The sequence below is a fragment of the Anabrus simplex genome, chromosome 3 (genome assembly GCF_040414725.1).
Source record: "Anabrus simplex isolate iqAnaSimp1 chromosome 3, ASM4041472v1, whole genome shotgun sequence".
Lineage (NCBI taxonomy): Eukaryota > Metazoa > Arthropoda > Insecta > Orthoptera > Tettigoniidae > Anabrus > Anabrus simplex.
This window is the reverse complement of record NC_090267.1, coordinates 382,323,635-382,611,992: the sequence shown is the minus strand read 5'-3', so window position 1 is coordinate 382,611,992 and position 288,358 is coordinate 382,323,635. Positions and strand designations below refer to the sequence as shown.

General features: G+C 40.3%; 1 protein-coding gene across 2 annotated transcripts; it reads left to right on the top strand.

The window, feature by feature from the left end:
• The first annotated feature begins 62,696 nt into the window (after window positions 1–62,696).
• LOC136867357 (beta-galactosidase-1-like protein 2) lies at window positions 62,697–275,667 on the top strand. Of its 2 annotated transcripts, none has more exons than XM_067144526.2 (12): window positions 62,697–62,843; window positions 173,608–173,815; window positions 182,258–182,443; window positions 197,052–197,193; window positions 210,248–210,395; window positions 218,922–219,071; window positions 232,473–232,619; window positions 233,457–233,644; window positions 251,344–251,591; window positions 264,400–264,606; window positions 272,927–273,149; window positions 275,318–275,667. In XM_067144526.2, the coding sequence occupies exons 1-12, from the start codon at window positions 62,804–62,806 to the stop codon at window positions 275,384–275,386; spliced, it is 1,956 nt and encodes a 651-aa protein (XP_067000627.2). In that variant the 5' UTR covers window positions 62,697–62,803; the 3' UTR covers window positions 275,387–275,667. The 2 variants fall into 2 exon arrangements, with proteins under 2 accessions (XP_067000627.2, XP_067000626.2); XM_067144525.2 differs by lacking the exon at window positions 62,697–62,843 and adding an exon at window positions 154,421–154,698.
• Window positions 275,668–288,358: the final 12,691 nt, after the last annotated feature.

Below are 288,358 nucleotides of genomic sequence, written 5' to 3'. Positions count from 1 at the left end.
GTGCTGCCATCTTGGCGGGCCTAAACCTTAGTGCTACCAACTTAACCTAACTAGCGCGAGATAAACAAAGCCACGTGCTTTTTTGACAGCTGTCATCCGCCATCTTTAAAGTACAGAGCACCGTGCTGCCCTCTTTATCGCAGTTGCTGCACATTCGTCACCTGTCATCGACAGTGCTGCCATCTTGGCGGGCCTAAACCTTAGTGCTACCAACTTAACTTAACTAGCGCGAGATAAACAACGCCACGTGCTTTTTTGACAGCTGTCATCCGCCATCTTTAAACCACAGAGCACTGTGCTGCCCTCTTTATCGCAGTAGCTGTAAATTCGTCACCTGTCATCGGCAGTGCTGCCATCTTAACGGTCCTAAACCTTAGTGCTACCAACTTAACCTCACTAGCGCGAGATAAACAAATCCACGTGCAGCTGTCATCCGCCGTCTTTAATCTATAGAGCACAGTGCTGCCGTCTTTAGCTACTTACCTTTGAAATGTGGTGGCGGATAATTTGAAAAGTTCTTTTTGACAGCAGCCATCTTTGAGCACCGTGCTGCCCTCTTTAGCTAGATACCTTTGAAATGTGGTGGCAGGCAATTCCACATGACAGCAGCCATCTTTAATCAAGAGAGCACCGTGCTGCCTTCTATGTGGTGGCGGCAAATTCTACATGCTTTACAAACTCACGCGCTTTTTTGACAGCCGTCATCCGCCATCTTTAATCAACAGAGCACAGTGCTGCCCTCTTCAGCTAGATACCTTTGAAATGTGGTGGCGGCAAATTCCACGTGCTCTTGTTTGGAAACAAAGCCACGTGCTTTTTTGACAGCTATCATCCGCCATCTTTAATCAACAAAGCACCGTGCTGCTATCATGCGGGCAATTTCGTCAGCTGTCATCCGCCATCTTTAATCCACAGAACACCGTGCTGCCCTCTTTATGGCTACTACCTTAAGCACGTAGTAGCGGGCAATTTGAAAAGTTCTGTTAGCTATCATCCGCCATCTTTAAACAAGAGAGCACCGTGCTGCCATCTTTAGCTAGATACCTTTGAAATGTGGTGGCGGCAAATTGAAAAATTCCACGTGCTCTTGTTTGGAAACAAACTCACGTGCTTTTTTGACAGCTACCATCCGCTATCTTTAATCAACAGAGCATAGTGCTGCCCTCTTTAGTTAGATACCTTTGGAATGAGGTGGCGGCAAATTCCACGTGCTCTTGTTTGGAAACAAAGCCATGAGCTTTTTTGACAGGTGTCATCTGCCATCTTTAATCAACAGAACACCGTGCTGCTATCATGCGGCTAATTTCGTCAGCTGTCATACGCCATCTTTAATCTACAGAGCACCGTGCTGCCATCTTTAGCTAGATACCTTTGAAATGTGGTGGTGGATAATTTAAAAAGAAAAATTCTATAGCAGCCATCTCTCGACGCTAATTGCATAAGATGGTGGCTATACATGACTCCTTAAGGGTGCTTACGCAAGATGGCTGCTATACATAGGTTCTTATGAGACGTCCTTGGGATGTTTGCGCAAGATGGCAGTTATACATGACTCCTTATGAGATGCCCTAGGGATGCTTGCTCAAGATAGCGGCTGCTCTTATAGGACGGCTTAAGGGTCCTTGCACAAGATGGCTTGAGACGTCCTAAGGATGCTTGCGCAAGATGGCGGCTATACAAGCCATCTTGTGCAAGGACCCTTAAGCCGTCCTATAAGAGCAGCCGCTATCTTGAGCAAGCATCCCTAGGACATCTCATAAGGAGTCATGTATAACTGCCATCTTGCGCAAGCATCCCAAGGACGTCTCATAAGAAACTATGTATAGCAGCCATCTTGCGTAAGCACCCTTAAGGAGTCATGTATAGCCACCATCTTATGCAATTAGCGTCGAGAGATGGCTGCTGTAGAATTTTTCTTTTTAAATTATCCACCACCACATTTCAAAGGTATCTAGCTAAAGATGGCAGCACGGTGCTCTCTTGATTTTAGATGGCGGATGACAGCTAACAGAACTTTTCAAATTGCCCGCTACTACAGAGGGCAGCACGGTGCTCTGTAGATTAAAGATGGCGTATGACAGCTGACGAAATTAGCCGCATGATAGCAGCACGGTGCTCTGTTGATTAAAGATGGCAGATGACACCTGTCAAAAAGGCACATGACTTTGTTTCCAAACAATAGCACGTGGAATTTGCCGCCACCACATTTCAATGGTATCTAACTAAAGAGGGCAGCACTATGCTCTGTTGATTAAAGATAGCGGATGGTACCTGTCAAAAAAGCACGTGAGTTTCCAAACAAGAGCACGTGGAATTTTTCAATTTGCCGCCACCACATTTCAAAGGTATTGAGCTAAAGATGGCAGCACGGTGCTCTCTTGATTAAAGATGGCGGATGATAGCTAACAGAACTTTTCAAATTGCCCGCTACTACGTGCTTAAGGTAGTAACCATAAAGAGGGCAGCACGGTGTTCTGTGGATTAAAGATGGCGAATGACAGCTGACGAAATTGCCCGCATGATAGCAGCACGGTGCTCTGTTGATTAAAGATGGCGGATGACAGCTGTCAAAAAAGCACGTGGCTTTGTTTCCAAACAAGAGCACGTGGAATTTGCCGCCACCACATTTCAAAGGTATCTAGCTGAAGAGGGCAGCACTGTGCTCTGTTGATTAAAGATGGCGGATGACGGCTGTCCAGAAAGCGCGTGAGTTTGTAAAGCATGTAGATTTTGCCGCCACCACACAGAGGGCAGCACGGTGCTCTCTTGGTTAAAGATGGCTGCTGTCATGTGGAATTGCCTGCCACCACATTTCAAAGGTATCTAGCTAAAGAGGGCAGCACGGTGCTCAAGTATGGCTGCTGTCAAAAAGCACTTTTCAAATTATCCGCCACCACATTTCAAAGGTAAGTAGCTAAAGACGGCAGCAATGTGCTCTACAGATTAAAGATGGCGGATGACAGCTGCACGTGGATTTGTTTATCTCGCGCTATTGAGGTTAAGTTGGTAGCACTAAGGTTTAGGCCCGTTAAGATGGCAGCACTACCGATGACAGGTGACGAATTTACAGCTACTGCGATAAAGAGGGCAGCACAGTGCTCTGTGGTTTAAAGATGGCGGATGACAGTTGTCAAAAAGCACGTGGCCGTGTTTATCTCGCGCTAGTTATGTTAAGTAGGTACTACTGAGGTTTAAACCCATGAAGATGGCAGCAGTGAGGTTAGCGATGCGTTGTTCTCGATGACAGCTGTCAAAAAGCACGTGGCTTTGTTTACAAATTCAAATCTCGCGCCAAAATTCAAATTTCCCGCCAAAATTCAAATTTCCCGCGGGAGGCGGAGGGGCCCCTGGGAGCCCGGAGGAGGAGGCGGCGGCAGAACTGTCCTATTATACTACTTAAATGTGTTTGCCTACAGCATCAAAAGCTCATAAAACTGATCAAACCGGATGAGTTGGCCATTTGGTTAGTGGGTTCGAACCCCACTGTCGGCAGCCCTGAAGATAGTTTTCCGTGATTTCCCATTTTCACACCTTAATTAAGGCCACGCCGATTCCTTCCCACTTCTAGCCCTTTCGTACCCGATCGTTGCCATAAGACCTACCTGTGTCGGAGCGACGTAAGGCCAATTGTAAACAAAACTGATCAACAATAGCATTGCGTTGATCGTTGTTGTGATGTGATTTCTCTCTTCCGCTGCCAATCTTCTCCGATAGATGGGATTGCTGTTGCATGCCTGAATATTGACGGAAAGTACACTGACTGACAGAGCAAATGCAACACCAAGAAGGAGTGGTCAGAACTTTATGCCAATTGCAGGGTAGACTGACGTCACTGAGGTATGCTCATGATGTGAAATGCGCCGCTGTGCTGCGCACGTAGCGAACGATAAATGGGACACGGCGTTGGCGAATGGCCCACTTCGTACCGTGATTTCTCAGCCGACAGTCATTGTAGAACGTGTTGTCGTGTGCCACAGGACACGTGTATAGCTAAGAATGCCAGGCCGCCGTCAACGGAGGCATTTCCAGCCTGTGGCGAAGATGGTTGGCGCAGGGACATGTGGCACGTGCGAGGGGTCCAGGCGCAGCCCGAGTGACGTCAGCACGCGAGGATCGGCGCATCCGCCGCCAAGCGGTGGCAGCCCCGCACGTCACGTCAACCGCCATTCTTCAGCATGTGCAAGACACCCTGGCTGTTCCAATATCGACCAGAACAATTTCCCGTCGATTGGTTGAAGGAGGCCTGCACTCCCGGCGTCCGCTCAGAAGACTACCATTGACTCCACAGCATAGACGTGCACGCCTGGCATGGTGCCGGGCTAGAGCGACTTGGATGAGGGAATGGCGGAACGTCGTGTTCTCCGATGAGTCACGCTTCTGTTCTGTCAGTGATAGTCACCGCAGACGAGTGTGGCGTCGGCGTGGAGAAAGGTCAAATCCGGCAGTAACTGTGGAGCGCCCTACCGCTAGACAACGCGGCATCATGGTTTGGGGCGCTATTGCGTATGATTCCACGTCACCTCTAGTGCGTATTCAAGGCACGTTAAATGCCCACCGCTACGTGCAGCATGTGCTGCGGCCGGTGGCACTCCCGTACCTTCAGGGGCTGCCCAATGCTCTGTTTCAGCAGGATAATGCCCGCCCACACACTGCTCGTATCTCCCAACAGGCTCTACGAGGTGTACAGATGCTTCCGTGGCCAGCGTACTCTCCGGATCTCTCACCAATCGAACACGTGTGGGATCTCATTGGACGCCGTTTGCAAACTCTGCCCCAGCCTCGTACGGACGATCAACTGTGGCAAATTGTTGACAGAGAATGGAGAACCATCCCTCAGGACACCATCCGCACTCTTATTGACTCTGTACCTCGACGTGTTTCTGCGTGCATCGCCGCTCGCGGTGGTCCTACATCCTACTGAGTCGATGCCGTGCGCATTGTGTAACCTGCATATCGGTTTGAAATAAACATCAATTATTCGTCCGTGCCGTCTCTGTTTTTTTCCCCAACTTTCATCCCTTTCGAACCACTCCTTCTTGGTGTTGCATTTGCTCTGTCAGTCAGTGTAGTTGGGGAGTTAGATAACTTTTCACATGTTATATGACTGCGCCGTCAACGACGGGTACTACAGCTAGTGTATTACACTCCCTTGCTGTAAATGCATTGTCGTGTCCACCTAGCAGTTCTCTCATTTACCGCAGCGAGCGCTAACATTCGGCCATATGTCAGGGCGGTATACTGTACTGTTCAAGTGAAGGAAGAAGCCGCGGTTCATTCCTTCTTTTATAGCATTAAACTTACAATAAATATCAAAGAAGACTCAAAATGTACACGTGCGAAATAAACTGTGCTTTATTATAAAGATAAAACTCGTCGAATGCAAACCAAGACAAACAGCACGCGTGTAGAAAAACGTGTCACTACCCGTACAAATATACTCCCTGTCTTAATATGTTATTACTGTATATATTGAATAATTATTTATGAATGTTAATTGCCATTCCTCACACACCACTAATCAGCAACATCAGACGCTTTTCTTCGTGTAGCTGACCTTGTGAAATTCCCGTGACCACGGTTCGTTTCTTAGGGTACAGTAAGGTATGGTCTCAGAAAATTGCTTAGAACAAGAACAAGAGTAGAGTCCTCTGCAGTGGCGGCCGGTTGACTCTCAGGTCGGGGGGGGGGGGGCGGCCACAGTACCTTTTCCTACAACTCTTTCTTTGCTACTAACCAGTACCACCGCAGCCATTCAAGTCTTCCGCGCGAAAAAAAACCAATTCACTGCTGCTAACCCTCACAGAACGCGGGATGCAAGCCAGATATGGCCGGCGCATGCTCGTATAGGTGTTTGTGAGGACATCTTTACTGCTACAACACTGCTACGGACTCTGCCCACGTGAAAGCCTCTTCCCGCACCCTTCATCCCTCCAAAACCATGCACCTGCGCGCTTCCCCTTACATCTCAACCCCCTCACCCACACTATGTCCTCGGACGGAAGCTCGAGAGTCCGTGCCTTCAACCTGAAAACATTTTCCAGTGAACTGCACGCTGAAAGTCAGTCACCTAAGTTTGATAACTTATTGCCGTACAGCCTTCCTTACTGATGAAAATTTACAGTTTTACAATGAAATGTAATATTCTTAGCATTATTCGAGTCCAATATTTGACTTCAAATGTTGAGAGAAAATAAAAGAACCGTTTCGTTCTCTAGGGAGGACACCGTCCGGGAGTCGTTAAGGGCCGGCCGCTACAGGTCCTCTGTCTCAACCAAGTGTCTGAATGTCTCGTCGCGAGAATGGATGTGATACGTCGTATTCTTCACGTTGTGAATGTGGAACCACTTCCTCCTGACTTCCAAGTACTCAGTGGTGGATTCACAGTCTTCGAATCCGTCTATTACAAGATCGAAACCACGATCTTAAGAGTGAGGAGGATTCCAATAATCTCGTCGGAGAAAATTTGTACCGCTCTTTTCACATTAATACTATTCAGTCACAAACCGAGCAGACTTCCACACTTCCACTTTCTGCGGTACTTCGGTTAATGGACTTTTCCTTCACAAAAATCACAAGTTCAGTCTAAAATTGGAACGTTCTACAGACATCAGCTAAATTGCAATGGAAGAATTTTACAGTTGAACCAAGCTATTGGTAGAAAGTTTGTTTCTAATAGTCGCATAGTCAACGTCTGTTGCTCTAAGTGAGGAGTTAAAACACGAAGAAAACTTTTAACTGTCGAACATTCGCAAGATACAAGCGACCGTTCCAGAATAAAGGTGTGAACGGCCAAATAACACAGTATGGCTAGAGAGTAGGCGTAACCTACTAAGTGACCCGCCCCTCCCATTCATGATGGGAATGAAAGCTTGTAATTAGTAGTAATAACAGAGCACTCATCATCCTTCGCTGTCCAACGGATTTCTACACTATTAAATCAGTCACGTAGGGCATTCCCTATTTAAATAAATGCGTGCTGATCAGGTGGACTGAAAAACATCCGTTAGGCTTCACCTCGGGATGAGCCCATCACCGATGATTTCCACATTTCTGAACTTCGGAACATTAGGCACCATGTTTCCATACCCATTTTACAGCCCGATCACCACCACTACGACGACTACCAGTACCATCACCGACTTCAGCCAAGCAGTCGCAGTTGCCTACACTCAGCTGTAATGCCCAGCTACGCTGCTCCTAATTATCACGTCAGGTATATTCCTACGGCGCCATCTCCACATTTTGCATAATTCAAGACTGCTATTTCACTTTACGAGTTTGGCTTCAAGATCTGGTCCAGAACAAGAACCGGCACCTCCACCAGCCACATCACGTGTCCCGCCGCTACTCATGGAAGGCAACACGCAGAGAAACCTCCCACCTGCTACCACAACCACCACAACCTCTCCTACCCAGCTCTCCTTCGCTGTATCTGGCACAAGACACCCTATTAGTCACTTCCGTTTTCTTCAACCAACTTCGTCAGGTACAATTTTATTTTTACACCCATCCCCTGCTTTTAAATCACCTCGCGCCATATTCGCCACTCTGCTTCGTTTCAACATGCGCCGGGAGGATATTACAGACGTCCGGAAAACCATTGCCGGAGTCATCATCCAGGTCAGCGGAGACGCTGCTGCCAACCTGCTTAAAACTAAAATAAGATTTCATAATCTCGGTTCAAGCATCTCCCTTCAACTCCGCCCACCCCATTTGTTAAAGCTCTGCCTCCTCCTACTCGTTATCGACTCCTCAGCTGCGTAATACGAGGTATAGATCCCTCTATTACTGAAGATAACATCATGCCGAACTCGACGCAGAAGGCATCCCACCAAAAAAAAAAGGCATTCAGGATAACCAACAGAACAGGACCCACCTACATGGTTCGGATTCTACTGCCGACACCTGAAGACGTGGACCGAATGTTAGCCAGTGGAGTCTCTATCACAAAGTGGAGCCATCCTGAGCCGCGCCACTACAATCCATCAGGTGCAAGCGATGCCTCACATATAATAACCACCCTACCAATCAGTGCACACCAAACTTCCAGTATGCGGTCATTGCATCCAATAGAAGAGTACGTCCAGTTGCCCCAACACCCGTCAACCTTCCCTGTGTCACACGCGTGGAGGAGGCAATCATCCAGTATATTCACGTCGGTGCAGATGCCGCCCTGCACCGCCCCAAAACTTACCTGAGCTCATAGACCCTATTCGAACCGTCAACATGCCCACACCACAACCAACACAACCACTCCAACCCAGCTCTCCTTCTTCGCTATATCTGGCACAAGACGCCCTATTAGTCACTTCCGCTTTCTTCAACCAACTTCGTCTGGTACATATTCCTTTTTACTTTCCCACCCCTCCCCTGATTTCCTATCAACTCACACCACATTTGCCACTCTTCTTCGCTTTAAAATGCGCCGAGAGGATATCGCAGACGTCCGGAAAACCACTTCCGTTTTCCCACCAGCTAGATCATTAATCATTCCCCTACTGAATATTCATCCCTACCATGGATCGTTAGTCCTCAATCATCTATAAGCCGCGGCAAACTAAACCTTCAACCTCCATTTTTCAACAACCCACTCGCCTAAACTCACTCACCATTCTTTCACTCATAAAAAATTTCATCTTTCATTAATTTCTACCCTAATCATCAATGTAACCACTCAAATTATGATACTGTTGGTTTGTCAGTGTGCTAGGAAAACAAATTTATTTTATGTATTCGAACGTAATTTGAACCTAATTCTCTATTTTTATACGTGAACAGTACCTTTAAGCGTAGGGTGGAATAGGAAATTTCTTGCATATAATTTGTTAAAATTGTAGACCGTATGTACCTTATATCTAAAAGAACTTTTTGTATGTCACAAATAAAATATAAATAAAGTTGTAAAACCCTTAGTCCAGAGGCCAAAATCCCTCTCATCTCTTCCTTCTTCACACCCTTTGCCTTCCTCCTTCCTCCATCACATCTCCCCAGCTCCCCCCCCCCCTCCCACCGCATCTCTTGGCCTAACCCTCTTCAGGCTGGTGAATGGAAACATTGATTGATAGATAGATAGAATAACACAGGGTCGCATCCAATACCGACAAATCCGCCAAGCCCCACTTGAACTCCTCTCACTACTAGCCACTTTATATACGTTCGTCCTCACCTCCGGTGTTTATTTCCCCCAGTTGGAAACGATCCACCATGCTCCTCTTCCCTAAATACGGCAAAGACCTGTCTGACCCAGACTCATACCGCCCCATTTGTTTTATAACAATCTTCGTCAAAATCCTAAATAAGATCCTAACTCGCCGTATTCACCCCTACCTTAATTCCTACCACCCTCCCAATGTGGTTTTCGTCATGAACTTTCCACATAACACCAGCTTCTCCGCCTATCCGGTTTATAGCCGATTATTTCAGCCAAGCCCGCTCCAGCCTTATTACCTTTGATTTTAATAAAGCTTTCGATTCCGTTTGGCATCCAGCCCTAATTAATAAGCTTCTCCACCCTCCCTTACTCCCTCCTCCGATTTTTTGCCTCATGCCTTCACAATAGAACCACCTGCACACACATCAAAGGCCAATCCCTCAACCCTTCCCGATGTCTCTAGGAGTCCCTCAAAGCTCCACGCTATCTTCATTGCACTTCGTTCTCTTGTAGTCGGTATCCCCCAACCATCCTCCCCACTAAAACCCCTCCAATTTGCCGACGAAACAGCAGTCCTAGCCCCCTCCCATCAGTCCAAGTCACAAACCCAGTCCTTCAACCCTACTGGAACTCCTTTATCTTATGGTGTAAATTTGGCAACTGCATATCAGCCCCTCCCCCCCACCAACAAACCCAATCCATCTTACTTCGACCCGATTATGGACGCCTTTCCGCCACCCGAAACCCTGAAAACCTCCGGTTCAAAACCCATAAGAACCCCCCTTCGTCCCCAACCTACTTCTATATACCTAGGCATCACCATCGACCAACACCTGTCCTTTCGTCCTTACTTCCTTAATTTCAAATCCAAGGCCGCCCACAGATCCCAGTTGCTTCGCCGACTGGCCGGCACCAGCTGGGGTCTCAACCCCAAACTTCTTCTTACCTATAAAACATTTATCAGACTCGCTGTCACCTACGGTCACGATGCCTGAGCAGCCGTCGCCCATTACCATCCCATCCTCTACCACACTCTTCTATCCATGGAACGTCGCCTGGTTCGTATTGTTTTCCGTCTCCCACCTCTTTATCATACCAAATATCTCTATGACATATTCCCCTTCCCCAAACTGGACACCCACGTCCTCCTTCTGTTTCAAGGATTCCTAGATAAAGCCTTGATCCCCAACAACCCCATCACATCCCAATTCTGGTCAATGTCCTTTAAGATACCTTGACACACCTTATCCCCGCTCCACTATTACCACATCCTCATCCAAACCACAAACCGGGTACTCCCTTACATACGACTGCGTTTAGGTACCCTACACACTCTCTCCACCCACCATTAGCAGCCTAGTCCATTTCATAGGTAACTATTACATTTCGCCATTGACCATGAAATAGCATACTCCGTTAGCCACAGTAAAATTAGCAAGCATTAGAACCGACAATCTGTTCCAACAATAGAGACTGATCTAGCTTATTGCTAAAACGTGGCACCTTATACATATGTATACACTATATCCCTAAAATTGTATTGTATATAGTTAAAGCTTGTCCAATAAGAGAAGCGTTCTGACAGATGCGGGCCTGATGAGAACTACTGCGAAAACAATGCGTTGCGAGAGATCCATCTGCTGATTTGTCGTTGAATCTTCAAATGGCATTTCTGAGTCAGTTTGTGTAATGAAACTGTTTGTTTTCGCTTACCTGAGCTACGAAATTTGCATATTCAATCAACCGACAGCATGCATCTATATATATAAAATAAGAGTTTTGTCTGTACATTGCTCAGAATTTGAAAAGAATGATATATTTGTATCAGTCATGTTCACAGTAACAAGAAAATGCATTTTTTACTTTTCCGTAATTTCTGTCTGTCTGTCTGTCTGTCTGTCTGTCTGTCTGTCTGTCTGTCTGTCTGTCTGTCTGTCTGTCTGTCTGTCTGTATGTATGTACACGCATCACGACAAAACGGCTGAAGAGAATTTAATGAAAATCGGAATGTAAAGTCGGGTGATGAACCGCTACAATCTAGGCTATAAATTATTTTAATCACGCTGAGTGAAATGGTAGTTTAGGGGAAGGCCTGAAATTTAATTCTCAAATATTTATGTTATTAGTGGTCGTGTCTTAATGAAAATCAGCAGACAAACATGGAAAAATATAAGTCGCTACAATATAGGCTATACACGCTGAGAAAAATGGTAGTTTAGGGGAAGGCCTTAAATTAAATTGTCAAATATTTATTGTATTAGAGGTCGTATCTTCACGAAAATTGGTATGCAAAGTCGGAGAATAGGTCGCTATAATCTAGGCTATCAATAATGTTATTCACACTGAGTGAAATGGTAGTTTAGGGGAAGGCCTGAAATGTAATATATATATATAAAAATAAGAGTTTTGTCTGTACATTGCTCAGAATTTGAAAAGAATGATATATTTGTATCGGTCATGTTCACAGTAACAAGAAAATGCATTTTTTACTTTTCCGTAATTTCTGTCTGTCTGTCTGTCTGTCTGTCTGTCTGTCTGTCTGTCTGTCTGTCTGTCTGTCTGTCTGTCTGTCTGTCTGTCTGTCTGTCTGTCTGTCTGTCTGTCTGTCTGTATTTACACGCGTCACGAGAAAACGGCTGAAGAGAATTTAATGAAAATCGGAATGTAAAGTCGGGTGATGAACCGCTACTATCTAAGCTATAAATTATTTTAATCGCGCTGAGCGAAATGGTAGTTTAGGGAAGGCCTGAAATTTAATTCTCAAATATTTATGTTATTAGTGGTCGTGTCTTACTGAAAATCGGTAGACAAAAATGGGAAATAAGTCGCCACAATATAGGCTATACACGCTGAGAATAATGGTAGCTTAGGGAAAGGCCTTAAAATTAATTGTCAAATATTTATTGTATTAGTGGTCGTATCTTCACGAAAATTGGTATGCAAAGTCGGGAAATAGGTCGCTATAATCTAGGCTATCAATAATGTTATTCACACTGAGTAAAATGGCAGTTTAGGGGAAGGCCTGAAATGTAATCTATATACAGAGTGAAGCGAAATTCGCGCACTCGGGCGTCACAGTGCGACTCCCCACATGCCAGCAATAAAAAAATGCATTTCACAAAAGTGCGTCCTGCGAGTATATCAGGCAGAAAAAGGACGTTGAATAGTGGCAATCTGGCAACACTGTAACCACATGTACGGTAAGTACCTCTGTCAACATCGTATACCCGTGCTGTACAGTGGGTGCAGTGGATATATTTTAGGGTTGGCATGCAGGAGGTGGAGGGTTCGATCCTTGGTTGCAGCGCATTTTTTATTTACTAATTCCCATCGGACATTACATACTGTTATACATTACGACACCGTACCTTAGGTCTCATGTATCCTACATTTACAACATTTTATAACGCTGAACACAACAAATACATTGCTAGGCCTACTGGTAACGTAAGCCCTAACGAAATATAATGGACTTGAACGAGGCAAGAATAATAGTTGCTACTAATCTATGAGATCATTGGAGGAGGGTAGAAAGAAAACAGATTTCGCATTTAGTATATGAAGTGGTGCGAATAAATTCACGCCCACGACGTGGAAAGGACGTCTTTCAAAGCTGGCCAAGGAAAACAATTGTTCGTCCATTTGTAGGATCGTAGTATGTAAGTGCAAATGGTTTCTAGAGGACCCGCTGCAATGGCTGTTGACAATTAAGTTGCCACATACCATACAACCTGGACTACATTTATGGAATAAAAAAAACACGCTTCAACCCAGGATCGACCCCTCAACCTCCTGAATGCTAACCCAAAACTGTATCCACTGCACCAACTGTACAGCACAAACAGTACGTGCTGACAGAGGTAGTTACCCTACATGTGGTTACAGTGTTGCCAGATTGCCACTCTTCAACGCCCTTTTTCTGCCGGATATACTCGAAGGACGAACTTTTGTGAAATACATTTTTTTTATTGCTGGCATGTGAGCAGTCGCGCTGCGACGCCCGAGTGCGCGAATTTCGCTTCACCCTGTATATAAAATAAGAGTTTTGTCTGTACATTGCTTATAATTTGAAAAGAATGGTATTTCTGTATCGGTCATGTTCACAGTAACAAGAAAATGCATTTTTTAATTTTCCGTAATTTCTGTCTGTCTGTCTGTCCGTCTGTATGTATGTATGTACACGCATCAAGAGAAAACGGCTGAAGAGAATTTAATGAAAGTCGTCATGTAATGTCGGGTGATGAACCACTACAATCTAGGCTATAAATTATTTTATTCACGCTGAGTGAAATGGTAGTTTAGGGGAAGGCCTGAAATGTAATTCTGAAATAAGTTATTTATGTCATTAGTGGTCGTATCGATAAATCTCTATATATATCAATCTCACAGCTGCGCGCCCCTAAACACACGGCCAACTCGCCTGGTCGTACCGACTGAAACAGCCTGCCTGTATGTTGGCGGGAGGTAGCTGGGGAGTAAGATAACGTTCTTCTTTAGCATGCTATTCCTCTGGTTCATACATTTTCTGATATATCTGGTTCGTAACACACTGGTTCATCATAGTATTTGAGCTATTCAATACCTACTCTGAGGCACTGATTGGAATGAGTAGTGTGCATGTTTAACGGAATAATGACAGAGGAGTGTTCACGGCAGTCTGCGAGCTGTTTATTCCAGCTCTGGAACTTTGGACTCTTAGATCGGCACGGTAGTACTGTTCGTTGAAAGTGTGCGGTGTTTCATTTGATCGAGTATTTTATATGATAACATTGCTTTCAATCGCTACATTCCTACTGACGTTTTTGTAATGACCTATGTTGGATTAAGTTAGAAAAACTACCAAGTCAGTCTTTCTGAGAATCCCGTAGCGAAGCACGGGTACATCAGCTAGTTCTTAAATATTACTACCATTACTGTAATTATAGTGCCATAAAACACAATTATATTAACTGAAACAACTCCATCTGTCATAACGCATAAAATAAACAGCCACTTAACAAAGTCATTATAACGAAATAAAATTCCTGAAATACATACATGCACTACCGAGCTCGATAGCTGCATGCGTTTAAGTGCGGCCAGTATTCGGGAGATAGTAGGTTCGAAACCCACTGCCGGCAGACCTGAAGATGGTTTTCCGTGGTTTCCCGTTTTCACACCAGGAAAATGCTGGGGCTGTGCCTTAATTAAGGCCACGGCCACTTTCTTCCCACTCCTAGCCCTTTCCTGTCCCATCGTCGCCGTAAGACTTATCTGTGTGGGTGCGACGTAAAGCAACTTGCATACATGCACTGACATGACAAACTATAATACATGTTGGCCTCTGCATGGACTGACGGCTGTAAATAATCACATATATTAGCCTAGGTAATTTTCACAAGGGAACTGTCCATACTGTCATATCGAAATCGACATGCAATTTGGTAGAGAGGATGGTGGTACATAAGAAAGCAATTTACAAAAATTAAGCTACCATTTCGATCTGTAAGGTCCTTAAATCGATACGGAAATGTCTAATAGAATTGCACGCGTTAGCGTATAGCTCTACGTGGACAACTGAAGGGACCGTCTTACCTTGAGCTTTCTACGCTGGCCAGTTGACACATGTTCCTTTGAAAGAGCAGTCATGAATCCGGCTGATGTTCTAGAGTATGTTTTACTTTATTTCAGTGAAGAAGGTTTCTCCTCTTCCCATGAAATAACTTCGGAAGAAAGGGAGATGGGTCGACATGTGATCGAACTAATTGAAAATCATCTCATGGGTGCCAGAATCATCTCGAAGTCGTGTCTGGAGAGAAATAGTGATAGTGGAAGCAGCGACACCTCATATGCATTATCTGAAAGAGAAGGCAGCACACCATTTCTAGGAACAATTTTGTTACGGATCCGATTTTGAGTCCAGAGTCTGATTCCCATCAATCCAGTGAAGAGACACCGCAGTCACCTAGCAAATCTAATAGTTCAAGCTATGCTTCCAGTCCACAGAAGAAAGTGAAACAGACTGTAGATCTTACATACAATAGAAAAGCTGTAAATTTATAATTAAATTAGGGGGGTAAGAAGCGGCTTTAATTAACCACTGTTCGCAAATGTTGTCGTAAAGTGACGTCACTGCAACTGTACAGGTGGAAGAACCAATTAGAATCTACATCAGTAAGCCCCACTGAATACATGAAACTGATGCATTCAAAATTATTTCCTCGCTTTACAGAAGAAAGAAGACTGAAGCGGAATGTATGCGGTGAAGACCTGCGACTATGGGCCTTGGAAATTTGAAGAGAGATTTCAATGGGGCGAACTAATTTCAGCGCATGTGCTAGTTGGTTGAGTCGTTTAAAGAAAAATCACAGAATAAAAGGTAGAAGCATTACGAAATTTGCATCCCGTACGTATCTGCAAGAAGAAGACGAAAAAGATAAAGTCGCAATTTGTGGAAGCAGCTACAGAGCGATTTTAGACTCCACCCCTTCTTCAATATGCAATAGGCCTACTGATCAGAGTAGTTTCGCGCGCGAAATTGTTGGTGAGAAACATACAGAAACAGTTGCTCAATCAGGTAGTGCACTCACCGATTCGTACACAATTTTGCCTACAATTATACTGAGAGTCAACTCAAGAACTTAGCGGTCCCTTTGATGTTAGTCAGACTTCTGGTCGGTGAAGAGGCTTCCGCAGCGCCAAATAGTTCCCTAGGTTTGTTACTTGTTCCTGAAGTCAGGAGCCTTTCTTCAGTTTGGTTAGATATTCTGGTGAACTGACTTGATGAATTAAAATTTTTGCCCTTTATAAATATGGAAAATATATCACAGGTTGTATGTTATTCGGGTTCGTTACCAACTCTTATATTTCATACGTAGATGGCTATGAATAGTTATTGTTCTCAGTGGTGTATGTAGCAAAATAATAATTATTTAATATGATATTGATATGTTATTGTACTGTGTACTTAGTAAGTATGTTCGAGTTCATTCCACTGGTGATAAGTTCGCATAATATGTGCGACGTTGAAGATGAATCCGAGAAAACTGTTGGCAATACTGGCTGCAACAGCGTGTTCAGTATTCATAATGGCTGCCAGCTGTGAGCAAGACGTGTGTGATGCTGTGACGCTTGAGTCCCCTGTGAAATACTTTAAAACTAACAAAAGTGGAGAAAAATAAAGTAGAAAATCTAAACCAAATTTTTTTTTTAATGTTTACAGTAGCCTACGAGGTTAGAATCGACTGTGGAAGACGTGAAAAAGACCGCGGAGCTGATCGGCGTTTCTGTGTACAGTGTTTACGCCGCTCGCTTGGAATTTAAACTCCACGGAAAATCCAAGGCTCCAGCGAAAGATGGATGTGTCAGCTCAGCACTCGCCGCAGATAAAACAGGAAGGGCCTTAACACGGTATGAGAATAGGATCCTTGGCTTATTCGATGATGATAATAATAATTGTTACCGTGTTTTAATGGTAGGTAGAGGTGAAAGAAGGTGCGGGCGTGAACGGGTCTCAAACTACGGAATCAAAGTTAATGTAAAATTTAACAAGGTTATATTTTCTTTTCAAAAACAAAGAAATAACAAGCATGGCAGGTACAAAGTAGCAAGTCCAAAGGGTAGTTACAATATTTACAGGATTTGGGCTTCGCGCCCTGACTTCATAATGCTTGGGCAATCAGCTCAGTTTTACTCCAAACACAAGTTTCAACAGAGGGGCAGAAAAACCCATTCATGCCTAGGAGTCCTTGCTCCAAATTACACTGAAAAGCCTCCACGAGGCATACAACACTCAATTTTCAAAAGAGCCACACGCTCTCAATTTTAAGCCTCTCAAAGGCCACACCAAACTCCACCTTCGAGTTGTCCTCACTGGACATAGACACAGGGGTAAAATACCCAACCTACTGAGGTCTATTAAATGAAAAGGGGCAATTACATGACCTCTAAAATAACAATTTGAGAGGAGGCGATCTGCACTCCTAATACACTTGTTTTTAAAACCTAATCTGGCTCTAGGCCACTAATGCAAGGGCTAATCCCATACTACAGAGGTGACTTTAGAAAAGAGCAATTTGTTTTACGTTAACGAAGAATAGGTTGAGAAAATAAGTTCACCTCAAAACAATGTGAGTGGGAGCTCGAGAGGGTTAGCACTCTCTATCCCAATATGCAACTTTAAAAGAGAATAGATGAAAAGATTGGTTACATTTTAGGAAAAGGTTACATGGTGGAAACGCTTCGAACCCGCTCCGAGAGTTAAACTGCCAACCTAGCAAGAAAAGAAGTTATTAAGAGGCCATTACCTGGTGTTGAACAGCTGGAGAAGAAAGAGGCGCTTCCCGCCCCCTGCTATGTACTTTACACACTGAAAGATGGAACAGAAGTGGCCCGGAGACCCAAAAATCAGCAGTTTAAATACTCTCGCGGAAGGTTCTAGGCGTTTTAGGGAAGAGAACACCCGCCCACAATCACTTAATTGGCTAGGGTACAGAAACATATCCAAGTTGGGGGAAGATACATCGGATTGGTCGGAAATTACTCAAAGAAATTCGGGCTTGGATAAATCTCAAACAAGGGGAAAAAGAGGGGTATACAGCCAACTTAAACAATAACAGAAAGAAATTTAACAAGAAACAAACTTTTGAAATAAGATTTTCTCCAAAGAACAGTTCTTTTTCTTCGCACTAGGGTGCACTATTGTTGATCTTCAGTAGTGTCCTCTAGAAGAGAAAGTTCACACTTCTTACTACAAGCAAAACAAAAATACGTCGAAAATGACACAGTTCAAAAACTCCAAAATTTCCAGGTAGAGACATCTTCTGAGAAACTTGAAAATTAATACCATCAATAAGGTTCAGAGTTCCTCCAGCAGAGGAGTTTCAATTGGCGCACATTTTAAATTAGCGGCGTGGAGGTGTACCGCCCGGTACAGACCTCCCCCCCCAAAAGTTCCTCTAGGGGTGACACCTGAAATTGTTTGAAAGCAAGGTCCAAGTTTTGATGTAGATATGGAGATTAATTGCCAAAAAAAGTTTATAAGATTTTCTTAATTTGGTTTGATTCAGTTTCAAAATTTTGTTGTTGCAGGTGAAGTACAGTCTTTATGTTTGTAGAAGTTGAATTCTGAAGATAAACTTTTAATACTTAAAAGTGATGAAAAATTTTGCAATGTCCACCAAATATTGCTGTTGAATTCCCAAGTGTAGTCATTGCTTATAGTAACTGTTCATGTAGTTGATGTTGATGAAGTTGTTTTTTTTTTTTTTTTTTGCTAGTTGTTTTACGTCGCACCGACACAGATATGTCTTATGGCGACGATGGGAGAGGACAGGGCTAGGAGTGGAAAGGAAGCGGCCGTGGCCTTAATTAAGGTACAGCCCCAGCATTTGCCTGGTGTGAAAATGGGAAACCACGGAAAACCATTTTCAGGGCTGCCGACAGTGGGATTCGAACCTACTATCTCCCGAATACTGGATACTGGCCGCACTTAAGCGACTGCAGCTATCGAGCTCGGTATGATGAAGTTGGATGGCCAGACCGGCCGTTGCAGCTTGCGTCCAAAGGAGGCCGCTCGGACCCCTCAAGTACCCTGAGATACCACTCGCCCGCACTATGAGGGGAGCAGAGGTGTTGAAGCACGCCGCGCCCGCGGTGAACATATACAGACTGCGGGCAAGTAGCAGGTCGTGCGCCGCACATCAGCCTAGGCCGGGAGGAGAGCTTCGGCTCGCCGTGCACATGTCGTCCTCGCTGGGGCCGAGGGGGCCCTTCCTCAAACCCAGTCGCGGCACGGCGCCGCGCGGCTGCGGGGGCACTGAAACATTAAAACTAGGCGGCAGAATTTTGTTGGACCATCATCTTTTTTTGAGGGCACAGGCTTGTGGGAGAGGTAGAGGGGCCAGCGGCGTGCAAATATCCATGGCATTTAATCTAAGCAAGCCACAGTGTGTATAGCAGGAGACGGGAGCGTGGTAATGGCCATGGTAAGGACAGAATGGCAGTTTAACGGATCGGGGAAGGTTTTACAAAAAATGCATACATATAAAACAAAATAGAAGGAGCAGAATGCCTTAAGAGTGGAAACTCAAAAAAAATATAACCTTCATATTCCTATCAAATTATATGAAGCAAGTTGACACAAAATTTACACCGGTTTCACCTGGGACAGGTGAACCCTAAATATCCTCTCGGTGGCTGGATTGCTTACTAACAATGTAACCGGCGTAAGAAAATCGAGAATGATACAAGGCCCATGAAATCTGGGGGCAAGCTTGCCCGCGGGAACAAAGTTCTTGACCATAACTTGGTCACCTACCTTCAAAGGGGTGGGTCTCCGTCCACGATCATACCTTTCCCTAACCTTTTCATGAGACACTTTAAGATTGGCTTTAGCCTTCTTCCAAAGATCTTTAATGTTGCCCGGATCTATTGTCTCGGGTAGAATGTCACTCAGAGACCAGAGGTTAGAGAGCGGCGTGTTGGGAACAAACTTGAACATCAACGAGGCTGGAGTAAATTTATGTGATTCATGAACCGCCGAATTCAAAGCAAAAGCTAACCAATGCAGGGACGTGTCCCACCTGGAATGATCTTCATGATGATAGGCAATAAGTGCGGACCTGAGATTACGGTTAACTCGTTCAGCCAGAGATGGTTGAGGGTAATAAGCAGAAGTAGTTACATGAGAGATGGACAAGTCAAAACAGAATTTACGAAATAAATTAGATGTAAAAGCCTTAGCATTATCAGATACAATATATTGGCACGGACCAAAAGAAGCAAAAATAGAATTTAAGCAAGTAATGGTAGACTGAGCGGTAGCCAGCTTAGTCGGAAATAACCAGGAAAATCTAGTAAAACCATCTACGCATACAAGAATGAACTTGTTGGCATTTCCCTTTGACTGGGGGAAGGGTCCTACATAATCAATATACAGGCGTTCCATGGGGCGCGACGCTTGATGCGAAGACAAAAGGCCTACCTTGGTGAACATGGTGGGTTTACTGAGCAAACAAGATTTACAAGCTTTTACAAGTTCACGGATTTCACCGTCCATACCTTTCCAGATGAACATTTCACGAATCTTTTCACGAGTTTTAAAGATACCCAGATGCCCTCCTAATGGGGTCTCATGATAATACTTGAAGATCATAGGTACAAGAACAGCTGGAACGACAACTTTCATCATCTTATCATGCCTCGATGGGCAACATAGAACACCATTCCTCAGAACATAAGGGACAACATGTTCCCCAGAAGAAAGGGTTTCCATTATCGGAGCCAGCGTCGGATCTTCACGTTGGTATTTCTCAATATCCCTAAAAAGCATGGGAGCATCTGTTAAGATGGCATTAACACCAGATAGTATGGACTCGGGAGGTGATGAACTGTCGACCGGTTCATGGGTCTCGACGTCGTTAGAAAACATACAACTGAGTCCATCAGCAACAACATTTTCGGTACCTCTGATATGCCTGACATCGAATTGGAAAGCAGAAATACGGATGGCCCAACGGGCTATACGACCAGTACGACGCGGCCTACCTAAGACCCAGCTTAAGGCTTGATTATCTGTCTCCAGGTCGAATTTGACGTGTTCCAGATAGAGACGGAACTTTTCTAAGGCGAATAAGACTGCCAAACCTTCGAGCTCATAGATGGAATACTTGGCTTCTTGAGCCGACAAGGTCCTAGATGCATAGGCGATGGGTCGCCTCCCTAGTTAAGTTTCTTGAAGAAGGACTACAGCTACTGCTGACGACGACGCGTCAGTTTGGACGATGAATTTCTTCGAGAAATCAGGCATAGCAAGTACAGGGGCATTACAGAGAGCCAATTTAAGATCTTCAAAAGCGGCTTGTTGAGAAGGTCCCCACTCGAATTTGATGCCTTTCCTACGAAGAAGGTTTAAGGGCGCCGCTCTATTAGCAAAGTTAGGAATGAACTTTCTGAAGAAATTCACCATACCAATAAACCTGGCGATACCTTTAATGTCCTTGGGAGGTTTAAAATCACGGATGGCCTGTGTTCTCGAATGATCGACTGCAACACCATCAGGTGACACAATATGCCCTAGGAATGACATAGAGGGCTTAGCAAAGGCAACCTTGGACAACTTGACAGTTAACCCAGCCTTACGAAGGCGATTGAGAACTTCTCGCAGATGATCTAGATGTTCTTCGAAGGTTTCCGAAAATACGACGACATCATCCAAGTAGTGGTACAAGTATTCAAATTTGATGTCGGAGAAGACCCTATCTAGCAGCCTAGTGAGTACAGCTGCTCCCGTGGGGAGCCCGAAAGGCACGCGGTTGTATTCGTATAAGTTCCAGTCCGTGGTAAACGCTGTAAGGTGTTTAGACTCTTCGGCAAGGGGAATTTGATTATAGGCCTGATTCAAGTCCAAGATAGTAAAGAACTTGGCCTTACGAAACCATGAAAAACAAGAATGAAGGTCGGGAAGGGGCACAGATTGTAACACCACCTTCCGATTGAGAGCCCTGTAATCAATGACAGGCCTGAAGCCCCCTTGGGGTTTCGGGACTAGAAAAATAGGCGAAGAATACGCTGACTTAGAGGGCCTAATAATACCATCCTTCAACATCTGCTCGATAATTTCTTTCAGAGCCTTCATTTTAGGTGGAGATAGCCTATAAGGTGGAAAACGGACAGGAATCGAATCCGTGACCTCAATTTTGTATTCAATAAGGTCAGTAACACCAAGAGTATCAGAGAACACCTCCGGAAAGGACTGACACAATTTGCGAATACTATCAGCCTGCTCCTCAGGTAGATGTCTAAGGTCTAACAACATCTCATCCTGGGTAGGCGAAATAGATGAACATGATACAGAATTACACTTTAACAAAGGAATTTTACAATTGGACGCAAACTTGAATGTGCACGACTTACTCTGGAGATCGAGCACAAGACCAGTGTGAGAAATGAAGTCCGCTCCCAGTATGATGGGGCAAGACAAGTGCTTAGCCACAAACAGTTTGATTTTCCATGTAAATTTAAAAATACGAATTTTGACCAGTAAGGAACCTAGAATTTCTAATGGAGATGAATTAGCCGAAACATATTGAACAGGAGATGAGACATAGTCAGGTAGTTTACAAACAGATTTCAATTTAGAATACCATTCAGCCGAAATAATCGAACAGACACTGCCTGAATCTAATAGAGCGGTTATAGGCTCATTGTTTAACTCAATCTTAAGAAAAGGAATAGGTGCGGGGGAATCCGCCGCAATCCTAAGACACTCTTTGGGGCATTCAAAAGATGCATTTGAAAATTGCTCGTTCCCTGAATTTACAACCTGTTTACTAGGGGCTGAGTCTCGGGAATATGGATTAGTCGACTCAGCCGAAGCCACTAGTCACTTTTTATTATTGGCATAGGTGGAATTTGCACCAGAAGTTGAGCAGGAGGGGGTGCTATTCGAATTTGGGCAATTCTTGGCGATATGTGAGAAAGCCCCACATTTAAAACAGCCTTGTGATGAACCAGCCCCATTGCTGGTCCCACTCGACTTGATCAGTGGACACTTATTGCGAAGATGGTCAGGCGACCCGCAAGCATAACATTTACGAGGTGTGACTGATCGGCGAGGTGGAGGCCGAGTATTACTAAAAGAAGGCGGGGGTTCTTTCGCGACACGCAAGGAATCAGCGTATCTCACTCCTTCCGCTGAGACGGCCAACGCTTCAAGTTCGGAGAAAGTTTGCGGGCACGCCGCGAAACACAAATATGACCTATAGGGAGGTGAAATCCCTTCCACAATAGCTTGTACAATCTGATCCTCAGGGAAATGAAGAGCAAACACCCTAGTATAAAACTTAATATCTTGGATGAAGTCTGCCAAGTTTTCATCCAAGCGCTGTACCCGATAATAGTACTTCTGAATAAGGGAGGACCTGGCCCTAGCAGGGATGAAGTTAGCTAGCAAGTGGGCATGGAAATCCTCAATAGATGATTGCTCGGCAATGGCTCTTACGATTTTATCAGAGAGAATACCAATAGCATACGGATTGATAATTTGCAAAATTTGACATGGAGAAAGAGAAAAAACAAGGGCATGATCCTGAAATTCAACTAGAAATCTTAAAAATGAAATTACGTCACTGGTGGTATTAACGGAAAACTTAGAGATACCTCTGAGCAACATTGCCAATGGATGAGGCAAGCTACTAAACCCGGGTGACATAGTAGGTAAAGGTTTCAATGGCAAGGTAGTTAATTCAGAACGTACATTATTTAATGAGTTACGGCGTTCAGACTCGTCCAATGGGGCAGAGGTTGTTTGAGCAGCAATGGTTTTCCTATTGACTTCTCCCTTATGAGGCTCTTCCTCGCTACCTACATTCACCGTGACGGGTTGATCAGTTTTGGGAGGAACCTCCCCAGTTAACAATTGAGTGACCTTGCTAGATAATTCAGAAATGTTTTCAAGCAGCGTACTAGCTTCCTTCCTCTGAACGTCATTCAACTTCATAGACAACAGATCATTAACTCTATTTGAAAAGTGATATAGCCTGGCTTGCACACGCTTAATTTGATTAGGAGAAGGATCATTTTCATCAAAAAAACTAACTACAGATGCTAGCCCAGTAATATTCTCGACGATCGTGGAAAGAGAGTCGTCAACTTCTTTCTCTCCCAAGGTGGGGGTTGAAATAGGCAGTTCAAGGGACTCTCTAAGCTTGTTTGTGTCTACTGCAACCGTGCCTCCAGATTGCACATTTCTAATAGTTAACTCATATATCAACTCCTCTTTGCGCAAATAGTTAAGATGGAGAACATCGCGAGGTCCGGGCATGATGACAGAACAATTTTGAAAAACTCAAAAAAAAATTCCAGCGACTGAGAAAATTGTTAGAGTTCGGAACAAAACAATGTTTAGTCGTCAAAAGGGGCTAAAATGAGACCCATTCAACCACGCTCTGCTACCACTTGTTACCGTGTTTTAATGGTAGGTAGAGGTGAAAGAAGGTGCGGGCGTGAACGGGTCTCAAACTACGGAATCAAAGTTAATGTAAAATTTAACAAGGTTATATTTTCTTTTCAAAAACAAAGAAATAACAAGCATGGCAGGTACAAAGTAGCAAGTCCAAAGGGTAGTTACAATATTTACAGGATTTGGGCTTCGCGCCCTGACTTCATAATGCTTGGGCAATCAGCTCAGTTTTACTCCAAACACAAGTTTCAACAGAGGGGCAGAAAAACCCATTCATGCCTAGGAGTCCTTGCTCCAAATTACACTGAAAAGCCTCCACGAGGCATACAACACTCAATTTTCAAAAGAGCCACACGCTCTCAATTTTAAGCCTCTCAAAGGCCACACCAAATTCCACCTTCGAGTTGTCCTCACTGGACATAGACACAGGGGTAAAATACCCAACCTACTGAGGTCTATTAAATGAAAAGGGGCAATTACATGACCTCTAAAATAACAATTTGAGAGGAGGCGATCTGCACTCCTAATACACTTGTTTTTAAAACCTAATCTGGCTCTAGGCCACTAATGCAAGGGCTAATCCCATACTACAGAGGTGACTTTAGAAAAGAGCAATTTGTTTTACGTTAACGAAGAATAGGTTGAGAAAATAAGTTCACCTCAAAACAATGTGAGTGGGAGCTCGAGAGGGTTAGCACTCTCTATCCCAATATGCAACTTTAAAAGAGAATAGATGAAAAGATTGGTTACATTTTAGGAAAAGGTTACATGGTGGAAACGCTTCGAACCCGCTCCGAGAGTTAAACTGCCAACCTAGCAAGAAAAGAAGTTATTAAGAGGCCATTACCTGGTGTTGAACAGCTGGAGAAGAAAGAGGCGCTTCCCGCCCCCTGCTATGTACTTTACACACTGAAAGATGGAACAGAAGTGGCCCGGAGACCCAAAAATCAGCAGTTTAAATACTCTCGCGGAAGGTTCTAGGCGTTTTAGGGAAGAGAACACCCGCCCACAATCACTTAATTGGCTAGGGTACAGAAACATATCCAAGTTGGGGGAAGATACATCGGATTGGTCGGAAATTACTCAAAGAAATTCGGGATTGGATAAATCTCAAACAAGGGGAAAAAGAGGGGTATACAGCCAACTTAAACAATAACAGAAAGAAATTTAACAAGAAACAAACTTTTGAAATAAGATTTTCTCCAAAGAACAGTTCTTTTTCTTCGCACTAGGGTGCACTATTGTTGATCTTCAGTAGTGTCCTCTAGAAGAGAAAGTTCACACTTCTTACTACAAGCAAAACAAAAATACGTCGAAAATGACACAGTTCAAAAACTCCAAAATTTCCAGGTAGAGACATCTTCTGAGAAACTTGAAAATTAATACCATCAATAAGGTTCAGAGTTCCTCCAGCAGAGGAGTTTCAATTGGCGCACATTTTAAATTAGCGGCGTGGAGGTGTACCGCCCGGTACAATAATAATAATAATAATAATAATAATAATAATAATAATAATAATAATAATAATAATAATAATAATAATAATGTGTACTTTACTTTATATTCGTAACCGCCCTCTACCTGCAGAAATGTTGTCATGAGAGGATCATGAGTTCGTTTTTACCTTCCGAATGACGAGACTACAATATTTATAACATTCCTGGAAGCATAGTATTTTGCAATCCCACTCACGGGTGGGTTTTTCAGCTTTTTTAACTGTGAGAAACTGCCACTGACAGTCGTTGCACGAGAGCGGAATCGTATACTTATGTTGTTGTGTCTCACACAAATTGCATTATGAAATAAAAATAAACCTTGCTTCTCTTGCCTCGGTATTCGTCAGTAATCTGTAGGTTTTACATGGTCAATAAATTAATTAATTAATAAATAGGTATAGTACGTAATCAAAGTACAGCTATGTGAAATGAAGTGATTTCGTTTGATGCTTCACTATTTCAGAATGAAGTACTGTACTTGTCAGATGGACGCACGGCGTTAATGATAAGCTGGTTGTGGCGGAGATGGAGAACAGGACGAGACGGGAAGGGGGAACAGGGGACGTGCTCACATGCGGAAGGATACTTTTCCTAAGCTCTTGACTTGAATTTCAGTATAGTATAGCCGGCACTGTTTTCCCGAAATTATTCACTGTCGTACAGGAGGCAACTGGATCTTTCGGTCCGAGAGTTTCCAAATAAATGTTTCATGCCAGAAATATAATTGTAACAGCCACAAAGTCAGGGAAAATGGAGACGACTTTTTTTTTCTAGAGGCTTTACGTCGCACTGACACAAATAGTTCTTACGGCGACGAAATGGAGAAAAAGGAATTAAAGTATTGGTTTAAAGAATCCTTCTTTCCATTTGCGGAAGAGAAGTGTTTGCTAGTGCTAGATTCCTGGACTACTTACAGTGATAAGAGCTGTCTGGAAGACATTCCTCCAGGCAACAGTAGCCTATATAAATTCTCCAGATTCCTCCCGACGCTTCAAGGAAAATAGAGCCCTTGGACAAGTTTTTCTTCCGGCAGTGGAAGGCTTTGTATCGCCGCTTAACAGACATTGTGCCGACTTGTGAAGCCTTTCAGTGTGATGTTTATCAGAGAAACAGCATACTGAAAATGCAGTCCTCCATTCATTTTCAATTTTCTTCCCCGCGGTTCAAGGACATGATTAAATATTCGTGGTTCTCTCTCTCCCTCTCTCTCGCTCTCTCAACTGCAACTCCACTCCACTCCGCTGTGCGCCACGCGAGCCAGCAAGAAGCAAGGATTATCCAGTAAGCTGCGTTGTCACACGGATTTTGTATCAAGATTTCAAAACCTTGCCGTTCGAAATGGCAGCTACATTTTTGTACATAGCTATTTTATGGGTCTCCTCATGGTCTCTGCGAAATTTCATTGTCGATTTCGATATAGCAGTATGGACAGTTCCCTTGTAAGCAACTGAATCACGTGGAAATGCGCGGGGAGGCCAAGTAACAACTTACTGAGCGATCGCGGCACTCAAATGTCAGAACCCTTCTCTTATTGAACAAGCTGTAGTATAGATCAATGTTTTCTTTCAGTACCATTTTCTTCACTCAGCCGTTACATGCTTAGCAGATTGTAGATTTAATTTAGGTTACTATACGTTTCAACAATCTTTAGATATATTGAACATTACGTAGCAGAAAGGTAGCTAGGTCTATTCATTTAGTTACTCTCATTAACGAGCCCACAAAAATAGCTAGGCTACGATTGGTCATGTTATCAAGAAACAAATCATTTTTTGAATAAGGTTGTACCATGATCTGTGAAAAAGGCTTCCCATCCTTCTCTTCAATTGGCAATTAAAAATCAGCTCTTTGTACACACGATAATCTTGTTAAACTCACCACTCACTACTGTCAATTTTAATATAAATGTAGTTATATTTTGCTACTGTAACCGATAACGGGATAAGTTTTATTAACTCAGAGGAAAAAGATGTAAGTTTTACCGCAGTTTTTGTTACCAAGCTGTCAAGAAGCACGTTCATTTCTTGTATGTATTGTATTTATTGTAAACAACAAGTTTTCACCTGGATTCAAAACAAATTGATGTAATGAAACCATTGGCAAAAACAAAACGAAAAAAGCCGCCCATCCGTTCCGCTTCTTTCTTCACAGCCTTTATCTCTCCTCAATTATTCACCTCTACCTCAACCTGCCCGCATCTCTTGGCCAGATGGCCCACCTCTTCAGGGAGGGGAATAAATACATTGATAGACAGATAACACAGGTCGGCGGATGCAGAGTGGGTGGGTCTCCGCCGGTAAGTGGCCACTGCTGGTCCCCTGGTCCGACAACTCTGCTGCACTCCGACCGGCTAACCGAGCAGAGGAAGGGTGGCCACGGCCACACCGTGGCTCCTACGCCTCTGTATTCGGAAGTCGGAGAGGGGCTGGTCCCCACCATCGGCTGTCCTGAGAATGGTTTTCCGTGGTTTTCCATTATCCTGCACTAAGGCGAATGCCGGGACAATTCGTTGTATACTCCAGGGCCGCCAACCCTCTCACGTTCTCCACACATCTCCTTCTCTCCTGGCCTGAGACAGGGTGTCACCGCCTTAGAGGCCCCCTTTAGGGGAGGAATGAAAATATTTAATAGTAGTAGGGGCTGCCTGGCCGAGGCGGTAAAGGCGTGCTCGGTTCGCCCGGAAGAACGTGGGTTCGAATCCCCGTCAGGAAGTCGTAAAATTTAAAAAACGAGATTTCATCCTACACCAAAAATTAGTACCGGGTTAATTCCTGGGGGCGAAGGCGGCCGGCCGTAGAGCTAACCACTCTACCCCATAAAGTGCCGAGGTTACGACGTTACCTTCCACCCCTCCAACGGCCTTCATAGGCTGTACGGAGATGACTTTGAAGTAGTAGTAGTAGTAGTAACACACTAAATTTATAAATAAATCAATTCCGAAAAAACTATCAAAATTCTACGGTCAAAAGTTCCTACGTTGGGCTGCTAGCTCACTCCCCCACTTGGAGAATGAAATAACGAATGTCGGGCTGAGTGGCTCAGGCGCTTGAGGCGCCGGCCTTCTGACTCCAACTTGGCAGGTTATTATTATTATTATTATTATTATTATTATTATTATTATTATTATTATTATTATTATTATTATTATTATATAATTCGCTGGGGCCATCAAGGACCACGTTAAGTCTTGTTGCATTTGACACTGAACTTGGCCTTCTTTAGAGCCCAAATTTCCCTCATTCTTTGTGAGTGGGCCTGCTTACGCTCCTCTGTCCAAGGGGCACCGTGTCTTCTCTTCGGTTGCTCGTCTCGGTTTAGCCCGTTCGTCAATATTTTCTTGCGGAAGAGATCTCTGTTAAAGGCGTCTTCAGCTGAGATATGTAGCATTTGCAGGTCTTCTTTGGTATTTCTAAACCAGGGAATTGTGGTTTTGGGGTTTGAATAAAAAAAGTGAAAAATTTCTTTTGTTAACTTTCTTCTGTCCATTCTTTTCAGATGACCGTAAAATCTTGCCCGTCTTTTTCTGATTGTGTCGGTAATTTTCTCTATTTTGCTGTAGACTTCCTTGTTGGATCTCTGTTGATGGATTCCATTTCTGTACTTTGATCCCAAGATTCCTCTCACAATTTTGCGTTCTCTTTTCTCCAGTTCTTCAAGGAGTCCTTTGTTGGCATTTAGAGACAGGGTTTCGGCTGCATATAGAACTACTGGCTTCAGAACTGTTTCATAGTGACGTATCTTGGTGTTTTGGGAAAGGCATATTTTGTTGTAGATTGTGCGGGATGTTTGGTAGGCTATTTCCAGTTTGCGTACTCGCTCCTGAAGTGCTTCTTTGTCCAGTCCATTTTTCATGATGATCTCACCCAGGTATTTTAATTTGTCTACTCGGGTGATGTCCCCGTATTTTGTATGGAGTTTTGGTGGAGCCTCTTTGATGTTAGTCATTACTTCTGTTTTCTCAAACGATATCTGCAAACCAGTTTGTTCTGCAATTTCCTTTAAAATTTCAACTTGAGCTCTAGCGGTTTCTATGTCGGTTGAGAGAACAGCAATATCATCGGCAAATGCTAAGCAGTCTGTTGCGATCCCCTTGGATTTGGTTCCTATTCTCAATGGACTGTAGTTGGTTTCCTGTAATCTCACCCGCCAGGTTCTGATGATCTTTTCAAGAACACAGTTGAAGAGTATCGGGGATAGCCCATCACCTTGTCGAACTCCTGTTTTGATGTCAAAGGAATGCGAGAGACATCCGTGGAACTTCACCTTGGATTTTGTATCGGTCAGGGTGGCTCTAATTAATGCCAGCAGTTTCAAATCAACTCCAAATTCATTTAAGATGTTTAGCAGGACTTCCCGGTCAATGGAGTCGTACGCTTTCTTAAAGTCCACAAAGACAGACACATACTGCTTGGACCTTAGTGTACAATATCTGATGATCGTTTTGAGATTTTGGATCTGTTCAGCTGTTGAGCGACCTTTTCTGAACCCTCCTTGGTATTCACCTATTTGATATTCGACTTGTGCTTCCAAACGCTCCAGGATGGCAAGTGATAGAATTTTGTAAGTCACGGGTAGCAAAGATATTCCTCTGTAGTTATTGATGTTCTTCATGCTGCCTTTTTTGTGTAATGGATGGATCAAAGGTATTTGCCAATCTTCGGGTAGGGTCTCCTTGTTCCAAATTTCTTCTATTTGCTTTTGCAAGATATCAAGTGATTATTATTATTATTATTATTATTATTATTATTATTATTATTATTATTATTATTTATTTATTTATTTATTTATTTATTTTCCACTAATTGTAGTTACAAATTAGGGATGGTGAATGGAGAAAGGGCGTAGCCCCACATACTAGTGTCGTGCAAAACACTCTGTATGCTCGGTTCATATTTGGCGAGTATGGCTATGACCGAACCTCGCTTCTCAGAGGCGAGGCGAGCTATGTTCGTTCGAACTTGCCCCTTCATACTCGCTCCTTCACGCGCTGTCTCAGGCACAGGTAGACGTGCTCGCTTCCACTCGTTCTTGTTTAGCCGTACTCTGCTGTTTGTCTCGCGCACCTTTATCTATCGAAACATTCGCTTTTCCCTCAATGGTGGACTTATGACTGGGCATGTAACTGTCAATAGTAAAAACTCGTATTTTTAGACTGTGATTCTACATTATACTGAACTCGGGCGGCCTCGTATATATAGGTAAGCAATACTGGAAAATACTGTAGTAAATATCACTCCTGTCGGAGGAATGGTTAACAAAATGCACGTGCTGCCAGGTGTATTCCTCCTGTATTACTGCTTTTATACGGAAACTAAATACACATTATTAATGCATAAGCTATATATTTCACTACTAACTATAGCAAAGACATTTTATATCAACTGTTCAAGTTAAGTCATTATAACATATAAAGTTAAATTTAAACCTCAAAAGTAATTTTAAGAGTCCTCTTTGTTCAAGGTTTTCTATGGCTAGTGCACAAACTCTAGCTCCGAACTAGGAATAGCTTGTGAGCTCCGATTTTTATTTTACGGATTTCCTGAAAGTAAAATCAAGGTTCAACATAATATTAATGTAATGACTATATGCATATTATTTAAGTGGCAGAAAATGAAGAAGTCAATCATTAGCAAGTGCCTCACTGTCTGATTCACTGAATGAGCAGTGCTGCCGCAGTTTATAAAACCACAAGAGTACTAAGTGAATTGTTGGTGCTGTGTCATGTTCCAGATCATCGGTTGCTTCTTTGAATACCGAGCTCGATAGCTGCAGTCGCTTAAGTGCGACTAGTATCCAGTAATCGGGAGATAGTGGGTTCGAGCCCCACTGTCGGCAGCCCTGAAGATGGTTTTCCGTGGTTTCCCATTGTCACACCAGGCAAATGCCGGGGCTGTACCTTAATTAAGGCCACGGCCGCTTCCTTCCAATTCATAGGTCTTTCCTATCCCATCGTCATCGTAAGACATATCTGTGTCGGTGCGACGTAAAGCAAATAGCTTCTTTGAATGGTTCAAGAAAAGCTACCATCTCTTCTGCAACCTCATAACTGAAGCCATCTACCTTTTGGAAGGCATTATGATTTCGCAACAGCGCAACAATTTGATCATACTACTTAAAAACAGACTGTAACATCGTCTAGAGACTATTCCACCTCGCCATTACTTCTTGCTGTATCGTTGTTTGAAGCTGGGCAGCAAGATCACATTTTTTTTTTTCAGATACCTCACTACTGCCTTTGCGGCATTTACTGTGTTGCAGATACTGCAGCATCTTCCACAAGAAATCTCGTTTCATCGAATACGTGCGCAAGTGCTGTATTTAAGCAGTCAGCAGCACAAGGCAGACGTCTATGTCCTTCGAAAGCTTTCTTTATGTCTGAACCCTGATCTGTTACAAAATTCAGGTCTTCATAATCACATTGAGAAATGTTTAACTCGGACATTCTTTCGTAAACTTCCTCAATTGTACTTGTACTTGTTTTCTTTGTATTTGGAAATTTTGTAGTAAACTGCACATTACTGATCAGCTTCCAATGTCTGTCTATATGCTGCGTAGTCAACGTCAGATAATGGGTTTGGTTGTATTGGTCAGTTCACATATCAACAGTAGCCGAGCAACATTTGTCGTGCATGCCAGAAATAATCAGCGGCATTATTTCGCTTCGTATTTCATCTCCCTTAGCACCGATATTAATCAGTTCTTGCCCTAATTCTTTAAAGCATTCTCCGGCAACAGTCTTAAACTGTCGGAAATCTTTGGCACACATGAAAACACACGCGTCAGTTATGTTTTCTTTCTTAATAATGCCGGGAAATATTTGTCGAGAAAATCTAGCATTAAATTTGCAAACGTGTTTTTAAAATGAGTTGTACCTGATTTATATGTTAACAGTGCATTGCACATTTCACTGAAAACATACCCTGTCTACTGACTATCTGCAGTGACCACAAGCAGGAACCTCTTCCAAACATCAGAATTGAGCACATCTCTCTTGATTAGTTTATATTCACTGCTTTGAATTTTAGCCATAGCGCTGTCCGTCCATTCGCGTGATATGGTGAACTGCAGCTCAAAACTAACGGGTAACTCAACCTTTCCTTCACCCTTTTATACCTCCGAATTCCCGGGCTTTGCTCTATGTAAACAAGGGATTCCCTATATCTGGAAAAATCATATTGCTTGCAATGTCAGTAGAGCAAGCAAGGCCATCCTCTCTAGTCAGCAAGCTTCGCTTTGAGCATGACGTGTCAGAATCGGAGCATACTCGGACATTTTAGATTACACGCTCCTCTCATGCGTGATACTGGTTGCATATGCAGCAAGGCACATGATGTTCTGCCTTGGTTACCCGTCTCAAGTTCGAATAATGCACGGCACTACCACACACACAAAAGTGCCTCCACTGGTTTGGTCGGGTGGTATCTGAAGGCGCTCAAATACGTCAGCCTCGTGTCGGTAGATTTGCTGGCATATGAAAGAAGTCCTGTGGACTAAATTTCCTCACCTCGGCGTCTCCAAACCCGGTCAAAGTAGTTAGTGGGACGTAAACATTATTATTAAGTTAGTCTGAGCCTAAATTAAGCACAAGACTGGCTTTCCCCTTGCCTCATTGCATGGAAAACTAACATGACCGGGCGAGTTGGCCGTGCGGTTAGAGGCGCGCGGCTGTGAGCTTCCATCCGTTCGAATCCCACTGTCGGCAGCCCTGAAGATGGTTTCCTATTTTCACACCAGGCAAATACTGGGGCTGTACCTTAATTAAGGCCACGGCCGCTTCCTTCCCACTCCTAAGCCTTTCCTATCCCACCGTCGCCATAAGACCTATCTGTGCCGGTGCGACGCAGCAGCTTTTTGTTAATTAGTTTCCCTCGTAAGCCTGGGATACAGAATATAGCAGTATAAAGTTACAGTTTTGTGACGCTAATATTCGTATGTATAATTTTTATTAGCGTGCCAGAAACCAACGACACGGAGCTGTTGCCATTTCAACACCGTTTTAAGGGCTACCGACCCAAGCCGGGATTTGAACCTGCGAACTCGGACTCAGAAGGACAGCGACTCAACCAACCAACTGAGCCACATGAGAAGGAGGCGTTTGTGATTTTTGTTATAAATGGATTCAGTTAGTATTTTTTACAAAGGTGTTATGAGGAGCATTTATTAAGCCGTACGTTTTCCAAACTGTCCTAAAGGCACGAGGCCGGACAGAAGAACTAGCTGGAAGCTAAAGAGCCTTGCAGGGGTGTCGCTTCCTTCTCTGTTCACTTTTCCAAACCAAACTCCATGGCGTAACAGCCCCGAAGGGCCTTCGCCTACCAAGCGACCGCTGCTCAGCTCGGAGGCCTGCAGATTACGAGGTGTCGTGTGGTCAGCACGACGAATCCTCTCCGCCGTTATTCTTGGCTTTCTAGACCGGGGCCGTCATCTCACCGTCACATAGTTCCTCAATTATAAACACATGGGCTGAGAGTACCTCGAACCAGCCCTCAGATCAAGGTAAAAATCCCTGATATGGCCGGGAATCGAACCCGGGGCCTCCGGGTAAGAGGCAGGCACGCTGCCCCTACACCGCGGGGCCGGCTGGTTACTTTTAGGTCTCCTTATTTTAGAATTTTCTTAAGGCACCCTGCATTCGAATCCCGGCACTGACAGAGCTAAGAAAGGCATGGGATGGGGAAGATACAGCCTTGTTTGTGGGTGCAGTAGAGTTGCCCTTGATTCTCCCGTAATCGAAATATCTACGACTTGGAAGGTAGTCACCTTCACGGGGTGTAGTACCAACGTGGTTCCTTTTTTTAAGAAGACAAATTAAATGAAGATTCTACTTCCTCACGAACGAAAAACGATATTATCAATTTTACGAATAGTTTCAATAATGCAGCTGGTTTATGTTAAGAGTACAGAAGCTAGTGTATGATTGTACATGGTAACAATCAAAACCAACAATATCTACTCACGATCCATCACCGCAAGCGGTAGGACCGGCTTTCTTTTCATATCCACCGGGCGAGTTGGCCGTGCGGTTAGGGGCGCACACCTGTGTGCTTGCCTCCGGCAGATAGTGGGTTCCAACCCCACTGTCGGCAGCCCTAAAGATGGTTCTCCGTGGTTTCCCATTTTCACACCAGGCAAATGCTGGGGCTGTACCTTAATTACGGCCACGGCCGTTTCCTTCCCACTCTTAGCCCTTTCCTTTCCCATCGTCGCTATAAGACCTACGGTGCGACGTAAAGCAAATTCTAAATAATAAAATAAAATGAAAAATCTTTTCACAACCACTTCCATGGAAAAGTTGTATTCACGCTACTGGCCTACTGGCGTAGGTGGGTACACCACTGCATCCACTCACCATTTAAGGTGCAAGGTAAGCCCGAAGAACGGCTGGATACTCAAAATACTGAAACGTACAGTGTCCTGTACAGCTCATTGGAATTATAGGTGCCTTTCTACTTCATTAAAATCACTTCTAAAGGTCGCGTCATTGGTAGTAGTATGGGCGATGGGGATCGAGCGGCGTCCGGCCACAATGGAACCCGCGAAAGAGCGCCTGGAAAACAAAGGGAAGACTGGGCAGGAGCCAAGCCCCCGCGAAAAGACCCTCTCAAATTGCAGAGAGAGCTAGAAAGATGACGCGATGTTGGAGTAGTCAGATACGCCCCGAGGCGTGGCCTAGCTTCCCAGAGTTCCAGACTAACATAAGGAACTTCCGGTTTTTTATGCACGTTTCACGAGTGCCAACGTCGGATTTTGGCGCGTAAAAATGGGATGATATTTTGATCCAGACATAGGAAAATTATGTGAGACACACCAATGAATAGAGCTGAATTTTCTGCGTTTCCCAGACTAAAAATATGTAATACTTTATTCAGGGGAAGAAAGGAGGTCACCAGATGTCCAGATTTAACAGATTGCAAACACATGTGAATACAAGAGCGTCACCCAAGCTAAGAGTCGCGCTCAAAAGATGACTCCACCCCCGAGGGACGCTAATGAAATAATTAAAGGGGGAGTCGAATTGCGGGATAATTGCCGATCGTTAGTTAAGCGCACCTGGATCAATTAGGAGAGGAAAAGAGGGCTAAAATATCCACTATTTAAATGTCTTCAACTCCTGGAATAAAAGGAGCTCTTGTCCTTAATGAACCGTGAATCTTTTACGCCCATTATCTTCCGGTGCGTATACCATAAAAGCTGAGCTGACCCTCGCTGAAGACAGTTTTTAGCGGGTTGTTGAGAGGGGACATTGTGTCACGTTGTGCCCCAGTTTTAGTCAGAACCCTACTGACCACATATTAAGTCAGTGCTATTGTGTCCGTCGCGGCCGTGAAATACGAAGCCTTTGTGAAGTGCGGACGGGAAGCCAAGCGAGCCTAGGTGAATGTCTCTGTGCCGCGTGTCAGTAAATAAGCTGCAAGTAGAGTTTATAAACGAGTAGCGGTTTCGGCTATGTACAATGCCAGCCTAAATGAGTCCGTGATATTAGTAAATTGGTATCACCCAAGTTGCTACTCTAAGTCAGGGGCTCAGGTGTCGTGAGCTACCCGATTCATGCTGTGAACGCGCTCGCTGTATGTGGCATGACCTGCTTGTTCGTGGTGTAGACTCTGTGTTTGTGTCGTGGTAACAGCAGGACCGTGTGACGAGTTGTGGAGTGTTACCCCTCGGATTATTTTTAAGATTTCAGCAGTGAACGAGCCAGCCAGAATGTCGGACCTGTGTGTACCAGGGTCACAGGACAGCACGCTCGACGCCAGCGCCGAGGTCATGCAGGAGTAAACTCCACCATGGGTCTCCCGTGGAAGGAAAAACCACGGCCACCAAACAGATGAGTTGATGTCAAAATATAAATTTCTTAAGCACGATAATGTACAACCGGGGATAGGATGAGCTTTCCTTTGTAAATACTTAAATGTTGTAAAATAATGCATGTCCTAATATGGGAATTTATTGTTCTTTAAAATGTTAACGTAAATTCAAGGGAGCTAACTCTCCGGACGACCCATTTTTTTCTTCTTAATGATTAGCTTATCGTGAGGGGTTATTCTTAGTAATATGTGTTATATCCTAGCAAGTAAGGGAGACAAGGATAGGAGAATATTTGAGTTCTCCTTAGGGGTGGCTGGAACAATAATAAATTAGCAGGGAAAATCAAATCCATAGGTTGCTAGTTAATGTCCAACATGGCGATCGTATTTGCTGGGGAAACTCATGGGTCAGTCAGACGATGCATGCGTAATCTATATATATAAAATAACTTGTCCTGACTGACTGACTGACTGACTGACTGACTGACTGACCGACTGACTGACTGACTGACTGACTGACTGACTGACTGACAGATTCATCATCGCCGAGCCAAAACTACTGGACATAAAGAAATGAAATTTTGGGCATAGATTCATACTAAGATGTAGGTGCTCGCTAAGAAAGGATTTTTGGATATTCCTTCGCTAAGGGGGTGAAAAGGGGGTTGGAATTTTAAAATGAGTGTATCTATATCTCAAAACTTTGAAAGTTTACAGATGTAAAAATTGGTATTTAGAATCTCCTTTAAAAATAAGGAAATACGTATTTTTTGTTTTCAGAAAATCCCAATAGGAGGGGTGAAAAACGGTAAAAAAGGGGGGGTTGAATGCCTTTAATCAGAATACCGGTACTTATATCTCAGAAACTGAAGATATTACAGACTTGAAAATTGGTACTTTAGATCTCTTTTAAAAATAAAGAAACACGTATTTTTTTGTTTTTGAAAAATCCAATTAATGGGAGGGTGAAAAGGGGGGTGAATTTTTAAAAACAGTGCATCTATATCTCAAAACTTTTAAAGTTTACAGATGTAAAAATAGGTATTTAGAATCTTCATTAAAAATAAAGAAACACGTATTTTTTTGTTTTCGGAAAATCCCAATAGGAGGGGTCAAAAAGGGGTGAAAATGGATTGAATGCCTTTAATGAGGATACTTATATCTCAGAAACTGAAGATATTACAGACCTGAAAATTGGTACCTTTGATCTCTTTTAAAAATAAAGAAACACGTATTTTTTTGTTTTTGGAAAATCCAAATAATGGGGTGAAAAGGGGGGTGAATTTTTAAAATGAGTGTATCTATATCTCAAAACTTTTAAAGTTTATAGATGTAAAATATGGTATTTAGAATCTCCTTTAAAAATAAAGAAACACGTTTTTTTTGTTTTCGGAAAATCCCGATAGGAAGGGTGGACAAGGGTGAAAAAGAGGTTAAATGCCTTTAACGAGGCTACTTATATTTCAGAACCTGAAGATATTACAGACCTGAAAATTGGAATTGGGGATCCACTTTAAAAATAAGGAAACACGTATATTTTCGTTCTTGAATAATCCGGATAATGGGGGGTGAAAAGGGGGGTGAATTTTTAAAATGAGTGTGTCTATATCTTAAAACTTTAAAAGTTTACAGATGTAAAAATTGGTATTTAGAATCTCGTTTAAAAGTAAAGGAATACGTATTTTTTCGTTTTCTGTAAATCCCAACAGGAGGGGTGTAAAAGGGTGAATAGTGGGTTGAATGCCTTTAATGAGGATACATATATCTCAGAAACTGAATATATTACAGAACTAAAAATTTGTATATGGGATCTCCTTTAAAAATAAAGAAACGCGTATTCTCGGAAAATCCAATGAAAGGGGGGGGGGGAAGAATTCTAAAATTAATTGACTTAATTGTATGAGAATACATACATCTAATAAAAACTAAAGTTGTTACGGACGTGAAAATTGGTATTTTGATCTCCTTTAAAAACAAAGAAATACGCGTTTTGTGGGGGAAACCATCTTGGGGGGCGGGAGTGGAAAGGAGTTGAATTCCTTTAATGAGGACACATAAATCAAAAACTGAAGAAGTTAGAGTCGTGATAATTGCTATTTAGAAGATCCTTTACTATTAAAAAACAAGTATTTTTTGCCGGAAAATTCACTTAAGGGGGGGGGGGGAGAAGTGTCGAAAGGAAGTAAAAAAAGCGAATTATTTTTATGGGGATACTTATATCTCAGAACTCAAGGTAATAGACGTGAACATTGGGGTTTGGAATCTCCTTTAAACATAAAGAAACACTCCTTCTTTTAATTTTTTTTTTGGGGGGGGGGGGGTAAATAAACTTAACGGCGGTGGGGTGTAAAAGGAGGTGAGACCAATTGATTTTGCTGTTCATAATGTACTTATAAGGAGCCTCCGTTGCTCCGGCGGCAGCGCGCCGGCCTCTCACAGCTGGGTTCCGTGGTTCATATCCCGGTCACTCCATGTGACATTCGTGCTGGACAAAACGGAGGCGGGACAGGTTTTTCTCCGGATACTTCGCTTTTCCCTGTCATCATTCATTCCAGCAACACTGTCCAATATTTCATTTCATTTGTCATTCATCGATCATTGCCCCAGAGGAGTGCTTCGGCAGCCGGCACAATTCCTACTGTCGCCGCTAGATGGGGCTTTATTCATTCCATTCCTGACCCTGTCGAATGACTGGAAACAGGCTGTATACACTGACTGACAGAGCAAATGCAACACCAAGAAGGAGTGGTCAGAACTTTATGCCAATTGCAGGGTAGACTGACGTCACTGAGGTATGCTCATGATGTGAAATGCGCCGCTGTGCTGCGCACGTAGCGAACGATAAATGGGACACGGCGTTGGCGAATGGCCCACTTCGTACCGTGATTTCTCAGCCGAGAGTCATTGTAGAACGTGTTGTCGTGTGCCACAGGACACGTGTATAGCTAAGAATGCCAGGCCGCCGTCAACGGAGGCATTTCCAGCAGACAGACGACTTTACGAGGGGTATGGTAATCGGGCTGAGAAGGGCAGGTTGGTCGCTTCGTCAAATCGCAGCCGATACCCATAGGGATGTGTCCACGGTGCAGCGCCTGTGGCGAAGATGGTTGGCGCAGGGACATGTGGCACGTGCGAGGGGTCCAGGCGCAGCCCGAGTGACGTCAGCACGCGAGGATCGGCGCATCCGCCGCCAAGCGGTGGCAGCCCCGCTCGCCACGTCAACCGCCATTCTTCAGCATATGCAAGACACCCTGGCTGTTCCAATATCGACCAGAACAATTTCCCGTCGATTAGTTGAAGGAGGCCTGCTTTCCCGGCGTCCGCTCAGAAAACTACCATTGACTCCACAGCATAGACGTGCACGCCTGGCATGGTGCCGGGCTAGAGCGACTTGGATGAGGGAATGGCGGAACGTCGTGTTCTCCGATGAGTCACGCTTTTGTTCTGTCAGTGATAGTCACCGCAGACGAGTGTGGCGTCGGCGTGGAGAAAGGTCAAATCCGGCAGTAACTGTGGAGTGCCCTACCGCTAGACAACGCGGCATCGTGGTTTGGGGCGCTATTGCGTATGATTCCACGTCACCTCTAGTGCGTATTCAAGGCACGTTAAATGCCCACCGCTACGTGCAGCATGTGCTGCGGCCGGTGGCACTCCCGTACCTTCAGGGGCTGCCCAATGCTCTGTTTCAGCAGGATAATGCCCGCCCACACACTGCTCGTATCTCCCAACAGGCTCTACGAGGTGTACAGATGCTTCCGTGGCCAGCGTACTCTCCGGATCTCTCACCAATCGAACACGTGTGGGATCTCATTGGACGCCGTTTGCAAACTCTGCCCCAGCCTCGTACGGACGACCAACTGTGGCAAATGGTTGACAGAGAATGGAGAACCATCCCTCAGTACACCATCCGCACTCTTATTGACTCTGTACCTCGACGTGTTTCTGCGTGCATCGCCGCTCGCGGTGGTCCTACATCCTACTGAGTCGATGCCGTGCGCATTGTGTAACCTGCATATCGGTTTGAAATAAACATCAATTATTCGTCCGTGCCGTTTCTGTTTTTTCCCCAACTTTCATCCCTTTCGAACCACTCCTTCTTGGTGTTGCATTTGCTCTGTCAGTCAGTGTATTTTCGATGTACTTATTCTGATCATAAACCGATCTTTTTAATCTTTCCTGGGTTCGTTTTCAACAGCCAACTTTTCCTTCGGAGAACGTTCTTATATTACAGTAGATTCTCCTGGCATATGAATAAAAATTTAAACACATTTGAAATAAACGATAGGAATGAGATTGACCGTCCAATTGTTCACCTCTATAATAAGGTCAATAATGCACGGAAGTATGTCATTCGTATCGCCAGAAATCCCGCACACTTGCCTACGCGCGACATTGGTGCTGGTCACATTCTCAACAATAACAATGGCAGCAGATGTAATTTACCGCCAAGTAGCGGTCTTGCATCTTGCTGTGGGATCCAGAACATCTATAATAATAATAATAATAATAATAATAATAATAATAATAATAATAATAATAATAATAATAATAATAATAATAATAATAATAATAATAATAATAATGTTCTGGACCGTCGTCAAATGTGCGGACCGCGGTGGAAACGGGTCCTGGACGGGTAATGACTAAGAATGCATTCTGGCCGCGGGTTCAGTACCGCCAAGGCACCCAGGACGACACCACGCCGGATCTCCTGAAGGATTTGTTCCATATTGAAAATGCTTATAAGAAAAGATGGCAAAGATTTAGGGACCCAACTGACAGGGTGGAATACCTGGACCTAGCCTGGGAAGTACGAAATCGATTGCTGGAAATAAAGATTGAAAAATGGGAGGAAACTTGCCATAATCTATTAGAAAACGAGTCAGATGGCGAATTTTGGCGTATTCTCGCAGAAAACGATTCAGATCGCGAATTTCGGCTGATTATATATCTAAAACAACATTCAATTATAAATTTCAGTATAATACCGTAGCGAAGCACGGGTATCTTGCTAGTTTACACATATGATAAGTGCATGTACACCAAGAGAGAAGAAATCCTGACCGAGAGAGAGGTGCATTATGTTATTTAGGTATAATAGTGAGGGACAGTTCGCGAATTTCCCGTGATTCTTGATTATTTAACCAGAAAAGGTATGGATTTTTTTGTATGCAACCGGCTGAGATCCAGGGAAACCAGAGTCTTATGTATGGTAAATATATAAATATATGCAACTCTGGGCGGTAAGCGAAGAAATCAAGGAACGTGGAATCAAGGAATCATGAGTGTCCGATGCCCAAGGAAAGAAGATACGCGATATGAGACGTAATGAGAGGGCCGAATGCCCAGATAGTTTCTGATGAGATAATTCGGAAGTGATGGTGCTCATGAAAAGAATGAGAAGGTATAGAATAGATGAGTATTTCATGGGAATTCTACGGTAAGATGAATAAACAAATGAAGTGGGCCATAGATATATGTCCCCGAGATGAGAAGGCTGGACGTGTGAGGGAGAGAAGAATCTGGCGTGGCCAATGAATGAGAAATGGTCGTGCGAAGTGAATGGCCGCCCCTCTTGTTTTTTTGTGTGTGAGTGTTTGGTTTAAATGGCTTAGCTAAGCATACTTATATAATGTTAATATCACGGTGATTTAAAAGGTAATTAATAAATGAATATGGATCCTCCCCCCAATGTCCGGTGATATGAGACCGTAGCTAGTTAGGGATTCTCTTTCAGGAATGCATCTCTCGGTCGGAGTCATATGTTCGAGCCCAGGTCAGGTGGGCTGAGGCAGGAGACACTGATGACCATGTTTTTCTTACAGGAATGGCCTCCTTTCGGCATGAAGTGTATATATCTGTGTGTGTTTAGTATGTAATGTGCATCTATTTAGAGTTCAAACAGAACCGTTGTCAGCGTTGTCTGGTCTTGGTGACAGATAAGGGAAGTCCGGGGTTTAGCTAGATGATATGTGTGTTTTTGTTGTGCATTATGTAAATATATCTTTGATATGTCAATTATGTAGCGTAGGGACCGGTTGATTACGTGCTAAGAATAGAATGTGTTATGTAAGTGGACATCATCTCATATTACACGATGTGATCGACAGAAGAATAAAATGTAATGAAACGGCATGAACTTATGATGGAAAGATGGACGAAAGTGGTCGCAAAACCTCAATTATACCGTTGTGCAGACGACGCCCTTAGGCGAGTCATATTTAGAGTGTTAATTACTTTTTTCCTCCCGTATGCGGAGAGTTCATTGTATAGGGTTGTGTATTTTCCTTCTTTTATTATGTCATATTTTGAATAATTTAGTATTCGTAACCCCCATTATATGATTCTTGTCATTTGTAGTTATGCTAAGCAGTATCCAGTAACAGTTGAACCCGGAGAATCCTATTTTTATATTATATAAGGCTCCATCTTAAATATTTGTTGTTCTTTTCTTTCTTTCGAACGTAACCACTTCCCAAGTGCTCGAGCTGCCGCGGCTAGCACAGAAAGTAGGAAGGGAATCGGTTCGAAGCTCGTTAGGCAAGTCGAGCCCTCCCTACTCTAGTCTCATCCGTGGGTGTTTACCCAGTTATGTGGAGGCATTCTTATGCGCGGGTCTTCCATTCGAGACCCGGAAGGGTGTAATACACCACCATAAATGATGCGGTTATGGATCAAAAGTATAAAGAAAGTATAAATAATCTTTAAAGTAGAATCCGAATCAATAGAACGTGACTTTCCATTTACAAAATATTTCATGCATCGACTGCAATTCAAGCCTGGGCCGTCTTGATGAGAAGATAGAACCATTGGAACTGAGTTATCACGCCCGCCAATTACAAAATATTTTCCCGCACTTTTGATGGTGCCATTTGAGGTTCCAATCAGTCCCCGGGCATTTGAGAAAATATATAGGCCTACCTATCGAACTTAGGCACACATCTGCGATTGTCTTGCTTCTAAAAATCGTTTTCATAACTTACCGAGGATGCACATAGTTTTGGCTTCTCAATGACAAAACGGTCCCTCTTCAAAAAAGTTACTGATATAGCACAAAATGGGGAACTAACGTGCAGCTCAAAATCCTGTCACAGTCTTCCCAACGCTGCAACTTAAACATAGCACATCTCTCAACCACGGCACAACCCGAGGATCCCTAGGACATTGTTGTTTCCTGGGACCGATGTGCAAAAGCTGACACGATGTTGTAAGCTTGCAACTGTTTCTGGCCGTGGCCCCCTTGATCTCGGTGGTCACGTTCCGGCTAATTGCCCTTTTCCTCGTCTCTTGACATTTGTCAACACACGGTTACATTCCCAATACTGAGGCCTCTACAGGAAAATATCCCCGCGCATCACAATCCTAAGTGTTTTCCTTTCATTCAAGCGGTACAAATATGGAGAATTATATATGGCCCTATTGAGCCTTGCTAGTAGATTCTTTGTCGCTACGTTAATTTAACATTTCGCCGTAAGTTTTTAAGTTGTTCGTACGGTACGTAAAACAACGGCTGATCCTCGTTCTAATTTCAGGAAACATTTTTGGGGGGACCGCCCCCCTGGCCCCCCTTGGCTACGCCAGTGTTTAATACTAATAGAAACTTAGAGACGAGACATACCGGTACATCAAAACGACTGCTTCAAGGAGATATTGTGAGTCCGAAATTACATTTACTTTAAACCTTTTAATTACAAATAATAAAAAACGTTCGAGAATGATTCAGTACGCGGATGACATTGTAATTTTATCAAGTAAAGACACAATCGAACATTCTCGAAAAGCTATAGAAAAAACATTACGCATACTACGAAGATTTAATTTGTGATCAATGTTTAGAAATTGAACATAAAAACCCCGGAGCTCTACTATTCACGAGAAAACATAACTATGAACGATCTCTGTTAAAATACGGTTTCAATGAAATTATCGTAAAAAATGAAACTAATCTATATAAAATGAGAGTTTTGTCTGTACATTGCTTAGAATTGAAATAGAATAGTATTTCTGCATCGGCCGTGTTCACAGTAACAAGGAAATGCACTTTTTCAAATATTTATGTTATTAATGTTTCTATCGATAAATACTACATTACTAAAGTTATATAGTATTAAATTTCCGATCATTTATATATTTTATTGTACCGACTATGATAATAGATATATTCTAGAATTTGGATTTTTGCAATCCATATCAACGCCGAGCCATGAGAAAATGGGTAACTAGGATTTAATTAAAATCGTATGTGAAGTCGGGCAATAAGGAACTACAATCTAAGCTATAAATAAGTGTATTCACCCTGGTTGAAGTGGTAGTTTAGTGGAAGGCGCTTAAAATCGAAAAGTCCTACATAACACTAATCAGAGAGAAAATTGGAAGAGTCGACACTTCAAAGAACGAAGGTATCGACCTAAGAAAAAGGCCACGAATGGCATGAATATGAAGGACTCCGTAGGCCTCCATACGTATTACTGTCGGGGTCCGAAAAGGTCAAAAGTTGACTAAGGAGGTCGGATAGGATAGAAGAAAGAGAGTAACCTGGAACATGTCAGTGGAAATATCAGGACTCATGGCCAGGTTAAATTGTGACGATGTTTATAAAAATGAGAAAATACCGTAAAGGAACAATCGCTTGAATAATAAGACAAGAGTCATGAAAGAAAGGAGGATTCACATTACATTAGATGCCCTAATATCACAGATTGAAGAAAACTAAATCTGAAGGCCTGCAATATCGATAGCTAAAAAAACTGATCGACATTGACCGTTGTTGTGATGCGATTTGTCTCTTCTGCTACCGGATGGGATTACTGCTGCGTCGCGAATATTACAGCCTGCCTAAATATTGGCGGGAAGTAGCTGAAGAGTTTAGTGGTTTTCAGGACTTCGGCCACATCCGGAATCCTGTAGCCTCTGGACGTGGCCTGAATCGGCGAGTGACGTCACAGCGCGGAGCGGGATGCTAGCTAAGAGTGTGCGCTTAACCTTATTTGGCTGAGAGCGTGCTCTTAAACTTGCATGACCTTACGCTGGCTACGTGTCCAGGCTTAACTTTACGGACCTCGTGTTCAACCCTATGCTGAAGGACCTTAACCTCACAGACCGAAGTTCCATGCCAAAAAGTTCAAGCTTACCCTAACAGCCTAGCAGGCAAGACGTGTCTAGACTTAAACTTGTAGATACAGGGTTCGACTCCAGGCCTTAGGGCGTTAACTGTACAGACCCTAGTTCGCAGCCTAAGAGTACAAGCTTGCGCCTAAGAGACTCAAAGTTCAACACTCGGCCTAACCGCATAAAATTAACATAACAGACTTCAAGTTCGATACCCAGGTTAACTGCAGGCCTTACATTACGTTGACCACGCATTCACCTAACTTAAACTCCCAGACTTGGAGCTGAACTTGGAATAAGAGGGCGACTACAAGTCTTAATACGTATGCTTTCAGACTCCAAGTTCGATACCAGGGCCAACTGCAGGCCTAACGTACGCTGACCACACGTTAACCTAACTTAATCTCCCAGGACTTTGAGCTGAACTTGGAACAAGATGACGGCTATAAGGCTTTATCCATAGGGCGTAACATGGGAAAACAACTTTAGCTTGGACCTGAACTTCGAGTAAGTTGGCAGCTTAAAGGCTTAATACGTATGCTTTATTCATAGGGGCGTATTATTGGAAGGTGACTTCGGGGGCTTAGAGCTGAACTACGAACAAGATGGCGGCTACACATGTGGGACTAGGGAGATGGTGAAAGGCTCAATACATATACTTCATTCATAGCTTTAGTGTCTGGAACTTGGATTTTAACCTTAAACGGAGATGAGTTTGGGAATCCCTTGAACTAGAAAAGAACTACTTCGGGACTAACTACATTCCGTCATTTTGGCGACTCTCAAACATATTTAGTAGGACGTAAAGCCAATATCATTATTAATAGTTGACACAAACAGATATCGAGCCTGGGACTCCCTTGATCAAGGAATGAACGACTGCTGGACTAAATTTCGGCACTTAGGTATATCTAAGAAGCAGTTAATAGGGCATAAAGTCAATAACATTGTTAATATTTGAACCAAATCAGAGATGAGTCTGGGAGCGCCCTCGAACAAAAGTAATATTAGTCAAAATATCTAACCTACACCGAGATCGAGTCTAGGACGCCCTTGAACAAAAGAACAATGGATATAGAACTTGGAACTCTCTTATACTGAAGCTCAACATAACCAGGAAATCGAACACTAGATTTTTTTCTTGGACCGAACCGCCTCGACTAGGATTCGAACCCGTAGCTCTTCTACTTGGGCAATTAACAAGTATAACTGTACATTAAAAGCTTGTTAGTTTAACTGAATCAACACAGCCCAAGTGCTATTGTTTAATTCGATACACTTAACGGTCGAGTGGCGGGAAATCCTCACCCTGGCTAGGATTCGTACCTGGAGTTTACTTGGGCTTAGAACTATAGAGCTTACGTGTATAACATGGGAAAAAATTCGATGGTGAGCTTTTCTTTCCTTGAAGACTAAGTGTGAACGGAATAAGAATACTGTTAATGTGTTGTGGCAGGATGTGCATTTTAGCAAAAAGTAGACTGCACGAGCACAGAGGGCACTAGGAAAGTTTTGCAATACGCAAAAACGGTTGGATGGACACCCATGTTATGGTGAGGGATGAAAAGAGGGGTGAAAACCTGTCTAGAAGACAGCAAGGCGCGACCTTCACACCAGTTGTTACCAAGAAGTGGGATTAAAAGCAAGTTAAAATGTCAGTGTGGTCTAAAGGTGAATATCGCCCATTAATCCGCTACAATTTTGCTCGTGGATTAACTGTTGACCAGTGCCTGGAGGAAATGACTCCTGTGCTGGGGAAAGACTGTCCACATCGGACAACAATTTTCCGCTGGTACAAAAAGTGTCAGAGGGGAAATTTTCGGGGTTGAAGACGATCCTCGTTCTGGGCGACCGTCTGAATCAGTGACTGAGGAAAACATTGAAGCGTGAGAAAAATGTTGCAGCAAGAGAGGCGGTTGACATATCGACAGGTAGAAGAGACCCTCCACACCCCTGCACCAGCTCTTCATTCAATTCTACACGACCATCTCCATGTTAGAAAGGTTTGTTCCCTTTTGGTGCTCCATTCATTTTCAGAGGAACAAAGGGCAATCGAGTGAAATGGTGCCGAAAAATGCTAAAACAGTTTGAAAATGGGACTTCGCGTAACGTCAATAGCATCGCTACAAGTGACGAAACTTGGCTTTATTATTACGATGTCCCAACAAAATCCCAGAACAAGGTGTGGTTGTTTGAAGGTGAGGGTACTCCAGTGAAGAAAAGGATGATTGCAGTATCTTCACTAAACGGGACATCCTGACTCGGGTTGTGCTAGAAACACAAAGGACAGTTACTGCGAAGTGGTACAGTGAGATTTGTCTGCCTCAGGTCATCCAGCTCTCAAGCAGCTCCATCCAAGGTCACGGCTCAACACTTGGCTCTTGCATCACGACAATGCTCCAGCACATCGTGCTAATGTAACAATGGATTTTCTTGCCAGATCAGGGTTGACTGTGCTTGATCTCCCTCCATACAGTCCTGATCTTGCCCCATGTGACTTCACACTCTTCTCAGAAGGGAAGATGAAGCTGAAAGGGCGGTGTTTTGCATCCGACGAGGAGCTTCTGGCAGCATGGGATCAAGAGTGTGAAAATGTAACCGAAGAAAAGTGGCAGAGTTGGTTCAGTGACTGGTTTCGACGTATGGAGAAGTGTATTGAGTGTGGTGGAAATTATTTTGAAAAAGTCTAAAGCGTTCACTCACATTGCAAAACTCTCCTAGTGTCCTTTGTATGAGTAGACAGTTCTGCCTATTGTATTGGTCGGCTTCGTCAGGCTGCGCTTCGTGCTGTTCAAGGCGCTGTTGCACAACTAATAACTCCTCCTTTACACAAGAAATTTCCGCCGAGATGTACTGGCGGAAGTCTCTGAACTCAGAACGGAGGGAATTCAGATTGTCACTGGCGCGGTCGTTAGCGTTGGCAGCCCTGATGGCACTGGCTGGTGTCAACTGTTCCAGGCGAGCTTGGATTCATCCACCCGTTTAACAAACTTTGTTTTAAAGTCCGACACACGCTTATTAACACTTTATACAGACATGTTTTTTGCTAGAACTAGATGTCAGTTGTCTGGTGTAATTATTGACAGACACTCACCGGACCTGTCTGCTAATTATCTTGCTAATTTGGGCCGGTAACACGGAGCTCTCCTGTACAACACACACAACACGCGCCATCTTGGATCTTGTTGGTGTGGTTTTACGCATGCGCATACACAAACCAAACATCATAAAAACAATTTTTGACGAGAAAAAAGTTGCAAACAACATTACATAAGTACGAACTTTATATTACATTTAACAGTGGCGGATCAAAACACAGAAACTCTTTGGGAGTAGGAAGAGCGTTCTACTCGCCACAGCTAGCGATAAAAATAAATTGTATTAACAAAACTTGACTGTCTCTGTGGTGTAGTGGAGATAGTGTGATTAGCTGCCTCTCCGGAGGCCTGGGTTTGAAAAGTGGTACGGGGGCTGGATCAGGGTCCACTCAGCCTCGGGAGATCAACTGAGTACGGGGAGGTTCGATTTCCTTCTCAGTCACCCTCGAAATGATTTTCCGTTGTTTCCCACTTCTCCTCCAGGCAAATGCCGCAATGGTACCTAACGTAAGGACACGGCCGCATCCTTCCCTCTTCCTTGTTCACCCCTTCCAATCTTCCCATCCCCACCAGGCATAGCAGGTGAGGCCGCCCGGGCGAAGTACTGGTCCACCTCCCCAGTTGTATCCCCCGACCAAAAGTCTCGCGCTTCAGGACACTGCCCTTCAGGCGGTAGAGGTGGAACCCTCACTGAGAAAAAGCTAACACTGGAGGGTAAACATATTAAGAAAGAAAAGAAAGATTAACAAAACTTTCATCATTTCACACTGTAGAAATATTCGCAGTAAGATGACAATGTTAAAAAACCGTGCTTCGCAGAAGAATCATATACAAGACAGCATATCACCACGTTAATAAGAAAGAGATTAAATAATGCATATACTCCCGAACATCATTTTCGAATAAAAATCGTAGAATCCAACATATGCTCATGTGGGAAAGAAATCATTAGTTAAATAACAACAGTAGGGTACCAAATCCTATTAAATGTTTCATGCCTCGTAAGCCAACCGACGTCTCAATTAGGAGAGGCAATATCTAAATTTTTAGCTAATGTAAAATAAACGTCTAAATGTACAAATATTCGTTTAAACGCCCATAAGTGCAACCTTTAATTGTGATCCAGTCCAGTACGTTCGTAGAAAATCGCCATGATGGAGATCGATCACATCTGTCGTGAAGATGTAGAACCGTGTGTCCCTGTGTCAACGAAATGTCATAGAAATCTCTTCTTTTTTTAACTATCCTGTCGTTTAACCAGTATAAGGGACGATCCATTGTCATAAACAACCCTTTAAAATAAGATAGAATCTGTTTTATATACACAAGTGACTGGACGCCGCCTGGAGAAGTCCAAAATTATTCGAAGAAGAATGTTTGTGGTTGCTTGACTAGATACAACTACCCTCAGTTGCTCATCTCTTAGTCTGCACCTAAGAGAAACCTGTGCCCCTGTTCGTTGTGTTTAGCGCCAGAAGCACAATTTGTTACATGTGGAATGCAGTTCTTTCTTAATCTGTTTACCCTCTAGGATCGGTTTTTCCTTCGGTCTCAGCGAGTGATCCCACCTCTATCGCTTCAAGGGCAGTGTCCTGGAGAATGAGGCTTTGGTCGGGGGATACAATAGGAGAGGATGACCAGTAACTCGCCCAAGGGGCCTCACATGCTATGCTGAACAGGGGCCTTTTGGAGGGATGGGAGGATTGGAAAGGACATGCAAGGAAGAGGGAAGAAAGCGGCCGTGGCCTTAAGTTAGGTACCATCCCGGCATTTGCCTGGAGGAGAAGTGGGAAACCACGGAAAACCACTTCGAGGATGGCTGAGAAGTGAATCGAACCCACCTCTACTCAGTTGACCTCCCGAGGCTGAATGGAACCCGTTCCAGCCCTCGTGCAACTTTTCAAATTTCGGGAATTGAAACCGGGCCTCTGTGGGTGGCAGCTAATCACACTAACCACTACACCACAAAGGCGGACTGGAATGCAGTTACGAAATAATATATTGTCGGTAAGTGGGTAGTCTATGTTTCTGTCCTATATGATCAGTTCTTTTTTATGGTTCCTTGACTGCATATTCCCTACGTATTACAAACCTAATTATTGCCATGTTCTTCATTTTAAGTGCTGGAGAGCACACTTCCGGTTTTAGATATTCTTTTGTGAGATGTGAAATGTCCGCCTCTGTGTTGAAGTGGTTAGTATGATTCGCTGCCATCTCCGGAGACCCGGGTTCGATTCCACGAATTTGAAAAGTGGTACAAGAACTGGAACAGGGTCCACTCAAGCTCGGAAGGTCAACTGAGTAGAGGGGGTCCGATTCCACCTCCGCCATTCTCGAAGTGGTTTTCCGTGGTTTCCCACTTCTCCTCCAGGGAAATGTCGGGATGGTACCTAACTTAAGGCCACGGCCGCTTTCTTCCCTCTTCCTTGTCTACCCCTTCCGATGCCCCCATCGCCCCCCCCCCCATCCCCACAACGCTCTTGTTCAGCATAGCAGGTGAGACCGCCTGGGCGAGGTATTGGTCCTCCTCGGCAGTTTCATCCCCCGACCAAAAGTCTCATTCTCCAGGACATTGCCCTTGAGGCGCTAGTGGTGGGATCACTCGCTGAGTCCGAGGGAAAAGCCAATGCTGGAAGGTAAATGGATTAAGAAAGAAAGAAAGAAAGGAAGAAAAATAAACGTGAAATAAGTTCTATTCCTAAGAGAGGACGCCCTAGAAGGGATGGTACTTTACGAAACATTGCAGACATCAGAAATAAAATTGGGTATCGTGTTAATAGTTTCAACAATAGGGAAAGAAGTCCGTTGGCTCGGAACTCTAAGATGAAACTTCCATTGAATTATTCTGTGTAGGGTTGTTAAATGAAATCTGCGTACACTGCCACGCACGACAATGCGCTGGGGAAATGGTGATTGAATGTTTTCATTCGAGTTGCCGCAAAGTTTTGGCTTATTTTCCACAACCTCAAGTTAATGACGTACTTAAACATATGAGTATATGGCGGTACATGATCATGAATTTTATACCGGGCGTGTTGGCCGTGCGGTTAGGGGCGCGCGGCTGTTAGCTTGCATCCGGGAGATAGTGGGTTCGAACCCCACTGTCGGCAGCCCTGAAAATGGTTTTCCGTGGTTTCCCATTTTCACACCATGCTGGAGCTGTACCTTAATTAAGGCCGCGGCCGCTTCCTTCCCACTCCTAGGCCTTCCCTATCCCGTCGTTGCCATAACACCTATCTGTGTCGGTGCGCCGTAAAACAAACAGCAAAAAAAAAAAAAAAAATAGTGAACGATATAAGACAGCATAGTAGTACTATTAAGTTTGTAGCCGGGCTGAGTGGCCCAGAAGGTTGAGGCACTGGCCTTCTGACTCCAACTTGGCCGGTTCGATCCTGACTCAGTGAGGATTGTAGCCCATCAGCCTATTGAGGCTTTGAGTGCTGTTTCTGGAATGATTGTTGTACTATACTGGACATTTTTTGGATAATGATGGCCGAGTTAAATTAGCTATTGACTGGTCAGAATATGACCTGGTGCCAGATGGTGGGTGGGGAGGGGGGGCGGTAGCCTTACGGCAGGGTGGGGGGATCAGAGACTAAGACTTTAGGCCTCTTGTAACGGAGACCTTCAGTTTCATAATTCCCAAGTTCCCTAATGAGGGGGTTTTGGATGGAACCGAGTTTCGCATAGAGCTTCCTGGCTTGCTTCATAATGCGCTCGGTGATGGGAGCTATGTTGTTGTCTCTGTGGAGATCGGAATTACGAGTAAACCAAGGCGCATCTGAGATGAAGCGCAGTGCCTTATTCTGAACACGTTGCAACCTCGCCAGATGCGTCTTGGCCGCACCTTCCCAGATAGAGCTGGCATACTCTAGGGTCGGACGTATGGTCGTTTTGTACAACAGGAGTCTGTTTACTCGTGTGAGCCCATTCTCGGCTTTCATAAGCGGGTACAATTTGGAAAGTCGGCGGTTTGCAGTGGCCGCAGTAATGTTGATGTGATTTCGATAGGTTAGTCCCCTGTCCAGCGTAACCCCCAGGTACTTTGTAGTGTCTGACCACCTGATGACTTCGCCAAAGAAGTCCAGGGGGTCAGAGTCAGTTCTGGTTCTCTTAGAAAAGAGAGTGTTCGAACTCTTGTTGACATTAATTTTGATTCTCCATTTCTCGAACCAAGGTTCGAGAGTGGAGAGAGCATCCTGAATGTTGGTCTTAAACCTAGAGGGCTGCCACGAGACAGAGGAGATAGCCGTATCGTCCGCGTAGAGATAGACTTTCGCACGCGCCGGTTTAGGCATATCTGACATGAACAGATTAAAGAGAGTTGGAGAGAGTACTCCACCTTGTGGAACACCGACCGCAAGGGGGTGTGGATCTGAGAGTACCCCGTTGACTTCAACTTGGAAGGTTCTATCTGTCTGGTAAAGAGCCTAATGATGTAGTGCGGGAAACCAAGGAGATGAAGCTTGTAAATCAGCCCCTAGTGCCACACTCTATCAAAGGCGCGCGCGATCTCAAGGAAACAGACTCCTGTGTGATGTCTATGGTTGAAGTTTTTGGTGATTTCTTCAACCAGTCTTAATAGCTGATGGGTCGTGGAGTGGCCCTCCCTGAACCCGAACTGCTCATCGTTAATTAAATTTCTATCGTTGATAAATTGATAAAGTCTGGAATGGAGGAGGGACTCGAATAGCTTAGAAATGATTGACAGTAGAGAAATTGGGCGGTAGTTCTGCGGAAACGCAGGGTCGGCAGGATCGCATTGAATAGTTTAGTGAGATAGGTAAGAACCTTTCTAGGAAGGTGTTTGAGGAATTCCGCCGAAACACCGTCCAAGCCAGGGGACTTCCTGCTATTGAGTTTTCTGATACCGATGCGCAGTTCGTAAGGCTTAAAGAGCTGAAGATCGGGAGGGAGACCGGGATCCTCAAGCCGGTCAAGCTCCCTCTCCACACGCTCAATGAAGTCCTCATCAGAGAAGTCGTCATTGGGCTGACATGTGGATTCAAACGTGTCAGCCATAGCATTAGCCTTCTCCTTATCAGAGTGGGCAAAACTACGCTGCCCATGTAGGGTGGGTATGCCAGTCCTGGTCTGAAAGAACTTATTTGCCATTCTGTGGAGTGGGCCGTCTTGGGTTTTTAGTTCAGCAAGCCTAGACCGCCAGGCCTCGGCATTGTGGTTTGTGATGAGGATACGGAGGTTCCTTCTTTGCCGGTTCAAAAGAGCCTTAAGGTATGGATCTCTGGTCTCATGCCACTTCTTTCTTGTCTTATTTTTAATTTTGATTTGGAGGAGGACTTGAGTCGGTAGATTGGTCCTCTTTGCCGTCAGGAATTTAGGTCCCACGGTGGAAGTTTCAGCGGCGTTGATAATGGCAGCCGTAAATTTATCCGCCAGGGAGTCAATATCTTTTTGAGTGCGGATGCTGGGATTGCCGTCGAGGGAACTGTAAAGGGATTCTTGAAAGGACTTCCAGTCAATTTTGCGACGATAGATGGGTATAGGGATTGGGTGATACTCAGGAGAGGTGCCAGTCTGCAGGAGTACAGGGCGGTGGTCGGAGTCGAGGGCGTCCAAGGTAGTGAGTGTTAAAGGGAATTTTACGTTGCGTGAGACGGCAATGTCCAGCCAATCTGGCCTCACGTTGAAGTTGTGTGAGTAATATGTTGGACGGTCTGGGGCATGAGAGATGAGTTTTCGCTGATCCAGGTACCTTTCTAGGAGTTTACCACGTGGGTTTGTGGAGCGACTGTTCCAACGTGGGGACTTGGCGTTGTAGTCGCCTGCAACAATCGTGGGGACGTTGTTTGCGAAGAGGCGGTCTAGGTCAGCTGGGTCGAAGGGGGCACCAGGGGGGAAATAGCATGCCGTGAGATTGAGAGGACCTTTTCGGGTGGTGACTTGCACGGTCGTAGCTTCGATACCCGTGAGGTCTGCAGGGGTAGGAACACGGTGGTGAGCAAGAGTGTTCCTTACGAAGATAGCCGTGCCACCCTTGCGACGGTCGTGACGATCGTCTCGGTAGGCAATAAAGTTGGGTACAGAGAACGTGTGTCCGGGTTTTAAGAAGGTCTCGCCGATGAGGGCAATATCTATGCACTCATCAGAGAGGAACTCAACACGATCTTGTCTAATACCTTCTGCATTCCAGAAAAGGACTCTCAACTCGTTGGGGCATGAGGGCTTCCTAGTTACTATTCTGCAGACAGGAGAAAAGAGCATTTAAAATTATTTCAAATTTCTGCTCCTTGGTGGGGGCAAAAAGTAGTGGACGGAGGGTGGTCTTAATGAGATTTAGTGTCCCGCTAAAGGCGGGGTCAGTAAAGAGCTTGTAAAGCTCCAATAGTTCTGAGAGGGGGAGGGGGGGTTGGTTTGACTGGGCGGGGAGGGGGGCAGTCTCCTGCTGCAGGGGGCAGGGGCTGGCTGTTTCGGGCAGTGGGGGAAAGGCCTCATCAGAGAATAGGGGGGTGGGGGGATCAAGTTGTCAGTTGCCTCAGTGGGGGAGTTAGGGTCTGCAGTAGCGGCGAATGTAATATTCGGCCTCAGTCTGGAAGGATGGGGACCCGCAGCCCACTTCTTGACAGAAGGGAGCCGGGCTGATTGGCTGTCTATCAGCCTACGATAGTCCTGGCAACTCCTGTAGTTAGCTGTGTGGGCTTCACCACAGTTGACGCACTTAGAGCTATTGTTGGGGACCCCCTTGATTGGGCAGTCTTGTATAGAGTGTAGGTTGCCGCAGAAGACACACCTAGAAAGGCAGAAGCACCCTCCAGAGGTGTGGCCGAACCTTTGGCACCTAAAACACTGGACCGGCCCCTCAGGGGAGCGGTATCTCTCAATTTTGACTGCCGTTCTGGCCAGGAATTTGATGTCGAAAATATTCTTTTCTGAGGCTTGAGAGTACGCCACGAGGAACAGAGGCATCTTCCTCTTAGTCCTCTGTGACGTCATCTGGGCCACAGAGTTGACTTTGAAGCCAGCCGACGTGAGTTCATCACTAATTTCATCTGGGTCCTGGGTGGCGTGCAGCCTGCGAATTACCACTTTCTTAATTTTATCTAGGTGGAGCTGTCTGGAGTGATACTGTCCATTATGTGTCCGTAGTGTTTGCTTTAAGGTTTCAAAATCATGGACAGATCTGGTTTGGATCCTGATCCCATCATGCAGGGTTTTGATGGAGTAATCTATATTTTTCTCCTTGAAAAGTTTAGTGAGGGCGTTGATGTCCTTGATGTCCCGCACATAGACAGGTGGGATATTAATGCGGCGTGTGGGCTGGTTCTCTTGATGCTCCTGTGTAGGGGAGGGGGAGCGAGAGCTGGTGCTGGAGCCGGACCCAGAGGAGGCATCAGAGCTGAGTCTGGATCTAGTAGCTGGGGGTTGGGGTGGAACAGGGTGAGATGTTTGCCCTGAAACCACCTCTTCAGGAAGCGTATTATAGACCTGGTACCTGTTCGTTATCTGAACAGGTGTGGGGGAGGTGGGGGGAGGTGGGGGGGGGAGTCCTTGCGCCTCCGCTTCCTCTGGTGGCGAGCCGGGGGGGGGGGGGGGGTAGTAAAGTCAGCAGGATCCAGATTGCAAGCAGTGGCTTGGGAAGTAATCACGGGCTGCACTTCAGTCGTGACTGGACGGGGGCTGACCCTCTGACTGAGGCCGATCAAATTTCGGGGAATGGTATCTGGCGGGACATACTGCGCGTATGTTGACTTAATGCTCACTCCAGGGAGACTGGCATTAGTGAGTTCTTGGGAGCTTATACGGTTGGGTTTACTCATCGTCAACCTGACTAGGCTAGGGCCCGGGCGCGCTGGTCCGTGGTTCGATGGCGCGTTCAGGTTGACAAATGTTACCGGTCTAATGTTAGTGTTCATGATAATTTTCCCTGTCGAGACAGGGGAAAATACAGGGGGGTGGGGGGAAAGACAATGGTACTCGGTGCGTACCAAAACAGTCCAGTCTTAAAACGGGTAGTGTGAGCAGGAGGGACGTCAAACACCGAAGTGGACTGAAAAAAGTGTTGGCTTATTGTCGTGCTCGTGTCAGGGCGAGTTTTTATAGTGGTTGCGGCCACAGACAAGACACGAACTCCGGTCAATAAGTTCCACTGAGAGTTACGTTGGCTGCCGAAGCAACAGTCAAATTTAGGGGGGCTTACAACTAGTCCTAGGCCGTACCGTAACGCTAATTTGCTCTCCTAACACTACCAGTTACGGTACGGGACCAGCAGAGCAACGAAGCAGGCGAAGTTCAGGAGCAGAGACGAAGAAAAACTCCAGGAGCGCGCTCCCCAGCGCGGGCCTAGCAGCCCGTGACTCGAGTCGAACCAGGACCCCCAGTCACTGCAGTGGTGGTCGCGGGCACGTAGCACAGTGAATTCGAGCCGGAAATGATAAAAATGTTGGCTGTATCACAAGTAAATGTGAAGACAGCCGCAGACAAAAATGCTCACTCCCTGTTGAATTAGAATAAATAATGTGAACACAACAATGGAGTCTAACGGTCGAGACACTGCGCCCCGTAGCACAACGCTCCCAGCAATAGTGTACAGTGCAGAGCGAACAAGCGACTGTTCCGGAGCTCTCCCAAACGACGAATGACTGGTCGAAATGGTGAAAATGGTGCTCGAATACGGCAGTCTCGTGTCGGTAGATTTATTGGTACGTAAAAGAACTCCTGCGGGACAAAATTTTGGCACCTCGTCCCCTCCGAAAACCTTCCAAAGTACTGCAGTTAGTGGAACGTAAAAACAATAACATTTTTATTCTCCTTTTTAGCCTTGTCTGCTAACCGTAGCCACGGCCGACTCGTTGGCTTAACGGTCAGCGTACTGGCCTTCAGTTCATAGGGTCCCGGGTTCGATTCCCGGCCGGGTCGGGGATTTTAACCTTAATTGGTTCATTCCAATGACCCGGGAGCTGGGTGTATATGTTGTCTTCATCATCATTTAATCCTCATCACGACGCGCAGGTCGCCTACAGGTGTCAAATAGAAAGACTTGCACCTGGCGAGCCGAACCCGTCCTGGGATATCTCGGCACTAAAAGCCATACGGCATTTCGGGATTATGTCCTTACTGTTTTAAGATTCGGGGGATGATTCGTAAGTACATTTCAGATTTACAGCCTACTGAAAATTGCCAACCATTATACGGTCAGCTTAATGTGATGTTTAAGTCTTGAGAACAGAATTTGTAGTGAGAATTCTATACATGTTCGCCTCGGTGGATTAGCTGCAACCCCCGGAGGCCCGGGTTCGATTCCCGACTCTGCCACGAAATTCGAAAAGTGGTACGAGGGCTGGAACGGGATCCACTCAGCCTCGGGAGGTTAACTGAGGAGAGGTGGGTTCGATTCCCACTTCTTCTCCAGATGAATGCCGGGGTGGTCCCTAACTTAAGGCCACGGCCGCTTCCTCCCCTCTTCCTTGTCTGTTGTTGTTGTTGTTTGAGTCATCAGACCATAGACTGGTTTGATGCAGCCCTCCATGTCACCCTATCCTGTGTCAAACTTTCATTTCTACGTAACTATTGCATCCTACATCTGCTCCAATCTGCTTGTCATATTCATACCTTGGTCTACCCCTACCGTTCTTACCACCTACACTTCCTTCAAAAACCAACTGAACAAGTCCTGGGCGTCTTAAGATGTGCCCTATCATTCTATCTCTTCTTTCGTCAAATTTAGTCAAATCGATCTTCCCTCACCGATTCGATTCAGTATCTCTTCATTTGTGATTCGATCTATGCATCTCACCTTCAGCATTCTTCTGTAACACCACGTTTCAAAAGCCTCTATTCTATTTCTTTCCGAGCTAGTTATCGTCCATATTTCACTTCCACACAATGCCACGCTCCAGATGAAAGTCTTCAGAAAATCTTTCTAATTCCTATATCAATGTTTGAAGTGAGCAAATTTTTTTTCTTAAGAAAGCTCTTCCTTGCTTGTGCTAGTCTGTATTTTCTTTCCTCCTTACTTCTGCCATCGTTAGTTATTTTACTACCCAAGTAACAATATTCATCTACTTCCTTTAAGACTTCATTTCCTAATCTAATATTTCCTTCATCACCTGCCTTCGTTCTACTGCACTCCATTACTTTTGTTTTGGACTTATTTATTTTCATCTTGTACCCCTTACCCAAGACTTTGTCCATACCATCCAGCAGCTTCTTGAGATCTTCTGCAGTCTCAGATAAAATAACAATATCATCGGCAAATCTCAAGGTCTTGATTTCCTCTCTTTGGATTGTGATTCCCTTTACAAATTCATCTTGGATTTCCTTTACTGCCTGTTCTATGTAAACATCTTCCTTCTCTATCCCTTCCAATCTTCCCATCCTCCCCAGAAGGCCCCTCTTCAGCATAGTAGGTGGGGGCCGCCTGGGCGAGGTATTGACCCTCCTTCCAGTTGTATCACCGACCCAAAGTCTCACGCTCCAGGCCACTGCCCTTGAGGCATTAGAGGTGGGATCCCTCGCTGAGTCCGAGGGAAAAACCAGCCCTAGAGGTAAACAGATTAAGAAAGAAGGAAAGAAAGAAAGAAAGAAAGAAAGAAAGAAAGAAAGAAAGAAGAATGCTCTGTTAATCCCGAGACAATTGAAAGTCTCTTCAACATTTTACTAAATAACCCACATGCTACATCTTATCGTAATGCTGGTAAAAACAAGACAAGAAATAACAAGTAATCAGGCACATCTGTCGATTTGAGATTTGTGGACAGCTTATCTCTAGAACAGCGTAATTAAGTTACGGCATATAGTATCTTTGTGGGCAAGTGGCAAGATAACCGACGAGTCGAAGTTCAAATGTGCCAGTGTGGACGATACATTAATAGCGATGAGGGCTTTTGGAAGATTCTTGGATTCTCTGTGCACGAAAGACATCACACGGTCACACACTTGAACATGCACCTAGACAACTGCCAACGCGTCTAATTTGACTAGAAAAGCTTCCAGGAGTCCGCCTCTGTGGTGTAGTGGTTAGTGTGATTAGCTGCCATCCCCGGAGGCCCGGGTTCGATTCCCGGCTCTGGCACGAAATTTGAAAAGTGGTACGAGGGCTGGAACGGGGTCCACTCAGCCTCGGGAGGTCAACTGAGTAGAGGTGGGTTCGATTCCCACCTCAGCCATCCTGGAAGTGGTTTTCCATGGTTTTCCACTTCTCCTCTAGGCAAATGCCGGGATGGTACCTAACTTCAGGCCACGACCGCTTCCTTCCCTCTTCCTTGCCTATCCCTTCCAATCTTTCCATCCCCCACAAAGCCCCTGTTCGGCATAGCAGGTGAGGCCGCCTAGGCGAGGTACTGGTCATCCTCCCTAATTGTATCCCCCAACCCAATGTCTCACGCTCCAGGACACTGCCCTTGAGGCGGTAGAGGTGGGATCCCTCGCTGAGTCCGAGGGAAAACCAACCCTGGAGGGTAAGCAGGTTAAGAAAGAAAGAAAGAAAGCTTCCAGGAACAGATCGAAAACCCTTCTAACACGACACTCACAGTATTTTTTAACTTGTGCCAGAATGATCCTTTTGCCAAGACGCTTCTGCACTGTGAAGTTCTTTACTACTACACTTTGAACACGTCTACACGACAGTTCAAACGCCTTCTTCTCGGAGCACCGGTGACGATAACCCAGACATCAAATACAGCGATACCTTGGGCCACGTGTTGGCCTACGCCATGCATCCTGATAACTGTTCGGCTCCTTGGCTGAGTGGTCAGGATAATTGCCTTCGGTTCAGAGTGGCCCGTGTTTGATTCCCGGCCGGATCAGAGATGTTTAACCTTAAATGGTTATTTCCCCTAGCTCGCGGACTGGATATTTGTACCGTCCTCAAAATCCCTACAACTCACAACACTATCCTCTATTACAGAAACACGCTGTTCCCATACACGGAAGATATCGCCCACCCTCGTTGGAGGGTCTGCACTGCAAGGGCTACACCAGGCTAGGAATAGCCACACGAAATTATTATTACCCCATTAACCTAAGAGTTCTTTATTCTGCACTTGCTCTTACGTAAGGTGCATGGCACCACGTCCTTTCAAGACTTGAGAACGAAGCGTTTTTTGACAATGAGCAGAGAGTTATTGCAATATGTGGGAAGGACCTGTGTGACTTTAGGTTACCAAGACTTCAAGAGGGGAGCAAGCCAACACTGAGGAACTTAGAGAATTAATGTAGTATAATCCACTCAACCGGAACAGCAAGTGCTAGACATGCTATCCAAGCTTCGTCCTGAGCAGCAGGTTGTCTGTAATTTTGGAAAAATCTCAAGTCAGGAGGGTGCCGTTTATTTTCTAGATGCCCCAGGTGGTACTAGCAAAACTTTTGTCATTAACCTACTGCCGGCTCAAGTAAGGAAGATAACGGTATTGCAATAGCTGTAGAGTCATTTTGACCGGGCGAGTTGGCCGTGCGCGTAGAGGCGCGCGGCTGTGAGCTTGCATCCGGGAGATAGTAGGTTCGAATCCCACTATCGGCAGCCCTGAAAATGGTTTTCCGTGGTTTCCCATTTTCACACCAGGCAAATGCTGGGGCTGTACCTTAATTAAGGCCACGGCCGCTTCCTTCCAACTCTCAAACCTTTCCTATCCCATCGTCGCCATAAGACCTATCTGTGTCGGTGCGACGTAAAGCCCCTAGCAAAAAAAAAAAAAAAAGAGTCATTTTGAATCATGGCCACACTGTGAACAATTAAAATGGAGAACATCACCAAATGACTCTGAAGTACTTGCAAATCATGGAAAAGTTTGAAGCAATTTCCATTTGTATTAGGACACAAGCACTCATGATATCTTGGGCACTTTTTTTCTTTGCTATTTGCTTTACGTCGCACCGACACAGAAAGGTCTTATGGCGACGATGGGACAGGAAAGGCCTAGGAATGGGAAGGAAGCGGCCGTGTCCTTAATTAAGGTATAACCCCAGCATTTGCCCGGTGTGAAAATGGGAAACCACGGAAAACCATCTTCAGGGCTGCCGACTGTGGGGTACGAACCCATTATCTCCCGATCATTGGATACTGGCCGCAATTAACCGAGTGCAGCTATCGAACTCGGTGGTTTGTAAGTTTCACCAAGAGGAAAAGTCCTCTCAATTTTAATTACTGTGTTGATGGGATGAATGTGCCTCATGGGGATCACTGTAAGTAATTCGGTGTTAATGTAAGGAAAGATCTTCATTGGGGTAGTCACATTAACGAGGGTATAAATGAAGGAATTAGGATTGATTGATTGATTGATTGATTGATTGATTGATTGATTGATTGATTGATTGATTGATTGATTGATTGATTGATTGATTGATTGATTGATTGATTGATTGATTGATTGATTCATTCATTCATTCATTCATTCATTGATATGAGAAATGTAACCGGCCTAAAACACTGTTAAGTACACAATGTATTGCACAGTTTGCTTCTTCAGTCCCATCAGTGTTTGAGAAAAGCTGTGGAAGATGAATGATCCCTATATCCTTCTTATCCATCCATTTCTCTTCAAGAGTATCCGTCTCCATGGCTAAATGATTAGCGTGCTGGCCTTTGGCCACAGGAGTCCCGGGTTCGATTCCCGGCAGGGTCAGGAATTTTAACCATAATTGGTTAATTTCTCTGGCACGGGGGCTGGGTGTACGTGTCGTCTTCGTCATCATTTCATCTTCATCACGACGCGAAGGTCCCCTACGGGAGTCAAATCGAATGACCTGCACCTGGCGAGCCGAACATGTCCTCGGACACTTCCGGCACTAAAAGCCATACGCCATTTCATTTCCTCAAGAGTGGCAACATTCTCTTTCAAGATTTTTCGTCCCTTGTTGGGTCTATGAGAGAGGGAACTATCGATCGTCAAAAACGTCGAACCCTCGATATTATAAGATGGGCTACCCTAATTTTATTATTTTAGCTAAGGAAGAAAGAAAAACTAACCACTCAGTTTTATCTACATATCATTAACTCTCATATTAGGATTAATTTGCTCCTCTGTCTATGTTTGATGTATTGTTTAGAATCCCAGCCTAGCCTCACAAGTTCGGATATCTCTCACAGGAGCAGCACTGTGGCGACCTTGGTTTCCAGTCTAGTATAATACAGACAGCGCCTATACAGAATCGGCAGTACAGCGGCGCCGGTGAAAGACTGTAGGAGGGTGCACGTATCTTCTATACTGTATGTGTCACTGACAGAAGTCCGAAGATCCGTATCTGCCATGTTTCTCTGTTTCTTCTTGCTCAGTGTGATTATAGCGAGTGAGTATTACAAATATTTAATTTCATTGTTACCGTGGTTATGTGTATGTAATGTATAGAAGAATGTTTTAAAATTAAACCACAATATTAATGTTATAAAAAGGAGCCTCCTTGGCTCAGACGGCAGCGCGGTCGGCCTCTCACCGCTGGATACCGTGGTTCAAATCCCGGTCACTCCATGTGAGATTTATGCTGGACAAAGCGGAGGCGGGACAGGTTTTTCTCCGGGTACTCCGGTTTTCCCTATCATCTTTCATTCCAGCAACATTCTCCATTATCATTTCATAGCATCTATCAGTCATTAATAAATCACTTTGGGAGTGGTGACCCCATAGCCTATATCTGCTTCATTCATTACATCGCTGACCGGTCAATGACTGCTGGGGCAAATATTCATTGATAGAAAGGGGAGTTAGGGATTGGAATAACTTACCAAGAGAGATGTTCAACAAATTTCCAATTTCTTTGAAATCATTTAGGAAAAGGTTAGGAAAACAACAAATAGGGAATCTGCCACCTGGGCGACTGCCCTAAATGCAGATCAGTATTGATTGATATTGATTGATTGATTGATTGATTGATTGATTGATTGATTGATTGATTGATTGATTGATTGATTGATTGATTGATTGATTGATTGATTGATTGATTGATTGATTGATTGATTGATTGATTGATTGGAAAACAGGTTGTAGGTTTTCATTTGTTTTCATTAATGTTGTTGGCTTATCAATTCATAGACTGATTTAATGCAGCTTTCCGTGGCAAACTCTTCTTTTCTACGCACCTTACATCTAATATGTTGGTCATATAAATGACTTAGTCCTTACCTACCATTATTATCTCGTACACTTCCCTTAAAAACCAAATGAACTGTCCTGATGGTGGTGATTAGGGGCCGATAACCTAAACGTTAGGCCCCTTTAAACAACAATCATCATCATCATCATCATCATCATCATCATCATCATCATCATCATCATATTCAATCCTGATGGTCTCGAAATATGTTGTATAAATCTGTTTCTTCTTTTGGTCGAATTTCGGAAGAGCTTTCTCCTCTCACCAAATGATTCCAGTATGTCATTTGTGATTCGCTCTACGCGTCAAACTTCAGTATTCTTCTTGCAACACCAGATTTCAAAGGCTTCTATACTTTTTCTCCTTCAGTTACTATCCATACAGTACCTACTATCCTCCAAACAAAAATTATAAAAAAAAAAAAAATCTCTCTAATACCGGTACCTTGCACAAAAATAACCTTTATTCATCTTCTATCTGTAAGATTTCACTTCTTAATCTGACATTTCCTGCATCACTATCCTTCATTAGTTTTGTTTTACATTTACTTATTTCATTTTTATTTTTTGAAATGTATTTTGGTTTCTTCAAGACTGTAACTATATCAATTTCTCTAGATCCTTTGCAACCCAGGTAAGATAATGATGACATCGACAAATTTCAGAGTTTTCAACATTTCTTCACCTTGAACTGGATTCATTTTCCAGATTTAGCTTTGATTGTCTTTTCCATCTATATTATACCGTATAAACATGAAAAGCGAAGGAAATGTGACAAATTATACCCTGTCTCACACCTTTCTGGACAGTTGCTTCTCTTTCACAGAGGCTGATCTAGGATTCCCTGAACTAGAGGAGGGGTGTAACGTTTTCTTCCATACCGTACAACAGAGCAAAAACAACGAGTTTATATTTTGTAATAGCCTAAAGTGAGAAGGGAGAACCGTACTAAGAGGCTACATATCCCCTTCAACAAATCTAACTTTTATACTTCTATACATTTTCATACATAAATAATATGAAGGAAAATTCTTCAAAGAATTTAGCGAGTTCCTATTATTATTTATTATTCATCGATACGGCCACCTGTGGGCCACGTTTACACAATCTTCCTTCTATCACGCAGACTGATAACCTTCTCTTTACATTCTCGCCAAAGATTCTTGAGTCTTTAACTTCTTCTTGCTCGTTCTTCCACCGAGATGTTCCGTGGTTTCGCATGTTGCTCTTCAGACGCATCCCTCATTCCCGCAACCTTCTTCCTAAATGATGTCCTTTCTTTTATATCCTCCTCCTTGATACCTATTTTTGCCAAGTCATTGTGCACCTGTGTAAGCCATCCTGGTTGTTTTTTTCCACTTTTCCTGCAGAAGAAGTATCCTGTTGGCCAATCTCTCAGGGTTCATTCTTTTGATATGCCCATAAAACGTCAGTCTGCTTTTCCTCATCACAGTCGTGATTCTTTCTATTGTCTTGTAAAGCTCCAAATTCGATCTTAACCGAAATGTGTTTGGGTCAATCGTCGACTTTCTTGGGCCTAGGATTTTTCGTAAGAATCTTCTTTCTCTTTTTTCAAGGACTGCGACTGGGTCAGCCATCCTCGTTAAGGTTTCTGCTCCATAAAGGCACTCTGTTCTAACCCCTGTGCAGTAATGTTTTAACTTGGCCTGGATATCCCCATACAGTGTAACAAGTCTGTCCGTGTCGCCTTTTTTTATAGAATCCATGAATGCTGTTTTTTCGAAAGAGATTCTTAATCCTGTTTTGACTGCAACATTTTACAGTTCCTATTATATTCTTCTTCTTGCGTTCCGGCCTTCTAAGGACCACGTTACAATTTCAATTGTTCCTCCTTAGTTGTTCTTTCCTTTTCTTCCAGTATTCTTTCATTGTTTCACTGTGTTTCTTTTTCCTGTCTTCAGTCCACTTTGTGCCTGTTTTCCTTTCCTTCCTCCCTTGGAATCCCTCCATTTGTAAGACTTTCTTCCTAAAAATCTTTCTTTCCAATAATTCTTCTTCTCGTATGTTGTTCCTTTCCAGGTATTTCTTGACTTCTTGAATCTAGGTGGTAGTTGACTTCTTTTCCCAAAGGTACTTGAAGATTCGTTTAGTTAGTCTATTGTCATCCATTCTGTAAATATGTCCAAGAAATAGCAATCTCCTTTTTCTTATTGTTTCTGATATATTTTCTACGTTCTGGTAAATTTCATTGTTACTTCTTAATTTCCAAAACTCTGCAATTCTTAGAGGACCTAATATTTTCCTTATAATTCTTCTTTCTAATATTTCTAATTTATCAAGCTTGTAGTTCAGTGCTAGACATTCGCTGGCATAAAGGCATTCTGGTTTCACTACAGTGTTGTAGTGCTTTATTTTAAGTTTTCTTGATAAGCACTTTTTGTTGTAAGTATTCTTAGTTATACCGTGTGCTCTTTCCATCTTTTGTATCCTCTCCTCTATAGCAGATTTTTCTAAACCATTTTCTTGAATTGTCTCGCCCAAATATTTGAATTTCTTTACCTTTTCTATTTGACCAATATCCGTTACTAAAAACTTTGGGGCACTCTTTATATTCGTCAAAAAATTTTGTTTTCTCGGCAGAGATTCTCAAGCCTGTCATGTTGGCTGTCTTTTCAAGGAGATTGACTTGCATTGCTGCATCTGTAAGGCTTTCTGAAAGTATGGGAAAGTCATCTGCAAATGCTAGGCAGTTTATTGCAACACCTTTGTTCTTCTTCCCCAGCATGAGTGGCAATATTTTAGATTCTCTGTTTTTCATTCCAAATTATTACAATTTCTCCATGACACAACTGAAAAGGAGTGGAGATAGACCATCGCCCTGCCTGACACCTGTATTTATTTTGAAAGGTCGAGATACTTCACCCATAAATTTTACTTTCGAGATAGTGTCTGTAAGTGTTTCACGAATTAGGTTTGCCAATTTAGTTTTAACTCCAAATTCACGGATTACTTTATCTAGGGTTTCCCTATCAACAGAGTCAAAAGCTTTTTTAAAGTCAATAAATGTTACAACTATGTCTTTGGAGTTTATTAATCTGTGTCGAATTATAGATTTCAGGTTGAAAATATGTTCGGAGCAAGATCTTCCTTCTCTAAATCCACCTTGATATTCACCCAATTGACTGTCCAGTGTCGATTTTACTCTATTTAGTAGTATTGTTGAGAATATCTTGTAAGCAACTGGCAAGAGAGATATACCTCTGAAGTTATTGACATCTTGCTTGTTACCCTTCTTGTGCAATGGGTGTATTAGAGCCACTTTCCAATCCTCTGGGATCTTTTCTGTTTCCCAAATTTCTTCAAATATTATTTGCAGATCTTCTATAATTTTTGGTTCAGCCTATTATATTATATTATATTATATTATATTATATTATATTATATTATATTATATTATATTATATTATATTATATTATATTATATTATATTATATTATTATAAACATGGAGGATGTACTAAGCTTGCAAGGTCAAGAACGCAATCGCTAGCAACTACCTATTCCCATGTTTTGGTCGAAGTTAATAACAACAACAACAACAACAACAACAACAATAATAATAATAATAATAATAATAATAATAATAATAATAATTTAGTATATGGGTCCAATTGTGTAATAAGTAATAAGTTTCTGCTCATCACTGACTAACCGCTTAGCGCTAATTGAAAAGCTATTTACTTGTAAATATAGCCCCTGTTTAATTTCGCCTACGTGTTTTCCTGCGACAATCTGAACAGCATTTGAGATAGCAGAAATGTAACCTATTTCCACTGAAATACTAGGAGAACTTGTCCTTATTTCATCATCTTCAGATCCTTCCTCTTTTTAAGGAGTAATCATGTCAGCACCGCTAGAAGAAGTCTTATCTGCAAAATGTTGATAAGTTTTATCTTCTGCTTCAATTTTTGGCTTATTTAAAAATGGTACAGATTGAAACACTAGAAAATTTGCGTTTGTTACTCATCACATAGAGAATAGTAAACTTTCAGCTAGTATTTCAAGTAGGCCTTTTACTTGTGAAGTAAAACCACTTTTGAAATACATTCATCGAGCGATTGGCCGTGCGGTAGGGACGCGCAGCTGTGAGCTTGCATTCGGAAGATAGTGGGTTCGAACCCCATTGTCGGCAGCCCTGAAGATGATTTTCCGTTGTTTTCCATGTACACACCAGGCAAATGCTGGGGCTGTCCCTTAATCAAGGCCACGGCCGCTTCCTTCCCACTCCTAGCCCTTCCCTATCCCATTGTTGCCATACGACGTGTCTGTGCCGGTGCGACGTAAAGCAACTTGTAAAAATAAAAATAAAACACATTCACTATGAGTGTTAATGCATCATGGTCCTCAAGCTCGTGAAGCACTGTATGCGTACGAACGCTGAGGTAAACGGCACATGCTGACATGCAGCCTGCTGTTGCCTATTGTTGCCAGTTCCCCGGCCACTGCTAGGAATGTCTGTACATCCCTAGCGAACTTTGGTGACTTTTTTTTTTTGGCTAGGAGCTTTACGTCGCACCGACACAGATAGGTCTTATGGCGACGATAGGATAGGAAAGGCCTAGGAGTTGGAAGGAAGCGGCCGTGGCCTTAATTAAGGTACAGCCCCAGCATTTGCCTGGTGTGAAAATGGGAAACCACGGAAAACCATTTTCAGGGCTGCCGATAGTGGGATTCGAACCTACTATCTCCCTGATGCAAGCTCACATCCGCGCGCCTCTACGCGCACGGCCAACTCGCCCGGTTTGGCGACATTTAAGGCAGAAATAAAACTATTAGCATAGAGTATAGAAGAGAGAGTGAGCTCACTTCAGCTGTTTGAGCCGATGTTAGAATTGCGCTCTGCAATATAAGATGCTACGAAAAAAGTGTTATTTGTGAGCAATTTTAATACAAACACGCAGCCTTTCTTATACAGCACCCTAGGTAATTTCCTTAACAATGTAATGCATATAAAACACATTCCAAGATGTTAAATTCAGCTCTAGACACACAACAAAATAAAAATATAGCGTACCGAGCAAGTCTCCCCATGGTTTGGGTCAAGTAGCTGTCAACTTGTATTCGGGGATAGTGAGTTCGAACCCCACTATCGGCAGCCCTGAAAATAGTTTCCTGTGGTTTCCCTTTTTCACACCAGGCAAATGCTGGGGTTGTACATTAATTAAGGCCACGGTCGCTTCCTTTCCGCTCCTAGACCTTTCCTATCCCATCGTCGCCATTAAACCTATCTGTGGGGCCGATGACCTTAGATGTTAGCCCCCTTTAAACAACAAGCATCTTCATCATCTTCATCATCATCATCATCATCATCATCAGACCTATCTGTGTCGGTGTGACGTAAAGCAGATTGTAAATAATAATAATAATAATAATAATAATAATAATAATAATAATAATAATAATAATAATAATAATAATAATAATAATAATAGCCTCCGTGGCTCAGCCGACAGCGCGCCGATCTCTCACCGCTGGATACCGCGGTTCAAATCCCGGTCACTCCATGTGAGATTTGTGCTGGACAAAGCGGAGGCAAGACATGTTTTTCTCCGGGTACTCCGGTTTTCCCTGTCATCTTTCATTCCAGCAACACTCTCCATTAACATTTCATCTGTCAGTCATTTATCATTGCCCCAGAGGAGTGCGACAGGCTTCAGCAGCCGGCACATTTCCTATCCTCGCCGCTAGATGGGGGCTCCATTCATTCAATCCCTGGCCCGGTCGAATGACTCGAAACAGGCTGCGGATTTTCATTTTCAATAATAATAATAATAATAATAATAATAATAATAATAATAATAATAATAATAATAATAATAATAATAATAATAATAATAATAATACAATTTAAATCGTATAAAATACAAACTGGCAAATTTAATCCGTGAAACACTTACAGACACAGTCTCTAAAGTGAAATTTCTGGGAGAGATATCACAGCCTTTCAAAATAAAAACTGGTGTACGACAAGGCGACGGACTATCCCCAATTCTTTTTAATTGTGTCCTAGAGAAAATAGTGAGAATTTGGAACGAAAAACTTATTGAACTCAACATTTCACCGATAAGGTTAGGAAGAGGAAACAAAAGGATCGAAATAAATTGTCTTGCATTTGCAGATGACTTTGCAATACTTTCTGAAAATGTGACATCTGCTATAACCCAAGTAAATGTCTTGGAAAGAATCGCCAGCAGAACTGGCTTAAGAATTTCTGCAGAAAAAACAAAATTTTTAACAAATATTTGGGATGCACCAAATTTTCTGAAAATAGATACTGGCCAAATAGAGAGGGTAAAAAAATTCAAATATCTAGGGGAAATAATCCAAGAAAATGGTTTAGAAAAATCTGCAGTAGAGGAGAGAGTACATAAAATGGAGAGAGCTTATGGTGTCACCAAAGATATCTACAATAAAAGATGCCTATCCAAAAATGGTAAAAATAAGGCATTACAACACAATAGTGAAGTCAGAATGCCTATATGCAAGCGAATGTCTGGCATTAAACTATAATTTAGATAAACTAGAAATACTAGAAAGGCGAATCATGAGGAAAATATTAGGCCCACAAAACACAGCAGAAGGTTGGAAATTACGAAGTAATGCTGAAATATATCAAAAAATAGAAAATATATCAGATGTAATGAGGAAAAGGAGACTTATGTTTTTTGGACATTTATATAGAATGCAAGATAGTAGATTAACCAGTAAGATTTTCAGATATTTGTGGGGTAAGAAATCAACAACAAGCTGGGTCAATGAAGAAAGGATTTAGAAAAAAACAATAAAACAACAGAAGAAATAAATAATAGAGAAGGCTTTCGGGAAAAGGTATTGAAAATAGAAGGATTCCAAGGTAGGAAAGTAAAAAGGACTGGTTCAAAGTGTTCTGAAGACAGAACGAAGAAACAGTGAACAGATGAAAGCGTACTGGAAGAAAAGGAAAGAACAAAGAAGAAGGAATTGAAATTGGCACGTGGTCCTCTGGTGGCCCATTCGAAGGAATAATAATAATAATAATAATAATAATAATAATAATAATAATAATAATAATAATAATAATAATAATAATAATAATAATAATAATAATAATAATACTGAGTTCATGCTATTATCTCCGCAACAAACAGGAATGGGCCGACAAGCGCAAGCAGTTCTTACGCAATATGTATTTATTTCACGCCACCAAGCCCATTCAGCCATCACCACGGAGAGCCAAGCCAGCGAGCCCCGCCAAGCTTCACACATTCCGGCGAACAATCCAGCGACATGGCCCGATACAGTTAAGCAACATCGGGCGTGGTCAGGGTTTGGATGGGTCACCATTCAGGCTCGGCCCTTGCCGCCGGTCCATAAAAATTTAGATATCCTAGAACTTATTCAGCCATGGTCCACACAAAGCGAGGGTCGAGATTTGCCTTATTTTCACTTTACCGCAAATCACAATACAGATGATTTACTTCAATATCATTATTATTATCATCTATTATAAATTTATTACTCTTAAACCTATTCTTCTGAACAGGCCAGCAGAGGAGCGCAATCAGGCGCACCGGTACTGGCATTAAATAAGGCACCCCCTCGGGGGTGCCCAAACAGTAACATTTGGGCCAGTCCCGCACATTTCATCCAGTCAAGCCGTCCGGACCACACCTCCAGCCAAGCTCCAGTCAGCCTGCCATTGTGCGGGCACACTCAACATTAAAAGGTAAAAAGAAAATCTGTCCTGCACTCAGTGTGGTTCCCTGTTCGTGCCTTGTCTCGGCGCGATCCGATTAAAACTACACCTGGCACGACTGCTACCCACTGAGTGTAGGCCTACCAACTGACGCTGGTTCTCTTAGGAGTTTGACCTTGTGTGCTACTTCCAGTACCTCACCAAGCATCCCCTACCTACCATGTCCAACCCCCCCCCCCCCCGTAATATGGATGACCCTGGTGGATTGAGTAGCTGGGGCCCATATTCTAACTTCAACCTCCCCATGGATATCACATTCAACCAAACCCGCATCCTCAATGATGAAATCTACCCTGTTGCCGTACACCCGCCACGTAACAAATCCAAATCCTCACTTCGCCGTCACAGAATGCAAATTGCCACCATCCTCCATCCCCTCTCTCACTTAATCCATAGGGCTAGACGAAGATGCAGACATCATCATCTACATCTACCCTATCAGACCCACCCACTGCTCCTCCATCTTTGAAACACTATTAGACAACGAAATACCCAACCAAATTATCTCCCCCACCTCAAAACAGCAGCAAGTGGAAGAAGAAACAGAAGAGCCTCAAGAAACTCAAGAAATCGAAGAAGAACACCCCTTCGAGCGTCCCTTCCACTACACCCGGAAGAACACCCCCTTTCCCATATCCTCCAAATGCAACTTCATAATTATCCCGCTAACAAACCCAGGACCCGTTCCCATCACCCGTCAGTCCGTCATACAGTCAATAGAACAAATCATCGCCTTCCACATCGCCGTCATTGAGGAGACCCACAATAATCACCTGATCATTACCCCAACCTACAATAAGTCAGTACAAACCATTCTCAACAAGCTCCGACATGCCAATATCCCACCCCCAGTCGTCTTCAACCCCGTTGATATCTCTGCATCTCAAAGCGACACTACGCCTCAACCTATCCCCACTCACCTCGCTTCTGAAACCAGCATCCAAACCACTACTCCCCATCCTACCCAGTCCACCCAAACCCAAACCAACCCTTCATCTACACTAACAGACACGGGATCTGGGCCTAATGACCCAATCCCAAGCACACTTAACAAAAACACTCCGACTGGAATCAGGCGTAGAAAACCTGCTCCCAGGCCCACTGCACACACCAACACACCTACACTCTCCAAACTACACAAAACCCCTTCCTCCTCCCTTATTACACAATGCTTTAACTGCTTAAAGCTCAACCGCACCGTTGCATCCTGCGCGGCTAGCACGCGCTGCAATAGGTGTGGAGGCCCTCACCACCACACTGACTGCACAGTACCAAAGTACCAGGCGAGGTGTGCCAACTGCGAAGGCAGTCACGCCGCCTCGTTTCCTGGCTGCACCTTCATCAAGCGAGCAGTTAAAGCGCACTACAAGCACTCACGCCACATAAACACAAACAACCCACCACCGCTCTCAAACCTTAAAATCCCTACCTCCAACCATGGTCCCATCCCCCCTCCCCCCAGCCCAGCCCAGCCAAGACGCCACCAGTCTCCTTCGCCTACTTCTAAACATACTCTCCCCCCAAATCACTCCCGTACTCCCCTCCATGCCAAGTAGACAATTGATCGTGTACTAGCCCACCCACCAACCATTCCCGCCAAGACACCCTTGGTTAAGTCCTAATCAGCCCACCGCTCCAAGAAATCGCCCAAATGACTCACTTTCCAACCTTCTTCTTCTAAGCACTGTAATAGTTGTAAAGCGTCACTGACAGTTAAGCAACAATGGGCGTGGCTGCCACCTGGATGGGTAACCCACGTCTCATCTGCTTACTCACTATCAACTGAGCCAAGATCAAATTAGCAACCATCATTGATGGACTACGGAACTCTGGAACCATTTCCAGGGTCTCCAAAGTGCGTCGCTCCCCCAAAAGGGGCGCAGGCCTTATTCTGGCCAGTTAAGACCCCCGAAACAGGATTCCCCTCCACTCAAAGCAATTCAGTTTATCAAACGTTCCATCTGAGGAGATAGTACTCAGGACCTCATCGGTCGACGGGCTACAATCCTCAATCGGAACCGGGCAAACGGTACTTCCGTTTGAGACTTGGGGCATGGCCAACATACCACGTGCCGCTACAAGTCTTCTGGTGGTGGTGGTGGTGATTGTTGCTTTTAAGAGGAAGTACAACTAGGTCCTCCATCGTGTTCTATCCATTGCTATCAATCGCCGTTCGTTCTTACACAGTGGAAAACCTTTCTTTTCTTTTCTTTTCTTTTCTTTTCTTTTCTTTTCTTTTCTTTTCTTTTCTTTTCTTTTCTTTTCTTTTCTTTTCTTTTCTTTTCTTTTCAAAACGATAACCTGGTGTTTTAATGTGCATAACAAGTTGCTTTAAATCTAAATTACATCTTAAGATCAAACCAAGGGAAAGTGTTGATGAAACTTCCGAGATTAACAAAGTAATGTAAGTGATCATTGCCACCAGGATATTTCCCAATTGTGATGTATTTGAAGTCACTTGCTACAAAATTTTGAGTTCAGCTATTAGTTGTATTTTTAGCTATACATTTCCATAACGTGAGCAATTTTGGCTTTCTTCATTTTAATACTTTTCTTTACAGTTCAAAGATTTTTTTTATATTGCAAGTATGATTTTTTTTTTAAAAATCGCGTGGCTATTTCTAGCCGGGTGCAGCCCTTGTAAGGTAGACCCTCCGATGAGGGTGGGCAGCATCTGCCGTGTGTAGGTAACTGCGTGTTATTGTGGTAGAGGATAGTGCTATGTGTGGTGTGTGAGTTTCAGGTATGTTGGGGATAGCACAAACATCCAATCCCCGAGCCAAGGGAATTAACCATTTAAGGTTAAAATCTCCGACCCGATCGGGAATCAAACCCGGGACCCCTATGGCCAAAGGCCAGCACGCTAAACATTTAGCCATGGAGCCGGACGCAAGTATGAAATAAAATCAAAGATCACATGCACAACGTGATAACCTTTGAAAGAGCGGCCGATTCCTTCACCAGTCTGCGTCAGCGAACAGCTGACTTCTACACTGCGAGCTAATTAGTCGTACGTGAGCCAAAATGTAAAATAGAATAATTGTTTGTGTCAAGAAAAATGTGCTCTACTCGCTAGTGACCAGGGATAGTTTCCTAACTGACACTGAGTTTAAGATACGCTAAAGATGAACAAATTTAACCCTAAAATTGATCGATGAACTGTGGTCACGCCTTCCACACGATACGTAAATGACACGCATTTTGTTGTTGTTGGGGAAATCCTGAAAGTACTGAAACCTTAAATTGCTGATGTCGCACGTGGCCTTGGTGTTGTTTCTGATAATATAGACTTACTGGTAACCCAGTGGAAAAATATTAATTACACCAAATAGCAAAATACTTGAATGCAATAGAGCTTTGGGTTGAGGTAAATGATAGTGAAGAAAATCCCTATCAAGAACTTTTATTCTTGGCATTTCCTTTATTAAGACTGCCATATTCAAATGATGATGTAGAACGTGTCTTTGGTCACGTTAACCAGAGAATTTTCTTTTGGTCCCAATTATTTGAAATTCTAATATATAGTTACGAGGTCGGTTGTGACGTTGGAAATTGAGGCATTTTTAATTTGTTAATGCCGGAATAATGACATGTATGATATATCATACCATGGGCATTAACAATATCAAAAATATCTAGCAATAATAAACCAGTAAATTATTAAAAATTACTCCACTAATATACATTTGCTGCTGCTGCTGCTGCAGAGCTTTCATTCCCCGCCCGAAGGACGGGGCGGGCCCCCTAGATCGTGTCGCGATCTCTCGGGCCGTGAGATGTGGAGAGAACAGTGAGAGGTGTCAAATGAAGAAGAGGGAAAAACGGTGTGAAAATTTGGATGAATGGCTATACAGGAGTGTCGAGAAGGAAGGTTCGTGGGAGTGTAAGGTGGTGAAGTGTTCAAGCGATGTGATAGAGGACAGTTGTGAGGTGTCGGAGATGTTCAAGGGTCGGTGGTGGTGGGATGGAGATATTAGCAGAAGAAGGAGTTGGACGGACATAGATAGAGCGTTGGAAGGGAGGATGATCAGGCCGGGTATTGCGACAAGATGTGGAGTGGTGATATCTAGGGCGGGGAGGTGAGCGAGAGGGTTCGACGAGATGACGACGGCCGTAGAGAAGTGCTCCGCTGGAGATCAGGTGGGCGACGGCTGCTGCGCTGCGAAGCTGAAGTCTGATTAAATACGTCAGACCGGTGGAGTTGTAGATACGGAACGCCCTCTTGACGGGTATGGCTTGAAGGCGAAGTTGTTCTTGAATGTCGGTTGCCGGGATGAGTGGGCTTACGCCGCGGACGACGCAACTGAAGACTTCGTTTGTGGCAGATGTGTCGGACGGTGTTGGAAGTTGATGAGCGGCTGCTGCTGTTTCGACGGACAGTGGTGGTGGTGATGTCGTGGTCGGCAAGGCAGATGTAGACAGCGTAGAAGGGCGGGTGAAGTAGCGGGGAGGAATACGTAATAGTCGAGGTGGATCAACAGGAGGTAGCGCGGGGAGAGAAGTGGATAGAAGCGGCGATGAATGGGACGACGTAACAGTTGTGATGGAAAGCGAGGAAAAGGTGTGAGCAGCGGTCGCAAAGGTAGTGGTGATGGTCGTGGTGGTGGTCGTCATGGTGGTTGGTGGTAGGGAGGCTGACATCCAACGAGGAGTCGGCCTATATGCTTTGTTGGCTCGGCGCGAGTGGAAAGTAAAGATGTGTAGCCACCCGGCCGATCAAAAATAACAGGAGTGTCTTCTGCGACGAGTTGTGGAGTTCACTTGAGATTTACCCAGATTTGAGATCCTGGAGAGAAGATCATACATTTAGCCTCAGTTAAGATATCAATGGATCCTGCTTGTGAAATACATGTGTGTGGTACGGTAAGCAGCAAAACAAAGTTCAGGTTGGAGGCCAGCATTTCACTGAAAATGAAATTTGGCACACTTTCCACAATATGCACAGGCCATTCGGTGCTCTGCCAAGCAACCAAGTGATCTCTTCAATTAATGTCTGATATCCGCCTAACTGCGCTTTCTTCTTTTAGGTGTTAGAGCAGCGGTTTCCAAATGGCGGGCCGCAGGCTGCATGTGGCCCGCGAAGTTATATTTTTGCGGCCCGCGAGAGCATTGTAAGGAATAATGTAAAGAAAAGTCACAAAAATATTTATTCGTTCGTTCAAAAACGTATTAATTTTTATACATCTTATAGACCCAAGTCAGAACTAATTATTCTTTAATACTAGTTCCTCTTTTCAAGTATTCACGTGTTCTCAACAGTTTACTTTTGACTTTAAAACATTTAAAATCCAAATTAATAATGTTATTATTTTTGCGTCCCACTCACTACTTTTGTTTTTCGGAGACGCCGAGGTGTCGAAATATTGTCCCACAGAAGTTCTTTGACGTGCCAGTAAATCTACCGACACGAGGCTGGCGTATTTGAGCACCTTCAAATACCACCGGACTGATCCAGAATCGAACCTGCCAAGCTGGGTTCCGAAGGCCAGCGTCTCAACCGTCTCAGCCACTCAGCCTGGCTCCAAATGTCACTCTTTTATGCAATATTAAAATAATGTTTTAAGCAGTTAAAATGATCAAACCCTAATTTCAATTGAACTATGCATATTATTACATAACGGTGCTTCTGTACTATTTGCAGGATTTTACGAGAATTGGCCTATTCAAGTGCGGCCCGCGAACATGACTAAGGTTTCCAAAATGGCCCTGGAGCCCTTACAAATTGGAAACCCCTGTGTTAGAGGTTTATGCAGCCTATCTTCAGGCTCCACAAGCAGTGCAGTAATTCTTCTTCTTCTCCTCCTTTGTCTGTTTACCCTCCAGAGTCGGTTTTTCCCTAGGACTCAGCAAGTGATCCCATCTCTACCACCTCACGGGCATTGTCCTGGAACTTCAGACTCTGGGTCGGGATGAAACTGGGGAGGATGACCAGTACCTCACCCAGGCGGCTCACCTGCTATGCTGAAAAGGAGGAGCCTTGCGGGGGGATGGGAAGATTGCAAGGGGTAGACAAAGAAGAAGGAAGGAAGCGGCCGAGGCCTGAAGTTAGGTACTATCACGGCATTTGCCTGGAGGAAAAGTGGGAAATCACCGAAAACCACTTCGAGGATGACTGAGGTGGGAATTGAACCCACCTCCACTCAGTTGACCTCCCGAGGCTGAGTGGGCCCCGTTCCAGCTCTCGTACTACTTTTCAAATTTCGTGGCAGAGCCGGGAATCGAACCCGGGCCTCCGCGGGTGGCAGCTGATCACACTAACCACTACACCACAGAGGCGGACGCAGTAACAATTCTCCAGAAGAATTTTAGCAGGAATATCATCATGGAATGATCTTTATAGCATTTGTAAAATGAAGATTGTTGATTTGAGATAGAACCTGAAGAGTAGCCAATATCGCTTATTGGAGTATATCCTTATTCGGTACAGGCCTCTCAATTTGTCCATTAGGTCTACAACTCCCATACCTGAGTTATAATATTGACAAGTATTGGTAGTGTGTACTCGGTTTCTCCTGATCCTTCGCACTCTAATGTGCGCAAGTTCCCAAACCAACTACTTCAGGTATCCAAATGTTAGTTGATACGATAACGAACATCGTCATTCCATCTTAAGAAAGATTATTTGCTCATCCTGAAAGGCACAGCAACTCCTCGTCGATGCATTCTTCAGATCACATAGTGGTGCTTTTCTAATTCGATCTACCCTGATTGTACCAATGCATATGCTCATCACTCTCCGGCTGCTGGCCTTTGGCCACAGGGGTCCAGGGTTCAATTCCCGGCAGAGTCGGGAATTTTAACCATAATTGGTTAATTCCTCTGGCACGGAGGCTGGGTATGTGTCGTCTTCATCCTCATCACGGCGCGCAGGTTGCCTATGGATGTCAGACCAAAAGACCTGCATCTGGCGAGCCGAACATATCCTCGAACACTCCCGGAACTAAAACCCATAAGCCACTTCATAAGTAAAATAAATACTTACCAGAACAGGAAGTATTGTGAGGTGAGAAGTACTAAGCAAATGAAGATAATACCTACACTACATTTACTGTGTGGTCCACTACCCTCGCCTTTATTCATGCTGGCAAATTAGATAAGCCCACATACTGCAGCAGCAAGTTATGTGCCCAATGTATGATATATCATACACCATTGGAAGACGGACTATGGCTCTCTAGATATTTTAGAAAACAAGTATATTATCAAGAAAAGACGTAATTGACATCATAGGCTATCATTCTAAACAACAATTATATACACTGAGTGGCCAAAAGTCACGGGAAGGGGTGTCCCATTAGAAAATGTGCTTTGTATAACCCCTGAGCGTTGCGGCTAGTTGCGGCGTAGCTGAGCAGTCTGTCACAGACACCAGTGTCGTGAAGATGGCAACACGTCGCAAGTTAACCGACTTTGAACGTGGGATAATCATCGGCGCATGGCGTATGGCTCAGAGCATTGCGGAGATTACAAGTATATTCGGGTTTCCGAGGTCAACAGTGTCGAGGGTGGATCTTCAATATCGCAGAGAGAATGTTACCACCCGCGTAAACCACCGTACGGGAAGACCACAGGTGTTTAACGAACGGACATCACATCACCTCCGCAGAACCATACTTGGCGCTCGATGGGCTACTAAGTCAGATCACCGCCCAGTTGAATGTTGGGAGCCAGGAACCAATTTCTACCAGGACTGTAAGGAGGCAACTGCACCGCATAGGCTTCACCAGCCAACGACCAACTCATGTCCCTTTGTTGACACCTTGACAGCAGCTCAATGACGTGCATGGGCCCGCGAACATTGGCAATGGACCATGGAACAGTGGCGGCGATTGGGAATTAAAAGTGCGGGGGCAAAAAAATATACAGACAACAAACAGTACCCGGGGGAAGGGGGGGGCTTATATACATCAAAACTGAATAAACAAGCTACAAAATGGTAAGTTTTGTTATGTTCTCTGAGCGAATTTCAGCAGAGAGGTAAAGGTTAACAGTTTACCAATTTAAGTGCGGTAATAATACATTTTTTAGGATTTTGATTCAATACTACACAATAAAACTTTCACCAAAGGAACAATATTACGCATTTAGTACAATTAAATACAAGTACGGCGTTATTATACAATTAAAATCATTTAGTATTTGACTACACACTAAGAAAGTAAGAGACACTAAAGAGAATGCCAGACTGACGAATGCGCGCTGTAAGCGGGTGAATCATGCCTTAGTGTCCATGACCTTGGCAATCTATACGCGAACCTTTCCTTGATCCCAAGTTTTACGGGGGTGAGGAGTAAGGAAGGAGCTCTGCCGGTTCTGGTTATACTGCCAACTGAATGGAAATGAAATCTGAATTGAATCGATAATATGATCGATCGACATGAATTTACTAAACTTGTATTTCCTTAAGCCAACCACTGTGTCACACACACACACACATTATATAACAGTATATAACATTTCTGGATGCGAATCTTGTTCCTAGCATGAATTCTATAGTTTGGTTTTGCTGTGTAAACAACAACAGTTCTAGTACGTAAAGTGTACGCCAGATGTCTCACGGCGACGCATAAGCGATTCATAGTCTGCGTTTCAAAGGTTGCCAATACGAATCTCGAAGATAACCGAGGTCTACCGATTCAGCACTAGCGAGCTCAGGTATCAAGAAAAGGTTCGCGTATAGTACATATCCCTGCTACCCCTCATCTCGCCAGGTGCAAAGTCTGCACTACTTGCTGTGGCGCTAGACAAATCGATTAGCCGGGACGAACGTCATTTTGTGTGTATTTCCGCTAATAATTCTCTTAATAACTGAAAAAATAAAGGAAAGTATCAGCTTATAATTGCTTTTTAAAATAATTCCTAGTTTCAGCCAGCTAAAATGTGAATAAAAATTTAATATTTTCTCCAAAAAGTGGGGGACGACCACCCCCCTCGAACACTTCCCCCCTAATCGACGCTACTGGCGGCGTGTGGTATGGTCCGATGAATCCCGGTTCAAGTTGTATCGAGCTGATGGACGCGTGAGTGTGGCATACGCCCCATTGATATGGATCCTGAGTGTCAACAAAGTTGTGTCCAGGTGGGAGGTGGCTCAGTTCCGGTCTGGGTGGCTTCTCATGGTCACAATTAGGTTCCGTTGTCGGCTGCAGGGAGCACCGATAGGTGCACCTTATGTGGACATTCTTTCAGACCATCTGCATCCCTTTCTGGCCCTAGAGTACCCTGATGGAGATGCCATGTTTCAACAGGACAATGTGCCTTGTCACCACACTGTGGTGGCACGCAGGTGATTGGAGGAGAACTCCAGTAAAGTTACGACCATGGATTGGCCCTCCAGATCCCCTGATCTTAATCCAATCGAGCATTTAATGGGGTGCTGTCAATGCTGGTGCACGCTCCACGAACCCCGCACCAACTACACAAGACCAGTTGTGGGTAGCAGTGCAAGATGCGTGGGTCCAGATCCCTCCACCTTGTAGAGTCGATGCCTCGCCATATTTGTTGCCGTTTTGAGGGCTAGCGGAGGAGCAACGCGTTGTTAACATCATGTTCAGTGTCTTTCCATGACGTTTGGCCACTCAGTGTAATTAGTACTAAAAGTGAGAACACAATAGTTACATCTGTTTAAGGAAATTTTCCTGGCAATTGTTGAACAAGTTTAAATGGGCCTGTTATAAGAGGGAGGAGGAGTGAACAAATGAAAATCACGTAGAAGGCAGCAGACAACAGTATATTACTAACCTGAAGCAAACACTTCTCTCGCCTTACCACCGTCAAAAGAAAAGTAAATGTTTTGCGAGGTGTGTGATATATCATACCATGGGAATTATGGGTTAATATTGTAAAATCAAAACCAAGAGAGAGAATGATGACACAGACAGTGGATGCCATTCTATTTGTACGTTTTGGCCCCAAAAGAACCCATAGTTGCTGCAATTCGTACAAACTCCTTACAAGTGTGCTTAAAATAATTGCCACCACAGCAGCATTCTCCTTCTCTTGTGCTTCTAAAACTGCTACTGAATCTTCTGCTATCTCTGTTAGTGTTGTTGGAGATGAGCAGAATGAGACCATATTTTTCAATAAATGAGTGAGTTCATCTAGCCTTTTTTAAAGACGTTTCAGTCTGTAATTTTAGCCACTTTTAGCTATTTTTTAATATAGTTTACCTGCTTTTGTGTTCGTGAGTTGGCAACACTGTCCAGTACATCTTCAACTCCCACTACGTAGATAAGATGATTGTGTACACACTGTTATTGGGGATTCATTCTCGGTACTCATCCTCACCAGAAGCTAGTCGTTAAATTGTATCCTGTTCCTCGTCCTTAAGCCCCATGACAGCCATCGCAGTCGCGTTAATCCTTCCGGGTTAATCACAAATTTATCAGCATTTATAATGTACGGTAGTTGTCATGAACATGAACATAACCCACAGAACTTTACAGTGAGATTGCTGTCCTTCCGGGGAATAGCATTTGTCCACTTCAAACATATAGGGGGGTGGGGGTTAAAATGTCTTGCTTCATTATTGCTCCTTGTAACCCGACGTACTACAACCTGTTACTAAACAAAAATGTGTGTCTCCTTCCCAGAAATAAGAATATACTCTCAGAATATAGAAATTAAAATACCGTGCTGACTAACAACGAACGAATAAACTGCACGAGCTTGCCGTTCCTAAAGTTGTCGAAGTGAGCGATATCTCGGCAAATCTAGCTCTTTTGAAGAGGGTAGTAAAGGTAAATTTATTCATGACCGCTATTATTGAAAAATCTTGAGGTTTTTGAGTGGTGAGCTGGCGTTTGTAATAGGTTCAGCCATTCAAAATGCATAAACAACAAGCAATGATCGACCTTCGGATTGCCTTCTTTTATTGCGTGTGGAAGTCTGAAGCATTATTTTCAAACAAGGTAACGTCACATGAGCATTCACAGATTCAGGAAAGTTAAAAATAAACTGAACTTTCGCGTGCAAAACGAGACACATGCATTAGCAACTAAATCAGCTAGTGACCATCATACCACAGTTTCAGCCAGACGCCGCCCGTGGTGCTTGCCGCAGACAATGGCAAGTGTACGGGCGCGCGGAGAAGTGATTGCACTTACGCTATGCTGTTAGGTTAATTTTATTAAACACAAACAACTGTGTAAACTTTAAAATGTGAGTAGGGTGGGAGAGGAGAGGGGCAGGCGGCTAAAGCGCCCCTTGGCCCCTCCCTGGATGCGCCTCTGCTCTTTCATATCTTACAATTCTAATCACTGAGGTTAGAATTTTGTTCAGATTGTAGGTTGTAGATAACCTTCATAATCTCGAAGACCTTGGGTCATTCAACATTATCAAAGGACTTTTCCTGACCTACAAATGTAATAAACGTACAGGTCTGGAAATGGTCTTTGATAATATTATTTGGTCCCATTCATCTCGTTTTATGGATTCGTGAATTGCGTGTCAGAATTTCTCATGGCAGACATGAGGCATTCTGCAACTGGAATTAACTTTGGGAAATAGTCACAATTTTACTAGAAAGTGACCGTGTAGTTAGCATCACATAGCTGTGAGTTTTCATTCAGGAGACGGTGGGTTCGAAGCCCACTGTCGGCAGCCCAGAAGATGATTTTCCGTAATTTCCTAATTTCAAACCTTTCCCATCTTCGGCGCGATGTAAAACAAATAGAAAGAGAAAGAAATCACCTTGTTTATATAGCTTTGAAGTGTATTAAATGTTTTTGAAGTATTATTTATTGCATTCAAGTATTCGCGATTACCGCTATGCGAAGTAAAGTTAATGGAATTTAAAACACTGATGCTTATTAGTTCCCTGTTTGAAGTTACGTATTTCCTTTTACATCAGATCTGCAATATTTTCTTACTCGAGGCGTGTTCAAATTTGTAATAGTAATTGATCAGCTTTGTATTGTTAGCAAATTCCTGCAACATGATCTCACAAAAAAAAAAAAAAAAAAAAAAAAAAAAATCTTTTTGTCTTTCGTTTTACATCACTAGTTTGCACTGAAACGTTCCGTACATACTGTAGGATTACGGTTCCTTGAATAGAATGATATAGCCAGTGCCGCATACAAAATGTAGTTTTTTAATAATAATGTTATTAGATTTTTACGTCCCACTAAGTACTTTTACGGTTTTCTAATAATGTTATTTGCTTTACGTCCCACTACCTATTTTTTCGGTTTTCTGAGAAAATTACGGTTTTTCAGAGACATCAAGGTGCCGGAATATAGTCCCACAGGAGTTATTTTACGTGACAATAAATATACCGACACGAGGCTGATGTATTTGAGCACCTTTAAATACCATCGGACTGAGCCAGGATCGAAACTGCCAAGATGAGGTCAGAAGACCAACACCTCAACGGTCTGAGCCACTCAGGCTGGCACAAAAATTAGTATTTTATTTAATAATGGTAATGATAATCCTATGGCCTTAGCTCTGGCGTGCAGGCATTTCAATTTATAACCATTTAGACTGCTTGTGCGTCAATTTCTATGTTCTATTTTAGCAGATGACAAAGAAAAACCGGCTCCATTGAACGACCTGTGACTCGAAGGTTACTTGAATCATAAATTGTCCTGACACGAAGTTTGGAATGCGTACACAGAACGCCGTCCGCCACAGGCCATGATAAATAGTATTAGGACGATCATTGTCAATTAATTATTACAAAGTGAGGATAGGAACAAGTCCTTTAATTCGCAATTTTCATTCGGAGTTAACTGGGAGAATGTAAGGCAGGGCCTCTTAAACGCCCAAAAGCTCACGCGTGCAAACTGAGGCGCAGAGTTCCTGTGCACAGTGCATCGGTCCCAGTCGGTTCGGCTCGGACCAACGCTTCGTCTCTGGGCTACTCGGCTAAGTTCGGCTCAACTCGGCTCAATTCGGCTCGAATTTGGAGAGCTGCGGAGCAAGTGAGGAAGAGGGAGACAGGCGGAGCGAGCGAGACAGGCGTGGGGAAAAAGAGAGACAGCGCTATTGCTCCAAATCGAGGAGTGGTGGTCTGCACTCTGGTCAACCAAGCGAAGTCGTCTTTTGCGCCGTGCACAGTGCATGCACCCGGAGAGGCCCTGATGTAAGGTAATGTAGTTTTATTTCCTCCTAGCCATTTTTCCTATTTTATTGCGCCCGGCCCTTGACGGGTATTTGGCCCATTTTTACGGCCAGATGTCCTTCCTGAAGCCAGCCCTATGTGTAGGAATTTATTCACTGTTACATGTTTCTGATTGTTGGTAGTGTGTTGTGTTGTATGTAGATGAATGGAAGTACAGCTGCTGGCATAAGTATTCGTCCACGTACGTAATGTGAGGACAATAGCCAATAGCACCAATATCATAAAGAAGTTAGTTATAAACAAATGATGGTATGTTTTATTTGCCACTTGAACATCTGGGAACATAATGTATAGCACTGTAAGCACTGCCATTTGGAAAAAGTAAAAACCAATCGCACTGCTTGCAGAAAAGTCACGTTGCAAAAGTATTCGTCCACAATAAGAACTCGAGGAATGTACAGTAATTTCCTAAGTATCTGCAGCGCATCGAACGTCCTTTGGAGGCAATCACGGCTTGAAGGCTTTTCGGCATGGATATCACCAATCTGTCTGTCACTTCGGGCCTATTTTGTGTCATTCGTCCATGAAATATTGCTTCAGAGCTTCTTCATTTGTAATACGCTGCTTGCTCAGTTTACATTTTAATTCCGCCCATAAATGCTCTATGTGAATTAAATCTTGGGACTAACGTGGTGTCTGCAGCAGAGGAGGTGTATTGTAGAGTAGCCATTCCCTAACACATTAGCAGTGTGCTTGCTGGAAGAAGTACCTACTATCAAGACCTAAGTTGCTACGCTGGGTGATATGTGCTGATTTAAAATATTCAAATACAGCATCTTATCAATCCGTGCAGGTATTATATATCAGTTACCTTCCCCAGCCGCCCCATACCATAATGGAACCTTCTCCATATTTTACGGTTGGTTGCAGACTTTGATTTTGGAGCTCGGCGTTCTTCTTTCTCCATACACGTCGCTTTCCATAGCATTCAAATAAACATAATTTGCTCCCTTCAGTAAACTACGCGCGTGTCCAAAACGCCGGTGGCTTCCTAACTTTTTGGCGAACGCCAGCCTCTTCTAACGGTTCACCTCACTCAGAACTTCTTCCGTCTTGTACGGCCCTGTAAACCAGCTCTGTGTAATACACGTCGTACGGTGTTTGTGCTGATGTTCTTCCCAGAGTAGACTTGTACATCTGTTCGAAGCACAGGTCCAGACACATGGAGATTTTGCTGGACGGTGCGTACAATGCTTCGCTCTTCTCGCGCTGTCAGCTCCCTTGGCCGCCCAGTTCCTTGTTCTGTTGAGTACAGTTGAACTGGTCGTACATCGCTGAATGATACCTGCGACTGTAGTTTGCGGTATTCCTGTTTCCTTAGCAATTTCTCTCTAAGAATCGCCAATTTGATGGCGTTGGATAATTCGTTCGCGTTCAACAACAGTTCGTTTCCTTATCTTACCCATTGTACTCGGGCATGCACTAGATGTTGACTCACCGACACTGTCCGTATCACTGACTGTCTGACTGACTGAGCTTGGTGATGTGACTTACTTCCTCAATGCTGTGATCGTTATACAAGACAGTGACAAGGCGGACGAATACTTTTGCGTTGCCATTTCCTAGCCCAACCACACTCATGATTTTTTATTAAAGAGTATTGACGTGCAAGAGAGTATATTCTGCCGTTATTTTTGTAAGTATGTATTGCATATCCACTGCGTATTTGTTTCTGAACATACCTTAAGCTTTGTAATGCATTTTTGGTGTTCAATATATGAAAAGGAGAGATGGACGAATAATTATGCGAGCGGCTGTATATTCGGACGAACACAAATACAAAGTCCCGTAACCAGAGAAATTAACTATACGCAGCTAAAATCCTCGACCCACTCGGAAATCGAATCAGTGCGCTGACCATTCAGCCAGGGAGCCGGAAACCCTAATAGAATAGTTTTACAGCCATAATTTATGAGCTGGCAATCTCCATCGCTGTTCTGTTTGCTATCAATTTTATTTTATTTTTAATATCGAACGACTACAGAAGCTTTCGTGCAAAATTTGGTTCTCCGGATTTTGACGGCCGTTAGACACCGAAAAAGTCAATTTTACAACATAACTGCCGCGGGCAATCCTTTAGAGACATCGCTGACCTCCCTCGTCTTAAAAGACGTTACTTGCCCCGCTTGAATCTGGATAAAAAATTGCAAGTTATAAGGTTTGTTCCTGTTCTCATATTAACTGCCTTGACCTCCTTAATCGTGACCTGTGATTATTGGACGAGATTCTTAATATATATTGTACTGTATATTGAAACCAGTATGGACAGGACCGACGACAAGTGGGGGGCAGAGGGGGAGAAATGCCCGAGGGCCTAAGACCGCAGGGGGCCCGGGCCCAAAAAAATTAATTAAAAATGAAAATGTAAAGTTTAAATAAAGGATTGCCAATAGAAATACACAAATACGAAGAAATTTGCACAAATTTTGCACTAAAATTGCACCATGGTTCCACAAATGCACCCAAATCGTTGGTGTAACTCTGGAGCATTTTTGAAGCAAATTTGGTTCAACAGTGGTGTTGACAACAAAGAAGGTTGAAAGAAAAACTTTCGTGTATTTTTGGTGCGAACTTGGTGCAGAAATTGTCTGATTAATGCACTTCATTTTGGTGTAAAAATGGTGTAAATTAACGTGAAAAAAGGTTTGGTGTAAGTATGGTGCACTTTTGGTGCATTTTTCATTGGTATTAAATCGGTGCATCGCTTATGCATCAAATTAGCACCACAAATACACCACGTTTGAACCGATAAAAATTTGCACCCATTTTACACCATTTATTACACCAATTTTTGGTGCAAACTCCGCCGCCAAATGCTGATAATCTGGTAAGTCTTGTTTATAAAAAATAACCTGCAAGCTTGCAGTTCTAGTCTAAATTAACTAGGGTGTGGTGTACTGAAATTTAGGGACCCGGACCCCTCAGGTGCCCGACCATTGTGTCACCGGGTCTGAGTACGGATATGCACATCTATCTCCTCAGAGGACAGACACTAACTGTTTTGAATCAGTCACCACTCATCTACGTTTATGGCAGATTCCCTATCAATTGTTTACCTACACATTTCTTTAATGATTTCAAAGAAGTTGGAAATCTATCAGACATCTCTATTAATAAATTTATTCTTCTCCTTATAAACGAATATTTGTGCTCATTTGTCCTCAAAAATTCCAACTTTATATTCATAATGATACTTCTTACTTTCAAAAACTACACTTCAATCAATCAATCAATCAATCAATCAATCAATCAATCAATCAATCAATCAATCAATCAATCAATCAATCACCACAGATCTGCATTTAGGACAGTCACCTAGGTGGCAGATTCCGTATCTGTTGTTTACCTAGTCTTTCCTTAAAAAAATTTCAAAGAATTTGAAAATTTATTGAACATCTCCCTTGGTGAATTATTATAATCCCTATCTTCCTATAAACGAATATTTGCCCATATTTGTCCTCTCGAATTCCAACTTTATCTTCATATTGTGATCTTCCCTACAGTACTTTTAAAACGCCTCTCAAACTCGCTCGAATACTAATGTCATTCCTCACCATCCCTCCACAGATAGCTCGGAACATAACACTTAATCGAGCAGCTCGTCTCCTTTCTCCGAAGTCTTCCCAGCCCAAACTTTGCAACATTTTCGTAACGCTACTCTTTTGTCGGAAATTATCCAGAACAAATTGACCTGCTTTTTCTTCGGATTTTTTCCGGCTCTCGAATCAAGTAATCACAGTGAGTGTCCCATACACTGAAACCATACTCTAGTTTAGGTTTTACCAGAGACTTATATGCCCTCTCCTTTACATTTATTTTGCTAGTGGCTTTACGTCGCATCGACACAGATAGGTCTTATGGCGACGATGGGATAGGAAAGGCCTAGGAGTTGGAAGGAAGCGGTCGTGGCCTTAATTAAGGTACAGCCCCAGCATTTTCCTGGTGTGGAAATTGGAAACCACGGGAAACCATCATCAGGGCTACCGACAGTGGGATTCGAACCCACTATCTCCCGAATGCAAGCTCACAGCCGCGCGCACTTAACCGCACGGCCAACTCACCCGGTCCTCTACATATTTACTACAACCCTTAAATAACCTCATAACCATGTGCAGAGATTTGTACCCTTTATTTACAATCCTATTTATGGGATTACCCCAATGAAGATCTTTCTATCGGGCGAGTTATAAAAGATCAAAGATGATAAAATTGATCTTCTATAATTGCCACTATACGCACTGTTTAGATATAGTTTATATTTCCAATTTTTCCAGGAATATTTGGAAGTTTGTGAAAACCGAGCGGAGTCGCCATGAGTGTTTACGCGCTACTGCTGGGTCAAGCTCTACATTCGTGAGACGCGTGAGTTCGAACCCTTCCATCGGCTGTCCTGAGAATGGTTTTCTATTGTTTCCCATTTTCACGTCCAGAAAAATGCCGGGACAGTTCCCATTTTTAGGCCACAGCCATTCCTTCCACCTTCTTTCCCAGTTTGTCACCATCATACATTTAATCTTCATTAGCTTCTCACCTGGAGTTGGCGCCAGGAAGTCCATACGGCCGTAAAACATGCCTTATAATTTCATATTACTTCATCCCTGACCCCATATCAGGTAACGGTACTATGGTGCAGGTAGACATGCAGTCGGCCACGTTGGTGATTGAAGAATATGGGGAAATTAAAGAGTGAACGTATGGATATGGAATGGACCAGTGTGTCACGTCCCAGTAGTTATCAGAACATGTATGAACCACAGAAATCGTACTTCCCGCCAATATTCAGGTAAGCTGTTCGGGGTAGGTAACTCACTTAGCTCCCGCGGTACGCAGCAGTAATGCCATCTATCGGAGGTGAGTAACAGCAGAGGAGAGAAAGCACATCACAACAGACAGTTGCCAATGTAATGTTTTTGTTGATCAATTTTATGGGTTTGCGATATTGTCGGCCTGCACATTTAGTTTTCATCCGACTGTGATCAGGGCACCCTTTCTTCTTTCATGACCAGGCGAGTTGGCCGTGCGGTTAGAAGCGCTCAGCTGTGAGCTCGCATCCGGGAGATAGTGGATTCGAACCCCATTGTCGGCAGCCCTGAATATGGTGGTTTTCCGTGGTTTCCCATTTCCACACCAGATAAATGCTGGGGCTATACCTTAATTAAGGCCACGGCTGCTTCCTCCCTCATTCCTAGGCCTTTCCTGTCCCATCGTCGCCATAAGACCTATCTGTGTCGGTGCGACGTAAAGCAAATAGCTTCTTTCATGACCCCCTCTTTGTCTTATTCGTCAGGAGATCGTTCCTTCACGATATTTTTTATCATTTTGTAGTCATCTTCACAGTATTCTTTGTCGATATGAGGTGATGACCAAACAGTTTTCCACCTTAAGACAATCACTATAGAAAGCACCACCATCGCCAGTTAACACGATTGAACAATATACAGTAATCATGCTCATTTTGGCCCGTATTGACTATATAACTTGAGAAAAATATATATAGTCCATCCACCTAATCAATACACAATATTATAATTTAAAAATAATACTTATGGAACAAAAGTGGACATGTTTCGGGTCTTGAAGTCATCATCAACTCACAAACACTTAAATAAGATTAATAGCACATTAGCATCCATATATATAATACAAGAGTTTTGTCTCTGCATTGCTCAGAATATGAAAAGAATGGTATTTCTGTATCGATCACGTCCAAAGTAACAAGGAAATGCCCATTTTACTTTTCCGTAATGTCTGTCTGTCTGTCTGTCTGTCTGTCTGTCTGTCTGTCTGTCTGTCTGTCTGTCTGTCTGTCTGTCTGTCTGTCTGTATGTATGTATGTATGTATGTATGTATGTATGTATGTATGTATGTATGTATGTATGTACACGCATCACGAGAAAACGGCTGAAGAGAATTTGATGAAAATCGGTATTAAATCCGGGGGATGAGCCACTACAATCTAAGCTATAAATCATTTTACTCACGCTGAGTAAAATGGTAGTTTAGGGGAAGGCCTAAAATCTAATTCTCAAATATTTATATTATTAACTAGCTGATGTACCCGTGCTTCGCTACCGAATTCTACATTGTATACAGAATTATAGGTTAGGTAAAGTACACGTTGTGAGCAAGACTGTATTAAATTGCATAGCTCATAACGTTACCCTAGAAACGTGACGGAGAAATAACGAAACGCCTTTTCTCATATGAAGACCGGGTTAGGGAATGTTCGTTGTAACGGTAGGCCCGCTTGCCTACCATCAGTCACAATCAGGTTGGAGAATCGCATTATAATGGCAGACACTCACTCTCCACCTGCCTGTTTACATCCTCAGAAAGATTGTCTTAGTGGTTTTCCCAACTGAAATAAACATAGGTCAATGATTTCACATGAAATACTTGATCAAATGAAAAACCACACTTTTTCTTTAACGAACAGTACTACGCTACCGATCTAACAGTCCAAAATTCCAGGCCGCAGACAGCCACGATCCGTGAACACTCTTAGTCTTTTTTTCGGGGTGGAGGGGTGTCGAATAGTGGATAGTCTGAATTTTGAGTTATTTTGTGAATTGTGGTGCTATAATTTGGAATATGCCTAAATTTTAATTCTAGACCAGGTCATACTACTATTAAGTGAGCCTCTGCCTTAAGAGTACACACTGCCCATTCAAAACAGCGCGTCAGTTATTCGCGATTTTTATATGATAAGCAACTTCCCTAGAGTAATAGTGCCATCGACTGTATACATATACCTATACTGTCTCCTGGTGGACATAATGCAGAAGTTTTCCGCAACAGAAAGTCCTATTCCTCAATTAATGTACAGACTATTTGTGATGCTAATTTACTAATAAGGAATATTGCTGCTAGATGGCCTGGATCGGTTCATGACAGTTTTATTTTTGATAATTCTGAAATAAGAATGAAATTTGAGACGGGAAGAATCCAAGACGGACATCTCCTAGAGGATAATGGATATCGACACACATTTTCTTCTTACGCCACGAAATCAAGGCGAGGAAAACTACAACAGAGCCCATATTAAGATAAGAAACACTGTTGAACGACAATATGGAGTATGAAAAAAGGAGGTTTCCGACCTTAGCGCTGGGTTTGAAAACAACAGTAACAAATCTTTGTCTGTCATACTGGCTACTGCTGTGCTACATAATATTGCTATGTCAACAAAAGAAGATTACCCCCTGGAAGATGAAGTATTCCATCACTACCTAGGAGAAAAAAGACGACTTAACAGGAATTATTTAATCTTCGAGGAAATTAATGTAGGCCTACCTGGCTTAGCTGATCAAGATGGTCCTCCAGTTGTTAATCGGAAAAGAATCGTTGAAAACCATTTCCATTAATATACTGCTTTAAAATTGGAATAAATTTAGAACACACGACTTATGTATCGCTAATGTTATATAAACAAGCACACACTTTACTGTCTTCTATAGCACACAATAAGCAATATTTAATGTGACTGTATGCTTGTTACTAATAAGTCATAAGTTAATGTTACTTAAGTTTTTAGTGTACTGTACAGTGGTATACGAGTAATATCTTATTAGAATTTAGCGTACTTATTTTATTATTGTAAAATATTTGTGTAGTACCGGTATAGTAGAGGTATCCGTAGAAACTCTCTTACTAAAATCTGTTGTTGTAATTAGGATAGGCTTAATTGCAGTTTAGAATTGTGTAGTTCTTGTGTATTCCTTTCGGTATTCAGTAATTAACAACAGTTCTTATCCTGTTAGGGTGTTGTAGGATAAAAGTAGAGTTCGACTAGGTAGTACTGCAGTGTAGTCGTATAGCCTATTAATTACCTTATTGTCGTGTGATCTTTGAGTACTATCCCAGACAATATATCCCTCCGTTCATTTTTTTTGCATATAAATTATTTTATTTTTCCTTTTATTTTCATTTCTTTCCGTAAAGAAATTCTAAGGAGTGCAAGTGTAGGAACTGTGGGTGTGGCGAGGCACTGAGGGGTATGAGGGAGGAGTTGGAGAGTTTGAGGGAGATAATTAGGATTCTCACAGAAGACAGGAAAGAAGGTAGGCCTCCCTCAAACAATGTACAGGTTACAGAGGGAGAGGAAGGAAATCGGGGAGTTGTAGAAGACAGGTGGTCTAATGTTCTAAGGGGAAGGAGATTGCAGGCTAAGGGCTCTATGCAGGAACAGAATTCAGGACAGGTGTCTGTGCGAAATCGTTACGAATCACTCAAGTAGAACAACAGAGGGAAGATGAGGAACAGGGAACTGTTGCTGAGATGTGTAGAAGTAGGAGTAAGGGAAAAGGTAGGAAAGGGAAATGTAGAGTAGAGGATAAGAAAAGACAGATGGAACAGAGTCATGGGAAGGAGAAAAGGGAAGTGGAAGTAGCTTCTGCAGCTATCAGGAAAGATAGGGCTGACGAGGAAGGGAGGGGATCAAAGGAGGTGGGAAAGGTTAAGGCTCTGGTCATGAGGGATTCCATCGTTAGTCATGTGGGGAAAGTGTGTGGAGGAAAGGGAACCAGGGTAGAGTGTTATCCAGGAATTAGGTTGTGGCAGATGTTGAGGAAAGTAGAAGAGAAGAAGGAGGGGAAGGAGAAGGTGGTAGTGTTTCACGTTGGTACCAACAACGTAAGCCAAGCTGATATAAGTACCAACATAGTTGGAGATGTGTGGGATCTGGTAAATGTAGCACGGGTGAAGTTTAAGGAAGCAGAGATTGTTATCAGTGGAATACTGTGTAGGATGGATACTGACTGGACGGTGATAGGGGATTTAAGTGAGACTATGGAGTGGGTATGTGGGAAAGTGGGAGTGAAATTTCTAGATCCTAATGGGTGGGTAGGAGATAGGGATCTGCGCTCAGATGGCCTTCACTTAAACCGCAGTGGTACGTATAAGGAAATTTGTTTGGAAGGGTAGTAGGGAGGTACATTCAGGGAAACGGGGTTGTCTAGGGAGCGGTGAAAAGGGTACAGAGATCTGGAAGTCAAGTAGGGATGACATAAAAATGTTAGTATTGAACTGTAGAAGTACTGTAAAGAAAGAATAGAATTAAGTAATTTAATAGATATATATTCACCAGGTATTGTAATAGGAGTTGAATCATGGCTGAAAATGATATAATGGATGCAGAAATTTTCTCACGGCACTGGAGAGTGTATCGTAGAGATAGGATATGAATGGTGGGACGGGGTGTATTCATTCTGGTGAAAGAATAATTTGTAAGCTACGAAAAAGTTAAAGATGAGAAACACGAAATTCTAGGTGTAAGGTTCATTTCTAAAGATAATAGGCAACTTGATCTCTTTGGAGTGTACAGACCGGGAAAGAGTAGTGCTGACACGGATTCAGAATTATTTGATAAGATAATCAGCTATGTGGGAAACGACATGGAAAGAAATGTGATTGTAGCGGGAGATCTGAATTTACAAAATATCAATTGGGAAGGAAATGTGAACGACAGGAAGCATGACCAACAAATGGCAAATAGGCTCATATGGGAAGGAGAGCTGATTCAGAAAGTTATGTAACCAACTGCAGGGAAAAATATCCTGGATGTGGTGCTGGTAAAACCAGATGAGCCTTATAGAGAAACCGAAATAATAGATGGAATTAGTAATCGTGAAGCTGTTTTTGTGGTAGTTAAAAATAAATTTGATAGAAAGGAAGGTCTTAAAAGTAAGAGTATTCGTCAGTACCATATGGCTGATAAAGCAGGCATGAGGCAGTTTCTAAAAAGTAACTATGATTGGTGGAAAACCGTAAATAAAAATGTAAAGAGACTCTGGGATGGGTTTAAAGCAATTGTTGAGGAATGTGAAAACAGGTTTGTACCTTTTAAAGGTGGTAAGGAATGGTAAAGACCCACCTTATTATAATAGAGAAATAAAGAGACTAAGAAGGAGGTGCAGACTGGAAAGAAATAGAGTTAGAAATGGCTGTGGAAGTAAGGAGAAATTGAAGGAACTTACTAGAAAATTGAATCTAGCAAAGAAGGCAGCTAAGGATAACATGATGGCAAGCATAATTGGCAGTCATACAAATTTTAGTGAAAAATGGAAGGGTATGTATAGGTATTTTAAGGCAGAAACAGGTTCCAAGAAGGACATTCCAGGAATAATTAATGAACAAGGGGAGTGTGTATGTGAGGATCTTCAAAAGGCAGAAGTATTCAGTCAGCAGTATGTAAAGATTGTTGGTTACAAGGATAATGTCCAGATAGGGGAGTTGAGTAATACTAATGAAGTATTAAAATTTACCTATGATAAAAATGACATTTACAACAAGATACAAAAGTTGAAAACTAGAAAAGCGGCTGGAATCGATCAGATTTCTGGGGATGTACTAAAGACAATGGGTTGGGATATAGTACCATATCTGAAGTACTTATTTGATTATTGTTTGGTCAGAGGAGCTATACCAGATGAATGGAGAGTTGCTATAGGAAGCCATGTGTATAAAGGATAGTGTGATAGACATAAAGCTGAAAATAGCAGGCCAGTAAGTTTGACGTGCATTGTATGTAAGCTTTGGGAAGGCATTCTTTCTGATTATATTAGACATGTTTGCGAAATTAATAACTGGTTCGATAGAAGGCATTTCCGTTTTAGGAAATTTTATTCCACTGAAGCTCAACTTGTAGGATTCCTGCAAGATATAGCAGATATCTTGGATTCTGGAGGTCAAATGGACTGTATCGCGATTGACCTGTCTAAAGCATTTGATAGGGTGGATCATGGAAGACTACTGGAAAAACTGGGTGCAAAACAGTGACTGAATAGGTTGGTACATTTCTAGAAAATAGATCTCAGAGAGTTAGAGTAGGCGAAGCTTTATCTGACCCTGTAATAATTAAGAGGGGAATTCCTCAAGGCAGTATTATTGGACCTTTATGTTTTCTTATATATAAATGATATGAGTAAAGGAGTGAAATCAGAGGTAAGGCTTTTTGCAGATGATGTTATTCTGTATAGAGTAATAAATAAGTTACAAGATTGTGAGCAACTGCAACGTGATCTCGATAATGTTGTGAGATGGACAGCAGGCAATGGTATGTTGATAAACGGGGTTAACAGTTAGGTAGTGAGTTTCACAAATAGAAAAAGTCATCTCAATTTTTATTACTGCGTTGATGGGGTTCCTTTTGGAAAGTTCCTTTTGGGGATCATTGTAAGCATCTAGGTGTTAATATAAGGAAAGATCTTCATTGGGGCAATCACATAAATGGGATTGTAAATAAAGAGTACAGATCTCTGCACATGGTTTTGAGGGTGTTTAGAGGTTGTAGTAAGGATGTAAATGAGAGGGCATATAAGTCTCTGGTAAAACCCCAACTAGAGTATGGTTTCAGTATATGGGACCCTCACCAGGATTACTTGATTCAAGAACTGGAAAAAATCCAAAGAAACGCACCTCGATTTGTTCTGGGTGATTTCCGACAAAATAGTAGTGTTACAAAAATGTTGCAAAGTTTGGGCTGGGAAGAACTGAGAGAAAGAAGACGAGCTGCTCGACTAAGTGGTATGTTCCGAGCTGTCAGCGGAGAGATGGCGTGGAATGACGTTAGTAGACGCATAAGTTTGAGTGGCGTCTTTAAAAGTAGGAAAAATGACAATATGAAGATAAAGTTGGAATTCAAGAGGACAAATTGGGGCAAATATTCATTTATAGGAAGGGGAGTGAGGGACTGGAATAACTTACCAAGGGAGATGTTCAATAAATTTCCAATTTCTTTGCAATCAATTAAGAAAAGGCTAGGAAAACAACAGATAGGGAATCTGCCACCTGGGCGACTGCTCTAAATGCAGATCAGTAATGATTGATTGATTGAATAAATTCGTAGATTATTATTATTATTATTATTATTATTATTATTATTATTATTATTATTATTATTATTAAATTTGGTCTATTGTTTCTTCAAATAAAAGGAAAGTTTTGCCTCTAGCACTGCACTTCTCAGTTTTTCATTTTCTTGTTTAATTTTTTCAGTTTCTTTTTTCATGTGTATGAAGTCTAGTCCTTCGCTGTGCCTTAATTACAGCATGTCTAATTCTTGCTTGCAAAGATCCCTTCTTGCTTTTGACAATTCAATAACTTTTTCACGAGCTTTCAATGATTCTGATATTTTTGTCTTCTTTAAAGGAAGGCCGGTTTCTTGATGCTCGCGATATCTTGCTACCACTAGTTGATGGTGGAAGGTCATGGATCCTATTCGGGACCGTTTCTTCACTGGTAGGGATAAGGATGTGTGTACTTGGTTCTTCTTCACACGTCACCAGTACATTGCATGGTGCAATAGTGTTTCTACTGGATGCGGTTAGCCGTATGTATGCGGAATCGCTATCCAAGTCGTTGGGAAGAGGCTCTACTTGGTCCCTGATTATTTCTAGCAATTGTGATGATGTTTCTTCTAATGAAGGGGTTACAGCAACTCCACCTCCAGTTTTAAACATATTCACCTTATCCTGGCATCTTTTTTGCTTAGCCGTTTTATTGAAGTTGTCATAAAACATTTTCAGTTGTTACACTGACCGTTACAAACAAATTCAAGAGAAGTAAAACAATTTGCAAGTTCTATCCATGCTTTCTCTTTATGACGCAACGTTATGCAATCGGTTTTCTTGTTTTCGATTGACTCTTTCCTTTTGGCAACAAGACTCACGAACAAACTCTTCTCGTCTTCAGAGAATTTGGATCCTCTCTTCTTTGACGAAATATTATTAACATCTTCCGTTTTTGAGACCACTCTTATAATAGAAAATTAAATTACAAACCAAGTGTATTTTCAACCACAGCTCAGTACTTCAATTATTAATCGAGAAATGACAATCAGAACGTACGATAAAACTCGATATATCGCGATATAACGTTGTTTCGAAATGCGAGATCGTGTCAAAATAAACGGAGCGTCTATTCCAGCTCACTAGTGATGATGAAATGTAAAAGGTTTTGAAGAAGCGTCAAAAAGAAACGGGTCGTCATTTTTGACAGGCGTTAAGCATATTAGGACGAATCTTGGTGAAACCGGCGGCATATCTTTCATGTCGTTGGAATTACTTGCCTCTCCTTTCCTTGTGAAAAAGTGCTGCGAATAAATAACTCTACGTTATCCTTTTTTCCTTATAGAAATAAGTAAGAAATTGTGGAAATTACGACAATTACGACGAAGACAAAATACGGACACTCATCTGCATAGTTTAACATTCAACACAAAGTGTCTCTCACTGTCAGTATTCGAGAAGACACCGGCTGGTACGAACCACTGAGTGAGTGAGAGAGAGTTCTTCATCCTTCGGTTCGCCTTAAATTGACTGAGAACCTGACAGGAAATGGTTGGTTGATCAGCCGTCGAGAAGTGATCTTATGCATGTAAATCTTCATTTAATAGAAATTATACTGCCTTGATTAAAATACTCATACACATCGTGGTAAATCATTGTTTTTCTCAATAAATTTATACTATACTGGCGAGTGTACCCGTGCTTCGCTTCGCAATTCTACACTGCATACAGAATTCTAGATGAAGTCATGTACATGTTGTGAGTATGATTTTATTAAATTGCTTAATAACATAGGTATTTAAAAATTACATTTTAGGCTCTTTCCCCTAAACTACCATTTCATCCAGCGTGAATAAGGTTATAGCCTAAACTGTTAGGCTTTATTCCCCGACATTACATACCGATTTTCATTAAATTCTGTTCACCCGTTTTCTCGTGGCTCGCACTGATATGGATTTAGTAACAAAAAATGAAATAGGAAATTCATGAATATCTCTGCTATCATAGCCGGTGCGGTTAAAATGTATAAGAAATAAATGATCGGAAATGTAATTCTAGAGGTCTCTCTTACAAACCCAGACCGTCCAGCGGCGTGTCTACTCTCCGAGACCTAAGCAGCTGTACGGGAGGCGAGTTCTTGAACTTACAAGGAGCATGCACGTGTTCGACCTAGCAGCAATTGCTAGTCTGAATCTCATCTATTAACATGGTGAGACAGTTATCATTGCAACACCGTATTTTCATATGCAAAAGTTATTTTAAGTACGAGTCGGCTCGTCGGGGACGCGATGCATTTGTTCAGCAATTTCTTGGTGAAGTGCCACCTTCATGAGCACAGATTCACATAATTGTAAATAAATTTGAAACTACTGGCTCACTGCTCGATAAGAAAACATGCGCGCACACGAACAATTTTAACAGAGGAAAAGTTAGATGACATTGGTGCGAATCTTGAATCATTTCGTTTATTTGTTCCACAGTTTGAGTTCTTTTCGGATGAGGCCTGCTTTCATCTTAATGGTCGTGTGAACAGTCATAACTCTCGCTTTTGGTGTACAGAAAATCCTAATGGTGTTTAGGAAGTCCCTCGTTATGAAAGATGACACTTCCAGCATCTTTTATAAGATAAGATTTCATATAAGATTGCATACACGCTTAAAGCAGGTTGAGCGCGCCCGACGTAAGTTGGGCTGATGCAGCTGCCGTAGCGCAGAGTACAGACACCGTGCGCTCGGTCTCGGTTTATACAGTAAGGCCCGGTTTCATCAACACATGTTAGTACTTAACAAGGTGTTAAATCATTTTAACATACGATTTAAGAAAATTTGCGTTTCATCAACAAATGTTAACATTAACAAATGTTAAACTGCGTATTAAAGTTAACATCAGCCATTTCCAATGTTAAATGGCTAACATTAGCATTTAGCAACCTGTTCCAAAATGACTGCTGTGAATCTCGCTTTCGAGGCGGAATTGCTCTATTTCGATCTTTTACAAAACAATCCTGACCGAAGAAGAGTTCAACGAGGTAATGACTTTGAAAATTTGACGGATCCGAAATATCTTCATAGATACAGGTTATCGAAAACAGTCGTTGCTAAGGTTGTTGACGAAATTCAAGTTAGGTTAGAATATCCTACGAAGAGAAACTTACCTCTTTCTCCAATGTTGCAGGTATTGATAATATTACGAGTTTTTGCTACTGGCTATTTTCACATAATGGCCGGAGACAATGCTGGAATTTCTAAAGCCACTGTTAATAGAGTTGTTTGTCGAGTGTCTACAGCAATAGCATCCATGAGAAGGAGGTGTAGTATATAACATTCCCTTCAGTAGAAGAGCGTCAGCAAATTATCCGCGACTTCTATGAAATAAGCCGTTTTCCTGGTGTTTGTTCTACGTGCAATAGATTGCACACATGTAAGAATCCAATCACCTGGAGGCAATTGGGCCGAAATATATCGTAATCAAAGGTATATTTCTCTGTTAATGTTCAGGTGATTAGCGAGCCTAACCTCCAAATCAGGGATATACTTGCTAGGTGGTCTGGTTCTGCACACGACAATACATTTCGGAGCACAGTTTGAAGTGGGACAATTAACGAAGTGATTTTGTCAGGTGACAGCGGATACCCGCTAAAAAAAGTATTTGTTTACCCCCATTGAAACCCTCGCGGACTTTTCCCGCGCCTCGTCCTTTCCTTTTATCGTCAAGCCATTTGTGCGCTTGCACTCAACAACTTATATATATTTACTAATTCAATTAACAACTCTTTTTCGAAGAAGGAAAAATTAGAACTACGATTCCGTTTCACTTCACGCGCCATATTTTACAGCTGTGCTCAAACAAAAGCGCATCGGAGCGCGCTGTAAAACAGCATGTTCGTACCACTGCCTCCTTGATTCGCACCAGTTCGCAATATTGGGAGAGTTAACAGTCGATTAGTTAACATTTCACAAGAAAAGTTTGATGAAACGCAAGAAACCTAACAAGATGTTAAATTTCTAACTCCGTATTAACTAACTACTTGTTAGTATATATTTAACATGTGTTGATGAAACCGGCCCTAAGAGAGACTCTGTGCATACAGGATAATGCAATGATGGGAGTACTGATTTAGACAAGCTTGATGAGGTTAATCTGGTAAAACGATTCCATTATATTCAATAATCAGGGAAGCTTTAAGGCAGAGATTTAAAGCAGAATATCTGAGACAATTGCCCAAAAAATCTCAGTAAAGAAGGTCATCAAGAAATTCATGTAGAAGATATCTTTTTGTTGGGAAGCGAGAACGAAAAGAAATTAAACTGGCCCATGGCGAAGGTGATGAAATTGTATCCTGGTAAATATGACAAAACACGAGTGGTGTGGTTGGAAACATCTTCGGGCTATATTATAAGGACCGTCCAGAGACTGTTTCCCCTGGAAGTAACAGACCCAGCCGAGTGCCCAGTTTCATCAGAGTGTACTGCTATAGAGGAAGAAAGTGATCCAGCCAAGCCTGACCTTCCTGCAAGAAAATTTGTGACAAGAAGTGGCAGGGAAGTTAAATTGCAGGTTAGGTTCTGGTGAAACGATTGAATTTGAAATATTGTAAATTTTATTTCAGTGAAGACTTTCAGTTTTTCGGATTTTAAACCGAAGTTGGGAGTGTGCTCTCAGAAAAAAGAAATAAAGATATTCGTATTCAATGTAACAGAATATCGTTACTGTGGGCAAAAATTAATAAATAAGGAGCCCAAAAACATTTCACGAAGAAGAAGAAGAAGAAGAAGAAGAAGAATATCGTTACTGACTCTATCATATACGTATTCAATTATTTTTCATATAAAGGAGTCGACTGATGAAAGAATTTGGTTTTGTTAATTTCCACACATTTTGGTGACAATAGGAATTAGAAAGACGTTTTTGAAGACTTTTCATCTGGAGCGTGGCATTGCATGAAAGTGATACACGGACGATAACTAGTTAAGAAATAAAGAGAACGGAAGCTTATGAAATGTGGTGTTACAGAAGAATGTTGAAGGTGAGATGGATAGATCGATTTACGAAAGAAGAGGTACTGAATCGAATTGGTGAGAGGAGAATGATTCGGAGAAATTTGACCAGCATAAGAGATAGAATTTATAGGACGTATCTTAAGACACCCAGGACTTGTTCAGTTGGTGTTTGAGGGAAGTGTAGGTGATAAAAACGGTAGATAAAGAAAAAGGATGCACCATTAGCATGTAAGGTACGTAAGAGTCAGCCGTAGTTGACATCACGGCAGGGATAGACTAAAGTATGAATATGTAGAACAGATTAGAGTAAATGTAGTAGTTTTTTTTTGAAAAAAATGATATTTATTCGGGACGTCGATCTAGAAAGATCTTTTGCCCCTACTTGCACCATATGTTATGAACCTGCATGTATTTGGAAATTGCGGAAGTGTAAAGTGATGAATGTGAGGATAGCAACGTTAAGGACGACACAAACACCCAGTCCGCAGGCCAGGGATATTAATAATTTACAATTAAAAACCCCTGACCCGGCCTAGAATCGAAACCGGGGCCGCCGGATGACAGGTGGACGCGTTGCCCCTTACACCTCGGGACCGGACTGATGTAGTAGTTACCTAGAAATGAAAATATTAGCATAGGATAGGGTGGCATGGAGCGCTGCATCAAACCAGTATATGGTCTGATGACTTAAACAACAACACAAAAAACATCAACTTATCATCACCGCTTAAGAGGTTATAAAAGTTGCTGTCTAATGAATCATATTAGACATGAAATACAACATCGATCCCCCCCACATTAAAGGAAGTCTACCAAGCACTGAATGCATTATAAAACTTAAAAAGCGCCAGGAGAAGATCAGACCTTTGAGGAAATCTGGAAATATGCAGGAAGATCAGCGAAAGTTGTCCTCCTTCAACAACTTGTCTCTATCTGGATTAAAGAAGAACTACCAGAACACTGGACAACAGCCCTCATTCACCCATTGCACAAAAAAGGAGACAAAACCGACCCTAATAACTACAGGTGAATCACAAAATGTTTTCAATGATCATCCTTAATAGGATAGGTTTACAACTTGAGCAAGAATTGGAGAATGTCAAGGAGGTTTTAGACCCTAGAGGAGTTGTCCTGATCAGATCATGAGTCTTAAGTTGATATGGACTATAACAGGAAAAGAAACACAGGTATAGTGATAACATTTGTAGATTTCAAGAAAGCTTACGATTGCATCCATAGAAAATCCCTATTTAAAATTTTAAGACACCTTGGACTACACCCCAAATTAATAAACATAATAAAACTGAATCTCACAAACACCAAATCAAAAGTGAAGTTTAGGGGTGAAATATCAGTCGTTTGGTACGCCAGGGAGATGGGCTCTCACCACTATTATTTAATTGTGCTCTAGAAATGGTAATGAGGGAATGGTTTAAGAAATGTCCTCCAAAATTAAAGATTGGCCGAAAAATCAAAACAAATTGCCTGGGTTTCACCGACGATTTAGCGTTACCAGCAGTTGACATAAAAGAAGCAAACACCCAGATATCAGAACTTCAAAACATTGCAAATAAAATTGGCCTCAAAATATAATTTGAAAAAACAGAAATTATACCCCAAAAACCAACACTGCTAAAAGAAGTTACCATAAATGGTAATAAATTCAAAATAGTAACTCAATTTAAATATCTTGTAGAAGTAATAACACATAGGTAACCCAAATGAAAAATCTCAATCCAAACAAGAACAAATAGATTAGCTAAAGCACAAAAATTAGCATGGGACATCTACAAAAAGAATATCTGTATATACACTGACTGACAGAGCAAATGCAACACCAAGAAGGAGTGGTCAGAACTTTATGCCAATTGCAGGGTAGACTGACGTCACTGAGGTATGCTCATGATGTGAAATGCGCCGCTGTGCTGCGCACGTAGCGAACGATAAATGGGACACGGCGTTGGCGAATGGCCCACTTCGTACCGTGATTTCTCAGTCGACAGTCATTGTAGAACGTGTTGTCGTGTGCCACAGGACACGTGTATAGCTAAGAATGCCAGGCCGCCGTCAACGGAGGCATTTCCAGCAGACAGACGACTTTACGAGGGGTATGGTGATCGGGCTGAGAAGGGCAGGTTGGTCGCTTCGTCAAATCGCAGCCGATACCCATAGGGATGTGTCCACGGTGCAGCGCCTGTGGCGAAGATGGTTGGCGAGGGTCCAGGCGCAGCCCGAGTGACGTCAGCACGCGAGGATCGGCGCATCCGCCGCCAAGCGGTGGCAGCCCCGCACGCCACGTCAACCGCCATTCTTCAGCATGTGCAAGACACCCTGGCTGTTCCAATATCGACCAGAACAATTTCCCGTCGATTGGTTGAAGGAGGCCTGCACTCCCGGCGCCCGCTCAGAAGACTACCATTGACTCCACAGCATAGACGTGCACGCCTGGCATGGTGCCGGGCTAGAGCGACTTGGATGAGGGAATGGCGGAACGTCGTGTTCTCCGATGAGTCACGCTTCTGTTCTGTCAGTGATAGTCACCGCAGACAAGTGTGGCGTCGGCGTGGAGAACGGTCAAATCCGGCAGTAACTGTGGAGCGCCCTACCGCTAGACAACGCGGCATCATGGTTTGGGGCGCTATTGCGTATGATTCCACGTCACCTCTAGTGCGTATTCAAGGCACGTTAAATGCCCACCGCTACGTGCAGCATGTGCTGCGGCCGGTGGCACTCCCGTACCTTCAGGGGCTGCCCAATGCTCTGTTTCAGCAGGATAATGCCCGCCCACACACTGCTCGCATCTCCCAACAGGCTCTACGAGGTGTACAGATGCTTCCGTGGACAGCGTACTCTCCGGATCTCTCACCAATCGAACACGTGTGGGATCTCATTGGACGCCGTTTGCAAACTCTGCCCCAGCCTCGTACGGACGACCAACTGTGGCAAATGGTTGACAGAGAATGGAGAACCATCCCTCAGGACACCACCCGCACTCTTATTGACTCTGTACCTCGACGTGTTTCTGCGTGCATCGCCGCTCGCGGTGGTCCTACATCCTACTGAGTCGATGCCGTGCGCATTGTGTACCCTGCATATCGGTTTGAAATAAACATCAATTATTCGTCCGTGCCGCCTCTGTTTTTTCCCCAACTTTCATCCCTTTCGAACCACTCCTCCTTGGTGTTGCATTTGCTCTGTCAGTCAGTGTATAAAATAAGAGTTTTGTCTGTACATTGCTCAGAATTTTTTTTAAAAAAAATTGGTATTTCTGTATCGGTCATGTCGACAGTAACAAGGAAATGCACTTTTTACTTTCCGTAATGTCTGTCTGTCTGTCTGTCTGTCTGTCTGTCTGTCTGTCTGTCTGTCTGTCTGTCTGTCTGTCTGTCTGTCTGTCTGTCTGTCTGTCTGTCTGTCTGTCTGTATGTATGTATGTACACGCATCACGAGAAAACGGCTGAAGAGAATTTTATGAAAATCGGTATGTAAAGTCAGGGGTTGAGCCACTACAATCTAGGCTATAAATAATTTTATTCCCGCTGAGTGAAATGGTAGTTTAGGGGAAGTCCTAAAATTCAATTCTCAAATATTTATATTATTAGTGGTCCTATCGATAAATACTACATAACTAGAGTTACATATAATTAAATTTCTGATCATTTATCTCTTATACATTTTTACCATACCGGTTATGATAACACAGATATTCATGAATTTCGATTTTTGTTGCTAAGTCCACATCAACGCCGAGCCATGAGAAAATGGCTGAACAGAATTTAATGAAAATCGGTATATAGAGTCGGAGAAGAAGAAACTATTGTCTAAGCTATAAACAATTTCACTGACCCTGGATGAAATGGCAGTTTAGGGGTAGGCGCCTAAAATTTAATTTTTAAATACCTATGTTATTGGTCCTATTGAAAAGTACTACATAACAAAAGTTATAGAGAATACAATTTCCGATCATTTATGTTTTATTCAGTTTTACCGTACCGACTATGATAAGAGTGGTATTTCATAGTTGGAAGAAAACTAAATGTGAAGGCCTACAAAATCGAAAGCGCATAACATTGATCAACAATAACATTACATTGACCATTGTTTGTTGTGATGTTCTTTGCCTCTTATGGTGCCCTCAACTCCGATAGATGGGATTACTGTTGCGTAATGTCACGAAGGCAGTGGTACTGAGTATAGCAGCTTGACTGAATATTGGCGGGAAATAGCTGGGGAGTTAAAAAACTTTTTTCTTTAGCAAGCCATTCCTGTGGTTCATACATTGTCTGATACTGCTGGTACGTAACACACTGGTTCATCATAGTATTCCAGCTATTCGATCCCTACTCTGAAGCGCTGTTTTGAATGAGCAGTGTGCACGTTTGGCAGAGGCTCACTTAGAAATACTGTACTGTAGTAGTATGACCTGGTCTAGAATTACAATTTAGGCCTATTCCAAATTATAGCACTACAATTCACTAAATAATTAAAAATTCAACCCTGAAAAGAGCCGTATGTTAAGAAAAGCGTCTTCCTCTTCACTTTTCTTAAATTCTACATTCATTTTATTCCAAATTAGCAGTGAAGAGAGATTTTCTCCTCTGACTTGGAGGAAAAAACTGCCTCCAAGTCAGATATATTTTTCCGCCGCCAGTGTAGTGAAATGAGATTTTCTGACTCATCGGGCACTCCTAGGAAACAGATTAGTAAAAGGGCATAGATTTCCCCTGGGACTTTGCACTATTCAACCCCCACCCCTGGAAAAAAGACGAAGTGTGTTCAAGGATCACGGCTGTCTGCGGCTTGGTCATTCTTCCAGCTCTGGAACTTTGGACTGTTAGATCGGCAGCGTAGTACTGTTCATTAAAAGTGAGAAAATGCGTGTTTTTTCATTTGATTGAGTATTTCATATTGTTTTTAATCGTGCCATTCCTACTGACGTCGTTGTAATGATCTACGTTCATTTCACTTAGGAAAACCACTAAGACAGTCTTTCTGAGGATTAAAAAAGCAGGTGGAGAGTGAGTGTCTGCCATTATAATGAAAACTCCCCAACCTGATTGTGACTGATGGTAGGCAATCAGGCCTTCCATTACAATGAAAATTCCCTAACCAAGCCTTCATATGAGAAAAGACGTTTGATGACCTCCCCGTCGCGTTTCTAGGGTAACGTTAAGAGCTATGCAATATAATACAATCTTGCTCACTAAGTGTACACAATCTGACCGTAGCGAAGCACGGGCACACCAGCTAGTATTTCAATAAATGCAAAAATAAAATACTATAACACAGTTATAAAACCGGAAGCTACATATGCAGCAGAAACACTTTTTCGCCTGAATAAACAATCAAAGATTGACAGACTTCAGAAAATTGAAAGAAGAATTGGAAGAACATGCATCAACAAAAAATACCAGAAAGATGGACAGTGGCGGATAATACCTAAGAAAGTCGTGTACAAAGAGCTAGAACCCATTCCAAATACTATGTGTAGGAGGAGACTGGGATTATTTGAGCATATCATGACGATGCAGGATTCGAAACTTCTGAAACAAATAGTACAACACAATTTCTCGTCAAAAAATACCACAACAGGATGTAAATGGATCAGAGAAGTAAGAGAGGATCTGAAGGAAATAGGCCTTACAACAGAAGACACCAAAAATAAGATAAAATTAAATACAAAACTACCTTAGGTTACGCGAAACAAACCCATAACACGCACATTTCGACCGAGGAAAGGGCACGAAGATCGGAGCGTCTGAAGAAGTACTGGGAGGACCGCAAAACCCGAACAATCCCTTCAAAGAGACCTGAACGAGTGACTTACTAAAGTGACTGTTTAAATGATTCCTCAAAATGAATAGTGAACTGCGGATGACAGCTATCGCAATGTTTTTCAACAGATGTTTTTCTGTGCCTAATTACACCTAAGTCTAAAGATGTGATAAGAATTTCGGAATTGTTCCTCGGGTTTCCACCATTAACCTTGTGGCAAATATTTTCCAGTCCATATTTTTTCTTTATAATACGGGACTGTAGTTTCATAAATATTTTTCTTCTCTAAGTCCACTTCTTCAGGCTGACCAGAATGGGGTGCGAATCACACCGTTGGATCAATGATCATTCCGTTCTTGCTTTGTGGTATAGGCTATGCTATCTGTTCGCCTGATGCTTCCATTTACCTCCAATCCAGACACTTTCTCGTAGACTATATAGCCTCGTTCTTTGAGGGTGCCGACCTTCATGTATCGATGGTGTCGTCTAGTCCTCAAAACATCTCCGAACGGATAAGCACTCAGGACATGGTCGAGTGTTTCGTGCTCTCTCTGGTAACGCGGACTGTGTGTTGTCCTGGAACCTTTCCGGTAAGGAAGAACTGCGGCAACAACATTGGACGTCGTCTTGATTGCTTCCCGCCATTCTGAACATTGTTAAGTATAGAACAGAAGTAACAATGTACTGTACTAGATACAGGCCTATACACTGACAGAAAAAAGTTAAGCACTTAGAAGGGGAGGAGGAAATGAAATACAACTTCACATCTTAAGAGATCACGTGATTTTATGTCAGTGATTATAACGTTCAGTGACACGTACAAAGAAGTTGGCAGTGCGAGCACACTGCTGGTCCCTTGTCAGTAGAATGTTGTAACTCCTTAGGCCTGGATGCATGCAGTGACCAGGTTAGAAGGGTGTCATACAGGTACTGTATCCTCCCCTTAGGCAGTGGCCCACACGGTTGCAAATAGCTCTAGATATCCTGGATTTTGGCACTGGGACGGAGTTTACATCCGAGCTAGTTCAACGCGTGTTCTATCGGGGACAGATCGAGGCATCTTGGTGTCCGAGGGGGTACCTCAATATCATGCACGCATTACATAGAGACACGTGCCGAGTGTGGACGACCGTTATATTGTTGAAAGATGGTGCCAGGATAAAGTCTGATAAGAGGTAACACATGAAGACGAAGGATTCCGTGACGTGCCGTTGTGCCGTCAGAGTTCCTTGAATCAGGGGCGGCTTTTCAGTTGAAGTAGGTGAAGTGCCACTTCACCACTTATTTTTACCATAATGAATTACTTAAATTTATTTTTCTTATGACATTTATTGGTTTTGCGGAAAGAAAATGTTTTATTGTACGGCGTTTGGAGCACCAAGAGGTCGCATCACTTGATGAGAGCCAGGGAACTCACGAAAGCGCCGGCTGTCGGCCACAGTACGGCGGGTGAGACTGAGTGAAGACGAGAGATTCCGCAGCTGCCTCTACCTCCGAAGTGCTCCCTCCTAGCGCTTGGCATTGGCGGTTGCCATGACAACCGTGACGTCACCCGCGTACTTTCCACATAGCAGAATGTGCAAGTGAAGTTGTCGGAGGATCGATCGGAATGTTTCGTCTTCCGTGCGTCATCCTGTGTGAAGTGCGAGTACTTACGCATCGTGCTTCATTCGTAGTGTTGTGCTGTTTTGTTTAAACATGTATTCTATTTATGACATAGTGTGTATTTTATTATAAACACCATTTTCACGTTGGAGAAACGAAGATCAGAATGAAGTTCTACGTTTTGATCGCCCTACTGAATCACTGCAGATTTGTGCTACAAAAAAAGTGAAACATTCCGGTAAATCTTACAATCTTAGTTTCAAACGATCGTGGTTTAAGGAATTTCCATGGTTGTGCTCCTCTCCAGCTCTATAGAAGTTGTTTTGTTGGGCCTGCTTGCCTTTTATCAATAAAAATAACGTTTGGAATAAAGAAGGATTTTTAGCCCTTTTGAACATAACACCTTCTTCACATAAGCAGTCAGACTCTGCAGAACATATAATATGGCAGCTAGACTTGAAGACATTGGAAACAAACCAAAATACGATCTCTGATGTCCTGAAGGAAAATGCCAGACTGTATATTGTAACTGTACAGTTCAATAAAAATGTACATTTAAATAGGCTTTTCCTTCAGTTGGTAATTGATGCAGTGCTCTATTTAAGTAAGCAAGAACTAGCTTTTCGTGGTCATGACGAAACATTAAATTCAATAAATCGTGCTCACGTGCTGGACCCTCCGCCAGTCACAAGTACGAGGTACGAGTACAAAACAACCAAAAACAACACGTAATTCCTAAATCTTGTCCGCCTCTGTGGTGTAGTGGTTAGTGTGATTAGCTGCCACCCCGGAAGCCCGACTCTGCCACGAAATTTGAAAAGTGGTACGAGGGCTGAAACGGGGTCCACTCAGCCTCGGGAGGTCAACTGAGTAGAAGTGGGCTCGATTTCCACCTCAGCCATCCTGGAAGTGGTTTTCCGTGGTTTCCCACTTCTCCTCCAGACAAATGCCCGGATGGTACCTAACTTAAGGGCACGGCCGCTTCCTTCCCTCGTCCTTGCCTATCAATTTCCATCCCTGGGCGAGGTATTGGTCATTCTCCTCAGTTGTATCCCCGACCCAATTTCTCACGCTCCAGGATACTTCCTAAATCTGTCGCTCGAACGGGTTATAGCTCTTCACCATACTTTACTGCCACGAGCCGCCACTGCCTTGAATCAATACCAGAGGTGAGCTGAGGTTATACCCGACGGCTCCCAACACCATGACGCCAAGAGTAACACCGCTGTATCTCTTCAAAACATAGCAGAACGTGTCCTCTCCCTTTGGCACCGCCATACGCACAGACGATGGTTATCCGAAGTAGCGCAGAACCGAGATTCATCATTAAAAATGATGCGACGTCACTCGTCTGCAGTCAGTCCTTCCAGGGTACGACACAATTCCAAACGTAGCCGCATCTGCTGTGGTGTTCACGGCAGCCTACGCATGGGATGGTGCTGCTAGTCTCCGACCAATGGTGCGGGATGATACGGGGTGGTGGTGAGAGTGCATTACTTGCACCCGGATGGCAGGTGTATATGCAAAGGGGTCACTATGTGCTTGGCGCACAATACGACGATCCTACTGTATCTTTGTGCGGTCAGACTTAGTCGACCGGAAACTTGACGACTCGTACGGTTTCCTTCAAGATCCCATCCAGTCCAACATCGGGCCATTATCACATCCGAATGCCCCACATGCCTGTAGATTGCACGAATCGACCATCTAGCCACATGTAGGCACCTTTCAAAATCTGTCAAGTAACGTAGTCTCACACGAGCATGCGGCATTCTCCGTGGTCCTTCACAGTGCTCACTAACCATCTGACACTAAGTGCTCGCCCCTTGTACCTAACCTATCAGATCTAATAAGTCGGTCACGTAGTGAAAAGACTAATGCACTCTGGTGGCCGTTCTAACCATCACAGATCATTGCAACTCTAATTATTTACGTACGCACCGATGGTATACGTGTACGAAATTACGTCGACAACGGACCTCTCCATCCAGGTGCTTAGCTTTCTTTTGTCAGTGTATTTACCAGATATTGTAACAGGTGTTGAATTATAGCTGAGAAATGTTATGGATGCGGGCATTTTCTCATGGGACTGGAGTGTATATCGTACAGATAGAACAGAAACGATAGGAGGGAGAGTATTCATACTGGTGAATAAAAAAAAATTGGAAGCTACGTCAAAAATTAAGGTTGAGAAACATAAAGTTGTAGGTGTAAGGCTCAACTCAAAAAATAATAGGAAACTTGATGTTTTGGGGGTATACAGACCTGGAAAAGGAGACGCCGACGCAGAATTATAGGCTGAGGCCGCCAACCCTGTCACCTTCTCCACACATCTCCTTCTCCGATACAAATCTCCTGGCCTGAGAGATGCATCACCGTCCAGGAGGCCCGCTTGCCCCTTCAGGGAAGGAGTGAAAATATTTAGTAGTAGTAGTCATTTTATCCCTCTCTAACAGACGTAATAAAATAGCAAAAGAGCTTATGGTTAATATGCACCGAGCGAATGGCGGTTTGTGCCTTTGCTGGCGGGACCTTCTGTTTACAGTGCACTATGTCTTCTGGTATGAGCTAGAGCAATTTTGTTACTTTCATTGATCTGTCTCAGCTTTATCCTTGGCTTTGACGAAATGAAAGTGACCGAGGTATGAGTGATGCTAGTAATGCCATTCCTTCTGCAGCCAGTGTCTGCTACGAATGGTGTGAAAATATTGCTCATAGGGTCGGCTGGTGCATGCACTTCAGTGGGCTTGGCAGACTGATATGTAATAACAACTTCTGGCTCGGTGAGGAAAGCAACGGGAAACTACCTCACTCCTCATTTCCCTAGTACGCCTCTTCAGTGATGCCTAGGCCATCTATGACAGCTGATAGCGGAGCTGTTGAGGATCCAACCAGCCTTCGGGCTGAGGACTATACATACATACATACATACATACATACATACATACATACATACATACATACATACATACACACATACATACATACATACATACATACATACATACATACATACATACATACATACATACATACATACATACATACATACAGAATGGTGGTTTGGGTCACGTAGCTGTCAGTTTGCTTTCGGGAGATAAGAGGATTCGAACCGCAATCCTGAAGATGGGTTTCTGTAGTTTGCTATTTTCACACTGGACACGTACTGGGCCTGTACCTTAATTAAGGCCATGGCAGCTTCCTTTCCACTCCTGGCCCTTCCCTAACCTATCGTCGCCATAAGACCTGTCTGTGTTGTTGCGACGTGAAGCATACTGCTAGTGAATGCTATTTCTTCAAGTAAGTAATGCTATAAAATGCTACTTTAATTTCATTATTGCAATGGATAGAAAACATTAACGCTATAATTTCACACCTCTAACTATATTCCACCACTTCGCCTGTTTCATTCATTGAAGTATCACAGATACCTAAATTCTAAAGGCAATAAAGAAAAAGAGGTGTTTAAAAACTGATTCGTATTCTGTTAATAGTCAGTTATGTAATTAACAATATTATCATTTTAGGAAGTAATAATGGCGTATGGCCTCCCGAGAGGCCTGGTGCGGGTCTTTTTTTCGTAGACGACCTATTAGGCGACCTGCATGTCTGTGAAGATGAGGTCCCTTCCTAGGATGATTTCTAATGTTGAATACGCCGCACACACCCAGCATCCGAGCCATTGGATTTAACCAATTAAGGTTAAAATCCGCGACCTGGCCTGGAATCGAACCCGGGACCCTCTGAACCAAAGGCCAGCACGCTAACCATTTAGCCATGGAGCCGAACATTTCACAAAGTGAGTAGAATACATTACATACAGCAACGAGTAATGTAACTGACAAAGAGACCTTGGCAACGTGTCTCACCGATAGCGGATAATATTTGGTGATGGCTCCAAAACTGTTCTTAGGAATAATGCAGGGTTTTCCGTATGAAGCATGTCCATTGCGCGTGGCTGAGCCAATGCCGACCGGAAGACAGTTTATTTAGAGGAACGAATTTTTGTATGTAAATGTTATAATTAGGAATCGGCTTGTCGCGATCGAGGGGATTTTCAGGAGATTCCCACTGCGTTGTCAATAGCCACCGCACTGTCAAGACTTGGCTGGCTATCCATTGTATTGAGCCCATAAATTTAAATTGCAGAAGAACGGCCGCACGGCTATGTAGGGCCAGCTGCGAGAGGAAAAACTGCGCATCCATCTTTGTAAATAGCTAGCCTGATGTTCATTGCTTGTTACTCACAGCAGGAGGTGCCCAAAGCATCGAGCAAGAACAGAACATTTCGGAAGACTTCGGTACCTAATTGATAATAAAATTTTGGCCAATAACCCCTATTGGGAGAGATCTCGGCAATTTCATTAGAAAGGAAGTAATTATTAAGAATTTTTGGAATCATTTGATGAAGCTCACTTCACAGGGAGAAATATAATTATTTATACCCAGAGGTATAAATAGACAGAGGGGGAATGGCACGAGGCGAGGTCGTCCAGTCAGAATATGTGGGAAAGTTACCCACGGAATTAATTAATTACGCCCGTGAAAGAAGAAGGAGAAATCAACGAACAACACCATCGTGATCGGGAAAATAGGCGGAATCTCTGGTGCGAGTTTCAGAAAAGTGGTCTAGCGGTATAGAAGATGGGATGATTGCACAACAGCAGGGGTCACGCGTCCCTAGATTTCGTATAAATACCCCCTCTGCCCACGAGAGAAGCATTCAGCATTAATCGGTCCGAGAGGGTGAACCTACGACAGTCGACACCAAGAAGAGAACTTACAAAAATTCAAGAACTAGGTGATAGACTTAGGATCTCAAAAGCGGTATTGGCTTGAGAGAGTTAGGAAAGGCAAGTGTCGGGAAAACTTCAAATAGAGTTTGATAACAGCAATGCTGCAGTCATCGCAGTGCGACGGGAACATTGTGACACCATGCATTAGTGATTACGAAGGTTTTAATGAACTTCTGTGAAGATGATTAAAGTCTGTCTTGTCTATCTAGTCTGTTAACACAATCTTTGGTTACCTGACCACGATCGAAACATTTGGTTTGCGGGTGAGAAGGCGAGACGAGCGTTATCTCTTCCCACGGATACACAGGAACGAACACCTGGCCGTTAGTAGCTTCATACGGTCCAAGCAGTAACAATGCTATAATTTTGTGCACCGTATGCTTCATTTCTGTACGTTTCAAAGCGTTATTATATGAGATTATAATTTATCAGAAGAAGAATTAATTCGTGTTGCATCAAGAAGTGCAGAGTCAGTGAAAATTATAAGTTAGTATTTAAGTGAAAAATGTCACCTATCATTATGAGGCACTAAGTCGGTGGATCTTGGCTTGCTAAATGCAGCGAAAATGACACCACATCAATCAGCAAAATTACAGGTCTGTCTAACTCCAATATCATGTTTTTGTAATTATAAATGTAAATGCGTGTCCTCTTAAAATTGTAAATCATGACACCGCTTTGTATATGTGACATGTGTAGAATTAAGTGTGTTGCGATGATGATTTTGTTTCATATCTGCAGAAAGTGTACCAGGAAATACTGTAGGTGCGATTTTCGGTCATTTGTAGCCGCGACGCGTAAAACTGTGTAAATTTTCTTAAAATGTGACAGAGGCAGAGTAAGCCCAGTATTTTATGAGTGGGAAGTTCTATGCAGGATGCAGAAGAGAAAAGGCCCTGTAGTTTGATGGAGAGTAATTTTTGTGACAGGTTGTATATGTTGATGTGTGATATTTCTGAGACAGGCTGTATAAGAGGAGTGACATCCTGTAGCGATCCTGAATTATGTTAAACAGAGCGGTTGAAAAATGTAAGGGTTATTAAATCCAAGTGAGTGCGTTGTAACGCATATTGTAAGTACAAGGGGTATTCACCCACGGTTATTATTTTACGTAAGACTGTAAATAAAGTCATTCATATACTCAAGTTGACGATTCCATCTGATATCAGCGAAGTGCATTTTGTTATAACTGACCTCACGAACAAAACACATTCTTACACACGGTCGAGGTAATATTTGCTTATTGGAAATCGAATTTTATTCTGTGTCTTAACGAGGCAAAATACATCTCGAATTGGAAACATTGCGGGTGACAGTGAGTTTACCAAATTGAGAGTTTACCCTGCGTATGTAGATGAAAGTTTACTTCTACCAATTTTAACGTCTGTAACATCTTCAGTTGTACGATACCGCCCGTATGTGTGTCTTACCCTACAGTTTTCTTTCCCAAACAGCAAGTCATAATATGTTTACCATACCGATTGGGAACGAACTTTGACTTAAACGGCATTCAGAGTGTCACAGTTCATCTCAGCTACCCCAAAGACTATGAATTCGTCACTAATATCGTCATTTTCGGATTTTTAAGTTTCACCCCCTTCCTTTAGGGGTGCTAGAGGTTTCTTGCCCCTACGGTAATATTTCCAGATAAAAGCAGAAATAAGTTTTAAGAAACACTTCATAATCTTCACATACTGTTGGGTAGGCAACCCGCTGATCGGACTTGTCTTGCGGTTTGCTTATCTTCCCCTAATTTTTTCACCCCTTAATGCCGAACTACCAATCAGATTTCTTTCAAACCACTACATAATCCCTCTCAGGTGTAATAAGAACAAACTGTGAAAATTTCAGTGAAATCAGTCCAGTAGTTTTTGAATCTATTAGCTTCAAACATACCAACATCCAATTTTATATATATAGGTAACTGTTTCATAGCCTGAAAGCTGATTTAGTAAGAAGACTTTTCAAGTGATTTGCCACTTTCATTCAACTTCAGTGTTTGGCATTTCTCCTAAATGTTTCCCTGCATTTCGCAGTTTTGTTCCTTCAAAACGATGTAACGTAAGATCCTCCCGGATCAAGTGTTGTTGGTTCATTCTGAACATCTGTTTGGGCTGATGATTATTTCGGCATCGGGATTTATCTATAACTTAAGGGTGTCACGAGATGACAATACATGTTGTGATTTTGTTTCAGATTGTGACAATTGCTGTTAACTTGTAACAAACACCATGCTTTGAAATAATATTTCGCAACCTATCCAGAGCAACTGATAGTTACTGTGGTTCGATTAAGGATCCATTCGGGGGATGTCCCGGTATCTGAGAGGATATTCGACTGGTGGATAACCTTAATTAAATGTAAATCTGGAATTATATTTGTTGAAGGTCAGATTTTCCACAGATCATGTGGGTTAATTATCGCTTGGGTCAATGTTGCCCGATTTTCGGGTTTTCTGTTCCTTTTCTGGTTTTGCTGTCCACGAATCTTATATTGCGTTACCAAACTTTGGAAGACACTAATGTAAATAATTTCAAGATACTTTCGCCCTTCACGTTATGCAGTGTGATTGATTTATAACATTTCGTGATACATTTAATTTGCTCTTTTCGGTTATTCAAAAAATATGATCGTCGTGATTTCGTTCAATAAAATTTTAGTAAGCACATTTCTGCTCCTCATTTGAAGTAGTTATGCTCTCCTCTGAACAATGTCAATCGGTCAATGAAGTGACGGAAAAGAATCCTACACGACCCCAAGATCTAAGAATCAATATTGTTCTACCGAAGCAGCCGAGACAGACGACCGACGATGGAATGGTAGGTTCAAGGGTTCAGTATACTCCTCCATAAAATAACGGAAATCTTTTCATTTAATGTTTTTTGTGGGAATTATATTGGACTAATTCATGTTGGTATCAATCACGGATTCGTCTTCAATTTCCATTAGAAAGGGGATGTGGTCCGAGTCTGCGGCGCATATTGTGGTAAGTTGTACTGTATGTTGTTTTTGGTGGTTTCCTATTTTCACACGGTAAAATAACATCCACGGTATCCCCTATCTGTCGTAAGAGGCGTCTAAAAGGGGCCCCCAGGGATCTCAACTTGTGAGCTTGGCTGGCAACCACGGAGCCCTAGCTGAACATGGTTTTGTTTCCATTTACTTATATCAGTCTCCTTACTTCAATCTTGGTCAACTCTTGTTCTTTTCCGACATCGGCGGTATTAGAGCACTCGAGACGTAGGGAGTCTTTCATTTTCACGCCCTCCGTGTCCATTGTCTTTCTTTGGCCGATACCTTAATTTTTCGAAGTGTCGGGTCCCTTCCATCTTTTCTCTCTGATTACTGTTATATAGAGGATGATTGCCCAGTTGTACTCCCTCTTAAAACAATAATAACCACCATCACCTTTCTTTTACAGACACCTTCATTTTTCTAAGGACTGGATCTCTTCCCTTTTCGTCTCTGATTAGTGTTAATAGAGGATGGTTGCTTAGATGTACTTCCTGTCAAAACAATAATCACCACCACCACTACCCCATTTTCACATCAGGCAAACGCTAGAGTAGTAGCTGTACCTTAATTAAGACCAGGGTCGCTACTTTCCTAATTCTAGCCTTTACGTTGGCGAAATCTTCGATATGTTAATGCGACGTTAAACTCCTAGCAAACCGGGCGAGTTGGTCGTGCGCGTAGAGGCGCGCGGCTGTGAGCTTGCATCCGGGAGATAGTAGGTTCGAATCCCACTATCGGCAGCCCTGAAGATGGTTTTCCGTGGTTTCCCATTTTCACACCAGGCAAATGCTGGGGCTGTACCTTAATTAAGGCCACGGCCGCTTCCTTCCAACTCCTAGGCCTTTCCTATCCCATCGTCGCCATAAGACCTATCTGTGTCGGTGCGACGTAAAGCCCCTAGCAAAGAAAAACTCCTAGCATAATAATAATAATAATAATAATAAAGCACAATATCAACTCACTTCTGACACTAAACTTCTCACTTAAGTACTTAAGTCTACGACAACCGTATACCGGTGCTGTGTTCGTCTCACTTTCCCTTCACATTCAATTCGTCTCAGTTTTATGACATCCTTACCTCTTTTAACCAACTACTTTATTAAGCAAGTACAGGCTAAAGAACAATTAGCTGGCAGTAAAATCTGCTTCGCCAAACTAATTTATAATGATTATCTATGAAATACACTTATTCTGAATTTATCGTTGGTTAAAAGGATTCCATATCTTTGGCTGTTGTTGTCCTCCAACTGTCGTCCCATTTTTCTGTGGAGTCGGTATGAAGTGAGATGAATCTTCGTAGTGAATTTTTACGACCGGATGCCCTTCCTCTCGTCAATCTCATCAGAGAAGTTAATGCGATGAAATGAATGACGTGATATATAACACTAGGAAAGGAGAGAGTGAAACTGGGAGCCGGCATATGGCCTACTCCTGTCAAACAGCACCAAGAGGTCTGCTCTAGGCTTCACGTCCTCATCTGACGGACCAGGTGAGGAGCGCAATAAAGCGCACTGGTGCTGGTATTAATCAAGGTCCCCCTCGGGGGTGCCCAAACAGTAATTTGGACTGAGTTAATTTAACAATACGGCAGTGGCAATACGTAAATTTGGCAACTCACGAAATAAACCATAGTGTCAACGTGCCAGATTAACAGTAAGACGGCGTATCAGCAAATAGGGTCCCTAAACTGCGCGGTTAGCAACACTGAACCGAACCCAACACTTACAAAATAACTATAAATTACTTCAGTATTTTTTTGCTAGTGGCTTTAAGTCGCACCGACACAGAAAGGTCTTATGGCGACGATGGGATAGGAAAGGCCCAGCAGTTGGAAGGAAGCGGCCGTGGCCTTAATTAAGGTACAGACCCAGCATTTGCCTGGGGTGAAATTGGGAAACCACGGAAAACTTCTTCAGGGCTGCCGACAGTGGAATTCGAACCCACTATCTCCCGGATGCAAGCTCACAGCCACGCGCCTCCAACCGCACGCCCAACTCGCCCGGTACCTTCAGTATTAACAGGGGAGAAAAAGTGTATAGGCTTACGTGCCAGGGAGTACGATTTCCTTCTTACAAAATACCTCTGCGTTCATCATGTACCTGCACTACTTATTTCATTGTTCTAATACTACCCTTATCCGTTAACCAACAGTCTTCACTTTCTCTGTCGGGCTGAGTGGCTCAGACGATTGAGGCGTTGGCCTTCTGACCTCAACTTGGCAGGTTCGATCCTGGCTCAGTTCGGTGGTATTTGAAGGTGCTCAAATACGATAGCCCCTTGTCGGTAGATTTACTGGCACGTAAAAAAATTCCTGCGAGACAATATTCCGGTACCTCGGCGTCTCCGAAAACCGAAAAGTGCTTAGTGGGACATAAAGCCAATAACATTATTATTATTATTAGATTCTTTTTGTTGTAAATGTCTTTGGTGACAGTGTTTAGTCTTTCCAACTTAAGTCTCCTATTTTCCATGGCCTCTTTATCCATCCCGTTGCTACTGATAAACTCTCCTAGGTATTTAAACTGATTTGTGACCTTCACTTCGCCATATTTCGTCTTCATTGTTCTCTTCACATAATTCCTGTCCGTGCTCATCATCTCTGTTTTTGTGAAGGAGATTTTTAAACCTGTTTTCTCGGCTATCTCCTGTAGTTCATTTATCTGTGTTATTGCTTCCCGTTCTGTCTCAGCGAAGAGTGCTAAATCATCAGCAAAGGCCAAACACTTGTGTTTGACATGTTTATTTTTACTACCTATTATAGCACCTGAGTCATTATACACTGACTGACAGAGCAAATGCAACACCAAGAACTAGTGGTCAGAACTTTATGCCAATTGCAGGGTAGACTGACGTCACTGAGGTATGCTCATGATGTGAAATGCGCCGCTGTGCTGCGCACGTAGGGAACGATAAATGGGACACGGCGTTGGCGAATGGCCCACTTCGTACCGTGATTTCTCAGCCGACAGTCATTGTAGAACGTGTTGTCGTGTGCCACAGGACACGTGTATAGCTAAGAATGCCAGGCCGCCGTCAACGGAGGCATTTCCAGCAGACAGACGACTTTACGAGGGGTATGGTGATCGGGCTGAGAAGGGCAGGTTGGTCGCTTCGTCAAATCGCAGCCGATACCCATAGGGATGTGTCCACGGTGCAGCGCCTGTGGCGAAGATGGTTGGCGCAGGGACATGTGGCACGTGCGAGGGGTCCAGGCGCAGCCCGAGTGACGTCAGCACGCGAGGATCGGCGCATCCGCCGCCAAGCGGTGGCAGCCCCGCACGCCACGTCAACCGCCATTCTTCAGCATGTGCAAGACACCCTGGCTGTTCCAATATCGACCAGAACAATTTCCCGTCGATTGGTTGAAGGAGGCCTGCACTCCCGGCGTCCGCTCAGAAGACTACCATTGACTCCACAGCATAGACGTGCACGCCTGGCATGGTGCCGGGCTAGAGCGACTTGGATGAGGGAATGGCGGAACGTCGTGTTCTCCGATGAGGCACGCTTCTGTTCTGTCAGTGATAGTCACCGCAGACGAGTGTGGCGTCGGCGTGGAGAAAGGTCAAATCCGGCAGTAACTGTGGAGCGCCCTACCGCTAGACAACGCGGCATCATGGTTTGGGGCGCTATTGCGTATGATTCCACGTCACCTCTAGTGCGTATTCAAGGCACGTTAAATGCCCACCGCTACGTGCAGCATGTGCTGCGGCCGGTGGCACTCCCGTACCTTCAGGGGCTGCCCAATGCTCTGTTTCAGCAGGATAATGCCCGCCCACACACTGCTCGCATCTCCCAACAGGCTCTACGAGGTGTACAGATGCTTCCGTGGCCAGCGTACTCTCCGGATCTCTCACCAATCGAACACGTGTGGGATCTCATTGGACGCCGTTTGCAAACTCTGCCCCAGCCTCGTACGGACGACCAACTGTGGCAAATGGTTGACAGAGAATGGAGAACCATCCCTCAGGACACCATCCGCACTCTTATTGACTCTGTACCTCGACGTGTTTCTGCGTGCATCGCCGCTCGCGGTGGTCCTACATCCTACTGAGTCGATGCCGTGCGCATTGTGTAACTTGCATATCGGTTTGAAATAAACATCAATTATTCTTCCGTGCCGACTCTGTTTTTTCCCCAACTTTCATCCCTTTCGAACCACTCCTCCTTGGTGATGCATTTGCTCTGTCAGTCAGTGTATTTATTTATTTATTTATTTATTTATTTATTTATTTATTTATTTATTTATTTATTTATTCATTCTTGTTTCGTTGAGGCCCCTAAGACCACGTGGTTCGACGAAGTTGGTAAGCCTAGGCCTACATGGAGATAAGTGGTGAGAGGAATATGTTAGCATTTTCAGATTTCAGAATTTGCTAAACCTTCATAATGCACACACTTCACTCATCCATGTACCTACTGCATCCTACGTCTATTAGAACTTTTCATTCATACCTATGCCCTGTAATTTTTTTTTACAACTTGCTTTACGTCTCACCAACACTGATAGGTCTTATGCTGACGATGGGATAGGAAAGGGCTAGGAGTGGGAAGGAAGCGACCGTGGCCTTAATTAAGGTACAGCCCTAGCATTTGCCTGGTGTGAAAATGGGAAACCACGGAAAACCACCTTCAGGGCTGCCGATGGTGGGATTCTAACCCACCATATCCCGAATGTAAGCTCACATCTACGCGACCCTAACCGCGCGGCCATCTCAATCGGTTACGGTAACTCTAATACCGGAAGAGAAAAATAGGAAAAGTTACTCTAATGTGGTCGCCAACCTTTTATGATGTAATTATAAGTTGATTGCATCTTTTTACTAACATTCATTTTTTTTGCTATTTTGCTTAACGTCGCACCGACACAGATATGTCTTATGGCGACGATGGGATAGGAAAGGTCTAGGAAGTGGAAGGAAGCGGCCGTGGCCTTAATTAACGTACAGCCCCGGTATTTGCCTGGTGTGAAAATGGGAAACCACGGAAAACCATCTTTAGGGCTGCCGACAGTGGGGCTCGAACCCACTATCTCCCGATTACTGGATACTGGCCACACTTAAGCGACTGCAGCTATCGAGCTCGGTCTAACATTCATTTCAATACATCTGGAATCCATCAATAGATTATTGCAACCGGTTCCTCAGCTCGTTCCTGGATTAATGTCCTGTGAAGGAATTTGTAGCCTAATTCCACCGTATCCCTTCCTCTTGCCTACCTTGGCACCTGCTCATCAAGCGTGATGCTAATCTTTTTCTCCGCTCAGTGAGGTCACAAACCTTGAAGTTCTGACCTTGACTTAATTTTATCAGCCATCTCTGCCTACGGCAGAAACATCGTATCGGAAAAGCATGGGCGTCACTCCGAGAGTGGGACAAGGGGTATTCCCAAGGAAACAGGGTAGTTTTTCATCTAAATAAGTAAAATTATAATTGTGTCTGTACGCTTCAAATGTTTGCTTTATATTTCGTATTTATCTCGGATTAGATATACAAAAGTCAAAAATAGGTTCTGTTCAGTTTCGTCTGTGTGATTAGTATAGAGCTGATTATCTATATTAAGGGGGTAAAAACAGGAAACGTGAAATTTCTCCGTTAATTTTTTTTAAACACGGCGCAACAGCAGCGAAGGGCCTTGGCCTACCAAGCGACCACTGCTCACCCTGAAGGCCTGCAGATTACGAAGTCAATCAATCAATCAATCAATCAATCAATATATCAATCAATCAATCAATCAATCAATCAATCAATCAATCAATCAATCAATCAATCAATCAATCAATCAATCACCACTGATCTGCATTTAGGGCAGTCGCCCAGGTGGCAGATTTCCTATCTGTTTCTTTACCTAGTATTTTCTTAAATAATTGCAAAGGAATTTGGAAATTTATTGAACATCTTCCTGGGTAAATCATTCCAATCCCTAAGTCCTCTTCCCATAAACGAATACTTGCCCCAGTTTGTCCTCTTGAATTCTAATTCTATCTTCATATTGTGATCTAACCTACTTTTAAAAACACCACTCAAACTTATTCGTCTACTAATGTCATTCCACGCTATTTCTCCACTGACAGTTCGGAACACACCACTAGTCGAGCAGCTCGTCTCCTTTCTCCAGAGTCTTCCCAGCCGAATCTTTGCAACATTTTCGTAACGATACTCTTTTGTCGGAAATCACCCAGAACAAATCGAGCTGCTTTTCTTTGGATTGCGCGGCTGTGAGCTTGCATCCGGGAGATAGTAGGTTCGAATCCCACTATCGGCAGCCCTGAAAATGGTTTTCCGTGGTTTCCCATTTTCACACCAGGCAAATGCTGGGGCTGTACCTTAATTAAGGCCACGGCCGCTTCCTTCCAACTCCTAGGTCTTTCCTATCCCATCGTCGCCATAAGACCTATCTGTGTCGGTGCGACGTAAAGCCCATAGCAAAAAAAAAATTTCTTTGGATTTTTTCCAGTTCTCGAATCAAGTAGTCCTGGTGAGGGTCCCATACACTGGAACCATACTCTAGCTGGGGTCTTGCCAGAGATTTATATGTCCTCTCCTTTACATCCTTACTACAACTCATAACACCCTCATAACCATGTGCAGAGATCTGTACCCTTATTTTGTTTACATTTTGCTTTACGTCGCACTGACACAGATAGGTCTTATGGCAATGATGGGATAGGAAAGGCCTAGGCGTGGAAAGGAAATGGCTGTGGCCTTAATTAAGGTACAGCCCCAGCATTTGCCTGGTGTTAAATTGGAAAACTACGGGAAACCATCTTCAGGGCTGCCGACAGTGGGGTTCGAACCCACTATCTCCCGGATGTAAGTTCACAGCTCCGCGCCCCTAAGCGCACGGCCAACTCGCGCGGTACCCTTTATTTACAATACCGTTTATGTGATTGCCCCTATGAAGATATTTCCTTATGCCAACACCTTGGTACTTAAGTGATCCCCATAAGTAACTTTCACCCCATCAACACAGTATTTAAAGCTGGAAGGAAGACCAATCTACTCGTTTTCGAGTGTTTGCTATAGTATTGTTGTATGAGGTGTCGTGCGGTCACCACGACGAATACTCTCGGCCGTTATTCTTCTTCAAGACCGGGACCGCTATCTCACCGTCAGATAGTTTCTCAGTTGTAATCACGTAGGCTAAATGGACCTCGAACCAGCCCTCAGACACAGGTAAAAGTCCCCAACCTGGTCCGGAATCGAATCCGAGGCCTCTGGGTAAGAAGCAGGAACGCTACCCATACACCACGGGCCCGGCCTCCGTTAATATTACGCTATCAAATATTTCAACTTGATGAAAGTTGAGTAACTTATGATTTCCGATCTTTTATAAATCTGCCCCCGCAGTGTAATATTGTTAACGCTATTAGCTGCCATCCTTGAGGGACCGGGTTCGATTCCCGGTACCGGCAGAAATTTAAAAAGTGGGAGAGGATTAGAATGGTACATGCCACATTGGGGTGTGACTGAAAAGAGCTGCACCACCTCGGGACGAGGTAGCGAGTTTACTAACCGCGGGAGGAATAATAACGAATTAGAAAAAAATAAAAAAAATAACGGACTTTCGAATATCTCCAGAAATATTAATTCTATCATAACAATATTATATTAGTTACTTTTATATTGTTATTAGTAATATATACCGGGCGAGTTGACCGCGCTATTAGGGGCCCGCAGCAGTGAGTTTGCATCCGGGAGATAGTGGGTTCGAATCCCACGGTCGGCAACCCTGAAAATGGTTTTCCGTGGTTTACCATTTTCACATCAGACAAGTAGTGGACACGGCCGCTTCCTTCCCACTCCTAGGCCTATCCCATGGTCGCCATAAGACCTATCTGTGTCGGTGCGACGTAAAGCAAATTTAAAAATAATACTGTATATTATTGAAATGTGTATAAAAACTGTATAAAAAGAGGACTTATACATCTTGGTTTACTCTAAATACAATTACGTTGTTGAAATCAAGAGTGCCGGAGGGAACGTGTGAAACAGTCGGAATATAATCTAGCTATGTACCACCAATAATTCCTTAATTATTAAGGAATGACTCCTAGAAGCTAATAGCAAAAACATATAGAGACTGCATTTATCATTTATCAGTCGAGATCCTAATGTTCTGGAATTCTATAAAACGCAGCAGTAGCGTAGACACGCTCGCCCGTAACTCACATGTAACAACCAATCAGTCACCACTGATCTACACTTATTGAAATTTATTGAACACTAGCTGATGTACCCGTGCTTCGCTACGGGATTCTCAGAAAGACTGTCTTTGTGGTTTTCCTCACTGAAGTAAACTTAGGCCATCACAAAAACGTCAGTAGATATGTAGTCATTAAAAGCAATGTTATCATATAAAATACTCGATCAATTGAAAAACCGTACATTTTCTCACTTTTAACGAACAGTACTACGGTACTGATCTAACAGTCCAAAGTTCCAGAGCTGGAGTGACCAGGCTGCAGAGAGCCGTGAACACTCCTCTGTCATTATTCCGTTAAATATGCACACTGCTCATTCCAATCAGTGCATAAGAGTAGGGATTGAATAGCTCGAATGCTATGATGAACCAGTGTGTTACGTACCAGTATGTATGTGTGTTGTATGTTGGGTATTCAGCCCGAAGGCTGGTTGGATCCTCAAAAGGTTCACCATTAACTGTCATAGATGGCCTAGGTGTCACTGAAGAGGCGGACTTGGGAAATGAGGAGTGAGGTAATTTCCCGTTGCTTTCCTCACTGAGCCAGAAGTTGCAATTGCACATCAGTCTGCCAAGCCCACTGAAATGCGTGCACCAACCGACCCTATGAGCGACATTTTCACACCATTCATAGCAGGGACTGGCTGCATAAGGAATGGCATTACTAGCGTCATTCATACCTAGGCCACTTTCATATTGTCAAAGCCAAGTATAAGACTGAGACAGGTCAATGAAAGTAACAATTTTATTCTAGCCCATACCAGAAGACATAGTGCACTGTAAACACTACATCTTGCCAGCAAAGGCAAACGTACCAGTAGTATTAGAAAATTTATGAACCAGAGGAATGGCATGCTTAAGAAGAAAGTTATCTAACTCCCCAGCTACTTCCCGCCAATATTCAGGCAGGCTGTTATATTCGGTACGACGGGGCGAGTTGGCCGTGCGATTAGGGGTGCGCAGATGTGAGCTTGCATCCGGGAGGTAGTGGGTTCGAACCCCACTGTCGACAGCCCTGAAGAGGGTTTTCAGTGGTCTCCCATTTTCACACCAGGAAAATGTTGGGGCTGTACCGTAATTATGGCCAGGGCCGCTTCCTTCCCACTCCTAGCCCTTTCCTGTCCCATCGTCGCCATAAGACCTATCTGTGTCGGTGCGACGTAAAGCAAATGAAAAATACTCGGTATACGGCAGTAATCCCATCTATCGGAGATGAGTGGCAACAGAAGACACAAAGCACATAACAATCAAACAATGGTCTGCCTAAGGGGTCAACACGAGCATGTGAGTTACTTTTAAACAATATGGCGTGCTAAGAGTCGCTTTTGCTACGGAAACCTGGACTGTAATGATTGTGCAGGTCTCGCAGAATGTGCTTCTGTTGTTTCTGTTCCTGCGGTTTGCCATCAGGTGCCAGACCTGGAATCTAGCCTTAATCTACTTGTGCCTCTCCAAGGAAAATAGTCGTTTGAAATAGTTTCACACACCTATGTAATGTTGAGAAATGACCTGCTAGTGACGGGTTAAATGGAATAATCTGACTGAATATTTTTCATATAAATTGCTTAAATTATGTTAAAAATTGCTAGCAGTATAATTTGCTGGCACTATTTTCTATTCCCTCTCCAAAGAACTAGTTACGACCCATTTAAAATATTTATTTGTATTGCTATTTTGTGTCTAGTAACGGGAAAACTTGCTCGGTAAATACCTAACCAACACGACTGTGCTGGGACCTTTCAAGAACACGTCAGAAATATGTAGGCCTATGTTTATTACCCTTTTTCAGATCTTGTACCCATTTCAAAAATGTCTTTTTAAAGAAAATATATCAGGTTAGAAACTGTTAAGGGAACAAAACACCAGGTTATCAAACATTCACTGAACCTGAATTGACCAAGAAATGGCAGATAGGAAAGGTGAAACAGAGAAACCTAGCAATTAGCAATGTTGTGACTTCCAACTAGTTGATCGTTTCCTTGTAAACTGGAAGCTCGTGTCGGGTCTGAGCCTGGCTTCCCTTATTAGAACCGAGATGGCTCCCGTCATCCGGCCTTTTTAATGTGCTGTGCAAGTAAATTATGACTCACTACACTGCCTTACAGGACTTGCTGCTATTTCCGTCAAGGCGGCAGTGCCGGCACTGCTCGTTCTGCGGTCAATTACCTCCATTGTCAGCTCAGCACCAGCGGGTTTTGGTTACTGGCGGTCATCCAGCAGGTGAACTACCGATGAAGACTCCAAACATAACGATGCTCTGTACTCCGTGAACTCCCAGCGATGGAAGTTTGTTGCCTCTTTGGATGAGGTGCAGTGTCAGATTGTAAATACCTGTCCAAGGAGCGCATGAATACCGCGTATTGAGCGGGAAGAAACTAAGCAATATGATTACGTAATGTGTATGTTTCCCTTTGTAAAGGAGATTATCTATTTTATTGAAATATAGTACACCATATTATAGATTGTTACAACCTCCTACCGAGGCTGCGGTAATTGAATCACGGCTTTTAATATCATTGTTAACGTAGACCCGGCGCAGCGCGTTCTGCAGTATATGCAAGTTGCTTTACGTCGCACCGACACAGATAGATCTTATGGCGACGACGGGATAGGAAAGGCCTAGGAGTGGGAAGGAAGTTGTCGTAGCCTAAATTAAGGTACAGCCCCAGCATTTTCTTGGTGTGAAAATGAGAAACCACGGAAAACCATCTTCAGAGGTGCCAACAAATGGCAAATCTATATATATAAAGTAGCTTGTCCTGACTGACTGACTGACTGACTGACTGACTGACTGACTGACTGATTCATCATCGCCGAGCCAAAACTACTGGACATAAAGAAATGAAAGTTTGGGGATATATTCATATTAAGATGTAGGTGCTCGCTAAGAGAGGATTTTTGGATATTCCGTCGCTAAGGGGGTGAAAAGGGGGGGTGAAATTTTAAAATGAGTGTGTCTATATCTCAAAACTTTAAAAGTTTACAGATGTGAAAATTGGTATTTAGAATCTTCTTTAAAAATAAGGAAACACGTATTTTTTTGTTTTCAGACAATCCCAATAGGAGTGGTGAAAAAGGGTGAAAAAGGGGTTGAATGCCTTTTTCAGGATACCGCTACTTATATCTCAGAAACTGAAGATATTACAGACCTCAAAATTGGTACTTTTGATCGCTGTCAAAAATAAAGAAACACATATTTTTTTGTTTTTGGAAAATCCAATTAATGCGAGGGTGAAAGGGGGGGTGAATTTTTAAAATGAGTGCATCTATATTTCAAAAGTTTTAAAGTTTAGAGATGTAAAAATTGGTATTTAGAATCTTCATTAAAAATAAAGGAACACGTATTTTTTTGTTTTCGTAAAATCCCAATAGGAGGGATGAAAAGGGGTGAAAAATAGGTTGAATGCCTTTATCGAGAATACTTATATCTTAGAAACTGAATATATTACAGACCTGAAAATTGGTATTTGGGATCTACTTTAAAAATAAAGAAACAGGTATTTTTCGTTTTGTGAAAATCCAAATAATGGGGGGTGAAAAGGGGGGATGAAATTTTTAAAATGAGTGTACCTATATCTCAAAACTTTTAAAGTTTATAGATGCAAAATTTGGTATTTAGAATCTCCTTTAAAAATAAAGAAACACGTATTTTTTGTTTTCGGAAAATCCTAATAGGAAGGGTGGAAAAGGGTGAAAAACTGGTTGAATGCCTTTAATGAGGCTACTTATATTTCAGAACCTGAAGATATTACAGACCTGAAAATTGGTATTTGGGATCTACTTTAAAAATAAAGAAACAGATATTTTTTCGTTTTTGGAGAATCCAAATAATGGGGGGTGAAAAGGGGGGGGGTGAATTTTTAAAATGAGTGTGTCTACATCTTAAAACTTTAAACGTTTACAGATGTAAAAATTGGTGTTTAGAACCTCCCTTAAAAATAAAGGAACACGTATTTCTTTGTTTTCTCTAAATCCCAATAGGAGGGGTGTAAAAGGGTGAATAATGGGTTGAATGCCTTTAATGAGGATACATATATCTCAGAAACTGAAGATATTACAGAACTGAAAATTTGTAAATGGGATCTCCTTTAAAAATAAAGAAACACGTATATTTTTGCTTTTGGAAAATTCAATTAATGGCGGTTAAACAGGAGTGGCAAATTGGGGTGAATTTTTTGAAAGACTATATCTACAGAATATCTGAGAAGCGTAAAATGTTACAGACCTAAAAAGTGGGTATTTGGAATCTCCTGTAAGTGCAAAGAAACATAGGTGATTTGTCTTTGGAAACTCCACTTAAGGGGAACTAAAAAGGGGTGAAATTTTGAAATGAGAATTTCTACAGTATATCTCAAAAAATTTAACATGTTACACAAGTGAAAAATGGTAACTTTTTATTCTATTAAAATTAAGAAACGTGTATTTTTAGTTTTCGGAAATACCACTTGGGTAGTGGGGGGGGGGGGTAAAAGTGACTGAAAATGGTGTCGAATTATTTTAATTAGGCTACTGATATCTCAAAAATGAAGATGGTACACACGTGAAATTTTATTTCTGGAATCTGCTTTAAAAGTAAACAAACACGTATTCTCGGAAAATCCAATGAAGGGGGTTTGGGGGGTTAAAGGATTGAAAAAATTAGTTGACTTAATTGTATGAGAATACATACATCTAATAAAAGCTAAAGTTGTTACAAGCGTGAAAATTGGTATTTTGATCTCCTTTAAAAACACAGAAAAGCGCATTTTGGGGGGGAAACAATCTTGGGGGGGGGGCGGGAGTGAAAAGGAGTTGAATTCCTTTCATGAGGACACATAAATCAAAAACTGAAGAGGTTAGAGTGCTGATAACTGGTATTTAGAAGATCCTATCCTATTAAAGGAACAAGTATTTTTTGCCTTAATATCACTTTGTGAGGGGGGGGGGGGTAGTGTGAAAGGAAGTTAAAAAAGTGAATTATTTTTAAGGGGATACTTATATCTCAAAACTGAAGGTAATAAACGTGAACATTGGTATTTGGAATCTCCATTAAACATAAAGAAACACGCCTTCTTTTAGTTTTCTTTTTTTTGGGGGGGGTGTAAATAAACTTAACGGCGGAGGGGTGTAAAAGAAGGTGAGACCAATTGATTTTACTGTTCATAATGTACTTATAAGGAGCCTCCGTTGCTCAGGCGGCAGCGCGCCAGCCTCTCACAGCTGGGTTCCGTGTTTCAAATTCCGGTCACTCCATGTGACATTCGTGCTGAACAAAATGGAGGCGGGACAGGTTTTTCTCCGGATACTCCGGCTTTCCCTGTCATCATTCATTCCAGCAACACTGTACAATATTTCATTTCATTTGTCACTCATCGATCATTGCCCCAGAGGTGAGCTTCGGCAGCCGGCACAATTCCTATTGTCGCCGCTAGATTGGGCTTTATTAATTCCATCTCTTATCCTGTCGAATGATAGGAAACAGGCTGTAGACTTTCGATGTACTTATTCTGATCATAAACCGATCATTTTTAATCTTTCCTGGGTTCTTTTTCAACAGCCATCTTTTCCTTCGGAGAACGTTCTTAGATTACAGTAGATTCTCCTAGCATATAAATAAAAATTTAAACACATTTGAAATAAACGGTAGGAATGAGATTGGCCGTCAAATTGTTCACCTCTATAATAAGATCAATAATACACGGAGGTATGTCATTCGTATCGTCAGAAATCCCGCACACTTGCCTACGCGCGACAATGGTGCTGGTCACATTGTCAACAATGACAATGGCAGCAGATGTAATTTACCGCCAAGTAGCGGTCTTGCATATTGCTGTGGGGTCCAGAATATATAATAATAATAATAATAATAATAATAATAATAATAATAATAATAATAATAATAATAATAATAATAATAATAATAATAATAATAATAATAATAATAATAATAATAATAATAATAATATTCTGGACCGTCGTCACATGTGCCGCCCACGCTGGAAACGGGTCCTGGACGGCTAATGACTAAGAATGCAGTCCGGCCGCGGGTTCAGTAGGCTACCGCCAAGGCACTCAAGACGACGCCACGACAGATCCCCTGAAGGATTTGATCCATATTAAAAATGCTTATAGGAAAAGATGGCAAAGATTTAGGGACCCAACTAACTGGGTGGAATACCTGGACCTAGCCCGGGAAGTACGAAATCGATTGCTGGAAAGAAAGATTGAAAAATGGGAGGAAACTTGCCGTAACCTATTAGAAAACGAGACAGATCGCGAATTTTGGCGAATTCTCGCAGAAAAGGAATCAGATCGCGAATTTCGGCGGATTATATATCTAAAACAATAAGCATTCAATTACAAATTTCAGTATAATACCGTAGCGAAGCACGGGTATCTTGCTAGTCTATCTATCTATATATATAAAATAACTTGTCCTGACTGACTGACTGACTGACTGACTGATTCATCATCGCCGAGCCAAAACTACTGGACACAAAGAAATGAAATTTTGGGGATATATTCATATTAAGATGTAGGTGCTCGCTAAGAGAGGATTTTTGGATATTCCGTCGCTAAGGGGGTGAAAATGGGGGTGAAATTTTAAAATGAATGTATCTATATCTCAAAACTTTAAAAGTTTACAGATGTAAAAATTGGTATTTAGAATCTTCTTTAAAAATAAGGAAATACGTATTTTTTTGTTTTCAGAAAATCCCAATAGGAGGGATGAAAAAGGGTGAAAATGGGGGAAAATGGGTTGAATGCCTTTAATCAGGATACCGGTACTTATATCTCAGAAACTGAATATATTACAGACCTGAAAATTGGTACTTTTGATCTCTTTTAAAAATAAAGAAGCACGTATTTTTTTGTTTTTGTAAAATCCAATTAATGGGAGGGTGAAAAGGGGGTGAATTTTTAAAATGAGTGAATCTATATCTCCAAACTTTTAAAGTTTGCAGATGTAAAAATTGGTATTTAGAATCTTCATTAAAAATAAAGAAAACGTATTTTTTTGTTTTCGGAAAATCGCAATAGGAGGAGTGAAAAGGGGTGAAAAATGGGTTGAATGCCTTTAATGAGGCTACTTATATCTCAGAAACTGAAGATATTATAGACCTGAAAATTGGTGTTTGGGATCTCCTTTAAAAATAAAGAAACACGTATTTTTTTGTTTCTAAAAAAACCAATTAAGGGGGTGAAAAGGGGGTAATATTTTAAAATGATTGTATCTATATCTCAAAACTTTTAAAAGTTATAGATGTAAAAATTGGTATTTAGAATCTCCATTAAAAATAAAGAAACACGTATATTTTGTTTTCGGAAAATCGTAATAGGAAGGGTGGTAAAGGTTGAAAAAGGGGTCGAATGCATTTCATGAGTCTACTTATATTTCACAACCTGAAGATATTACAGACCTGAAAATTGGTGTTTGGGATCTCCTTTTAAAATAAAGAAACACGTATTTTTGTTTGTGGAAAATCTAATTAATGGGGGGGGGGTTGAAAAGGGGGTGATTTTTTAAAATGAGTGTATCTATATCTCAAAACTTTTTAAGTTTATAGATGTAAAAATTGGTGTTTAGAATCTCCTTTAAAAATAAAAAACACGTATTCTTTTGTTTTCGGAAAATCCCAATAGGAAGGGTTTAAAAAGGTGAATAATGGGTTGAATGCCTTTCATGAGGCTACTTATATTTCAGAACCTGAAGATATTGCAGACCTGAAAATTGGTATTTTGGATCTACTTTAAAAGTAAAGAAACACGTATTTTTTCGTTTTTGGAAAATCCAAATATTGGGGGGTGAAAAGAGGGGGTGAATTTTTTAAAATGAGTGTGTCTACATCTTAAAACTTTAAAATTTACAGATGTAAAAATTGGTAGTTAGAATCTCCTCTAAAAATAAAGGAACATGTATTTTTTTGTTTCCTGTAAATCCCAATAGGAGGGGTGTAAAAAGGTGAAAAATGGGTTGAATGCCTTTAATGAGGATACATATATGTCAGAAACGAAAGATATTACAGAACTGATAATTTGCATATGAGATCTCCTTTAAAAATAAAGAAACACGTATGTTTTAGTTTTTGGAAAAGCCAATTAATGGCGGTTAAACAGGAGTGACAAATTGGGGTGAATTTTTTGAAAGACTATCTACAGAATATCTTGGAAACGTAAAATGTTACAGACGTAAAGAGTGGGTGTAAATCTCCTGTAAATGTAAAGAAATATAGGTGATTTGTTTCTGGAAACTCCACTTAAGGGGAACTCAAAAGGGGTGAAATTTTAAAATGAGAATTTTTACAGTATATCTAAAAAAACTTAACATGTTACAGAAGTGAAAAATGGTATTTTTTATCTCTATTAAACATAAAGAAACGTGTACTTTTAGTTTTCGGAAATACCACTTGGTTGGAGGGAGGGGAGGGGGTAAAAGTGACTGAAAATGGTGATGAATTCTTTTAATTAGGCTACTGATATCTCAAAAATGGAGATGTTACAGACGTGAAATTTGATATTTGCAATCTGCTTTAAAAGTAAAGAAACACGTATTCTCGGAAAATCCAAAGAAGTGGGGGGGGGGGGTGTGTGAAAGAATTGAAAAATTAATTGACTTAATTGTATGAGAATACATACATCTAATAAAAACTAAAGTTGTTACAGACGTGAAAATTCGTATTTGGACCTCCTTTAAAAACAAAGAAGAACGCGTTTGGTGGGGAAACCATCTTGGAGGGCGGGAGTGTAAAGGAGTTGAATTCCTTTCATGAGGACACATAAATCAAAAACTGAAGAAGTTAGAGTCGTGATAATTGGTATTTAGAAGATCCTTTACTATTAAAGAAACAAGTATTTTTTGCGGGAAAATTCACTTAGGGGAGGGGGGGAAGGAGTGTGAAAGGAAGTGAAAGAAATTGAATTATTTCTATGGGGATATTTACATCTCAAAACCGAAGGTAATAGACGTGAACATTGGTGTTTGGAATCTCCCTTAAACATAAAGAAACAAGCATTCTTTTAATTTTTTTGGTGGGGGGTGGCGGTAAATAAACTTAACGGCGGTGGGGTGTAGAAGGAGGTGAGACCAATTGATTTTACTGTTATTAATGTACTTATCAGGATCCTCCGTTGCTCAGGCGGCAGCGCGCCGGCCTCTCACAGCTGGGTTCCGTGGTTCAAATCCCGGTCACTCCATGTGGCATTCGTGCTGGACAAAACGGAGGCGGGACAGGTTTTTCTCCGGATACTCCGGTTTTCCCTGTCATCAGCCATTCCAGCAACACATAATAATAATAATAATAATAATAATAATAATCCGGACCGTCGTCAAATGCGCGGACCGCGCTGGAAACGGCTCCTGGACGGGTAACGACTAAAGAATGCAGTCCGGCCGCGGGTTCAGTGCCACCAAGGCATCCAATATGACACCATGCCGGATCTCCTGAAGGATTTTATCCATATTAAAAATATTATAGGAAAAGATGGCAAAGATTTACGAACCCAACTGACCGGGAGGAATACCTGAGCCTAGCCCGGGAAGTACGAAATCGATTGCTGGAAAGGAAGATTTAAAAATGGGAGGAAACGTGCCGTAAAATCATAGAAAACGAGTCAGATCGGGAATTTTGGTGGATTCTCGCAGAAAACGAGTCAGATCGCGAATTTCGGCGGATTATATATCTAAAGCAATAAGCATTCAATTATAAATTTCAGTATAATACCGTAGCGAAGCACGGGTATCTTGCTAGTAAGTTAATATGGGAAGGACAGCTGATTCAGAAAGTGATGGAACCAACCAGAGGGAAAAATATCCTGGATGTGGTGCTGATAAAACCAGATGTGCTCTACAGGGAAACTGAAGTAATAGATGGTATTAGTGATCATGAAGCTGTTTTTGTCGTAGTTAAAAATAAATGTGATAGAAAGGAAGGTCTTAAAAGTAGGACTATTAGGCAGTACCATATGGCTGATAAAGCAGGCATGAGGCAGTTCCTAAAAAGTAACTACGATCGGTGGAAAACGGTAAATAAAAATGTAAACAGACTCTGGGATGGGTTTAAAGAAATTGTTGAGGAATGCGAAAACACGTTTGTACCTTTAAGGGTGGTAAGGAATGGTAAGGACCCACCTTATTATAATAGAGAAATAAAGAGACTAAGAAGGAGGTGCAGACTGGAAAGAAATAGAGTTAGAAATGGCTGTGGAAGTAAGGAGAAATTGAAGGAACTTACTAGAAAATTGAATCTAGCAAAGAAGGCAGCTAAGGATAACATGATGCAAGCATAATTGGCAGTCATATAAATTTTAGTGAGAAATGGAAGGGTATGTATAGGTATTTTAAGGCAGAAACAGGTTCCAAGAAGGACATTCCAGGAATAATTAATGAACAAGGAGAGTGTGTATGTGAGGATCTTCAAAAGGCAGAAGTATTCAGTCAGCAGTATGTAAAGATTGTTGGTTACAAGGATAATGTCGAGATAGAGGAGGAGACTAAGGCCAAAGAAGTAATATTATTTACATATGATAAAAATGACATTTACAATAAGATACAAAAGTTGAAAACTAAAAAAGCGGCTGGAATTGATCAGATTTCTGGAGATATACTAAAGTACCATATCTGAAGTACTTATTTGATTATTGTTTGGTCGGAGGAGCTATACCAGATGAATGGAGAGTTACTATTGTAGCCCCTGTGTATGAAGGAAAGGGTGATAGATATAAAGCTGAAAATTACAGGCCAGTAAGTTTGACATGCATTGTATGTAAGCTTTGGGAAGGCATTCTTTCTGATGATATTAGACATGTTTGTGAAATTAATAATTGGTTCGATAGAAGGCAATTCGGTTTTAGGAAAGGTTATTCCACTGAAGCTCAACTTGTAGGATTTCAGCAAGATATACAGTGAATCACCTTAATATTTGGACACCAGATGGCATGTGACAATCTGAACATTATATTTGTATTTTCTTGAGCATACAGAAAGGAAAGTTTGACATTACAAAACACCAATGTTTCCAATATGATTACATAATAATACAAGTGTATCAGAACAAAAATGACTTGTAGATAAAAAATCAGTCGTCACCTTATCACATAACAAAACCACTTTAATATTCGGACACAAGGATCATAATGACCGAAACTGTAGCGTAGCATGGAACTCAAACCAATCTAGTACTTGGTGGCATTGCCACGTTGTTTTATGACGGCTTTCAGTCGTTGTGACATAGAACAAACTAACTTGTCCGTGTCCTTAGGGCTAATATTAGCCCATTCTCGTATCATTCTTCGTTGCAGTTCCTTCTTTGACGTTATTTTGGACTTCCTCGCTCTCTTGTCAAGTTCACTCCATAAATTCTCAGTGGGATTAAAATCCTGGCTCTGGAGTGGAGTTTCAAGCACCTTTGGGCAGTTGAACAATAGCCACATTCGGACATTCCACGCTTTATGTTTAGGATCATTATCTTGATAGAAATGAAATGTGTCCCTGATCCAAAGCTTTGTAGCACTTTTGTGTGAATTCTGCTTCAGGATGGCTAGATACTGTATGTGGTCCATTGTATGTTCAATAAAAGACATTTCACCCACTCCAGCAGACGAAAAGCACGCCCATACCATTGCATTCCCGCCTCCATGTTTGACAGTTGGTTGCAAATGTTTCGGTTTTAATTCGTCATTTGGTTTGCACCAAACCATTCTCCTCCCATCCGATCCATAAATATTAAATTTGCTCTCATCACAAAATAACACATGTTTCCACCATTCTGTGTCCTTGGGTACATATTGCATGGCAAACTTCAATCTTTTCCTTCGGTTCACTTCACTGATAAATGGCTTTTTCCTTGACACCCTCCCGTTAAATCCGGCCTTTCGAAGAGTCCTGCGCATAGTTCCAGGGAGCACTGATTTGCCAGCTTCCTCTTCTAACTCCCGTGCAAGTTGTGGCGCACTCAGTTTAGGATCGTTTCCTTTTTTTCTTTAGAGAAGTCTTTCTTCACGATCAGTTAGCTTTTTCGGTTGACCCGTTTACGGTATAGACTCAATCCTGTCCTCTTCTTTAAATCGCCGTACAATGTCATTGACAGTACTCTTACTCATACACAACATTCACGCAATATCTCTGCAACTGCGTCCCTTTGCATTGTGGGAAAATGACCAGTTGGGGCTGTTCAAACGCTGTGTTTCTGCCTTTGCGCCCCATTGAACGTACAGACTAATCCCTGTCGTTCTGTACAGCGCTGCTCACTGCAGTGAAGTTCAGGGATACGTATCCTACTCCTTACGTTTCTCCCTTGCTGCAATTGGCTCAGGTAGTCGCGTGGAAATGGAGTCACGATGACGTGTCCGAATATTAAAGTGATGTGTAGTATCTCATTATTTCCTTTTCTATCACTATCAGAACACTTCACCAATTCGCCTGACATTTAATCTTGTTGTGATACGTGCGCTAAATACTCACGAATTGTTGGACGTATGTTTGTTGTATACACATTTGTTTGCGAACAAATTATGTCAGGAAACATTCCATTATCTGTGTTGTCCGAATATTAAAGTGACCCACTGTAGCAGATATCTTGGATTCTGGAGGTCAAATGGACTGTATCGCGATTGACCTGTCTAAAGCATTTGATAGGGTAGATCATGGGAAACTACTGGCAAAAATGAGTGCAAATGGACTAGACAAAAGAGTGATTGAATGGGTTGCTATATTTCTAGAAAATAGATCTCAGAGAATTAGAGTAGGTGAAGCTTTATCTGACCCTGTAATAATTAAGAGGGGAATTCCTCAAGGCAGTATTATCGGACCTTTATGTTTTCTTATATATATAAATGATATGAGTAAAGGAGTGGAATCGGAGGTAAGGCTTTTTGCGGATGATGTTATTCTCTATAGAGTAATAAATAAGTTACAAGATTGTGAGCAACTGCAGGGTGACCTCGAAAATGTTGTGAGATGGACAGCAGGCAATGGTAAGTTGATAAACGGGTTAAAAGTCAGGTTGTGAGTTTCACAAATAAGAAAAGTCCTCTCAGTTTTAATTACTGCGTTGATGGGGTTAAAGTTCCTTTTGGGGATCATTGTAAGAATCTAGGTGTTAATATAAGGAAAGATCTTCATTGGGGTAATCATATAAATGGGATTGTAAATAAAGGGTGCAGATCTCTGCACATTGTTATGAGGGTGTTTAGGGGTTGTAGTAAGGATGTAAATGACAGGGCATGTAAGTCTCTGGTAAGACCCCAACTAGAGTATGGTTCCAGTGTATGGGACCCTCACCAGGATTACCTGATTCAAGAACTGGAAAAAATCCAAAGAAAAGCAGCTCGATTTGTTCTGGGTGATTTCCGACAAAAGAGTAGCGTTACAAAAATGTTGCAAAGTTTGGGTTGGGAAGAATTGAGAGGAAGAAGAAGAGCTGCTCGACTAAGTGGTATGTTCCGAGCTGTCAGCGGAGAGATGGCGTGGAATGACATTAGTAGACGAATAAGTTTGAGTGGCGTTTATAAAAGTAGGAAAGATCACAATATGAAGATAAAGTTGGAATTCAAGAGGACAAATTGGGGCAAATATTCATTTATAGGAAGGGGAGTGAGGAATTGGAATAACTTACCAAGGGAGACGTTCAATAAATTTCCAATTTCTTTGAAATCATTTAGGAAAATGCTAGGAAAACAACAGATAGGGAATCTGCCACCTGGGCGACTGCCCTAAATGCAGATCAGGATTGATTGATTGATTGATTGATTGATTGATTGATTGATTGATTGATTGATTGATTGATTGATTGATTGATTGATTGATTGATTGATTGATTGATTGATTGACAGTGGGGTTCGAATCAACTATCTGCGGATGCAGGCTCACAGCTGCGCGCCCCTAACCTCACGGCCAACTCGCCCGGTTACTGTATTACATATTATGTACAGTGGTTCAGTGAACCCTCTAGAAATAGATAACTCTTATTAAAATGGTTTATCATGGACCTATTCCTTTAATTAGCTCTGTATATTCGCGCACGTAGCGATAATGTTGACATCAACGCTCGGTTACTCTCCGGAACCGGCGAAGAGGTTCAATTTCTGAATTGATGGCGCGGGCCTGTCGGGCTTACGGTGGGTGCGCTAGGCGCGGGGCTATGGAAGCAAGAAGGGAGGCTACATCGGGTAACCCCAAAATCAACCGAAGCACTGTCAGAGCGCGCGGTTAACATTTCCCGAATGTGGTAGGTTTTGAAGGGATTTTAATTTCGCGATTTTGAGTTTTTGATATAATTAACACAGGGGCGTAACAAATGTGATATGGACCCGTCTGTAAAATTAAAAATTCGGGCCCCTTCAAATACAACGTAAAACCTCTGAATTACTTAAAATAAATTTAATTAGAGCAGGTAGAAGTAATGTAATATATTGTCAAGTTATATGAACAAAAGGGATTATTCGTTATTGTAAGATTATTAAAAAATAATGTATGATAGGACACTGAAGTCTCGGTTACAATAATTTATTCAGTTACAACGCAGAAAAATATACGAACAAAATTAAATCAAGAACTGTTCAAATAAATTTTAAAAAATATCAAACCGCACAACTGACAGCCTATTATTAACTTCGCTGCAAACTGAGTTGACCAATTGTTGTTGCACCAACTTTTTTTTGGCATTATACACAAAAGAGTAGCGTTACAAAAATGTTGCAATGTTTGGGTTGGGAAGAATTGAGAGAAAGAAGCAGAGCTGCTCGACTAAGTGGTATGTTCCGAGCTGTCAGCGGAGAGATGGCGTGGAATGACATTAGTAGACGAATAAGTTTGAATGGCGTTTATAAAAGTAGGAAAGATCACAATATGAAGATAAAGTTGGAATTCAAGAGGACAAACTGGGGCAAATATTCATTTATAGGAAGGGGAGTTAGGGATTGGAATAACTTACCAAGGGAGATGTTCAATACATTTCCAGTTTCTTTGAAATCATTTCGGAAAAGGCTAGGAAAACAACAGATAGGGAATCTGCCACCTGGGCGACTGCCCTAAATGCAGATCAGTATTGATTGATTGATTGATTATAAACATTAAAGAAATAATAGTTTTACACCACCTTTCCAATACCTACCTTTCCTTATATTTAGGATATAAACATTACAACAGGTGTTGTTAGTTGGGACATATTTCGCTTCTATTCTATCTCAGGGTCACTATACAACTAGAAACTACTATTTCCTAACTAAAATATGATATTTTGGTATCAATTTTCACTGTTGGAATTATGTTTAAACTAGCTGATGTACCCGTGCTTCGCTACGGGATTCTCAGAAAAACTGTCTTTGTGGTTTTCCTACCTGAAGTCGTCAGAAGGAATGTAGTGATTAAAAGCAATGTTATATAAAATACTCGATCAAATTAATAAACCGCACATTTTCTCACTTCTAACGAACAGTACTACGGTGCCGATCTAACAGTCCAAAGTCCCAGTGCTGCAATGACCAGACCGCAGACAGCCGTGAACACTTCTCTGCCATTATTCCGTTAAATATGCACACTGCCCATTCCAATCAGTGCCTCAGAGTAGGAGTTGAATAGTTCGAATGCTACGATGAACCAGTTTGTTACGTATCAGTAGTATCAGAAATATATCTAACTTCCCAGCTACTTCCCGCCAATTTTCAGGCAGGCTGTTATACTCGGTGCGACCGGGTGAGTTGGCTGTGCGGTTAGGGGCGCATAGCTGTTAGCTTGGATCCGGGAGGTAGTGAGTTCGAACTCCACTGTCGACAGCCTTGAAGATGGTTTTCCGTGGTCTCCGATTTTCACACCAGGAAAATGCTGGAGCTGTAACGTAATTAACGTAGGGGCTGCTTCCTTCCCATTCCTAGCCCTTTCGTATCCCATCGTCGCCAAGAGTCCTATCTGTGTCGCTGCGACGTAGAGCAAATTTTTTAAAAAAATCGGTATACAGCAGTAATCCCATCTATCGGAGATGAATGGCAACAGAGACACAACAAACAATGATCAATGTAATATTATTGTTGATCAATGTTATGAGTTTTCTGTATTGTAGGCCTTCACATTCAATTTTCTTTCGACTATGTAATATAAGGCCGTCTTATACAATTAATTATAGCGTAGACTGTAGTTCCTTATTCCCCGACTTTACATACCGATTTTCATTAAAATTCTGTTTACCCATTTTCTCGTGACGGCGCTGATATGATCTTAATAATAATAATGCTATTTGCTTTACGTCCCACTAACTACTTTTACGGTCTTCGGAGACGCCGAGGTGCCGGAATTTAGTCCCGCAGGAGTTCTTTTACGTGCCAGTAAATCTACCGACACGGGGCTGTCGTATTTGAGCACCTTCAAATACCACCGGACTGAGCCAGGATCGAACCTGCCAAGTTGGGGTTATAAGGCCAGCGCCTTAACCGTCTGAGCCACTCAGCCCGGCTGATATGATCTTAGTTTTTTTTTTTTGCTAGGGGCTTTACGTCGCACCGACACAGATAGGTCTTATGGCGACGATGGGATAGGAAAGGCCTAGGAGTTGGAAGGAAGCGGCCGTGGCCTTAATTAAGGTACAGCCCCAGCATTTGCCTGGTGTGAAAATGGGAAACCACGGAAAACCATCTTCAGGGCTGCCGATAGTGGGATTCGAACCTACTATCTCCCGGATGCAAGCTCACAGCCGCGCGCCTCTACGCGCACGGCCAACTCGCCCGGTAATATGATCTTAGTAACAAAAATCCATATTCATGAATATCTCCGTTTTCATAGCCGGTACGGTCAAAATGTATAAGACATAAATGATCGGAAATTTAATACTATTTAACTTTATGTATATACTGTAGTAATTGTCAATAAGACCACTAATAACACAAATATTCGAGAATTAAATTTTTGGCCTTCCCCTAAACTACCATTTCGCTCAGCGTGAATAAAGTTATTTATGGCCTAGATTGTAGCGACTTATTCCCCGACTTTGCTTACAACTAATAACAAGTATTTGAGAATTAAGTTTTAGGCGTTCCCCTAAACTACCATTTTTCTCAGCGTGAATAAGATTATTTATGGCGTAGATTGTAGCGACTTATTCGCCGACTTTGCATACCTATTTTAATTAAGATAGGACCACTAATAACAAATATTTGCGAATACAATTTTAGGCCTTCCCCTAAACTACCATTTCTTTCAGGGTGAATAAGATTATTTATAGTTTATATTGTAGCAACTTATTTTAGAACTTTACGTACCGGTTTTAATTAGGATAGGACCACTAATAATATAAATATTTGAGAATTAAATTTTAGGCCTTCCCCTAAACTACCATTTCTTTCAGAGTGAATAAGATTATTTATAGTTTATATTGTAGCAACTTATTTTAGAACTTTACATACCGGTTTTCATCAAGATAGGACCACTAATAATATAAATATTTGAGAATTAAATTTTAGGCCTTCCCCTAAACTACCATTTCTCTCAGCGTGAAAAAAAATATTTATGGCCTAGATTGTAGCGACTTATTCCGTGACTTTAATACCGATTTTCATTAAATTCTCTTCAGCGGTTTTCTCGTAATGCGTGTACATACATACAGACGGACGGACAGACAGATAAGACAGACATTACGGAAAATTAAAAAATGCATTTCCTTGTTACTATTGGCATGACTGATACAGAAATACCATCCTTTTCAAATTTTGAGCAATGTACAGACAAAACTCTTATTTTATATATATATATATATATATATATATATATATATATATATATATAGATAGATAGATAATGTGGTGCAGGTCTCTCCCGAGGAACTTGTCACGGCGTTGCGAGAGACAGCAAGGGCAAGTATTTTTTACAGCTCTGCTGTGTTGCATTCAACACAATAAACTGCTGCTGGATGCAATCAAGTGGCAATTACTCAACGTATAAAAAAACACCTATTTCGACTGCCTAGACCATTTCCGTGCAGAATAACATTAGGCTAGCGTATATTATTTGTATTAGTTGCGAGAACTTAACGGAGCCCCTTTAAGACCCTGGCCCGCCTGCAGCCCTGACGTTATGCCCCTGAATTAACAGAAATGAACCAGAATAATTTGGTAACTATGGTGTGTATAGCGTCAATAGTCTAAAGTGTATGTAATTAATGTAAACTTTCAGTGTTTTATGAAAAGTAACAAAATACGTCATAAATAACAGAAGCCTGCCTAACACTTTCTTGAATCAGTTATTCCAACGCTAGCAAAGTCTTCAGCATCAGACGAAACTGGATCAGCTTAAGGTACCCCTTATTTTCCCTCTCTTTCATTTCCTATTTATTATTATTATTATTATTATTATTATTATTATTATTATTATTATTATTATTATTATTATAACTTCTTCGAGCTGCAGCCGTGTGCCTTCAAAGGAAAGTCGCGCTGCTAATCAAGCAATGCCACTATTTTACATCAAGTAACAATATATTTGAACACGTTATTTTTCAAAGCAGTGAACTCCCAAGATGTTTTATCCACGCGCCGCCACTGACGTAGACGACGAAATTTCTAACGAATCTGCTTGCTGTTTCTGGATAAGATTAGTGTTTCCATCGTCATTTCGCAAAATTTCTCATTTTTTCGATACCGGTAAGGAAAGCGCTTCCCTGTTCACACTCGTAAACGCAGACAAGCTTCATTACTAAATAACTAACCCCATGGCACTACAGCACTGAGGGGTCTTGGCCTACCAAGCGACCGCTGCTGAGCCCGAAGGCCTGCAGATTACGAGGTGTCTTGTGTTCAGCACGACGAATCCTATCGGCCGTTATTCTTGGCTTTCTAGACGGGGGCCGCTATCTGACTGTTAGATAGCTCCTCAGTTGTAATCACGTAGGATGAATGGACCTCGAATCAGCCCTCAGATCCAAGTAAAAATCCCTGACCTGCCGGGAATCGAACCCCGGGCCTTCGGGGCCGGCAGACAAGCGTCAATACACCGAACACAATTGAAAGGTAAATCAGTAAGGGATGTGATGAAAATGTTCTCTCTCTCCCACTTTTTTGTCCACGATTTCTACATTGGTAGGCAACAGCTTGTTTCCAAGAATACTAAATTGAAGAGCCCGGCGCAAGAACCATACAACTTCACTTTTTGGTCATTTTCGTATTTTTTGCTGTAAACTATAATTTAAAAAAGCTCTATCTGTCGGTACAGGAACTGTGCTGCGCCACTGATTTGGTGCGTAGTAGGAGTGTAAAAGGAGCTGTAGGGGTTGTTTTAACTGTTTGTGCCGGCGCTTGAACCCAGATAACTCCTGGAGCTGGTGTATGTATATCTTGTTGCATTTAACGATATTTACTCTCACAGTAGGCTAGGTCTGCGGCTATAGTTCAATGTTCGACCAATGCTTGCAACAAGAGTATCGTGCCCTCGTACAGAAAACGAGTCGCAAGTTCATTGTTCATCATGTAATACGAACAATGTTTTTGAACTACACAACTCACTTTAAAACCTTCTTCAAAACAAAGGTCAGTCCTCGTAAGGATGCAACGTAACAGTGTCAACAAATAGATAGGATGAATACAGCAGCAATGGACTGTCGTGCAGTGCCAATGCGAGTACCGATACCATGGTAATGGGTGTTTTTGTTTTGGAGAAAGCAGGAGCTACTCTTTCCTTACCAGACGCATCAAGCGATCTACATCGCAGTGTCTTAAAAGTCAACGCAAATGAGGCAAAATATGTTAAAGTTATAACTTCGAAATATGTTCCATCTGATTATTTGTGGTTCTACAACCAGATAGTTTTCACTGGGAGTGATGATACACCCGGTAATGGTGTTGGTGGTGAATAATGATGAAGTTCATATGAACCTCATTTCCTTGGTGTATATAAATCTTGTCGCATTGTAACGATATTTACCCGCACAGCAAGTCTGCTGCACAATAATCTTACATTGATAACTCAGGTAAATGGTACTGATTATTGCATTCTCCACAGTAAACGTAGTTTACCGGGGCATGAAACAAACCCCACTGTCGGCACTCCTGAAGATGGCTTTCCGTGGTTTCCCATTTTCACACCGGCAAATGCTGGGGCTGTACCTTCATTACGGCCACGATCACTTCCTCGCATCTCTTAGCCTTTTCCTGTCCCATTGTTGCCATTAGACCTATCTGTCCCGGTGCGACGTAAAGCAAATTAAAAAAAAAAAAGATGCTCCCCTTGGCGGGATTAAAATAAGCTGGTTGCATGCTATGAATGTCAACATACTTTACCTAGCCGTCATCTCCAGGTAAAGTTTATAGTTTTCTTCAGACCTGCAGGTACACTAGCGACGAGGGAGTAAAATGTTCCTGAACTTTGCTAAAAATTAACCGAAGAATATTCCCTCGAAAAAGATCTTCTTTAATGGAAACGAAGCGCGATATAACAAGGTATTTTTATAATGATTTCTTATAAGAAATGTCTAGGGGCTGGGCAAAAAGTGCGTGTTACCCAGGATATCGTAATAAACGGGAGCGCCCTGTCTAGGATTTACTGTACAGTATGTATTCCTTATGCTGTGACGGCACCGTGTACATTTAATTCTTCCTCTACATGGAACTTCCCCAATTGATTGGGGTCAGAACTTAATGTGATTTTGGCCCAGATTTACGTACGGTTGCCCTTCCTAACGCCAATCGTATGTGGAGGGATGCAGTCACTACTGCATGTTTCTGTGATGGTTGGTAGTATGATGTGCTGTGTGTGAATGATCAGCGTGAATTAAGACAAGCCAGAGGAATTCAGCATACGCAGTTAAAGTCAGAGTGACATCTCACCAAGGCAGCATTTGGATTTGACGCAATTTAGGCTGCCATCGCGTTATTTTTGACATTCCGTTTTACTCTACTAGATGGCAAGTGTCCGGCTCCATGGCTAAATGATTAGCGTGCTGGCCTTTGGTCACAGAGGTCCCGGGTTCGATTCCCGGCAGGGTCGGGAATTTTAACTACCATTGGTTAATTTCTCTGGCACGGAAGTTGGGTGTATCTGTCGTTTTCATCATCATTTCATCTTCATCATGACGCGCAGGTCGCCCGCGGGAGTCAAATCGAAAGATCTGCTCCTGGTGAGCCGAACATGTCCTCGGACACTCCCGGCTCTAAAAGCCATACGCCATTTCAGATAGCAGAGTAAGCCGAATCTCTATTGTGCGATCTATGGCTCAGTTTTAACGTTGGGTAAACACCTAATGTGTCACCAGAGATCTTTTACATGCCGACATGAGGTGTTGAATGGCATTATTTTCACTCTTCAAAAATCCGACTACCTCAGTCGGATTTGAAGCCATGATCTTAGAATCCGTAGACTGGCCTTCTGCGCTCAAGTTGGCTGGCTTGTTTCCGGCTCGTTCCGACGGTATTTGTTGGTGCTTAAAAAGCCTCGTGTCAGTAAATTTCCCAAGCACGTAAAAAATCGACTGATCACAATATGAAGATAAAGTTGGAATTCAAGAGGACAAATTGGGGCAAATATTCATTTATAGGAAGGGGAGTTAGGGATTGGAATAACTTACCAAGGGAGATGTTCAATAATTTTCCAATTTCTTTGCGATCATTTAAGGCTAGGAAAACAACAGATAGGGAATATGCCACCTGGGCGACTGCCCTAAATGCAGATCAGTATTGATTGATTGGTGCGACAGGCTTCGGCAGCCGGCACGATTCCTATCCTCGCCGCTAGATGGGGGCTTCATTCATTCCATTCCTGACCCGGTCGAATGACTCGAAACAGGCTGTGGATTTTCATTTTCATTATTATCTTACGTCTCTGACACGTGATGAATGTTTGTAAACATTACTTAGTTTCTAGGGTCAGCAATTTTCAAACAGACAACGATGACAGAAGCACCTGGCGACTTTCCAAATTGAAACAGATGACTGCCATATAGCTGCAATCATGTGCTCGCAGACCAACTTCACAGTCACGAAAACCACGTTGCGCGCACATGATTAATTTTTTTTTTTTGCTAGGGGCTTTACGTCGCACCGACACAGATAGGTCTTATGGCGACGATGGGATAGGAAAGGTCTAGGAGTTGGAAGGAAGCGGCCGTGGCCTTAATTAAGGTACAGCCCCAGCATTTGCCTGGTGTGAAAATGGGAAACCACGGAAAACCATCTTCAGGGCTGCCGATAGTGGGATTCGAACATACTATCTCCCGGATGCAAGCTCACAGCCGCGCGCCTCTACGCACACGGCCAACTCGCCCGGTACACATGATTAAGAACTCGTAGATCTGCCCATATGAATTCCACTAGAGCTAGAATGCGTGACAGGAACTAGTCTTCTTGCGTACCGTACTCTTGACATTCGATATGGTCTCAGAGGATAAAAGAATCTAGGGGATTTGAACCAGGCGACTGAGCTGATCAACTTACGGAGGCATGTTGAGCTATCCTACAGTGTGGAAAAAAGCATTACGTTCACTGCTGATTATGTATGATGAGAGCACCGTATGGACAAAGCACGTGCTCATCCCCTCTTTCAACGGTACGTTCGAAGGAAAGTTATGTTGCACCTGTCGGACGTACAGGTAATATAAAAAACCCAATTTAGATGATCACTAACGATTCCGGTGTGTGGAGGTAGGTATTCACTATTGCATGTTTCTGTGGTGGTTGTAGTGCAGTATATTGTGTGAATATGAAGAGTGTGTCGAGAAAATCTCAAGTACCCAGTCCTCGAATCAGAGAAATTAACCAGATGCGATTAAAATTCTCGATCCGGCTGGGAATCGAACCCGAGACCTACTGAACCTAAAACCTCAACGCTGATCATTCAGTCAAGCAGCCGGCCGACCAGTGGCGGCCGGTCAGTACGTGCTACCGGGCTCCAGCACGTAGCTTGAAACTGTAAGGAATATTATTTATGTACAGTAAAATTATCCTGGTGCCTTTTCGTTTTGAGTACGATATGAATTTGTGTTTTGTGAAAATCAGGACGAGATCTGTCGAACACCTAGCGCCGTTCTCCCGGGGAACAAGGCTCGTGCTCATGTGAAGTGAGCCCTTGCCTGTAGCCTGGAGGAAGCAATACGCAGGCGCAGCCAAGCTTGCAACACTCCCCCTAGCCGGCGGAGTATACCATAAACCGGGATCAACTTTCACTGATCCCGTCTATAGTTACTTCCTCTCCCGCAAGGGGGTAGAAGTACTCGATGTCTCCTGCTACCTTGATGTTCACGGCCGACTGGATCCCTCGCTGCGCTCCTTAGCTAGCTAGAGCGACGCATCAAGTCGGCCGTGTGATGTTGAACGTGGTAAGCGAGTCTGCCACTAGAGAGTAGCATCGTCTGGGCTCGAAAGTAAAGCGTAAGCGGAGGCAATCTATCTCACACATGCTTATTAAAATATCCATCTTCCTTTTGTGTCAAAAATAAGGAATTCGTAGGTGAGTCAAAGAATCTTTGAGTGACCCTAAATGTGATCCCGCATTACAATGTAATTTACTCTGGTGAAATGAAATAGCGTATGGCTTTTAGTGCCGGAAGTATCCGAGGACATGTTCGACTCGCCAGATGCAGGTCTTTTGATTTGACGCCCGTAGGCGACCTGCGAGTCGTGATGAGGATGAAATGATGATGAAGACAACACATACACCCAATGATGGTTAAAATTCCAGACCCAGCTGGGAATTGAACCCGGGATCCCTGTGACCAAAGGCCAGCGCGCTAACCATTTAGCCATGGAGCCGGACATTTACTCTGGTAATAGGGGAGGTCTCAATGAATCAGTTGGCAGCTCTTTCAGTTGCTTTGTGCAGTTTTTAATCTCGCGGTTATATTACTGGTGCGTGTTTTTTCTGTCATTGTGTTAGTGCTCAAGTTTATACGGAGATTTATCAAATTATTTATCCACTGCAGTGTATATAAAGTGAAATTAAATTAGTGTTCTTAGTGGGGATCTATATTCCCACGATTCTATTTGCACTGATGTAAGTTGCGCCATTAGGTTAGTAAAAACAATATTTCTCGAATGAATTATTTATCTCGTAGACAGTTGTCGAAGAATTCATCTGCTTCCAAATTAATGTTGTTTTTGTTTGTTCTGAGTTATAAATTGTGAGAAAAGTTGTATTGTTATTATTATTATTATTATTATTATTATTATTATTATTATTATTATTATTATTATTATTACCAAGTTTGAAGTATGCGTTGTTCATCATGGCAATGTGCAGATTTAAAACAGCGTATTTAGCTTGTTTTTTGTAGCACGTAGGACGATTTTTTCACGAGCCGCCACTGCGGCCGACCATCCTCTCTTAACACTTATCAAAGGAATAAAGGAAGAGGTCCAATCCTTAGAAGAATGAAGATATCAGAAAAAGAAAGGGAAGGGCCATAAATAGCGTGAAAAAGAAAGACTCCCTAGGTCTAGAAAACCTAAGGACAAAAGTTGAACAAGGGAAGTCTGGTAGGAAATATGAAAGTGAGGAGCCTGACACATGTGGAAATAATGGTAGCCTCATCTAACGGAACCGTGGTAACCAACTCATGCTCCCAAATCGAGTCCACGTTCTCCGTTTTAGTCGCCTTTTACGACAGGCGGGGGATACTGTAGTAGGTATTATTCTACCGCCCCCGTCCTATGTGGCGGAGAATGGAGCCGGAATAAACATGTGACGTCGAAGGGGTTATGTAATATCCATTCCCATATTTGAATAAACATTTTAAATTAGTTATCCTGAAAATAATGAAAACACGAATGTGACACTCAAACTTTGCTTTGGAGCAATCATTCTGAAAGTGTGTTTTGTCTCACCTAGTGATGATAGCCACTTAATGCCTCTATGCACCTTAATACCAACAAAATGGAGTACCGTAGGTAATTTACTTTTCTGCAAACTTTGGTGTCATTCCATTCCCATGCGAAAAAAGAAAATGTCAGCGATTCACTGAAGACTCGCGTTCTGTGAAGTAATTAACTGGTAATTAATTACTTAGTTTTACTGATTATCGGTACTTGTTGACAAAGTAATAAGTAATTGTATTTAAGTACGATAACATTTTATTGTGTAACTGTAATTGAGCCCAGTTACTTTTATTTTGTACTTTTCCCATCACTGGTTACGATCATTGCAGAGATGATAAAATGTTTTACCTACCCAAAAGAACATAATTTATTCTTCTCCGAGTAGTGCTGGGTATGACAATAGCGTACCGTACCCAGGGAATAATTCTTTACTCCCTGACCGTATCGTAGTACCACGGCCCACTGGATCCCTCGCTGCGCTCCTTATACCGGCCTTGACAATCGCTTGTGAAGCCCAGCATAAAGCTGTAATTGGAAAGTTTCACCGTGATGCCGCTGGAACGCTGGCCTACTACCCACTGACCAAGGTCTGTCTAGGGAGGTCAAGTCACGAATGCTTCTTATGGAGCCGCCATATTGGGTCTTTAAGCGAGCGTAACCAAAGGCAATTTAGAGGATTTCGGTGCCGTACATTGAAATAATAACAGAACATCAACTATTTTTCGTAAAGAATTTAACTGGGCATGTACTGTTCATGTATATATAACTGTATAACACTTAAATGATATGAATACATTCACAGCTATTTGAATAGGAAGATAATTAGCAGAGCCTGATATTTTTTTTTTTGAAACAAGAATCAACAGGAAAGCTCATGTCCTACTCTTTTACTTCCTTACAACTTGGTCTTACTGTGTTTCCTATTAATATAATCTGTCAAATACGTAATCTTATTGAAAGAAACATAGAAATCTGTACAGTACATGTGTCATATTATTATTAACGGTACATGAAATACTGAACTTGAAGTACTATACTTAAAGTACTAAGAGACAGTTGTAATAAATTACCTTCAGCGTTTTCTTTATTAAGAAAGTAATTATCAATACTGCGTTTCTAAGGGGTTACCCCAGTGTGTTGACGAACACTGAATGCCTCTTGAGTTGAGTGCATTAAATGATGTATGGTAACTGTTGTTATCTATAAACACTAATCAGAAGAAAACAAATGGAAGGGGTCCAACACTTCGAAAAATGAAGGTATCGGCAAAAGTAAGATGAAGGCCACAAAGTGCATGGAAATGAAAAACTTCCTAGGCCTTGAATGCGCTAATGCCGTCGCGGTCGGAAAAAAACAAGTGTTGACCAGGGGAAGTCGGATAGGATAAAATAGGTGAGAGCCAAACACAAGTGAAAGCAATGTCACGACTCAGCTAAGGCCCTCGTAGTCACAACCCAGATTGATTTCCCCCTGTGGGCGGGGGCAATAGAATAACACCCACGGTATCCCCTGCCCGTCATAAGAGGTGACTGAAAGGGGCGTCAGGAGCTCCTAACTAGGGAGCGTGGGTTGGCGACCACGGGGCTCTCAACTGAGTCCTAACGTTCATGCATATAATAATAATAATAATAATAATAATAATAAAATAATAATAATAAATAGAAATTCAGTCACTATTAAGTTGAGTTAACCTAGGTTAGGCTATTTTAGGGATTACATTAGGATATTATGTTAGGCTACGGTACGTTAAATTACAGTAGTTGGTTAGTGCGAGTGTTGTGATCTTTAAGTATTTGTCCAGCCAGATAATGTACTCCATAGAGCATTTACGGTGAATGAAATATAGCTGGAAATAATAACTACAGTACCGTAAAAGACTGCTATTAACAATTATTGTTGTAATGATGACAAGCTGCACACAAATTGTTGGTTTGAAGAGATAGGCCAGCGAAATTAACCAATTACGGTTAAAATTCCTGACCTTGCCGGGAATCGAACCCGGGACCGCTATGACCAAAAGGCAAGCACGCTAATAATTTAGCCATGGAGCCGAACGCATGAAAATGAAATTTTCATAAACAACAATACTACTATTACACATTTCCAGTTACTTTCCTTGCTTGTTTTGAAAGACAGTTCCCTTTCTTTGGGAGGTTTCCTATCACATGTCAAAGACTTGGGTGGATTAGGGACGTTGAAAATTGTTGGGATGGAATTCCACTTGAGTAGTTTCCGTGCATCTGCCCTCTTTAGTTCAAATAGCGATTCTTCAAAATTTTGCTAGAAGAAAATACATAATAAGACCTATTAATATAAAACATCGTTCATACAAACATTCTTCAAAATTTTGCTAGAAGAAAATACATAATAAGACCTATTAATATAAAACATCGTTCATACAAACATATTACTGTATTATTCAGGAATAATACGAGTGTATAAGTTCACAAAACCGCGCACAAGACGGAATTATCTGTAGATTACCATTTGTCATGCCTACGGTTTTGTACCCACTGAGCTCTCCTTTGCTTAACTTTCGGGAAGCGAAACACTCTAATTCCGTTAGTTGTCTTATTTTGACAATTTGGAGCGGCACAGTATCCCATTTTATTTCAAAATACAAGTAATAACTCACATCATTACATCGTGCACGCCCACATAACAACGTTATTTGAGACCCAGTATGGCCGCCACCGCAAAGGATTGTGGTAGCGTGACCAGACCTCCCTAGACAGACCTTGCCACTGACAGGAAGCTGTATATCGCAAATTGCCGCATTTCCAATTTTATTTATATGGTTTTGCTGTCGTAAATGTTGGCAATATGTTTGCAATGAGGTGCATGTTGGCTTGATATTGAGATCTGATAGTTATGCGCTAGTGAGTTTATTTTTTATTGTGTAGTGTGATGATTATATTTTTTAAATTGTGTTTACAAATCTTGGAATTTGTGACATTCTTGTGCACCTTTTCGTACTTCGAGCAGAAATTTTATGGAAACAAGAACAAAGTGATTTCTCGCTGTAACTTCGTCCTGAACAAGGATTTTAATTTATGCGTTAATTCGTTTTTTAATGATGTGGTGATTTCCTTGTCTTTAACTGTGTTAGGAAATATTCGAATATATATTGCTGTGTGCCTTTTTTTGTATTCCGAACAGGAAAAAAGAGCAAAGGGACACTATCATTTCACGAATTCTCTGTAGACCACGACAAAACTACGGAGTGGCTGAAAGCAGGTAGCACTCTCACCTTAGTTCTCCGTTTCTATTTCGGGTATTTACCTTCTTTCTTTCTTTCTTTCTTTCTTTCTTTCTTTCTTGTTCTGTTTACCCCTCCAGGGTTGGCTTTTCTCTCGGACTCAGTAAGGGATTCCACCTCTACCACCTCACGGGTAGTGTCCTGGAGCATGAAACTGCGGGTCTGGGATACAACTGGGAAGGATGACCAGTACCTCGCCCAGGCGGCCGCAACTTCTATGCTGAACAGAGGCCTTGTGTTGGGGATGGGAAGATTGGAAGGCACAGACAAGGAAGAGGGAAGGAAGCAGCCGTGGCCTTAAGTTAGTTACCATCCCGGCATTTGCTTGGAGGAGAAGTGGGAATCTATAGAAAACCCCTTCGAGGATATCTGAGGTGGGAATCGATACCCCCTCTCTACACAGTTGACCTCCCAAGGCTGAGTGGACCCCGTTCGAGCCGTCGTACCACTTTTGAAATTTCGTGGCAGGGCCAGGCCGGGCCCCCGGGAGTGGCAGCTAATCACGCTAATCAGGTATTTTTACCCATGGATTTTCTTTCATAGAATAATCCTTTAGGCGGTGTCGTATTTGCCATATGACAGCAACACAACACTTTTTATCCAAGATAATCTGAACTTTAACATTTAAACATTGATAAGTAAGAATCACTACTGGGTTCGAACCCACTATCTCCCGGATGCAAGTTCACAGCTCACAGCTGCACGCCGCGTGGCCAACTTGTTCCACCCTACTGCATTTCAAGTAAAAATTATTGTCTGAATTTAGCACGGTCAACTTGCCCGGTATTTAATATTCTAGTGAAAGGTATGAATGAAATGTAATCTGAAACTATATATATTGAAATTAAATTTTAAACATTTTTGAGTCAAAATATTCATGTTATGCACACAACGAATATGGGAAAAGTAAGACTTATGTTTTGTCTAGCCCCCTTCCTGAGAGGAGCGCTTGAAGAATTTTAAAACTCTAATTGAACACTGACTCTTAATCTCAGTATTAACATCAGAAGACAAAAGTATTGTGGTAAGTTCTGCTATGTATCTAAATGCCATGATAATAAAAACGATTACTATTATTCCTCTCAATTAAGGAACGCCAGTTGGACTACTCCATCCTCCGCAGTTTCATTTCACGACGTTATTTTGGCACATATCAATGAAAGTAGCCTTTAGGATTAATCATTTTAACAATATTAGTCAATATAACATACTATTTTGTTCCCTAAATTAAGATACATCGGCAATGAGAGACAATATCAGAACGTCAGCTGAACTAGGTCATCGCCCCGCAGTTTCATTTCACGACATCATTTTGGCAAATATCAACGAAAGTAACCTTTAGGATTAATCATTTTAAGAGTATTGACCTATGTAACATTCTCCATAACTCTAAATTACGATAAATCGGCAATCAAAGTCAATATATTTTCCATAAAGGAGTATGCATTTCTACCGCAAATAGGTCGGCCGCCAGCGCCACGTGTCGACCTGTGTAACTACTCCGATTACAGTGCGTGGACCCGATTGTCAAGGCCGGTAAGGAGCTAGCTAGAGCGACGCATCAAGTCGGCCGTGGTAGTACAAACTTAAACCAACCGCGCCGACGAAAGAAAACAATGGAGTGAGAACAGGACTACCAATTCTTCAGATATTACCAATCGTATTTCTGCGACAATTTAAGAATCTAGTGTGAATAGATGATTAATTTATGGATATTGTATATACTATTAAATGCACTAATCGCCCTATTTAGTGTGCTAATTGCCCTAATGCTAACGCATTTTTTTCGATCGAGAGGGCTCCTCAAGAATAAACACTGGACATGGTACTGCTGGTTTGTTTGTATGTGGCAGGCGGTTACGTTCTTGTCACTAGTATACGTGGTATTTTATTATTACGCGAATCAAGTGACTAAAAGTAGTGCTCCTTCCTTCAGTCATATTTTGATGATGAACGGTAGCGTCAGCAGAAATCTTCCAACAGGTAATTCATTGTTTTGTTGTTTGTTAAAGTGAGCAATAGGTGGTACATGTGCGATTCATAACCTTGTTGCGCCTGTGCATCTCTGAGTTGTCTCTGAGCATGTCCTAAGATTTCAATTTTCGTTTACCTTCGGATCTCTTTAGTCCCAAAGTGTAATGCATTGTTATTGCTTGCTTCTTATCGATATGAGACATCTTTAATCGATTTTACGGAATATCCCAAACTTGTAAACTACATGTTGCTTACTTGCTTTAGTTAATCTTATATTTGACGGGGATCTCGTGACGAATGAGATCCTCGAATGATCACTAAATTTGTTAAACAAGTTATCTCAGTCTGCATTGCGTTTGGTCTCTTAACAAAACGCTTTGGTGCAGACGAAGCTGAAATGTTTGGAACTTAGTTTCGAACTGCTGTGTCGATTATGTGACCGGTTGGGTTTAAAACTACGCATGTATCGATCACGATAATCTTCAAAACTACAGTACGAATGTATCGATCACGATAATCTTCCTCTAATGGTCACACCAAGACTCTTATAGCGAGCGTAATTAATTAAAATTGTATACTATTCGAAAATATCTAGTAACATACGGCCTACAGTGATTTTGGAAGTAGGCCTATAACATTTAAATTTGAATAAAGTGCATTTATCGTACAAAATACCTATAAAAATTACAGAAATTCTGTACCTACTTACAATACTGTAACTAAGTTTAGGTCCTATCTATAACAGCAATGAAACTTTGGTCCATGCTTACCTAGTTCTACTTCCTCATAAAATAAAAATCACCACCACCATCTTTAAGATTACTGGTACTTATAAATTAATCAGAATATGTATCAACAATTTCTCAACAATGAGAATATATATCAACAATTTCAAAGTATTGGTATGGTATAAGGAAGCCTACAGTAAGTTACTTGGCTATTGCTGGTAAATAACACATTTAAAAAAAAAATTTAGCAAGAGCTTTAAAAATCCAAAATAAATAATAATAATAATAATAATAATAATAATGCAAGAGACGAGTCGGAGCGTCTCGGTGTATCCCAACCAGTCAGAAACTCAGAACCAAATTGAAAACCTTTCTAGCAACATTCAACATAAACTCCCTTACACAAATTGGCTAACTGAAGACTCTCACCAAAGCCATACATGAAAATCAGATAGCCATAATTGCCCTATAAGAAACACGCTACACAGACGAAGAGACTTTTGAATATGAAGGTTACCGTTTCTTCAAGAGCAGAACTCAAAAAAGAGTCCTCGGTGGATCTGTGATGCTTGGAACCGCATTTGCTGTGAGAACCAGAATCCTTAAATCGGTTGCAAAATTTCAAACCCGTAAGTGACAGATTATCCATACTAACAGTCAAATGTGCTAACAAGACATACAGCCTAGTTAACACACATGCCCCCACAAATGATAAGAACAGATCTGATACGGAAAAAGTGGATAACTTCTGGGACCTACTGGATGGAAAGCTCACCAAAATTTCCAAACACCATATGAAACTTCTTATGGGAGATTTCAATGTCCAACTTGGTCGAGAACAAAAGTACAAGAAAATCATTGGAAACTATCCCGCCCACAAAAGAACCAATCAAAACAGCAAGAGATTGGTCTCCATTTGCGAAAATCATAACTTGCAGACAACATGACGATCTCCTATCCCAACCATCGGGGAGTTCCAAATAGATCACGTCACTATCTCTCGGAAAAACAGTCCTGAGGTTAGAAAAAGGCATAAACGTGGCCTCAGACCACTACAGGTTTATAATTAAATTTAAACCAATCCCTGCAAACTCCAACAAGACCCCCCCAAAATAGGTTTGACATTGATAAGCTCCGACAAAAAGTCGTAGAATTCCAGGAAAAGGCTTGACCGATCGACTGTGACTTTAACAACACCAAAAACCACCTGATTGAGGCTGTAAAAGAAGTTGCTGAAATCAAAAGAAGCAAGAAACATGCCTGGTGGAATGATACCTATGTTTCAGTTCTCAAGGTCAGGCTCGACGCATGGAAACAATATTATTCAACAAAACCACAAACTAACTGCAAACCTACAGAGTTCAACGGGCCCAGACACCTAAAGTGATCCGAGCTGAGAAACGTAAATATGAAAAGTCACTTATTGAGAAGATCAACCAAGACTTTAAGAGAAATTAAACCAGAGGAAACCAAAGAGTACTTTAGAACATTCAAAAGGAAACTTATGGGCTATAAACCTCCATCGCTATGCTTTCAGTGAAAGGATGGTACATTCGTTATTTATCAGTTTCATGTCCGTATTGACTGATTACATGTATATGGATAAGAAAAATTTCACCTGTCAATACTGTTTATTGTAAATGTAGACTTACATCAGTACCGGTTTCGACTCTATTTGGTCATCATTAGCTGACAAATCATAATATTACATCTATGGTATTGATTTGTGTTACTTATCTAAAAAGATGTCTTCATTCCTTAGCACATCCGGATGTCTAATGGGGATATGAGTTGGATGTTATCATCATTTCGTTTGTGATTCCGTGAGATTAAAATTGTTTTTGAGATTAAAATATGGTAGTAAAAAACTTAATCTAAGCTTCAAACTAATTGTACATGCACATTAAATACATTAAAAACACTGAAAACATGTATATAAAACACTTGGTAAATTTAAAAGTTAATGTCTTGCGTATTCCTTCTTTAGACTTCCTCATTAGGGTCTTGTGCGCCTATGTTTATGTTGGTTGATTTTGAGCTCATAACAGTGGTGTGGGTTCTTGAGAATGTACTATTTGACTAAAAGATGTTTTCAAGTATGCTTGAAATAAAAACCCAAGTCATTAAATGGTCCAATATTGTGGATAGAGACAATTTGTGGCTCCGCTGTAAACTTGTTTTCAAAAGTTAGAAGCAGATGTTGAAGTCTTGTTTGTTTTTTTTTTTTTTTTTTTTTTTTTTTTTATATATATAGTTGAATATAGCTTTTAGGTGGTAACTTCTTCCTTGTCTATATTTGTGTACCGGTGCTATAGTTATTGCTGCTGTTGTTGTTGTTGTGTTTTCAGTGCGTTAAAAAAATAAAAAATTAATAGTTGATATTATAGTTTTTGTTGTTAGGAAAATTATATTGAAGTGGGACTGCCAGGCTGAGTGGCTGAGGGATGATTGAGGCGCTGGCCTTCTGACCCCAACTAGGCAGGTTTGATCTTGGCTCAGTCTGGTGGTATTTGAAGGTGGTCAGATACGTCAGCCTCATGTCAGTAGATTTACTGGCACGTTAAGTAACTCCTGTGGGACAAAATCCCGGCACTTTGATGTCTCCAAAAACCGTAAAAGTAGTTAGTGTGACGTAAAGCAAAATAACATTATTATTATTATTATTATTATTATTATTATTATTATTATTATTATTATTATTATTATTATTATTATTATTATTATTATTATTATTATTATTAGGAAGCGGGACAGCTAGATTTACTGTGTTTCTGAAGAGACCTTAGGAATTTAACTCTGCCTGGTCCAACATACAGTACAATTAAAGTACCAAAATGGTCAACATGTTTTCTAATGAAATATTGATGCCATACATTATCTAATTATCATGTATAGTGCATATATGATGTTAAGAGCTCTGAAAGCTGAGGTGGTGTGGGGTAAGGGAAAAAAATGCTGATGCCACGTGTCAGCTGTTGAACAAACAATTCACTGTAGACACTTCATATCACCAACAACAGAAGCAATGTAAAACTAAGGAAAGGCAAATGACTGTCAGGAAAACAGTAAGCAAACAGTATTAATGGAGCTGATTGTGTACACATGAATAGTAGCCTGTCTGTCTGTTAGGTCATCAGCCCAGAGGCTGGTTGGATCCTCAAATAGCACCACCAAAGGCTATGCAGTTATAGGGAAACTGCAAAAACCAATGGCAGAGCCCAAATGAGGCGTATTAGGCAAGATGAGGAGTGAGGTAGTTTGCCATTGCTTTCCTCACTGGACCAGAAGGTGCTACTGCAGCACGACTGATCCTATGAGCAACACCTTTCATAACACTCAGATACTAGTTGTGCTCCAAATGTCATTACTCAGCACCACCCATACCCCCAGCAGCTTCCATATTGTCACAGCCATGGATGAGACTGGGACTTTGGTGGAAACTACACTTTGCTCTGGCCTGTGCCAAGAGACGGATACAAAAATACTGCATCCACCAAGAAATGGCAACAAGCGGAGAATAGTAGCCTAATGATAATAAAAATTAAGTAGGCCTACCCTAGGTGCTGGACCTTTGTTCACATTCACTATACAAATTGACAATCATGTCATCAACTGATATTTCCATGATGCCATCTTTCCTTCAATATTCTTCTTCCAGTGTCTGCACATGCCTGCTATAACCTTCCCAGTCAGAAGCGGAAACCTAGGAGAACGCACTGACTGTCTTTTACCATAGGTGTTGCAAGGAATGTTATCTGTCACATTCTGTGCTCTTAATATCCTTTTAATTTTCAATCATGCCATTTCTGTGGGACTGAGGTTACAGTTGTATGGACATAGATGAAGAACAGTGTGCCCTTTTTCAGAAGCCAATAAATTTCTCTTGAAGATTTTTCCAGATGGTTTGTTCTCAGATACTAGGTTGTAGACAACACCTTTCCTCATACTAATATCACACTCTATACCTTAATTTTGCCGCCAGTTAACCATGCCACTTTTAATGTTGTATCCGCTTGCTTACAATGATAGGAAGCATTGCCCATCACAGTTATTGATGCCAGAGGCAGATAAGGTAAAACTTTTGAGCTGCACCACATCTCAGAATTTACCCCATTCATTTGGCCATGATAGTCACCTGGAGTTGTACCAGCTTGAAATATTAGTTGGGAATCATGAATGAAAACACTGCGAGAACTAACAGCACCAGTAATGAGTCTTCTGGATGCACTTTCCCTAGCAGTCACTCCCATACTTTGCCATCATTTCCCTACATTCAAGTTGTAATCCACAATTCATCCAAGAAAAAGATTTCTTAGCCCTCTTTCCTGAATGCTATATTGCAACAAGATACTTTGCACACCAGTCAACAAGGTCACCATGCTCCAAAGATAGCACACGTTTATTCTGAACTCTCTTATGTATACAAAGACAAGTTGGTCCCCATTTCACAGAACAAGTAGCTGCGTGGATTGGATCATGTATCTAACAGCTTGCATTCGGGAGATAGTGGGTTCGAACCCCACTGTCGGCAGCCTTGAAGATGGTTTACAGTGGTTCACCATTTTCACACCAGGTAAATTCTGGGTCTATACCTTAATTAAGGCTATGATCGCTTCCTTCCCACTCCTAACCCTTTGCTATCCCATCGTCACCATAAGACCAATCTGTGTCGGTGCGACATAAAGCGAATTGTAATTTTTTTAAAAAAATCCACATTTCTAAATATCTTCTCTCATAAACTAGGGTTGAGTTTGAAAATGGTGAAGACTGCTTTCTTTACAGTGTAGAATTCTTCAATCGTGTCCTGAACATGTTTTTTTGAAATCGTCCGGTATGACCTTGCCGCTCTTCTTTGGCCTAATGGTAAAAATTATACTTACTGCTGTTTAAATAGGCTACAGGAAACATTGATATGTATTGGTATGAAAGCACAATAGACCTGACCTATCTTGTCTGGTGTCTGTGGAAATTTATTAGGATGAGAGGTGCTGAAACCCTTCACCTCCTTAAGAATCAAGACACTTGCACCCACAAAAACACCTGCCCTTTTAAGGGACTGATTAAGAGGAACCAATAATGATTTTTTCTCTCTCTCTCACAGACAACATTCTAGAATGTTTGCAATTATCTTCTTCTCACCATTTTGAGGAAGTTTTCCGCTTCTCAAACGGTCCAGGAGTAGCAATACACTACAGTAAACAAAATATCAATACCTTGTGGGAATATTCTACTCACTCAAGGTATGCATACATACACTACGTACTATGTACGCAACACAAGACAAGTGACTCGGTGTGAGGATTGATAGCAAGTCGTTATGAGCCACACCAACGACCAAACTATGGAATGGAGAGCTCTTAACATAATGTGTGCACTGCATCATCTCTAATACTGGAGTTATACTGTAGAAAAGTATCATCATAGGTTTTCTGTGTACTTTTCAACCTCCTCACTACTGCACATGATTGATGAAACTGATACAGACTTCCCTTCCTTTAGACAATAATGAGACAGGAGCCTCATTCTCAACAAAAAACAGCTTGGTAGAAACCAACGAGGAATCTCGTGCACATTGTGTCTTTGTGTGCCAATCATAGTGAGGTTGTGGATTCTCAGCTATGTATTTTGTAGAGATACTGACAAAAGGTGAAGTTTTTCTAGTGCCATGAATTGATTCAGTTAGTTTCTTTTATGTACTGAACTGTAAGTGGAACACTATTCCCTACTGCTTTCCTTTCCAATTTACAGTATTCCTGAGACCATGTAGAACATGTGCTCATCATTTATGGAGATTATCTTCATTGCATACTTTTCTGATTTACTAATTATCTGTACATGAATATGGCAGCTAATACTAAACCCAAACTGTTATATACTTATACTGGCATTTACCCACTGCTTCGCTCGCATAAATTTTGTAATTTGATAAAAGTAATTGTTCCTTGGTACTGTACTAAGACATTATCTGAAAATCCCTAAAGTACAAAAACCCACCAAAAAAATTGAGTTTCATTTACCCCCAAAACTCTTTGTAAACCATGTTTGTGGTATTGCCTTTTGGTGCCAAGATGATAATGCAACATAGAATTGTACATGTGAGAAACAGTCTTCTCTCAAGTTGAAAACAAACAAAAAATACATGTTTCTTTATTTCAAAAAGAGATTTCAAATACCTATACCTATGGCTGTAACATCTTCAGTTTTTGAGATGTAAATATCCCCATAAAAAGAATTCAACCCCTTTATCAGTCCTTCCTCACCCCCACCTCCACTTACGTGGATTTTCTGGAAACAAAAATGTGTTTCTTTATTTTTAAAGGAGATTCCAGGTACCAACTTTCACATCTGTAACATCTTTAGTTAGATATAAGTATCCTCATATAAATAATTCAACTAATTTTTCAATTCTTTCACCCCCCCTTAATTGGATTGTCTGAGAACAAAAGAATACATGTTTGTTTATTTTTAATGGAGATTCCAAATACCAATTTTCACATCTGTAACATCTTTAGTTTTTGTAACATAAGTATCCTCATACAAAGAATTCAACTAATTTTTCAATTCTTTGAACCCCCCACCTTCCAAGTGGATTTTCCAAAAACAAAAGATATGTATTTATTTTTAAAGCAGACTCTAAATACCAATTTTCATGTCTGTAACATCTTCAGTTTTTGGGATATCATTATCCTAATAAAAAGCATTCAACCCCACTTCAGTCCTTTTTACCTCCACAGAGCTGTAGCTGCTGTTGCTTAAGTGCGGGCAGTATCCAGTATTTGGGAGATAGTGGGTTCAAACCCCGCTCTCCGTAGCCCTGAAGATGGTTTTCCGTGTTTTCCCATTTTCACACCGGGCAAATGCTGGGGCATTAATTAAGGCCACGGCTGCTTCCTTCCCACTCCTAGCCCTTTCCTGTCCCATCATCGCCATAAGACCTATCTGTGTTGGTGCAACGTAAAGCCATTTGTGAAAAAAGAAAAAGCTTTCTAACTCCCCCCACCTTAAGTGGTTTTTCCAAAAACAAAAAATACAAGTTTCTTTATTTAAAAAAAATTAAAAATACCAATTTTCACATCTGTAACACATTAAGTTTTTGAGATGTACTATTGATATGCTCATTTTAAAAATTCACCCCCTTTTTCACTTCCTCTTAAGTGGATTTTCCAAAAAATATTATCTGTGTTTCTTTACTTTTACAGGAGATTCCACATACCAATTTTCACGTCTGTAACATGTCACATTTCTGAGATATACCGTAAATATAGTCACTTTAAGAATTCACCCCATTTGTCACTTCTGTTCACCCCTATTAATTGAATTTTCCAAAAACCAAAAATTATGTCCTTTATTTTTAAAGGATATTTCAAATATCAATTTCCATGTGTGTAACATCTTCAGTTTTTGAGATATAAGTATCCTTATAAAAGGTATTCAACCCCTTTTTCACCGTTTTCACCCCCTCCCCCCTTAAGGGGATTTTCTGAAAACAAAAAAATTGTGTTTCTTTATTTTTAAAGGTTACCAAGTAACAGTTTTTACGTCTGTAAACTTTTAAATTTTTGTGAGATGGATATACTCATTTAAACAATTCACCCTCTTAGTGATGGAATATCCAAAAATCTTCCTTAGTGAGCGCCTATACTCTTAATATAAATGTATTCCCAAAATTTCATTTATTTATTTCCAGTAGTTTTGGCTTGGTAATGATGAATCAGTCGGTCCGGACATGTTATTTTATATATATATATATATATATATAGATGGTGTGTATGACAGGGTATACTTGTCAATGAAAACCTTCCATAGTGCACAAGTAGGTGCCAATTTGTCACTTTCTGTTTAGTTTCTCTGTTGTCAAATCATGGACAGTTCATGAGAAATCTGAAGCTTGTCTCATTCATTATAGAACTTTAAACTAGTGCTCCAAAAGAGAACCACACCTCTGATAAAGAAAGCTGATTGTCTTTGTGTTCTGTAGCAGTGTATAACAGTCCGATAAGATACTGTATTTCCAAAGTATTGTCCACCTCTGTAGTATAACAGTTAGTGTGGTTAGCTGCCATTCTCAGAAGCCAGAGTTCGATTCCCAGTACTGCCAGAGATTTAAGAATGGCGGAAGGACTGGTATGTGCTTAAAGAAAGGTAAATGCAGCTCACATCCAGTGGGGGCTTCCCATGTGGGTGGAGCTGGTAGAATAGATCCATGGTATACTATGCCTGTTATAAGAGGCGACTTGTGCTGGGCTGTGTACTTTCGTCTGTGCTATCTGACCACCCTTGGTCAGCTCATGTTCATTTCTGTCCTCAACGGTATTAGGTTTGCGAGGCCTAGGGAGTTTTTCATTTTCCTGCCCTTCGCCCTTCCATTTCTATTACTGATACGTTCATTCTTCGAAGTGTTTGACCTCTTTCTTGTTCCCTCTGATTAGCATTACGAGAGGATGGTTGTTCAGTTGTACTTCATCTTAAAGCAACAATCACCACCACCACCACCACCATTGGGGCTGTGCCTGAAATGAGCTGCATCACCTCAGGATGAGGATATGAGTTTACTTTACTCTTCCAAAGCATTGTTTACAGTTCCTCCAGCATACCTCTCAGCTTGGTGATAAATTTTTTTATTGGGGTGAATAACTGCGAGACAAACATGAAGTCACCAGACAAGTTGGCCATGCGGTTAGGGCCGCACAGCTGTGAGCTTGCATTTGGGAGATAGTGGGTTTGAACCCCACTGTTGGCAGCCCTGAAGGTAGTTTTCCGTGGTTTCCCATTTTCACACCAGGCAAATGTTGGGGCTGTACCTTAATTGAGGCCATGGCCACTTCCTTCACACTCCTGGACATTTCCCATCCCATTATCACCATACGTCCTATCTGTGTCGGTGTGATGTAAAACAAATTTAAGAAAAAGCATAATGTCTTATATAGAAAGGAACATCCAAAGGAACACATAATTGGATGAATACAATGACAGGTCAGTGTAGGAAAAGTAGAAAAATAGAAAACACTGACATCTTTTGGTGTTTTTTTTTTACTTTCCCCCTCTTCCCACTGATCTGTCATCATGTTTATCCAATTATGTTCTCCTTTCGATGTTCCTGTCTTTCTATAATAAGATTTGATTTGCAGTTGTTTGTTCCTTTTCGTTACTTATCATGAAACAAACATACAATCCATAAAAAATAATTCAACATGCTTCCGATTCAGTTCCAGTAAGTTTTTCATTGCATGTTGTAGGTCTACTAGTGAACCTGCCACATATGAGTAGGGTAGCTGGGTTTGAAGTGATGAGGAGATTCATGTACTTGGGAATTCTAGTCTCCAACAATGGAGGCTGCTCAGATGAGATAAGGAGACGCCTTGCCCTGGCCCATGTGGTGACTGCCAAAGTCGACAAGATATGGAGGGACAGGACCATCTCCAAGAATACGAAACTGAAGTTGGATATGCTGATTTCCAATTGCCACGTATACCTCTGTGACATGGACAGTTAAAAGAGCTGACAGGAAGAAGATAGAGAAGTGCTGGAAATGTGGGTCTTCCGCCGAGTCCTACGCTTATCATAGATGGAACACTGAACCAACATTTCAGTTCTTTAGGTGACTGGAGTCGATGAGAGGCTCATGGAGAAGATCAGCACAGTATTCTTGTGATACTTTGACCATATTTCATGGAGGAAGGAAGCCATGGAGAAGATGGTGGTATAAGGGAAGCACGAGGAAGGAGACCTCAGAGGCGGGCTGCTGTAAGATGGGTCGATGAGATAAGGAAACATGTTGGAAAGTCTTTATTTGAGGCTTTGCAACTGGTCAAAGGTTGATCAACATAGCAAAAACTCTTCATATGCTTGTGAGATGTCACCACACCCTGTCAGGGGAAGGGAAAAAAAAAAAAAGGAAAGAGTGAACCGTAGAACAGTATACTTCACAAACCATAGAACAGTATTTCTTGCAAAAGTTCTATGAGAAACAGAAAGTTCACTCAACAATCTACTCATTCATACCTTTTAGATACACAAGATTGGTATGGACAGGAATATTATCTCCAGCACTTGGCTCAAATGTGTGATCTAACAAGGAAAGGTTACGGCAGTTGTCTCGGAGAATAGAACAAAACTTTTTTAATTTTGTTAATGACCTGAAACACAAACTCTTTCCAGAGATTTAGCTGCTATGGTGCAACAGTGTGGTTGGGAGAGGGAGGAATAGGTGGGGCAGTGTAGATTTCTCTTATCTAACTGCAAGCAGCACAGTGATCACAATTCACAAGATTGTTTAGTGTTGTCTGCTAGAGTAGATCACATTATCTGTGTGTTGTGTTACAGAGTTGATATAGTACAGTTGCCCTAGACAACAAGATAGGTGGTAATTGTGAAACAGCTGAAAACCATGTTATTTGTAAACAAATAAAGAACCAGTTGGAAGAAGAAGAAGCTCTAGCTCTAATTGCAGATGTAAGTACACTTGTGATCGATGAAGAGGTATTAGATGAAGAAAGTGTTACTGCACTATGGTGAGTGATGAAGCTTCCAACCCATGGGTAAACAAGTTTGAACAAAATTCTAAGATTGTTTGTCGGAAAATAACCGACGAAGTTAGCAAGCAATTGGTTGAAGGGGCTCCTGATTAAAAACAAAGTAGCAGATGTCCAGGAAAACATAAGTTCATGTTATCAGCCATTACCTCCAAGAAAAACAAAAATGATATCTGGCTGATGCATACAAGATATGGACAAAACAACCGAAGCAAAAAAAGATGGAAATTTTGATCCTCCCCATCTGTGTCATCTTGGATTAGCAATTGATATGACACCTTGCCTGAAATTTATAACAGTCTTGGCACAGAAAAGAAAAATAGAGTGTAAGACTGTGTTACAAAACATTAAACAGACATTCAAACACTGGTGCTCATCAGATCCATACAGCGTGCATGATGTGATAAACCGAGAAATGTGTGACCATTTTATAGCAAAGAGACAGAAAAACACCATATTACATGACTGTACATTGTGACTCTGGGCAATAGAATTTAAGAACAGAATTGACCCTCACAGTTTTCTGCTGTTCAAAGCTTCCAACTCGTGGGTAAAAAAGTTTATTTAAACAAAAATATAAGATCATTTCTAAGAAAATAAACCAGAAAGTTAGCAAGTGATTGGTTGAAGCGGATGCTGATTTTGAACAAAGAGCTCATAAATTTGTAAGCGAAATCAGGTCTCTTGTTGAGGAAAAAGGTCTGTCACTAAATCAAATAATTAATGCTGACCAATAAAGATTTGATAAAGAGTTGCAATCTGGACGAACCCTTGCAGTAAAGGGAAGCAAGCACATCTTTGGTGCTGTTGGATCCATAGCAGCAACCACACACACTTACAGTATATGTTAATGCCAGGGATTGTGATGGATGGTACGCAGCTACCCCATTTGTATGTGCTTGTATCAGAGCCCACTGGGCGTTTTCCTACAAATGTGACTATCGATTTACTGAACATCACGGTGTTCGCAAGCAAATCTGCTAATATATAAGAGGTCTTCCTGGATCATGCAGTGTGGCCAGATATGCAGAAATGTACTATAGTTATTTTGATTGACTCCTGGGCACCTAATTGAAATGACAAACTGTACAACTCTACAGGTCCTGAAGGCATTGAATTCATCGAGGCATTGTACAGACATTGATCAGTCTGCTGAGGTTTTCTTCTTCCGTCCATATAAAAGTATTGAGAAATTTATCACAGATACAGTTAGGGTATCTTCTGACAATGAAATTAACATATGGCACAGAGACCACTTCTTATCATTGGTGTGACATGGGAATTTCCTAGGTGTTGCCAGTTCAAAACTGGTATGGTTAAGTAGAGGATGAAGTTCTTTAGAATGTTCTACTGACATTTTACAGTGAAGAAAAGAAATCATCTTTCCTAACTACCTTAAAGTACTGTATCTGAAGATCCACCAGAAGTTGTATTGCACTTACTTGTACTTCAGTTCACTTTATAAATCCTTTTCCAAGAACACATCAAGTTTTGATAAATCACTACCAGATAGCCACAGTAATTCTGTATACAGTGATGCATTAAAATGTATTTTGAAACCTCCATGTGATTTAGCCTTCAAGTCAATTAACTCAGTTCATCTGCTATTTGAAATAATAATATATTTCTCACTAAACGTATGTGATCCTACGGAATGGTTTCATAGGCTCTGTGTAACACAGTTACAATCATAGGAGAATACTTCATCAGTCAGTTTAGAAGCCATGCTTGGGGAGTGTAGGGGAAGGAAGAAAAACACTATTGCCTTTGTGTCTAACTGGAAAATAATGTACAACCCCAAGCGCAACACTCTCACCTTGGCACTGAAAATGAAATGGCGTATGGCTTTTAGTGCCAGGAGTGTCAAAGGACATGTTCGGCTCGCCAGGTGCAGGTTTTTAATTTGACGCCCGTGGGCGACATGCACGTCGTGATGAGGATGAAATGATGATGAAGACGACACATACACCTAAACCCCGTGCCAGAGAAATTAATCTATGATAGTTAAAATTCCCGACCCTGCTAGGAATCGAACCCGGGACCCCTGTAACCAAAGGCCAGCACGCTAACCATTTAGCCATGGAGCTGGACACCTTGGCACTGAAGGTCACAGACACCCAGCCAGGGTGAGTTTGCCATTGAAGCGCTGCATGCAACATGTGGTGTAAATTGGAAACATTGAAGACATTTTGTGTATGTACTGTGAATCAGTTCAATTCTTTGGTGCAAGATGGCAATCATACTTTTTCTGACATGTGCTACATGCTGCTGGGTTTAGATTTCTGGCAGAAAAAAATACAAATCTATAATAATAAAAGGAAATGTCTGTCTGTCTGCTGTCTGTCTGTGCATGTGTGCACGATATCCAGCCAAATCTACGGCACACAAAGATGTGAAATTTTGAACATAGGTAGATGGAAGGGGGTCTGAATGCACCTTGAAGCAGGATTTTTCATTTTCGCTTTCGTTGGTGAGTTACAAACGAAAAACCGTCAGGAACTGTGTGTTGGGATATGACAATCCAGTGGGGTAAATGTATAGGTTCACTGTCGCTAAGCAACGTACATAAAATAGGTAGAGAACACAAGTCAAGGAGCCATTTTAAGTCCATGGTGTAGGAAGCCATTTTCGGTCCCAGACATGAAGAGCCAGATTCAGTCTGTAATATCCTGAAGTGTTTGTCTGAATGTGTGCGATGCCCAGGCAAATCTATGGAAAGCAGAGATCTGAAATTTTTAACATATGCGTATTGTTCGTTGAATATTTATACCTGTTTTCATTAATTGTTTATATTACTTTTAATTGTTTTTTATATTTATTTATTTATTTATTTATTTATTTATTTATTTATTTATTTATTTACCCAATATTCTTTTCATTCACTAAAATGTCAGGGAATACGAGAATTTCACTATACCAGCAATAAAACATGAACCATATTTTCTTTCAACTAATTCAATCTTATATTTTGTTATTTTATTATTTTATTCAGAGGAAATATATGATACATAAGATAGATAAACAAGGAATAGTAAGCCAAGCGACCTGGCTGTGTGGTTAGGGGCGGACATCTGTGAGCTTGCATTCGGGAGATAGTGGGTTCGAACCCTACTGTCGGCAGTCCTGAAGGTGGTTTTCCATGGTTTCCTTAATTAAGACCACAGCTGCTTCCTTCCCACTCCTAGTCCTTTCCAGTCCCATCATTGCCATAAGATTTATGTGTATCGGTGCAACGTAAAGCCAATTGTAAAATAACTATTTTTCTGTATGTTACTGGTGGCAACCGTCATATTATTGACTATTCATCACAAATAATCTGTTTGTTTCATGATAATTCGAAGGATGTCTCCATAGTCATAGTCACTGTGATGATTAATTTGTGATAGTCCATAGCAGGTAAAATGCAGCTAAAATTTTGTTTCACAGCAACACTGTCCTCATCTTCACCACTATCATTACCATGAAGATAAAGTTGGAATTCAAGAGAACAAATTGGGGCAAATATTCGTTTATAGGAAGGGGAGTTAGGGATTGGAATAACTTACCAAGGGAAATGTTCAATAATTTTCCATTTTCTTTGCGATCATTTAAGAAAAGGCTAGGAAAACAACAGATAGGGAATCTGCCACCTGGGCGACTGCCCTAAATGCAGATCAGTAGTGATTGTGATTGATAAACGTCTCTGTCCATGTCCTGATAAGTTCAGGATGTTATATATTGTCAATATATATGACAAAAATTAGCCACAAAGCCTTCTGTACATGGCTGTATATCTGGGGTTATGAGTGTCTCCTAGCCACACAAAAGACTTGTTACATTGTAGAACTCTTTCAGTTTTTACAATCATCCAGAACATCTTAATGAGTTTGATTCCTTAACAAATATATTTTGCATTATGCTTCTCTTTTCAGGTTGAAGGGCCTAGTAATTGGCTTTTGTGCTTGAGTTGCAGTGTACATTTCTTGCAAAGAAGTATCAAAGGATCAGTTTTAAGTCTAATCAGTTGTGCGCAGCTATTAAGTGATATCTAACACAAAAATTGGTGGTGAATAACTAAAAGTAGTAATTTATGGCATCCGTGTGCATGTAATACCTGTGATTAGTGCCAACAATGTTACAGTACTATATAAGCAGATTTTTTATATTTCTATATAAATAAAAAGGACAAACTTTTCCTTTTCTCTCACAGATACACATAATTTTGTCATTTGAGAGCTCAGAAAAAATCCAGTAGAATAGCTTTGGTAGGTAAAGTTGTTGGTATCAGGGAGACTGAGGGGAAAACAGCAGAATAGGCTGCAAGTACTGTAGCTAGGTTAGAATTATGTATTTAATTATTCATGATCAGCTAAGTAGGAAGCTGGAAGCAATAACACATACTATTCAAAACAGAACCATCATGGTTTTCTTCTGACAAAGGTCTTTGTGACATGTTATGTTTTCTTTCATAATTGAGGATGAAGTATTTGAATCACAAAATATTGAAATAAACCTATAAAATATTTACCATCAAATACCCAGGATTGAACTGGTAAGTGACCGCATTATTTCTACTGCAAAGGTTTTCTGTACTCGCCTATTAGTTCTTTACCATAGCTGTTAAAAGAAATACAGTTGAACCTCGATATCTCAAAGTGTCTGCGGGAGCTGAAAATACTTCGAGTTATCAAAAATACGAGGTATAGAAAAACGTACATACTACTATGGCTCCACAAAAAATATCAGCTGTACTATTATTTACTTCCTAATTTTTGACACTGTTCTTTTTCTTTTCAACATCTAAAACTGTAATATTATTCGATTTCGTATTACAAATACGAAGACTTTTTAGGCGTTTGCTCTATTAACCAGCGTTTCGTCTTAGGTCTGACACTAGACTCGTCAGATTGGGATGTTTCAGACCCTACCCACTGACGCTGGGTGTATGCAGGTGAACTTATCAGAAGCCTATATAAGAGGCACAGTCTGATAACTGCATACGGGAGATATATCTCCACAATGGAATTATTGCCCGCCTAGCAATTCCGAATGGAAAATTCTAAATTCCCATGGAGGGAATTTAGAATTTTCCAATCGTATTACAAGTTTTATTTTGTCATAAGAAGCAACATTCTCATTTTAAAATACTTACAAATTCATGTTATTGGAAAGAATTATGTAATTTTCCTGCATAGTTTTCTCTGTAACTGTGTGCTCTCTGCATATCCTCTAACAAATTAACACCTACCGAGCTCGATAGCTGCAGTTGCTTAAGTGCGGCCAGTATCCAGTATTCGGGAGATAGTGGGTTCGAACCCCACTGTTGGCAGTCCTGAAGATGGTTTTCCGTGGTTTCCCATTTTCACACCAGGCAAATGCTGGGACTGTACCTCAATTAAGGCCACGGCTGCTTCCTTCCCACTCCTAGCCCTTTCCTGTCCCATCGTCACCAAAGACCTATCTGTGTCGGTGCAATGTAAAGTCAATTGTAAAAAAAAAAATAAAAAATTAAAAAAAAATAATTAACACCATCATATGCATCCTTGCTAGCTGGAGACTGTCACCCTGTACTGTGAACTGCTTGCTGGGGGTTACGAAGTGGCCTGAAGAAGGGTTTAAGTTTCTGTAATAATAATAATAATCGTATGGCCTCAGGTACCGTGTGCAGACTTTTCGATTAGACGCCATCTGGCTGTCTGCTCGTCAATTTCGACGTTCCATTTTACTCTAGGTCCGCTAGATGGCAGACAGAGTAAACCGGATCTCTCTTGGGCGTCTATGGCTGAGATTTAATTAATTTTGTCGGGTAAATACCAAATGTATCACCAGAGATCTTTTACATGCCGACATCGTACGACATGGAGTGTCGAATGGACTTTTTTCCGCCCTTCAAACATCCGACTACCTCTGCCGGGTTTGAACCCGCTATCTTGGGATTCGGAGGCCGACACTCTACCACGGATCCACAGAGGCAGCTAAGTTTCTGTGGTATGTGGCTATTAAAGGTCACAAAGTTCGTACGGCTAGTCAAATAATACACTCTGACAAAAAATGTACAGTGTGTTTAATTTTGTATAAGGAGACAATTTAAGTTTAGGTTTCTCCTACAAGAACAAATTTTATCTGGGGATAATCCTGATTACATAACCGCTGCACCAGTTTCGGACCATTATGCAAATATTACAATAATTCATAGTATATGGATTCAGAATGACAGTGTATTTCATGTTCAATCACTGGATTATTTTCTTTCTTGCATAAGAAACACCGTTAGTTCAATTTTCCTTTACAGTTCCGTAAGAGAAAAGCAACAGAGCTTTACGGCTAAATTGGCCAGCACAGACAGTATTTAAATTCACTCTTGAGATGTCGTATTATACCTGATACAGGCCTGAGCACTTCCAAGATGGTATGATAGTGCCACCAGCCATTACCTTTGGCATGTCAGTGTTTTTCATGCATTTTTAATACTTGCCACTTTACTCGCAACATATTAAATTTAATAAATTGTTGTAAGTTAGACCCTATATTGAACTACAGCACAACTATAATAGCGGTGGTGGGACTGGAAGTCTTAACTTTAGCGATAGTGTAAGTCAGTTCTGACTGAGCTCATCGCTATTGGTCTTTGTCAACTTCCTGATTACATAACTACTGCACCAGTGTTGTACCAGTATGCAACTATTACAATGGTTCATAGCATGTAGATTCAGAATGACAGTGTATTTCATGTTCAATCACTGGATTTTTTTAACTTAAGAAATACCGTTAGTTCAATTCTCCTTTACAGTTCTGTAAGAGAAAAGCAACAGAGCTTTACGGCTAAATTGGTTAATTCTGTGGCATTGCCTGTCTCATAAACCGATATCTCTTCATTCCCAACTTCATGTATAAACATGACAGACTTGCATGCAAGTAAAGCGGTACACTGTCTTTGCAAAAAACTAGACAATTTTTCAAGGATTTCATTCTGACAAAAATGTTATAATCAGAGAGATGCATTTGATAATTCTATAAAGGAAGAGGATAAATGATAGTTCAGCTCAGACTGCTGAAACATCTAATTTAGACAAAGACACCTCCGTACAGGCCATGAAGGCCCGTGGAGGAGTGGAAGGTAAAGGCTTCCACCATTGTTAACCGCGGCACGTGATAGGGTAGAGTGGTTAGCTCTACGCCTGGCCACCTTTGCTCCCAGGAATTAACCTGGTACTCATTTTTGTGTAGGCTGAGTGAACCTCAGGGCCATATGCACCTCCGGAAGTGGAAATTTCGTTTCTTAAATTTTACGACTTCCTGACAGGGATTTGAATCCACGTCCTTCCGGGCGAACCAAGCACGCCTTTACCGCCTCGGCCAGGCAGCCCCTATCTTAGACAGCATACTCATATTAAAGAACTATCTTCAAACAAAAAGAAAATAGAACTGATAATCACAGTGTTCTTTTTCTCTTTATGCTATTTTTCATACACACTCATGAGTTATTTCATTTTATAAATTCAGTGTATTATTGCAATAATTTAATATAGTTTGTTAAAGCAAGAGTCATGAGTTCATCTACATTGATCATACAAAATGTCTGGAATTCTGACATTTTGGAAAAGGATTTAATCTCATACTTTTTCCTGTTCTGAACACCAGTGTGTTTTATTTCCTGTAATCTATTCTTTAATTTTCAGGGGGAGCTGGAGATGTTCCTACTCTGTACGAACATTACACTGCTGGTGGCATCACGTCAGGACTTGAGGCTCTGCCTGGTGGCTTTAAATTAAACAATCGTAACATCACCATCTTTAGTGGTGCCATACACTACTTCCGAGTGCATCCCGCATACTGGAGAGACCGTTTGCGTAAACTACGTGCTTGTGGACTTAATACTGTGGAAACGTGAGTAATAACATATTAAATTCAATGTTTTTAGTTTTTTTTTAATTTTAAGAGTTTAATTTTTAAAATCATTCTGCCTCATTCAAATCTGGAAACAGAAATACTCTTGAGAGTGTGTCAGTTTCTGTTGCATTGTATATCATATAATGATTTTTACATCAAATAAATGTATCTTATATACATTGACCGGGCGAGTTGGCCGTGCAGTTAGGGGCGCACAGCGGTGAGTTTGCATTGAGGAGATAGTGGGTTCGAACCCTACTGTCGGCAGCCCTGAAGATGGTTTTCCATGATTTCCCATTTTCACACCAGGCAAATGCTGGGGCTGTACTGTAATAAGGGCCACGGCCATTTCCTTCCCACTCCTAGGCCTTTTCTACCCCATTGTCGCCATAAGAAAAAAAATAATAACCGACGAGCAATTGAATGCAATTGAATTTGAAGTACCTAGCTAGTAATATGTAGCACCCACTTTTGCTCGATGATGGCAGCGACTCTGCATGGCATGGAATCCAAAAGTCTTCAAAAGTGTTGGGGAGCTATACTGATCATAACCACCCCACAGCCTCCCATAATGCATGGAGAATGGTTGGAGTAGAGTCCAGGTTGTGCAGATCCTTCTCAATAGTATCTCGGATGCACTCAATAGGATTCAGGTCGGGTGACCTTCGGGTCTAGTCAAGCATCCTCATGTCTGTGGAGTGTTCATTAATCCAATCGGCCACAATTTGGGAGCAATGGGCTACTGTATTGTCTTGCTACAAGAAAAGGTTTCTTGCAAGGTGCTGGAGGTGAACAAATGAGTGGACATGGTCTGACGGCAGGTTTCTGTAATATTTGCTGGTGAGGGATGTTGGCATTCAATATATACCAGGGCTCCCATTTCATCCCACATGAACAGTCTTCATATGAGAATATCTGTACATGGTTAATCTACTAGCAAGAAGAATCCATTGTTTCATGTGTTGGTTGGTGCAGTCATACTCTGGCATCATTGTGTACCAACTGGTACCTTTACTTGTAAGATGACCTTTTTTTCCATACATCGAAAGTCCAAACTTGGTATTTCTTTGCCCATGTCGGTCATTGTGCCTTCTGAAATGCAGTAAGCAAAGGTAACCCTGGGGATGGTGGCTTCTATACCCCATTACAAGGAGATGGTTCTGGATGGTTTGAACTTGTTTGTTGTCCAGCATTGAATTTGGTAGTGATCTTCTGCACTCTAGACCTGTCTATCGCCTCTTACCATCCAAGCTAGCCAACGGCGACCTTCATCATTGACCCACTGTACCACACGGCAGTTGACTCTGGTGGTGGTGATAGTAGTGATAGTTTTTCTTCATACGGTGGTCTGCGGAAAGCCCAGTGCCTGTATAACTTTTTAGATGGAATTGCTCATACGTCCGACCACTGATGTGTCCACAGTCCAATGCGCAGAGATTTTGTGTCTTGCCTATCTTATGGTCAGCTGTTACTCACATGGCCAATAAGACATTGCATTGAAGTTATGTGCTATACTGTACTATTACATTCACTTGGCCAACCACAGCACAATTTTGCCAAAACAGCAGCTATCTCTAATTCAATTCCTCATCAGTGCACATGTATAGGAAACAGATGTAGGGTAGTGACTTACCATGTAGGCACTCCTGGATTGCATACACATAAAAGAAAGACTAAAACCAAACCAAACCAAACCCTATGGTGCAACAGCCCTCAAGGGCCATGGTCTACCAAGTGACCGCTGCTCAGCCCCGAGGCTTCCTAGACTGGGATAAAAATAAGGCATGGGTCCAAAACATTCAACTGCAGCCTTCGTCAGTGGAGGATGGAATAAGAATGGTGGTGATCATTGTTTACATTGGTTCTGGGAGTGAGGAGAGATTGAAGGAACTTGCTAGGAAATTTGAATTTAAGCATAACATGATGGCAAACATTTTTGACAGCCATATGAATTTTAGGGAACAATGGAAGGATATATGTAGGTACTTCAAGACAGAAACAGGTTCCAGGAAGGACAATCCAGGGATCATTAATGAACAAGGGGAGTGTGCTGTACTGTATATGTGAGAACTTGCAGAAGAATTAAGTCAGCAGTATGTAAAGGTAGTTGGGTACTAATGTTCAGGTAGAGGAGGCACTGAATACTGGCAAGCTACTGAAATTTACCTGTGATAATAGACATTTATGGACTGTATCACTATTGACCTATCCAAGGCTTTTGATAGGGTAGATCATAGGATACCACTGACAAAAAATTATGGCTATTGGACTAGACAAAAGAGTGGATGAGTGGCTAATTTTCTACACAATAGAACTCTGAGAATTAGAGTATGTGAAGCATTATCTGATCCTGTTATGATCAAGAGGGGGGTCCAACAGGGCAGTAATATAGGACCTTTATGTTTCCTTGTGTATACAGTATATATAAGTGATATGGGTAAGAACTGGAATCACAGATAAAGTTGTTTGCAGATGATGTTATACTGTATAGAGTAATAAATAAGTTAAGGATCACAAGCAACTACAAAAAGACAACAACAATGTTGTGAGATGGACAGTGGACAATGGTATGATGGTCAACGGGATGAAAAGTCAGGTTGTAAGTTTCACCAAGAGGAAAAGTCCTCCCTCAGTTTTAATTACTGTGCTGATGGGGGGGATAGTATCCCATTGGGATCAAGGTAAGTAAGAGGGTGAGAGCGCAGCCCTGAAAATGGTATGCCGTGGTTTCCCATTTTCACACCAGGCAAATGCTGGGGCTGTACCTTCATTAAGGCCATGGCCGTTTCCTTCCCCCTCCTAGACCTTCCCTGTCCCATCGTCGCCATAAGACCTATCTGTGTCGGTGCGACGTAAAGCAACTAGCAAAAAAAGAGGGTGGCCCCATTTTCTGTGAAAGGATGAGCACTAATGTTTATGGATGAATCTTCAATTAATTTGTGAAACAGCTCAATGATACCAAGTATCAATATCAATCAACAGTGATCTGCATTTAGGGCAGTCGCTCAGGTGGCAGATTCCCTATCTGTTGTTTTCCTAGCCTTTTCTTAAATGATTTCAAAGAAATTGGAAATTTATTGAACATCTCCCTTGGTAAGTTATTCCAATCCCTAACTCCCCTTCCTATAAATGAATATTTGCCCCAGTTTGTCCTCTTGAATTCCAACTTGATCTTCATATTGTGATCTTTCCTACTTTTATAAACGCCACTCAAACTTATTCGTCTACTAATGTCATTCCACGCCATCTCTCCGCTGACAGCTCAGAACATACCACTTAGTCAAGCAGGTCGTCTTCTTTCTCCCAATTCTTCCCAACCCAAACTTTGCAACATTTTAGTAATGCTACTCTTGTCGGAAATCACCCAGAACAAAAGGGTACTTCCAACAAGATGCCATAACATGTCAACTATCTAATAAGTCTGTGGGCCATATAACCAGCTTCTTTAGTGACCACCTGATCTCACATGTACCTCCTTGTATCACCTCGCCTAACCTCTCCAGACTTCTTCCAGTGGGATTACTTTAAGGAGAGCATATACAAGAATCAACTGCAGTCACTTGCTGAACTCTGAAGAGACAATTAGGAATTAAATCAACAACATGGATAAGGATACACAGAGAAAATCATGAAATATGGTGGGATGGATACAGTTGTGTTCAAGTGCAGATAGAAGATATTTACAACATTTACCCTGACAGAATTATTCTCCCATGGTTTGCATTCAGAACAGATTATATGTGTTTGCTTATATTGGTTCAGAGGTTGTGTATTATTATTATTATTATTATTATTATTATTATTATTATTATTATTATTATTGTTGTTGTTGTTGTTGTTGTTATTTCTTCTTCGTTATGTCCATTTACAGAGCACGTTGGAACTTTTTAACTTGATGATGGTATTCCTTTCTTCTTCTCCTCCCAAAATCTCTTCATGAGCTTGCTATGCTGTTTCTTGCGTTACTCCGTCAGTTGTTTCCCTGTGGTTTTTTTAGCCTTTCCTATGAACATGTGCTTTGCAATCAGAGTTCCAAAAGCCTTGCGATCCCTGATGGTATCTTCTGTGATGTTCATTTCTTTCAAGTCCTGCTTTATTTCCTCTAACCAGCTGATATTGACCTTCTTTGAATTAATTATACCAAGTTTTTTTTTTTTTTTTTTTTTTTTTTTTGCATATCTAGTGTCGTCCATTCTACAGATGTTGCCATAGAATTTCAATCGTCTCCTGCATATGGTATCAGTGAACTTGTTAATTGTTTTGTACAAATCTACAATTTTTCTTTTGATCCACATACCATTTACATGAACGGGGCTATATATTTTCATAAGAATTTTTCGTTCTTGTTTTTCAATTTCATCAATTTTAGAGTGGTCTCCTAGAGGTGTGTTTTCTGAGGCATACAAAGCTTTTGGAAGAACAACAGTCTTGTAATGCCGAAGGTTTGCATTTTGTGACATCACTTTTATTGTGGTGATTCCATGTTATTCGGTATACTTTCAGGAGTTTGGTGGCTTTTTCTAAATTAGCTTTCCTCTCCAATTTGGATGGTACAATGATTTCTCCTAGATATTTGAAGGAAGGGACCTGTGAGATTATTCCATAATTTGTCTATAGTAGGGAGCTTTGGATATTCTGGTGTCCATTAGCCATTATATGAGTCTTCTCATACAATATTTGGAGGCCTGTCTTTGATGCTATCTCATCTAACTTCTCTAGTCTTCACTAGTCTTGGTAAAGGTAGCTAGATCATCAGCAAAAGCTAGGCACTTCACGTTAATTCTTTGTCCTCGAGTACCAATGTTAATACCTTCAGTTTCTTTTCCTCATTCCCTGATGACTGTCTAACACTAAGTTAAAAAGGATCAGAGAGAGGCCATCTCCTTGTCAAACTCCTGTATGCACTTCACAAGGCTCTGATAGTTCGCTTAGAAACTTCACTTGAGATGTTGTGTATGTGAGAGTCTGGTGGATTAATTGTGTGGCCTTCTTGTCCACACTTAGCTCTCCTAGGATGTCCACAACAGTTTGTCTGTCAATAGAGTTATATGCCTTCTTGAAGTCCACAAAGGTGACAAATGTGGTGGTACTGCGGCGTGTCCTTAATATCGTCTTCAGACTCTAACTTGTCTCAGAACATGATCTACCTTTTCTGAAGCCTGCTTGGTATTCACCAATCAAATGATCTGTTTGTTGTTCAACTCTGTTTAATAGCGCTTTAGATAGAACCTTGCATATAACTGGTAAAAGGGATATGCCTCTGTAGTTGTTGGGGTCCGCTCAATCATCTTTCTTATGTAACAGATGGATAATGGCATTTTTCCAGTCCTTCGGAATCATCATGGTCTCCCATATTTCTGTTAAGAGTGTATGAATTCTTCTGATGAGGTCATCTCCTCCTTTTTTTCTTTTTTTTTTTTAGCTTGTGGCTTTACGTCACACCGACACAGGTAGGTCTTATGGCGACGATGGGATAGGAAAGGCCTAGGAGTTGGAAGGAAGTGGCCATGACCTTAATTAAGGTACAGCCTCAGCATTTGCCTGGTGCAAAAATGGGAAACTACGGAAAACCATCTTCAGCGCTGCCGACAGTGGAATTCGAACCCACTATCTCCCAGATGCAAGCTCACAGCCGCGCGCCCCTAACCGCACGGCCAACTTGCCCAGTTCTCTTATTTTCAACATCTCTGCAGTTATGCCATAGTTCCCAGGGGCTTTATTATTTTTGAGCGATTGTATTATCTCTTTTATTTCTTGAGTTGTTGGGGGCTGTGAGTCCGGGTTTGTTGGAGGTTTTACAAACTGTAGTCTTTCAATTGGTGGATCGTAGTTCAGTAGATTTTGGAAATAGTCAGCCAGTATCGTGCAGTTCTCTTTACTGTTTGTCTCTAGTGATCCATTAGGTCGACAAGAACTTAATGTTGGTGGTTTGTACCCTGAAAAGTCCTCATGGAATGTCTTGTAGAAATTCTGAGTGTTGTTTTTCTGGAAATCCTGTTCTATCTCTGCGAGTCTGTTTTTCTTTTATGTACGTTTGTCACAGTGGATTGTTTTTGAAGTCAGTTTTTGAGTCTTCAGGAAATTCTCCCATCTGTCGACTGTTCGGTGTCCATTCCATTGATTCCATGCTTTGATTCTGTCATTTATAGCTTTATCACAGGTTGTGTTCAGCCATCTGTGTTTACGCTTCCTGGGTGGCTGTCCGAATTTCATTGCTGATGACTGTAATGTATTACGAATATCTGGCCACACCTTAGGATCTTATGTCACGTATGAAAATGTCAGCGTTCTTCCTCAGGCAGTCCGGATCCACTCTTGGAAATTGGTTGCCTTTAGGTCTGGATCTGTTTGGTTGGAACCTAACCTTGATTTGCATAAGATAGTGATCCGAATTGACAACTTCCTTCCGTACTTTAACATTCTGAATCTCTTCTTTATGGAAATAGCAACATGATCAATCTGGAATTCCCCTAGTAATGGTTTAGGTGACCTCCAAGTTTTCTTTTTATGTAAAGGTCTCATAAATTGTGTGGACACGAGTCTCAGCATGAATGATGTACAAAAGCTTATTAGATGTTCTCCATTCTTATTAGTCCACCGATGTGCGGTATGAAGTCCTACAATTGATCTGTATTTCTTCTCTCTGCCAACCTGTGCTTTGAAAGATTTTAACGTGCTGTTTAGGGATCTTGCTAGTAGTTTCTTCAAGCAGTTCCCAAAAGTCTTCTACTTTCTGTGGATTTTTCTTATTGTCTATGTTAGTGGGGGCATGGGCATTTATCAAGGCATATGCTTTGTTGCTTGATTTCACTGTAAGTGCTGAGATTCTTTCACATGGTGATGTAAAGTCGAAAACCGAATCTAAGATGATTTTCCTTACTGCAAAGGCCGTCCCGAGTATTGATAAATTCTCTTTGATATTTATGGCTGGTTTACCCTTAAATATTTAAATATCCTGAAGTTTTCAGAGTCAAAGTGGTTCTCATCTTGGAATCTGTTTTCTTGGATTGCTAGGATTTGAATATCAAATTTGCCCAGGGCATCAGTCAGTCGTTTAAGCTTTCCAGTTTTCAGCAGGGTGTTGATGTTAATAGTACCAAGGAAGTTCCTTTTTTGTGGTGGGGAGGAAGAGATTTTGAGAAGCTTCGATCCTTCTCTGAAGCATGATGTTCCCGATCCTCCAGAATCCGATGATCGAGAGAAACCGGACGTGTGTCCGGGTCGTGGGGTAGTTGCATAGGTAGCGTGTGTTCCATCATGCTGGGGTTATAAGTTGAAAATACAACTAGTGGTGATCTTTTGGCAAAGATCACGAAAATACAACTCGATTCTTGAGATCGAGAGGTGCCTTGAGATGTTTGTGGCTGTGGGTAGGCGTTTCCTCCTAACCCAAAAGGCTATGGTTTTCCTGCCAACACTCGGGTGGCTGATTGCAGTGGTTTCCCACTGGGTGATGGAGTCGCCACATCCCTATGCCATTATTGTTGTTGTTGTTGTTGTTGTTGTTATTATTGTTATTATTATTATTATTATTATTATTATTATTATTATTATTATTATTATTATTATTATTATTATTATTATTATTATTATTATTATTATTATAGACATTTAGCATGAGGACGGCATGTATACAATAATAAATAATAATAATAATAACAACAACAATGGGAGCGCTAAGAAGAATAGTAATTAAAAAAAAACACCTAAAAGTACAGTTCAGCATGTCATTGACCTAGCCATGGCGGTGGGGAGGGGGGCATGGTGTGGCAGAGATTTAATGGACTAAATAGACAGCTGGACTCACGTCAACAACAGATTACCGGTTACACCAATTTGCATTCTATGCTAGAGTGGAGAGAAGTGAGGACTTCGTTAAGATAAGTTTCAAATTTCAAGTTTTTCTGGATTTAAACAGAATTTAAACATAAATGTTAATACATTTCTAAATATTTTTGAATGTGATTTGATAGAATTTTATTTTAATTAAGTTGTTTAATTTTCAGGTATATTTCTATTGCCATATGTTTTCTTTTTCAGGTAGTTTATAAATTTATTTATTCAAAAATTAATATCAGTAGACTGAAGAACCTAACAGTTATAAATCATTGATTTGATATCTCTACTTCACATTTAACTTGACACAGTAATACCATTTGTAACATCCTCCATGGTGGATTCTATTGTAATCACTTCTTTGGTCTAATGGTGGCTGACTTTTACCCCATTATAGTCTGTTTCAATTCTGAGTTCCCTCTAAGGGTCTTTTCTTGATACAGAATGTTTATTACAGAATTGACCCAGACCCATAAGGACTTTTGACCCACACTCCCCTTTGCCTTCAAATACTGCGTTAGTTTCCCTCATGTTTTCTCTGTTTTCTATTTCAAATAATTGCCACTTATATCATAATTATGCACAATTTTTCTTTTTGTATAGGTATGTCCCCTGGAATTTGCACAACCCAGAACCAGGACTATATGATTTTGGAAATGGCTCAACAGATATGACTGAATTTTTGGACATCAGGAAATTTATTAAGTTGGCACAGGAAGAGGATTTATTTGTGTTAGTGCGTCCAGGACCCTATATCTGTGCTGAATGGGAATTTGGTGGTTTACCAAGGTAAAACTGGAATTTGAATATTCTCTTATTTGAGCTTTATAAAATGTTCTAATGATGTTACACAGTAAAATTTTTCTAGATTTTAGCAAATGGCTCTACAGTTGAACTTCACTTATATCCAGTACTTCAAGAAATTTTGTGCTGATAATCATGTTAATTTATCCTATAAACTGCCATTAGAAATGCTGATAACCAATACCAGGATTCTGTTTGGAATTATACATGTAGGATAGCCATATTACGTCAATATCAAAATATTGAAGATTTTGAACTGTTTTTAAGTTATTATGTCAGGCAGGAGAAGAAAAGAAATGATAAACCAAGCAAGGTACTTACTCCCTTCAGTTTCAATTTTCAAAGAACTTAGAAGGCATAAGCCTCTTTTGTAAACAATATGAGCAAAATTACAAGAAATAAATTTCATATTCAAGCCCATATTGTCACCTTAACAACATTATGGTACATTTTGGTAAAAGAAAAAATCCACCTTTACAATACACTTCTTTTCAGAATAACAATTTCCTAATAAAATGGGACATGTTTCATCCCCATGGGAACATCTTCAGCCATAATCATAAGACAAAATATATAAGAAATAAAACAAGGATATGTTAAAAAACACTGGGTAGTTCTAATGAGTGTTCTGTCCAATGCCAATTAAAAATATTAACCGTTGTCAACTTGCTATGCGTTCAATTAGAGTTGAAAAAACACTGGTAGGAAAAAAATCCACACGATGAAAGGGTTGTGCTAGATTAACAAACGTTGGTAGGCTTATTTATATATCTGAAATATGACACTGATTCAAATTTCTCGCAAATCGCATTAGTGTGGTGCTAGTAGTGGCCCCATGACGTTGCACATCAGGTTTACTTTAAATACGGACTGTACTGTCCAAGAGCGTTAGTTACCTGTGAGATTAGATGGAGTGATTGTAAGAGGGTCAAGAATGCCTTTATGACAACAAAGAGGCCAGTATCAATAGCTCACTGTGGTTGAACGAGGCCGTATAATAGGGCTACGCAAAGGTGGATTTTCCTTTCGTTCTATTGCAGAACGACTTGGCAGGAATGTCTCCACTGTGCATGCATGTTGGCAACAGTGGTCCCAAGATGGTATGTTTGCAAGAAGACCAGGCTCCGGATGTCTCTGTGGCACCATCAAGAGGGAGGACCACCGTATTCGGCATATGGCTGTGGCGCAGCGGACTGCATCTGAGGGCAGTTCCGAGCCAGATACCCTGCGGGTGCTTTTCGCTTACCCCAGTGGTGTCAGGCGAGATCTCATTGGAGAATGTAGTGGAAGTCTGTTGTGTTTACCGATGAAAGCCAGTTCTGCCTTGGTGCCAGTTATGGCCGTATTTTGGTTAGAAAAGAGGTCAGGTGAGCGCCTGCATTCCACCTGTCTGCAACGTGGACACACTGGACCTACACTGGGAATTCTGGTCTGGGAAGCAATTTCCTATGGAACCAGGAGCACTTTCGTGGTTATCTCACGCATCCTGACTGCAGATGTGTACGTCTGTCTGGTGATTCGACCTGTTGTGTTGCATTCATGAACAGCATTCCTAGGGGGTGTTTTCCAACAGGATGATGCATGCCCCCATGCCCCTGATGTAACCCAACATACTCTACAGAGTGTTGACATGTTGCTTTGGCCTGCTCAATCCCCCGATCTATCCCCAATCGAGCACGTATGGGACATCATTGGACGACAACTCCAGCGTCATCCACAAATGGCATTAACCGTCCCTATATTGACCGATCAAGCGCAACAGGCATGGAACTTCTCACAAGCTGACATCCAGCACCTGTACGACACAATGCATGCACGTTTGCATGTCTGCATTCAACAGTCAGATGATCACACTGGTTATTAATGGACCGGCATGGCACATTTGCAATACCTTTTCTCGCGGGGATATTTACCTGTAGTCTTGTACCTTTAATCAATTAAATATGTTACCTTGACAAATATATTGCTAAAATTTTTACATTTATACATTTCTTATTTCATGGTGTTTAGATTTTTTTTTTTTTTTTTTTTTTTTTTCCACCAGTGTATGTAGAACTGGTCACGAAGTGTTAATTGTTCATGCAACTTTCTTTTGGAGAATTTAAACATACAAATATATTGGTAAAGCTGGATTATAGAAATGTTACAGCTTAATAGTGATTAAAGTCTTGATGCATTGATCTTGAGGGAAGTTCAAGTTTCTTATTTGACAGTAGGCTGATTCTATTCTAAAGTCATGAAACAATAGGAGGAACGTTTCTTAAAAAAGTATACAGACTGGGTGCTGGGCTTGTTTTTGCAAGATGTGAGAAGCAAGGAATCTGAAAGGAAGAAACAATAGCAGAGAAACAAACTTGAACATGTGTTTTTTTATTTTTATGTATCCTTGTTTTATTTCTTATGATTATGGCTGAAGATGTCCCCATGGGGATGAAACATGTCCCATTTTATTAGGAAATTGTTCTTCTGAACAGAATAAAAAGAAGTGTATTGTAAAGGTGAAATTTTTTACCATATGAGCAAGATATGTGACATTCATTACAGTTCATGTAGTCACACCACCTTCATCTTACCTCATAGTAATTAAATCTCTCCTATCCAATGATACACTGCTTGCTCTATCTACAATATTATCTACCAAAATGTGCAAAAACTTCTCTAAATTTTATAGGACCTCCACACTTGCCTGTATAACTCCACATTTGTCTTCATGGAGTACATTATTATATTTTAGTTATTTGTTCATACTTCTGTCAAAAGTTTAAAGATTAGCTAAGGAATGCAGAAATAGGGACTGTAGGTGTGAGTGGGCATTAAGGAGTATGAAGGAAGGGTTTGAGGGAGGCAATTAGGCTTCCAATAGAGGATAGGAATGGAGGTATTACTCGCGCAACTTTTAGTGATACCTGGGCTCCCTGGTGCTGAATCGGTAGACCTCGGTTATCTTCAATATTCATATTGGCAACCTTTGAAACACAAACTATGAATTGCTTACGCATTACCATGAGACATCTGGCATACACTTTACATACTAGTACTGTTGTTTTTTACACACCAAAGCCAAAATATAGAATGCATGCTAGGAACAAGATTCGCACAGTTGTTGGCTTAAGATAATAAAAGTTTAGAAAATTTATACCGATCAATCATATTATCGATTCAATTCAGATTTAATTTCCATTCACTTGGCAGTATTACCAGAACCAGGAGAGCTCCCTCGTTACTCCTCAGCCCCGTCACACCAGGTATCACTAAAAGTTGCATGAGTAAATGGTCTCCCTCAGTCAATGTATACAAGAGAGGAAGTAAGGAGAGGAGTTGTCGAAAACAGGTGGAATAATATTTTAAGCTAAAGGAAATTGAGAACTAAGGGGTCTAGTCAGGGGCGGAGTTCAGGAGAGGCGTGTATGAGGAATTGAGGACCATTTTGGCAAAACTCAACAACTACAAAATTTCCAAAAATGAGTTATGTATGAGGTCGTGTAGTTTAATAAGAAAGGAATCAATTGCACTCACCAGAATTTAGCTAAACTGAACATCTACCACTGTAACAGAGCTCCAGATGTTACGAGTTTTTGCAAAACTCCACATTTACAGGAATAAAAATTTATCAAAACTCAACATCTACATACTATTCTGGATTCTAGTTTTATTTACAAGGTATTTTTTGTTTCTTACTTTTGGAAACCAAGTAAGTTTCTAATAATATTGGGAAACAACTGAAAAAAGTGGATACTATATCAGTCCCGTGTTAGTGTCACAAAATGCTGAATCTGCACGGGTGATGTCTTGTTCTTGGGAAGAGCTGGGAAGTGTATGGCGTGAAATCAGCAAGTAGATGGATTTGGAAACACAAGTTACCCTTCAAGATGACAGAAGTGCGGTTTTGTGAAATAAAAAAATTGAGTTCATTGCAAAGTTCGAACAAATTATTTTGGTGATCCGATTGTTGTTGAGGTGTTGAAAAGTGGTACAGCCAACTTCAAGAAGTATGGACAAGACAGTAGACAGTAGCAAGTAGACAGATTTAGAAACACAAGTTACCCTTCAAGATGATAGAAGTGCGGTTTTGTGAAATAAAAAAAAAGAGTTCAGTGCAAAGTTCGAACAAATTATTTTGGTGATCCGATTGTTGTTGAGGTGTCAAAAAGTGGTACAGCCAACTTCAGAAGTATGGACAAGACATCGCCTATCAAATTATCAAATCATATCAATGTTAAGAAAAGTGAGGATGTTAAGAAACTTATGAAATATTTCAATTCATCTTCCGAGGAGGCAAAACTGATCTATTCTGCAGCGTTGCAAGGTTGCTCAGAGTGAAGTGAGGACAATAATGATGCTGAGTATCCAAACAAGCCAATCTACTAATCTACCAATGTGTAGTTCTATATAATATGTGAAATATGACATTTGAAAATAGTTTTGTAAACTTTTGTTCCTGCAGATGTTGAGTTTTGCAGGAAACCCACAGTTTTCAACCCTATTTTTCTGCTGTTGTTAATAATTAATTTGAAAAGTGCATTAAAGTAATAACTTTAGTCTTAATGCTCTATTATACAGTAAGTTTAATATATCATTTTTCTTATGAAAGATAATCAATAAAATGTGTTTCTTGGAAATGTTACTTTTTGTAGTTGTTGAATTTTGCAAAAATGGACGGTCCTCAATTGGTATGAGTCACTGCTGGTAAAGCAGCTAAGGGAAGATTTAGAACAGCAAATTTACTGAGGAGAGGGTGTGGCAGGTAAGAGGAAAAGGAAATGTAGAGCAGAGGATAGTAAGAGGGCAGTGGAACAGGGTCATGAGAGGGAGGGAAGGGAGCAGGAAGTAGATTCTGCAACCATCAGGGAAGATAAGAGAGATCAGGAGGGGAGAGGATATAATGAGATGGGTGGAATTGAGGCTCTGGTCATGGAGGACTCTATTGTTAGGCATGTGAGGAAAGTGTATGGAGGAAAGGGAACCACGATAGTGTTATCCAGGAATTAGCTTGAGGCAGATGTTGAGTAAAGTAGAATGGAAGGAGGAGGGTAAGGTGTTGGTAGTTCTTACATTGGTACCAACATAGTTGGGGATATTTGGGATCTGGTTATGACAGCAGAAGAGAAGAAGTTCAAGGAAGCAGAGATTTTTATTGGTGGGATACTGTGTAGAAGGGATACTAACTAGAAGGTGATCAGGGATTTAAGTGAGACTGTGGAGTGAGTATGTGGGAAACTGGGAGTGAGATTTGTAGATCCTAATGGGTGGAAGACAGAGATGTGGTCTCAGATGGCCTTCACTTGATCCACAGAGGTATCTTCTAAAATTGAGATTGCAGAGATGAATCCAAGGTTAATTCTATTGACTCTTTGATTTCTTCAGCTTTTTAGAAAGTTGACTTTCCTTGAATGTCAAACTGAAACTAATTTTTACTCATAAAATGGTGACTATTATGTTCATTCTCCTCTGAGAAGTACTGCTGAACTACAGTATGTTGTACAAATCCTCCAAATTGGTTGACAATTTCTTCACAGAATTTGTATATTTCTTGCAAATCTCCATCAATCCCCAGGAAATCTGTAATGATAGGGATTATTTCAAAGTCACAGCAGGCAATACAACTGCTCCAGAACAATAACTACTTCTTGAAAGCCAAGGTTTTCTCTTCTGCAATAAACAGGTTTGCTCTTTCCTTAAAGGGATATATTGACCTTGTTTATTTTTGTGAAAATATCAGCTATGTAGTCAAGCCTGAATAGCTGCTGTTGGTTAGTCAACTGATCTTCCACTTCACAGTGGTAATCCATGAAGTTAGCTGTTACCTCAGCTCTCAGTTTGAAGATATGTGATAAGGTTTCTTCATGAGAAAGCCATCTTATTTTGTGTGGAGAAGTAGGGATTTGTGAAGGATTCCCATATCCTCACAGATGAACTTAAAAAGTCTTCAATTGATGGGCATTGAATGCTTCATTGAGGACTTTGCCACATATCACACATTGTGGACAATAATCTGCCTCCATAAAACTACAGCTAAATAACTTCCATGATATTTTCTTTCCTTACTTATTTCTCTTTGCTATATATATTAGGGGCTGGTTGTCCTACATTTCTGAATGATGAGGTTTTTCCTTGAGTTTCAATTTCTCCTTCATGTCTAGGGCTTGGTTAACACTCTGTTACACGCGTAATAATTGTATCGCGGTTACACGCGTGGCGGGGATTCCCTCATCATGCACAAATAAGTGAATAAATTGTGTCTCTTTTGTTCTATTGATGGAGAAAGGGCCTAAAAATCTTCCTCACAGTACTGTTGTTTACTTAAAGTTATTCAATTTTTGTTATGACCTGAATTAAAATAAATGGGAAGGGGAAGTAATATTCCCTCGCTCACATTCCTGATTTTTTATACGTCTTGACTTTAAACTAACACACATAGGCGGAGATTCCCCACAGTGTTCATTTTATAACATATTTGTATTTTTCTAGTTTTTTAATGTATAATAAACACTACAGTAAAGTTCACATCAATAAAGAACAAATAAAATAGTAACAGTAGTAAAAAATAGTAAAAGTAGTAAAAGTAAAATACACAAAGCGAAAAGAACTAAAAATATGTCACCATTTAACTCAGCAGCAAGTCCCTGATGTGTTGTTCTTCCTTTTCAAAATCCATCATATGCTCTAAAGCGTACCATTCCTAAAAAGGAATATAAAAAGAACAGTGAGTAACAGGTGAAGGTAAAACAAGAGCAACACCAACAAAAGTCAAGAATATAACTTACAATAGTCACACGCATAGGCGGGAACTCACCGCCCGGAAGAAGAATAACAAACGTCTACTTGTGTACATGCCTCAGCAGTGACTAACAATGACTCCACTCTGCGCGGACGATGTCCTGGAGAACAACCCTTCACACATCTCAATGAAATTCAAAATTCACAATAATGTTTAAACAGCGGGGAATCCCCATCCTGCGTGTAACGGAGTGTTAAGATTGATGTGGATGCTGCTCATTTTAATTTCCTGTTTTAAGTTATTGGTCCATGTTAAATTGAACTCAAAATAAAATCTAAATGTAGCAAAATGTAATACTCTTGACCACCAACCTTGCTACTAAACTTCTGAAGCATTAAGAACAATACTTAATGGTATTTAAACCATTATGAATACCATGAGTTGAAGCACATTTTATTGATACATTATTGTGTTTCCTTACAAAGTTCCTTTCCATTTTAGATGTTTACCACTACTACTCATAATAAGCCAAACATAATATTTAGTATTGCAACGCCCCTAAATATAGGAGGAACAAATGACAGGTGTCATAGGGACGTTAGCACACAAGGTAAATTTCAAAAGAGCAAATAATTAATGATAAATCAGAAAAACACTTCAAGGATACGGAATAGAGGAAGCAAGGAAGGGTGCTGATGCCTACCCATTTAAAGGATAGAGGTGGAGATCCAGGAAATTACGTAGCAGACACACCAAGGAAACAACACCAAGATTTTCAAAAATTTAAAATAAAATATAATAAATAAATCATCCTTTGCACTACAATTCAAACTTTTAAATAAAAAATAAACTCAGAAGAATAGTGAAATTTGCAATTAACACAACATTTAGGGGTAAAATCAATATTCAGTAAATAAATGAATTAGATAAAGTAGAAAGAAATTCATCCCTAATAAATAGTACCTTTCTTTTCCCAAAAATATATACATGGGGCCTATATACTGATGCATCAGCTGAACTATATAATTACCATGGTAAGCACATGTTTGAAGTATATTAAAATTAAATGAAACTTTAACATTTAAGCTAGGAAAACGAAGAGTTTGGATTGTAAATCGAGGACTCCGACAGCACCCAGTCGAAGTAAATGGGCCACCACAAACCCAGACACGAAGGACACATCACCGTACATGGCAAATTAAATCAGCCCACAATTACGGACATAATGTCACAACCACAAACTCGCACCGCGTTTGAAAAGAAAAAAAATTTGCCCAAGATACAAATAATTTACAATCACAAAACTATGGTAAACAAGCGCGATAATTAAGCCACAGTAACATTTCTAAAATAGCACGAGCAGATCACTTCACATCACCAGGACACAAAACCAAACCAACGGTTTCAGAAGAAAATCAACTCATAGTAGTATTCACGGAGCAATACACAAGATACAGTCATCGCGGCAGAGACAATACACACTCACGCCAATAATAAAATTATGTAACTGTCAAGCACGAATAGATAACAACAACAATCCCCAACCTAAGATAAGATAAGATACAGGCACCATATCCTTCGCTCCAGGGCAGCCCAAACCCGCGACTTACTGAACATTAACAATAGTATTGTTGAAAGTGAGATAACATTAATGCGATATTACACCAAACGGAGCTCAGACCGGGAACACTAGTTCTTCGTCGAAACCATCCCCTCAGCAACAAGCCTCAAAAGTTCCACGCTGGGATGGCCCCAAAATGGCTCGGACCTTTTGAGGTGGAGAAAAAGTTGGGAAATGGTGTGTATCTTCTGAAAACTATGCCGCCGACGAAGGTGCATACATCAGAATTAAAGGTATTGCCTCAAACCCTAACAGAAGGCGGAGGGACCGGCGAGTGGGAACTCTCTAAAGGACCCCAGAAGGACACGAACTCCAGAGAGGATCAACATGTGTCGGTACCGACCTTGGAGGATGAGAGAACTGAAGACATGGAGATCGGAATCTCTAGGTATAATTTAAGACCTAGAAACAGAAAGGTCCGGAATCAGTATTGAAGGTTTTAGGGGGGGATAATTGTCGTAGGACAGGTATCCTAATTATGATAAAACCTTCAATACTCGTATTTTGAAGTTTTATGATGAGCCGAAAGTATTATGTTATTATATTTATGTTTCGTGTCCATGGACGTATAACGTGCGGACGTACGGACACACAGACTTCCAATATGGCGTCAGGGAACAGCACCATTAGGTCTCTGATGTGAAACATGTATATTTTTTCTTTGTAGATTGTTTTTGTGACGAGTGATTGTTTTTTCACCATCTGACAGGATAAGTTCGTAGCGATAATAAAGTTGTTTTTTTTAGAAATACGTAAAAGTGTTCTCGTGTGATATTTTTATTGCGTAAAATAGAAAATCGCATATAGAGAACGACAAGTAACATCTCTAAAATAGCACGAGCAGATCACTTCACATCACCAGGACACAAAACCAAACCAACGGTTTCAGAAGAAAATCAACTCATAGTAGTATTCACGGAGCAATACACAAGATACAGTCATCGCGGCAGAGACAATACACACTCACGCCAATAATAAAATTACGTAACTGTCAAGCACGAATAGATAACAACAACAATCCCCAACCTAAGATAAGATAAGATACAGGCACCATATCCTTCGCTCCAGGGCAGCCCAAACCCGCGACTTACTGAACGTTAACAATAGTACTGTTGAAAGTGAGATAACATTAATGCGATATTACACCAACAATAGAGTAATATTATATTAAATGCCCCCAAAGGGAAAGAAAATAACCTAACCAAACTCAAATAAAATATTTACTAAGAAATAAAAGCATTTACCATCTTACGAAAATGTTACTGCTAATAATAATAATAATAATAATAAAGTAATTTTAAAGAAAAAAATTTTAGAGGCCAGTGTAGTGTAGTGTTCGGTCAATTACGGGCACACGAAAGCCAAAACGCATGCCAAGAAGCACGAAACTCTCACAAGAGAGAAACCATAAATGAACATGAATAGGCCTAAAGTGCCTACCAAACACAGACGAAAGAGGAGAAAAATTAATAAGCAAAATTTCCACAGGTAACGGCACATGCATGAAATCATATCACCAAGAAATAAATCACTCGCAAATACGCCAATATAAGGGCAGAAGAAAAGAAGCACAAACTTCAAGAAATAAGGAAACGAAGAATTTCAAATATTATCTTGGCACAATAATGACCATCCGTTACGTACTACACACACACTTGAAACCAGAACTCAGTATCACCAAACTTAGATATCCATCACATCCATGTAACACACCAGCTTGAATATAATATATAACAGAAATAATTAATTAAACATATTTACAAGTAAGTCGGGTGCCAAGATAACTTACCACGTACTTGACCAAACACTACCACTTCACAAGTACAAAATAAAACAACGTACTTATCTACGTATATACACTGAAGGAATAACATGGTTAATACTGAACCAAAAAGATAATACAAATCCCATCTCTAGATGCGGTGGTGTTTCAGGGCATTACCCTATACCAGTTCGGGAACACAGTGTTAGCAGCGGTCGCACCAGCTATCAGTTCCAAGTCAAAGTGTGCTCTCTCTCACCTCCATGCGCAGAATATCACCTTCAGAGTTCGCCAGTAGGAGCGACACTCACAAGTCCCGCTACTCGCCCTGGTGGCGCCGTCCAAAACCACACTGCAATAGCTATGCGCACTAATAGATGGCGTACAAGTCCGCGTGACAGTCCACAATGATTGATAGATAGATAGATAAATAGATAGATAGATAAATGTCTTTATTGGCGTAGTTAAGGCCATTGGGCCTTCTCTTACACTAAACCAATTAGTACACATTAAAGTCATAAGTAATACTGCTGTAATTAATACTAGAAGACACAATTAAAACACAATCAAAATACAACTGAAATAAAATTCCACCACAGTAGGACATACAACAGCAATAATAATAATAATAATAATAATAATAATAATAATAATAATAATAATAATAATAATAATAATGTAGTAGCACGATCACTGAAAGGCCAGAAATTCACAGGTCACTCGCATCCTGTTATACCTCTTAACGCTCTTTTAAATGACACTGTAGTTGGTATTCCTCTGACGTCATCTGGTAAACGATTCCATTCTCGTGCGGCAGACACCGAGAATGAGCTGTTATATGCGGCAGTTATACCCTCAGCGGCAGTAAAACACAGAACAACTATGTGAGGAAAAGTCAAATTCGCCGCATATCGTCAAGAGTAGATGACCAGTAGGCTGTTTCTGAGCTCTACCAGACACATAGTTTAGCAATCCAATACTTCCCATAGAGTAAAATTCCAGTCTCATATAATCGTGGTAAGATCGTAGTTCAGCACAGTCACTAGGCCGGGAACACGAGGTCCATAGCAGAAAGCAATAATTCACCAAAATTATAAGTGCCGATAAGAGACACAATTTAAATAAATGTCGCATAACAGTAGATTGTCCAAAGTATATGACATAATAAGAGTTTTTAGTTTAATAACGCCAGAGTATTGGTGATATTTCATGTTATTACTGACTGATATTTTCATGATTTTGTATACATTTTGTTGTACCTCTGAGCATAAAATAAATTTTAAAAGCTTTTACAATTTGAATCACAATTACAGAATACAAATAAAAGAAGCCTGTAAATCTTGATCAGTGTAGAATAGACTAAGAATGGATGAATTATTTCCATCATAGTTGGCCTATTTACAAACTTGTATAACCTCTATAACTTGTTCGTAGAACCTTAGATCACAGTTTGAGGAATGCTGACCTAAAGAACTTCTACTTGTATATTTTTTCAAGCATCTGCAACTCCAAATGGCACTTCATTGAAATGTCAGTGTTTTGAAGTTTGTAAACTTACAAATCATACACATACATGGTTATAGCTAATGACCACAAATTAATTTTTATTTGCATACTAGATGATGTACCTGTGCTTTGCTACAGAATTCTACATTGTATACAGAATTGTAGTTTAGGTAGAGTACACGTTGTGAGCAAGAATGTATTAAATTACATAGCTCTTAACGTTACCCTGGAAACGCGACGGAGAAATCACCAAACGTCTTTTCTTCTATGAAGACTGCGTTAGGGAAATGTCATTGTAATGGTAGGCCCGCTTGCCTTCCATCAGTCACAATCAGGTTGGGGAATTGCATTATAATGGCAGACACTCCCTATTCATCTGCCTTTTTACATCCTCAGAAAGACTGTATTAGTGGTTTTTCCCAACTAAAATGAACATATGTCATTACAATGACGTCAGTAGGAATGGCGCAAGTAAAAGCAATGATTTCACATTAAATAGTCGATCAAATGAAAAACTACACATTTTTCCACTTTTAACGAACAGTACTACGCTGCCGATCGAACAGTCCAAAGTTCCAGAGCTGGAATGACCAGGCCACAGACAGCTGTGATCCGTGAACACTCTTAGTCTTTTTCGGAGTGGGGGTCGAGTAGTGGAGAGTCCCAGGGCAAAAATTATGCCCTTTTACTAATTTGTTTCCTAGGAGTACCCGATAAGTCGGAAAATCTCAATTCACTACACTGGCGGCGGAAAAATCTATCTGACTTGGAGGCAATTTTTTCTTTCCAAGCCAGAGGAGAAAACCCCTCTTCACTGCTAATTTTGAATAAAATTAATGTAGAATTTAATGAAAGTGAAGAGGAAGAATCTCTTTTTAAGAAACGGCTCTTTCCAGGGTTGAATTTTGAGTTATTTAGTGAATTGTGGTGCTATGATTTGGAATATGCCTAAATTGTAATTCTAGACCAGGTCTTACTACTACTACTACTCCTACTACTACTAAGTGAGCCTCTGCCTTAAGAGTGCACACTGCTCATTCAAAACAGTGCATCAGAGTAGGGATCGAATAGGTGGAGTACTATGATGAACCAGTGAGTTACGTACCAGCAGTACGGTATCAGAAAATGTATGAACCAGAGGAATGACATGCTAAAGTAGAAAGTTTTCTAAATCAACAACTATTTCTCGCCAATACTCAGTCAGGCTGTTATACTCGGTACGCAGCAGTAATCCCATCTATCGAAATTGATCGGCAGCATAAGAGACAAAGAACATCGCCACAAACAATGGTCAATGTAATGTTATTGTTGATCAATGTTATGCGCTTTCAATATTGTAGACCTTCACATTTAGTTTTCTTCCGACTCCGAAATACCACTCTTATCATAGTCAGTATGGTAAAATTGGATAAAACATAAATGGTCGGAAATTGTATTCTGTATAACTTTTATGTGATACTTTTTGATAGGACCAATAACATAGGTATTTAAAAATTAAATTTTAGGTGCCTTCCCGTAAACTACAATTTCATACAATGTGAATAAAATTGTTTATAACTTAGACTGTAGTTTCTTATTCCCCGACTCTATATACCGACTTTCATTAAATTCTGTTAACCCATATTCTCATGGCTCGGCATTTATTTGGACTTGGCAATAAAAATACAGATTACTGAGCTCGATAGCTGCAGTCGCTTAAGTGCGGCCAGTATCCAGTATTCGGGAGATAGTAGGTTCGAACCCCACTGTCGGCAGCCCTGAAGATAGTTTTCCGTGGTTTCCCATTTTCACACCAGGCAAATGCTGGGGCTGTACCTTAATTAAGGCCACGGCCGCTTCCTTCCCACTCCTAGCCCTTTCCCGTACCATCGTCGCCATAAGACCTATCTGTGTCGGTGCGACGTAAAGCAACTAGCAAAAAAAAAAAAAAAAAAAAAAAAAAAAAAAAAAAAAAAAAAAATACAGATTCATGAATATCTGTGTTATCAAAGCTGGTACGGTAACAATGTATGACATAAATTATTGGAAATTTAATTCTGTGTAACTTTAGTTATGCTATATTTATCAATAGGACCACTAATAATATAAACATTTGAGAATTCAATTTTAGGCCTTCCCCTAAACTACCATTTCACTCAGCATGAGTAAAATGATTTATAGCCTAGATTGTAGTGGCTCATCCCCCAACTTCAAATACCGATTTTCATTAAATTCTCTTCAGCCGTTTTCTCGTGATGCGTGTACATAGAGACAGACAGACAGACAGACACTACGGAAAAGTAAAAAGTGCATTTCGTTGTTACTGTGGACATTATCGATACAGAAATACCATACTTTTCAAATTCTGAGCAATGTACAGACAAAAACTCTTATTTTATATATTTAGATTACACTGCTATGCTAAGTACTTTCATTATGAATAAGTTCATCATAGATTTCCATGGAAGGGGAATGAAACTGGAATTAGTCTCTGTTGAAGAAATGTTGATAGAATTCAGCCTGAATAAAATAAAATAAAAAAAAATAAAATAAAAAAAATAAAAAAAAAATCAAATAACTGAATTAACTAAGGTGGCTTAAGTAGTTCTTGATTGAATGAAAGCATGACTGCTCTAATCCACAAAAAAGGGAACAGGAAGATAGCTGTTACTGCTTCTGCAGATAAGAAACTTGGGATATGTTGATCACCAGCTTTGTATACTTGGTACTTGTATACTGTGTACATATGACAAACTTGTGTTTTTAGATGATGATGATGTTGATATGGAATTTTTCATATTAGTCCTATTTTAAATCAAGTACTGTAGTCCGTTAACTATTCATTTGTAACTGCCAAAATCAGTCTTTGAAACAAAACTAATAAAATACAAAAAATCTCTATGGAGGGTATTCCTCACTGATTCCCTACCGTCTTTGTAGTTTGTGTGGTATAATTATATTGTCATTAATGACTTATTAAAATTACCATTCTTAACCCTCCGTTTAGCTGGCTGTTGAGAGATCCAGAAATGAAAGTGCGCACATCATATGCTGGATATACGAAAGCAGTAAGAGATTATTATAATCGCCTTATGCCTCTTCTGCAAGATTTACAATTTGTGAATGGTGGCCCAATTATTGCTCTTCAGGTAAGAGATAATTAACTTTTATAGATTCATTAAAAGAATTCTCATTCATTTCTAACTGTAGTATGACATTACCTTTTCTGTTGTTTATCTACATTTCTTTCAAACTACAAGAACATCACTGATTTTTTTTTTTCACATGGGGCTGGAATGATACCATCATTTCCAAGGAAAGAGATATTATGCCATATTGTCTCTTTCTTTTTTTTTTTAGCATAGAGACATAGCTTTATGAACTATGATGTTAATGTCTGTGTTAGTTTGTTCCTGAATATGTTGATTTCCACAGATTAAACCAAGTTGTTGAAAATAAGCAATTTAATTCAAATGCTCCTCAACAAGTACTGTGTGTCCTATCACAGGCATTCATAACTTTCTCTGGTTTCATCACTGAGACTAAACATGATACCTTAGAACTTTCAAAATGAATATTATTTGAAATAAGGAAATGTAATTTCTTTAATCCCTTCACCATCACATGTTTATTTCTGTTCCATTATTGACCATGTGCAAACTCACAAAGTCGTAAATCTCAACCAGTAACCACAACAAGCTGCAAGTAAATAAACAAGTGCACGTTTTACGGTATCTTTGGCTTTGTTCCCTTGGTGTGATGACTTGCGAGTGCTGGGGCTTCAAAGTTGCAAAACTCTCAGTGCAACAATGCAACTGTAACAATTGCAATTTTATTTCAAGAACCTAAATTACTTACATTTTTTGAAAAGTAATTACAAGTAAAAGTTACTAAAAATATTTGTTACAGGTAATAAAATTACTTTTACTTGATTACTTTCCAACTCTGGTTATATGTTCAAAAACAAAATATCATGGATGTTTTCTCATAACCACATGGCATTATAAAGGATCGCTAATATTATGTTGTTATTGTTGTTGTTATTATTATTATTATTATTATTATTATTATTATTATTATTATTATTATTATTATTATTATTATTATTATTATTATTATTATTATTATTATTGACGGATGATGCTGTGTAGCAACAAAGACAGCCTTCTATAAGAGCAGTGAATAACAAAGTTGAACAAGATTGAGGCCTGTATTTGTTATATAATCTTAAATTATTTTATTTGGAGGAGGCTGACTTACCACAAAATCTCAAAATATACAAAAATTTGGGAGTTACAAGTCAGGTTATGAAGCTGTCCCTAGTTAAGACATTTCCCGCATAACTTACATGTCTATAAAACCTTAGCAAGACCAGTCTTATGCTATGGAAGTGAACCATGGACAATAAGGAAAACTGATGCTAATAGAATTGCCACTAATGAGATGAAATACATGAGAAGAACAGCAGGATATACTTGAAGGGATCATAAAAGAAATGAAACAGTATTGAAGGAACTCAAAATTGAATCAGCAGTACAATATGCCGGTATACATGGCGGAAAATTTCTGTTTGAAGTATGGTTACAGGAAGATTTGTCGCAGAAATTCTGAAGAACTACCCTACAGGAACAAGATCCATTGATTGTCAAATGAATCGTTGGAGAAAGAATGCTTTATAGGATCCTAATACACCACTAGGTCTAATACGTGAATGGATGATGATGATTTAAAATGGTTATCTTTCTATGACACATATATAGTATATATTTTACAGTATTGTTGACATTGGTTTTGTGTCTGGCAGTGGTGACCAGTGACTTGACATATACGGAGTTGATATTTTCAATTTATGGTATAGACTTCCCACATTTACGAAAATGTGCAGCATTTACTACTATGTGATGTGGTAATCAGGCTACAAATATTTTTATGTTCAAAACTGAAATATGTGACTCACGTAAGTGAAGAAAAATCTGTTCTGTTGTTGTTGGCAGCTAATTTATCAAAACACATGGGGGGGAAAAGTAAGTATTGTTGATATCATTACTGCACAACCAGTCTTGGTTTTCAAATATACCAGCAATAAAAATTCTGATTAAATTACAATTGTTTGTAAAGATTTGATAGCCATTGTAAGTCTTCTGAACATTCTAATCTATATTTTCTCCTTTAATGGCCTTGATAAAATGTTTGCGAGTGCAAACTAATTATGAAGTTCATCTCTATTCTCTTGCAATAACTTTTGCTGTTTATGCACTTTACAATAAGGATTGAAAGAAGAGAAACAACAGCAAATAGCATTATCCCATAAAAATGTATTTACCTTGCACTTATAGAGAAACACGTGATCCATATCTAGGCATGTTGCAAGAAGGAACAATTCGAATCAATCAAGATCTTGCATAAAAGAACAATGGAAATTATTTTCAACCTACTGATGTTGACTCCTACTGCACATTTATACGAGTATTGTAACATTCTGTCACTCACTAGCCCCATCAAAAAGCTCCAGCTATCATGGTCTTTTAGCTAAAGTGTAAGTTGATACACTCCAATATTTCCTGTAAGGCTAATTCAGATATCCATGGGAACTACACTAGAAGTGCTTCAAAAATTCATGTTACACAAATACATAAGTCTGGTACAAATTCATTATGGAATTACTCTGTATATATTTTTAATACCATTTCTGATTACATAAAAGACATTCACATTGTTTACTTTCAAGCATAAACTAGTTGACTACTTTATGCCAGACACTTTTTGTGTATAATTTAGATTGCATCTACTATCTGCTGTGTGATTGAGGCACCATTATGAGCTCAATCTCAGATACCTTTGAAACAAACAAACAAACAAATATGGTACTACCATACCGTAATATTGGCAAAAGAGTTGAAGTTTACAGTCAATCAATCACCACTGATCTGCATTTGATTTTATGTAAAATCTGTCTTTGCCCAGCATTCCTGTTTAGGAAATATTTAACTTGCATCAGTTGTGGGTTAATTTATGTAACATACAAGGTCTCTCACATAAACTCAGACCGAACGCACGTTGTTTGTAATCTGTGCTATGGCAGCTGCCTCGTCCGAACTTGCGGCCATCCTGCTTTAAGCATGTATACAATCTTATATGAAATCTTTCCTGATAAAAGATGCTGGAAGTGTCATCCTTCATGGGTTATAGAGGCATTGTATCTTGTAACCAGATTCTGGCTGACAAGAGTGAGTTCTGCCACTTTTATGTTTCTGATTTCATTTGTAATGTTTTCTTTCAGTTCCTCCAATGTGTGAGGATTTGTTTGATACACTTTTTCTTTCAGTTTATCCCGCAAGTAAAAATCACGCACTGTTAGATCTGGAGAATGAGGGGGGAAACAGACCTGCACTGATCAATGTCTGCAAACACTTCTGAGATTATAAGAAGGGAATCTTCTGCTGTATGAGCAGGGGATGAATCTTGTTGAAACCACCCACGCGATATTTCTTCTCCCATTAACTGATGGAAGAATGGTGTCAAAATGTCATCTTGGTACCTCTCTGCATTTCATGTTGTCTCAAAAAAAAATAGGCCCAATTATTCATCTTGCACTAACAGCGCACCAAACACCAATCTTCCTATCATAATGAGAGACTTTATAAACGCCATTAGGATTTTCTGCACACTAATAGCGAGAGTTATAACTTTTCACACAACCAATAAGATTGAACCAGAACTTTTACATGCGAAAATACAGTGTTGCAATGATAACTGTCTCACCATGTTAACAGGTGAGAGTCAGACTGGCAACTCATGCTTGTCAGTCGAACACATGCAGGCTGCTTACAAGGTCAAGAACTAGGCGCACGCCTCCCATACTGCAGCTGCTGTAGCGCAGAGTACAAACACCGTGCGTTTGGTCTGGGTTTAAATGAGAGACCCTGTACATGATCTACATGACATATTGTAGCCTCTCTTTATCACGAGGGCAACGAGGAATGAGGTGTGCTACTACTTAAGCTACCATGTAAGACACTATGTTCCACAAAGTGTGAAACATCTTAACTTATTTTTGAACAGGTGCTCTGGGAAAAATAAAAACTACAACATGTTCAGAATGTGTGTGGTTTTGACTGACATTGGCAGATTTCAGTCAACCACTCGCAGGTTTCCTGAATGAGGACATTCATATCTACCTTACGACATAAAATCTGGTGTATTCAAGTAGAAATTAAAATCCCCTCAGGCAAGCAATTCAATGTTGAAAACATCCTAGGGATATGAGCTACGAATTTTAGGTAAATATAATAAGGTATGAGAATATATTCTTTATTTATTCCTAAAAATTACAATCCTTTTCTTAATAATCATTGTTATCCGGCCGATTAGATTAGCAGTTTGCCTTTTTCTACCACTACAAGCGCTAATGTGAGTCAATGCAGAGTTTCACTTAAGCCCTTATAACTACATTCGGTGTGGACATATTTTCAAAAAAAAAAAATCAAAAATCTCCTGAGGGTATTGAACCAAGGAACACATTACAGAAAGAACTAAGTAAATATATTTTTTTAAATGCTATTTGTTCGAGGCGTCGACCTATAGAGATCTTTTGCCCCTACTTGCACCATATGATATGAACCTGCGTGTAATTGGAATTGCAGAAGTGTAGAGTGATGAATGTGAGGAAAGCAGCGTTAAGGATGGCACAAACACCCAGTCCCCAGACCATGGATATTAATCATTTACAATAGGGAACATGCATGATCCGGGGTTTTAATTAAAAATATGCTAATCTGTTTCAAAATTTCATGCAGAAGTCAAAAATATCATCAGAATGTACAAATAATAACTCCAAACACAATAAAAATCTAAATTAAAGTACGAAAATTTCACTGACGCAAGTACGCGATCTCAATGGTCTGACGTCATCGTACAGGTTGACTGAATTAGCAGACGAAATAACACCTAGTGTGCTGTGAGAAGCAGGATACACTTTGCGTATTTCTACTTTATGTTAATGTCTGGTATAGTTAAATTCGAGGTCTATACATTGGATAATAATCTGAGTGGTATATTTTAGACTTAAAATGAATCCTGCGCAGACAGTGCAGCAGAACACTTATAAATGGTGTAGAGTTTCGATGTGCAATAGCACATCGCATACCATCCCAAACAAATTGTTTATAAATGTTCAAAAGACGCTAAAACTAGGGAGAAATGAGTTTTGGTGAGCCGGAGAAATGCTGGTGATATATCAGAAAAGTCTACAGTTTATTTTTTGACGATTTTAACATAAGATGAATTAGTTTGAACTTTCAATCACTTTTCCATGTCAGTTCTAGTGGTAAAACTTTAAATTTTAATGTATGATGCTTTAATTTAATGCTTCAATTACATATTGGAATTTATGAAAGTAATAAACAGTGCATTAATTAATGCTGATTATTAAAGTATTCTCCAAACTTAACCTATGTTTTGGGTGATCCATATCAAGGTAATAAATCGAAGGGGTTATGAACCATATTGACAGCTCTAATTCTACCAATTTATCTTGGCATGCGACAGTTATTTATGTCTTTATTGAAGAGCTTACATTTGTAAAGAAATTAGGCCTATAGCTAAATACTCTATAATATAACAAAAAATAGGCGTGTACATCATGAAAGAAAACAACGTGAATGTAACAAATGCATATCTCTACACAAAACCAGTGCTTGTCTGTTGGGGTCTTATAAGTTAACAGTGCTCAATTATAGTAATTATCATAATATTAATGAAATAAAGAACATAATTGCACTCAGGTGAAAATAGTGATGTTGGTGTTTAAAATGTTATCCAACTTAGCCTAAGTTTTAGGTAATACAAGCTAGTCAATCAACCGAAGACCATGCAGTTAGGAGCGCGCAGCTGTGAACTCGCATCCGGGAGATAGTGGGTTCGAACCCTACTGTCGGCAGCCCTGAAGATGGTTTTCTGTGGTTTCCCATTTTCACACCAGGCAAATGCTGGAGCTGTACCTAAGGCCGCGGCCACTTCCTTCCCATTCCTAGGCCTTTCCTGTCCCATCGTCGCCATAAGACCTATCTGTGACGGTGTGACGTAAAGCAAATAGCAAAATTTAAAAAAGTAAAAGTCTCAGTACCCAAAGACATTACTGTATTGAACGACTAAAATGTCACCAGGACACTTTTCTTGCCTGATGTGCTCAGCTTGTTAAACGCCAAATGTAATTAATGTTATTGGCTTTACACCCCGGTAACTATTTCTACGGTTTTCGGAGACACCGATGTGCAGGAATTTAGTCCTGCAGGAGTTCTTTTACGTGCCAGTAAATCTACCGACACGAGGCTGACGTATTTGAGCACCTTACCACCGGACTGAACCAGGAATCAAACCCACCAAGTTGGGGTCAGAAGGCCAGCACCTCAACCGTCTGAACCACTCAGCCCGACTTGTGAAAACTAGATGAAGTCATATTTATCTTTATCATGTTTAACTTTTTCCCTCCACCAAGATATTTAATGTTTTTCTTTCACGGGCCCAGGAAGTGTGAAGGCCAGTTGTCCCAACCATAAATATATATATATATATATTTTTTTTGGGAATGATAGATTATAGCCCACTGGGCGAGTTGGCCGTGCGCATAGAGGCGCGCGGCTGTGAGCTTGCATCCGGGAGATAGTAGGTTCGAATCCACTATCGGTAGCCCTGAAGATGGTTTTCCGTGGTTTCCCATTTTCACACCAGGCAAATGCTGGGGCTGTACCTTAATTAAGGCCACGGCCGCTTCCTTCCAACTCCTAGGCCTTTCCTATCCCATCGTCGCCATAAGACCTATCTGTGTCGGTGCGACGTAAAGCCCCTAGCAAAAAAAAAAAAAAAAGATTATAGCCCTATAGTACTATGATCTTTCTTTCTTTCTTTCTTAATCAGTTTATCCTTCAGGGTTGGTTTTCCCTTGGACTCAGCGAGGGATTTCACCTCTACCGCTTCAAGGGCAGTATCCTGGAACGTAAGACTTTGGGTATGGTGATACAACTGGTGAGGAGGGCAATTACCTCGCCCAGGTGGCCTCACCTGCTATGCTCAACAGAGGCCTTGTTGGATGGGAAGATCGGAAGGGGTAGACAAGGAAGAGGGAAGGAAATGGCCGTGGCCTTAGGTGCCTGGAGGAGAAGTGGGAAAATACTAAAAACCACTTCGAGGATGGCTGAGGTGGGATTCGAAACCCCTCTACTCAGTTGACCTCCCAAGGCTGAGTAGAACCCGCTCCAGCCCTCGTACTATTTGTTTTCAACTTTCATGGGAGAACCGGGAATCGAAACCGGGCCTCCGCGGATGGCAGCTAATCACATTAACCACTACACCACAGAGGCGGACTAGTACTATAATGCTACCTATATGTTTATGTTAGTGCTGAAATCCGATTTCTTACTTTACTAATGCTGAAAGCCCAAAAATGAAATGTTATTCTTTAATATGGGAATCAGTTTAGAAGGAAATGTTGAAAGTGATGTGATTTCTATCCAGGTTCGTTGTTATCCTAATACTATGAGTTACAGTACATTGCACGCATATAAAAGACGCCACTTACAAACTTGCTTTTTATCCGCGAATTTCTGCGGCCACAAAAGTCACTATTTTTCAAGAATGATGACATCTGCACATGGTAGTTCGTCTGAATGTGCTGTTTTGAACCTTTCTTCTGTCATTTTGAAGTTATTCGCGATCATGAATAATAAACAATTGGCTTTTAGCAACGGCTGATGCACAATGGCTGGTAGAGCTGCATGCAGTACTGGATCGTGACGTCACAGTGTGCCGCTTACATCAGAGGTCTTTTCATTCGCCTTGCGGAAAGGCTCTTAAATATTTTTTAATGGTAGAAAACAAGGCAACTTACCACAATGTAATATGTTTACGTACTATTTCATTGGTGTGCTTTTCAAAAAAATATTTTTGAAAATTATGCATCTTCCCTATTAAAAATGTAAATAAGTTAATTTGGCTAGGATTTGAATCATAAAGAAAACGAGTAAAGAAAGAAGCGATTTTAGGCTGTTTTGCCGGAACTGCATTTAGGTCGGAAGTGATTTTCAAAATTTGTTTTTTAGTTTGATAGAGCTATCCAAAACTCTCAATTTGAAACCTTTCCGGGCCCTTTAGCCCTTCAACTTTCGGCACAATTGAGGAAATTGCTTAATTTTAACGTTTTTTTGTAGTATGGGGACCCCTACTTAATCTACTAAGAAATGTTTTCAACATTGAAACTGTTGATGTATTATATACCCTCAAAGATTATGTAGGCTACCTAGAGATGAAAGCCAATAATTATGAAATTCGATAAGGTAATAAATTTTGATGAATGGTCACCATTCTTGTTCAAGAAGACTACAACTCCCTAGAAGCCAGAAACAACCATTTGACCTATGACATTTAAAAAATTCAAATACAATAGCAGCCAGACTGGAGTGATTCAAGCATCTGTCTATCAATAATGATCTAATGGTTGTAGCAGAGATCTCATGGTATTGTTACCCACAATGATGGGTTTTAAATGTACTGTTTAGCACAAATTATTCCATTTCAGCTACATGAGTTTCAGCTTGATTGAAAGCAATCTTCAGCCTATAAACAAAACAAAATTATCATGCTAACTTTTGTGCAAAATGCAGACTCTATAGAATTGTCTTATAAACTAAGCTGCATATAAATGTCAAACATTAAATTAAGAAATACATTTTGAAAACCGCTGAACAAACCTTCCGTAGTGTGAACATTAGATATCAAAACAAGTTACATACGAATGAGAATAGAGTACCGGAACTAAGTTAATAACAGAGTGTTCTCTTGGTTATTTTTTATACACTTTTGTATTTCTATAATTTCTATAATTTAATATGGAGCCCTTGGTTTCAATGTGAAGAATTTTGAGATGCTGATATGGATTGAAGGAATGATTGGAGAACTGTGACTTTATGCTATTTCTATGATCTAATATGTTCTTTCGTTCTGATTTTAAAGTTTCGCCCTGTCAATCCACGTAAACAGAGTGCAGTGAATGGAATTCGAGAGGACAAATTGGGGCAAATATTTGTTTATAGGAAGAGGAGTTAGGGATTGGAATAATTTACCACATGAGATAGTTACAATAAATAAACTTTTTAATGTCCACCTATTCAATACAATGATAATGTTGTTATATAGATGTAATTACAACATACTAATTATATACAGTACTAGTTTCGACGCATATTTGCGTCTTCTTCAGCTGTACAAAGAAACAGAAAATAGGCAAATTATATAAAATTCATGATAGACCTTAAATTGTGCGTAATATAAAACCCTGTGATGTCCACAATAAAAACAATGACACCTAGTAAAAACTTGTTGAACAAGTAGAAGACTTGCGAGTCAAACATATACTGAACAGTTCTCAAGTTGATTGATGTCCCTGTGGACATACAGTAGTGAGTTCAGTAAATTTGGTGAGCTGTTTACAATAATAAAACATTTTGTGTCCATTCAACTAACCTAGGTGTAACCTAGTTTTATCCAGCATTATTCACGATTTTTAAAATGTCTCTGCAGATTATGAACCATACTTGAATGGACTCAAAATGTTTTATTATTGTAAACAGCTCACCAAATTTACTGAACTCACTACTGTATGTCCACAGGGACATCAATCAACTTGAGAACTGTTCAGTATATGTTTGACTCACAAGTCTTTTACTTGTTCAACAAGTGTTCACTAGGTGTCATTTTTGATGTAGATATCATAGGGTTTTATATTACGCACAATTTAAGGTCTTTCATGAGTTTTATATAATTTGCCTATTTTCCATTTCTTTGTACAGCTGAAGATGACGCAAAAATGCATCGAAACTAGTACTGTACTATATAACAACATTATCATTGTATTGAATAGGTGGACATTAAAAAGTTTATTTATTGTAATTCTCAGTTCAATACGGACAAAAAATGAAATTTCTTACGTTAACAGGAGATAGTTGATAAATTTTGAACTTCTTTGAAATCAAACACTAGGTAAACAACAAAATAAGGAATCTGCCACTTGGGTGACTGCCCTAAACAGAGCAGTGGTGATTAATTGGCAAACTGAAAAAGGAGAATGCTCAGTAGTGGAGTCCATTTTTAGCAATGTGTGGAAAAACCTTGTTAGTATGGGAAAGATTGGGGAAGATATGATGATGATTTGGAATGACCCCAAAACAAAAGTTTGAGAAAGTTTGGTACCAAAAGAAGTTGGAAGGAAATCATAAAAATTATAGAAGAAACTTTTAAATTCCACAAGATGGTTGAAATAGAAGTTGGACGGAGACAGGGAAGAGTATTGTCACCTTTCTGTTTATAATATAGCGATATGCAGCTCACCGGCCTCTCACCACTGGGATCTGTGGTTCAAATCCTGGTCACTCCATATGAGATTTGTGCTGGACAAAGTGGAGGCAGGACAGGTTTTCCTCCGGGTACTCTGGTTTTCCCTATCATCTTTCATTCCAGCAACACACTCCAAATATCATTTCATTTCATCTGTCAGTCATTAATCATTGCCCCAGAGGAGTGCAATAGGCTTCGGCAGCTGGCACAATTCTTATCCTCGCTGCTAGATGGGGGCCTCATTCATTCAATTCCTGACCTGCTCAAATGACTGGAAACAGGCTGTGGATTTTCAATATAATGATATGGAACAGCATATGTAGGTACAAGAATGAACACAAATATTAAAATGATATTATGATTTTTTTCTAGTTGCTTTACGTCGCACCGACACAGATAGGTCTTATGGCGATGAGATATTATGATTATGTCTAAGGACAGCTTGATGCACTAAATTGAAAATGAACAATGAAAAATTGTGATTAATATGGAGAAAATCAAAATGATGGTTATGACAAGATGAGACAAACAGGAGAAGGAATAGAAATCAGACCAAGATATTGAGTTCTAAAGAGCGAATACAGTACTTAGACATAGAATTAATGGAGTATTCAAACTGGATATTGGTCGAGCATATATCAGTGGAAGCTAAGGAAATAATATTGTATGATAGATTCAAGAAACAATTGCATCTTTCAGTCACAGAGATGTTACACCAGTCTGACAGTATTGACTCGTGCTCATAGATCCATTAATATGTTGCCATTAGTTGTATCACTGGAGCCTAAGTATCTAAACCTAGAAATCTTCAGGAGTGGAGTGCTAACGTCAAAGACTGTGCCATCTTTCTGGGTGCCATACTCCAGATACTCAATCTTTATGAGATCAAGCCACAGCCTAAATATATCAAATCCTTATCTTCTACTCTCTGATCAAGCACTTAATTGCACTGTGTCTCACTGGACATAAAATTCAATGTCAAGAGGTTTTCAGGGATGGAGAACTATTAATCTGCAGTAACTGTGTCCATGCAGACAATGAACTGGAGTGGCAGTAGGTTGAATTTTCCATGGATACATACCTATTATGTTCTAGTCAATGTGTACACATCATAGGCACTCTCAGTTCCCTCCAGATCCTCATATTAGTCCACTTTTTCAACTGTAACTGCTTGCTTGATGGTGGATTTGATCAGGTAGCACTTGGCTAGGTTGGTATCAGTCTGAACCATTGATACTTAGTTCTTTAGGGCAGTCTTCTAGGGATTTTAGTGCACACTTACCCCCCCATTCTATCACCATATTTGCTTGTCTCTAAAATTCCTTCTAATGTTATCATGCCCACAAAATCAAGTGCACTTGCTTCTCACGCTAATTGATCAGTATTCTCTTTCTTTCTTTTCTTGTCTGTGTTCAGACAAACTTTCACTTTCTAGAAATTAGGAGCTGGAATGGCTATGTCATTTGCTTACAACAGATGAATTGGATCCTGAACAATGCTACACTTACGCAGGTTGTTGGAATTGCCTGGAAGAAAACCTCGCTTCTGCAGGTTGTTGGTCTTGGTATAACTGGGCTCTCAAGTTCAATGGAAGTGTACCAATAATGTTCATAAAGAGATTTCTTGAATGTTTGTCTCAGATATTGTTGAGTCAGATGAGTGGGTAGAGGTGAAGGTAGATGTCAAGGACAAAGTGCTTTTACAAGGGAGCAATATTGTCAGGAGGAATAAATATGGAAACCATGTTCCAGATCTCTTCTCTGCACCAGCCAGTAGTCATTTTGCATATTGCTGCTGTACTGCATGACGAGATATGATTAACATTTCTCGTAGGACATATTAGTCAGCGCTAGGTCACATACTTGAACTCATTTAGGAAAAGGCTAGGAAAACAACAGATAGGGAATCTGCCACCTGGGCGACTGCCCTAAATGCAGATCAGTATTGATTGATTGATTGATTGATTGATTGATTGATTGATTGATTGATTGATTGATTGATTGATTGATTGATTGATTGATTGATTGATTGATTGATTGATTGATTGATTGATTGATTGATTGATCATTCTTCAGCTTCATTTAGTTGGCTGTTTCTGCAACATCCATGCACGTGGTTGAAACCATCGCATGATCTTACAACATTGCAACTCTGATTGCCACTGATTAGCAGAGGCTTGCCAGCTTTCTATGCCTTATGGTCAGACCAGAATTCTTGCTCCTCAACCAGGCATCCTACTGAAGTATATAGCAGGAATGAGGCACATACTGTTGACCCAGAGATGATCTAGATTCTCGTTATGGAATTGGATATACTGCTTACTTTGCTGATGCTGTCTCACAAATTGGTTACAGGTGACAACTGCTACTCCATTTTAACTAGATGTTGTAGTTGTAACCTTCATAAATATTACACTCATATTGCACTTTTATTCATCTCTTGAATGCTGACAATATAAATCCAGTATTGCTTGCATGAAGAACAACTCACAACTTCTTCTATATTATGTGTAAATAATGAGTGTTGCAAATCCAGTGATTTGTTCTTGCATCTTTAGCCTGCTGCAACCTTGAGCCTCTCCAGTTACTCACCTTAATTGGTTGGAGTCAGAATGAATTGCCTGAAGACAATGCCCTATATGAAATTGTTTCTAAAATAGCCTATACTGTAATTACTTTGTAGTGGAAGAATGATAACACCCATTACACATTCAGATCTATAGTTCTGACTCATTCCTGTCATTTGAAAATAATAATAATATTACATTTCCAATGTTTGCTAGATTTTGTAGGATTTCCTTTGTCTTCTATGTTACAGATTGAGAATGAATATGGCTCATTTGATGTATGGGACAAAGTATACTTGAACTTATTGAAGAATCTGATGAATGACAATGGGATTACAAGTATGTTCTATACTTCAGACTCTCCAACAGCCAGTGGTGATCGAGGAGCCTTACCTGGTGGTAAGCTTCTAGTATGACTAATTCTTTTCTTCTATGAACATGAAATTCTGTCAATCATAGAAACATATACAGTACTCCTTTTTTTGCATGTGAGTGTACCTTAAATCCTCTAATTTATTCAAATTGTTGTCATCATCATCATCAATTTGGAGGTGATGGCTTGCCATTGCAGCCAACTTTCTGTGTCCATTGTCAGCATCTTCATCGCCTCATAGGAGCTGCATTTCATTTGTATGATAGGGTTCTTGATGTAAACTTTTCCTTCCATGATACTGCAAAGGAAACTGTTGTCTCATTAAGTCCAAACAATTTCACCTTCTTTTTCTCTATTTCTCTGATGAGACTTCTCTTTTCATTTTCTTCTCTCAGTACTATGGTGTTACTTTTTCTTTCAGTCCAGCTTGTTCGGTTTAATAGTCTCCAAAACCACATCTCAGCTGCTTCTAGTCTGTCCCTTTCTTGTTTTCCCAGGATCTATGTTTCACTCCCATATGTTAGAATACTCCAAACACATTTAATAAACATTTTTCTGGTCTCAAGATTTAAGTTTTTATTAATTAACAGATTATTTTTATTTTTAAATGTATTCTTAGCCATACCTATCTTCTTTTTTTAATGTACCTCATGCTTTGGTTAACATTAGTGTTGATCAGAGCCTGGATTTTGATGACCTAATAAATTCCCAAAAACGACCTAAAAAAATTGAAAAACGACAGAAACAGTTCTTAAAATTATTCCAAGAATTCAAACAAGATATTGTTTACTGAGAACTGTATTTTTTATACATGTCTAAGAAGAAGAAATAATAATAATAATAATAATAATAATAATAATAATAAATTATTTGCGTATGGACCCTGTTGGATCACGCATTACATTTATGATTCACCTTTCTAACAGACCATATTGCTTTCATTCTTTCGCTGTGTGCCTGTTTTCTTTCTTCTGACCACTTAGTCCCCGATCTTTTAGGGACTTCATTCTCTGGCTTTACTACCCATCTATGTATCTTGTGACAGTAAGTGTTTCTGTCCACTATTTCTGATGGTTCTATCTGGGCCTTTTCCAGATCATTTTTGACATCTTGTATCCATGGTACGTTCTTCAGTTTTTCGGTATATGTCAAAATCTTGTGGGTTAGCCTTGAAGACAATAGTCTGTGAACGTGTCCATAGAATTTCAGTCTTCATTTCCTGACGTCTGCGGCAAGGTTAGACAGTCTTTCCGTAGCTTTGTGTGACTTGAGCCTATACCCTTCTTCCTTTTTATCTGGGCCTAGAATTTTCATCAAGATCTTCCTTTCCTCCTTCAAGATGTTTTCCAGATCACCTTTATTATTAAGAACCAAGATTTTCTTGCATACAGCACTTCAGGCTTAATCACCGTATTATAATGTTTGATTTTTGTGTGTGTGGACATGCACTTCTTGTTGTAGATGTCACGGGTTCTCCAATAGGCTCTTTTGAGTTTTTGTAATAAAACTTTCTGTGCTTCCTTTTCCAACCCTGTTGGTTCTAGGATCTCACCGAGATATTTAAAGTATGGAACTCGTTTGATGTGTCCATATTTTGTTTGTAATTCCTGAATATCGAATTTAGTGCAAATAAACTTGGTTTTCTCGAATGAGATTTTTATTCCAGTTTTCTCAGCGCATTCCTTGAAGATTTCAATCTGTTTGATCGCTGAAATATCACTGTCTGTTAGTATCACTAGGTCGTCTGTGAAAGCTGAACAACTGACCATAATGTCATCGTTCTTTCAGCCAAGTTGAATGGGTTTCCAGTGCTTCTGAACTTTTAATTCCTTCTCCCATTCCCGAATGACTTTGTCTAGAACAAGATTGAAAAGCAGTGGTGACAGTCCGTCACCCTGTCGCATGCCGGTCTTAATGGCAAAGGGCTCTGATACTTCACCCATGAATTTCACTTTTGACTTTGTGTCCATGAGTGTTTCCTTGATGAGTCTTAATGTCTTTGGGTCAAGCCCTTGTTCTTCTAAGATGTTAAAGAGAGACTGTCGATCGACCGAATCGTACGCTTTCTTGAAGTCGACGAAACTACAAATAATCGGAGAGTTTCGGGTTGCTCTATATTTCAATATCGTCTTCAAGTTAAAAATTTGTTCAACACAGGACCGCCCAGGTCGGAAACCGGCTTGATATTCTCCAATTTTGTGTTCAAGCTGTTCTTGTACTCTTTGAAGAAGACACGCGGAGAGAATCTTGTAGGTGACTTGAACGAGAGAAATCCCTCTGTAGTTATTTACATCGGTTTTGTCACCTTTCTTGTGTACCGGATGGATAAGTGCACATTTCCATTCTTCAGGTAGCTTTTCTTTTTTCCAGATGTCCATGATTATTAGTGTGACCTCCTCAAGTGTATTGGGCCTATGTTCTTTAAGAGTTCTGCAACTATAATAATAATAATAATAATAATAATAATAATAATAATAATAATAATAATAATACATCCACTCCACAAAAAAGGTAATAAACAGGATGTTAATAACTACAGAGGAATATCTTTATTAGCAGTGGCATATAAAATATTTTCCAAGATTTTATTAAACAGAGTAGAAACAACACTAGACAATCATTTAGGTGAATATCAAGGTGGTTTCAGGAAAGGAAGATCATGCTCAGAACAAATATTTAATCTTAACTCAATAATTCGCCACAGGTTACTTAATTCAAAGGACATTGTAGTCATGTTTGTAGATTTCAAAAAGGCTTTTGATTTTGTTGACAGAGAAACAATATATAAAATAATTCGAGAATTTGGCATAAAGTCTAAACTGGTAAATCTAATCCGTGAAACACTTACAGACACAGTCTCTAAAGTGAAATTTCTGGGAGGGATATCACAGCCTTTCAAAATAAAAACTGGTGTACGACAAGGCGACGGACTATCCCCAATTCTTTTTAATTGTGTCCTAGAGAAAATAGTGAGAATTTGGAACGAAAAACTTATTGAACTCAACATTTCACCGATAAGGTTAGGAAGAGGAAACAAAAGGATCAAAATAAATTGTCTTGCATTTACAGATGACTTTGCAATACTTTCTGAAAATGTGACATCTGCTATAATCCAAGTAAATGTCTTGGAAAGAATCACCAGCAGAACTGGCTTAAGAATTTCTGCAGAAAAAACAAAATTTTTAACAAATATTTGGGATGCACCAAAATTTCTGAAAACAGATATTGGCCAAATAGAGAGGGTAAAAAAATTCAAATATCTAGGGGAAATAATCCAAGAAAATGGTTTAGAAAAATCTGCAGTAGAGGAGAGGGTACATAAAATGGAGAGAGCTTATGGTGTCACCAAAGATATCTACAATAATAGATGCCTATCCAAAAATGCAAAAATAAGGCATTACAACACAGTAGTGAAGCCAGAATGCCTATATGCAAGCGAATGTCTGGCATTAAACTATAATTTAGATAAACTAGAAATACTAGAAAGGCGAATCATGAGGAAAATATTAGGCCCACAAAACACAGCAGAAGGTTGGAAATTACGAAGTAATGCTGAAATATATCAAAAAATTAGAAAATATATCAGATGTAATGACGAAAAGGAGACTTATGTTTTTTGGACATTTATATTGAATGCAAGATAGTAGATTAACCAGTAAGATTTTCAGATATTTGTGGGGTAAGAAATCAACGACAAGATGGGTCAATGAAGTAAGAAAGGATTTAGAAGAAAACAACATAACAACAGAAGAAATAAATAATAGAGAAGGCTTTCGGGAAAAAGTATTGAAAATAGAAGGATTCCAAGGTAGGAAAGTAAAAAAGACTGGTTCAAAGTGGTCTGAAGACAGAAAGAAGAAACATAGTGAACAGATGAAAGTGTACTGGAAGAAAAGGAAAGGACAAAGAAGAAGGAATTGAAATTGGCACGTGGTCCTCTGGTGGCCCATTCGAAAGAATGATGATGATTATGATGATGATGATGATGATGATGATGATGATGATGATATAATAATAATAATAATAATAATAATAATAATAATAATAATAATAATAATAATAATAATAATCCCTGTTCTTTAGGTTTTGCATGTATTACAGTAAAAAATATCACTGAATATCTGCATGCCAGTGGCGTATACTGAAGGCTACCAAGGCTATCGGTGAAGCCCAAACCTCAAATGAGAATGATGGAAATTTAGAGCACATTATGATGTAAGCATCTGACACCTTGTTCCATTTACAAAACTTGAAAGCCAAGCCAAGCCAAACCAAACCAAACCAAACCAAAACCTAGTACACAACAGCTCTGAAGGGCCTTGGCCTACCAAGATGCTCAGCCCGAAGGCCTGCAGATTATGAAGTGTTGTGTGGTCAGCACGACGAATCCTCTCAGCCATTATTCTTGGCTTTCGTGACCATGGCCACCATCTCATTGTCAGATAGCTCCTCAATTGTTGACTGAGTGGACCTTGAACCAGCCCTCTGATCTAGGTAAAAATCCCTGACCTGGCCGGGAATCAAACCCGGGCCCTCCAGGTAAGAGGCAGAAACGCTACCCCTACTCCGCCGGGCTGGCACAGAACTTGAAAGCAATGAGAAAAAACATCGCACATATTTCTGAGAGCATGGCATCGGAGACTGATATTGCAGTCCAAGCACTGCGTCCCTCTCCCTTCACCTTACCTCTCACGGTTTGCTGCTGAATGTCTGATAGTTGTGGGGACCGGGGAGATAGATGTTCTAAGCTTCACTCCGTCAGATCGCCACTGCTAATGAACAACCGTGTGTAATAATCGTGGTCGCCACGACATTTACATAATTTGATTGCCCACCCGAATTAATTGTATATATATGTATCATATGCAATTTTATTCATTATTAACGTCCATCATCATCATTTATGTAATTGTACGTAAGAACGAGAAATAATTTTTAATTGTAATATATATATTATTATATTATATATCTATTGTAATTGTTATATATTAGAATATTCCGTGGTAATGTCAAGACAGGTCTTGCGTTAACAGGCTACTTGGTGTCTCGCAATAGTCCAGGAAGGTTAATTTTGGAAGGTTCTTGGAAACGTACGCAACAGCAAGAGGAAGATACCTAATTTCGTTGTTGGGAGGCAAAATTACCCCATATCACGTGCTCCTATCAGGAGGGCTTTTTCTGTCAAGGACAGACACTTCATCTATATATCGACAGGGTAGTGACGTATATCGGCTCTCATTGGAACGAGATGTCATGTGACACCAAGGGAGGAAGTGGGAATATGAAGAGGATTTATATAGATCTACACGGCGTGGTGCAGATCATTCTTATTCACCATTCTGATTCTGTATTCGGCATTCTGCATCCAACTCTGCTATTTGAGTGCATCGCTTACGATGTGCTTATACTCAATATTTCTTATCGGCTCTGTGAGACTTACTCAGATTATTTAGAAAGACAAGTTCAAATAATATATTCAATTAATTCCTATGTGGAATTTCACATTGTAAGGCTGGTACTGTGTTTTTGGTACTCAGCACAATAGGGAGTGATAGATTCAGGGTGGAATCCATTCCATGAAGCAGATGCCAAGGATGATGCTGGTGGAAGAGGGACGACAACGATCAACCACGGAAGCAGACGACGAAAAGATCAACCTACGGTGAGCATTAGTAATCCCTGTTAACGCAAGTCTGCGCGTGTAGTAATGAATTGTAATCTCAGTCAGTAATTTTTAATTTTGGTAAAAACTCGTTTTTACGTAATTTCATTTTTTTTAAATAAAACTTTTTTTACGTCGTTAAATAATTTATTTTTTAAAAGGTTCCCTATGTTTTTCCACATGGTATTTAATGGTTAGTATCCCTATACCTCACGACGGAGATAGTCTCATTAAATTATGTTTGCCGGGCTGAGTGGCTCAGACGGTTAAGGCGCTGGCCTTCTAAACCCAACTTGGCAGGTTCGATCCTGGCTCAGTCCGGTGGTATTTGAAGGTGCTCAAATACGACAGCCCCATGTCGGCAGATTTACTGGCACGTAAAAGAACTCCTGCGGGACTAAATTCTGGCACCTCCGCGTCTCCGAAGACCTTAAAAAGTAGTTAGTGGGACGTAAAACAAATAACATTATTATTATTATTAAATTATGTTTAGTACTTTTTATATCTAAATTCGGTTTCAAATTACATTTAATTTTGAAGCCTGGCGTCCAGCGTGCAATTGTTTTTAATTATATATATGGGGTGTTTGATCCGTTACATCTGCATTACTCATCGTATATACTTTCTTACCTCATACTTCTGACTTAATTATATAGATAACAGAGAGCTGGTATTACACTGCCGTTTTCTTCTACATCCTTGTAGGAAGACACTGCAGGGCTGCTGTTATAGGAGTAGTATAATTTTCTTTTTATAGGTAATTCTGCTAAAATGAAATGCAGTCTTCCAGGTTTAGTGTTCTCTTTTGTTGGTTGGAATAGAACCTGTGATCATGGGTCGAACACAGCCATTGATCTTTCGAGGAAGCTAATAAATCAGTGAACAATGGGTACAACCACTGGTAATGCCGTAAAATTCAAAATTTTAATTTAATAATAATAGTTATATAATAATAATGATGCATGGCATCTGTATAGGCTTGGTGGTGACAATAAGGATGAAATTAATGGTGAGGATGTCATAAACACCCAGTCCCCAAGCCAGGGGAATTAAGAGTACAAGAGGGTTCATTCTGAAAATTGAACCAGTGTCATCGAACCAAAGACAAGCATTCTATCCATTTAGCCACAAAGCCGGACTTTAATTTGATAAACATTAGACTACCATCTTCACTGATTAGATGTTGATTATTGGCAGTAGCAGAGGCCAGGGCAGTAGTTTGTGAAATGGCCTTGACAACACAGCAGGCTACTCTGGTGGCTATTGGCTGCAGCTCAAAATGCTCCAGGCTTAACGTACACTAAACCAGCTATCGAAAAGGGGTAACCTAAGTCTAGTGGTAGCCTACGTTTTGATCCCAGTATACATCATTGCTGCATTCTGTGGTAACAATAGCATTCCATACGAGAAAATGCCTGGAATAAAAAACCTAACACAATATTGAATAACAACACTCCGTAACTGTAGTGTTCAGTACTTACCTTATTCTGTGTTGCTATAAATGACAGTCACCATATGCAGGTTTTTTAATATGAAAGACAGTTGGTTGTCTGCCAGCATGTTCCTCTACAGCTTTAGATGGTTTTACTTTTGACATTGTTGACACAACAAAACAAGAATAAAGAATATACGTGTGTGTGTGTGTGTGTGCACACATTCTCTCTCTCTCTCCATCTTTTTCCCTCTCCCCCTCTCTCTACCCTCTGTGGCTAGGGGTGGTAGAATAACACCCATGGTATCCCTGCCTGTCGTAAGAGGCGACTAAAAGGGGCCACAGGGGCTCTGAACTTTGGAGCGTGGGTTGGCGACCACGAGGCCCTCAGCTGAGTCCTGGCATTGCTTCCACTTACTTGTGCCAGGCTCCTCACTTTCATCTATCCTATCCGACCTCCCTCGGTCAACTCTTGTTCTTTTCCGACCCCGACGGTATTATGTATGGAGGCCCTACTACCACCATCCCCCCTCTCTCTCTTATCCCTCTTCTCCCTATCTCTCTCTCTCTCTTTCTTTTCTCCCTCTCTCTCTTTTCCCTCTCCCTCTTTCTCTGTGTAACACACATTCAAGTACATTGCATCTACCTTTATGTATTTCAAAAACTATGCAAAATGAAATGAAATGGCGTATGGCTTGTAGTGTCGGGAGTGTCCGAGGACATGTTTGGCTCGCCAGGTGCAGGTCTTTTGATTTGACTCCCGTAGGCGACCTGCACGTCGTTATGAGGATGAAATGATAACGAAGAGGACACATACACCCAGCCCCCGTGCCAGCAAAATTAACCAATGATGGTTAAAATTCCCAACCCTGCCGGGAATCAAACCCGGGACCCCTGTGACCAAAGGCCAGCATGCTAACTATTTAGCCATGGAAACTGTGCCAAAATACTAGTTTATAAATATGTACACTACACCTGATTCATCGCTTTTGCTTTCTCAGTCCAGTGTCTCATCACTTCAGGAATGTGAGTTTGTCAATATTAAGCAAATTGTAAGAAGAAGAAATAAATTAATAAATTTTCTAATTGATAATGAGATTCTTGTGTGTTTTATTGACACTGCTTTATTCTTTATTTACTGGTAATGGATTCTCCCCTGCATTATTCCATTAAATATTCCAAGAAATGTAATACAATTTACTTGCTCTTAGGAGAGCAGTATGTCTTGAAGTGTACAGTATGTTCACCAAATTCTGAAACCAAATACTCCTGAAAATTTTTAAAAATAATTTTTAAAAGATAAGACAACATTTATCTTTACAGTTCACTTATTATTATTTGCCATATCATTTGATTAGCCCTTGATTACTTGAATATCTGCCTAGGTGTATATTTTTGTTATTAGGCTATATTGTAAATTACCCAATTTATTTATAATAAATGTGTGAACTTTTGCAGTGTTGATGACTGCTAATTTCCAAACTGATGCACAAAGTCAGCTGACAACTCTACACAATCTACAACCTGATAAACCTCTAATGGTCATGGAATACTGGACCGGCTGGTTTGATCATTGGACAGAAAATCACCATACTCGATCAGTTAAAGGTTAGTGCTTTGTCAGAAAGGAGTAACAGAGGACGTGATCCATACTAAGGTTCTCGGTTCACTCTGTAACCAAAGTTTTTATATGTGTTAATTATATTACTAGCTTAAGATGAAGAGCAGGTGCAGATTGAGGAATGACACAGGTATCCTTTTTTTGTTTGTTTGTTTTTGTTTTTTTGTTTGTTTTGTTTGTTTGTTTGTTTGTTTGTCTCTTTCTTTCTTTCTTTCTTTCTTTCTTTCTTTCTTTCTTTCTTTCTTTCTTTCTTTCTTTCTTTCTTTCTCTAACCACTATGACCAAACAGTATTTATTGCTGTATTCTGCCTTTATGTGTGTGTGTGAGAGAGAGAGGGGGCTCTCTCTCTCACTCACTCTCTTTTTTTCATAATAGACTGTTACAACTTTCAGCATTAAGTCTGCAAGTCTCTGTGAATTAACTAAGCACCTCCACAATCGTCTATTTGTAACTGTCCCTGTGGCTCTTTTGTTTCACATCTCCTTCTTCCTGCCCGTTTTCCCCAGTTTATTGGAGTTGGCATTCAATGTGGATTTGAGCCAGTTTTACAGCCTGATGCCCTTACTGATGCCAACCCTGTGTGGAGGGAGGTATTCATCATTGTGTGTTTCTGTGGTGGTTGATAATGTGGTATATTGCGGGAAGATTTAAGATGAACACTAACACCCATTTCTCAACCCTGAGAAATTAACCATACACAGTTAAAATCTAAAATGATATTAAAATAACATAAAGTAGAAAATTATTATGAAAATTATTAATATCTATATAAAAATGCTAATGTGTACGTTTCACAAAACTCAAGCTCTTAAACCAGAGGGAGTTAAAAGGTGTGGTTTGTACCAAAATATTCTAAATCTTCTCATAGTACAGAAAAAATCTTACATTTCTTGAAAAGTCAATGGAAATATATTTTTAATTAATTAATACGGTCACCCAGTTTGTTTTGCCATCACTACCATGGAAACCATGAAGATGATGTGCACTCTGCTTTCTATTCACAGCGTTGCCTAGATCACAGAGCTTAGCCTTACTGCCAGCCATCTTTAAGACAGGCAATTTGCTTTTTCTGCATGACGTTGCCTAGAATACTTCCTCTGGCACTGCTTATATTGACCGTAGGCGCTATCTGTAAGACTGAAAGTCATGGTTTATCTCAAACAAGCAAGTCGTATAGTTTAGAATTTGACCACTGGCGCTATGTATAAGGCGAGATCGCATTATATGAGTTTTGTATCTTGCTGTGAATGGCTGTGCTGAGCAATATAATGTAGATTGTGTTAAAGTCATTGGTTTTTTCCTTTTAATTGTGCTAATATCGGAATGAAAGTTATGATGAAAGAGACGACCATTTAGAGATTCAAAGTCACGCTTTATGTCAAGTAAATCATAAAGTTTTGTCTCTTACAGTGCCTTTGCAATTTCATCATGCCTTGACGACATGCTAATATAGCATACAACATGGCAAATACTAAAAGACTACGCGTACTACGCAATAATGAAAGTTATGATGAGAGAGAAGACCATTTAGAGACTAAACGGGCAAACCAGTCTTTGTGGAGAGATGGGAAACTTTCCTGGAGCAAAACAAATATCTCAAGATTGTGAAAGTCATAGGTCCCAAAGAGATAGAGAAATGTCTGTTGATAGAGAACAGCATATGCTCAGAGATCGCACCAGGCATGCACAACATCAATGTTATTAGAACACGTAATTCTAATAATTTTGTAATCTATGAACATTCTAACCGTTCAGTTGATACTGTCCTGGATATAAAAGGGGCAGTGCATTATCCAACTGAACTTTGAAATTCTTTGACTCCTCCTGGAACTACTCTCCACAAACTGATTTTTAAAGCAGGTTCCCCATATTATTGCTCCGCAACCTAAACACACCAAAATTATGCAATGGTACAAGATTGCTAATCAAATCATTAAAAAAAATTCTACTTGAGTGCACGATCCTCACTGGGTGTGGAGCTGGTGAAACTGTTTTGATCCCTCGAATACCAATGATAACCACCAACCTACCATTTTAGTTTAAAAGGCTCCAGTTTTCAGTAAAAGTATGTTTTAGAATGACCATTAATAAAGACAGAGCCTGAGCATTGAATGTTTTCTCATGGTAAACTCTGTGGCCCTGTCACGTCTTACTTCCAAAGAAAATGTAATTGGGATGGCCCCAGATAGAGAGTCATGTAACGTAGTATATATGGGAGATATTTAATATGTAAGGCCACCCATGTGAAGCTGGGACAGGTCAATTATTTTACTCATAAAATACAAGTTTTGGTCAGCTTCTTTGCTCGTCCTTTCTCTCAAGAAACTGGATAACTTAAAGTACATTATACAGTGGCCACCAAACAAGAGTTTAAGGCAAACTCAAGGAAGGCACGCGAGCTGACGGGAAGGACAGGCTGTACTCCCCTGGAACCCTACCGGTCCTTCCTACTGGAGACAGCTGCTATTCTCTTCAATAAGAGGGAATAAGAATACAGCTTCATTATCAGAGAAAACAGGAAAGAAACTTTTGATTTTATTTTGTTACTTTAATGTCATAGCCATAAAATGGGATATTCTGGGTATTTGTGAGACTCGCCTTCAAGGAGAAAAAGCTGAGACCCTTCCATCAGGTCATGTCATCTTACGTAATAACGGGGATGCTTCTACACATGGGGTTGCTATTCTTGTCAATAAAAATATCAAAGAATTCATACACAAGATGATTTGTGTCTCTTTCAGAGTGATATATATCGTCCTCAAATTGAATAGTAAATTCTCCATACAAGTCATACATGTCTATGCTCCAACGAGTACTTCTGACGAAGAGGCAGTGGAACAGCTGTATGAAGATATCACCAAAGCGAAAAATTTAGAAAAGACACAACTCTGTATCATCATTGGAGACTTCAATGCAAAAGTGGGTCAAAAGGAAATCGGAGACCCAGAGAACATTGGTACATATGGACTAGGCGATCGAAACGAAAGAGGAGAAAGATTGCTAGAATATCTCACAGCCGAAAATCTCTATTGCATGAATACTTTCTTTAAAAAGCCCATCCAACGAAAATGGACATGGAAGAGCCCCGATGGACAAACCAAGAATGAGATAGATTTTATCCTGACCAACAAGAAGAAATATTGTACAGATGTTACTGTTCTCAATAGATTTGATACAGGAAGCGACCATAGGCTAGTTCGAGCAACCTTTACATTTGACCTCAAACTTGAACGGTCCAAAATGACAAGGGGGTACACTTTTCCAAGAGTAGAGGACTTAGAAACACATCAATCATCATTTCAACAAGCTCTTACCAAAAAACTTAACCCAACAGAAGATTTGAAATACTTGGACGTGAACGAACTTAATGAGAAAATTACAGTCAGTATTCAAAATGCAGCAAAGGAGATCCCATTGAAGAAAACTAATAAGAAGAGCCGACTTTCACTCAATACCATGCAGCTCATTAAGGACAGGAAGACAATGGACAGGGATACAGCAGAATACAAAAATCTTAACAAGACCATTCGCAAGGAAATAAGAAAAGATCTAAGGAAATTTAATAATAACATGATCATACAGACAATTGAAGAAAATAAAAACATGAAAATTTTAAAGAACAGCATGTCTACAGGAAGACCAAAAATTACAAAACTTAAGAACCAAAATGGAGAAATAGTCACAGATAGGCAAAAGATTACCGAAGTTATTAGAGATTTCTACTACAAGCTGTATACATCAACCATTAATAAACCATCCAGTGATGAACAACTAGCCCAGAATTATACACATGAAGTAACACCGGAAGTAACCACTGCTGAGATTGAAAGTGCTCTTAAACAACTAAGGAATAAAAAATCCCCTGGGGAGGATAAAATAACGAATGAAATGCTGAAATTAGGTGGAAGAGATCTGCTAGAAGCCGTGAGAATACTCATGAACAAGTGTATTAACTCTGGAAGAATACCAGAAAATTGGAAAAATGCTGAAGTGATACTTCTCTTCAAGAAAGGTGATAAGGAAAATTTAGAGAACTATCGTCCTGTGAGTTTGTTATCACACCTTTATAAGCTCCTGACTAAAATTGTAACCAACCGCCTCACAAGAGAACTGGATTTTTATCAACCTGCCGAGCAAGCGGGATTTCGTAAAGGCTTCTCAACTGTTGAACACATCCAGACTATTCGTCTTCTTCTGGAGAAAACCACTGAGTACAACATCAAGATTCATCTGGCCTTCATTGATTATAAAAAAGCTTTTGACTCAGTGGAGATCTGGGCAATCATGAAGGCTCTTCAAAATGCCTTGATAAACTCAAGGTATATAAAGCTTCTGGAAAACATTTATGATCAAGCAACAATGGTAGTCAGAGTGGACGAAGACCTCATCACCAATAAAATCCCAGTTGGCAAAGGAGTTCGACAAGGTGACACAATCTTTCCAAAGCTGTTTACCCTTGCCTTGGAAGATGTATTCAAAACCCTTCATTGGGATAATAAAGGAATAAAAATCAACGGGGTATATTTGAACCACCTGCGTTTTGCCGATGACATTGTGCTCATAAGTGAAAATCTAGATGAGCTAGAAAGCATGATCCAAGAATTAAAAACTGCTTCTGCTAAGATTGGTTTGGAAATGAACATTAATAAAACGAAAATACTAAGCCCAGAGAGTCGACCACTTAAAACGGGAAACCAATATATAGAAGCTGTCGATGAGTACATCTATCTTGGACACAAGATAAAACTTGGAAAAGACAACCAACGTGCAGAAATTCCTCGCAGAATAGGTATGAGTTGGACTGCATTCCGAAAACTAAGATTCATCCTCACTAACAAGGATGTTCCAATTAACCTGAAGACCAAGGTTTATAATACGTGCGTGCTGCCAGTTACAACTTGCGGTCTGGAAACGATGACTCTGACGAAGGAAAGTGCTCGCAAGCTTCAGCGAACACAACGAGCCATGGAGCGACAGATGCTAGGGATCAGCCTTAGGGATAAAATCCGTTCAGAGGACATCAGGAGAAGAACTAATGTAACAGACATCCTAGAGATAGTAGCAAAACTAAAATGGCAATGGGTAGGACACGTAGCTCGACAAGACTACAACAGGTGGACCTCTAGGATTATTCACTGGAGACCATGGGGACACAAGAGAGGCATTGGAAGACCCCTGAAGAGATGGCTCGACGACATAAAGCTGTTGGCCGGAACACGCTGGTTCCAAGTGGCTCAAGACCGAAGACGATGGAAGCACATGGAAGAGGCCTATATCCAGCAGTGGATTGAAATAGGCTAGAAAAGAAAGAAGAAAGAAAGAATGTCATAGCAGCTTTCAAAAATTATTTCCATATTGTTTTGATGGTATAGAACTTTCCAGAAGTAATTTGCAGTACTTCCACACACACTTATTGTTCGGTTTCCTCTTTTAAGATGTGTTTCAACAATAAATACTTGTTATTATCATATTATTTGCCAATATTGACCTATGGATCTGAATGTTAGACTTGGACAAAAAAAGATCTGAGTAGATTACAAGCGACAGGGATGCGCTTTCTGCAAGGGATCTTGGATAAAATGAGGACGGACAAGATAAGAAATGAAACAATATGCAATACGCTACGGATCAACCCCCTAAAAGAAACTATGGAGAGAAATAGGCTGAAATGGTTTGGCCACATCAAAAGAATGGGACAAGAAGAGCTATGGATTGGACAGAATCTGGAAGAAGACCATGAACAATCATTAGGAGGATGACATAAATCGGACAGGACTACAATGGGAGACAGCGATGAACGATAGACTGTGGGAAATAAAGAGAAGATTGGATAATGCTCTGTGAACGACCTGCATAAGCTGAAACGTTTCGAGAAGAAGACGACTCAGTGGTGTACTTAACCGTGATGGATAATTTTTACTCTGCACAGTATAATCACAATCAGTGAGAGCATCAAGTAAATCTTGTGTCCCACTAGCACAAGTATAGAGCTCTTCTAATGACCGAACCATGCAGGACAAAGAATGGGAGAACTAAGCTGTTGTCTCCTGCCAGGTCGCTCCTTGCTCATCCCGTGAGGTGAGGAATACAGCCTGTTATTGCTGTCAGTTCGCTATGTGCACCTCGCTTGAGTTTGCAAAGTAAAGCCTGTCATTCCCATTCTTGCCGCTTTTGCTCAAAGTACGTCTCTCTACCAACGTAGATGGCTTTCGCTCCTCTTTTTTGCAACAATTGGGTTGTCTCTCACCAGGTGGCTCCTGCAAACTTTGTCATTTGTGACATGAAGAGGCTAGATGTCTACCAGTCCATCTTTGTTCTCATGACAACAAATTGTTGTTCCACTTCTTTTGACGAAGGCCAGTATTCAGCAACATACAGGGAAACTGGACAGACAACAAAATGGTATATTTTTGACTTGAACTTGTCTGGAATCTTCCTGTTACAGAATACACTAGTCACAGAATGCTATGCACTATTAGAGTGGTTAGAGATATCAGCGCTAAGGTTTCCCTCAGCAGAAATTGTTGAACTAAAATATTTTAGTCCTTGTTGTTGGTAGGTCAGCACCGTTGATTTTGATGGTATCCAAATAATTTAAATATTTAGTGAAATATTCTCTTTTCTTTATGTTGAGCCTTAGGTAGATATCTGTGAGACAGTCATTCCATATATGAACTTTATGTTGAATATCAGTCTTAAATTCAGAAGACAACAGCACATCATCAGCATACAGCAGAGTCCAAGGTACAGTTTTACATATTGAAATTTTGAAAGGACTACACAAGGATTACACAACGAAAGAAGGATAGTCTATATATATATATAAAATAAGAGTTTTGTCTGTATATTTCTCAGAATTTAAAAGGAATGGTTTTTCTGTATCAGTCATGTCCACAGTAAGAAGGAAATGAACTTTTTAATTTTCCGCCATGTCTGTCTGTTTGTCTGTCTGTCTGTCTGTCTGTCTGTCTGTCTGTCTGTCTGTCTGTCTGTCTGTCTGTCTGTCTGTCTGTCTGTCTGTCTGTCTGTCTGTCTGTCTGTCTGTCTGTCGGCACAGGCATCACGAGAAAGGGATGAGGCACTACAATCTAGGCTATAAATAATTTTATTCACATTGAGTGAAATGGTAGTTTAGGGGAAGGCCTAAAATGTAATTCTCAAACACGTACGTTATTAGTGATCCTGTTGATAAATAATACATAACTAAAGTTATATAGAATTCAATTTCCGATCATTTATGTCTTATACATTTTTACCATACCGGCTATGATAACAGAGATATTCATAAATTTCAATTTTTGTTACTAAGTCCACATCAATGCCAAACCACAAGTAAATGGATGAACAGAATTTAATGAAAGTTATGTAAAATCTTGGCATAAGGTACTATAGTCTAGGCTGTAAATAATTTGTATTCATGCTGAGTGAAATGGTAGTTTAGGGAAATGTGCCAAAAATTTAATTTTTTTAAGTACCTATGTTATTGGTCCTATCAAAAAGTATTACCTAACAAAAGTTATAGAGAATAAATGTTCCAATCATTTATGTCTTATACAGTTTTAACATACCGACTATTATAATAGAATTGATGAATTTGTCTTTTGTCGCTGTCTGTATCAACACTGAGTATCGCTAACATGGAAATATTGTTTAATCGTGTTAAGTGGTGACGGTTTTTTGTCATGATTGTCTTAAGGTGTAAAACTGCTTGGTCATCGGTCTATATTGACAAGGAAAATTGTGAAGATGATTATAAAAAATGAGAAAAATTGCAAAGGAACAATCGCTTAAAGAATAAGACAAGAAGGCATCATGAAAGAGGGAAGGGCTGCCTTTGCATTAGATACTTTAATAAATCAAGAGTCAGAAGAAAAGAGAAAGCCTACAATATCGAAAGCTCATAAGATTGATCAACAACAACATTACATTGACCATTGTTGTGGTGTGATTTGTCTCTTCTGCCGCCACTCATCTCCGATAGATGGGGTTATTGCTGCATCCCGACTAAAACAGCATGCCTGAAAAATGGCGGAAAGTAGCTGGGGTTTAGATAACTTTGCACATGCTATGTGATTGTCCTGTCAGTGACAGGTTCTACAGCTAGTTTTAATAAAAAAACTACACTACAATTCTAGACTGCACTTAACCCGTGAGAGGGCGCGTAGTGTTCATACGTCTGCGGTTGCTCACAGAGTTTTCCTCCCTGATCATGATAAAGACAAATAGAGCTTTACATATGATGTATTTGTCTCACAATTGATATTTCTTTATAGGTGGAATATTACAGTAACACAAATAAATACTCATAGGTGTTATACATCTGTGTTAAACCAATGTTTTTGTACCTTTTTCAAAAATTAAACCTAGAATTGTTAAAATTTATTATAATGGCAACAGAAGTTTTATAAAGCCATGCATATTTTACAGAAGTAGTAATATGTAATTAAAATGCCAAGAAAACACAATAATTGCCTACTGTAACAATGTGGGACGTAATTGTGGGATTAGATACCTTCACTAAAAACAATGAATGTCATAAGAAACAGGTGTTTATGCACACACTAACTGCTCTTTTTTCAACTCTGATTGTTAATGCCTACCATAACAATTATTTTACCACAATGAAAAGTGTTCTAGTCTAAGGCAAGGCATGCTCATCACACTCGTTACAGGCCTATGTCTTCTACTCCCCGTCATCGAGTTCGGTCACCTGCTCACTTTCTGCACAGTCTTGACACATAGGCACAGTGTTCTCTCTGCAGATAAAATAACCACAAGTAGTGCACCTGGTTTTTGAAGGCTTGTTCTTCTTCCAGTTGCATTTGAAACATCTTCCTGTGCCACTGTGAGCAACTGGATGAGGATTTTCTTGCCCTCATGTTCCATCAATAATCTCTTGGTTTCTTGCTCGCAATGTTCTTAGCAGTTTTCCATGCATCTGTCCTAGCTGCATCTACTCTACGCAATTCCTGTGTCAGAATTTCAAAAATCGTCTCCTGAGCGTTTCTGTGTTGTTCACATTATTCTTCAGAATGATGAAACTGTTTATTCCACTTACATTCAGAAGGCCATAGAAAATGGTCAACGACCATGGGTTGCTTGTCCTTGCAATGGTGTATGTTCATCCGCTGTATCTAGCCCTCTTTTCGTTCCACTGCAAAATATTAGAATATCATGTTTTGCTGCATGTTGTCACTGGTATGCATAGATGATAGTAACAAAACCACTTTGTTCTTTCTTGGAGTATAGGTGACTATTGTACATTCAGGTTTAAATCCAATCCGATTTTTAGTTTGAATGAATAAAGGTGGTACTTCTATTTTGTTCGTTCTTAGAGTGCCAACTATTGTCAAATGATGGTTTTGTAACATGTCCATCACCAAAGGATACGAACAGTACCTATTGTTTATAGTCACATTGCAACCACTGCCTGATATTGGTTGCACCAGCCTCTCTACCACACTTTTTGAAGAACTGCAAAGAGAATAGGGTCCTGCTTGTTGTTTACCAGCACAGATCTCCATGTTTAGACCAGGTTAGACACCAGATGATCCAAAGAACTTCAGGCCTGTCTCTCTCCTTAACGACCTTTTCAAACTGTTTGAACGCCTTATACTCAACAGAATGACTTCTCTTGTAGCTGATTAATCAACAAGCAGGCTTCAGACCAGAATGATCATGCATTGGCCAAGTGCTGAACCTTACTCAAGTAGATTGAGGATGAATTTCAGAAGGGTTATGTAAGTGTTAGACTGAATACTGGGCATTTCCTACTTGATGACAATCTTGGTATTAAAACTCAGTCCAGATCATTTTGGGAAGCAAAATCCAGGCTGTAGAACTGCCTCGATAAATTGTCCATGTATTACAGGGACAACTACTTTAAGCCAAATCCTAGGAACACTTTTCCATCTACAAAAGCGTGCTGCAAATCATAAACCTATCATGTTGGGAAAGAAGGCGGCTTGTGAGTTCACTCCTGTTGTCAAATACCTTGGACTTCAGCTTGCTCAGTCTCTTACTTGTTGTAGAGCACATTATCATTCTGTCAGTATTAAGGTCAGAGCCAAAAATAATTTACTACACATATTAACAAGATCAGGCTGGGGAACACATCCAGCAACTGTACGAACTACAGCTTTGGCACTTTGTTTCTCTACAGCCGAGAGTATGCTTGTCCTATATGAGTCAAATCTGTCCATTGCAAGAAAGTGAATATTTCTTTGAATGATATATGCCATGGAGTTTCTGGCTGCCTCAAACCAACAAACATCGAAAAGCTATACCACACTTGAGGCATAGCTCCACCTTCAATCCAACAGCAAGCAGCAAATGAAGCTGAGAAGATCAAGAAACTCAGACAAGAGGTGGGCAACCATCAACCCCTCTATGGTCATGAAATAGTACAGCAGTGTCTTAGATCAAGGAGGAGTTTTGTTAATAACAGCAGGGCAGCACCAGCCACACCATGCACTCTTAAGAATCAATACTGGCAGCAACAGTCCACACTATCTGACTGGAATCTGTCAACAGAAGGAACTCCAGCACATAATTCACAATCTTGACCTGTTTGGAAGACCCTTAATAAGATAAGAACTGGAATTCCTAGAACCAACGCTACACTCAAGAGATGGGGTTATACACAGAACTCTGACTGTGACTGTGGTGCAATTCAAGATCTTGAGCAAGTATTTCACCGATTAAACTGCCCTGTGAAAACCCAACTTAAAGACTTTATTACAGTCAGTGATGTGGCTGCTTCATACTGGAGCACTTTCAACATTTGAGGTTACTTAGATACAATCATCATCATCGTCATCATCATCATCATCATCATCATCATCACCAGGCTGTACCTTAATCAAGGCCATGGTCACTACTTTCCCGTTCTTTCCAATCCTTGCATCGCCGAAGATCTTTGATGTGTTAGTGTGACATTAAACCAGTAGCAAAAACAATTTTTTTCCTGCAAGGAAACAGAAATTAAAACTGCCCTTAAATGCTAAACAATCAAAAGTACAAAATACACCACAGATGAGAATACTGCAGAAATACAAATATCGAAACACAGGAATCGTCTGATTAATTATTGCAATCTGAGAATCTCGTATTTGGGTGTTAATTATTATTATTTTTGTTTCCTCGACCATATGCGAACAGTGCAGTATTTGAATATGAAGAGCAGCAATAATCAACAACAACTATAAAATAACAGGAGTAACAGGATAATTAAAACTATACAAATGTAGTTTAAACTAAATATGTAGACAGATTATTATTATTATTATTATTATTATTATTATTATTATTATTATTATTATTATTATTATTATTATTATTATTTTCTTTAACCACTGTGCTCTAACAGAAATAGAAACTTCCATTAAGTTAAATGCAGAAATATCGAAAGTACAAGGGAAGACATCTAAAGTAGTGACTCAGTAACAAAAATATTTGTCCCGAATGAGTAAATTCATAATTCCAATATAATTGATCCGCTATTGAAAATTTATAAAAATTTCCAGCTAACTCATTCTTGGTTGCCAGTGTTTCGCCCCAGTGTGCCAGTTTGGGCTCATCAGTTGGTAACTAGCATACCTACCAAGACACATGGCTAGTGGCCATGTAATAGAAGCCACTGCACAGGCTACTTCGAGCCTCAGGCTCTTGGTCTCTTTTACAAAGATTGTTGCTTGCTAGGCCATCAGAGATTTAAAGTTTGTTTCCCATATGGAACTTGTAATATTTGTCCAGAATGAGTTTAATACACATGAAAACATCAGTATTTTGTGAAATTTCCATGAATTGCCATGAGAGTTGCTATATGTTGTGGCATTGATCAAAGAGTCCTTGGATGTCTTTCCAAGGAATTGGCTGCTTTTGTATGAACCCACATTGATTCTGGTTGCTGGAGGACTTTGATGACTAGTTGTTGACTGACCGTATCCCATTCATGTCTGGGCACAGAAAGACCCATATCTGTTTTACTTCATAGAAATCTTGAACATTCCTGATTATATATGCTCGGGTTGTTTTCCTGGAATATGGCGTCAAGATTGCCCTGAAGGTAGGGTACAACTTCTGCCTCTACAACTTCTCTCATGTACTGGTTGCTGGTGAGATTATTCTCAATACATAGCAGCAGAGATCATGAATGGTACCTAATGGCACCCCTCCTCACCATCACGCTTGCATTCAGCCACTATGATGCTGGACAATGGATGTTGGACGATATCACTCACCGCGATATTGTCTACTACCTATACGACCATTATTGTAGTACAAGTTAAAGCAGGACTTGTATGAAAATGTGACGTGTTGCCAGTCTGCATGTCACAGTATGGGTTTACAAGACGATTGTAGCCTGAGATGTCAATGAAAGATGGTCAAGAGAATCCACTGTAAAGGAGTTCATGCAATCAGTCCTCTGAAGTAGATGTCGACAAATTGTGGAAGCAGATAGTGTTACATCTGTTACAGTGTTGTAACTAGGGATAGGCTGTATGCTGTATACTCCGTTAATGCCACATAAACAAGATGCTGTATGATCCATTACTGCCATGTAAAGGAGATGTCTGTGAATGATATTCCATGGTGTTATCACATTTAATGGTCAGCTACTGGCTTTTCAATGCATTTGGTTCTCTTCGGTCCTCTGCTTCCACATTTACTTCACTGTTGTGCTGTTATGTCCCATGCAAGCAGCAGCATTATAATATGAAAATCCACCTCTTTGCATATCAATCATTTGTCCTCATACAAAGTCTGTTGTTTGTTTATACTGTGCACTTTTAGCAAGACAAGGTGTAATGCAATTGCTTGACTCCTCAACAATGTTCTACTTATATGCCTAATATGAAAGTTGAGAGGGCACTGCTCAGCCCAGGTCTGCAAAATTACTTTGCAAACCTAATCACTTGCTTGTCATAACCTGTTATGTGTTTACGGTAAGTTTCACTTGCATTTCAACCTTGGTCTCGTGGTATTGCACTTTTCATTAACATTGTTGTATTTCTTGATGGAATCTACCTTTGTATTGTAAGGAACAAATAAATGAAGAAAATTATTTGTAAAATAGCTGAAAGAGTTGATAAGAAAAAATGTATGCATTATCAGCCTTTTTCTCATATTATGTGTTTGAAAGAATAACTATAAATATTTACTTTTGAGACGGACTTTATAATATGCAAATTAGTTCGTAAGGAATGCCTCACAAACCTAAAAAAAGTAATAATATGTGTTTGCTAGGTTTTTTTCTATTGAAAACATTAGAAATCTGTGAGACCTTGCAGATTATGATATTATTAGTTGATTATCATCAGAACTTAAGTGTCTGTAAATGTTGATCCTTGATGAAAGTAAAATAATATTTTTGTATACTTTACAGACTATTCTACTGTTCTGGAAGAGATTATAACTTTCCCTGCATCTGTTAATTTGTACATGTTTCATGGTGGCACAAACTGGGGCTTTCTCAATGGTGCAAATGTGCAGAAATCATTTCCTTCATACCAGCCAGATGTTACCAGTTATGGTAAGTACAGAGTTATTTTTTCTTATAAATTCTACTTAGTTTTATCTACCAGGTGTATGCATAAGTCTTTTCCGGTTTCACTAAGAGATGGCGCAAGCAAACAGTACGCAGCGTATGAATTTGACACATAGTTGGGAGATAGTGGGTTTGAGCCACACTGTCGGCAGCCCTGAAGATGGTTTTCTGTTGTTTTCCACTTTCACACCAGGCAAATGCTGTGGCTGTACCTTAATTAAGGCCACTCGACCACTTCCTTCCCACTCCTAGCCCTATCCTATCCAATCGTCGCCATAAGACCTATCTGTGTTGCTGCCACGTAAAGCAACTTGTAAAAAGAAAGGGCTCTATAGAAAAGTAACACCCCATTCCTTTTTAATACAGTGGAGAAAATTGAGAGGAAAGTAAAATTATGGAACTTATGCCATTTAAAAATAATTATTGATGGGGTAGGGAGAATTATGCAAGTGAATGCAATACTTAGCATGCAGGTTGGCTGCACTATTTGGATTGCATAGTTGTGAACCTGCAGTTGGGAGAGGGTAGGTTTGAATCTCACAGTTAACACATGGAAGTTTGTTTTCCATGTTTTCCCATTTTCATACCAGGCAAATGCTGGGGCTGTACTTTATTTAATGCCATGGCAGCTACCTGCCCAGTAATAGCCCTTTCGTATCCTTATCACAAAATATCTTCTACAAGTTAGTGTGATGTTGCACCTCTAACAAAAAAAGTGCAGTATTTAATATATAAAGGGCATAAATGTGATAATCTTGTTCTTTCCCAACAGGTTGCATCAAACAATTTCAAACTCTAATCTAATGCATTTTTATCCTTTAGATTATGATGCTCCACTCAGTGAATCAGGTGACTATGCACCTAAGTACAATGCTACCAAGGAATTGGTAACTAGATACAATCCTGTGGTCACCAAACTTCCCCAGCCACCTGCAGAAAGTAGGAAGGTAGCTTATGCTAACACGCCATTCTCTGGCCAGTTGTCTCTCGATGACCTTGTCTCCAAAGTAGTAAGTAATTGAACTAATTCTCCTTACTTGTTAGTCTCACTGCTGTAATGTTAATTAGTACTTAGAATCTAGAGTAACTGATTTAAGAAAGTCATTTTTAACAAGAATCATTGTTAACCTTCAGTTGTTTGCACATTTGTTTTAGCAGTTCTTCAAAAAATGCCGTCTGATAGCATTGATACATGTATCAACCCACCATTGCAGTGAATATCAGCGTTTTGAACATTTCATGTAAGGAAGAGTTTTATGTGGTGTGCTGGTACGGTCTCTTCCTCTGTGTTTCCCATTATTAACCCTCTTAGTGCCAGGCCCGGGTGCTCACAATATGCCAAGAGTGCCAGACAGATTTAGAGAATTTTGCAGGTTCTCACTCTCTGGACTATATAGTTCACAAATGTTATAACTATGACTTGAAATTTTTATTGAATGTTAACAAGAATGCACTCTTACTGCTGAACTAAATTAAAACACTAAAATGCCCTTGGGTATTTTGAAAAAAAAAAATCCAAACAATTTTCAAACACCAAAATTTAAAAATCAGGAAAAAAACAAACAGAAAAAAACAGAAAATTTAACTCAACGATATATATTGATGACTTCTTTGCAATGTCCTATTTCAGATGAATAAACATTTAAAGTTTCCCATTTTTATCTTGATTATTTTAAGAGTTATGTACAGTGATATCGTAATATGCAATTGGCATGGTCAACAATGGGATCGAACCTGGCACATGGGCTGTAGTCAGGGTGACCAGATGGTGATAGATTATCATTGTTCACAAGATGAAAGAATCTCAAGATCAATTGGAATCTGTTTCCTGTGAACATATTTCTAAACCATGGAATATAGCGGGAGTTTTTGACCCAATAAGAATATATGCTCGGCCTTCTAGCTATACCCATTTCCAACAAAACAGCAATGAAAGCCTTCATTTCAGTCAATGTAACCAGGTGCCACAGCTGTGTTCTGGCATGTGGTGACAAGACATGATTTCTCATATCTGTTTGTCTCTGTAGTTATAAAGGTTCCATAACTGAGCCATGAAAAATAAAATAAAAATACGCTATAGGTTTGTGTCTGATGAAGGGGCGTGTCTCGGGCCAGGAGTATCATAATAATCAGGTGAGGGTTGGTATTTTGCATCTTGACCTAATTGAATTTCATGGAAAACATGAAATTTTTGCTGTTGGGTATTGTTATAGCCGTCATCATCATCATTAGTACTGTCACTCAGACGGTCATTACCACTTTCAATGTTTACACTTGGACAATGAGCATGTTGTTGAGTGTTTACAGAAAACTCGCCGTTATCACTCCCAATAACACTTTCACTTTCCCCTTCCTCATTTGTTGGAGGAGTGAATTCCTTATCCGAGTCTTCATCATCCCCTTCTTTACTAAAAATTATTAAGATATACAGCCAGTTCGTCATTATTAACAAAATAACTTATCCCGCTATTCGCCATTTTTCTCACGCGGCATGGAGATCATACGTCGTAGATGAACACGGACTTTAGAAATTCAATGCATGATAACGAATGAATTTACGCACTATCTAGCGACGTAGTTAAAATCTAATGACAATTCTCTATGGATTCGACACATAAAATGTTGCAATCTGACGGCCCAAGTTGTTCAAACTCGTATAGAATTGCGCGCTATCCAAACAACGTTATATTGTGGTTGGCACTTTACGCGTATATACGAAACAACGATATATCGTTGTCTGGCTCTCTACGGGTTAATGTATTATGTACAGTTGTCATAGTCATGGATGAAATTCATAAGAACATTAAACAGAGATTGGGAAGAAAGGCAACAAAAGCCATGTTGTTTGCAGATGATATAGTGATATGGGGTGAGGATGAAACGGAAGTGCAAAAACAAGTAGATGTATGGAATCAAGAGAGAGAAAAATTTGGGACGAAAGTAAGCACAGAGAAAAGTAAAACAATAGTGATGACAAGGGGAAGTAAGGTAGGAAGGAAGAGGAAATATAAAACTGAATGGTAAAATTCTGGAAGTGGTTAAAAGTTTCAGTTACGTGGGAAGTGTGATCACAGAAGATGCAAAGATTACCGAGGAAATTGGAAAAAGAATACAACAAGCAAACAGCTTCTACCAGAGTGTAAGGGGTATTTTGTGGAACCAAGATGTCCTGAAGAAATGTAAGAAAGTATTATATTCAACCCATTATGATCCCATACTAACATATGCAGCTGGATCATGGACTACAACAAAACGAGAGGATAGTAGAATACAGGCAGTGGAGATGAAATTCCTAAGAGATATTGAGGGAAAGATCAGAAAGGATAGAATTAAAAATTAAGAGATAAGGAAAAGGACAGGAATCTTGAAACTTCAAGACAGGATAGAAACAAAGCTAAATTGGTATGGACATACGATGAGAATGGGAGAAAAGAGAGTGCCAAAAAAAGCTTTTTCAGAGAAGTTAATAGGAAAGAGACCACGAGGAAGACCCCGAAAGAGGTGGACAGATTCAGTGTGGGAGTGCATAGAGAAGAGGGGAGAAAAACCGGAAGATGTACTTAAAAAAAGAAAAGAGTGGTGGAGAGACAGCCAGCGATGGAGGTCCTTGATTCACAACCCGACCCGGAAAGCTGGAAATAGGAAATGAAGATATACAATCATAGAAAAGAAGTTCTAACATGGAAATAAAGTGTTTCCAGACCCATGCCCATTTACCATATTTTCTTTTTCTACATGTGAGGAATGTGTCCTGAAAATCTGGCCGTATCTCATTGTTACACTCTGTATATCCATAACTTCATTCCTCCTCCGTCCATACAACCTTTGGCCTTGATATGTACAAACACTCCTTTAATTTCTTGGTGGAAGTTGTACTGGGTTCCTTTTAAAAGTCAATAGTGGCCAGCAATTTTGTTCTAACAGTACACCAGTGTAAAACAACAGTGTAGCGAGTTCTTTTTTGCCCTTGGAATCAAGAGTTTTGTTTGAGGGTGCATCAAAAGTCAGGGGAACCTTGTTCATGTTTTCTATTTGCAAAAATTCCATTCTTTTTATCTGTGATGAACCAATGAAATTAACATGTTGAATGCCAGTGACCCCACTTGGGTACATGAGAGCATTCAATTTCTTGAACTTCACGTCCCCATTTGGGTGCGTAGTAAATGTGTGTTTCAGAACAGTATCAAGCCTCTTCCTGCCATCTGTTGGCCATCTATTTAAGTAAATGCATAGATCATCCTTTATTTGACAATTCCTATTTAGGCACGACCCCATGTGGGTAAGTCAGGAGTGCTTTGTAAGCTGACAAAGCCATTGTCTATCTCGTGGGTTGTTTGTGTTAAGTGTGCAGTGCTGTTAGTTTTCTTTTGTGTGGGTTAGTTTGTCCATTACTTTTTAAATTTTTATGAGTAAATCAAGTAGTAAAAGACTTAGTGCAGATAGTTTGGATGATTTATTGAACAAGCCAGACAATGATCATCTTGACGAAGAATGTAGTTACAGTTATTTTGAACCAAGTACAGACAATGAGAATAGAAAGCAATGACTATTCAGAAAGTGCTGAAAGTGAATCTCAAAGTGAAAACAAAGTTGGGGTTTCGATACAAGGAATAGCTGGGAATAATAGGAACTGGGGACCTTGCATAGTTGCTCAGCATGGCATTCCTTTTCAAGGGGTGAAGGCGCTTAACACAGGGATGGGTAATGATTCCGAAGCCCCAACTTATGATATTTATTGTTTATTTGTTATGAATGAAGTAATCAATTTTATGGTAGAGGAAACGAACCTTAATGATCAGCAAGTTTTATTGACTAAGCATTAAGTAGATCAAGCCAGCTTAACGAATGGGTGGGCACAACATTGGACGAAATGAGGAAATTCCTCGGTTTACGCTTGTGGATGGGTCTTGTCCAACTACCATCCTTTGCGTGTTTCGGGAGTGATAAGACTGTTTTCTATACGAGCATCGGGACGTTAACTACTGTACAAATGTAACCCATATGGGGGTGCATATACGTGTACAATTCGTAATGACTAGAGCCCGGAAGTTCAGGCATTTAATTTTGCTAAAATAGGCAGGCAAATAAGCACTTAACATTTAGGATATAGGCAGTAAAATCATTGAAATAGGCATTTATAATGACAAAAATGGGCACTAAAATAACAAAGGTGCTTTAATGTAAGCTATGTAACATACATCTGCATTACATTTTAGTACTTAATCTTACATCCCCTGTGGGTGGGGATGATAGAATAACGTCAATGTTATCCCCTGTCTGTTGTAACAGGAGGCGACTGAAAGTGGGACCAGCGCCGCTCAATTTGGGAGTGTGGATTGGCGACCGCGGTTCCCCTAGCTGAGTCTGGTGTTGCTTCCACTTATGTCAAGTTCCTCGCTCTTATCTTTCCTGTCCGACCTCCCTTGGTCAATTCTTGTTCTTTTCCGACCCCGACGGTATTAGACTTGTGAGGTCTGGGGATTTTTCATTTTCCCTTTCCCTTTCTTTTGCTGATACTTCATTTTTCGAAGTATCGGACCTCTTCTGGTTTCCTTCTGATTGGTGTTAGTAGAGGATGGTTACCAGTTGTTCTTCCTCTTAAAACAATTATCACCACTAGCACTAAATTTTACATAGCAAGGACGGGACCTGGCAACCCTCTCAACCATTTGGCTTGTGGAGTTTTCAGTAGAGATTTGTGTAATATGAAAATATAATTTACGTAAATGCTATTTTTGATCTATTAAAATGAAATTTTTCTAAATTAATACAGTACATTAAAATTATGTTTTTTCTTTCCATTGATTAATTTGTATAAATAAATAACAGCAGAAAGTATCCACAACAACTTAAAAAGGTAAAAAAAGGCATTCAAATATCAAATAAGCTACGGAAGCTAAAAAAAAAAAGCGAAAAAGGTAAAATAATAACTGGTCCTACCATTCCCAAACATATGGAAACACGTTTGCTTCTACGTGATACTTCGATATATCCACCCAGATAAAAAAGGCATTTTTCCTAACTTCCATGTTCTAGTAATGACCAACATGACCCTATTTGGGGTCGCACTATTTGACCAAATATAGATAATAAGTTAACCGAATATATCATAAATGTATCTTCGTTTTAGTGATCACTTGACTGGTTAAGCCTGTGAATATTTTGGCAGCAGGGCGTAACTCGGCGCTATTAGCTCATGGCACTAGACAGCATTCCCAAGAATTCTGGTCTGGCACCCACCGTATTAAGTGGCTTTTTCTTGATATTCAGCTTTTGACTCTGTTGACAATGACATTTTGCTTTCTAAATTTTATTCCCTCCATTTCTCGGACAGTGCCCTCCTTTGGTCGCATCCCTAGACAGTGTGTAACAGATAGGATAAACAAATCAACTTGGCGGTCCATGCAGTGAGGTGTGCCCCAAGGGTCGGTGTTAGGACCCCTTCTTTTTTTTTTTCCTATTTACATTAATGATGTCTCCCAAAACCTAACGCACTGTAAATACCACATTTACGCTGATGATGTACAAATTTACCTCCACACATCTCCAGATCAAATATTTTCGGCATAGTGCATTGGCACTGCCGGTGGCTACAATTAGCCTACGCAGTGGCCTGCATGGTATGCACTAGCCAGCGTCTTGGTAGGTGTGCTAGGTACCAACTGATGAGCCCAGCCTAGCACACGGGGGGCGAAACGCTGGCAAACAGGAATGAGTTAGCTGGAAAATTTATAATGTCCAATAACGGACCATTTATATTGGTATTATAAATTTACTCATTCGGAACAAATATTTCAGATTCCCTATGGCAATCAACATCTATATCATCTGATGGCCAAGCAGGCATCAATTTATGATAAGGAGACAAAGTCTCTCATAGTGCATTGGCACTGCCGGTGGCTACAATTAGCCTACGCAGTGGCCTCCACGGTATGCACTAGCCAGCGTCTTGGTAGGTGTCCTAGGTACCAACTGATGAACCCAGCCTAGCACACGGGGGCGAAACGCTGGCAAACAGGAATGAGTTAGCTGGAAAATTTATAATGTCCATTAACGGACCATTTATATTGGTATTAAGTGGTATGTTCCGAGCTGTCAGCGGAGAGATTGTGTGGAATGACATTAGTAGACGAATAAGTTTGAGTGGCGTTTATAAAAGTAGGAAAGATCACAATATGAAGATAAAGTTGGAATTCAAGAGGACAAACTGGGGCAAATATTCATTTATAGGAAGGGGAGTTAGGGATTGGAATAACTTACCAAGGGAGATGTTCAATGAATTTTCAATTTCTTTGAAATCATTTAGGAAAAGGCTAGGAAAACAACAGATAGGGAATCTGCCACCTGGGCGACTGCCCCAAATGCAGATCAGGATGGATTGATTGATTGATTGGTTGATTGATTGATTGATTGATTGATTGATTGATTGATTGATTGATTGATTGATTGATTGATTGATTGATTGATTGATTGTGATGAAGAGTGGTGGTGGTGATTATTGTTTTAAGAGGAAGTACATGTTACCAAGAACCCCAGTCTGTGGGTCAATGGTGTGCCAATACAGAGGGTCAAGAATATTGTGTATCTAGGCAGAGATGTCAACTAGCACTGGGACCGTTCCCAAGAAATAAAGCCACATTGAGAAGGCTAGACCATCATGTACAAGTCTCCACCAAGTGCTCCATAGCAGAGGACTACCATTGCAGCTGCAAGTTAGAATCTTACGTGTTCTCAATCATAGTGTACTGAGTAGAGTTGGACAATGTCAGAAGCCACCATGAAAAGATTAGAAGCATTTTAAGTGTGGGTTTACCGTCGCATGCTTCATATCAACTGGGTAGACAAAATACAAAAGGAAACGGACTCTGTAGGGCAATTAAGGTCAAGAATCTCTCTGACTTTGGTCATATCATGAAGAACACAGAAACCTGCAGGTTCCTGAAAATCCTTATACAAGGAAACAAGTGGAAATGAGGTCCTGGGAGACCTCACACATCTTGGCTGGAGAACCTGAGATGGTGGTTCAGACAAACAACATCTCGCTGTTCTACGCAACTACTGACAAAACTATGATAGCCAGAATGATCACCAACATCCAATGACAGATACAGCACTAGAAGATGACAACTTAATGTTGCATAAAGCTCTTCAAATAGGTGTCTTATATTTTACGTATCACATCTGTAGACCTGTACCCCACTCGTGGATGGGGTGGGCTACAGAAGCAAATCCAGGCAAATTCTGTTGGCCACCATTAACATTGATACATTTACGAGTCACAGTCGTGAACTAGCTGATGACCTGAAGAAGCATCACCTCAACATGGCTTGCATCCAAGAAACCAAGTTGACAGCTCAAACGATGAAGAAATGTGGAAGTATACAAGTTGTTCTACCATGGAAAGATATCCATCCAGAATGGCATGGCCATTGATGTGAGGTGGGAGTTTAGGGATATCATCACTGAATTCATCCATATATCGAACTGACTTATGTCTATTAACAGTGGAACAGATTCCCTGTGCATCGACTTCTGCTATGCTCCACGAACTGGGTGCGCCGATAATAAAAAAGAAGAGTTCTGGAATGGCTTTGAAACTTGTCTACAATCTCGTGATGAGAACGAGCTTTTATTAATTGGTGTCTATTTGGGGTGAGGGTTTTGGAGTGTGAAAAGTGGACAGTAACCAGATCTTGGAGTGTTATAAAGCTTATGATTTAGCTCTGGAAGTGTCCATTGCACCTAATCACCTACAGTAGTGGTGGAAGAAATATGCAAATTGGCTATTGGTTGGTAAGATAACGTGACCTAAAGTCAGTTGTTGACACAAAAGTTATTCCCTCACACACCATCGCACCCCAGCATCATCTGCTCTCCTGACAACTCTCAAGAACACAGATGAATGAATTAAATGAAGGAAATTCAACCAGTATCAAGCACAGCACAAAACCTCCATTGGTGATCGAGATGATCTACAACATGTCAAAATGCTACTGAGGTTTGGACAACATGTGGTACAACCATTGCAAAGACAACAAAACCTGGTCATAGTTTTATCAACAAGGAGGTTTGGAGTGGATCAAATGTGCAAGACTCTGTTAATCCCTTCAGTGTGAGTCAAAATCTGCATGGTTGTCCCTAGAGAGGGTGTTTCTTTTGCAGTAAATTAACTGTAAAAGTAAGACTTTAGAGAAACAAATATTATGATGGTTATAAACAATGTCCTAGTCATTGTATTGTTAAAGAACATGCCAGAGACTTCCTTTTTGTTGGTATTTTTCAAAGCAATCCTCAACATTCAGAGGAACTCCACCACAAAGCTTGCATTCCCTTCTTGTTTCACAGCACCTCGACTGTAAACTTCTTCTCAATTGGAGAAATCTGTTTTAGAAAGTGTTTTGAGCTGCAAGATGAGCTGGTGGTGTAATGAAGAATAATCCTCTTAGTCAGGATGTAGTATTTTGCATGATGTTTCTCGATAAGATTGATCTCTAAAAAAAAAATTTCAGCCAAGTTGCAGTGCCACATTTATGTATCGTTTTGTATTTGCCCATGCTTCAGGTATGCCGATCGTCTTCATGACCACTATAATCACTGTCAATCAAATATGAACTATTATGATCATCATCATCATCATTATTATTATTACTGTGATAGTATATATATCACACCCCCGAATTATATGTAGAAGTTATAGATATTATTGTCAGTATTCGATTTATTATTATTATTATTATTATTATTATTATTATTATTATTATTATTATTATTATTATTATTAGTATTATTAGTATTTCATTTGTATATTTTGTCATTTATATTGGTAAGCTGGAAAATATCCACATATGTAGGTATGAGTAATTTGTTTTGCACGAGTGGGAAAACATTGCTTTAATAACTCTGGTAATTTGAATGAGTCATATGGCTGCCCCAGTGCTTGTTGCGATGTACTTGTGTCGGGAAATTCATGAGTCATGTATATATCCCAGCCTGATGAGATGAGCTTGTTGTTGTACCAGGGAAATTTGATGATTCATGTAAAACTCCCCAGAGTTTGTTATTGTCTTGGGAGGAAGAAGTAGTTCAGGGCTTGGTCTTGACTAGAGATCACTCATGATTGGCGGGCATGCACCAATCCAGACGTATCATCTGAGAGGAGGGGGATGTTGATGTCTATAAAGGTTGATCATATGGCGGCAACCAGGAACATTGTAAGGGTGATTGTGAGAGTGATTGTAAAGGAACGAGAAGGAACTACTACAACTACAAGCAGGAACACTGTATGAAGGAACTACAACTGACGCACTGTACGGGAAGGAAGTGGTGCTGATACACGGTACTGGAGTGACACGGCTGCAATGGACTGGACTTCAAACGTTCGTGGAGCGTAGTCTTGTTATGTTTGTGGAAAGTGGCTGATTGTGGAGAGTGCTTGCGCATTAAGTATTGTAGCACTTGTGGCGGCCTAGCATTATATGTTGGTGAAAGCTATCTCAGACTTTCCATAAATTTATGTTGAGGATCGACAGACGTGTGTATATATCTTTACAAGTGTTAAAATATGTGAACACAGTAGTACAAGGTACAGTATCTGTGTGATGTGATAACTGCCGATTATGAGAATCGGTAAGTCGAATTGATATAGAGACAGTGAAGGGTTTTTATCTTCATACATGTACGTTGTTCATCGGACTATCTACAAATGGTAGCTTAGTTCTCGCTTTCGTTTTCCCACGATTTTCATTATTATTGTTGTTGTTGTAAATATGGAGTCTTCCAGCAATATTTTATGTGTGTATTATATGTATAATGTTGTATGTTGATGAGGTGCTCATGCACGGAATTTGTTAAGAATATAGTTAGCTATTTTAGAATCAGTGTTATTGATGAACCTAGGTGCAGTTCCTACCTACTTAGTCGTTTTCAGGAGGTTAGGTAAGGCCTGCAGCAGATGTACCAGTACGCAGCATTATGTACACGCCCTGGGATATAAAGTTTATCATGCTCTTATCTAAATTCGAGGGATCCATTCTGGTGAACTCTGGCGCCCATACTACGGACATTTCGGTTAATTATGCTTATTAATTTTATTAAGTTTTTGAGTAATTTTATTTATATATTTTATTCATGACTTTATTTATTATCAGTAGTCATCAACTTGTTACATTACTACTTATATGGTTTTCAGAGAAGCAGAGGTGCTGTAATTTTGTCCTGCAGTATTTCTTTTATGTGCCCACAGATATCTAGCGACACAAGGCTATCAGATTAGATTCAATCTTTAAATGCTCAAGAATCATTCCTGTTGATCCTCCTTTTGCTCTCTCTTAGCTGCCATGTTTGTTTTGGACTTGGCACATCAATTGCTATCATAGAAACACTCTCCTGAACAAGCGTCAAAACCATTGCAACAAGATCATGAAAACAGTGAAATAAGGTATGATTTTGTTGATCCATCTATTGAGAATCCAAAGAACCACGTGAACAGGCACATCTGGAGTGCAGGCAAATACAAACGATAAGTAAATACAGCTCTGTGCCACATTCAGAACTGTTCTGGGGGACCACAAGTTAGACATAAACATCAATCATGAAACTGTTTTGAGTGTACCACTAAAGAGGTTAAGGCAGTAAGGGTAGCTTACAAAACCTGGCTTAAGTTAAGACTCGACGAGTATCGCCAGCACTACAGATAGTTGAAGTTGATGGCAAAAAAAGGAGAAGTGCCAAAGGTAAATGAGGACAACTACAAGAATGTGTACGATCAGTTGGACACATCACAGGGTGCTAAAAAAGATCCATCAGCTAGCAAAGAATTGCCATCGCTCTGTGCATGTCTGACTAGATATTGATGTGGTTTTTTTTTTTTTTTTTTTTTTTTTTTTGCTAGTAGTTTAATATTGCACTAAAACATCAGTGGCATTCGGCGACATAAGGATGGGAAAAGGCTAGGATTGGGAAGGTAACAGCTATGGCCTAAACTAAGATACAGCCCCAGCATTTTCCTGGTATGAAAATGGGGATACCTTGGAAAATCATCTTCAAGGCTGCTGACAGTGGGATTCGAACCTTCATCTCCCAAATGCAAGCTCACAGTTATGCAACCCTAATCACACACCCAACTCACTGTGTAATATCAGATTTGTATGCACTAAAAGTAGTGCCGGCCCCGTGGTGTAGGGGTAGCGTGCCTGCCTCTTACCCGGAGGCCCCGGGTTCGATTCCCGGCCAGGTCGGGGATTTTTACCTGGACCTGAGGGCTGGTTCGAGGTCCACTCAGCCTACGTGATTAGAATTGAGGAGCTATCTGATGGTGAGATAGCAGCCCCGGTCTAGAAAGCCAAGAATAATGGCCAAGAGGATCCGTCATGCTGATCACATGACACCTCGTAATCTGCAGGCCTTCGGGCTGAGTAGCGGTCGCTTGGTAGGCCAAGGCCCTTCAAGGGCTGTAGTGCCATGGGGTTTGGTTTGGTTTGGTTTGATGCACTAAAAGTATCTCAAATGTGCTTACATTTACGCTGTCAAAATCTTTATAATATGCATGCTTGTTCAAGTGACAAAACGGGCTAACAGTGAAATTTGTTTCTTTAAAATATGCTTTAAATTTTTGAAAATGTGCACTGAAATATACTATTATGATTTGTAGATCTACTCACATTGAATGATCTTCTGTATATGTCTTTCTGAAGGCTGTAATTTTATTTACACTGTACAGATTTTTTTTTTCTTTTTCTAAAATGTTCAGGGGTAAAATTATGCATTTATCAGTTAATATCTATTTGTATGCAGAGAAGGAACTCTTAGTGTCCACAGATGTGATTGAGCAGCATTTGTAAGCAATAACAAGCTCTGGAGGAATTTCCTGTGGAAGTTGTACACTATCACTTTGAAGATATTTGTTAACAGCGGGCCCGGAACTAGGGCGAGGCATGGGGAGCACGTGCCCCGGGCGGCAGAGTTCAGGGGTGGCAAAATTTGAAAAGTTTATTAAAAAATAATATAAGTTATTTAATTTTTTCAAAATAATAATACCACAATTAATATTGTTTAATTTTATTTCATTTTGTTGTCCAATTCATCAACTTTATTACCCTGAGACTGTATACCAAGTTATTTTCTTCATTATAAGACACGACACAAGAATTAACGTAATTCATGGGTCTGTAGTGAATCTTATACTGTTATACCTACTACTGATATGAATGATTAGTAGCCTGAACGTTCGGCAGCGGGGTCGGGCTCGAAAACAGTCTGACCTTGACGTGCTCCACGAGCATCTCATCTATCTCACCCCCTTTCTGCTTCCAGTAAACAGTAAACTAATCAGACACCTGCAGTCATCGTTGTCATTATCGACGGCTACACATGTAGCCTGCGTACACTGTTGTATGCGTGTGTTGATATGAACCGACAGTTGTTTTATTTTATTTACATTTAGTTATTAGTGTTCGGAGTGTTGATTAGCTATTCATGTTAACCGTTTATCAGCGTTTGGAAAACTGAATTGTGTAATACACTTTGAGCTGCGTTTTTATCAGTTTCCGAATTATGGATGGCAGAAAACGACTCAGTGGAGCCAAGTATAGAAAACTTGCCAAGGAAAAAAGGAAGAAAGAAAGCGATGTGCTGTCACAAACACCAAAATTAGAAGCATTTCTTTTTAAACCTAATGTTAATGAGGATGAAGGCTCAAAAGAAAAATCAGGTAAGTATATATTAATTTTTATTTCAATAATTAAATTATAATACATTAGGGAAGAGATGAAATAATTGTGCCTTATTGGACTTTGCAACAATTTTTTAATACTTCATTTTGTAATATATCATATTACTGATTTAATTATAATCCCAGCTTTTAATATTTTAGATGACGTTGAAGCTGGAGAGGAAGGCACGCAACATGTCAAACTTTGCAAGAAACTCAGTCCTACTGGTGAAGCGAATGAAGATGAATTATTATCTCTTCCAGACCCTACAACTGGTCTTCAAGAAACGTCCGAGTTTTCCTTTGATTTTAGGGATCCTGGTTCATGGTCACAGAGTTTTTCAGATTCTGAAAGGTGTTACATAACAAAAATGAACTTTGAAAATCTGATCGAGCCAAATTTAAGTAATAGCAGCAGAGAAGGACGTAACTTAACCAAAGATTGGTTTTATAAAGTTCTAAAAAATGGAGAAAAAGTAAAGAGATCATGGTTAGGCTATAGTGAAAGTAAGAAAGCTCTATATTGTGTTCCTTGCAGGATGTTTTCACACTTAGCATCAAATCAAGTGCTTTCCTTAGCTAAAGGAAAAGGACTTACCAATTGTAGAAAACTCTGTGAAAAATTGCTTGAACATGAAAATTCATCCAACCACAAACTTTGCTTTTGTTTGTGGAAAGCTTTAGAATCTTGTTTAGGAAAGGGAGGTATTGATGCAGAACTCCAAAACCAGATCCGTCAAGAGGAGTCTCACTGGAAGGCGGTATTGCGTTGCATTATCGATGCTATTCTATTCCTATCAAAGCAAGGGAGTCCATTCCGTGGAACTAAAGAAGACTGTGATTTCAGCGACCCATCCAGTGGAAAGTTCTTGAACACAGTAGAACTTATATCGCATTACAATGTCCCTCTTTTACAACATAAAAGGGCAAATCTCGTATTGCTCACATAAAATACAAGATGAGTTCCTAGAAATTATTGCCAATAACATAAGGCAAAAATACAAGACATTTTGGATGCAAAATATTATTTCTTAATATTTGACTGCACTCCGGATATCAGCCACAGTGAGCAAATTACTCATGTAGTTTGTTATGTCAAAATTAATACATCTGAGGTATAAGAAAGTTTTATTGATTTTTCCCAGTTAGTGACAAAACAGGTGAAGGTCTCAGCCAAGAAATCCTAAAAAAATTAGACAATGATGGACTAAACTTAAAGAACTGTAGAGGCCAATCTTACGACAGTGGGGCAAATATAGCTGGGAATTATAAAGGAGTTCAGTCCAGACTACTTCAGGAGAATGAGCTAGCATATTTTGTCCCATGTGCTGCTCACTCCCTCAATTTAGTTGGTGCTAATGTGGCCAGTGCTACTATTGAGGCTCAGAATTTTTTCGGAACTTTGAACGGTAGAGCTTCAACTTCACGCTGGGAAGTTCTCCAAAACTATGTGCCACTGACATTGAAACCTGAAAGCAATACAAGATGGCCTGCAAGATTAGATGCGGTCGAACCTGTGTATAAACATTATGGTAAAGTTGTACAGGCTCTAGAGGATTTTAAAAAGCATGATCTCTCAACACCTCAAACTAAGAGTGAGGCCAGCCCCCTTTTGAAATATATTGGGAAACTTGAATTCATTGTTTTCACATGTTTTTGGCATGCTTTGTTCAAAAAGATCAATCATGTCAATGAGTTTTTGCAAAGAAAAGATGTAACAGTAGATTTGGCTGCCCGGAAACTTCAAGGTCTTTTAACGCTTTTGAAGTCTTGCAGAGAGTTTACTCCATCTGAGGCCATTACTTAGCAAGCATGAGTGATCTACCATCTGAGTTCTCAGAAAAAAGACGAAGAAAAACAGAAAAATGTCTGATGAGCTGTGTGGCGATGAAGCTCCGACAAGTACTGAGAATGTGTACCAATTAGGTATGTTAGAGGTCATTGACCTGATGATTACGGAACTCAGTGACAGGTTTAAGGCTTTGGACAACATAAACAGCTAGTGTGGATTTTTGAATGGATTTTGAATTAAAGAAATGCAAGCAAAAGATCTAAAAATGAAAGCAGAAGAATTGGCAAATATCTACACTGCTGATCTCAACATTGAGAATTTAAATTTGAAGTAGAAAGTTTCAAGCACCACGCTTTATCAGTTGACAAAAATTTAAAGAAACCTCATCAAGAGAAATGTTAAGTCCTATTTATAAAAATAAACTAGAGGAAGGCTACCCTAACATTACTACTGCACTGAGAATGTTCCTCACGTTGCCAGTTACAGTGTCATTTGGAGAACGAAGTTTTAGCAAACTCAAAATCATCAAAAAATACATGAGAAATACAATGGGACAGGAGAGACTGTCTAATTTAAGTATAATATCAACTGAACACAAACGAGCATCCCTTATCAACTTTGAAGACATCATCAGTACATTTGCAGCTAAGAAAGCTTAAAGAATTCAATTTTGAGATACAGTATATAAGAAACTTTTGCATAGTTACAATTGCGTTACACTACGAACAAATTATTTGTATTAGTAATGTATAAGTGTTTTTCAATACAAGTGTAATGTATGTATTAATATGTATAAGTGTATTAATGTAAGTGTTTTTCATAAATAAAACTTCTTAATAGTATACATACGGTATGGTGTGTAATTTCAACGGCCACATCTAAAAAAATATCTTACTGTGGTATTATATTTCAGAGGTAGGGGAGGGGGAGGGAGGGGGATCAGGGGATGGGGAGGCAGCAAACTGATATTTGCCCCCCCCGTGACAAATCTGCTAGGTCCGGCCCTGGTTAACAGAGCATAAAATATTGAAATCAGGATTTCTTTGTATGTATACTGCACAGTTTTGCACTCAATATTTCTTCATATTTTAGAGGGGCACCCTTAAGTTCACTTTTCACTCTCAAGGAGTGAAACAGAATCACAAAGGGAAAACCACACTTTTCTAGTTTTTGTTACATGGTGTAGACTTTTTAAATGTGCCTTTATTATACTTGAGTGCGTCTGCAACGTTTCATTTTTTAAAATGTTTTGTGAATTACAAGTAACGAGCTTAACAGCTCCATTATAACAGCCATATTGACTTGAAATCAAGTTGAAAATACTTAAGAATACACTCAAATATACACTCGAATATTCTATTTAAAGATCCGCCTGTTCAATAGATGTTGTTACCTTAAACTAGTACAAGTTTCGTCCCTTAGGGGAGAGTAATATACATATATACACCAGATACTTAAAACAGGATTTATAAAAATCTTGAGACACAAGTTAAGAATCATGAGAAGGAAACGTAACATTTAAAACAGGAGGATAAATTGTGAATGTTAAAATATAAGTTCTAAGTCCTCTTGTACGAGGGTTATGCCGAAAGTTTTTTTTGCAGAGAGTGAGAAAAAAATTATTTGCCAAACAACAATTACAACTTTTCAAAATACTCTCCATTAGCATGTATACATCTTTCCATTCTCTGAAACCACTTAGAAAGCGTCTCAGTCCAAGCTTCTTCCGGGAATTCACTTAGTGCACTCTTTACGTTGCAATGGCCTCTTCATCTGATGAAAACTGCTGCCCATGAACTTTTTCCATGGTCTTAGGGAACAGAAAGAAGTAACATAGGGCCAGGTTTCCTTTTCCAAAAAGTCCATTGTTCTGGCAGCCCTGTGTGCAGATGCATTGTCGTGATGCAGCAGAAGATGCCCACTCTTGGAGTTTGGGTGCTGTGACCTCCATGTGGCGAGGATTTTGGGAAGACAATCATTCACGTACAATTTAGCATTGACTGTAAGATGTGTGTCCAAGGTCATAGAGGTGAGATGCTCCATTTTTGTAGAACAAAGCTCCGACTTCATTGAACTTTTGTGGGTGGTTCCTCCCATGGAAAGCACCACACAGAAGACTGTTTCTTCGTTTTTTTCATCACATGTGATGATATTGTAGGTGTCTTGGGACTGCCCTCCTTTGAATTTTTCTTGCATGAAACGACACCAGTCCACTCTTGCCTCATTTTGACTTTCTGTCAGGGAATGTGGCACCCAACGAGCACATCTCTTAGTTAGGCCTAAATAATTATGAACGATGGTCTGCGCTGCTGTTGACCCAATATTTAGGGTCCCTTCAGTGTCACAAAATGTGAGATGTGGATCTATTTTGATCGTTTTCCTCACAGCATCAATGTTTTCCTGAGTCACAGCTGTTAATGGGTGACTGGGACGAGGTGCATCTTCAATTGACTGCCAACCCTTGAAAACTCGCAAAACCAATTTCCAACTGTGGCCCCAGAAGGGGAAGCTTCACCAAAAGTATGCAGCAAAGAAGAATGGCATTCTTTGGCAGTTAAATTCTTTTTATAATCATGAAAAATAATTGTGCGACAATTGCGGTGTGACAGATCCATCTTGCACCATGTCTGACTCAGCACTGCCTGTGCTTACTTCCCACGCTGTGCAGGAACCACTGCTAAGAGGGGATGTGCGCACATGTTCCAAGGTCGAGAAACATCACTCTTTCAAATTAAAAGAATCCCATTGTCCTCAGAATTACAGTTTACAGACTGCTAGAAACTTTTGGTGTAGCCTATAGTTGAACTATGTTAATTTTCCATGAAAAATAATTAATATTGGTGGGTCCAATAAAATTCTTGATTCGGGACTTGAAGTCTGTTCATTACATTAAGGTTTTGTGATGTGATGTTTACATTAGTGGTGAGAATAACAATGTTGTGGATTAAATTTATTCTGTATTTAACATGTTGAATGCCCATACAGATAGTGTCTTAAAAATAAAATGGTTTTTTTTCTCCTTTGTCCCCATCCATGTCTAGTTATTTATTGGCTATAAACTTCCATGAATATTAAATGATAATTCATGGGACCAGGAAAATTTTCTGATATGGACAGTTTTCTGGTTCATAAAGGTTCAGCTGCAGGCAGTTTTTACTGTATAACATTTACTGTGTTGAAGCTGATTAAGTTATGTTTCTGCTTTACAGGATCTGAATGATATAGTGCAGTCAGAGCAGGTGATGCCTATGGAGTTGTTACCAATTAACAATGGTGCTGGCCAGAGCTTTGGCTTCATACTATACCGCAAGAACGCTGTAACTGTTACAGAGGCATCTACACTACAAGTTAAGGGCTACATTAAAGATGTTGCTGTTGTTTTGCTGGATGGTGTTCGCAAATCTGAAGTACTTACGAAGAAGGATCAGTTCAAGGAGTTTGGCTACTGGGAAAAGAAGTAAGTTCAGAAATAAATAAAATACATACTTGTAAAAAAAGAGTTATTCAGATTATTCAGATTGGAGAACAAATCTCTCCAAAAATGAAACTATATCAAGCCACTCTATTAACAGTTATCCTTTCAAAATCTGAATAGAGCTGTAAAACTTGACTTCCATTATATTATTTTCAGTAGAAACTAAACTTCTTCAATTTTCAAGTTTTACTCTAATTCATACACACCTTCCAAGAAGTGATAATCTACCTTCCCTAAATTATTATTTTATATAAGTTAACACTGTGGACAACCATCCACCTTTGAATATTGGCATCTCAGTGGAAATAATATTCTCTGAAGAGGAGGATGACGATAGCAACAAGAGTGGAAGGAAGGAAGGAAGGAAGGAAGGAAGGAAGGAAGGAAGGAAGGAGAAAAAAATAAAAACTGAAAAATGCATATTATTAGTACCTCTGGTTCTTGTTGATTTAAGGGCTTGGGTCATTTTTTGACTATCAGCTCCATGAACTGTAATTGCATACATGGAAACTACTATAATGTTTATCTGTATTAATAGATCGTTGCTCTTATGCCAAAACTGCGAATGTGACAATGTTCTTCCTATTCATTGTTTCCCTTAAGACTGGTCACACCTCCCAGCCACATATTGATATGCAGTCCATCAGACCAAGTTTATTGAGTTCATTTTCCTATGCGCGTGTGTAAAGGAAAATGAACCTTACTGCACCGTACTGCAGGAATGTTTGTTTGCATGGCATATTTACCTGCTTCTAGAGTATGTTGTGTTTAAGGTTCATTTTCCTTTACACATAGACATTGGAAACCGTACTCAACGAAAATTGTTCTGATGGACTGCATGTGAATATCTGGCAGTGAGGCATGACAGGTCTTATGGGAAACAATGGATAGGAAGAGCATTGTCACATTCGCAGTTTTAGCATAGGAGTGATGATATGTTATAAAGATGCAGACATTAAAATGTTTTATTATACTAGAAAGTTCTACAGTGACAATTTTTTTTTTTTTTTTTTTTTTTTTTTGCTTTACATAGTACCGACATAGATAGGTCTTCTGGCGACGATGGGATGGTAAAGGGCTAGGAGTGGGAAGGAAGCGGCCATGGCCTTAATTAAGGTACAGCCCCAGCATTTGCCTGGTGTGAAAATGGGAAACCACGGAAAACCATCTTCAGGGCTGCCGACAGTGGGATTCAAACCCACTATCGAATACTGGATACTGGCCGCATTTAAGTGACTGCAGCTATCGAGCTCGGTAACAGTGACTATTTACAACACAACTCTACAACATAAATATGTTGTCACATTCTCCCCTCCATATTCTTACTTCAGAATATAAACTTGAAGACACTTCCTCAGAGCTGGGAAAAAGAGGATGTTTGATCTTCCTAATGTCTGAGCTTCCCTTTGATCTCAGGAGGCACTTGAGGAGGAGGAGGGGCTGCTTCTAAGGTCTTTGGGAGGTTGATGTTTGATGGAAGTTGTTCATTTTTAGGTGGGGCAAAATGGCAGAATGTTTTATTTACTGCTAGCTGATGTGTTTTTCCCTTCTTTCCCGTAGGAAAGTGTGAAAATACCATTTTTATAAAGTAGTATCACCTCTTTCACTAGTGGCTTGTATTTCAAAACTCGATAATGCCTTTTTGTAAGAAACGAGGTCCAAGTGATACATTAAGAGGAGAGAATTCATTACCAGACCTCTCCGAATGAGTGAACATTTGTTCAAGTAGAATTATGTTAAGCATACTTATTTAAGAGCTCTCTGTTGAGCTAATTCCCAATGAACAGTACCAGAGTCGAAAGAACTGAAAGCTCACTGAATTCCTTCCTTTCTTGTGACTTAAAACAAGAAGTCTAGCAGTCAGAATTAATTATACTATGGGTTGAGTTTAATTGTAGATTTAGACCTGTTTTGAATATGGGAAGGTGAAATGGAATTTGTTACTATTTGTCTACAACAACCAAAAGGTATTAATTCTGACTGACCAATGATAGATGACCATTAAGGTCAATATTGAGTTTGTTAATTGGTGAGATCAACTCTGATTGAAGCTCCCTGATATGATGTAAAACTTTGATTGCAGCAGGGAAACCTGGAGAGGTAGTCACACAACACAGTTCTTCCGGGAAGTAAGGAAGTTTTTGTACTATGGCCTCAGTAATACAGACAAGTAACATTGGGATGTCAGATGGCAGTATAATTGTGTTCTGAATAAATGGGCAAGTTTGTGTGAATTGGTGGCTACATTGAGTATTCTGGGGTATACAGACTGTGTCATACTGGAAAGGTAGCTTGAGTCACCATTAGGGGCCGATGACCTCGATGTTAGGCCCCTTAAAACAACAAGCATCATCATCATCATCATCATCATCATCAATGAGTCACCATTGTATGATCCTGTTGGTTTCACTTTCCCTGGCTACTATTGTCCAACATGAATATTTTCAGACTATGGTCAGTTACTGCTCTAAAATGCTTATCATTAAAATAATGTCACTATTTCACAGGATATTCATGATTATTTGAGCTCAAAAACTCATAGACTTCACATGAATCTCTAATACAGTATATAGCTGAATATGAATCTAACAGATCAGTGAACTTTTGCAGAATTCACTATCAAAAACAACAACTAGAAACATAAAGGATTTTCTGTAAATCTTGAATTTATGTCTGACAGTCGGATCCACAACACTTCAAACCACACAGTTCCAAGCACGCTTCATTCTGGTTCATGTTATACTGACTCAGAAACATACCATTTCCACAGGCAATTACTCTAAAGAACTATACACCCTGAAGTCTAGTCTAACAAAAATATGGAAAGATCATTATACGCGTATTACCAGGGAAACAAAGAAGCATCTGGTTTTCAAACTTTAGTATTTCTTATCGCAACGTATGACTCAGAGTTCCAGGCTATAAATGTTGCATGTTATAGAAGAATTGAAGATTTTGAGATTTGCTATTGAAGAATGCTATGAATATCATGGGTAGTAAGAAGAACGAATGATTCCATTTCGAAGAAGGAGCTAAGGTTTTCCCCTAATGCACGCATTCCTACTTCCATGTTATCCAGTGAGATGGCATTGAGAATATTGTTCAGGGTAAAGTTGACAGAAAACAGCTGAGGGGACATGCCGCGAACCAGATAAAGAGTTTGATGAATCTGCCACTTGAAAGAATAATGCACACAGGTGAAGACCGCGGTATACGGTGGAGTATTGTCCTTGGAATTGCGTGAAGGGTCACGATGTTTGAAATCAAATCACAACCAAGAAACTTAACATACCTGGAAATTAAAACAAACCATAAATATCATGCTAACATACAACAGTTTTGATACTGTGGGTGTAATTATAATGAGAATTAACCACAGATACTGTACCAGTTCGTCAGTTAGGCATCTTGTTATCTTTCCTATGAGATTAGGACTTTACTTTACCATGGCTTTATTCAGTCTTCAAGAGATATCTCACAGGTGTATGGGTAATAAAGAACTATGAACTCAGGTATATCTACCATCGCTGGTACATATTTATGGAAAGCAAAATAATCTGGAGTAGTTATGGAAAGAACTTAACCTTTAAAATAATGAACTCTAACCCAATTATCTAGAAATTCCATTTATTCATATGAATTCTAAGTAATGAACATCAAAGAAGGATGAATATTAAATGTAAATAAAATTACATTCGTATGCTTTCAATATGTAATGACAAATATATGACACATGCTAAGGAAGTCATGACCATTGGGCAATATCGTAATCCAGATCTTTTCATAATGACTTGTAATATTTATACGAGGGTTATTTTTTTAACTAAGGTCTGATCGGCTGTAGCTTTGTAAAGTTGGTGCGCTTGTTGAAATGTGCATATACGCTGTCCCCCAGCATGCCTTGGGCATGAGTCAACACCAGTTGCAGTCATAACATCATTGCGTATGGTTCGATGTCGGCAGTTGAAATGTTTCAGATAATTGAGCATACTGCTGATTGTGAAATAAGGTCTGTGATTCAAGCAAGGAATGTGTCATCTGTGGATATTCATCACCAGATATGTGAGGTGTATGACCTGAATGCAATGAGTGACAGCAAAGTGCGTAAATGGGTGGGATTGTTCAAGGACGGGTGGGACAGTGTCCATGATGAACTGTGATCGAGCCGACTGTCTGTAATCTCAAATGATTTGGCGTGTGCAGTAGAAGCAAAAATCCATGAAGACCAGCATTTCACAATTTCCACTTTGTCACTGCAATTTTCACAAGTTTCAAGGTCATTGCTATACAAAATCATTTCTGACACCTTGCAGTTCAAAAAGCTGTGCACAGGGTGGGTTCCCAGACTGCTTACTGAGGAACACAAAACCAGGAGAAAGGCTTGTGCTTTGACTTATGTCATGACCAGATCATTTCCATATTCCCAATTCTTTTCCATTCAATGCCTCATGCTGAAGATTGGGTCCACTGTAGATCTTCCACTTCTAAAGTCATACTGGTCCTCTTGCAACTCTCCTCCTACCTTTCTCCTCATTCTCCTCTCTAACATTCTTTCCTGTATGTTTACCACTTGTGATAAGAGTGTTATTCCTCTATAGTTACCATACACCTTTTTGTCTGCCTTTTTAAAGACTGGTATTATTATTTCCTTTCCTCAGTCTTCTGGTACACGTTTCTGCTTCCATGTGCGCTTTAACAATCTGTACGCCCATTGTAGTCCAACAGGTCCAGGAGCCTTTATCATTTCCACAATCCATCCCTGGTGCCTTCCCTATTTTCATTTTATGGACTGCTAATTCCACCTCTAACATAGTTATATCATCTTCTTCTTCCATATACAAATCAACTGTTACATAAGCATTACTACAACAGTAAGTTTAAATTCATCTTAAACCATCTAAGCTATTTCTCAATAAACATATATTGATGATCTTCCATCATTACTATTATCAAACACAATGAGTATTTCTTCACAAATCAGCTGCTTAACCCCTCAGCGTCGCAGCCGTTTAAAGAGCTTCCTATCCCGCGGCCGGATGAGATTTCAACTACGCGCGACTGAAATACATTGATTCACTTAAAGCGTTACTACTAGTACAAGAGTGGCCCGATATTCACGAAATTTGGAATTCCTTATGGTAGAACTATGTACATGAAGATAATTACATAATTGTTTCACATTTCCTTAGTAATTTAGTTCCGTGTGATAGAGTTCGAAGCACTCTTCGAGACAGAGACCCAAGACACACTCCTGGCAGCAGTACACCGATGTCTTCTTTTCACCGTGTTTTGAACACGCGATACAACGTCTCTGAGGTTTGGATTTCTCACTCTTGGGTGCTAATTTCCTGATAAAACGTATTTCCTGCAACCTTGGAACTCTATTATCTGATGCGCGCCGGCCTTGAATATTTCGTTTCCCGCCCGAGAAGCGTATTTTGTACTACGTAAACAAACCTTCCATCAGCTGAAACTGATAAGATAACTGCTCAATGTTTGTCCCTGTGACTTGTCTAAATATTATTGGAGAATCTAGGAATCATAATTCACTGTTGAAAGCTTCCCTTTGACCTGTATGCGTATCTATAGCCTCCTACACGAAATTTCCAAGTACTGGTTCCTCCTCATCGTCACTCTCATCATTTACCACTGCTACATCATCTATTTCATTATCACTACTGCTAATACTGCCACTACTACTTCCGACTAAACTTTCATTTGAATTATACAATATTTCAAGCACGCTACACTCAGCAGGAGCTAGCCATTGAGCGCGGTGCGTCACACAAGCTGATGAAGCTGCAGCGGGACCGAAAGCGGCAGGACGAAACTGAATGAGGGGAATAACATTTTTGACGAATCAAAACAACTCGATACATATTTCAGATTAAAAGGTCGATACATCGTCTTTCAAACGAAATATATACCATGCACAACTGCTTCTCGTGTCGTATGACAGAAAGCAGCACTAACTGATGCCTATACAGAGTACTCGTAGAGAGTTACGAAAAGACTACAAGCTGAGAAATAAAGACAAATATAATAAATAAACCGCACTCTTAATACAAAATTAGAGCAAAGAACATCACACGAAACGACAAACTTCTCAGATCATCATTTCTTTATTTTATTCTGTGGGAAAGAATGAAGCAAACGGACTATTAAAAAAGCAGGGATTGGTGCTCAGACATAATTGACATATATTTATGCTTGCAAAAGCAGCTACACTTTAACGATTTTCAATACTTATTTAGAACACTGATAAACCCGAAAATGTCTTCTTGGAAACAAAACAATTTGCATATCCATAACACCAAAACTCTTCGCGCTATAGCCGTAAATGCGAAACCATGTATGGGTCTATACCACGTATAGAGGTCGGCGGCTACGGAAGAAAAGAGGGTCTATACCACGTATAGAGGTCGGCGCTGAGGGGTTAACTAATACACACCATATTCTTTAGTGGAAATATTATTGAAGACTTACCTTTATCCCTATTGTAGTTTTTTCTATAATACACTGGTGTAAAAAATATCCAAACACCATGAAATAAGGAATGTAGAATATGAAAATTTTGGCAATATGTTTGACAAGGTAACATATTTAATTGATTAAAGATACAAGACTACAGGTAAATATCCCTGCGAGAAAAGCCATTGCAAATGTGCCATGCTGGTCCATCAATAACTGGTGTAACCGCCTGAATGTTGAATGCAGGCATGCAAACATGCATGCATTGTATCATACAGGTGCTGGATGTCAGCTTGTGGGATGGAGTTCCATGCCTGTTGCACTTGGTCGGTCAGTACAGGGATGGTTAATGCCAGTTGTGGATGACGCTGGAGTTGTCGTCCAATAATGTCCCGTATATGCTCGACTGGGGGATCAAACAGGCCAAGGCAACATGTTGACACACTGTAGAGCACGTCGGGTTACAACAGCGGCATGGGGCATGCATTACTCTGTTGGAAAACACCCCAGGGAATGCTGTTCATGAATGGCAGCACAACAGGTCGAATCACCAGGCAGATGTGCACATCTGCAGTCAGGGTGCGTGGGATAACCATGAGAGTGCTCCTGCTGTTATAGGAAATTGCTCCCCAGACCAGAACTCGTGGTGTAGGTCCAGTGTATCAATGTCGCAGACAGGTGGAATGCAGGCGCTCACCTGGCCTTCTAATCAAGACACGCCCATCACTGGCACCAAGGCAGAACCGGCTTTCATTGGAAAACACAACGGATATTCACTCCATCCTCCAACGAGATTTCGCTTGACAACACTGAAGTTGCAGACGGCGGTGGTGGAATGCACGCTGCAGGGCATGTGGCTTGGAGTTGTCCTTCAAGTAACCGATTTCAGATAGTTCGTTACATCACTGTGGTGCCAACTGCCACTTGAATTGCTCCATATGCTATATACGGCGGTCCTCCCTCTCAGTGGTGCCACGGGAACGTCTGGAGCCCGGCCTTCTTGCGAGCGAACCTTCTTGTGACCACTGCTGCTAGCATGCATGCACAGTGGAAACATTCCTGCCAAGTCGTTCTGCAATAGCGCGGAAGGAAAATCCACCTTCACATAGCCCTCTTATGCGGCCTCGTTCAACTGCAGTGAGCTGTTGATACTGGTCTCTTCATCATCGTAAAGGCATTCTTGATCCACTCACAGTCACTCTGTCCAGTCTCACAGGTAACTAATGCTCTCTCACAGTACAGATTGTATTTAAAGCAAACCTAATATGCATTGTTATGGGGTTGCTACTTAGTGCCACACTAATGCGATTTGCAAGAAATTTGAATCAACATCATCTTTCAGATGTATAAACACACCTACCAACGTTTGTTAATGGAGCACAACCCTTTCTTGGTGTTTGGATATATATTTTTCGCCAGTGAATTATACGTTATCATATTATGCAGACATATTTTCATTCAACTAATCATCAACATCATAAGACATTATCATCATCATCATCAATACATAACGATATTTAACCTTACATTTTGAAGACCTTTATCACAATCTACCATATTACACTTCTATATTATAACTATTTTCTCACCACTTAATCATTATCATATTACCACTGTTAGAACGTATTCTGAAGATTTTCATCCCATTCTCTTGTATTCAATATGATTATATCATCCAAATAAGCCTACCACAGTTAAACACATACTAATCACACAACATTTACTGTTTTTCAATGATTCCTACAGGTGTCTACCCATATGACTTTTTTAGCATGTGCTCGAAATTCCTATTCATAAGATTTCATATCAGATGATCTATATACTGCTTCTAAATCTATGTAACATCTGTCATTAGAGTGCATTTAAAAGATCTGATTCATCTCTGTCAAGCTTACTTGAAATTAACCCATAATAATAAAAATCACAAATATATTTTTTTAAATGAGTAAAGATTGCCACTTGGCTCTTTTAGGATCCTCATGCCACCTTCACATGATTGGTAGTAGGTCACATGTCTGTCATAGTCTCCCACAAGTGTCTATCCATTTAAGCACACTTTCTGAAACTCTTCATAGATATTTCCATATTATTATTCCATTGCATTTCCTGCAGATAAACTTGAAACTCAAAATTCAATGTCACAAATATGCCACACTTTGGATTATCATTAGTATGATGCTATTTGAAAACAACTTGCTTCAAAGTATATCAATTTGGAGTATATATATATAGCATCCATATTCTTTATCTTGTATGGATCCTATCAGTCTAGCTGTTGGTTCCATTTTAAGTCTCAAATCCATGTAAGATTTTCTTAACACACACATTTCCTGTGGTTTACAACTAAATAGCTTTACATTATTAATCTGTATAATGGCAGTTGCCGCCTCTGTGGTGTAGTGGTTAGCGTGATTAGCTGCCACCCCCGGAGGTCCGGGTTCGATTCCCGGCTCTGCCACGAAATTTGAAAAGTGGGCGGGGTCCACTCAGCCTCGTGAGGTCAACTGAGTAGAGGTGAGTTCGATTCCCACCTCAGCCATCCTGGAAGTGGTTTTCTGTGGTTTCCCACTTCTCCTCCAGGCGAATGCCGGGATGGTACCTAACTTAAGGCCACGGCCGCTTCCTTCCCTCCTCCTTGCCTATCCCTTCCAATCTTCCCATCCCTCCACAAGGCCCCTGTTCAGCTTAGCAGGTGAGGCCGCCTGGGCGAGGTACTGGTCATTCTCCCCCGTTGTATCCCCCGACCAAGAGTTTGAAGCTCCGGGACACTGCCCTTGAGGCGGTAGAGGTGGGATCCCTCGCCGAGTCCGAGGGAAAAACCGAACCTGGAGGGTAAACAGATGATGATGATAATGGCAGTTTTTTATCATATGATTTGGGTTTGCATTCTTATAGAATATTTCTTTTTGACCAATACTTTTTAACAATTTCCAACATTATTACTTGTTTTTTTGTCCTCTTATAGACTTGTATTTAAAGTTAACTTCAAAGCCTTTCTCATTCTTCTTTCATATGACTTGTACATTGCAAATCAATCTTTGTATAACCTCCTTTAAGTAGGATTGTTAAAGATTCTGATGATTGGTATTTTCTCTTAGAAAATTATAAAAGTCTTGCAAATTTGAACTCATAATCCAATTTGTGACGTTGAAAAGTACAATAGAGGGCCAGTTATAGTTCCTTTTTAACTCGATCTTACTCTTATTTTTCATATTTATGACAGCACTTTAACATCAACTCCCTTCAATTTTCAGTGATAAAGGTCACAATATTTTGTCAGTAGGTGGCATGATACCCTGTACACTTGAACTGACTCTTGACTTTGATTTCCCACAATTCCGCCAAGTGTCAGGATGGCACTTAGTAATGGGCTACAACAGTATTGTTGTCTGGGTGGTAAGAGAGCATGGATGTGAAAATCGAGCAGTGTGTGAGCATAAAATTCTGTGTGAAGTTAGGAAAGACAGCCATGGAAACCTAGAATGTTATTCAGCAGGCTTATGGTGAGCAGTCGTTATCACAAGCACAAGCGGTTCAGTGGCACACACGAGTTTTGTGTATGGTAATGTAAATGCTAGAGTTTATGAACCTCATGTTCACAATGGTCCATATTGATGACATATAATATACAAAATTCCCTTGAAAAGAAAAAAATTACAAAATCCACCTTATAAAATACAGATCATCTAGATGTGCATTATATAAACTCATGTTTAGGAAAGGTTTCTTTCTGTATAAAAACTTGAATTGTATTGACGAAGGTGGATTTTTTCTTTTTTTTTTTCTTTCTTTTTTTTTCAAGGGAATTTTGTAAATAATGTTAATGCTGGATCAGGTTCCAGGTTTCCATGGTTGTCTTTCCTAACTTCATATAGAAGTTTATGCTCATACACAGCTCGATTTTCACATCTATGCTCTCTGGCCACTCAGACAACAATACAGCCACAGCACAGTCACCTGTGTTACTAAACGCCGCCCTGCCACTTGGCGGAATTGAGAGGAATCACAGTCATGGATCAGTTCAAGGTACGGGATACCATACCATCTGCCAACAAAGTATATCTAGTCAATTCTATTCTCGTTTCAGTTACAGCCTCAGTCTCAAAACTTTCTGGGTGAAGATTTTATTAAGAACTTTCTCTCTCCCTCACTCTCAAAATGTAGTCTTTAAGCAGACTACAATTAGATATCATTAGTTCAAAGAGCAGAAGTAGAACATCCTTCAAGATGTGAATGCAGAGAGGTGGTTTTTTTTTGTTTTTGTTTTTACAATCTGCTTTATCACAAAATATAAATTTCATGTTTCCATATTGACAGCTAAACTAACAATCTTTAAATCACTATAGCAATGATTTATTATTAAGGAGTATCCTCCTTATTCAGTACATTATGGTATAATCTGAATTTTAAAACTTCAAATTTCACATTTGTCACATCTAGATAAGGAGGATGCTGTTTATTTAAAGATTATTAATCTGCTTTACATCATACCGACTCAGATAGGTCTTATGGTAATGATGGGATAGGAAAGGGCTAGGAGTGGGAAGGAAGTGACCGTGGCCTTAATTAAGGTACGGCCCCAGCATCTGCCTGGTATGAAAATGGGAAACCACGGAGAACCACCTTCAGGCCTGCCAACAGTGGGGTTCGAACCCATTATCTCCCGAATGCAACCTGACAGCTTCATAAACCAAACCACACAGCCACTTGCTCGGTGTAGAGAGTACTACCAAGGCCTATGGTAAAATGCTTTCTTTGTTGAACATTTAATTTTCATGACTGCATTGTACTTGAAGTAAACTTTTAACATATTAGGTTGTGTATAGTACGTATACTGACGTATGGCCTGGAAGCAGCAACACTTACTGGACCAACAAAGAGTCGTCTTCATGCAACAGAAATGAAGTTTCTCCGTTCTTGTCTACAAAAAACAAAAATGGATAAAATAAGGAATGTGGATATCCGACAACAGCTTGGATTGAAAAGAAGCTTGCTGGAGACTCTAGAAGTGAAGAGATTGCAATGGTATGGTCACATGAAAAGAATGAACCCTCACAGGACTCCTCGAACATACTTTGACCACAATGTTCCTGGGAAGAGACCAAGAGGAAGACCGCATGATGTTTGGGATAAACAGATAATGAAGGACCTTGAAATTAGAGATGTGAACTAGTGTCACATATATGAGCAGCATCTGTGGATGGATAAGACAAACTGGAGGAGGCTTGTACACAACCGCACCCGGCTTGCTGGAGCTAAGAAATGATGACAATGGTGATGATGATGATGATGATGATGATGATGATGATGATGATGATGATGATGATGATGATATAGTACGTATGGTCCACATCAATGAGATGTCAAGTACAGAACAGAACTGGCTAACCAGACAACAGTGGAATCCAAAACCACAACCTTGCGATTTCACTTCAGATGCTTGACCATATTTATTCTGTTCAGAAGAATCTGAGCTACAAGTCTGGCACTGCTGTCAGTACAATTGTAGAGCATGTGGTTCTTGCCTCTTGTGGGCTAGTTCCATCAATATTTAATTTTCTTGACCACATTGTATTTTAAATAAACTTTAAAATTGTTATTTCATGTTCATTATATTCAGTACACAATGAAGAGATGTTAAGTACAGAAAAAAAAATGGCTAGTGGGACACCAGTAGGATCTGAACCCACTTCATTCTGATTTTGTGTTGAATGCTCTACCATTGAGCAATGGTGGCCTAGGTCATATTTGTTCTGTTGGAAAGGATTGGCCTTGGTGTCTTTGTATCTTCTATTTTATTCTTTACCTCAGCAATCTCATCTGCCACTATAAGCAAGAAGGTGTGCAGCTCCTTGCTTGAAGGTCAGCATCATGGCCTTTAGTTATGAGAGCCCCGGATTTAATTCCTGGCTAGGTTGGGGATTTTAATCTTAAATGGTTAATTCCCTTGCCTCAGAGACTGGGTATTACTGCAGTTCCCAACATCCCTGCAACTCATACATAACATACAATACTATCCTCCACCACAATCGCACACAGTTTCCTTTACATGACAGATGCTGTCCATTCTCACTGGAAGGGTCTGCCTGGAAAGCAATAGCCACATATTATTTATTACTTTTGAATATGATTCATCTTAGATCTTACATATAATGTAGGTGCACCAACATGAATAAAGATAAATCTTGGTATTTTGTGTATTAGTTGTTCTGCACGTTCACTTGTATTTGTCATCTGAAACTTCAAATATCCTAATCATACTGACTACTCTCTTCTACAGTGCTATTAATACTGTATTAACTAAAATCATATGTTTTAGGGATGCCTCTATGCTGCTGCAGAATTCACCTGCAGATGGACGAAGATTAGATATCCTTGTGGAAAACTGGGGTCGCAACAACTTTGGTTATTCTATCGATTTCCATCAAAGGAAAGGTATCCTCTCAGGCCCTGTGTTACTGGATGGAAATGAGCTAAAGAACTGGCAGATTGTACCTCTGCAGTTCAAGAAGAGCTGGCTAAATAGGTAAAAATTTTGAAATTTATTGCAAACTATTTCATACCATTCAATGCAAAAGTTGTGTTCGTATTATCTTATGGAATAGAAGTTATGTGCCCTGATCTCACCAGAAAAATCTAGCACCTCTGGAAAAATTGAAACATGTTAAAAAAAGAGCTTTGGGGGTATCTAAAACAACAAGATCTCGTCTAGTATACATGTTAGCTAGAGAAACTTTCCTCTTGGAAGATTTGAGAACATATTTTGTCCTTTCATTAACCACAGCCCTAGAACATGAACTGCAAGGCTTGGCAGTTTGTCGAAGTGAAATTTGGCCAAAATTTTATAGTACAGGAGCCATGATTGACAGAACTTTGACCTCGACAAACTTTGAACTTCATCCCATAATGACAAGGCTGTCCATGTATGGCTTTCACCATCATCTATGCACAAATAAGAACATACCACACCTCAGTGGCTACATGCATATGTGAACTCTGACAGGAAATGTATGAACGATATCATATTGAACTGTGTAAAAAAAAAAATCAAAATCTATTAGTAGATATGCAAATTAAGAGTTAAAAAATGGTGACTGACAAGAAACATTTAAGGTAAGTTATGATGAACAATGAATTCCTAATTTTATTTTTACTATCCATTTTATAGATTAGAAGACAGTTGGTTCAACTTCAATAACAACTTACATATATTAGCCTATGACTGAACATAATAATTAAGCCAACAGTGTACAGATATCAGTTGAACGACGTCAGGGTGCAATGAAAGTATTGAAACAAAGGGTCTCCAGCTCAAAAACTGTTCTAACAATCACCACTTTATACTTTTAATTTTCATCATCATTTTAAGGAGGAGCCTCCGTGGCTCAGGCCAGCCTCTCACCGCTGGGTTCTGTGGTTCAAATCCCGGTCACTCCATGTGAGATTTGTGCTGGACAAAACAGAGGCGGGACAGGTTTTTCTCTGGGTGCACTGGTTTTTCCTGTCATATTTCATTCCAGCAACACTCTCCAATATCATTTAATTTCATCTGTCATTCATTAATCATTGCCCCAGAGGAGTATGACAGGCTTCGGCAGCTGGCACAATTCCTATCCTTGCCGCTAGATGGCGGCTTCATTCATTCCATTCCTGACCTGGTCAAATGACTGTAAACAGGCTGTGGATTTTCATTTCATCATGTTTTTAAGGAAAAACTTTTTAACAAGCACTTCATATTGTGTGTGTAATGTTTTTTATTTGTTATATATATCTTTCTGAGGATGACCCTATGCCGGGTCAAAACATGTTTATGTAAAAATTCATCTTAATTGGATGTAAATATTGTAGTATTGACTAGGAGGATAATCAACACAATTTTGTACAATTTTGTAAGAAGTTCAACTGTCAATTTGGATCTAATAATGAGATTTATAGTCTGTAAAGCTCAGTGTTAACAGAAAACAATATTTGATCATGTATGTCCGTGTATTTGTTCTCTGCACATTTGTATGCATTTCTTATAATATATATATATATGTCACACTGTTACCAGATGATTGGATAAGCGAAACAAGTTTGTTTATCCCCTTAGGTAAGAAAGGCGACAGGAAAATTATTCAAATTACAAAGGAATAACCCTCTTGTCAAATGATCTTAAGATCTGTGAATCTTCCTTGCAGAAAAAATGAAAAACCTTGAATCTGATCTAGAGAAAGAGCAACATAGATTTAGACTGATTGATGCATTTCAGACCTCACCTTTACTACTAGGATACTTTTTGAGAAATATTTGGAGATGTATACCTCTTAGAGCAGTTTTTCTGAAAACTGGACATTATCCTTCTTCATCACATTTGGGAATCTTTATTCAAGAAAAGTACAAGGGTAGTTTCTATATGTTTAAACCCTGCCATCTTCACATAGATGGCTCTCTCCTGAGCAGTCCTGATTTTCCAACGTCCAGTTTTTCTCCTATTTCTTTTCAGCCCCGAAAAAGGACCTTTCCTCTTCCTATCTTTATTGGGAGAGCATTCACTGATGGGACCATCTTGCTAGATTTCAAGTGTTGATGTGGGAAGAGTAGGTTAAATGGAAAGCCATACAAACGCAGGAAAAGAATAGGAGCAGAGAACAAACATAGAAGGATAAAAGATGTACCAGATGTCATAATGGTTAAAAAACACAAAGGAAGCTGAATTAAAACTCTGAAAAAGCCATATCCAAATGTAAACTAGAGTGAGGAGCAGATAAGAGGGCAAGCAGCATGTTCTGCCCAGAGTGAGACAGAGTCATTCATTGTGATGTCGCCACCTATTTTCGTGAACTACCCCTCTGTTTGAGTGCTAGGCTCTTCACTTAGATGAGTAACTATGAATCAATATTGAGCAAGCAAACAAGCTTGCAGTTCATAGTTTACAAGTTTTGTAGTTCTATGGGATATAAAATCTGGTGCTCAGAAATCACAGGACCTACAATTAATGTGGAAATTGAACCACAGGGTGTACTTTCCGTTTTAAAAATATTTTGTGGGTTATCACCTAAGCTATTTGACTACAAAGTCAATGGCTCTAATGCAAGTGACATAATGAAATGAAATGCATTTGCTCCATGTTAAACAATGAGCACCCTTAAAATTTCTCAAAAAAAAAAAAAAAAATTTAACGAGGGATTGTGGAAAATCTTCAAAAGACACTTGTGAAGGGTCCACACTCCACAAGTGTGTGGGATTCTTACCCACTAAAAACCACACACCCTTTTCCCACGATGTGTGTCATCACCCCGGAACCGATCTCGCATTACTTCAGGGTGATATCGTGCTTTGTCTTTCAGACGCCTTCTTTCTTCATTTCTCCTTTACGAACATTTGTATGCTTCCAAATCCTTCTTCTTCTGACGAAGGACGTTCTCCACGTACACTGCCATGCGATCCCAGGATTCCTGGTTTCGCAGCATCACCGAAATAATATTATCTGTTGTCAATTCTCCTAGTTCAGTTTCCACACATCTTCTCTGAATCGTCCAATGGCCGCATACAAAAAAGGTGTGAAATACGTCGTCAATGTCATCACAGTACCTATATGCATGCTGTGTCACTCGCTCTGCCCACTTTATGTAGGAATTTCCGGAAATATCCATGTCCTGTTAGAAGCTGCATGAGGTAGTAATTTACTTCACCATGGGCCCTTTCAACTCAGATATCCAAGCGTGGTATCAGTTGCTTGGTCCATTTGCCTCAAGGGTCACTTTCCCATCTGAGTTGCCATCGCCTCATCCGTTGACTGAAGGCACGCTTCTTTGCACATTTCTTTCCCAGCTCTCCTTGGGTATGCCAGATTTCATGTCGCTCCAATGTAAGTAGGTCTATTGGGGCTATTGCTGCCACCGTGAGGATTGCAGGTTCGGAAACCGTGCGGTATGCACATGCAATACGTAAAGCCACTCTCTGTTGTACGGCAGCTATCCTTCTCCGATACCAAGCAAATCTCAAGGATTCAGCCCAGATTTCAGAGCCATATAGGAGCACTGACTGAACCTTCGACATGAGAAGACGTCGTTTACTGGATTTCAGACCTTTAATATTTCCCATTACCGGGCAAGTTGGCCGTGCGCGTAGAGGCGCGCGGCTGTGAGCTTGCATCCGGGAGATAGTAGGTTCGAATCCCACTATCGGCAGCCCTGAAGATGGTTTTCCGTGGTTTCCCATTTTCACACCAGGCAAATGCTGGGGCTGTACCTTAATTAAGGCCACGGCCGCTTCCTTCCAACTCCTAGGCCTTTCCTATCCCATCGTTGCCATAAGACCTATCTGTGTCGGTGCGACGTAAAGCCCCTAGCAAAAAATATTTCCCATTAGTCTGCTAAGTGCAGTCATGTATTTTACTGCCTTGTCTGTTGCTCTCTGAATATGATTCCAAAATGTGAACTTGGAGTCAAGTGTCACTCCTAGATGTTTTGTGTTTGCAGACGCTTCAATCACTAACTCTCCAACAGTCATTGGTACAAGAGTTTCGATCCTTTTCCTCGTCAGAAGAACTATCTCCGTTTTGTGTTCGGCTAATGTTAGACTGTGGCTCATCATCCATTCTTTTATGCACCGCATCACCTGGTTCAGTTTGATTTGAGCCATTTCAACATTACAAGCTACTATCAACGCGGCCACATCATCAGCGTAGCCCACAAGCTTCGTGTCCTCTGGCATCTCCAAATGTAACAAGCCATCGTGAAAAATTCTTGGACCATGAAGGTGGACATTTCAGCCTTGAACCCGTGTGTGAAACAGAAGTGGAAGATGAAAACTATAAATATGTTTCATTTCTTGAAAAACTGCCGGGCTTGCTGATGTCAATGGAGAGGGCATTACAGAATAGATGACAAACAACAGTGTTGATGAAATAACTAACATTGATATTGTGGAAATGAAGATACAACAAGAAGAAGAAGAAGAAGAAGAAGAAGAAGAAGAAGAAGAAGAAGAAGAAGAAGAAGAAGAAGAAGAAGAAGAAGAAGAAGCATCCTTAGATGACGGGAAAGATCTCATTCCACATTCAGAAGGATTGAAGATGATTGAGGAAGTGTTGCAGTATATAGTCAGCACTGGTATCATCTGCTTGCATAAGTAGAGGGACACTGCATTGTACAAGATGACTAAAAGGGTGAAGCAGTCTTCTATCAAGGATTTTCAAAAACTTTTATTTTAGGCCTACCTTTTTGCATTTATATATTTATCAGTGAACAGTTAAATAAGTTTAAATTGCTTTTTTTTAAATTAGGTACACATTTTGTTTTAATGTTTTGTTAATTTTAAAATTGTATGTATTCATACTGTAACTTAAAAAGCTTTTCAGTCTGCTGAACACAGAAGTTAAATATAAATATTACACTATAATATTCCTGGAAAAAATGCATTATTAAATAAGGAATACACACTGTTAAACAAAGAAGACATGTTCCGTTCTTTAAAGAACATCATCAGGTTTCTGTTCAAACACCTATGAATTTGAAATTTGGAACTTATCTTAACCCTTTTAGGACTACGTGTTAAGAAGAATGCCTCTAAAAAAAAACACCTGTCTTCCTACACAGTGAGATGGAATCCGTATTTAAAGTAGTACTTTCATAAATAAAATGTAATAAGATTTTGATGTTATTTTTCCAAAATATTAAAAAACTGTCCTGTTTTCAGAGAAAAGTCAAGAAATAGATATTATATTGAATAAGAAAACTATTTAAAACATATTTCAAGTCTATTCCATTGACGAATTATTGCCAGCTAGACCTTTTAGCTAGTGCAACTATTGATGATATATTGTCAGCCGGTCTTTTTCCAAGGGCGGACATTGGGAGTATATTGTCAGCTAGTCCTACAAGGGTTAATGAAGTGCTGCCTTGTTTCAACTCCAGCACATACTGTGCGGTGTTTGAAAACTAGCTTTCATAGCCAATAAATAAATGGGCCTTTGAGCAGGAGTTAAGCCCCAAGGTTGAATTAGGAGAGAATGAACAGAATGGCATACACTGAATAAATACATTGTTTATTGCTTCCTTATTCTCTTCCTCTGCAGACTGCATCACTTCTTCCTCCACAACCAAGTACACACAGGACCTTGTCAAATATGCTGAGAACAGTAGGACTTGAAGGGCTGTCTTTGGCAGTCTTCACTCTTTACTGTGAACTAATTTATTGTTTTAAGTGAATTCAAACAGGACCTAAAGAGTTATTTTGTAACTTTTCTTATATCTAATCACAGGGGATTTCAATGAATCATCATTGTTTAACAGCCCAGCAAAAGAAAGTATGGTTGGTGATTGCTGTCTTCTTTCAATTGTGACTCTAAGCAGAATTTTTGTACTGTTCTCTTTAGTGGTCAACTGAATTTTTTGACTTACAAAGACTTGAAGGTAAGAAAGAGAAAAGTAGCAGATGCACATGATAAATCCAGTGATAGATCATTGTGGATAAAGAGAACAATAGAAATGTGAATTATAAGCTATAAATTTCATTTTTGTTCCGTACTGAAGTGCAATTATAAGAAATAAATTGACAAGAGGGTTCAATACAATATATTGTCGCTCCGGAAGAACAATGACGCAACTGCACAATTTAATCAAATGGAGTTTCGTGGTCGTCTGGGTTTAGAAATGCGTAGCGCGCACGTGTGAATATCGTTCGAACTGTAGTTATGCTCTAGGCTGCTAGAGGGCAATTGCGTCGTTGTAGAAATCTTAACTGTTTGTGACCGCACTTCAGAGCAATATTGCCGTATATCTCAGTTATGTCTTTAACTTCGCGAGTGATCCTTTGTGTCTGTTGGAACAATGACATAAGTGTGATTCCTGGTCAAAACTTCATTGGTTGAGAAGCTCATTACACTTGACAGTTATCTTTTTTATTTCTTTCATTGTTTATAGTTTGTATTTAATTCATCCTGTTTCGTTAGCAGAATGGTACCAAGACGTAGGATCTTTTTCTTCCTGATACTACTGACAAACTTTGTTACATATTGATCACAGTTTCAGAAGAACAATGACGCATTTGCAGAAAAGGGGTCATTTGGGGCGAAAATAAAGTAATTATTTTGAAAACATTTCTGTATCCTGTAGTGCGCTTGTATATATTACAATTTTCCCTGGTTACAATTTCTTACAAAATTAATTTTTGGCGTAATTGAATCTTAACGAAAGATAAATTGGTTTTTCGCATCTCCTGTACAATTGCAGTTTTGACAGTTATGTCATTGTTCTTCCGGAGCAACGATATCAAGTAAATGATATTACATCAGTCTTGGGACTAGTTTCATCCACTTAGTGACCATCTTCATCAGCCAAATAAAAATTAAACAGATTATGTGATAACTAAAACATATGTATACGGGACAGACAATGTTGCAGGAATAATTAAAGTATAACATTAAATTACATATAATAACAAAAATTATGGTTATGATCTTCTTATCATAATATGATGTTTTTAAGTTGACTTAGGACCTCAGGCAAAGAAGTAAATCTCTAATGTCTGATGTAGAACAAGCACTGACTTGCTGGAGGAAGCAGGCAGACCATGTAAACAAAGGAGTGGATAGGGAACAAGCACTTGCTTGCTTGCACTTGAGTGCTGGAATTACAGGATTGACATTCTAATTTATAAACTCCGGAGTTCAAATATCTGTTGTTGTTGTTATTACTATTATTATTGTTGATAGTTTGTGAATTAAAAATGAATCTGAAGTTGGTATGGGAGGTTCTAAATGCAATTTTGATCTTACGTGTTTTTTTTTAATATTAGAAATTTGGTAAACACTATTGCTGTTTAAAGTGAAAGTAGAGAACTTCTCTTTGGGAGCAGATTCTTTTGCTAGGGTAGTTTTTAGGTCTGCTCTTGCATCTATTGATGATTCTGTTGACAAAGGTTCTACTGAAGCTGTTGTATTCTGTGATGTTGTGAATGGTGTTTATTTCTTTTTTGTATTTTTTTATTAAGATAAAGGAATTATCAATGCTGTAAGTACCATACTATTGTATGTTGCTTTCTTATGTATGTCTGGGTGCAGAGGAGTTTGCTGAATGATGTTGATAGTTTGGGTGGGTTTTCTGCGTATATTAAAGGACAAAATGTTGTTATAGTTGCGCATAATAGTTAAATCGAGGTAATTAAGGGTATTATTGTTTTCTGACTCTATGGTGAATTTTATATGTGGATCAATAGAGTTGAGAAGTTCCTTTGTAAAGTCTTCCATTTCATGCAATAACCTGGTATTACGAAGGGAGACTTCTACCTTTCATCATCCTTTCCTTTTCTCTTTGTTCTCCTGTCGGTTAATGTTGTGAGATACTGATACTCTTTTTGTTTGACCCCGTAAAACAAGTTGTCACTATACTCCCTTTGATAAATGAAGCAAATTGTCTGTCATTTACTTTACTGAAAAAATCTTAAAGAAAAGATTAGGCTTCATTTGATAAGATTCTATGGGAACTGTCATTCACCATCATTAAATTCAGATATTAGAACAAAGAAAATAACAGGACATAAAACAGAAGAATAGAGTAAAAATAATACAGAGTAAAGATATACCACATTTACTGAAATAAGGAACTATAAAATAGTACCTAATCTAGCAACTTAAAGATTGAATATAGCAGACTGATTTCTTATGTCTGAAGGATTAAACTTTACAAGAGCTACCAGTAACAGTCATAATACTTAAACAATTGATTTTATCCTGTATGTCCTTATTATATTGAATTTGAATGTCCTCATCAGAGGAATAAAACCTTTATTTTGTACTCTTTATTAATGTTGCTTCATGTAAGCATCAGCTTTAAAATCCGCTGTCACAATTTTTGTTGCAGTCTTGATGAGTGGCAGAATGTATCAGATGAAACCATCCAGAGTCCTACATTGTTCCGTGCTCAGGTTCAAGTTGATGAGCCCCATGATACCTTCATTGATATGACTGGCTGGGGTAAAGGTGTTGTATTTGTTAATGGTTTTACCTTGGGCCGATATTTCCATCTGGGACCTGCCAGTACCCTGTATTTACCAGGACCTCTCTTACACCAAGGACTCAATGATGTAAGTTGACTATGATTCATGATGACTACTTTAATAAAACTCAACAGATGTTATAGAGTAGAATAAATAACAGAATAGATCAGTGTGGAAGTCTCTTAATAAAATCTTCATAATTTCCCCTTATCCAGATGTAAATATGCTTCTTAATCTATTCCAATTTCTACACCACTCTTCATCATGTCCAGACCATATCCTATTGCCATATGCTGTTCTGGATCCTCCTCTTCTTTTCTTTCCTTTCATTTGTAATTCCATAGTTCAGTATTCTTTCTTTATTCATCCATTTAATATGTCTAGACCAGAGGTGCTCAGCTGGGCACTTATTGAGGCTAGCCCAGTGCGGCTGGGCTGGCCTGACATAAATGCGGGCAGCTTACATAGCAAGCATATGTCACAGTGAAGCGAGAGAGTGAACACACTTTGCAGGGAAGTGAGGGAGCATTGATGTTCAATTGTGATTACAAAGCTGTGATTGGGGTACAGTATTTAAAATAAAATGCTATGATCGCAAAAAAAAATCTGACCTTTTCAAGATATTCCGGTTTGATTTATACTGCACTCAATATAAACAGTCAGTTTTATTTTCCTATATTTATTCATTCAAAGAAAACTGACACATTATAATCTTTATGGTACAGTCTACAAAGGTATAGGGTTTAAGCGTACAAGCTACAATTTACAATTCCTTGGATGGGAATGACAGTATTTTTCCATTTAAAAATAAAAGGTAAATTCCTGTTATTCATTGAGCAAAATGTAATATAATTACATAAATCAACAAGTTTACTGCTTAATTTTGCACGGTGTTGTTGTGTTGTGTGACTTTCCCTGTTCACTGAATTTCTGAAAATAGTATTTAAAATTTAACAGGCATCCGAGGATAATAGCTAGCCTCTAAATGGTGAGAGGGAGTTTCATCACGAGTGAGGACATAGATATTTACTATCGACGATTAAAGTTCAACAACAATAAAAATGTATTTACCGGATAGATGTACGGTATGCCTTGAAATAAGTAACCTCACTGATTTTATTCTTGGTAAGCACGATTGGATTGTTGGTGAGTTTATCAGATAATTTAAACCGGAACAACCACAATCCACAGCTTATCCACCTTAACTCCGTATTATATTAGAAATATTTCGAAAGCACCTCTTAAAATGTAATAGTGAAAATAGTAATTCATTTTGTGCAATATAAAAATATTTGAGGTTGTAGGCCTAACTCTTTATTGTATCCGATCAAAATACATAAACTGCAATGAACATAAATAACTTATTTCTTACAACATAAATTGAAAATGACGTGGACTGCTACCCTCTTTCTTTCATTATTTTCTGCCTCCATTTCACACTTGGGTATCATCACAATGATCGAGAGTGACTGGGAGAACTTCGTCCAACCTTCACGGCCTGTGACATAACCACAACCTCACTGTGGTTGAACAGCATACACTCATTGCCTGCCAGCCCGCCCACTTACAGTGCTGGACGCCCGCGGGACGGAATGCCCAGCGTGAGCACCTCTGGTCTAGACCAGCACAGCTTGTTTTCCATTTTATCACTCAACTTTTCCATCCTTTAAGTCTTTCAATATGTCTTTATTTCTTACTCTTTCTTCTTATCTTCAACACGTACATACCAGAAGTTTCATTTCTGCTGTCTTTATCTAATTTTTCCGTCATTGTGATTGGCCAGATTTAGTAGGCAGCACTTAAATGTAGAGATGAAGAGAACTTAGCATATATGGGCTAGGAGAGCAGTATCTAGCTATTCATCAAATCAATGATGACTTAAAGAGCAGCAACAAGTTTTGGTTCTTTAGTATAGACATTTTTGTTGGTTTGTCTGTGTTACTTTAAAAAAATATATATTGGGTAGAAGTGGTTTATTATTGAGGTGGGATTTTAGTTTTTAGATTGTGTTTGTGATATTGTACATTTCTTGGGGTTCACTTAGTTTGAAGAACATATAGCTTACTGAATATAATTTGATACTGAAGACAATTTACACAGTTATCACAATAATAATTTTATTTAAAAATTGGAATCTAGTCCTACCTTTACCAAGTATTTTATTATCCCCTGGTCATTTGATGACCTCTTAGCACTTTATTGATTAGTAGTATTGTAACAAATTAGATGATTGTGACTTTATTTTATTTTTTCAGATCCTAGTATTTGAGCTGTATTATGCTGGTCCCCAGATTGTCTTCAGAGATTCTCCAAATCTTGGTTGAAATTACTTTTAAGTATTTATGAAGTTCTGCCTCAAAGAAAGATGATAATTTGAAAGGCTAAGAAAGTAAGGAAGAAAGAACGAAAGAAAGAAAGAAAGAAAGAAGTCCTCTCAGACAGACTATTACAAATATTTCCTCACAAATTTGAGACAGTATTTGCTGAATATAGTTAAATATGTTTGGATTGTACTGTCTCATTATTTTTATAACACAGTGTAATGCAGCTTTTTGTACAAGATAGTGAAACATCTCAGTATTGTTAAATATATTTTTAATCTGTTTTTGTTTGTTTGTTTTTCTACCTTTTGGTCCCATTTCCTGATACAGTGTCGGGAATTAGTTGAGATGAATTTATAAGGCATGTTTTTACAGCCAGATGCCCTTCCTGGCACCAACCTCCATTGTGGAGCTAATGAAGAGAAATGAGTGATGGTGAATGAAATTGGGTAAGGAGGTGAGACGGAACCGGGTTGTGACCTATGAATTGGTACTGTCTTGGGAAAATAGGAAACTATTCTCAGGACAACTGACAGTGGGGTTCAAACCCACATATCTACCAAATAAAGAGCTTGGCTCCATAGCCGTAGCCTGTTAACGTACGCTGCCACTTTGCTCGGTTTTGTTTTTGTTATTCCATTTTATTTCAGCTACCTTCCATCTCTAATCTTGTGGTATTTGTTGACAGGCTATAAAGTCTGATTAATTTTTACTGTCAGTATAAAAGGCATTAAGTAGAATTGGCTGAGTCAATAAATAGTATGTTACTGGATATTTTCGGAACTATCTTCATTCACGTGAGGGGAGATTACAAAGAAGAGGAAAGAGATTATTAAGTACTTTTGACAAGAGTTAAAAGGGGTAAGGCAGAGTGGCATTGCTCATCAGGAAAATCAGCATAGTTTATGTTGGGCATGTTAAGGAACCATTGAAGTGGATACATTTTATGGTTATGGGAACTAGGATATGACTGCATCAGTGTATTCAACATGTGGACAAGAATATGCAAATCTGGTAGACTAGTTTTATGAGCAATGAGTAATGTAGCAGTCTGAATCAGTAGCAAGAAGTTCCAGAGGGTTGAGTCAATCGCAGAAGTAGAAATTGAACTTAAGATTATGAGAAGATTGTGGTTAAATATCCAGAAGATACTGAAATAAACAAGAATAGGAAGTGCTCTCCGCATTTCTATTCTTATTAATGTATGGTGTTTACAAGTGTAGTAAGTATAATATACTATATAAATAAGTCATGACTTGTTAAAAGGGCTTAAGTCCAGTTTTTAGCAATTTTTGAGTTAAGTATCAATACAAGGTCTACAGACCTCAATAAACAATGTTATGTTCAAGCAACTTTAATGCTGGAATCCTGCAGCATAATATTGAAGATGCTTTTCTGAGATGAGTTAATTCTCCATACATCAGCAGTCCTGTTTGTCATACTTTCAGACTTGCATAGCCAGGAGTACAGGCAATAGTTCTTCCAAAGACTTCAGCATACCCACAAGATAGTGTTTCCATCGACACAAAAAAACTAGCTGATATTCAACAGGTGCTACTGTACATTCCATGTGGTACAGAAGACGACACATTTTACCAGGAGATTCTGTGGTGGAACAATGAAGGCAGAACAGGTGGTGTTAGTGACGGAGACTAATGAAATAATATTGTCACGCTCATGACTTTTTAACCTTTGATATCCTAATACCTTGCAAATGACAATATTTTATATGAACCTAATAAGTACTTTTACCATTTGTCACATGTCTGTAAAAAGTGTGTCTGTGTCACTTCATTGGTATTAATATTAAAAACCAGGCCCCTAACGAAACTATTTACATGTGTATTGTTTCAAACGATCTCATATACCAACAATATTCAGGAGAATTGTTAAAAGGACTTAACTCCATGTACTTTAAACACTTTAATCTGTATGTAAAACTGCATTAAAATTAAAGAACTTATATCCTACATGTTAAACATTACAGGTTGAATCATGAGAATAGTGCAATTTACAAGAACAAAATTAAAAAATGAAAATCCACAGCCTGTTTCCAGTAATTCGACCGGGTCAGGAATGGAATGAATGAAGCCCCCATCTAGCGGCAAGAATAGGAATTGTGGCGGCTGCCAAAGCCTGTCGCACTCCTCTCGGGCAGTGATTAACGAATGACAGATGAAATGTGATGAAATTGGAGAGTGTTGCTGGAATGAAAGATGACAGGGAAAACCGGAGTACCCGGAGAAAAACCTGTCCCGCCTCCGCTTTGTCCAGCACAAATTTCGCATGGAGTGACCGGGATTTGAACCACGGAACCCAGCGGTGAGAGGCCGGCGCGCTGTCACCTGAGCCACGGAGGTTACTAACAAAATTAACCAGTTGATAAATAATGTGGTTTTTTTTTTTAATGTCTCTTAAAATTAGGTTCTATGGATTTACGCCCTTTTAACAGGTCATGATTCAAATACATATAAGGTAAAATATATACAAATATAAACTGGAATGTCCAATTTTGACAACCAGTCCACTCCACTTGCTGTCACTTCATACAGAGAGTGTGATCCATTCTTAAAGGCTGATAGTGGGCATTTCTCAGCAATATGAAGCAATGTTTGCTCCTCAGCACCATACTCACATGCAACACTTTCATGATAAAAACCAAACCAAACCAAACCCCATGGCACTACAGCCCTTGAAGGGCCTTGGCCTACCAAGCGACCACTGCTCAGCCCGTGGTCAGTACGATGAATCCTCTCGGTCGTTATTCTTGGCTTTCTAGACCAGGGCCGCTATCTCACCATCAGATAGCTCCTCAATTCTAATCACCTAGGCTGAGTGGACCTTCAACCAGCCCTCAGGTCCAGGTAAAATTCCCTGACCTGGCCAGGAATCGAACCCGGGGCCTCCGGGTAAGAGGCAGGCACGCTACCCCTACACCATGGGGCTGGAGCACTTTCATGATATCCCCATATATTGGCACCTGTCGTGGCCTGCTCTGATATGGCTGAGTATTGACCACATGTCAAGGAAGATATCTAGAAGGTACTTTCTTCATTGGGTCCTTGATCAAAAAGGCACTGGTGGGTGGATATTCCTCCCATTGCTGTCTCCATTCTGCTGTTAATTGAATGTTTCAAGTGCTTGAAGATCAGTCCAGAATGGGTTCTGGGATTTTAATCATGTCGCAGGGAGATCTCTTAAGGCGCTGTACAAGAGTGAGTTCCTATATGCTAGGAGTCTTCGAGCAACTCTGCTTTCGCTGCTTTTCTCTTCAGTTGTGGAGAAGCAATGTTTGTGCCTGTAACAACTCTCATTGCTTCATTGAGCTGCACATCAATTATGGTAGATTATATGCTGTTTTCCCAACTGGAGCAACAGTACTCACCATCTGAGTATACAAGAGAAAGTGAAGCAATACAAAGAGAGTCTGCATCTGCACTCCAGTTGCTCCACACACGATTATGCAGCAGATTGACTCTTGTACTCAGCTTCTTTGTCAGGTTCAGGCAATATCTGTTTGAAGAACAAAGATTGGTTCAGTATGACTCCCAGATATTTGGGAAAGAAATTGTGGGAGATTTCAGTTCCATTAAAAAACAAATGTAGCTTTTGATTGGCTTCCATATTATGCAGGTAGAAGGCTGTTACTTCTGTTATACCTGGACTTGGCTCGAGCCTCCATTTGTGGAAATAGTCACACATCGTAGCTAGGTCCTCCGTAAGTATATCCTCACAGTGTGTCAAATCTGTACTCCGAGTAATTAAAGTTATATCATCCACAACTGTATCATCTTTGAAGTTGTTCTTGGTTGAGCATGGTTGTACAGACTGAATAGAATGGGAGCTAATACCAATCCTTCAGGCAAACTGCTATTTAGAGATTCTCATCTGCTTCTTTCACCATTCAGAAATACAGCAAGGCAGTGGTTGGACAACATGTTGTTCTTGAACAAATTTGAGTAACAGTTCCTCTCTCTAGACCAGGTCACAGGCTGTTGTAAGATCAACAAAAGCTGCAGTGATCTTCAGTCTTTTCTGATACCCTTCTTCAATCTCTGTAGTCAGTGGTAATCCCTGATCGCAACAAATACAATTCTTTCTGAAACCCCCCTTGTTCGACTGGGATGACTCTTTCAATTGCTTCCTGGATACGGTTCAGTATCATTCTTTCTAGCATCTTGTAGAACACACTAAGGAGTGAAACTGGTTGATAATGTGATGTATCATTTCCTTCTTTTCCTGTTTTCAAGACTGCAATTACCTTGGCCTGTTTAAACAACCTAGGTAATCTACTAGTCATAAAATTTCATTGAAAAATTTGACCAGCACTTGTTTTGATCCAAAAACTCATGATGGATTTTATCAAGATCTCCAGATTTATTTGTCATGGTTAAGGCTTTGTCCAGCTTTTCACTACTGAAGTCATGGGGATACACTGGATGTAATGTCAACTGTGATTTTCTCATTCTTAGTTGCTTCTTAAAACTTTTTGCATGTACGTTATCCATCTTCGCTTTAGAGATTTCAGCCAGTCTGGAGGCAATGGTATTTGGGTTCATTTGCAAACTTCTGTGTTTCATGGTAAGGTCACTACCAAGTCTCCTTATGAGGTTCCAGGGTTTATGGTTTAGAGTCTGCTAAGTCCATCCCTGCAGGAGTTCTCTACCACTTCTCTCTCTTAGATTTATGTAGAGCCCTTAGGAACTCATCAGCTGTTGTTTCATTGTGAGAGTTCAAATATTCAGTGTATAGTTGATTGCATTCTTCTGACTATCCTGGTATATACGTCTTACAATATCCACGAGGAATGAAATTTCTAGCATTAGATTTTATGGCATTGATAAATCAACTGTAATTTTCAGGAACTGGTGGTATCCACTTTACAGTGTTATCCAGCCCATTTGCAAAGAGATGCGATTTCGCTAGTTGAAAATTCCAGCAAGGTTGTGGAAATGAAGACACAAGAGGGATTTCACTATCACAGTGAATAATAACTGGCATGTGTTGATTCCCAGGTGTGGATTGGGACACTATGCACAGGTCAAGAGAATAATCCTCCCGTCATCTGCCAGAATAGAATGTGCCAGAATGTTTAGCTTTGTGGACGAGCTGGAGAGAGTTTGCTTACATCCAGCTATTTACGGTGGACATATTGTCATCTTTGAATTCGTATCCCCATGTTAGATTGTGGCTTTTAAAATCTCCAATGTGCTTAAGAAGATGTTCAAAACATTTTAATGGAGAGCTGGAGCAACTTACGATATCCACGAGGAATGACATTTCTAGCATTAGATTTTATGGCATTGATAAATCAACTGTAATTCATAACAGTAATGCCTGCAATTTCCACTGCCAAGACAAAGATATCCATTGAACTGTATTCATAAAAACTTTAAAATCAAAAATGTTTAAGCTCTTTAAGTCTTTAGGCTTTTTCAATTATGATTTTTTTTTTTAACTTTAAAATCTATTAATTGGGATCTGATGTTGGTTGTGATCCCATATCATTCCTTCTTGAGTGCCCCAACAAGGTTGCAACCATCTATTTTGCCTCTTTCACTAGTGTACATTTCCTGTAGTGCTATGAAATCCACATTGGTCTCCAGCATGAGGTGAAACAGATACTGACTCATTTGGAGGTGATAATGATTCGATATTTAACTCCTTCGCTGTGGAAGTCGACTTTTGTCGATTTACTTCCCCGTAGCATTTGTTGCAGAAATTTACCTTTGTCGACTTGGTACTTTCCTGCTAGAGTTTCCATGAGCTTCTTTAATAAAGGGGCATTTAATAATACAAACACCTTTAGTCACATATTGACTCTGTTCTAAACATTGTTTAAAAATGTTGCCACCAATAATGGGCCAATGTTTACTTGTTATCTTTCACCCAACTGCCCACCAACATTCTTGTCAGCTTTAGTCAGCAGCTATGAGTGCACGGAACAACATAAGTAATGAAAGTAAAGAAATCTTCAATCTTTTAGTGGCTGATTCTGATTCAGACTGTTCAATAAATTTGGACCACGAGACAAGTGTACAAAGTGATGATGTGCATAGTGATTGTTCAGAAGAAAGTGGCAATGAGGAAGATCATCATTTTGTATCAGACTGGCGGGATATTAGTGATGACGTAAGAATTTAAAAAATGAAATTATGTGACAAGCTAATTTTGATATAACAGTGAAAAATGGGACTTCTATGAGAGTATCAGCGCAGTCCGCCGGCAAAACAAGGAAAACCTTCTGATTACATACCTCAAGCATGCCTGATGGAGAGGCACTTTCTTGGGGAGCAGCACAACAAGACTCACAAACCTAATTGTGTTGACTGTTCCATTTTACCAGCTAAATCTTCAAAGATAAGAAAGGGACTGTGAAAAAGAAAACAGACAGTATTTCTTTGTAAGAATTGCACAGGACAGCCTGCAATGTACCCAGTTCCATGTTTTGAGGTGTATCACAGTAATGTGTGTTTCAAGGTCAAATGGCACTGCTAGATTGCCAAAGGTGATTTAAAAATAGGTGCAATGGTGTTGAATATCACAAACTTTTAAAAAGTAAAGTTTCAGCTCATTTGGAAAAATATGAAAAAGAAGGCTATTTTACTATAAGTGTTCTGCAGCAAAAGAGAAGTGACAAATGCAGAGATTGTTACCCAAGTTTGATCAACATGTGATCTGGTGGTCCTGAAAAGGACTGTTAATTGACGTAGTATTTTTTATCATCTGCTTGTTGCAGCATCTTTGTGGAAAAATTAGCTGGTATATCGCCATTGACCAGGGAACATCCAAATGCTTTATCCAGCAATCTTTGGGAGGCTCCTTCTGTGTTCCCATTTCTGTGATAGAATAGGATTAGTAGTTAAAAGTTCATTCAAGTGTAAGACTATTCACCTGTGTACCTGAGAGTGCAGAAGTACAGATCCATAATAGACTCTATCGTAAATGTCATTGAATTCAGAAAATCTGTAAGGAATATATGGTTTATTCAGAGGAATTTTTGGCAATAGTGACCCCTTGCTGATCTGTTGTTGTTGTTGTTGTTAAAATCTTCCAAAGTACAGCACCAAGATCAAGATTTTATTTATTTATTCTGAATTTAACAAGTAAACCATATGACTTTCTAATATGTTTTTAAAGTGTTCTACTACAATAAGAACAAACATAACAAGCAGTATTAAGAAACGTTTTAAATGTGTGTGTGATTGTTAAAAGTATTTTATGATTTTAACTATGTATTCCGTGCAAGTGAATGTTGTTAGATCCTAGAATATGTGGAGTTTTGTTTTGTGATGTAGTAATCGCTGATGAAGGGAGTGATGTCTCCCGAAACATGTCTGAGTCAAAATAACTGTATCATCATCATCATCATCATCATCCTAAACCATCTCCAGTTTCCCGGGTGTGGTATATGAGCCTCCTCCATCTCATCCTGTCCTTGTACCATTCTTCCTCCACCAACTTGTCCCAATCATGACTTCTCAGCAGTACATCGCTCTTAACTAAATCTATCCGTTTCCTTCGTGGCCTTCTCACGGGTCGTCTTCCTTCTACCTTTCTGTCAAATTCCTTCCTTGCAGTTCTGTTTACTGGCATCCTCTTAATGTGACCAAACCACTTCAATCTTGATATCTGAATCTTATTGAGGAGAGAATCATCTATTCCTACTTCTTTTCTAATTTTCTCATTCCTAATCTTGTCTTTCCTGGTTTTCTGGATCATAGTGCATAGGAATTTCATTTCAGCTGCCTGAAGTTTGGAATTATCTCTATTGGTCAGTGTTGTGGTTTCGAGACTGTATGTAAGAATTGGTGTATAATAGGACTTGTACAATTTCATTTTTGTTTTCATGGGTATTTGCTCATCCCAGAGCAGGTGTCTTACCTGGTGGTAAAATTGTGTTGCCTTATTGATTCGATTGTTCACCTCATGTTTTGCTAGGTTGTCATTTGATATAACGCTACCCAAGTATTTGAAAACTGGAACGCTGTCCAGTTGGGCTTCATTTAACATGACTATTGGTTCTGCTCCTTCCCCATAACTGTATAACTTACAAATTTGATAATATATTGACAGGGCAGACCCAACTATCACCCGTGATATTCTATAAGCTTAGTCAATACGGACCACTGAGGATCCAGATGGTCAAATTTGTTGATTTTGGGAATAACGCATCAGCATATATATAATTATAACATTAACTTATATCCTCAACAAACAATTATTTCAGAACGGTTTGATATTGTTCAATGGTATTTCTGTAAATAAAGTATTATTATTAATAGTTTATTATTCTGATGAAGTTTAAAGATACAAGTGTTCAAATTGGGAGGCAGGTTTCAATACGGAAATTTGATCGGTCCCGCCGCTGCCAAAGCTGTGTTTGTACACACAGTAGTGTGTTTACAATGATCACATGCAGTCTTAATTTCAGATAGTTTCTCCTGATTTTGATTTTGAAGACTCCTCTGTGATTCAAGAATGGCTGGTTCCTGAAGATGCAAATGAACATATGCTGCCTGTAACCACTGCCAGTATTTCTCCATCAACTAACGACAGTCCAGCCACCAGTGGAGTAACTACTAAAAAAGAAAATAGGGACACAGACACAACAGCACAAGAAACAGAGCTTCTTAACAAAGCACACAACATTCTTGAGAATGTAGGAAAAACTAAAGGAGTAAAAAATGACTCAGATATCCTAGGAAAACTAGTCCCCACAACATTGAAAAGTATAAAAAACTGGAAATTGGTTTTGAAAGCAAGAAAGGAAGATTTCAGATGTATTACTTTCCATAAAGGAAGAGGACCTATAAGAGAGTGAAGAAAGTTAAGAGAACATCGTTAAAAATAACAGTTTTCCAAAATTAACACATTCTTACAAGTAATATTTTTGCTTTCTAATATATTAATTTTATAATTTAAACCTAACTTCATTAAAATCACAAATCTTCCAATCAACACTTTCTTGGTTTTGTAATCAAAGAAGTTTACAGTTTTACATCTAGGTCTATCAGTATTTACATCTTTTAATGGATTTTCATTGTCATGGGTCAAATTCAGCAATATTGAAACATCCTTGAAGGTATCCCTTTTTCGATGAGCTTTGCCACCTGATCTGTGTACATTGCTTTAGATCCATCAACCCTCATAAGACCATTGTTCTATTCTCCTGGAATAACAACACACTTATTATTAAATAAATACATCGCAATTGGAAAATATCCCAGTGGCAATGATCACTTACAGTAGTGTGATAATAAAGTAAAGTTAAAACATAATTACACAACAACTACAACGCCGGGCTGAGTGGTTCAGACGGTTGAGGCGCTGGCCTTCTGACCCCAACTTGGCAGGTTCGATCCTGGCTCAGTCCGGTGGTATTTGAAGGTGCTCAAATACGTAAGCCTCGTGTCGGTAGATTTACTGGCACATAAAAGAACTCCTGCGGGACTAAATCCCGGCACCTCGGCGTCTCCAAAAACCGTAAAAGTAGTTAGTGGGACGTAAAGCAAATAACATTATTAACAACTACAACAATAAGAGTATAACAAGCAATTCCATGGAACAAAAACATTACAAGAAATACTACTAGTTTAACATTCTAAATCCAGCATCGTCATATACACATTCACACACAACTTAAGAATTTCCTGTGTTTAACACTATGGCTTACTACACTATAAGTTCAGCTTACTACTAGCTTAACATTACAACACTGTCATGTACAAATTCACACAAGCCTTAAGTATTTCAAAATTTTACACTATGACTTACAACAACAACAAGAGTATAACAAGCAATTCCCTGGAAAGAGAATATTACAAGAAATACTGTTACTAGTTTAACATTCTAAATCCAGCATCAACATATACAAATTCACAAACAACTTAAGTACAGTATTACCATTGCTTAATACTATGGCTTACAATACTAATACTAATCTGTATCTTCCTTTTGTAACTGTCCCATGTATTTACTACCACATGTTTCTAATAAAAAATTATACAGTGCACATCTAGACAAGGTTATTAATTCCAAAGTTTCAACTGAAGTTCAATTTTTTCAGTGAAATTCTGAAATGTGTTCCAAATGCGTTTTCAGAAGTTCTTCTTGCACTGCTTAAATGATAACTGAATACTTTCTGCCGTTGATTAAGATTGCCCTTGTACGGTTTCATGATGTGTTTGTGTAATGGGAAAGCATCATGTGCAACTATTATGTTTAGTGTTGCAGTTTCAGATCCAGGTAATATTTCTGGAGGAGGAAGTTTTTTTCTGAGTTGTGTGTAATAAAGTGGTAAAATGGACTATTCTGTAGTACACCTCCATCACTTATCCTGCCATTACAACCAACATCCACAAAAATAAATCTGTACCGTGCACCTAGAAGTGCAAGGAAAAATTATATTTCCTCCCTTGTAATTATAGAAGTAAGATCTCATACTTCTTGGTGGTCGGAATTCTACAAGCTTTCCATCTAAGGCATCAAGACAATTCAGAAAGTTCCATAATTCTTCAAACTGTCATGATATTTACCTCCATTCATTTTCTGTTGATGGGAACTAGAGAAAAGAAACATAATATTACCATTAAAATATTGGGTAAATACATACAATGCAACTTGAAACATACTAAAGTTTTCATTTAAAATATACAGACATACGTTCATGTATGTTCCTTTTAAGCGGTGGTAAATTTCTGCACATGTCTCTGGAATAATTGTAATTGCAGGAATTCTAAATGAGAATATTAAATTTCTGTAGCTCTCTCTGTTGCCAAAAACCTGAGAGTAAGTACCAACCTATAAAGATAATCACACACTCAATGGCGAGGTTATGTTAGTTACAAGAAAAAAGTCAATCACTCAGAATTTTCAGGCAATTGCCTCCATGAGGCAGAAAAACTTTCTTGCATGACTGTACTTTGCTTTGTGAGTTTGGGCCCAACAAATTATAATAGTTTGTTGAAAGCCTGTTCATTCATCCTCAAAAAGATCTTGTTGGAATCAGTGTCCTCTGTCCTCAGTTCATCATTCAAGAGTCTCCGTCTTGTCCAGCACCTGCTATTCAACCACAGCAATTTTCTTCTCCGGCAGCGTCGCAAAATTATCACAGAAATAATCGCTTGTACGGCAGCTACTATCACCTCGATTTCACTACCAGCCATTTTCCTGACAGAATTTGTACCATTGAAGGCATCATGTGTCTGTGTGCTACTGGCAGAAGGCATACCAGTACATTGTACAATAAATGGTAACAACAGATTGTGCCAGTTCTGGTGCAAGAAATGTCTCCATCTGTGCAGGGCTTAAAAGAAGCTTCTCAGAGGTTTTTACCTTATTGTCAAAAAAAGTGCAGGGTCTGGTGGAGCTTAAGAAGACTATAGTAGACACATGTATACTGAGAGAAGAGGAAACAAACAATGATGGAAAATGTATGAGAAAGAAATCCTTTTGTGGTCAGTGTCATGGAGGAAGACCATTTTTTGACTTCAAGCAGGCTGCCAACCTTTCCTACATACAACAAAGATAGAGATATCAAAGGCACAATGTATTCGAGTGACTCTTGAGCGGCCAGGTGCAATTCAGATCAAAAAAAACATTGAATGATTTGGAACCATGGGTTGAACAGTATGTTTTCCACAAGGGAGTACCGGTAACACAGGAGAATATCGCTAACATGCTGCTCCCAAGATTGCCATGAACATCAAAACTGTACAAGGAAAAGAAGAACGATCTGAATAGGGAGTTCTATGAAAGACTGATTGGCTCATAAAGTTGAACTTCTCGTTGCATATGGTAGTTTTTGACATATTATATTTTTCTATTAATTTTTTAATTCTTCTTCAAGAGTTTGTTTCTTTGTTAAAACTCAGTGTTCATTCAGGAGTTTTACATTGATCTGTTTCCTATTTGTTTGTTTTCCTCAACCATGATAATAATGTTAGAAGTTGTAGGTGCATGGGCTACGATCGTAGCCCACACTATCGTAACCGTTTGCCATTTTTACATTTTATTCTTGATGAGTGAATGCTCTTCAGTAGCTGTAGCTAACATTCCACTGTATCCACTCACTGTTGTAGCTGGTCCGCAAATAAATCGTGCCACAGTTTAATAGTCACTTAATTAGCCTGGTCTACAACTGTAGCCCTCGCACTTGCTTATGTGTATTCATATTTTGTTTCAAATAGTTGGATATTTTTATTATTATAGTGACTTTATTGAATGGTAAATTTTTTTGTGAGACTTTGAAAATGTTACCATCAAAAAGATGGCATAGTGAACACCTTATTGATCAACAAATTTAACAATGGTTGAATGAAAATAAAACTGTTTCTAGTTCTTCTGAAGACAACAATGAAATTTATATTGTTCAAGAAAGTTCATACAACATGGAGACAGTGTCAGAAAGGGGTTCTGAAGATAAATCTGAGGAGAGTAAAGAAAATGAAGTGGAAAACAATGAATCTTATTATATAGGTAAGGATGGAGTTACAAAAAATGGATGAAAAATGACCCTAACACCAGCGTTCGAACAAGTACACAAGTAAGGTCAGAACACACTAGCTTGTTCAAAAGAAAGTTGCACATTTAGCAGGAAGTGAGAATGATTGTTTCAATCTCATTTTGGATGATACCATTATACGGGCAACCACAAATTGCACAAACCTCTATGATTATTGGTAAGAAGAGAGAAATATATGGCAGAGAGGGAGATGCATGCCTTACAGATGTGGTGAAAATGAGAGTTCACTGATTGGTATTCTGTATTAATACGTCAGCCTCATATCGGTAGATTTACTGGCATGTTAAAGAACTCCTGCGGTACTAAATTATGGCACCTCGGCGTCTCCAAAAACCATAAAAGTAGTTAGCGGGACGTAAAACAAATATCATCATCTATTCTGTATTTGATTGGAACACTTAGAAGTAGCAGGGTAAATAGCAAAGATATATGGGATAACTCCAAGGGGA

Bases quoted from the DNA above. Each gene is read 5' to 3' on its own strand.
- LOC136867357 (XM_067144525.2), top strand. From the start codon at position 154,485: ATGCTAACGCATTTTTTTCGATCGAGAGGGCTCCTCAAGAATAAACAC. The intron at 264,607-272,926 runs GTAAAAATTTTG...TTTTTGTTGCAG, and splicing joins AAGAAGAGCTGGCTAAATAG to TCTTGATGAGTGGCAGAATG. The intron at 273,150-275,317 runs GTAAGTTGACTA...TTATTTTTTCAG, and splicing joins TACACCAAGGACTCAATGAT to ATCCTAGTATTTGAGCTGTA.